This window comes from Columba livia, chromosome 14 (assembly GCF_036013475.1).
Source record: "Columba livia isolate bColLiv1 breed racing homer chromosome 14, bColLiv1.pat.W.v2, whole genome shotgun sequence".
Classification (NCBI taxonomy): Eukaryota; Metazoa; Chordata; class Aves; order Columbiformes; family Columbidae; genus Columba; species Columba livia.
The window spans coordinates 10,713,851-11,002,208 of NC_088615.1; the positions used below are offsets into that span (position 1 = coordinate 10,713,851).

At 41.2% G+C, this 288,358-nt stretch overlaps 1 protein-coding gene and 1 long non-coding RNA gene across 5 annotated transcripts; one reads left to right on the plus strand and one right to left on the minus strand.

Annotated features, from left to right (window-relative positions):
• The first annotated feature begins 19,709 nt into the window (after nt 1-19,709).
• FSTL4 (follistatin like 4) lies at nt 19,710-236,883 on the plus strand. 4 transcript variants are annotated; one of them, XM_065030001.1, is made up of 16 exons: nt 19,710-19,818; nt 24,716-24,851; nt 38,052-38,085; nt 88,270-88,518; nt 135,389-135,579; nt 139,054-139,174; nt 196,407-196,573; nt 208,216-208,336; nt 215,823-215,984; nt 216,996-217,130; nt 218,559-218,585; nt 223,310-223,428; nt 226,291-226,440; nt 226,996-227,103; nt 230,121-230,230; nt 233,361-236,883. In XM_065030001.1, exons 2-16 carry the CDS (start codon nt 24,723-24,725, stop codon nt 234,061-234,063), a joined length of 2,526 nt encoding a protein of 841 aa, XP_064886073.1. In that variant the 5' UTR covers nt 19,710-19,818; nt 24,716-24,722; the 3' UTR covers nt 234,064-236,883. The 4 variants fall into 4 exon arrangements, with proteins under 4 accessions (XP_064886073.1, XP_064886074.1, XP_021144757.2 ...); XM_021289082.2 differs by lacking the exon at nt 19,710-19,818 and adding an exon at nt 20,431-20,536; XM_065030002.1 differs by lacking the exon at nt 218,559-218,585.
• A 36,560-nt stretch (nt 236,884-273,443) lies between these two features.
• On the minus strand, nt 273,444-275,734 carry LOC135575386 (uncharacterized). Its single transcript, XR_010466008.1, has 3 exons — nt 275,569-275,734; nt 274,711-274,878; nt 273,444-273,826 (listed from the first exon to the last, which is right to left on the minus strand). It is a non-coding gene; the product is annotated as an uncharacterized LOC135575386 (long non-coding RNA).
• Nucleotides 275,735-288,358: the final 12,624 nt, after the last annotated feature.

Genomic DNA, 288,358 nt, shown 5'->3' on the forward strand with positions numbered 1-288,358 from the left:
TTTTCTCCTTCCATCCATTTTCTCCTCTTCTGCAGCCAAAATGGAGAATACTTAATTAACATTTCAAGGTAACAGGTGTGTTTACTTTATTTGCTTTGGTAAAAAAGTCATCAAATATGACAGACAATGGAAACAAGGCATGAAAGCGTTCTGCTTTCTTATTCTTAAAGGACTAAATGGAGCAAGGAGGCAATTTCAACTCTAGCCTTGTAAATACCCTTACATTTTTTCTTCCTAGGTTTAGTATTATTTTTGTATTGTGCACTGACCTCATACAAAAGATGGGGTGTGAAGCTGGTAGAGAATAAGCACCAGCAGTGAATCAATATAGGTGAACTAACTCCAGAAGTAAAAGTGCATTGGAGAGAAGCAATATTGCAATATTTTTGTAGTGTTGGTGACACCTGAGCCTTGAGTATCATTTGGAAATACAAAAATGTCCTTTTATCCACATTGTTAAACTGAAAGGATTCCCTGTCTATTTGCTCTTTGTCATCAAAAGCTGTTGCTCATGATTGCACAGTATTTTGTATTGTCTTCTGTAAAACTCTAAAATGACTGTTTAGATTGAATGCCTGAAGTGAGCACTAGGTAAGTCAAAGCACATTTTATTTCCTTTCCGGACTTGGGAGACAGATATGTCACGCAACAGCATCTTTTCTCTATATTACAATCACAAGGTGCTCTAGTGCTTTTGTTCCACAATGATGAAAATTACTCTTTATTTTTAACTGGTCTTGAAAGCCACTTGGTGGTGTGAAATGTGGTGTAGAGAAACTGTAAAGTTTAAACTTATGGTATGAGTTGGTCACCAATGTCACCTGCAGTTGACCTTCCCAACAAGCAAATAGCTCAGAAATGTTCACCGTAACTTCCACCTTCACAGACAAAACTCCCACTGCTACTGGAGTTATTAATTATTTTAATTATGGTAAAACTTGGGTAACTATAAAAAAACTGGGCTATGTTATAGCACAAACTACATAAATTCAGAATAGTTGACGCTCTATGCTCTGATGGGCTCACAGTCTAAACAGATAAGACAGTTTTTGGCTGGGGTTAGAAGTATAACCGTGTTGTTCAATAATCTCACATCAGCCTATGGATTTCTTTTAGGAATGATGGAACACAGTCTTCAAATGTTATGATTCCCTGTATAACTTAGTATCTTCTTAGTCTTCAAAACTCTATTTTCTTGACAAAAATAAATCAGCGACACAACGAGCACTACAAACATAGCGTAGCCAGCAAAAAACATCTCAACTTCTCCTCTAAGCTTCCAAGGCTGAACATCACAGCTGTTGGTCCTCAAATAGCTGCTGCTTCTACGGCGAGAAACTACAGCTTTGTAGCACAGGTGTAAACCACAACACAAAGTACTATCAGAACTGACTGGCCCTTTCATAAAATGCTCCCAATATTTACAGTTGCAGAACGTGGATGCTTTTATTACAATATTTGTTAGGTGTTGGCTTGACCAAGATTTCAGCAGGAACTTAGCTTGGGACTGGCCATGGAGGGATCTCAGACAAATTTATACCCAACTTTGAGGCTAGTACAGTCCTCTTGACAAGTTGAGTAATTTCTAAGTGTTTCTCCCCTTAATAGTTGAAGACCAACTATCATTCTGTAAATCGTGTTTGTGATAAGCAACAAAAATGTGATCAGCAAAACCAAGCACCTGCCAAAATAGTTTGCTTAGGTAACAAATTTGAATATCTGAAATACATGTTACCTAAAGTTAGAACACTTTTTATCTTTAGGGGGCGGGAAGATTCAAAATTAATCATCATGTAGGGTAGGCCAAATGAGCTCATATTTTGCATTATTTATTACAAAGATCAGCTATCATTCTTTCCAGTGTCACAGTTCTAGACATTCATTTGTTTTGACACATCCTCAATGGAATGGCTTTCCTGTAGTGACAAACTGGGAACCAGTAGAGCGTCTCACCAGCAAAGGTTGTTCATTTTCATGTAACATTGTGTTGATAATCTGGAAGCTTTGTAGTAAACTAGTATAAATCCAATAGGAACCACAAGAAGGGGAATTGGAGATCTAATAATTCTGTTTATGTAGAGTTGGTAACCAAGAAGATTATGAGAATTAGTAGATTTTAACAAGATGTTTGTGGTTTTATCCACTGCACAAGACATGGATGACTAAGAGCATTGTATGTACCATTCTTGGAGATGCTGAGCAGCTGTCTGTATTTGGTTCCATGTTTCAGTTGTACTTCGAAAACTTTTCTCTGCAGTTAATGGTTTTGTCGCAAAGTATACATTCCCTGAACTTTGCAAACCTAACAACTTATTTCTGAATAAGAGTCTATTATGGTAACTAAGAGTTGCTGGTAGGCATGGAAATAATCACTTTTCTTGACCTAACAAAGGTGGTGTTCTGCTCTCCTGCACGAATTGCACACCTCAGCTTTTTGGATAATTTACATGTTTCTGATTTAAATGATGCAAGGCTGTTATTGCACTTTTGAAAATATAGGGCATAAATCAGTGAGAGTGGTTGCTCGGTACACCCGAAGAGTAGTCCTTGGATGTACACATATGTCACCTGCTGACTGAAATCAATGCTCTTTTGATCACCTAAGGACAGAATTTATCCCATGAACCAAGCGGAAAAACTGAGCTGATAAAGAAACGATGGGACTTGCACAGAGAGAAAAAGGTTGATATCCTGTGCCATAAAAATCAAATGTGAAAAAGTTCATAATTTAAATCTGCTCCAGGTCATAATAAATAATTCAGTCCTCAATTATATGCAGTTTCTCCTTAACATAGAACTACATCCCCAGTATTTTGTAGAAAATGGTCCACAGACCCTTATAATCTGTGCACGTACATATACATAAATCGACAGATAAATATATGCATATAAAATCTCATGTCATGGCAATAATTTACTTCAATTTATCAAGATTTGCTTTTTCTCCATGAATGGTTACCTTGTTGCTTTCTTTGTACTATATGACCTACAATAACCCAACCAGTAAAATAAGGGTTTTCAAGTGTGACTTCATTGGATTTGCTCCCAAATTCTGTATATATAGTACAGATGCATGAAGCATTGCCAGCATAAGATTTAACTAAAACAGTAAAGCTGAATGCGTGCTTTGCCAATAGCCTTAATTCACCCTCACTTTCTCCTCCTAGGATTGTCACTAATAGGCAATGACTACATCTTAATTATTATTTAAGTTTAATAGTTGATTATTATTGCTTAACGATATGAATACTTTTAGCTGTGGTTGATGAGAGAAATCACTTTGCATTTCAGGTTCCTGAACGGATATGTTTGCAAACATTTTGCCTAGCACGTTTATTTAGGAAGAGTTGAAATCCACATTTCATGAACATGCTTTAAATTCCTTTACCGCAAACACATCAATTACTCTGGGAAAGGCAGTGAACTTTTCTCAGATATGACCAAAAATAATTTAAAATTTGGATGAATATAGGCTTATTTCTTTGCTTCATTGCTTCTTCACTTTTATTTGAAATAGAAAAATGTATATTGAATTAGGTAATAGGAGCTGTATTGGAAAGTCTTTGTCATGCAGTAGACGCAGAAGAGCAACCTGAGTCAATGTGGCTTGGCTCATCCCACCTAATTTGGGGATTTAACTGAGACACGCAACTGAATCTCGTTGTTGGCATTTGCCAGAACTGCCCTATGGTGTGTGCGTCCCTCCTGGGACAGAAAGGGGCTGAATAAATTTGTCTCCTTCCCAATTGCTCATGACCTAGAATGCACACTTGCCTTTCCCACTAACCAGAAAACTCAGCTCTATGGAACAAAAATCACACATTAGCCAGCCAGCAGCCATGTGCGAGGAAGTAGGTAAATTTTGCTCCGACAGAGAGGCCCAAGCAATTAAATTTGTGAGCTCTTCCACAGAAGAGTTATAATGCTCACAGATTTGTTTCTGGTTTCTTTTTTTCCCCTCCCCACCTTGGTTTCTCTGGAGCCCAGACAGACAGGATTGACTTCACCAGTCTGTGGTGCCTCTGGGACTGCCAATGGACCTGTTAAATTGTGATAATAATTTTTAGGCTGTTGGCCATGCATTTGTTACGAAATGAAGTAACTCTCTTCACATGAGCTGTCAGACAGAACTTACTTTTAGTCACAATCAATCTAAATTTCAACTGGAGACTTCAAGGTGAAGTCTGTGAACTTTGTTACCTATTAAAGGCTCGTGAAGCTACTCAAGCTTTTTCATTTTTAGCTAGAACAGTATTTCTGTACTTATGTACTCAAAAAGTATTGTTTATATGCAAAAATTCCATAACATCTAATGCAATAAATCCTGTATTTAGGAAACTGCTTCCATCGAAGTTGAGATTTAATTTCTTCGGGCCAAATGCTGCTTTCCCCTTCTTCTCCTGTTCAAAGAAATAAATTCCTTAAATAAACTCAGAGGGCAGTTTCTGGCCCCATGTCAGTAAAACCCAAAAGAGTGATTAAAAAGTTGTGTGTTTATAACACTTCATTGCGCCTAAAATTGTCTCTCTTCTTCTCAAGTGAACATTTAGGATTTATCAGGTAAATGGTAGTCTCATTATGCTCATTTTAACATATTCACCCTTGAACCATTGGAGTACAGAGCCCATGAACTGAGGCTTTGTGAACTTTAAAGACTTCTTGTTGAAAGAGTTTGAATAAGAGACAGTGACTGTCCATAAGTGCTATATAGTTATTTACAAGAGAATATACATTGTACTTTGCATTTTTGTGTTTCTCTTGAATGCCTTTTGCTTACACTTCATTTTTAATCAAGCGAGCTGAATGCAACCCAAAACAAGACCTTTACCTAATGCTGTATTTAATGACCCTTTTAATACCAATAGAGTTGGCTGTCTTCTCTCTTTCTGCTCTTCCCTCGTAGCTTTGGAGCGTTAAATGTGTTATAAAAATGACTTTTTGGTACGGTCCACAAATTAACTGAAGGGTGCAGAGAAGCAGTATACTCATCCAGCATGAAATCAAAATCAAATCAATGCAGATTATGTTATATTAGTTAGGCAAGTAAACAATTAAGCATCTTAATGGTACCTGCCCTGTCCTTCAGCACCGAGCAGTTAAGGAATTTGTTTTCCTAGACAGGTTTAGTTCTAGCTCATGTTGGTGACGTTGCCATTTTTTGGATTAATTTTTCAACCTAGCACATCCTATCAGCCTGTTGTTTTAAATCTGTTGGAAGTCTTGAACAAAAATGAAGGAAATGTTGTCATCTGCTTGGGAATGAATTGTGGATTTTTACGTCAACCCACGATGCAGACTAAGGAATTATCCTCAGGCTGGCGTTGTCACACACAGCAGCCTCTTGCCAGGCTGGATTATGTGGGATTACACAGGATTAAGATGCTCCTGGCAGGGCCAAGAATCTGAGTCCCCATCCACCAGCATCCCACCAGCATCCACGAGCATCCTACCATCTCAGATGCTCTGTCAGACTCAGGAAGGTAAAACTGCTCCACGTTTTTTTGGTAAATATGAAAACTAAATAAGTAATTGGTTTTGATTTAAATTGTTGGGTTTTTTTCTAGTTATTTCCTCCTTCTGAATTCCCCACACGGTTCAGATCGACGTTTTGCTCATTAAGGTCACTGCGAAATGAAATCAGCAGCTGGAATTCTGGGACAGAAAAACCTGCTCCATTGCTCTGCCCTTTTCTTCAGATCTCATGAAAGTCACTGCTCAATTTGTATGGCCTGATGGTCTTTGAAACATATGTTGTATATGCCCAGGTCTTCCTACAGTGTTGTATTTCACTTTTGATTTACTGTGCCTTCCTTTCAGTTCTCTTTCGATTAAGAGAAGCACACCAGCAAAAATAATTAGTTTAGCAATATTAAACCAGTTCCAGAGCATCTCTTTGCTAATATCACTGTCACCAAGCTCCAGAAAAGCCAAGTCTGACTTTAAAGTTCTCACAGCAATGTAGGAATTAAATAGAGTTTATTTGCACAGTTAATTCCCTAAAACATAATCTGGTTTTAGCTGCTGTTTTTACAGAATTCTTGATGAAATGGAATTCATCCAGTGGTCATATCTAAAATATTAAATATACCTCCTATCATGAACACAGGCTGTTTCAACATTTTTCACTCTAAGTAACTCTTGCCTGATATACCCAACTGTATTTCAGTTGTCTCCATTACTTGCAAAATTTCAGATCACCTCAATTTTTTTTCATGTTATTATGTGCTTTGTAAAGGATTATATCCCATGTTAAACAGTATTATAGCCACTAAAAATTTTAATTGACATAACATATTAGTATTTAACTCCAATCAGTGACTCCCATACCAAGGTAGCTTATCTCACTTTTTCAGTGGGGTGGAAGAGAAACCACAGAACCTTTAAGATGTCTGCCGTAGCAGCTGGAGTTGTAGTTTGATTAAATGAGCCATCGCTGCTTTTTGTGATCACGTAAGCTGCTGAAAATGTGGGATTTTTTTCCCGTTAAGTTAAACTTAATTAAGATGCGACTGCTTAGGACCAGCCACCATCAGCCATTTCTTTGGTTTGGCGTTGGGGGCAGATGACAGGTATCTTTGCACTGTGGACAGGCAGTATCTTCGCTCTCCCAACATTCCCATCCCTGAGCAGCCTTGTGTGCCTGGCACATCGAGAAGACGGTCCTGTTCCTTGTGTATTTATGGTGGTCGTTAGCACATTTACTGTTAAATGAGATTTGGTGAGTAAGTGGCAGGGGCAAGTGCAGGCATAAGTGTATTATTTTATATAGTGCCATAAAACACAGCCTCATAAACTCCAGGTTGTGGGGTTTTTGCTTCTCTCAGTGGGGAGGATCCTGCTGGCGTGAAGTAAAAAGTTTGTCTTCTCAGCAGAAAAATGCAAAAGGTCAAATAAAATTTTGTTAACAGGTATTTGGGGTATTTTTCCATTTTAACAAATTAATTATATTTCTTTTAGACCTTCAAAAGCTTTTTTTATTATTATTGTTTTACTCTGGACAAGGAATCCAGATTATGAGATCAGTTCAAACTTTACAAACATTGAAGCCATAAAGGTGTAACTTGAAGCATGCAAATGAAGAGAATGGTTACTAGGCTCAAGGGAAGTGGGATTTGGGTGACTTGCATGCTATTTTGGCAAGGATTTACCATTCTTTAGACTTTGACATGTCCAATGAAATTCTATTTATTCGTAATTTTTTTTCAAGTTTCTGCACTTCTACAGCCTGATCTTGGTCTTACTGCCTCCTTCACTCTCATTTATTTTGATGGAGTCCATTTTTGATTGATGGAGTTATTGAGGTGGGTGGAATGCTAAATTATTCCAGATTAGCTGGTTTTGTGTATAACATTCTTATGATATCTGCTGACAAATATTATGGAACAAAAAGGACCGGGTAAGCTTCTGATCTAGAAAAGATGCTTTTCGCATCATGAAAGTCAGAGAACTTCTGCCAGCTGGTTGCCATGACCCATCCAAACTCTGGTAAGTAATTGTGAAAGTTTGTGCACCCTGATTCACTTCAAACAATGTGTTGCGCAATGTCAGTAAAGAACAAAAGCCTATCAATAATCAAGGGGTGGCAGTTAAAAAAAATTAATGTCTCTTGGTATAAAATTGGATCTCCAGGTCTTCACTCATCCACTTCAGAACTAGTTCAAAGCTATCCAAGGTAATAAAAGACCTTGCTAAAACAAAAGACCTATCCAAGCTAATAAAAAACTTGACAGAGTTACTGTGTGTCATTTTCCAGGGAGCTGTAATACTGTGTTATAGCCAGTTCATTGAGAACTAAGTACAGAGCCCAAACACTGATGAAGCTTTGGAAGAAAAATGAATCACGGCTGGATCAGATACAGGCACAAAAGTGCTGTGATAGAGGTTAAAACCATTCCAGGAGCTGAATGCCTTTGCTGCATAGAAAAAGATGTGACAATGAATTTCATTTAAAGACTGAATTCATTTGCCACAGGAACAATGAGGTTTTGCTTTTTTAATCAAAATGCAGACAAGTAATTTCTTAGGCAAGCAAAGTTCTGAATTATGCTAGGGAAGATACAACGTGAGCAAACAGTCTTTTCTGTAATACAGCTATAAAATATTATAATATACATATACATGAAATAAAGAAGTGATTGAACTTGTCATTTAATTGTATTATCAGATTTGTAGCCTGTGAAAATGTCAGGGAAAATAACACAGTATGCGTGATGGGTCAATTTATTAATTGTGGATAATTTTTGAGCCAACTCCAGTCAGTGTTATGGTATTTCTTATTTATAAGTATTCACCAACTGCTTGGATAAATAATTTTCAGCCAGCAGGTTATTTTTTTTAGTCAGGATCCAATGACTGGTCTCTGAGGTCATGCAGCATCATTTTCACCAGGATGCCTGTGATGTTTTGCCAGTGTGAGCTTTTTGATGATCTAATCTTTGTGACACTCCAAATGTTTGTAACCTTCCAAATAACAGAAGAAAAGTGTTAATTTATTAATTCATATATTTGCAATCTTGCCCACTTTCCCTTTCTCCAAACCAGTTCTATTACAGCTTGTTTCACTCACTTCTTAAAATTGAATGACCTAAAATCTCCCGGTAGACCAGTCCAGCTGGGGGCCAAATCTTGGTCTAGGTATTAATTTTCAGTCCAACAAAATCTGGGTAGTTTATCTGAACAAGAACTTAGGACTCAAATCTTTTCTCTAACAAAGCAGAAACACCAGTTAGAGACTGAAACAATCTGTCAATATGTGCTTCAAGTGTATGTCATTGTTAGTGTTTTCACCAGTAAAGGCATGAAGACTTGAAGGTTTCCTCTTACTTGAGGAGCAGCGTTCATGTGGAACTGCCCCCATAGCAGCACCAGTAAAACCACCTGCCCCAAATAAAACCTCGTCCATGCAAGCTGTCCTGGTCAGGCTGTTTCTTTTCTTTCTTGATGATACAAATTTCTAGAGAGAATTTGGTCACCAGAGATGCAGAGATCAAATGATGCTGGCGCAGGGACTGCACATACTCTCCAGCGGGATTTTAAAACTAGATTTCAGGTAGGCTTTAGAGCACAGAAGTCGCCAGGTTTTCAAAATATTTCAAGACCAGCTGTACTTTTGGTGATCTTGTCACTTCTTTAACTGAATGACATCAAAATGGGGGAGCTAACCTAAAGCTCTTCCTCCCTTCCCAGGACAGCAGCTCTCCACATGGAGCTAACACAGCTCCCCATATAGCTCACATATATCCAGTATGGAGAAAATAATCTCTAATGGGAGTGGAAAAGAAATTTGGGGACACAGGGAGTGGAGCAGGAGGAAAATGGGATGTTTCATCCACTTCCCATGAGAATGCTGCTGTAAAAATAGGTTTTGTCCTGGTTGTATATAAGTCTCTTATTTCATCGGATTCATGCCTTGACTGCAGCATCCCTAGAAGGGCAAAGACCTCTAAGCCTGGCTATATTTCCTCTTCATGCTGTGGGTCTTTTCAGGTTTAAAGCTTTACTTATTTGCAGATACTTATTTGTACGTTCCTCAGGAAGCCTGGAACAAACTATTCCTGGTTTTGAGATTTAAGTGTGGATTTTCAGGCAGGGAGAGAATATTTAAATGCAGAAATTATTAGATGCTACTCATGTGCACAAGGGAGACAGGATCGCAAAGTCTTCATTAAGGCCACATGAGAGGCAAAAAAAAAAAAAAGAAAAAAGGATTCAGCTCTTCATATTATTCATAGATAGGAATATATTGTTTTGAATATTAGCTCTGGGTCTTGTCCCTTGAGATCTGAACATGCTGACAATGAGGAGTTTCAAACAGGTTCCCAGACATTAGGGAATTACACAATGCATGAAGAAGGTGAGATGAGAACAGGGACTAGAGATGTCCCCATCCTCTTGTGTTGTTGTTTTTTTTTTTTTTCTGTCTAAGATACATCAATATTAAAAAAGAAAAAAAAAGGCAAAAAACTAGAATAGCAGCAGATTTTGTAATCCTGTCAATGAAAAGAGAGAAACAAGATATGTACAGCCTGCAGTTGACACTAACTTATTTCTTTCTTTTCCACCTGAATCTGAGATAATAGGAATAATAACTGTTCCACATGCCCACTGACCCAAAAGATGTCTATTATTGCGCTAATCCACTTCTACCACTATTGACTGCTGGTCTCTATGGGTTTGCCTTGCAGAGAAATAAATTACCCATCAGAATCAGGGAAACTCATGGTTGTGGTTTACACTCTGTCACCCACATTTGCAAGTGAGAAGTGCTGGCAGAGTACTTCCATACTTCAATTTTGAGTGTGTAAGGGTGTGCAAGCCACCTTTGGGAGAAACTCCTCAGCATATGGTCACTGTTGGATCACTGCTATTGTTTCACAGTGCTGTTGGGTGAGAAAAACTTAAGTATCTTCAAAATCAGCATTGTTCTGCTCCTTGATATGGAAATAACATAATAAGTTGAGGGTCATGATGCTGATTCCTCAGTGACACTGAGATTATTGCATGCCCCCAAAGCTCAAATTAAACTGAATGCAACTACTTTACAGCCTGTCTTGTGCCACCTTGAATTTTAGATTATACGATTAGTTATAAGCTGCCAGAGGTAGCTAGTTCACTGACGGCAGGATGGGTGTTGTGAGTGAAAGAACAAAGTTACAACTGCCCTCCTGACTCTGAGTGATCCTCTGGTATCTTTAAAATCCATGGAAGAGGGAGTATGTGCCATTAAGTTGTGCAAGTGATTCAAGAATTCAACAGCAGCACTAGTAAAATGTGAAGCCAAGCCGAGCAGCCTCAGGCTGAAGGGAGCTGCACGTTCAAGAGAGAAAACTCTTGAAGATGCTGGGTTGGTACTTTGGAAATCTTTCCTGGAGCTGCAGCATCTCCATGGAGCAGCATCACCCAAAACACGCATGACTGCAACAGAGCAGACATCAGTGTAAGTGAAAGATCCTAGTTCAGACCTCATCAGGAGTTTTCATAAAGGTGAAAATGAAATAATAATTTTTTTACATGTGCTAATCTTATTTAATATCACAGCAGCAACTGTTCATTATAATACTGCATATGTAATTTTCAGAACTTCTTGCTTCTAGAGAGCAAATAAAGAAGTTTTCACTATTGGTTTGGAGTCTGAGCCTCTGTCTTGCTCTTTTAGTTAGAAGTCAGCTGGATACTGGTTACTTTCCACAGCGTTAGAATATATATATCCTAGCCTGGTTGCCTGAAACTTATAATGGCAATAGCTGTTTATATTCACAAAGTGATGCTCCTTTTTTCTAGAGGGTGATGTCAAAAGCTATTTATAAAGTCACAGAACTGTAGACTAACTTAGATGGATGGGACTGGAGGTCACTGAGCCCAACCTCCCGCTTGAGGCAGGGTCTGCTAGAGCAGGTTGCTCAGAGCCTTGTCCAGTCAAATTTTAAATATTTCAAAGAAAAGATCCCACAACCTCTCTGAGTTCCTGTTTCAGTCTTTAACTGCCCTCGAGGTGATTTTTCCCCCCCTTCTATCTAACCAGAACATCCCTGTTGTACCCTTGGCTGTGCACGTTCACTTTATGCCTGTGAGGAGCATCTGGGTCTGTTTTGCTGCCCTCCCTCTCTGCAGTGCAATGAGATCCCCTCCTGAGCCTTCACCTCTTAAGGCTGAACAAACTTATTTAGATAAGCCTTTATTCTTTAGTTTATGGAGTTACAGTGTAGCAAGTGTCATTAGCACAGAATAGCTGTAGAGAAATTTGGGGTTTTTTCATTCATTGTAATATTTTCTCCATCTGTGTTTGTAAATAGCTATGATAGGAAGCCATAATTGTGCTGTTTCCTTTCACACAAAACTTCTGTTAGCTTCTGTGCAAGCTGTACACTTACAATTAAGGTGGCCCATCATGTTTTGGCTTTGTCTGTGACTTGTTTTGATTCCTTCTAACCCAAAGCAGCCCCCAGCAGCCCCCGTTGTAAAGGCAGAAAAAGATGTAACCAAAGTTTATCCTGAGGACCTGACTAAGAGAGAGGCAAAAGCTGCTTTCAATTGAAAGGATGCTGAAGCAAGAGGTCTTTATCTCAGTATTTCACCATGAGCTGTGAAGCTCCCACTGCTTTGGTGATGCACACAGGAGGTACCTGGGACTCTGCAGCATCCTCAGCTGAGCGCACACAGGTGTGCCCACACCCCTCCAAGGTGACACCGAGGCCATGACGGCACACAGCTACATGGCAGTTCATGGTACAAAGGATTACTTGCGGCAGGGGTGGGTTTTTCAGCCTTCCGTTCCCTTCTACAGAGCTGCAGCTGTCAGTGCTGCCTTTAAACCAGCATAAGTGCCTCCCCGTGAAATGTAGTGGGATATTTGCATTGCGGCACAGATGTAACCAGTGTAACACCACATATAACTCTACAAAGCCAACATCTGGTCCCATTAAACAAGATAGAAATATTGTTATTGGTTCCAGTGGGCCTGGTAACTCATTTATTCACTTTGCATTTTTTTTTTCTACAGAAAATAAAAGTCACTCCTGTGATTGAGTAACCTGTCTGAAGTAGTCAAAGCTCTGACCCAGAGGTTTGGTGGTATGAGCAATTACATGGTTGCTCGTGTGACTTTCACAGATTTTATGCTTTCTTCCAGGTCACTATCTATTATTTTCAGAACGGAAAATTCAGAGATCTGAAAGCACCTAATAGGTTGAGAGAGACAATGCCTTATAAAAATGTTATTGCTATTGACTTGGTGGAAGATTTGATTACAATGAATTGGCAGGGAAATGATTTAATACTAAACATTGATGGCTGTAATATCCAAGAGTAATTCCACACAATAAGAGACGAGAAAAAAATGCATTTCCTTTTACTGCGGGAGAAACTGTTGCTAAAGGGATAACAGAGGCTCAGTATAGTAACTCCTAAGAGTGATATGCTTCTAATAGCAACACAACAGCCACCAAAACAGTTTGTGTTGGAAGAGTTACAGTAGAAATTTGGCCAAAGGAAAAAAAATATAAGGAAAAATACCATAGGCAGCTGAAACAAATGCAAAATTAAATTTTTACTCCTTTAAACATTTTGTCAAATCCTGTTACAAGTGAATGGCCATAAATAAGGCAAAACAACCAAAAATCAATGTCTACACAAGGTCCCAAGACAGATTTGTTGAAGCCATTCAACACCTTGCTTTCTCATTGGTGTATGTTTGAGCCTTAAGCATGAGAAATTTTGACTGCTGGCTCAAACTATGATCCCAAAAATTCTCTGTCAAGCTTGATTATTTCCCCACTTTCTCCATTTTTCCACTTACATCTACCTGCGTATCATCCCAGCAAGGGTTTTATAACTCCTTGTGTCGGTTCAGCTAGAGATCGTGTTACAGTGCAGCCAAATCGCTGTCCACAAGAAAGCAAAACTCCTTAGTATGATTCCAACCAGACACTCTTTATCTTAAAATAGAGCGCTACGAAGCCTGATGTCCTCTGCTTTTATTAGCAATTCTTGAGGGGTGCTTAGCTGGCAAGAGCAGCATCTGCCACCGGCTCATTGCAGCTTTAACAGCCTGAGCGCAAACCTCCCAGGCTGTGCACAAATAACATTTTACGGGGCCCGATGGCTGGTGCTGGTGGTGGGTTTTGTTGTTCCCAGGCTGATGGTTCCTCGGGAACCTGGGCAGAGCAAAGGGGAAGGTGGGACCTCGGTCCTGCAGAGAGCAGCAGTCTCAGCCCCTCAATGGTAAATCTTTTTTGAGGTAAACCATCCTTTTTACCCTGTTCTAGCTCACTGTGGTCAAGGGAAAAGGAGGGGCTGCTGTTGTGGTTCAGAGATAATTCTTCAGCAGGTATAAACCCCACATTTGAGCCTGCTCGTGCAGAGGGGACTGCTCATAGCCAGTAGCATTAATTTACCATGGAGGGAAAATTCCAGCGTAAGTGGTCTCTACTGTGTATAAAACACTCAGTACCAGTGACATTTGCCTTTTCTCTTGGTGATAAAATATATTTATTTGTGAAGTAGATCTTAATTTATCTCGGAAAAGTGTTTTTAGTTTTTCACAGTCGCATTTATAATGATTGAAAGCATAGGCTGGAGAGGACATCTTTCTGTAGCAATGAACAAAAATAAGAATAACTTTTCAGCATTACCGTATATCAATAGCCAATTATTTTTGTATGGATGGGTTATGGCTGGCTGCTAACGGACTGACAATGAGATAAGTCTTCCAGGAGAGAAACCATCATTTCAAAGACGGAGTGGCTAGCCTTTTAATTTTAAGGTATTACCAAAATCACACCTTTCACCTTTAAAAATTGTAAATGATCACAGTCTTGTTCTAAATCATTTAATTGCTGTTTGAACTGAGCCTGGCTCATGCTTTGCAGGGGTTTGTCTTTCTTAGCACTGATGGTACCATTTACATTTCTTAATCCTTCTAGAAGAACGACATCCTCCTTGCCTGTACGCTCCCTCCCAGCCCGCTCGCTGCCCATCTGTCTGCAGAGGCAATTTAAGGAATCTGAAGCCAATGCACGCTTGCTCATATGTATTTCTTGAACTTGATACACAGCGTAGATGTGCACAGGCATAAAGTAAAACCTCTTAAGAAATGAGATAAAATGCAAAAATGCTTTAGAAAACTTTTCCAAATGTTTCAATGAGGCAGGCTTGCTTTTCTTGATAGCTTTTCTTCTGCTTTGGTGCTTATTCTTTCATCTTCACCTGTTTCATTCATCAGCCTCCTTCTCTGACATGGGGAGTTTCGATGACCTGGATTAGGAGTCTCATATTCTGATTGACTGCCCACTCATGTGTTGTAACAGCTCCGCTAAAGCTCCTCACTTTAAACGTCCTCTTGAAAACAAGCTTGAAAGAAATATCACCATATGGTCCAGAATATGCACTAAGACTTCCCTATGACTCAACTGTACATACAAACAATCAAGGAAAAAAATCTAAACCCCTTATTATTCACCATGCCCATGAATAGTGGTGCTTTCTTGTCTTTAGCTAAACCCTGCCCACTGTCTTTGATGATGTCTCCTGGGCATCTGGAAGAAGAGGCAAAAAAAGTGTTCAGAGATGGATAAATTGAGGTGCCACTTGCAAAGCCACAAGGTTGGTCAATGGCAGAAGGACCTGCTCATGCTGGTCTCACCGTTAGCCTTGTAGTTACCCTTGGCTGGCAACGGAGATGGAGGGAGCCGCTGAAAGTTGCCACATGAATTTTAATTCACGTATCTGGGACTATTTATTTGAAGCCTTTGCATGTCCCCTACACAGCAACAAGCCAGCAGCTCTGACAACTCCTAAGAAATAAGAAATGTGCCTTGAGTTCCTCTGGCATTTTATATTCCAAACTTTGTCCAGCGGCTGATGGTTCCTTCCTCAAAGTGACATATTGATTGTGGGTACACGTAGGGCGAGTATGATTGTGTTCTGTGTTTTGAGCTCATCATCTGTTATCCCATTCTCATTGTCATCTGAGGCCCAGACAGTACCAAATTGGAAGCAGTAGTGTAGAAAATTACGAACAAATCAAAAAAGACTACAGCTGTGAAATGAATCAAACCACTGTTTCTACGTTTAGTATTTCCTTTGGTATAAAACATCTTTTACAATTTATTTTTGTATTATTTTGGGCTTACAGCTATGAAGGCAGGGATGAAGCACTGCAATCCAGCATCCACTGTTTGCCAGCACTTACCAAACAGAGCTATCGTTGACTAAACATAATGAAGGAGGAGAAGGATGGGTCACTAAGAGCAGCATCTACCTAGATCTGGGCCTCGACCCATTTTGACCACCCAAGGGACATACCACTGCTGCGCAGGCTGATCCACAGACATCCTGGCTGGTAAAACAATGGGAGAAAGGTGCCCATGAAGAACTCCTGCATGTTTGCAGCTCTTGACCTTGGTCCTCTCCATTTGCTGCATCTTCAATGGAGTGAGGCTGTGAGGAAAGTTCAAGGCTGAGTTCCATGTCAGCTTTTCAGAGCAGCCCCTCAGTGCATGTTCCCTGAGAGCCAGCTTTAAATATGTGCGTGTTTGTATGACAATGACCACATTAAATTTAAGCAGAAAAAAATGGTAATTTAACTGGCACAGATACACAAGGCTGACATAATTCCTAAAGGTTTGAGGCTGCTATTAGATTTGTTCCTCCTTATTAATTTGTGACCAAGAGGATAATGAAAAACTGGCAAATCTAAAATTGACATAAAAGGTAAGAGATATACAGTTGGCATGGATAATTTTATGCACTGTCATAGTGAAAAGGCTTTGCTAAATGCATGTAGGCAAAGATACATGCTGTCATCTTAATGAGCAATTAAAAGACAGACTCATAATAATCAAATCACAACTCTTGTCACATTTTTATTTGTTTAATATCTCTAGTTTTGGTTGAATATGGTTTTGAGTTCTTATTTTAATCAGGTCTGATTTAGGCTCTTGGTTCAAATAACTAAAAGTGATGAGCGTGAATCTTCTTGTTCTATTACATCCTCAGCTTCTTGTTTCTAATGAATACAATGTTCTCTTAAAAACTCATGTTTAATTACTGCATTTAGCTCACAGGTCTCGACGAGGGGGGTTTGTGGCTGATTCTCTGTCATTCAAAGTTTGAATTTTTAAAGAGGAAACCGTATCTTCCTCTTCTGAAGGTCACCTAGTAGATTTTGGAAGGGCTTCGGGTGGCTAAGATGGTTACCAGTTAATTTCTTTGCTGGTAGAAATCTGGGACTCTTGGCTATGTCTGTGGTTCTTTTTGTCTGTTTGTTTTTGTTTTGTTTTGTTTGTTTTATAATTTTTTTATTTAAAAAGTCCAATAAGAGAATACCGTCTGTTCTTCAAAACTCTTTCTCTTAAACTAACTGCCGTGGTCACCTTCGAGTGCTATCGTATCTTCAGGGACATGAGCTCTGCCTTGCCAATCTGTTGTTTAATATTTCTCACCAAATTCCTCAAGTCTCATCAGTCAAAGCTGACAACAGTTTGCACATTTCCAGCTCCTCTCACTGAAGTAGATGAGACCAAGACTGGCCCAGGTATCTCCTTCTTCACAGTCCTCAAATGTGCCCACATTATATTAAACATATTGTCACTATCAGCTTCAACTCCTCTGAACTTCTAGAGTGTTTTTACTTGCTGTCTTGTTTCCTGTGTGTATTTTTTTTTTTAACTGAGTGAAGAGGAGGATGCTTAATTTTCATTTAGTGAACAAGTTATCCTGTATTTCAAAAAAAAAAAAAAAAAAGCAAACTTGTTTTCCCCCTTTCTCTGCACAGAAATAGAATATTTCCTTCCTCAAATCTGTCCTTAAATCTGTCCATTTTTCTTTTCCTTCTAACTCAAATCACTGGTTTTTGGGCCTCTCCAATTCCCAGTTCAAAGGAAAGCAACAGTTATTTTGCTTCAAACTCATCCAGCCCTGAAGATGAGGAATTTATCAGTTTTCCATTGCCAGCCTGCTCTGGAGCAAGCAGCAGTGTATTCCTCCAGTTTGGTAACAGAGCCGTTTGCTTTGTCCAGCCTTTGCGGGCAGGTGAACCAGCGCAGGGGCACAGAAGCCCCCTCTGCAAAGCTCCCACAGCTCCTGTTCCAAAATGCCCCTTGGGATGCAGCCAGGCTCCCACGGGGCTTTTAGAAGGTCTCAAGAGATTGAAAGGGTTTGAGAAGGAGGAGGATGGAGCTGGCCGGAGGATGAGGGTGCGAGGCGGGGGTGCCTGGTGGTCCCTTTTTATAAACAGTGTTTTCAAATGCTTGGAAAACATCAAAATATTTTGAAGCAAAATATCAGGACCCAAGTGTGGAAGAGAAGACAGTAAACACAACTATTGGTACCGAACTGTGCCAGCGGTGGGGAAGGGAAATCTGAGCATCCCAGCATCCCTGGATTAGGAGCACAGTTGCCTCCCTCCGCTGTATCCTCCAGCATGTGTGGATATAAATAAATAGAGGATGTGCGGATGCTGCACATGTCTACTAATGCATCTGGTGTTTATGTCTGTCTTTAAGAGATCCAGAGAAATTGCTAAATACTTCAAATTGACAGAACAAACATCCTTTCATAGAATAAATGATGTCGGTGAGTGGCAAGATGTTTCTTCCTTCACTTCAGGAAATGGGGAAGAGTTGTCTCTACAGATATTATTTCCAATTTTTTCCCTCAGGAAAGAGAAAAAGATCTCACTGAAGAGAATGTATTTGTCTCTGATTGGATTTCAGCTTTATTTTTTAAAACCACAGACCTCTAAAACCTATAGGCCAGCTGTGAAATATGCAGTCATTTCTTCTTTTAGGACACTCTACAAAGACATCCTTTATATTGCCCATACACTATTCACAGTGGATACTCCCCATTTTATAACGTTTGTGATTTCTTTTTTAATCCAAACCTTAAATCAGCACTTGTAGATAGTTTCCTTCCTGAAAAAGGAAACCAGAACAAACAAACAAACAAACAAAAAAACACAAAAACGCCGCAAACTAACAAAACAATGAGGATCCTTTCAAGCCTTTATGCATGGTTTGAGTAGAATAAGCTCAATTTTTTCTGTAAACACCCAAAATATTTTGGAGGAGTTGCATTTAAGACGCCAGAACTAAGGATGTGAAAAATCCCAGAAAACCAACCTGTCTGATCACTTGGTATTTCCTGCAAAGAAAATAAAAATTAAAACCCCCCTTACTCTCAGGAAAGAGCCTCTTCTCCAACCTCTTGCCTAATTTTGTGGAATGATTTTTTGATAAGCAAATTTTCTTCTGGACTAGACCCAGTTTCTGATAGTAGCCTGTGTCTTTTTAAACATCTCAACTAGTGGGTCCTGTTCTTTTCACACCAAAGCCAATGACAAATCCAATGTAACTCAGCAGGATCCAGCAGTTCGAGTATTTATAGGAAGAAATGCACAAATTGGTGTGTTTAATCAGGTCTTTAAGACAGATCATCTCCTTCTCTTATTAATTGTGGATGTTACATTGCCTTTGTGATGTGTCTAGTTTGCGCCTAATTCTCTTAAGCAACCTTTGAAACCAAACACCCTAAAGCCCCTTTGCTTCTGCAGTTCTTGCTCTCCCGTAAACATCCAACCTTTCTAAAAAATAAATGAGAAATGATTATATTGATTTTTTTTTTTTTTTTTTTTTTGAAACCAGATGCGATGAAGAGGAGAACGAAGGAATTTCAATGTTTCAGTGTTTGCCTTTCTGTATAACCACTGATGTGGAAATACAAGGAGCACTTCTCGGAACAGCGTGCTCCTTTTGTGCAGTGCAAGTTCATGGTGGGTTACGGGGAAAATCGGTGTCCCACAAGAGCAGTCCCGTTTTAGGGACACACAGCGGAAGGTCAGTGGTCTCCTCCCGCCCAACCCCGGGGCAGCCTGCGGTCCGTACCGCCTCGAGCGGCTCTCCCGGCCCCGGGGGCTGGCTGCCTTTGGGGAGAGGGTTTATCAGAGCGGGGGTACCGGCAACAGCACCCCGAGGCGCTGCCCACCCCCGCGGGGAATCCCCCGCGTGTTTCTGGCACCCGCGCAGGCACGTTCCAACGAGGGGTCCCGTGCCCCGAGGGGGCGTCCCCGCCACTCCGTGCGCTGCCCCGCCCGCAGCCCCCCGACGGGCGCCCCCTCCTCTCCCCTCCCCGCCGTGTGCCCCGAGGGGGCGGTGCCGCCGTCCCGGCACAGGTGCCGGCGATTGGGTGGAATATGCAAATGCGGCGCTGACGTCAGGTGGCTCCGGCCCAGAGAGCAGAAATAGGGCCGGCCCGGCCCGCGCCGCGTACTCGGCCGCTGCCGCTCCCGTCCCGGCTCCGCCGAGCCGCCCCGCTCCCCAGGTGAGTGCCGCGGGGAGCGCTCTGCCGCGGCTGCCCGTCCCGTACCTCACGGTTCCGCTGAGCGCTGCCCCGCGTCTCTGCGCGCCCTGCGGAGCGCTGCTCTCCGCGCCCGGGCGGAGCAGAGAACGCCCGTGGGTGCTGCGCCGCTTTTCTCCGCTGTCCGCTCCGCGCGGGGTGCGCTCGGGTCTGGGTAGCCTTCGGATGCTGCTACCGCCGCCCCCCGCAGACCCGCCGTCCGCCCGCTCCGCGTCCCCAAGCTGGGCGCGGTAACAGGTGGGCGTCCGCAGCGGGACTGCGGGCTAGCGGGACGGGCTTGGAGGGTGTCGCCCCTTCCCCACCCCGCGCCCCACAGCGTGGGGAGCGAGAGGTGGCAATGCCGCCTGTGGAGTGGACGCGGCTCCTTCCCCTCGGACGCGAATGGCGGTGCGGCGGTTCCTCCGTGCTGAATCTGCGAGGCTGCCGCCGTCCGTAGAGCGCGGAGCCGCGTGGCGCGTCCAGCCGCGGTCGCGAGTGGGGCCAGCGCTTCCCCCCGCGGCCCCCGGGTGGCGCCGTGGCGCCGGCGGCCGGTCCCGCGGAGCGCCCCGTCGGGGCCCGCTGCCCCCCGCTGCCAGCGGGGGCGAGGGTAGCGCGGCGGGACGGGAGCCCCCCTGCCCCGGGCGACCTTCAGCCTCCAGTGCCTCCGTCCGCAGCCAGCGGGTTGAGTTTGCAGCCGGCAATAGTGAGTGATGTTGTTTTTTTTATTGGTTTTTATTTAATGAGAGGTTCTGGGCTCTCTTCCCAACTTGTATTAAATGCTCTTGCGTGGTGGAAATAAATGTTTTTCCGGTGGTGGTGGCGCTGGGTGCCTAGCCGGAGGGTGACAGCAGGGATGGTACGTGACGATTATGAGCATAACCTCAGAACAAACCCGTGACTGAGAGGTAGCAAAGTGTCACGGAGGCAGCTTTGCCTTGAAAACAAAGGTTAAATACCTGTGAGATTTGGGAGCTTCTTGGCAGTTCTTTATCCCTGCTGGACTGATGTCCCCTGCGTTTCTTCTGGGAAATACTGAAGTGTCTTGGAGGATTTAAAGCTCAAAGGAATCATTCTTATGTATGCTTTCGCTCAAATGAAGTGTCTGGTTTGTAGTTAAACATCACAGCTGATTCCAGTGAGTTCTTAATGTAAACTTTATGTATTTACTTAAGATACTGCAGATAGCTGACTGGAATTATTTGGCTTCACTGTGTCTCACTGAAAGGTTATCTTAGAACTGCTTTTCTCCTTAATTTTGTAGCACTTGTAGCACTCAACAAGAAATTATGCACATCAAAATTATTTTACAGGTTATAGAATTGCTGTATAGATAAGGCTGAAGCAATTGGAGCAGTTGATGGCAGAGGAACTGAGGACCAGATTCTTATCTGGTGTTAATAGAGCCAATTTATATAGGTGTAATGGTTTAGTCCAAATTCTTTCCTTTTGCTATAGCAACAGTCATAAGTTCACGTAATTTAGTTCTAATGTGAAGCTTGGTGGAAATTATTAAAAGCTATTGTGAAATATTAATTTCTCAATACTAAAGAAATAAGCTGCAATTTAAGTAGCCCTGAAAACAAAACAAATGACTGCTTTTGGCAAATTCTTTAATCTTGTTACAGTCACACAAATTGAATTCTTAAAGCTTCTGTGTCGTGGAGGAAAAAGTTATGGCTTTGCAGCAGTAATCTAGCTGTTTGACTGCTCGCACTGCATGTCGCAGAAGTGCTTTAAACAATTTATTTTGTTCTCCACTCAAATGGCCAATGTGATTAGTCCCCTTCCTTTTTCAAAGGTGACCTTTGCTTGAGCAGCTCTAAAACCTGCGCCTGTGTCTTTGGCTTGGGTCTGCTTGCCGTTGTTCCTCTTCATTCAAAGGCGTTGCACCAATTTTCTTGTGAGGTGAGACTCTCCCTGTGGTGTTGGTGTCTGCGCAAACCTATCCAAGCTTGGTGTGGATGTTCTGCAATTGCTGGTGCTACAACAGCACCTGTGAGGCTTGGCTGTGCTGCAGGGTCCTGCCAAGCTGAGCACTGCATGTGCAAGCGAGAGGTTGTTTGAGCTTCTTCAGGTAACTGCGTGTGGCATGGGACTGTTGTGCTTGTGGTAGCATTTCTTGGTAAAGCAATGCCAGCTGCAAGGAAGTCTGTAGTTAATACTGTTCTAGTTCAGAGAAATGAACCACAACCTTTAGGTAAGCTTCTAGGCTTTGGCTTTTACACCGAAGAAGATACTGTGCAAAATTGCTTTAGAAGTAATTCCCCCGAAGCCAAAGAAAATGCTGCAAATGGATATGGGGCTTGACTTTGTTTACTTTAAAGTAGTTTAGTTTAGTTCTAGTATCTGCATTACAGTTACTAATTTCTGCATTGCGTAGTAGATTAAAATCTATTTGTTCATACAGATTGCTAAGAGCGGGTATGTGATAAACACCCATCTTCTCCTCTAGCCCTTGAGAGACTTCTAGTGTTTAGCCACAAATGTTGTTCATTTAGTTTTTCTTGTGAATACAGCTGCTTGTTTTATGTAGACATTTCCATATGGAAGCGCTGTGTCCGGGCAGTGATGTCCACACAGGGTCACATCCAGCAAGTCTATGCCTCGTTCAAGTGAAGAAAGGGAACTGGTGGTAGAACTTGTCTGAGTTTACAGTGGTGGTCAGGATCTATTCAATCAATTTGAATTTTTCTGTCAATTTCAGGAAACTTTAGACTGCAATCCAGTTCATGTAATCTGCCTGCTGCAACTGCAGACCAGATTCTGCTCGGGGAGGGTGATGCCGAGGTGTGGTTTAGGATGCCAAGTGACATGGAAATGCTGTATGATTTCAGAGTTAACCGTGACTTGATATTTATGGTGCACATTTGTTCCTTGGTTTAGGCTATTCAGATATATAACATATGTTAGTGTGTCCTCCTCCTATTATTACAGCAATTAGTGTACTGTCAGTTGGCATGCAATAAAAATAAGTAATTTCTAAACTGACTAGAAAAACATGTTCTACAAATTCAATTTATAAAACAAGTAGAGTTTCTAGCAGGTGGAGGGTGCCCTTTCAGTTTCATCAGTGTTACAAACCTCTTAATCCAAATACTATAATGTTTTCTAGCAGTTAATTATTTACTAAATATACATGAAACTAGCTAGTCCCCTGTTTTGTTCTACGATTGTAATTTCAAGCAGTGTATGAGTCAGAGGTCTTTAGAACTGCAAAGTGAAATAGTTGTATTTGCTGTGGTGATATCACCCAAGCATACAAAATACTTCTGTAAAAAACGTGAGACATAGTATTGCTGTGCAAGAACAATTCATAATGTAACAATGTACTTGTCGCTTATTGATATAGTGACTTTGGTTTATTAAACATTTATTTGTAGCCCCAGTAACATTACATCTGAGGCTTCTAATTGGAATTTAGAAAGCCTAATAAATTTTGATTTCATCCTGAGTGCTCTCAATTCAGGGTGTTTACATTAATGCTGAGAGGCAAAGCGTGAGCTCCATGGGTGTGTGATGTGCAGTGGCTGTGGGCTGTGCTCATTCCAGTGATGATGTGTCTTTCGGCAGATTAAATAGTTGAGCCCAAGTCAGCACTAGTGTAACTGGTCACGGCTCCAAAATTAATAGTGATGTGCCAAGGCTTGGATACACCCTGCAGCAAGCACATGTAAAGCGCTGTAAAATGGGCCCTGTCAAGATGAGGTATGTCATGGTGATTTAATTCAGCTGGGCTTAATTTTGCTGTTAGCAGGTAACTTGCCTTGTTAATATATATTGCTCAAACCAAGCAGCAGCCTGTCACTCACATGCTATAGAAATGCCATCACCTGCTTCATTAAGTGGTCATTAGGCTTCATTGTGGGTCTGTGGTGGCATCCTCTGTGGCTTCTATGAAAGATCAAAATTGCCCTCAGCTACCACAGAAATGGTATCAGGCCTGAAGACTCCTTTGGTGTTTTTGTTGTGCAAAGTAATGACACAGTCTGGTGTCCTGTTCCCAAAAAAGTTCAGATGAAGTACAGAGCTCTCCTGGCTAAGCTTCCAGGGCACCAGTGCAGCACTGTGCATGCTGTCTGATGGAACTAACATGTGTTTCGTGCACTTTGAGTGACTGTGTTGGTTTTGCTTCCAAACTCTTCAGCACAGAATTTGCTGTAGTGGGTTTGGTGACCATCTGGGCAGGTGCTCTCATCTGCTGGACAAATGACTGTTCTGTGTGTTTGGTATCAACTGTCAGAGCCTGACTTGCTGTCTGGCCCTGCAAGCCAGATCTCAGCCTAAGGTGGTGGTAAGGGCTGTATCTGCTTCAGGCAGCATCATCCTCTCAGTCTGAGGGGAATAATGATATTTTCTGTCATGTTGCTGGAAGTGTCCAGTGTTGAAAAGTGAATGTGGGGTATCTGGGGCTTTCCTGAAGATCTGCTGAGGGTACAAGTGTGAGTTACTGAGTATGAGTGACCCTGTGTTGCTGGGGGTTCTGGAAATGGGATAAAGTCGCCCTTTGGCTTCTGCTGTACCATAATACCATGTCTTGATGTGAATAGCTTCTGGCTGCAGTAGTTAGTTTTAGAAATCCCAGGGCTCTGGTTCTGCAGGTGCTGTGTGGGAACAGGCTGGGAACAGCAGGTCCTGTGGGCGATTACTTTGGGGTAAATGTTTCACAAAACTGCTGTGATGTGGAAATTCATTACCAATACACTGGGTGCAAAACAGGAGAATCGGTGTTTTGTTACATGTGCTGTGGGAACCTGCAGAGCTACATCTGCACTGACCGAGTGTGGACATAAACTGTCGGCTGAATCTTCAGCTGTGCTGTTGAATCTGACCTGGGTTTTGTTGTGAGAGGATTGTTTTATGGCTGTTCTCTTGTTTTCAACAGGTGTGAAATGATGAAATCAAAAAGCTTTTGGTTATCTCTCATATTGCTTGGGGTTTTCCCATCGGTCACGAGGGGATGGATGGACACGGACAGGAGCAGACGGCTGTATCCGGATGCGGGGAGGTTGCATCAAGAGGTACTGTACCCCAGCTGTTGCTGCACCTACAACTCTTGTTTCTATTTTTATGCTGTGCTCAGATGCTCCATACTGTGAAAACAGAAAACAAGTGAGGGCTTATCCATGTATATTTGTGTTAAACACCTGCTGAGGAGGTCAGTGAAGAAACAGTGAAGCAGAAGCTCTTACACTTTTTTGAGTATCCTGACATGGTTCTGGGAGTGAAACTGTGCGGCTGGCCATTGTGGAGACACTCTTTGCCCCAAGGACTTTACAGTATGCTCTGTGTTGGGGCTGCTGGGACCAATTAAACTCAGTTTTAATAAGCAGACTTTGTCCTGGCTCTTCACGTGGGTGACTGGACCTTCAGATGAGAAACCTGAAACAAGTTAGGTTGCTGCTTAAAACAAGGAAAACTGAGCCATGGGTGGTTCTGAGAGAGCCACTGAAGTAACTGCCCACAGCATTTTCTCCCTGATTTTCTGATGTCAAACCCCTGCAAAACACAGAACAACTGGAAAGGGACTGAGGGAGCATGGTGGCCACAGCAAGGGATGGTGGCTTGATGGGAGGTGGGACTCCTCATGTGTTAATGTGGGGTAGTAACATGCTTCTGCATTCAAGCCCTGGGCTTGTGGGACTGGAGAAGCAATTAAAACAGTTTCCAGTGCTGAAGGAGACAGTTATGGCTTTCATTGCGATGATGTGGATGAAGCGGGTCCCTGTTCTGGTCTGTGTCCGGTGAAGGCTGTCCCAGCAGGGATGGTGGCTTTCAGGACCAGTATCTGCAGCCTGGGTATGCTGTATTGGTGTGGGTAGGCTCAGATTTTCACATGTCTGAGTCTGAGGTGTGTGAATAGGCCGTAAAAATCCAGAAATGTGACTTTTAATGGAAAGAAAATAATGAATACTGAAACAATTTTTAGTTATTTAATTAGTTCCTGATTATCACAGGTTTGCTAAATGATTGCTCACATGCCTGGAAGTGGGATGTGGTGGGGGAGGCAAGGAAAGGAGACATTTGTATTTTTTTTAGCTGCCATTGCTTAGAACACTTACTGGCAGGTATGCTAATTGCTGCCAGGCTGATGATGAACCCTTGATGGATTTGTTCTGCAATTGGATCTATTTAAGCCTCAGGATTTTGTTCTACTTGGAGAATCACATTTGTCCCAGTCACATCCCATCTACAAGTACCCACAGTTGTGTGCGTTGTTTCAATAAAGCAGTTTAAGCCAATTAAAAAGATGCTTTTCTCTGCTCAGTGCGACTTGAAAATCATTTCAGTGGAGTTGGGGATTCTGCAGTTCTGAGTTTGTCTCAGGTGTGCTTTTTCCTTGAGGTCTCTATCATCTGTTCTGTAAAAGTGAAGAAAAACAGTTCCCCTCCATGCTTCCACTGATAATTTATTGCTGTGTAGACTTGTAGTTCACTGGCACTCAAACACGTTCTTGTACTGTCTCTGTTTTTTTTCCTTCTTTTGTTAAAAATATTTTGCAGGCTTTCACATTTTAAAAAAAATCTCCTTCACTAGTGCGTATTTTGATATTTTTGAAAAAGTTACTCTGAGGAATTAAAGTATTTACTCAAATGATTTACTTTAACATTAATTTTAGGACTATTATACTACTTGAAAGACATTAGTTCATTTGATCTTCCTCTATAAACCGTAAAGTCATTTAACCAATTATTTGATCTTGCTGGAGGTGAAAGGATCTATGCTAGGAATGTATTTGTTCAGGTTTGCACAGAATTTAACAGATGCAAATATTACAGTTTTAAATGTACAAAGTATGCAGTTGAAATAGCTTCAAGGGGTGTAAGTTATAATGCAGATTTAAAAAAAAAAAATGGTACAGAAAGCTTGTTCCACAAGAAAAGTGTTTATCCAGTGTGGCATCAAACACAAGATGAATCTGGTACCCCTGAACATAGGTTTCAGGTGGGTCAGTGAAATGGAGATAACTGCTGTTCTCTCTCAAAAGGTGTTTATTTTATCTGTATGAAAATAGTTTAGCCATAATACCTTTTGAATAATAGAAACCACCTGAAATCCCTTTCTAGTGATATTGAGCTTGCTTTGGTTTGGAGCTCCTTGTTCACAAGAAGTGTTTATAAGTTATGAAATTTGTGGTTTGGTTAATATGTAATTCCATTAACATGTGTTTAAAACATTGAATTGCAAATAGAAAACCTTTTAGCAATTCACTAAAATCACTTTAAAAATATGTAAAGGGTTAATTTACAGGTCAAATAATTTGAAGTGTGCTCTGATCTAAAATTCCTATGAATTTGATCAAAGGAAGTACTTGGGTGTTGGTCACTGACCTTCACTAATACTTGTTCTGATCTACATAGGAACAAGTTTACTGAATCAAAAACATTGCTTAATTTATGTTCAGATTGCTAAATCAATTTCTTCATGGTCCATGGTAGAATCATTGCAGCTGTGCTTTGCATTTGTAAAGGAAAAATAAGTCTTGAGGCCATAGATTGCAATATACAGCACTTCTGCTTGAGAAATTAACTCTTAGCAGTGCTGTACAGCAGTGCTGTATGTTTTCCTGATGTTCAGCTTTCTACCTCTCCAATTTATGCAGTGTTCCTGAGAAGAGGTTTGTTTTCAGAAATAATCTTAGTCCTGATTAGAATAGTTAACACACATATGCATGCAGTCTGAAATTTCTTGGGTGTAGAGGAATAGAAAACCTAATTAAAAGGAGGACAATATTAGTATTTAACTGAAAAGCTGCAGCTTTCCTGGTCCATGTTAATTTTGGGGAATATTGCTGTCATTTTTATATTGGAGAACTTCTCACAGGCTGGTTCCAGAGGGTGCTGGAAAGCTCTGGAAGCTTCTGGGTGCTGCACATGGACCCTCATGGAGTGATTAATAAGTGGCACAACTTCCCAAGGCTGAATCATCATGGGACTAAATCCTACTAGCATGGAATATGTGCCAAAATAGCTCAATATGAAGAGCTCAGCACTCTGGGGTGATATTTTTGGGCAGGTTTTGCCTGTGCCTTCAGCAAGGCTGATTCCATGCTGAAGGTGGGCATTTTAGAGGTGACCACGTTTCATGGACAGCTCTGTGCTGGTTTAGAAGGGCTCTGAGTTGCCCATGAAGGACTAGGTGCTGTAATCTGGGGTTACCTCTCCTTGCCTTGAAAGGAATTCCCAAAAATGTAGCAGCCAATGGTGGCTGAAGGCAGTTTCCAGCATGAGAAGAGCAGGAGAGAGGCACAACCTGGATCTGAAATAACCCTGGTGTCCAAATTTAATGGAGAACTTGGGCAGGAGGTTCTGATGGAAAGCCGTTGGTACTACTCCACTGAGTCTCTACAAGATAATCCACACTAGTAGCTCAGACCAAATTTTTTTAATCTACTGGAGTATTTTACAAAAGGATATTATTAAATAGTGAAATTTGACAGGTAGCTTTCCTTCTGTTCCTTGCTTTCCATGTGAGAGGCTGCAGTTCTGCACATGCCGAAGCCAAACTGCTTTTTTGGACAGTTCTTGGGGTACGCTTCTCATCTCCTCAGCCCGTGGTGCAGCAAAGCAGTGCTGCTGGTCTCCACTGGCTCTTCCAGGAGCGGGTCTCCCATCTGCTGCAGGGACCTTCTCAAACACAGGTTGGCACAGTGCTGCATCTCAGAAATTAAACTCTGTATTTTGTTTTCTGAGGTGCTGCTGGCAGGTAGCCTGAATAATATTGTCCTAGCTGGGTATTGTGAAAATGGAGAATAATTCTGTGTTGGTACATGTATAGCTGGTTTTTGCTGAGTTGTTAAAGGAAATATTTGGATGTCATGGAGAATTCCTGAACAGTGCTGTGCAGCCTGGCAGGCATCCTGCTGTCTGTTCTGGGCTACACAACTAAAACTGCTCTGTGCTTTTGTAGAAATACTTAATTGCTTTCATGCCATGCTCTCTTTTTGCCACCTGCTCGATTTCAGAAGGCTCAGGAGATACCAGAAATGTGCTCAGCACCCCATGCTCCTCTGGGGAGAGGAGCTGCATCCCAGGGATGCTCCAAGTGCTCACACAAGCTCTGGTGGCTCTTGCAGGTCCCAGTGCTGGCACATTTGCTTTTCCCCTCTTATGCTGCAAGATGTTCGTACCTCCCTGATGGCACCATAACTGTTCCCTGGATGGAGCAAGGCATTGGTGTGCAGTGGCACGTCTAATTTGGACTGTGATAGCATAGTTCAAGGGTAAACTAGACCAGCTGTACCAATATTGTTTCAGTTCCTTGATTATTTGTACCCGTTATGTTTGTTACCTTATCTGGCTTGTACCTTAAATTATATTGCCAACCTCAAAGTATCATGTGGAGTTATACCAACACTTACATTTATGCTAATGAACGTAGCAACCACACTCATTTCTGTAAGCTACCATAACTTACTGGTGTTTGCAAAGTATTGGCTGTGTTGTTATTATTAGTCATTACCTGAACTGCTTAAAGTCTCCAAGCCATAAATGTCACCTTAACCTTCTGTGTGACTGCGAGCACTGGGTCACACAGCCCTTCAGTGCCGTCCTGCACAGAATGGAGCATCCTCTGGAGTCCCCTCACAGCATCAATTGCGCTTGTTCGAGAGTATCAATTATTGGTGAAATTCCTAATTATCTTCAGATTCTTAAATGTTGTTTCACTTACTGCTGCCACAAAAGACCACTGTTGGTTATTCCAAGCAGTACGGGAGTTGTGCGGATGATTTTGTGCTCCTTCCCCCGGCAAAGTCGTACTTCCTAATCTGACAGGAGTGCTTTGGGAAGTAAGGTACAAAACTGCAACGGCTTTTGATAAAAGCTTTTGCTTATGATTCAGACAGAGGCATAATTTCAGAGTAGGAGCTTGGAATAAGACAGGCAAGGTGTATCAATTTTATATGCAGTCAAAGATCTAATATCCTGGTGTTTATTTTAAGAATTATTATTAGTAATTGCTGCTGTGTGTGTGCTCTTCCTGCTTGTAAGGCAGTTTGGAGAAAAGGAGAGAATCCGATTTAAATTAAAATCTATACTGGGCTACAGCCTGCTCCTGTTTAAAACGTTAATGAAGGTAAAGAGAGACAAGACATAAATTTATTTTTGTGTCACTTTGGCATGTATTGAGCCTTTCCTCCTGGTTACCTACATTTGTGGTATCTCTAACAAGCTGTAATTGCTATTTGTAGACCTTTCTAAATCTTAGCTAGTATATTATCCCTGTGGAGATGAGAAGCTTTTCCCTTGAGTGTTGGTTGACAGAGTATCTGCAGTTCACGGTGCTGTGGCATGTTTTCATAGTATTTGGATAAACATGTTGGGGTCCTTCCTCTGCATCCCTGAACTCACCTGCCCCCTCCTGTGCACCCAGAGGGTTTAATAAATGATATTTTATGGGATGATGTTATGTTTAAAGTGCTGGCAAATTTGTATGTTGGCTTACTTGGAACAAGGCAGGTACCATATACTTGAAGAGCAGAATAAAATTTGAAGAATTTTAGTTTTCGTAGATGGTTATGGTTCAATATCAAGAGTGTCAGGGATTGTCAGGATGCATCTAAAGCACTTGAAAATGAAAACTCTTGTCCTTTACAGAACCAAAATCCTGCTTCTGTTTAAGATGTGATGTGTGATACCTCTTGGTGGTCCTGCATTGCCTGGTGTGGTGGGGACTGTCACCTTCCAGCTAACCAGGACCACCAGTTTGAGTGGTGCCTTGGATGTTAGTGACCTTGAATTCTGGTGCTGTAGCTGGAGGCAGCAAATGCTTGGATGCTGTTCCCCCAGGGAATGGAGGGAGCATGGGCTGGGGGTGCCCTGCTCAGTGCTGAGCTGTGGCACAAACTGATCCCAGGAATCAAATTCCAGTGAGTTTTTTTTCTCATGTCACAGTTGAGCATCAGTGAAAAACTACACCTAGGTGGGGAGATGCTGGTGTATTCCTGAAGCAGGGAATAAGACCAGAGTAATAAGACCAAAGTCTGAGGCAATTTTTCCTTGGCTATGATGTGGCAGAGGGTTACACTTTCTGATATCCTGTTCAGAAGGAGCTTAACCTTAAAAGACTAAATATTGACAATTATTTCCAAATGTAGTGTAGTTTCCCTTAAAAAAAAAAAGGCTGTAGCAGTGGTTTTTAAAGGAAGACAGCTCTACTTGAAGTACTTTCTACCATCATGCAGGGGAATTTTCATTTTTGTAGAATAGGAAGGGCACATCTGCAAATTTGGGGTTTCTAAAACAGGTATCCCATGAGCTTCCATATGACAATGTGGAAATCCATGGAGCTATACCTGGGTTTTTCACCTGAAGTCTAGAAGTAGTAATGAGTAAAATCAGAGATGTAGCAATTATCTCAATTAGCTGTTGTATGGGTGAGCAGATGATACTGTGTGATGTGAGACCTTAGAGCTGCTCTCCATGTTTATACCACACAGGACAAATCTAAATTGCCGGTGTCTGTACTGAAAACAAGCTTTCTGTAAACAGTAGTGTGTGATTTATTGTTTTTTTTCCTGTGTGCCTTGCTCAAAACAACCCAATGAAGTGGCTGTTCTCTTCTTCAGTAGCATTGTTTTTGAAAATACACTTTGTGATTGTAAACAAAATCCTGGTTGTCAAACTAAGTTGTGTATTAGTCAGAACCACTGCAAATGCTACAGTCTGTATGTGGGGTGCCTCACCTGTACTGGGTATCAGTGTAATTTTCTTGATGCCTCACTTGAGATACGGAAGAGCATGATCTGAAGGGGGAAAAAAATCTGAGACAACAGTCTGTAATAGGAACAGCCACTTCTTTATTAATTTGCTAAATGAGTCAGGGCTGTATATTTAGAAACTGTACAGCAGTTAGGCTGATCCTGAGAGTGGGTTCCTGGAGACTTGGTGTGTGCAGAGGTAACATCTAGTGTAGTGATAGACCCAGTGTGAGCCCAGGCGCCTGTGCTGAATTTGATTTATCCCCTTGCACAAGCACTGCAGCCTTTTCCACAAAGGAGCTGGTAAGAGGGTTGCTACAGTACAGTGATACAGGCAATTTGTGAGTCTGAAATGTGTTACCTGTTCTTCTGCATCTCTTCCATCTGCTATGTGAATTGGTTTTGGCAGAGTCCCCTATGCTGACCTTTACTTCTGGTCATAAAAGGTCTCCTTTTGACTAAATCTACATCAGTATTAAAGGGCGGGAGACTGAAAACGCTGCAAGGTCAATTGCTGGACTTGCAGGCAGTTGGTGCCTATTTGGTACCAACTTGGTGGTATGTGTTAAGCATTGTGTGTGGGATCAGAGGCTGCTAAACAAAAAAAACCCAAACAAAAAAAACCCCAAACAACAACAATAACAAATGCACAGCCTTATACAAAACTTTAAATACTGCTCTGGAAATGGAGGAAGTTGGGGAAGAAAGAAAATTACAGCAAGACAATGTACTGTGAATGTTTGCATCTTAAAATACATCGAGCTATTGCTCAGTGCTTCCTGCTTGTGATGTGCCCGTGTGCATGTCTGGATTATAAGCACTCATCCTCTGACTTCAGTCAAAGGAAAACTCAGAAATATAAGACAGGAACCTGTCTTTCCTGATTTCAAGCTTAATTGTGGCTGTTTCAATTCCTAACCTTGCAAAGTGTTCTTGCCTTTTCTCTTCAAATCAGAATGCCGGAAATTGTGCATGGCTGCATGTGGACGTGCGTGGACAAAAGGGAGAACAACTGTTGCAGAAAAGAATCCGAAAATGGTCCTTTTCCCCTCCCTGTTGGTAGATTCAGTGCGCATTGCACATTGCTTACAAACTAAGTATAAAGTACTACATAGCTGCTGTAATTTATAACAGTGCTAGTCCCTGCATGCATTTTGGGGCAGTATTTTAGGGCAGGGAGCCTTGTCCCATGCTTCATCTCTCATTGTTTCTGGTCAGCGTTGGGGATGTCTGAGCGCCTTGCGGGCAAATACATCAAACCAAGGGTACGATGAAGCCTGTGTGACTGTGATTTTTGGACAAACCACAGGCAATTTTAGTAGTGGGTTGGCATATTAATTTGGTGGGCTGCTAAGCATGTGTATTATACTCTACACCTTAATGTCTGGTCCAAAGTTGTAGGATCCAAGTTAACATATTGCTTTTAATCATGCACAGCAGTGACTACTGAGGTGATTTTATACAGGCACCAAGCAGTTAAATTCTGCCTGCCTAATGGTTGCTTTTAACTGGCTTTTAACTTTCTTAAAGACTGGACTGTCATTATTTGGGAGTCATTGAGAGCTTCAAGAACAGCTTGTTTGTGTGTCTGCATCTTGTCCCCAGTCCCATGGGTGTTTTAAAGCTTTGGAGGAGATGTGCTTTGTCCTGTGCTTCCTGCAGGCAGTCCTGCATTAGCTTTGTTTCTGAATGACCTGCCCTTACTCATGCTGCAATAATAATTTTGTGTAGTTAGAGCATCCACAACTCTTTTGCTCAGCCTGTTTGTTCCTTGGCTGGAGAGAAAATGTGGGTGTTAGTAACAGGGATTGCCCTTGAGGTGTGGGAATTAGACATAATACGTGGCAAAAAAAGTTGCCAGTCTTGGACAGCGGTTTCTTGGGATTCATAGATCATTATTTTCCAGATTGGAAATGAGCCTTCTAATGCATTGGTCTTGCTTGTAGTTGCAGGTCTAAGAGGAACATGCACATGGTCCTTTCTTGCACACTCCCTGTTAACTTGAGCACAGCTCTAACAAGTTAAAATTATCAACTGCTGAGTAATGTTGCTGTAGTAAGGCTAATCTGGAGTGATCTTAACAGAAATTTGTATTCTTAGTGTAGTGTTTGGTCTCCTATGTTTTCTGGGCTTCACTTCCTAGAGACATTCCTGAGCAGCACCCTGAGGCACGTTGACCAGAACACTGACTGGGGCTCTGGCAAACTTGAGTTTGCTCAAGCAGAAGAGCTGAAGCCAGGTCTTCTGTTATCCTAGAGTGCAAAGAAAACCCCATTAATTCAATGGAAACTGAAGTAAAATACAGTAGTTGAGAAAGCAAGCCCTTGACTGTCAAGTGTTTTGATGTAAGTGGGAGCCTGAGCCAGACAGTGTTGGGTGCTCCCTGCAAACAGGGTGATGTCTCCCCCTTCTCCAGTGGGTCCAGGAGATGAGGGGTCTCCAGCTTCAGCTGCTGAAGAGCAGAAGCTCATGTCACTGCTCTCCCTGCAGCAGGGATTTACAGGTCAGAGAACATTGCTGTCTTGTGTAACGCACAATATGTTCTTTGTGGGTATATAGGACAAATGCAGATATATTGTTATACAGGAGTGTTTAAAGGTTTTATTTACACTGATAGCAAACAACTTGAAAGTGGTTTTGCTGCTTGGATCCTTCACTAACGACTCTCAGTAAATCAGTTTGTAGCACATTGGCTACAGAGCAATGTATGATATTGTGTATTCCCTCTGTGTAGTTGTATTTTAATGCTGCACAATGAACTTCCCCTGCTGCCCTGTGTTCGTTCTGAATGAAATCTGTTTTTTCATTCCAGAAGTGCTCTGCTCATCTGTGGGCCCATGATTCAGCATTAATCAGTAGCCTATGACACAGACTGGCTATTATGTCTTGGCAGGACATCTAGATGCTGTCTTCTGAAATACTGGTGCTCTCTTTTTGTAAGAGCAGAAAAGGGCTTTGTGCAAAAGAGTTGTTGAATTGTATAAGGTTCATGGAGGTGTTTGATGGGCAACACACAGCAGCTACAGGGAGTGAAGCTGTGTGACAGTGGCTAGGGAACTGTTTCTGATTTTTATTTTTATTATTGTCCCTCCTCATCCATTCAGGATTAGTAATTGTACTTGATGACAGTATATCCACTCTCATGCATCGTCACCGAGTTGGTTGGTCATTGGGAGACGCAGTAGATACGGGTCTGGTGAAAAGCAATACTGGAGCAAACACGCTGCATTGATTTCCACATAACTATGATTAGACACTTCAGATAGAGAACAGAAGGACCTTTTATTCTGTGTTCAATTAACTAACATTAACAAGGAGGAAAATAGGTGCTAAAAGCAAACCTTGACAAATAAAACTATTGTATTGCATTAATGAAATGCTATTTAAAATGGTATTAATGAAGAAGCTTTATATGAGAAAGGAATGGGAAATCAGAAACAAATTTTTCTCTTCAAAGCATATGACTTATCCTCTGGTAAAATTAGATTTTTAGTTAAAGGAATTTGCAGTCATTAAGTGCTGCCCATGAAATATGGCCCATTTATAACCATCTGCTTTATGGCTTCTGCAGAAAAGTATTCTTCCTCAGGCAATGCGTCTGAGGACTTTAGTGTCATTTTTATCAAAATAGTTTGGTTCTCTACTAGTAACATTATTAAAACCTCCATGTGTTTTTTGTTACATGAGAACAGTATCTTACCCTTCAAAGAAAGAGTGACTACTCCTTTTTGTAAGGAGATTGACCAAGATTGTGGCCAGACTTGCTGGTGATGTCTCTTGCTGGTGTATTATTAATAGATCACTAATGGAATCATATGTTCAACATATACCCTCACAGAGAGAAAATTAGCATTGCTTATTCTTTTATGTGCTACAGAAGGGAGAAATAATTTGGCTGAGGCAAACTAAAAAACATGACGGTCTGTGCCATGGTTTCATTTTCCTGGAGGGATAGAAACCCCAGTTGTCTCCATCTGGAGCTGATGCTTTTGTGGCTGTTCTTTAAGTCATAGCATGGTTGCCAGGTATTTTCCTATTTCCCATTTTTGTGAAATGTTGAGCATTCTCAATGTCACCAGTCTTTTCTCCATGGAAGGGGATGCTTTGGGGGACACACCAAATGCTGATACTCTGAGGTAATGAGAAGTGATGACTTACAGCTTTATCTCACCGTGTCTTCCCTGGCATTTCTAACAAGCTTTTTCCTCTGAATCCTGCATCTGTTTTTTTGGGGTAGTTTATATTCATTAGAGTTTACAAGGGGAACAGAAGAAAAGAAGGGAAACTTTGAAGACCATCCTTTGTTTTTCACGATGTCTACACAGTTCTTTTCATGGAGCTACCAAAAGGATATTTAATACAAGGAAGCTGACACTTGAATATTTTGTAGAGTGTGATTGTCTTTTTTTCTTTTGATCAGTGTAATAGTTGTAATTAGTTTTAGTGTTTCTAAGCTTTTGAAGTGCAGAGAATTCAAACAGCTTGTTAAAGTGAGGGACTCCAGGGGAACTTTAAAAGTACTCTTCCCTTTTGCATATATTGCATGTACATGGGCTTGATGATAGCAGGCTGTATCAGAATTTTGTCATCCTGTGCCCCACCTCTCAAACTAATATTCTGAAAAGCTCTGAGAGGTCCCTGGAGTGTAACTGTCTATGCAGCTCAGAGCTTTGCTGCCTAAAGAGGATAAGTGCTTTGAAGTCTGTACTAATCCTGAATGCCATTTTACAGATTTCTCAAAAGCACTGAGGTAGCATCTTACAGGGAATAATAACTTAATATTTTTTTAAGCAAATACTGATTTATTTTTTATTTCTCTCGGTTGATTTGGAGGGTTGCGAGGAGGAGACTATTTCTGCTGTTCTGATCCTTGTTGGCTTTGGTGAAAGCTTTGTTTTTGAGAAAAACAGCTTGCTGGTTGCTTGTAGGAGAGAGAAGCAACATTTGTTGCCTACACAACTGGTGCCAATGGGACAAAGTATAAATTGTCACCATGTTTGAGCAGCCAGGAAATGTGTGGTGTGCTGTGGTCCCTGGGATGGGGGATGTCTTGGTGGGATGGGCCATGGCTGGAGCTGGGTCCTGGGAGAGGGACAGGAGGCAGAAAGGAGCATTTCTGTAGGCAGTAAATGAGTAACTACAACATTGTAGTGTGAGATGTGTGTAATATTATTATATCCTTGAATAAAACATCTCACTCTGAATTACTGGATGCTGTCTGTACTCAGGTGAGGGAGATAATGCCTCCAGGAGTTAGCTGAGCAAGTACTGTTGTTACTTCCATAAGCTGATTTTTTTTTTCTTTTGTTTATTTCTATCTTCTTTTACTTTGTAAAGCTCAGTATTTTTTATCATGTGCTCTGGTGGCAGCTTTCTGTATTTTCAATTACCCTGTGACAGGGTGCCGGGCAGTGCAGGAGGGGACTGTGGATACATTCCATTAGATGTGTAGCACTATACTTTATATCCCTTCGTCTAAATGTGGTCTGCAGGGAGTGACTTTATTTTTTTTTTTAGAAAAGTGAAGATACAAATAAAATACAAATAAAATTCTAATAAGAATCAGGCGGGCCAGAAAGCTCTGATGTCTGAACAGGCCATGTGTTTCTTTCCTGTCAAAAGGAGGAAAGAAACAAACATTTTTGTTATTTCATTCTCTGATAAACAAACATCGGAGAACAGTGAGCACTAAGGGGATGACATGAGGTTAGACAAGGCATGTCCACAGGAATAAAAAACAGTTTTATGAGCTTTTGTCAGGGGTTTGGTGAGCTTGCTCCTCTTGCCTCTGTGGGGCTGTACCATGGTGGAGATGGTGCTGGGACCAGGTGGCACTGGTTGCAAGAACTAACTCAAATGATGGAAATAAGTATTTGTAATTAACCCATAAATAATGTTACTTCTTGGAATTAAATATTCATTCATCTGAAATGCACTATTAGTACAAGTAGGTGGTGTTGTCTTGGAATGCAACAGCCTCAACACTTTATGCAACGTTGTCTTTAAAAGAAGTTTCTTTAGAGACGGCAGTGATGCTTTGCAAGAAATAGGGCAAATGATGTAAGTGTGCAAAGATTGAAATGAGCCCTCAGCTCTAAGTGTGAGTAGTCAGGTTGCTTTGAAATTCTTCAGGTATTTGAACAACTCTCTGCTAAAAATATCTGTAATGGCTCCTCCCTACTCAACTTTAAATCTGTGGTACAGTAATAATAACCCTCTAGCTGCTCCCTTTTAACATCAATAGAGGAAAAAAAATCCATTTTAAAGAAAAGTTTTTGTGCTGTGCCATGTAACTTATCACAGAATGATGAATCATTTTAGGCGATATATTGATCCATTAAATATTTGTGGACAAACTGAAATGTATGCTTGTATTTACTCCTTGTTCTGTAGACCTTCATAGATGCTTCCCTGGGACAATGACTAATGTGTTTTAGGGGTTTCTGTTCATGCTGCCTTTGAACAATTCTTGTATTAAAGAAAAAAACAAAAACACAAAAAATTCTCTTTTTCCTTGTAGGACTCCAGAAGGTTTGAAGTTACAAGAAGAAAAGGTAGGAAAAAAATACAGTTTTCTCTCAATGTGTGTGTTGGTGTGGAGTGTTCTTGCAGTAACTTTTTAAACAAACATGAGTTGACACACTTGGAAGAGTGTACTGCTGTGGGATTTCAAAGAGAATGATCCAACACTTGCCTGGCAGTTTTTAGTGTTGCAAATCTTTTTTTTCCAATGGAAAGTTCCTCTTACAGCACAGAACTGCATGGTGGTATTGGGATACACATCAAGGTTTGTTGGGTGCTGGCAGAGGATCTGAACTCTGACCCTGGAGCATTTTGAGGAGAAAAAGCTCCAGACGAGGCTTTTCGTGCATTGGCACACTGCAAATCCACCCCAGGGTGCAGCAGTGTTAAATGCGAGTTGTGCTTGTGTCCTGAGCTCAGATCCTGCTCTGGAAACTCTTGTGCATTAGTAACTAATTAGCTGCTCTGTGATGGATCCCAGCAGCTGGGTGAGAATTGGCCATCAAAGAGCTCTTTCTGGTTATCATTAATTTTGATTTTGTTTAGCAGATGTTTTCTGGATCAGGCAGTTAGTTGCTTCATCCGTCTGGGTACGATGGGAAGCGGGTGGCACTCTCCTGTGCAACAGATTAATGTATTCCCTGTTCCGTTCCAGCATCTTCTTTAATTGCTTCAGACATTCTGTATATTGGGAAGACGTTGTAACTACCACTGTTCTACTGCATAAATGGAAAAGGTCAGGTCCAAGGGTAACTTTTCATCTAGGCACATAATCTCCTTTTTATTTTGTTGTTGTTATATGTGTTTATGGTGTGTGTGTTTTTTGTTTTTTTTTTTTTTTATTTTCCTGTGAGATTGGGGCAGCAAAGAGTCTTGAATAAATAAAATATATGGCTGTTGCTAAAGATGAATTCTATTTAGCTCATGTTTCCAGCGTGTGTGTGTGTTTGGTCAAACTTCTGCTACTCTTCATGGAGAAATCCAGTTACTGGACTGTCATTGGTCTTAGACTAAGGAGGGCTCTTGGATGGTTCAGGGTTGCTTTGAGATGCAGAAGAGCATCTTGGGATCCTGGATGTGGAGATGTTTGTGATTTGGGTCTCCAAATTTTTTTTTCCCAGTGGAATTACCAACACCTACAGAAACCTAAAGCAATTTTTGAAAACAGGACTGAGTTTATAGATCATGTGGGTGCTTGGAAAATGTTATTTCAGAACAAAAATTGGATTTTGAGGTCAGCACCTCTAGACACCAAATTTCCAGGCTCAGGTCGATTTCTCCTTGCCTTCACACGATGGGTAAGACTTGGCTTCTGCTTAGAGGGATGAAACTCTACCTTTTTTTTTTTTTTCAGAAATGACTTGGATATAACCAACTCCTCTGTCAGAAAGCTTCTTAGATCCATGGATAGAGTGGAGAGAAAGGGATGGTAGTTGGGGAGTTAAGGTTTACAGATAAATTTGGCTTATGCCCAGCAACACGATCTGTGAATAATCAAGTATGTCTGAAGAACTGCAAACTCCTCAGAAGTCAAGAAGAAAATGCTAACAAACATGATAAATACATCTTGGTCACAAAAGCCTGTGGATTTGTGGAACTACCTGGGGATTTTCATCAACAATTAAGTATCTTCCTCTCTGGAGTTAGTCCTCAATAATGCCTATAAAATAATTCAACAAAAGCCTCCTTCAGAAACCTGTTCAGTACTAAAATGTGTGCAGAGCAGATACCACTCAGTGCTGGAAAAAAAATAACGGGAGGTCTTAAATGTTTGTTATATGCATGAAAGGATTTATTAGAAATTTTATGATATGGTATGATTTGATTTTTAAGGTTCAGGCCTTTTTTCCCTGAAATGGTAGTTTTTGTGGATAATGGTTTTTTACCTGAGGAAACTAGATGATTGGAAAGTCTTTGAGGGTGGGAGTTTATGCTTGTTGCCTTCCCTTAGTGGAAGATATGGCTTTCTGTTGAAAAGCTAAAAAGAACTTTGAAAGTTAAAAATATCAGATAGAACCCGTGACACAGGGAGAGCTGCAGTGAACTTGCTCTGTGCCTTTTATTATCCCATGCTCACAGATGAACCAGGATAATTAGAAAAGAGCTTTTGGTGAAAGGAGAGGCAGTCCTGGATCACACTTTCCAGAATATTTTTTTGACAAAAGGTTTGAGTCCTTTAGTTTGAAAGCTTTTTTTTCCAAAGGAAACAAAGTCTTGATTGTTGAGAAATGGTCTGTGGATAAATACTAACTTGCCATCCTTATTTCCTTCAACAAATAGTCTATTTAATAGATGGTTGATGGTTAGTTGTGCTGGATTGTTTGTATTAGATGAAAGAAAGAGATGTGAAAACACTTTCTTCCTTTTTCAGCTGTGGATGAGCGTAGTTAATCTGGGAGCCTTTTTGGTTTCCAAGGTGTCAGGACTACATGTGCTGGAGAAATTTTGAAGCTGCTCCAAAGCCCATTACAGCCGATGAATGGCTTTCCTTTGACTTCCATGGGTGATAGATCAGCTATAATTATGTGATCTTTTAATTGCTGTGGTATGAAGGGCAGATGCTTCCCTGACTGCAGCTGGCAGCCGTCTTCCACCATAATGTATGAAGACTGATTTCTTTCTGAATTTCAGTGGAAATGGCTGCAGATCTCTTTTGTTTCTGGGATGCTTAGGATGCTTAACTGGTGTTTGAATATTATCCTTTTTGACAAAAAATGATCTTTTAACCCAAAAAACCTCATTCTGGTAGTTGATTAGAAGCTGCAAGTATATTTTCCTACATTCAGTTTAAGCTCATTAAGTTGAAATTTTGCTCTCAGTGGGTAATGCATACGACCCACTGCAGTTTCCATCTGCGTTATGCTCATGTAATGAAAAACATAATATGGTGTGAGATTGTGTTGCTAGCTTTAAAAAAAAAAACTAACAACAAACTTGAGAAAACCCAGCATTTGGTAAACAAGCACAGGATTTGAATACCATCTCATCGTATTGCTCTTTTAAACTAAATTTGAGGGGCAAGTTAGAGCAGGCAGACCCTTTTTCAGTTATCCAGTCTTCTGTCCCCATTTCTAAAGACCTGTGCATTTTTTACTCTGTATATTTACATATGGCTTCAGGTGTTAGCATTGTTGCTGGTTCCTATGAACTACCTGCCCTTAGTGTGCAGGAAAGGGAAACTGAGCAAAAATGTTAATAACCTGCACACTTTCATCAGCTGCCCTGTACGGTGAAACGATGCAGGAGAGCAGAACAGAGGCAGGGAGCTGGGAACAGCAGCAGTTTGTGAAGATCAGGTGGAGACAACAGGTATTAAGTGGAAAAAATGAAGGATAACGTGCAGCAGAAAGTTGGGAGTCTAAAGGGTTTCTGTTAGGTCAGAGCGCGACTGGGCCGTGCTCTGAAGGGAACACCTGGGAGCATTTGGCTTGACAGTGCCAGGTCTTAATACCAAAGACTGGTGAGTTTTCACTGTGTAATGAGTGCGGATGAATGACCGCACAATTTATGTATGTAAAAGCCATATACGTTCATCAAATTCCACCTCTAGCAGAACGGGACCTCCGGGATTTCCCCAGCTATTTTGTTGCAAGAACATGGGGACTAATTCTGTAACTTCTGGAGCTGACAAATGCTCCTACTCCTGTTGGCAATGTGGGGCTAAAGGATGCTCAGTACTAGAATAAATTGTCTGCTGAGGATAACTGTATACCCAAGTGCATGTGTAGTCACATCAAGCATAAAGAGCCACATCTTCAGTAGATACAAGTGAGCAAAGTCATGCTGAATTTAATGGATCACCTTTGCTTTTTACTAGTTGAGAGTCTAGCCCAAACATGTAAAACTTTTAATTTGTTTTTATGTTGCTCACAGCTATCCATTCAACAAATGAGTGTCAAAAGATGCTTTTTAAACCATTCAGGCAGGAAATGTTCAAGCAGATTGCTTCCACTCTGTTTGTCCATACAATCTTATTAAATGAGATGCAGCTCCAGATTTATTCAGTCAGATGCCATCATGCTATCATAAAGATATGAACTGTATCTGTTTTGAGTTAAAAGGCTGAAACCTTTCTGAAGTATTTGTAAGCTCTGTATTGTGGATGCCCTGTTTGTTTTTATATGTATTTATTAGGGATGCACAATCCTCACGTTAGTGTGTTTCCTAACCACAATGAGGAGCAGTAGAATAGAGCACACCCTGAGCTTTGACAAGTTGCCATAGTTTTATTGAAAATCTCTGGGGCTGCATCAATTAGCGGTGGTGGAGGATCCAGCCAACAGCTTAAGAAATATTTCATTACTTGCCACTTGACATAAATTCTTATGTTTTAGATGAAAAACTGACTCATGGTTATAAAACGGTAATGCCCTTTAGAAATTCTATTCACTTCATCCCTTCTTACGCATTTCAAATTTCCACCTATCCGTGGAAGATGAAAGGCTCTTGAAACTTGGCAGGAATGGCCAGTTTCACTCTTCAGACCTTTCATTAACATGATGAAGTGATCAGCTGTAATTACTTTGTGTTAAATCACCTATTAATTTCCCATCCTGTTGTTCTCTTCCTGTTGCTCAGTCCAAGAAATGTTTTGTTCCTTATGACCAGGTCAAAACTCAGCAAAATCAGTAGCTGTGGCTGATTTTGCTCTTTGGAAGCAGCTCTGCTCCCGGGGTCTCAGCTGTCTGCCTGTCCCAATGACATCCAGGTTATATACTATACCAGCTATATGTATCTGTATGTATATGCTGTGTACCTGGAGTTGTCGTGTTCAGAAGTACCAGCTCTATCTTCAGGATGGGCCTTATGTTCAGTGGATGGGCTATACATTAAAAGTATCTGTTTTGTAGGATCACAAGTAGGAATATTTTCTGTGCTTATTATACTGATTTTAACAATAACTCACTCTTTACTGAAACCAAAGGTTCATGTCTCTGTCCATCTCAGCTGCTCTGTTTTCATAGAAAACTTTACCTCTTTTTTCAGGGCATGTTATTTGTAAATGGCAATCTGTTACCTGGGGAAGGATACATGACTGGGTCAGAATATTAATCTGATGTTTAGCTCATTTTTTTAAGTTTGGGAAACTGCAGTCCCTCAGTGTTTTTTGTACCTCATCCCACTTGAACATTATTCCTCAAGTACATGATGCAGTGGGGATGCCTAGTTTGTGCAGTGCTCGCAGGGGATTAGATAGAAATAATGAAGGTAAAAATATTTTCAAGGAGCTGCCCCAGGCATTTTTTTTAATTTGGATTTTATTTTAGAGTCAGGCTAACCCAAACCGGGGAGGGGGGGAAAGGAGCAAAATTGTTCGTTCCCACATATCTATTGGCAATGGTGTTTAATTATAACTTGGCATATTTTGTGGTTCCAAGTGACAAGAGCTAACAGAGGGAGTAAAACCATGTGGAGGGGGAAGAGCCCCAAATAATCAACTCATTATGCAGAGCAGTAAATTAAACTAATATGGATACTCCCAGAGGGTCTTAGTATAGTTGTTAGAATTGCGTGTGTGACTCTGAGCAAGGATGAGTAGCTGCAAACACCAAGCAGTAAATTGCAGCTCAGCCATGAAGTTTGAGTGGTTTTCTAAACTAAACAGCGCTGGTCCTCATGGTCATGTTTGGCTTCCAAATGGCTGTTTATTCATTCAAATGGATTACATTTGAAAATGTGAATGTGGCTGTGGTTGAGCCCAGCTTTGCCAGCAGATGTAGGAAACCTATTGCATGCACACCTCTTGCACTGCTGGAAGCAGAAAGGTTTTGCACAATAAACTGCTTGTAAATGGAGATACCGGTTCCTGTAGTGAAGTATTAATACTTTGGGGCAGGAGGAGGAATGAATTCTGTTCATGGTGGAAGGGGCATGAATGTTTAGTAAGTAAATACAATAGTATGTGGTTTTGCTGGAGCAGCAGATTGAAGGACCTGGAGGAATTGAAAACTTCTTGAGAAGTGCAAAACCAGGCAGCTGGTACCAGTGGCAAGTTGGAGGAAAGAGCTAATAGGCAAGCTTAGGAGGTGCTCAGACTTCAGTTCCCTGGGTGGGGAGAGGGAAAAGATGGAGATGAGCCAGAAACTGAGACTTTGTGAGGTTCTGTAGGGAGATGCAAAATAATACCTATATGTATTCCATACTACCATATTTTATAAATAGGTATCCCCAGTGCAGAGTGCTGAGTCTGGATGTGCTTCAAGGCATCTTTTTCCACCTGAAAGCAAGATAAACTATGCTGTTTTGGCAGCTGAATAAGCTGCTGGTGCTGCTGGGGCTGGCTGCCACCCTATGCTGCCCACCTTTAGACAATCCCAGTTCCTGATCTGAACATGTGTGGAACAGCTGGAGATCAGTCACCTTGTCTTGGCACACAAGGGAAGTTACTAAAAAAAGACAAAAAAAAAAAAAAGCCAGGATACTGCAATTGCCTGCCTTGTATTTAGTATCCATTGTGGGTAGATATTGCGCAGCAGTATCAGGTCCTAAAAGCAGACATGTAGAAATCTCAAACTACAGTATCTCCACTGTAGGAGAGTGGAAGATGCTGGATGTTCATTTACAGCTGATAACTTGTGGCTTGAAACCATGTACTGACCAGCAGCAAAACAATGGCCTTATTTGCTCATGTGGCTCCTTCAACTGCTTTGTCTCTAGGGAACCAGAATTGCTTGATGTTTAGGGGTTTTTACAACCAATTATATTGCACATGACTTGCCAACTTAAAGCTTGTGACCAAAGTACACACCACAAAGCCAACTTCATCAACTCAGCTTCTCAGAACAGTTAACAGCAAGGCAATGCTTACTGAACAGGCTGTTGGCTTCAGGCTATGCAAGAATTTTAAGTCAAAAGCACACAAAAAATAAGATACAGCCGTGTTGAAGGGAGGCATCAGGAAGCATGAAGTATCCAACCTGGAAGGTGGATCTCTTCTGCTCTCAGCTCATGTTATTTGGAAACTTCAGAAGATAGAGATGTTTTCTGGACTTAAAGGAAAGTGTGGTGTGGTGGTTGTTGTTGTGGTTTTTGTTCTGTTTTGTTTTTTGGTACATGCTAAATGCTGTGACTCTTAGGGCACCTCTGGCAGTGTCTGCCCTGTGCCTGTGTCCCTCAGCCTGGCAAGTCAAGAGTATCCTCTGTGCTTTCAAGGGGAGATCAGTCCCAGCAGGTCATGGTGCTGCCAGCTCCTGCCTGAGATGAATAACCTCCTTGCCAGCTTGAATGCCAAATTTTGATGAAGGCTTAATAGAGAGATTAGTTTTATTCCACAGGGCAGTCTCTCCCTCTCTTTTTCACTACTCCCTTTAATCTGTGTTCCACAGCCTGTAAATTGCCTGTCCTTCCTGACAGATAAGCACATTTTTCCCTACCCTGACATCCCTTGATTCTACAAGCTTCTCTACTTTTTCCAGCTAAACTGGGTGGTCTTTTGGAAGATGCTACTTTGTTCCACAAACCTCATCTTGGCTTCATCTTCCCACTCCCCCACAAGCACTTATGTCCAATAGACCCAGATCAGTAAAGAGGACTGGTTTGTACTGGTCTTTTAAGACAACCTATCCTTAGGAATAAGAGATTTTCAGACAAATGGACTGTTTTTGTTGACTTAGGCCTCCTTAGCAGCAGCCAGGTTGAAATTCAAAGTGAGATTTGAAGGCATGGTAGTAATTTTGTTGAGCAGTGTATTGCTGCTTGTATGAAATACTACTTTCCTTTCCAGCCACAATTCTGCAGAAGCACTGTTATGCAGAGCATGCCATGATTTGGAAATCTCATGTGGAGAGGTCACATGCTGCTTGCAAATAATACTGAAAGGTGCAAATGCTTTGGAAACCCTGAGTTTTCAGACCAGATGTAAAAAAAGCCTTCTTTGTAAGGGTTGAATAAAGAGCTGGCAGCAGATGTTTCTGATAATGGCAGTATAATGTAATATGCAAATATTCTCCAACAAGTCACTTTATCCAGCCTGTCTCAGAAATCAGCAAAATAAGTAACTCAGACTTCGAACTAGAAAAGCCAAAGTCCGAGATGGATTATGGGCTCAGTCAGGTTTTTGAGTCACGAATTTTGAATGTGCTGCTAGTCTACTTAGTGTGTAAGAGCATCGTATATTTTCAATTACAGACTTATTAGGTTTCAATGTGCCATTTCTTCATAAACTGAGCTTTAACCATATGGCAATTAGGTTAATATTTCAGAGCTTCAACTCACTGCCCAAATACAAGCTAAAATAAGACAGAAATTGTCTTTGTGCTGAGTTCAGGCACCTATTATATAACCAGGTAGCCATGGCCTCTACCTGTGGCAGATGCAGTGTGTGGAGCTGCAGCCTGGAGGGTTGTGGTTTACAGGAGCGAAGGCTCCAATGCTGCCCTGGTGTCTTCTTCTGGAGGTGCTGAACTTTCCCAGGGTGGTGGTGAAGAGGAGAGCATCAGCAGTCCTTGCAGCACTTACCTGTGAGTCTGTCTTCTTCCACTGCATCCATTTCTCACCAAATCCCACCGGCTGTGGAGAATGAACAGTTTGGGTGCTGTGGCCATGGCCCTGGCTGCTGCCACAGCAAATATGCTGCTTAAATCAGTGGTTTTCCAGCTGGGCTCTGCCTTGTTTGTAAATGTGTCCTTTGGACTTTACATTTCCAAGCGAGATTTCAGCTCAGTAATTAGTGTGTCGTCATATTTTTTTAATAAGACCTTATGAGCCTGTGAAATGGTCCAGTTGTTCATGGTGTTTGGGAAAGAAAAATCTACTGTGTGTAAGGTAATGTAATTACTTTTCTAAAGGAGTCTTTATTATGCATCTAACTGCACATTTACTGTACTTGATAGACCAAAATAAAACCAGAACAGAATGAATAAGCCATTTTGGTCCATTGGGTAAATAAAACAGCTAAAGCGTTTATAAATATGTATTTAGTCAGTGGAGCTGATTGGTGACTCTGCAACTGCTCCAGAGTCTAAGTAATCCAAGTTAAATAGCCTTCCATAAATATTTCCTTGTTTGTCAAAAGGCAGTAGTTATTTATCCATGTCGTGCTGCTTGTTTGTGTTTGATGAGATCTTTTGAAGAATACTGGCAAAGTTTGTTTTGCATATAACAGAAGATGGGTGCTATGTGTGTTTCATGAAGTAGCATCAGAGTGGTACTTGGATCTTGTCCCCTTCTCCTTTCCATCCTTGCCTCTCCCTTGCAGGTGGTATGTCTCTTTGTCACTCTTTTTACTCTTTCAGTTTTGGTGAGGTTAAAATGTGCCTTCTTTCTGCTCAACTTCTAAATTCCATCTGTTAAAGTGACCCCAAAGATGTGAGAGTCATTAGGGCAGAATCTCAGCCCTGCTGCTTTTTCTAATTAAGGGTAAAACTATTTGACACCATTATGAAACTCATCTAGTAACATGTTTTACCAGAATGAAATTAGTTTGTGTGAATAGTGATTCTAGACATATAGGGCCTATAGACTTCAAAGCCTGTTGCTTCCAAAGGCATAAGTTGGATTCTGGCTTTTAAATTTGTTCAGTGCGTTGGTCCAGCTCTGAGGTTATCTGTAAGTTTTTGTTCCTGTGGTTTGTTGTGTGCACTAGTTGGTGGAAAGACCACAGCTGAAATGCACCTTGTGCAGCCAGCAGATAATAGCATAAAGTTATGTTCTTGCTTAGAAAATAAAAAGTACAAGAAAAAATTGCTGTTTAAATCTGGCAGAACTGGAAGACTTTAAAAATGTCACTTATGAGATTTCAATTTAGCTTCTTTGCAACTGCAAAGTAGGTAACAGTGACATGCAGTGCCCCTTCTGTTTGTTTTGCTTCTCCATTGAAAAATCTGTGATATGTATGAATTATTCTTCTCATATTTGAATGTTTTAAAGAATAACTTTTCTCTCAGTTACTTAAGTAATATCTTTTATTATCCCTTTTAAATTTCATGCTTTCCATAGTAGTATTTCTTGTTTGCCCATGTGTTTTTCCAAAATTATTAGTTTTCCTTAAACTACATAGTAGTTGTGTTTAGATTTTAACTCTTATTGCCCCATTAAATACAGAAGTTCATCAGCTGCTTTTAGCAGAATCAGTATTGTGGCAAACCTGATTCCCTGGGAATAGAGTCAGTGAAGCCAGAAATTGGAAGCGGCCCAACGCAGCTTCTCGGCTGTTATCAACATGTCCAACTCTGTTGGCACCTGTGTCAATGAGGGATGATCCATTGCCAGAGACACTTGTATGGAAAAACAACAGTTTGGTAAAACAGAGGGTGGTTATGATTGGAGCAGATGTGTGGCAGAGCGTGTGAGGTGACCGGTCCAGCACCTCGGGATGCTGCTGGGACTTGCACAGTGTGCAGGAGTCACGATCCAGGCTGTCTCAACACTGTTCAACAATGATCCATAGAAAACCCTAATAAAAGATCTATATTCTCCTAACTTTATAGTAATGCTTTAAACAGTGCACCTCTGCAGCAGCCAAAAGCTGAGCTAAATTAATGGATGAACTCACAGCCTCTGCTCTGCTACATGATGCTCAGCATGGCTGGACATGTGTGGGGTTCCCAGTGCTGGGAGCTCGAGTGATGCATGGCAGCCAGTCACAGAAAAGCTGAAGAGAATGCTGTGAGGCCATTCCTTTAAAAACAAGGTTGTTTCTGCCATTATGAGAGAGTCTATTCTGGGCTGCAAGATGTGCACTGAGTATAGGGCTGTCACAGCTTACAGTGGTCTGTTGGTGTCAAAACCAGTAAGGAGCGACTCCTCCCTGTAAGGCACAGCATGGGGAATAAGTCAAAGCCCTCACAAGTACATTAAATTATCCTGGAAGCTCTGACAGCTCTTCAGTACTACAAGGTGTCTTAATTAGAGGGAAGTCGAGGTAGCAGTAAAGGAGCAGAGGCAGCGGAAAGCCCTCTCTGTATTTTCCTTTTGGAAATATAAGTATGCTTCCCACATTTGGAGTTTCACATTTGGATGACATCCCTGAATATATTCAAAACAGGTCAGCTGGATTATAGGCACTGCTAAGTGAGCATTTGTGATAGGTCAGAGAGTTTTGCAGTTGCCACTGGAATGTCCTAATGTGTCTCTGGGAAGTGTGGAGATGCTGGTGAAGTAATCAGGCTTTGAGTGAACTTCAAAAAGATTTCTTTTTGAATGTCAGACAATGCTGAAAATGACTCTTTACCACCTTTCAGTATTCACCCAATACAAATAACATCACCAGAACAAATCCTTGCAGATCTGTGTATCAGGCACTGCAGTTCTCCCTTTGAAGGAAGGATGTTCATCAGAGCTTGTTTGTTATAGCTGAACTGTATTCTGTCTGATTAGAGGACCCCATAATATTGCAGTTGTCTTTAACTAAGCACTCTAGTATTTTTAAACAGAAATCATTATTATAGCCCTTTGTCTTTTCACCCCTTTGCCCTTCTGGCAGACAGAAGCTCTGATGTGATTATTTATCACTATGTTTGTTCACTGGAGGGTGAGACTGGTCTTGTCATGAGAACAGTGCTACTGGCCTTGCTGACTGCCTGTGCAAAACATGGGCTTTTGCCATGGTTTTTCTCTGTTTGAGAAACATGAAGGATTATTTTCAGTATCAGATATCACAGCAATTAATAGTGGGGTTGACATAAAAAAACCTGTTTTATTGTATCCACTTAACAATAGGAACATGATGAAAATCATTAAAAACATCCAACTTATTTTCCCTTGCACAGAGAAACTAATATTGATTCAGTACTCTCACAGTGGAGTTTCCATTTTACTTTCGTGGGTTTTGTAGCAATAATTTTCAGATCTGCCTTAAACCGGACCTGTTGTTCATTCTTTCAGTGTATTCCCATGGGACAACAAGGTTTCTGTCAGAACGGCAGTGGAGTTTTTCTCAAGGCTAACTGGAAGCAGGGAAGAGGGAGCTGAGGGGGGAGCGTGGTTTGGGGTGTGCGTGTCCCCCTTGCTGATGTGCTGATCAGCAGAGCAGCTGATGTTAATGGTGCTCCCTGGAGAGCGGCAGCTCTGCCGGCAGAGCCATTAATTTCCAGCCACTCTGTCAGTGGGAGCTGAGCATAGTGCACTTATTTAATTTAGATATTAAATCTTTTTCTTAGCACAAACAAACACTCCTTTGCTAGCTTAGAATTCTGATAGGAATTAATTCTGATAGAAGAAGTTAAAAAGTAATAATCACTTCTTCAGTCATGCTCTCGGGTATTTTTTCTCCTGAGATTTTCTTCTTCGGCATTCTCATAGGAAAAAAGACATGAAAACATGACTCACTGGAGTGCAAATATCACCAAATCTTGTGCCATTTCTGAGATAAAATCAACTTAAAACTAATTATCATAACATTAAACTTCATAGTACTATCACAAATGTCAGTCTTATGTAATCCAATAGTCATGATGTGCCTTTTTCCTTATGGAGCGACAACAAATACTTTAGGTCTTGATTAGAGTTTAACTTGTTGCTGTTTGATAGTAGCTGTCTGTCATTGCTGATCCAACCCTATTGATTCTGAGTTTCAAATAATTAAAATTTTGTGCCTATGTTAAGGAAAAAAGCAATAAATTTAAGTAGCAGAATATCCTCAAACTGGAGTATAGCTGTAGTGTTTTCCCCTGTAATTGAGGTCACTTAGTTTGCAAGAAAGATATGACCTCAGAGGGAGACAGCTGGTGTTAGTGAGAGCTGTAGTCATACTATTTGTATAATTGTGTAATTACTTGTCTAAAATATAGTCTTTTTTTTACATGGTGTGAAGAAAGCTCTTCTCTCCAGCTGGGACTAATCTGTAGCACGTTTTCAGTGCGTCCCCTGAAGAAGGAAAATGCACAGGAAGGAGCTTCTGCTGCTTGCTGGTGTTTGTATGTATGTTGGAGTTTTTTGGCTTTTTTTTCCTTTTTTTTTTTTTTTTTTTTTTGTTTAAGATTAGGAGCACAGCGAAGTGGCTGATACATTGAAGGCTGTGAGCCATGGTCGTGTCCTGGACATGCTGTGTCTTTCTAAAGCTTTTGCAGAAGCAAGCCAAAATACCATGAATTAGACTCTGTTGGTGCCCAAGAGGCTCCATCTATTCTGGTACTTCCAGTGGCAGAGGCAAAGAAGAAATTTATGAGAGTGGTTAAAAATACTCCTATTGATTCCTGGGGCTGTGTCAGTCTGAGTGATTTGGTACGCTTTACTTTCTCTGTGCAGACCTCATTCAGTCGCTATTTTGTGCCTTTGTCATGATTTCGGTGAGGCAAGTTTAAAAGGAAAGTGATATCAATTGATCTGATACAAGTTGTAAGTGGAAAAACAGGCACTGCTTTGGAAACAGCAGTGCAGAGATGCTGGCCCCTCTGGGATGCTGGTGCTCCCATGCTTTGTCCTGTATCGGCACTACTTGGCCTGAATGTATGGATTTACTGGATTTGTTAGTTATTTCATTGATAAATTGCTTTGCTTTGGCAAGTCAGGCTGTAATCAATAAATAAACCCTATTATTTGGTCTTAATGGGTTTGGGGGACCTAAGATGTATCTTGATGATTATGAGCCTAATACCTATAGCTAAGCATCCTAAATTCAGAAATATTTTAGCTTCTTTTCACACAATTTTGAAAATAATAGGAACTTCTTGACTACTGAGTTTTTATCCTGAAAGTCATTGTATTGTCTTACTCACAGCAAGTAACCTTTCTTATTCTTATGTGTGAAATGCGGATAACACTAAGTAAATTTAAAAACATTGCGTGGGGTGGTTAAGTATTTTGGTATCTTTAAAATAAAGCTGTGAAAGAAACTGTGTGTGTGCCAGTGATATATCTTGCTCTGGCAGGAACAGCTTTCTGCCCAGGTGACACTGTGGGTCAGTGACAGGTGGGGCAGCAACAGCAAACTCCTAAAATTATCGATGTGTTGGGGACCATAGTCAGGCCAGAATTTGCCCGACATCAATGTCACAGAATCCCAGAATGTCAGGGATTGGAAGGGACCTCGAAAGATCATCCAGTGCAATCCCCCTGCCGGAGCAGGAACACCCAGATGAGGTTACACAGGAAGGTGTCCAGGTGGGTTGGAATGTCTCCAGAGAAGGAGACTCCACAACCCCCCTGGGCAGCCTGGGCCAGGCTCTGCCACCCTCACTGAGAAGAAGTTTCTTCTCAAATTTCAGTGGAGCCTTTTGTGTTCCAGTTTGTACCCATTACCCCTTATCCTATCATTGGTTGGTACCGAGAAGAGCCTGGCTCCATTCTCCTGACACTTACCCTTTACATATTTATAAACATTAATGAGGTCAAGAAGTGTCTGCTAATGGGTCTTCCTTCAGTTGCGCTTCATAGAATTGTAGAATAGTGGGTTGGAAGGGACCACCGGGATCATCTGGTCCAGCCTTTCTTGGCAAAAGCCCAGTCTGGACAAGCTGGCCCAGCACCCTGTCCAGCTGCATCTTAGAAGTGTCCAGTGTTAGGGAATCTACCATTTCCCTGGGGAGATTATTCCAATGGCTGATTGTTATCAGGAGAAATTTCCTTCTTGTGTCTGATCAGAATCTCCCCAGGAGTAACTTGTACCCATTGCCCCTCAGCTTTTCCATGAATTCCTTGTAAAAAGGGGGTCTCCATCTTCTTTGTAGCCACCTTTTCAATACTCCTCATCTTCTGCAGAGCCTGGTTCATGCTGTGCTTGCACTGCAATATTGCATCCCATGTGGATGTGGAGAGAAAGTGATTCTTCAAGTCTCCTAGGAATGAACTTTAAGGCTCTTTTCTCTGGAACTAGATTTATTGGCTAGAGGGAAATTGAATGGGATCACTTGAGAAAGAGGAGCAGTGGCAGAATGGAAAGGCTGCCAGGAACCTTCCCTGCTGCTGGTCAGGAAAACTGTGCGGGAGGCTTAGGGAGACACAATTTCTGTCCTGTAGCAATTAGAAAGGGGAGAGGGGGGACTGAGGGGAACAAAAGAAAACCACATGCTTTGAAAGAAAACAGCCCCTTGTTTAGTCTGGTTTGCTGTTCTAAGTCTTGATTGAATTAGTTGTTCATGGAGGTGAGGCAGTGACTGCAGGAGGCCAGGTGATGGATTTGCTCTCTGCAGAAGTATTTACTGGGCAGCTGCTGGTGTTTATTGGTGTTTTCCACATTTTTTCCTATATGCATATTCGAAGCAGGTGGTTTTCCTGTTGAAGAACTTTGACGATTGCAAAAGAAAAAGCTTGACATCTTAGCTGTGCTCATTAGAGCAAATCTAAAGGGAAGCCCAGGACATTGTAGCATCAGTGTGTCTTGGCAGATGGTGTCCATTCGATGCTGAAAGGCTGCAGTGTGCTCTGGTGTGCAGGGTATTGCCAGCCTCACTTCTGCATGGGAAACCTTTCCTTCTGCCCCCAAGTCCCCTGGAAGATGTGGCTTTTTTGCCATCACACTGCAGCATTGCTCTGGGCTGGACGTGCTGACGGAGCTGCCGTTGCTCCCCAGCCCGCGCTGCCGTGTCTCACCCCCCGGCAGCAGCCCTGGGAGTTGTGTGCCTGGCCATGTTTGCAAATTTGGCCTTTAGCTGCTTGGTCTCCTGCTTTGTTGACGGCTGGAGAGATCATGCAGAACATACAGAAGGATGCAGCTGTGTGCCGTGAATAATTATTAAGTGCCTGGTTTGTGTTATTCCTTGAGCCAGGTTTGAGAGACAACCTTTGTGGTGATGATTTTGCAGAGCCTCTGTTGGAGCAAGGGCAAGCTTAAAGGAGAAGTGACAAAATTCAGCATCTCAGCCTGAAGTACTGACATCCCCCTGTCTATTAAAAATTGTTGTGTGCCCTTCCAGCAACCCTCCCTGTATGTAATGAATAGCACCCAGTGTGCTGGAGGTGGAGTATCTTTAGAGGAGAGCTCCACTTTAAAAGTCAGGATGATTTTTCTGTTTAGCTGTGCTGAATTATTTTTGATAGATGTTTCTGTGGTACAGACCAGCCTCAAATGACTTTCCTCTGTACCTCATCGTGATACACAGCTCTGAAATAGCTTCTTCCAGCTCTCTCTGGGGAAGGCAGTGCTTTACACCAAGTGAGAGATAAGATTGCAAAGTCTGCGCTTATCTTCCTTAAGAGTAAATAAAAAGCATTTCAACAGCCTGAGGTAAATAAGTGTTACCCTGGTATTTTGTAGTAACTTTTTCAAGTGGAGGCTTTAATACTGTAGTACTGGGGCAATTCTCTACAGCTGACATCTGCAAAATCTCTTCAGTTGTGTATTTCGTTATTTCAACAGATCTTACTCATCCCTAAAGGTTTTGGTTTAGTCTGGAGGAAAAGCAGATGTATGTACATGTGATCCAGAGTAATGAAAGAAGAATATGGGTATGCATGCTGGATTTTTTTTTTTTCTCATGAATAGAAGATCCAGACAGAAAAAAGCTATCACAACCATCTGTGTTCTTCCATTCAGTTAAACCAAGGGACCCCAAATCCTGGGGGTGCATGAGCCAGTGCTGGGGTTTGGGAACTTGCACGTGTGTCTGTATCCAGTGTAAATGCAGAATTGCTTGAGCCAGGAAAACACAGCAGAAACCCACCTGCTCATGAGATTTGCAGGACTGACTGGACACGATTTTGCCCCTGTTTGCTTACCTGTGGGAGAACCTGAAGCCTTCACAGGATTGTCCCAGGCTGTGGGGAACATGAGAAAGGGCACATGGTGGCATGGGCATGGACAGATCATGAGCCTGGCTCCTTATCTAGAGCTTGTGAAGATTTTACCTCAAATGACTCATCCTGCTCTGTCCTTCCTATCTCTCCTGCAGCTTTGCAAAATGTATTTCACGTACACGGTGTCTCCCTGCTTGAGCCAGTTATCTGGCTCTCAACAGCTACTTATTCTTTCAAAGTACTCTATTACTGCAAGGATTTGATTTTTATATATATACACTCATTTTGCTATTGTGCTGGTTGTGTGTGGCTGTGGATGCAAAAGCACCTTAGCTCCGTGATTTCCCATACACTCCATCTCTCACTGCAGTATTGATATTTCTACATGTGGTAAAATTAATTAAATTATGTTCTCTATTTATGAGCTAGTTTATTGCTTTAATTATTTATTGCTACTGCAGCTAATTTGATTTAGGCAATATTTAGTTCTGTTTCAGTAACTTTTAATTTTAAAAACAAACTGCTGGTTTGAATTCATTGGCATTAACAACCTGTTATTGATTAGTTTGGCCTCACACTGTGTGATGAGGAAAGAGTGGCTTCATGCCATGCTAAGCCTTCAGACCAGAGCATTAACAGCAAGTTTAAATATGTTTTTCTGGGAATAGTTCTTTAGGAAGTGTATGAAGGCTTGCGGGTGGTCTAAGGAAGGTTAAAGCCCATCAGCAATTTCTGTGGCTTGAGCTTATCTTTATAGGAAGGAATAAAGGATGCACAACTAAAAACTGCAATACCTCCTTCCACTTTTATACCTCAATCACAACACTTAGGCATGCTCTTTACTACAGAGTTTTTTGCCGTGAATTGATAATAACATCTGTAGTGGTGAAATTTGGTCTTCTAGACTGTGTATCTCTTAAGGTTTGCTTTCCAATTTGAAGAACTTAATTCAAAGCCTACTAAAATCAATTGGAAGGTTTCCTCTTTCACTTGTACTTTATTTCATAATGTATCTCCAATAATGACTTGCTAGCTTTTCTCTGTGTCATTACCTTCTGCTGACGGTTCATGATTAAAAAGACCAAGAGGTTAACTAGCTTCTCTTCCACCATCTCCAGTTACCTGTGACAAAAGCTCAAGGGCTACACATGCAGAAACCAAAGGTCTTATTTGTAAATTATAGCTCAAGGTCAGTCCAAAGGGTGTTTATTGAGGATTCAGGGCTGATCCTTCTGTTCCATAGCTCGTTTCGTGTGTCTTATGCTGGCATGGCTCTGGATTTGCTGAGCTGTGCCAGGCTGTGCACAAAAGGTGAGGAAATGAGCCCATATTCAGATGACTGCATAGGCTGTTGAGGACATAGGGACTTGCCATGGTGCACATCTGACCTGAACAGTGGCAGGGCTGAGGGCATTGGTACTAAGAGGGTTTTAGGTGGATATATGGAGTTTGTAGCACATGGGCAGCATGTGGTCTGCACTGTCCTGCCATAGAGCACGTAACTGGGTGGTCTTTTGACCTTTCAAGTTGCTATGGGATAACACACACATTTCACTTAGGAAATGCTATGGATAGGGTCCTTTGATCTTTTCCCTGGTCATTCCATGTTGATCAAATATTCATATAACTATCCTGAAGACTTTTAATGCCAGTTCATTTGGTCTACACTAAGTTCTCTAATCTCAGTCCTCTTTGCAAGTGAAGAAGGCCAAGATGGTTATAAGATGGGGGCTCTTGTCAGGTGGTTGTCATGGCTATAGCACTGGGTTTGTGTTCAGCCAATTTGAACATGTGCCAGGTCCAAACCTCTCCTGAGGCTGAGCTGTTATGGTCAGGGTGCAGCTGGGACTTCTGCTTGGTCCTTGTGGTGGGTCTGACAAATATTCTTTATTCCGTCCTGCAGTGTGGTGTTTACAGCATATGCAGTGATATGAAACAGCTGCCACATCTCAAGCCAGAGGTAGCTGCAGCAGTCCTGGAGTGCCTATGTGAGCTCACATCGAATCCCCAGGGACAAAGGGCTCTGTTAAAAATGTAAAATCATTAATGCTAATCTTGAAAGTGGACTGATGCATTTAACATACATAATTATAAACTTTCAAACAAGATGATTTCATCTGGTGGAGCATCTGGGAATTGTTTTTTCATTATCACATTTTGAAGAGTGAAAAATCTTCCTATTCTCTCAGAGGATTTTGTGGGATTAGTTGCTGCTGCGTATTCCTGCAAATGTTTGTGTAGTTACACACATTTCTAATTCATTCTGCATCCTTTTGAGCGGTTTTGCGTTGCCTTCCCCAGTGATGTGCTGGGATGGTCCCCTTTAGATTGCAAGGAAAATAGTCAAGCTTTTCCCATAGTTACTCAATTTGAAAAATGGTTTGACAATGTGTACAGGAGTTTACTGATGCAGCAAAGTAGTTGCTTGTGTAATCAATTTGGGAATAACCATACTGACTCAGAAAACCACCCGATAAAACGATTTGCATGAATGATATTTTCAGCGTGAAATGTGATAGGAAACATATGCTGATACTTTTATTGCTATATTGTCTAAATTCCCTTCTGAGACTCTGATAGCAGGTCATGCTGTCCAGGCAGTAGTTCTGACCACTTGTTTGCGGGGTAAGATATAAAAAGAGGGCTCTGATCCTGGTGATTGAAAATTTTGTTTCCTGAAGGAAGTGCTTCGTCAGTAGGATTTTAAGATAAATGTTACAGACAGTGAAAAGTCACTGAGAGTGTGTTTTTACCTGATAAGAGCAGCTCATCCCAATTTGGGTTTTCAAAATATAGGGCTATTTGCTGTTGTGACAACTGATCTTAAACTTTTCTGGTAGAATAAAATCTAGTAAAGGCAAAACGAAAGCATCTTAATTTTAAATTAGTAAAGACTGAATTTCATCAGTAACCTTAATTGCCTCTCCTGCCAATACTGAGATTTTTTTTAGGCAAAGTTCCTGGTTTTGACAATGCTGGGGAAAAAGTTGATTGCAATGGCCTGGGGATATTGTCACAGCTATTTGAAACCTAGTTCTTGGAGAAGCAGCCAGGCAAAGATACATAAACAAGAAAGGCACAAAAATGGGGGAAAGGTGTAGTTTGTGGTGGTTAATCTAAGTATGTTGTGTAGGAAACATGATTGTATCTGCTGTGCACAACCTGACTGACTTGTGCTAGTGCTGGATTTTTGAGGCAAGCTTTTTGCTCTCTGTTTAAGGACTTTTGGCACTGTTGCAACAGGACTTGATGAGTGAAGCCAGGCTCTTAGCAGAAGACAGAGTGGCAGAGAAAGGGCAAGAAAGGCTTGGGAAGGAAAATGGTGTGGAAGAGAATTGTTTGCCTTGCAGGTGGGATGTAGCCCTGCAGCTGAAGGTGGTGGTGCCCTTCTGATAAGGTGCTCGTGTGGCTCTTGGTGAGGAGCTCTAATGGAGGAGATAGGAGAATGATGAAAATTTATTGCTTCGAGCTCTGTTCTCCCAGCATTTTGATCTTTACAAAACTCAAAGGACATTAAGGGTCCAGAATGAATTCATCATTTTCATGTCTAAATTCTTCTTAATGCAGTTCTTGCATGGTATCAATAGATACTGTCAGACCAAAGGATTTGCCTCTTGTTTAACTCTTTCTGAGTGAAGTGGACAGTTGGACCATCTTTGGTACCATAGCACTTGTGGGATTTGCCCCACTCTGTGTTTGTGATGGATAATTCCATTGTAGGGCACCTTTTTCTTGTGAATAACATGACTTATTCTTAAAGGTGATCTTGATCTTTGTTAGGTTTTAGAGTTGGTAAAGTTATAAAGGTGCTGTTGGATTTCCCATTTGAGTGATAGTTCTTGCAAGAGTTTCTGGCTTGCTTCTCTTATTGCTCTGTAAATTTGCCGTATATCCAAGAACTATAGAACTGGCAGCAACTTCAGATGTCTTATTCTCTATTGAGCTGCCTGGTTGTCACTCCTTACTTTCAGGAACTTGAGTAGAAAGGAGAAGCAGGGCAGGAGACGAAGAGGTAAATAGTGTGAGAATGGGAAGGGAAGGAGGAGACTGGTGCAAATCCTGTGCTTGGCTGGGTGTTGAGCTGATGTTTTGACCAGGTAGCAGCTTTCTGGGAGTGAGACCAGGCAAGTGTGATAGCAGTATAAATATTTTGCAATGAAAAATGCTCAAGTTCCTCTTGAGGAAGATTCATAGTAGGTTTACCATTGTTTTGCCGTAAGTGATCCACTTCTGGCCAGCCAGGAGTGTTTAAATTAGATCAGTGCATAAGGCTCTTAAATCACATTCTTTTGTAGGATGTTTTAAGGGTATTACAAGTTTTTCTTGTGCTGTTGCTTTCCTGTATCCAGAGGGTAAGGCAGGAGATAGTGATGGAGGATCAGGCAGATGAGGCTTGTTTGGGAATAAAGATACTCCAGAGAGCCTTAAAAAATACAAGTTAAATGGGAAATTTCTCCTTGGTCTTACTAAGGAGGGAAGATGCATTGCAGCTGCCTGCCAGAGGCAGAAATGGAGTTTGTCTGGCAGTCAGAGCTCAAGGTTTATTACAGTTGGTTGATGGAAATCTGTGTCCCCCTCTGTCCCGTGTTGGAAGCCAAAGGACTTTGTAAGAAGATGGAAGAACATTTAATTTTCGTTAGGATTTATTGTCCTTTTTTGATGGAAATGGTACATCACCATAAGCAAAAATAGTGACAGAGAAACTTGCACTCAATTTGAGCAATGTGAGCATGTGACACCTCATTTTTTTGCCTGCATTGGAAAGCTACCGTAAAGTTTGCTGCCTTTACACCATGGTCACAACCAAGCTGTGATCTTTGTGCCTTAAGCCTTAGTGATCTTTTGAGAAAGAAGACATGAGCGAAATAGAATATTTTTGTAGCCTTGTCAAACTTAATTATTTTACAAGGGTAAACTTAATTAATAGAATTCATTGACACCTGCAGTTGAACTGGCTAACACATTCTCTTTCATCAAATGTTTAACCACTGTTAATTAATACAATTTTACAGTCTGCTAAAGCATCCCTAGCTTTGTTGAGCCTTGGCAAAGGCAGCGGTTTCTTGTGTAAGAACTGTAACACTGATTCCAAATGCCAAATCTCCCTTTTACTTGGAGATGCTCATGTTCTGGAGAAAGAAGTGTTTGAGATGCATTTTTATTTTTTAACGGGCTAGCACGGTTGTTCAGCCTGGTTGCACAGAGCCTGTCTATGCAGCTTGACATGGAGCCCATTTGCTGCTCTAGAAACCTTTGCAAATCATTTTGAAGTCAGAAATTTGCGCATACAATATGTGAAATGATTCAATGATTTAACACTATTTAAAACAGAGAAGTTCCTGTTATTCCTCTCTCTTCCCTTTTGAGCATTTCCATCAAGAGTGTTTGAAATCAATAGCGTAAACTCCTCTGTGCATCTGAATGTCTCATGGAAGGAGTGAAGATTTTGCTGAAAATTTAAATAGTGATTTTGGAAACCAATAGCGACATGAAATCAGTACACCTGGCAGTCACTGTGGTCCTCGTGTGTGGCAGTAAAGGGAAAGTAGCTTTAAAGTGCACTGGGCAAGACAGTGCCCTTAATGACTTTGCACTCCGAGTTATGCTTCTCTTGATAGAGGAGTGTGGGTTTGTTTTGTTTGGTTGTTTTTTTATAAGCACAAAACAGGTGATTAAAATCAACTTAAGTTTTGCATTTGTACAGTGGCTTCATTAAAACTTTAAAACATAATGGCTAGTAAAAAGGATCAGAAGTAAAAGGGGATATTAATTTTACTTGGTCTGTAATGTTGCAGCAGTTATGTTCAATCATTTGTGCGACAGAAGGCTGTAAAATATACCCCGTGTTGAGGTTATAGTAAATCTAAACATAGTTATAAATAACAAAATTCAAATATTTATTCACTGATCTCTAAATAAGGTGTGATGGAAGTTAATATGATGGGAGACATTTAATTAAGCTGAATGAAGAAGTGTGGTAAAAATCACAACATTGCCAGTGAAAATAGAAAAGTAATGTGTTGGCAGACAAAATAGTTAAGGCTCTCAAATGCATCCATAACTATGTCCTTTTGATAAATGTTTTGTACCTCTGTGAATGCTTTCAAATTTATTCAAGGACATCCAAACACTGTAATATCTTGCCCAGCCTCTCAGTCAGGGTTGTTTTGTGTCCTATTTTCAGTGAAAACATTACAAGTACAGAATGTATTCCATAAGGAGAAAACTGGCTAATACCACAACTCTATAAAATGAAAACACAGTTTGCATTTAAAGGATTGATGAGTGTACTGTCACAGATGTCAAATTGGTCTTGGTAGCACTAAATCTTGTTCTGTGGAGTGCTCGATTACTCTTTTTGATATTTTCAGTAAAAACATCAAAATATATTTTAATTGATCCCATGTTTGCTGATATACTTCTCCTCCATTTTCTTGTTTCGAAATTACTGGATTCAGAAAAGGAGGAGGAGGATTCAGAATACTGGATTCAGAAAAGGAGGAGACCTTGTCTAGGATGTGCTAGAGACAGTATTGTGAAGAGCTGATAAAATTAAGCCCAAAGTCTTCTGCTTTGCTGCAGTTTATTTCTTGTGCCCACTATGCAAAACTGCTCTGTTCCCATTTAGATCCTCTCTCCCTTTTTGTATCCTTTTTTAATTTTTGAGTGTTCTAGTCAGTCCTGCTCAGATTCCAGTTTCCCATCAGACAAGCTGTTGTTCTGTTGCTTGCAGTATTAATAATATCAACCCGGGGTGCTGCTCAGGGTGCACTAATGAGTCCGACTCTCCAATGCATCCGCCTTTCACAATGTGAACAAAAGCAGCATCTTTAAGTTTCTTTTCAAACCAGACCAGTGCCTAATTTCTGGGAAGCCCATGTTCAGCCTATAGAGCCGGGTTCACTCCATCAGAAAATCAAAATTTCTTGTTGCATACCAAGTAGATAGTAGGAGTTAGTGTTCGTACGAGTTAGTCTTCATAGGAGGGGTGTCAGAACCATGAACTTACCAAGTTGGTAAGTACTGACTTTGTGCTTTTGGAGGACTTTATCCATAAAATGAGGTGGAGAGGAGTCGAGGTTAGAACACCAAGTACAATGCACAGACAGATGAAACCAGAGGCCATTAAGAGCCCTGTCTCTTGAAGTGTGCTTTGTGAAAGTAGTACATGAAAATCCCTCACTGCAGGTCCCCATCTGTAACGGTGTTAATGGAGCTTTGAATAACCCAGTGCAGTATTGCTGCAGTCTCTCTTTTGTCCTACTTTTCCCATTATTACTGGTTCTTCTATGTGAACCAGGCTTGTCCTTTCTATTCTATTTTTTTTATATGAAATATACAGGATGCTGCCAGGTGGGCATCCCTGCCAGGAGTATGGCAGCGCTGCACTGTCCCTGTGCAGGCACACTGTCCCACGTGGCTTTGCACACTCCAGAGCACAGATCTTCTGCACAGCAATTCTTATTTCTACTCTCCCTTCTTGCTGTTCCCCCAGACCTGGGCTGAAGGGGATGCGCAGAACACACGCCTGGGGAAGCTAGGAAGCGTAACTACTTATTTCTCCCTCCGTGCGTATTTAAATAAGTTGGGAGCAGAGCCCCTGCACGTGACATTTTATCAATACTGCCTTCATTAGAAGTTCACTTCTGTTCATTAAAGTTCCCTTTTTAAATGTAATTTGTCATTTCCATTCAAGTGAGAAAAGGGTATTTGAAGGAATGGGGTGGTTGCGTTAATTTTTTGATATTGTAGATTCACAAAGAAAATGGATGTTATCAGCACATTGTCTGATACTCCCCTCCCATGGTGGGAGTTGATTCAGGTCAAGATTAAAAGGTTAAGACCCATCAACAGTTCTGGCTGGTACCAGCCCAGCTGAGCTTGAAATGGAGGGTTTCAGGGAGCCAAAACATCCTTGTCTTTTATTTGACTTGCTAGAGGACAGATATTGATGTCACCTCCCTAAGGGCAGATTTAAAATTCAGTACATATCTGTAGTGGTTTGTTTAGAGTCTCCTTTTTTTGCTTAAATCCAGTCCCTAAAACTTCACCCAATGATTTCTGTAGTGTCTTTCTACTGTGGACATCAATGTGATGACCCATAGACTACTCTTTGGAAGACATTCAGGCTTCATTAAAGGCTTCATAGATGCTCAAAATATGCTGGATTATTTTAGCTGTAAGACGTTGTTGCTTTTCCCTAAAACCTACAACAGTCAAGCTAAATGTGGAAAACTGGATGAAAGTCTCTTACCGATAAAAAAACCCCTCATATTTGCCGTGTTCTGAGACTTCCCACGCTGTGCAAAAATGAGCAGTTAGAGGTCAGTGGTTGATCATCACAACATGCAAAACTGAAATACCACGTCCAAAGTACTGGTGTGGTGTGTGTACGTGCTTGAAGGAAAGACCCAGTGTAGCTTATCCTGCTCTCTGAAGTGACTGTGCCTTGATTCATAATTAAGTTATGATGGAAAGGCTTGGTGGCTTCTTGAGAAACAAATGGAACATCAATGTTGGCAATTAACCCAGTTGTTCTACCATGCAAAAAGGTGCAATTTTCCTCTTCATGAAAAATTAAGATCTGTTTTGATCATTTGGAAAGCATAAAGTAAACTACATAAGCAACTTCACTACATGAATTCCAACATTTGTGGTAGGTAAATATACAGCATTGCTCCTCGTAGGCCCAGAGGAACTAACATACAATCTTGAAATAGAAAACCACAGAAGAAATTGCAATTAAATTTGCAATGCATTTGAAGATCTGAAAGGGAATGGTGTCATACTTGAAAACGTACGCATTACCAAAGAGAATAAATGATACTTTTTTTTTTTTCCCCCTCTCCATCAGAGACAGCACCAGCTCTCCAAATAAGTAGAGTGGGTGGCACACAGTTAGTTTCTAGCTCATTAATAAAGAGTTTCATATACAGTTTCAAGATAATGACAGAGCAAACAGTGATTTCTGCAGGAAGATGACTGGATGTGTGTTGTAGGAAATACAGTGGTGTGATGTTCTGCTGAAGATGTGCCCACAATGTGAAGTCATCTGGTGGGAAGAAAACCTTGCTGGCCTTGTGCCCATGCGGGATGTCCTAGCGGTATCTGAGATAGGCAATGAGCTTGAGCTAAACCTATATTTTAGTTTACTGTGAAAAGTAATGCCCTTGAAAGGGAAAGGTGGATTTTTGGTGCAAGCAGAAGTCTGGCAGAGCTGTTGTTCACAGTGCTGGCATGGAGCATGGTGAGGGATTGCAGTTTGCCAAAATGCCTGAAGGCAAAACCCATCTCTGCCTCCTGTGGCTTAAATGACTCCTGGAATATATCTGTTTCATCTGTTCAGGGAAAAAAAAAAAGGTGCCAATTGATTGCTATGGATGAAGTTTATACCATTTTCATTCTGTAAGCTAATGGGTCAACAAAGAAGGAATGAAGGTCTGCCAAAAATGAGGAATGTTCATACCCATCAGCATTTGAGGATGATGTTTATTTAAAAATTGTTCAGAAGATAGAAAAGCTATTGCTATCCAGCTGTGCTGGCAGTTGGACCTGAGGCTCAGTGTGACCAGGAATCCGTCTGGGATGGTAAAGGTGCCTGTGCTGAAATAAATACTTCTCTTGGTGAAGTTAAAGAGAAAACTCCTCCTGATAGAAATGCGAACTTAATGTGACAAGACAGGACAGAGTAACAGAGCAAGGATAGTACAGTTTTGAAAAGGACAACTCATCCAAGGATTTTTTATTTTTATGTGCTTAAATGTATGTGTCAATGTGTCTAATTGAAGGAGGAAAGTATTAATTGCATTCAGAGAAAAGTGCCAAGATGTATTTTGAAAAGCATTTAAATGTTTTGATAAGTTCTGGAGCACTTCACGGGGTGGTCTGGGTTTTTTTCCTAGCTTGATGTGAAAGGTATCTCTGCAATGTGAAAGAAAATTGTATCTTGAAAAGGCATCTAAGCTTACATTGACTTGACTGTCATTTTCATGCTAATAGGTTATTAGAAGCTGAGTTGAATGGAAGACAGGAAACCTTCAGGGTCTGTTTAAGGCGTCATAAATATGACTACTGCTGCCTCTTGTCTTTATGCAACTCTTTTTTTATTAAGAAAAAAAAGTAGAACCATCTTTTTTTTTTTTTTTCTTTTCCTAAAGACCTTACTAAAAAGAGTTATGAGTGTGTTAATTTTTGAACATTTTTTCCATTCAGAAAGTTTCCCCACTCAGTGATGTGCTCTTACCCTCTGTGGGCAGGGTGTGGATTTCGCACTGAGGCTGCTGATGGGAATCTGCTGGCACTGGTGCCAGGGGAGGTCTGGCTGCGTATGGAGCTCTGGTCATCAGGGACTGCTCTGCCTCGGCCATCCCCACCGGAAAACCCAGCAGGGAAGCTGTGCGTAACCTTTGGCAAAAGGTTTAATTTGACCACCTTGCTTTGCAGTGTCAGGACCCAGCAATGTCAGTTATATGACATCTACTGTCCGCTGTCACCGGGTAGAGAGGAATTGGAAAGTGGGGAAAATATGTCTCTGGGGACAGCCGAGTCTTACAGAATTAATAGAAAATGAGGTATGGTGATCCTTTCAACTGGCAAGCACAGTGTTTCAGTTTACTTATTAATGCTTTTCTCTTGCTTCAACATGGAAAAAGCATATGAAGTCAGTGTGTTAGAGTAGTTTGGCATGGGGAGAAGCAATCCATGTGTAATGCTTCGGATTGCGATTTCTAACTTGCAACAAAGCACGGCATTTTAATAAGGTTTTTGTGCACAAGGCTGGGAGATAAGACTGTTGGCATTCCTTGCCATTGTCTGCGTCTTCCTCCTCCACCTTTTTATGGCACAGTCCCATACAACAGTTTTGGTGATGTGACAGGAACATATGAAGGGTTTGGAAGGGTTTGTTCACTTTGGCTGCTTTTGGAACTTCTCTGTAGCACGGATAACATTCGTAACACCTACCGCACAGTGCTGGAGCCAAGGAAGGGTCATTAATATTTACATGACATTTTGTAGGAGTATAGTGATAAATTTCCAGAGATAAGCCTAACACAAAACCCAATAATAAACAAGAAACAAGCCACAAACAAGGCAAAGTGAATGGTTATTAGCATTGTGCATCCCTGGCCCTTCTGTTGTCTGTCCTTCATACTTCTGCCATATTGTGAAGGCAGTGGAAGTTGGGATTCTCCATAAAAAAATATTTTCTTATTCTTTATTCTGATTTCTTTGCTCCATTCTGACTGCTCTGTCTTCTAGACTTTAGATCTGTATTAATGGATATTCGTTCATTCTTCAGTAAATAGATCAGATAGATAACAAGTATTTATTTCACAGTGCAAGCCTATGCACTCAGGAAAGCTACAAGCAAGCGAGATTTGCCAGAAGCAAAATCAGTTGGTTTGACTGTGAATATTTCGAAGTTGGGTGCTGCATGTGAACAAAGATTAAAAATGCTTTAATGTACTTGAACCATTTTTCTCAGCTACAAAACCATATCTGATGGAAAAACAGCATTGCTCAAGTTTGCAGAAGTGTAAACAATGCCACCCAAAAATAAATTACTAAAATGGCTGGTGTCAGTCCTGTAATAATACACCTCAGATGCAGAGCATTGATAGTCTGTACACTGATTGTAATGTGACTGGGCTGCAAAGCTTCGGAGAAGGAACTGATTTAAGCTTAACCTGTCTGAAACACATTCCCAGTTGTCTGAATTAGTTGGGCATTGGCAGGGTACAGCTGGGGTTGATGCCCGCTGGGATCTGTAGCCTGGCACTATGTTTCCAGGCTAATGTTGATTTGTTTTTTGTTTTTTGTTTTTGTTTTTTTTTTTCCATCTTTCTTTTAAAGGAATTTTCCATTCTTTGTTGGCCATTAAGGCTTATTAACTATCAGCATCTTTATGGTCCCTAATGTGAAGGCAAGAGGTGTGAGCTCTCCTGTCCTTGAGCAATTGTATTTCTGTTGTATTTGAAGCTATGGCCCTTTCTCTCTCCAAAATCTACTGTGGGTTTATGTGTTAATTTAAGTATGACAGATGGCCTTGGTCTGCAAATCTCCACTGTCTTTTTATTATGTAATGTTAAGTGCTCTTTGTGAACAGTCTTTTGTATGTTTGCCAGAAGTTTTTAGCTGTACAAACTTCTAGTAGAGAAATATATTTAAATTACCTCTTGGAAAAAGGGATTGATTTTATTCCTTGAATTCTACCATAGTCCTTCTAGATTTTTGTGAGAGAAGACAAAATAATTTTGCAGACTTCTCTCAATTTTAGTGGGATGATGTTTGCTAACTGAAAGCACTGGTTTTGAAGCCTTTCCATACTCAGCTCTCTTTGCATACAGCTGTATACATTCTCTCCTTTTCTATATCCATTTGATATTCAGTAGCAATGAATTAAATCTTCCCACTCACCTGGCTTCTGTGGTTACTGCTTCTGACTGTGACACTTTGCTGTATTGCCTTGGCTTGCAGGATGGGGAGCCCCGCAGTGACCAGCGCACATAACTCTATAGCATATGGAATTAAAAACAGCTTAAAATGCAACTAAATATGTAAGGAAAAGATGTGCATTAAAACTGCATGTTTTTACTGTGTGTTATTGGAGTTTGCTTGTTAGTGCAGTTGTATTCTTCTGAAATGGGTTAACTTGAGCATGAAAATATTGCAAACAATTATCTGATTAAAGAGGGGCAAACAGATACCACAGGCTATCAGTTTTTTGAAGACGGTGAGGAGGTGGCTGCTACACTTATGAGTATTTTTATCTGACAGCACAATGTTGAGTTCTGGCTCGATATTATTGCTTAGAAATGTCCCAGTCTGCTGCACAAAGCAGTCTCCCAGCTGGGCCTTCAGGATCATCTTAAACTGATGAGGAAACCAATACTCCAACCACCAGTTGTTCTGTAAAGAAATCTATATTCTCAATGTGGAAAAATCTCACAGTTCTTGTTTCCAGGGGCCGGAGCCCTGCCCAAATCACAGGGGAGTTTCAGTGCAAAAAATGTGCTGGGCAATTAATAATTTTTCTCATCCCTCTTTTCATTTTTCCTTCAGAAAATGCTGCAGTTCTGGCAAAGTCCATTGCCTCTTTTGACGTGATGGTGTCTGACACAGCATTAATGTGTAGTCAGACATGAAAAACAATGCAAGTAGCATTGATTTGTTGTTTTCCAGGTTGATTAAGTTTCTTCCTATTGAGGAAAGCGATTTAAATATAGCTCGATAGGCTGAGGGAATAAATACAACCAGGAGTTCTCATTGCCAGCCGTATAATAGTGGAGCTCACTCTGCTTTCAGGTGATTCTGGATGGGACCCTGATGATGCTTCCAGGAAAAAGGGATTTTTAGTTTATCCTTCATTGTGGTAGGTGTTAAATGAAGCATCTGCCATCCACAAACCACACCAAATCCACTTCCATTAAGTTCAGCAATACTTTACGTGGGGCAAAATTCAGCTAAAGATAACCAGGGGTATTAAATGCAGTCCTGTACAAGTAATCAGAATTATAGTTATTGGGTGTAAAATTTCTTCTGGATGAAACTGGACAATTCTCCTGCACTTCTTGTCACACTGTGAAATTTTTCCTACGTGAGCTTTGCTCCTGTGACGTCCCCAAGCCGAAATGTGTCAGTGGAGCTGGAGGGCCAAGGTGACACCCTTCACTGAAGCGTCAGTGGGAACTCTGTGGTTTAATGCTGACCCAATTTCCTTTATTTTGCTATTTCACATATGCGAACTGGTTTTGAAAGCCCCATGTTTATCCAAGATGTGGAGGTGCTTGGCCAAGGATGTGGCTGGTGGCACTGTGGGATGTGGCAGCAGCTGCTCCTTGCTGATCTGCATGAACCCTCTTCATATCAAGGCTAGTTCTGATGTTATAGGGAGGTGAAGGGTGTTTTCTTTGGGTGGAAATCTGGAATTTAGCCATCGAAATAGCACCAAGCAGACAGAAACATTGTTTACTCCAACCACAATGAGAACACTATGCTAATGGCTGAAGTTAGATTCCATCCACCTCCCCCAGCCCATAATGTTATGTTCTCGCAAGGTGAGTTGTAAACAGGGATAGAATTTTACCCAGGATCAAATTCGCAAATGGTCAATGGATTTTTGCTAATTGGTGTTTACAAAGCAAAAGCCATTGGGAGCTGCTGGCTCCAACTAGTCGCATTGCATTTGGAAGTTCGTCTGGCACTGCTTTTAATTAAACCTAGGAGTTGTTTGTTCATGATGCCTTAGGAATGGGAAGCCACTTCACTTCTTGAATTTTGTAAGGTTTTTTATTAAGTCTTCCCATGTTATGCTTCTGTCTGGGAAGTTTCCAGGCCTCTGTATCCCATAGGGATGTGTACTTCAGGGAATTGCTGATCTGTATGTTTTCTCACCTGATCAGAAGATGTATTTGAGTCTTATGTGCAGTACCAGAAAATCACAGCAGAATCTAAACTATGTGTTTGCAATGCTTTGTATAATCCAAAGCATATTTCTAAAGTATACTTGCAATGGGCTTTTTAGTTACCTCCAGAATGGGTGCTAGGTGAGACATTGCATCACGCACACCAATGAAAGGGGTGCTGGGTTTGCTGGTTTGGGATTGAAACCACCTTTAAATTAGTAGGAGGGAGAAGAATCAACAGGGGTGGGTGTGGGTAGGAGCAGGGTTGGGTCTTGTTGATGCATCACATGTAGTGGTGCTGATTGGGGAAGGGGTGGGGGGCACCTGCAGTCTCTCTGATAAATCCAGGCCCCCTGCAGGTGCTTCTTGGTGTTCCTCTGTGTAGTCATCTACAGTCGGTATGGAAGAAGCTTAGGAAGAACAAGCAGGAGGCAAAATAGCAGGCAGAGGTGGGTGTCCTGGGTGAGCAAGCTCTGGAATATTGCAGCAGAGATGGCCAGACAGTTCATATGCTCTGATGTGTGGCATGACACAGTGGCCAGAGTGTGTCTGAAGAACCTTGTTGGTTGTGGGGGCCCCAGTTCCCTCTGAGGGCTGGTTCTCCCCCAGAACGTGTGGCAGCGGAGGGGTGAGTGTGCACTGAGGGGGGGTCTTATCAACATTTATAAATATCTCTGGGGGGGGCATCAAGAGGATGGACCAGACTCTTTTCAGTGGTGCCCAATGACAAGATGAGGGGCAATGGGTGCAGACTGAAGCACAGGAGGTTCTGTCTAAACATGAGGAGAAACTTTCCTCTGAGGGTGCCAGAGCCCTGGAACAGGCTGCCCAGAGAGTTTGTGAAGTCTCTGGAGACATTCAAACCCACCTGGATGTGATCCTGTGTGATCTGCTCTGGTGAACCTGCTGCTGCAGGAGGGATATTTTGTTCTCTTCTGAACGTGATTTTGGATAACTTTTTACCATCAATAGCCCTCTAAGGGCTTAAGGGGTTGTTGCAGCAGTGTCAGCCCTGTGCTGGACATGCCCTCTACCCCTACAAACACCAACCCTGGTATAAAACTTCCCTAACGATTAGTTTTGCTTGGGTTTATTGTTGGTAGTGAGGCATCCATCACTCTGCTCGGCCATGCGGCTCTGAGAGGAGTTGGGAAAGACTTCAGCAAAGATCAGGTTAAGGAATATTTTAAAGCCTCTATGCAGAGAAGCCCTGTGGTGCAGACAGGAGGCTGCAGAAGTCCTGCATTAGGTTGTTCAGGTTGGAGTATGGGATTTTGGTGTAGTTTTTTTCCCCGTGTTTTCATTACTCAGCTGGAGGCTATCTAGCTCAGAGAGAGATCTTTCATTGAGTTGCTCATTGTATTAATTTGCTTGGAATGTTCACTGGTTCCAGATGTGCCACTAATTTTAACACTATGTCAGTATAAGGTGACAGCAGGGATGCCATATATTGTGTTTTGTTAGTCAGGAGATAATGTAGTCCAGATCTTTCACTGAACTTCATGGGTGTGTGGAGGTTCAGGTGTTCAGAGAAGCCCTGGAAATACCTGATTTAAATTCTTCTCCAGCTGCTGGAAGAAAGAAGATAAATCATAAATAAACTTAAATTATGTTCTGCTGCCTTTGCAGATTTCTCTCCCCACCTCATGTAGTAGAAGAATGTGTGTTGTAAATCCCATGTGAGGTGCTTTATGCTGGCAGTTCATGTGACTGCATTAAAAGGGATGCTCACTGACATATTTCAAACTTGCACCTTTTATTTTCCACATGCAAGTGGGTGCAGCTGGGGGAGGGAGAGCAAGCGGTTTGTCTAGACTATGTGGTCTGTGAGCTCACATAAGAATATTGGATCATGACCTAGAGAAGGAAAAAGAGGAAAAGGAGAAAAAGAAAAATAAAGGAAGAACCCTCCCCATAACTTAGAGGCGCTTGTTCTTTCAGATAATGTGGTATACTCACTGCTCAGCACATCTGGGGATGGACATCCATCTCCCTGGAAGCAGTGAAATTAAAAAGCGCTGGTGCTACTGGGGGAAAAAAAAAAGGGGAGAAATTCAGGTATGCTGGGGTGGTTTTAGGTGACTGGTTTCTGATGCTTCAGTTCTCTGTTTAACTTCCATATTCTGGTTTGAGAGAGAGAAGGAAGCAGCTGGGTCAGTGTTACCACTTCCCATTGTACCCGCTCGACTTTCCTGCTGACACTTGTTAGCTGAATCAGAGAGGGAAAGAATATCCCTTTCTTGTTGCTGTGCGTGCACCAAGTTTTGTGCTTCAAGAATAAATCAGGACGTGTCTCATCTTTGTAATGTGGAGGTGCTGAATCTGCACATGGGCTGTGAAAAGAGACTTTTTGACCAAAGATTCAGACTTTGTGCTGATTTTTTTTTTAACTCATCTTAGCTGTACTTGCTGAGCACAACATGAAGGAAGCAAAAACCCCTGCAAATTGGATATTACAGCTTTAGCTGCAGAAAGGTGGTATTTAGACTGATAATGGTGTGATAGTGTCCTGATATGTGCAGGGTGCTGTGAAACCAAGAGGATGAAGGTGATTTTCATTGACTCCCTCACTTTAGGGATCTCTTCAAGATCTCATGTGGTGTCTGCAAAATTCCTCCATTGAAAAGAGTTTGGCTCAAGAGCAGGAGCTTTGGATGGGCTGTCGGCTTGACTTGGGCTTTCTAGGTTAGGCGTTCACTACGTTTACAACTGGATTTGTGGACTGTGTCAGTTACATTCTGCCTCTTTAGAATAATTTTATGACTACTGGCAGAGGGGGTGATGAGGCAGAGAATGAATCAGCTAATTTACAGGTGGGACTTCTGGCAGCCCCATTCCCAGCACCTGACCCTGCCGTGGGGTTCATTTGATCCTTCATTTCTGGGGAGTTTAGGTTTTTCCATGAATATATGTAGATGAATCTGGAGATGGTCGGAAGAAGCAGTCACTGTTCCAGCTTTCTCTTGTTTCAGTAAGAAATATTGACTGAAAGCTGGTTTAGATTGAACAATCAATTAATACCCCTCAGCGTGCACACACACTGAATTAATTTGATAATCCCTTGTGTAAAGTCATTGGAAAGAAGAATACTTTTTGTTAGTTTACAACAAGAAGAAAGTGTATCTTCCAAAGACAAATGTCGCCGTATTGATCAAAATTCAGAAGAGTGTGTCCAAAACTTTGCACCATTGCTGGAAGATTGGCGATATTTTGAGTAGAGATGCTGATACCTTTTTCCTTTCTTTCCTCCTTTTATTTTAATGGTAGCACCTTTTACAATCAATTGCATCACAAAACTTTTCAAGTTGTGTTTTGTTGTTGGTTCTTTTTGCTTTTTCTGTTATTTGTTTGTTTGTTTGTTTTTTCATGGTGGTAGTACCAAGTAGTTTGTGCTCGACTGATCATTCCTGATGAAATCCTGCATTAAGCTGGCTGCTGGTGGGGCAAGGGCGGGGGTACCCAGCTAAGGAAGGGTTTGCTCTGCGCTGTAATGGAGCTAATGGCATTATGCTCAGGATAGCTGCAGGTACATCTGGTGTTAAACTACCGTTATTTCAACTTCACTATGCGAGAGACTGCCAGCTCTCCCACTTGCAGCATATAAATTATGTGAATTGCTCATGCACTTTTTTTAACCCTGATTTCTTTTGAATTATGGATGATAGACAGGCCTAGAATTTGCTTTTAGTGTTCCCTTGTGACCGTGTGTGTGCTGAGTGCACTGAGCAGTCATAATCTCAGTGTGTGCAGTCAGGGGATGCATAATATCATTTGGGCTGTGACCATACATACAGCTTGTATCCTAGCCATTAAGGGAGTTATAACATCTGAAACTCAGAGCTATTCTGGGGCAGGGTGGGTGCTTTGATGCCAGGTTTGTGCAAAAAAAAACCCAACAACATAACCCTCCGAGGCTGGAAGGATTCATAACCATGAACTCTGAGTCTCAGCTGGGTTTTTGAAAGCTGGCGTGATGTCTAATTTCCAGTGAGCCCTCCGTTGTAGAGATTAGATACGGTCTTTCAGGCTTCATTGTTGGGAGGAATAATAACTCCTGTTTTTAATGAAAATATTATGATTATCTTCCTTTGAAGTTTTCAAGCCCGTGTGTGTGGTAGCCATACACTTAGTTGACTGAATACTCTCGTGTGGGCAGGGAACAGGTCTGAAAGAAGATTGTGGTGACGTGAGCATTGTTCTCTTCTCCCAAATAACAAGTGACAGGATGAGAGAAAATGGCCTTGAGTTGTACCAGAGGAGGTTTAGATTGGATATTTGGAAATGTTTCCTCCTGGAAAGGGTTGTCAGGCATTGGATCAGGCTGCCCGGGGCAGTAGTGGAGTCACCATCCCTGGAGGGGTTTAACAGATGTGGAGATGAGGTTCTTAGGTACATGGTTTAGAGGTGAAATTGGCAGTGTTGAGTTAGTGGTTGGACCTGATGATCTTGAAAGTCTTTTCCAAGCTAAACAATTCTATGATTCTAATTAAAGTAGAATGCTCCAGAGCCGATGGGGACCCTGCCAAAGCTGCTGGTGTTGCTGTGATTTCAACTTCTCATACTGCTCCTCAGAAAGGGAAACCTTTTGAAAGACATTAATGCAATGTGTGGATATCATAGCCCTTCTGCAGAAGCAAGTCAAGACATTGCCACTTTGAAGATAATTTCCACAGCATTTATTGAATAATGTGTGTTTTTAAGGTGCGCTAACAGCAGGTGTTTGTAAATTGTATACAGCTGCTACAGATGCTGACAAACAGTGTCTGCACTCCTGTTGTTGCATTCAAACACTGCATAAAATTTAAGACTTTTTTTTTAATGCTTAAATATGAAGAAAGCTTCACTCTGTAGCATATTGATTTCACAAGCATTAGGTCTTTAATCAAACAGCCCTGAAGTTTTGCACTTCATTAACTGATCTTTAGGAGTAAAGTGCAAACTATTTGCAGAGAGCTGCCTGGGTGAAGTCTGTGGTTGCTGATAGCAATTGAAATGCCCAGTGCTGGAAGATTTTAGACAAGTTGTGCTTGGAGTGTAGACAGCAGAAGTTAGAGCTATGGAAATTGCTGGGTGGAAGAAATGAGGATGGTCAGGTGTCATGACAAGTATTGCTAAGGGAAAAAAACACAGCAGTTAGTAGAAAAAGTCTTTCAGGGCTGTGAAGTTGTATGGAAGTGAACCTTGGTTTGTCTCAGAGGAGAATGGGGTGAAAAATGCTTCAGTGTGGCCAAATAAGTCCTCCTGCAGGTCCCGTTACAGGTGTAGGTGCTGCTGTAAGTGGTTTGTGCATTGGGGCTGGTCCTGCAGGAACCTGGGCTGGGTGCTGCTGCCTGCCCTGCCCACCCATTGCTGCACACCTGGCTGTCAGCTGCACTTCAGCTGCTTGGGCTTGTGATACCAAGGATACATTGTTTGCATGCATCATTATCAAGACTTATTAATACTAAGCATTGTATAACAAACACATTTGCAAATAATGGCTTCATAATGTCACCTTAATCATTGCTTTAAAAATGGCTAGAGCATTATCGTATTAATGTCTTTTTAAAAGTATGCCATCAAAGTTCGTTTTCTTTTATATTTTCCTTATTTTTATGTTTTCTTGTTTTTCTTTCTACATTGGTATTTTGGACATTTAGGCATATCCAGACTGTCACCAGGAAGATACATTAGCTAAAAATTCTCTGGAAGCACTCCCAAAGTATTGAGCTGTGTTTCTTCACAGCCTGCAGTCTGTCATTTGCATGCATGCATGTAAAATACTGTGTAATGAAATGCATTTAATAGGTGCAGTTCATTAAAGACATGCAGAGCGGTGCCTGCCCTTTGCTGCAAAGGACCACTCGGTCCTCAAGACTCTTTGCAAGCACAGACCTCTCCAAAAGAAACCACTTAATCCTTGGGTGAGCAAATATGATGGTAATGTTCTGTGCTTTGTTGTGTGCTATGATCTAATTGAGATTTAATGCATTCAGCCTTGTCCCTGCCGTGGACTCCCTTTGGACCATGCAGTACAAAGCTTGGTGCTAGCAGCTTTCTTTGCTGTATCACAACTTATATTTTCAAATACATTCAGGCACTTGTTACTTAGTTGAGAGTGTTCAAAATAGTTGTGCTGGTAGGATGCACAAGAAGGGAAGAAATGAGATCCTTGCTTTTTCTTTCAAAATGCAATATTTGCTTTAAGTAAGAGTATTGAATCATGAGTCTTTCATTCTCTCACTCTCATGTTTAGTAACCATATATTTACTACTAATTGTGTTAAATATATCTGCAACTCACATGATGGTATCTAATTCCACAACAATATTTCAGTATAAAGCCAATTAAAATTGCTAGTACAGATATGCATATCAAATCCAGGTAGAGACAGTCTCAGACAGCTTTTGCAGCTGGGATGACGAGCCCCTGACGGGTGGTCGCCAGCACTGACAGCAGCTTGCTTTTTTTTCTCATTTTCTTTTTTTTTCTTCCTCTCTCTGTTCCTTACTGACCGGTCATTGACTCAACTGAATGGTCAGACCTAAGGGATTTCTTGTCGTTGACAGTTTCAGGCCTTTCTCCCCCCCCCCCCCCCCCCCCCCCCGAAATGGGCACTGTGTGTGTTCTTCCACCTGGGTAACCTGGAGGCAGCCATTTAGTGCCTGCAAGTCGTGTTGGAGTCAGTAAATCACCCTCCGGGATCACCACGGAGACCTGCTCTGCAAATGCAACTCCCATTGGCGTCGGTGAGGATTATCAACGGGAACAGCTGGCAACTCTGGTTTGTACTTTAGCTAGAGACAAATATTTCCATTGAGATGTACAGGCTTTTGAGTCAAAGCTGCGCTATGTTATTTTGTGCAGAAAATTTTCAAATGAAACTTTTATTTCTTTGTCCCCAAGTATTTGCTCTATCTGTTGGACAATCGCAGCTTGTAGCAGCTATGAAGTTGTCTGGATCTCTCCATGCTGGGTGTTAATGGGAGTTGGAGCAGTTGAGCACATGTGCATCAGTAGGAGACTTGTAAGCATAAAAATGGAATTTTCTCCCTGCTTTTTTCTCTCCTATAGAGAAAATAGGCCCCATTAGTACAGAAAGCTTTGGCAATATGGTATTCGCAGTCCGAGGCTGGAAAGCAGCTGCCATCCCCAGTGTGTTGTTCGGCAGAGAACTTCACTTTTCACTGCTGCCAGTAATCCTATTTACCGCAAGCACAAAATACCAGCTGGATTTTGGCTGCTGGATGTGTTCTCCTGTTACGAATGGGCTGAAGTCATTTTGTGCTGCAGTTGATCCGACAGAGCGATGCACGGGGAAGACAGGGATGCAGGAAGGGTGGCATCATCTGGGGGCTCTCAGCACAGCCGGCCCTTTCCCAGCCACAGTGCAATGTGATGAGCTGCGTTGAAGGTGAATAGACAACAGTTTTTGCCTCTTAAGCAAATGTTTTTGCAAGTGAACTTTTCCCCAGGCCATTCCAGTCATCTTTGTCTTGTCCCCATGTTTCCTTTGCATGCGCTCAGCTCCTGGGTTGAAATGCTGAGCTGCAAAACACTCAGCAAAGGTATTATAGGTGCACAGCAGGCTCACGGGGAGATGGTGGTGGGTCCTGTGTGGACCCTGCAGCATGGGAGAACCTGGGTACCTTGTCACAGGGCAGCACCAGCTTCTTCTCTGCTTATGAATTAATTCATCACTTGAGGTCTATAAGCATAGGGAAAAGAGCTGTGTCCTCAGCATGGGATGTTCAGTATTTGCTTAGCTCTGCTCCTCTTTCAATTAAGCCTTTTTGAAAATCTTACTTTTTAAGTTTGTGGGGTTTTTTTTTGTGTTTTTTTTTTTTTTTGTAGGGTTGGTTTGTTTGTTTGTTTTTTTAAGCTTCTGGGACACTTTCATGGATAAACTAAGAAGACTGCTCTTCTACTGGCATAACTAAAGGTAGTACTAGAGAAGTTTGTAATGTCACAAAAATTGGTAGAAGTTGTTTCTGTGGTCTTGCCATGGAGTCCAATACAGTGCACACTGTGTACTCCTGTTGGTACAGTCGTACCGTATCCGCATGGTTCCACTCAATACGTGAAATGTGCCCTGCCCCAAAATATGTTTTATTCCATTCCTTTTCTTAAAAGAATAAAAAACCCCATAATGCTGTTTTTGACCGATATACTCTGATGTTGATGACTGATGATTGCGGCTTATTCCTGCTTTTTATCCAAAGATTTTCCTTTTCTGCTATTAAATGTGACCCTCCTGTTTTTCATTTGGTGCCTTTGTATTCAAAGGCAAACAATGTTTTGTTGATTTTTGTCAGTTGTTGCTTGTTTTTATTCATTGTAGAGAGCACTTTGAAAGGGAAAGCAGTGAATACATGTACTCTTATATCTGCCATTTCAGATTCAGCTCTCCACGTGCTTTTCCTGGCGTGAATGAATGAGGAATGCTCCTGCATCCTAGATGTGGGCTGCTGTCTTTATTTAGCAGCAAAATAAGTTTAGGATGGACTCTCAGTGCACCAGCACTGATGCCATATGAGGGGATAAAGCTCATTTTTGGTGGTGCAGGGCTCTGCCCTGATGGGCAGTTTCCTAAACCAGATGCAAATTAAGAAAATTCAGATTAAGTTAAAAATGTTTGAAACAAAAATACACCACTGCAGAAACCCTTAATTTCTTACTGATTTTTATCTATTTTCACCTCTTCTGGATTTTTCTTTTGAAAGTCTCAACCTGAGAAACTAGTGTTATTTCTTCTCCTCAGAATAAAAAAAAAACAACAACAAACACAACAAAATAGCTAATTTTAGTGTTTCAGTGCTAATGTTCCATTTCTGTACTGGTACCCTCTGAGCCAGTTTTAACAGTATGTGAAGTTTAAAGGCTTTTCACTTTCAAGATGGCTTTTTAGTCGGTTTTTCGTTTTACCGTGTTATCCTTTCAATAGCCTATAACTCTTCCATCAAGGAAATGCATGTTAAAATGCCTCCTTCAGCACAGAGGAAATACAGAGTAAAAGGCTTGTAATGCAGTAGAAATGGCTTTAATTTTTCCATCCTCCTTTGTATAAGAAGCATGGGGAGAAGTAACTGCTGGAGGGTAAGCGGGGATAAAAAAGATGTGTTTTGTTGAATTTAGGAGCTTAAGATGTTGATGCATATACTTGCAACTGCTTGGTGCAGGTAGGGGTGATGGCAGGACTGGCAAATGACAGTAGATGTCTCCTGGGGGTATTGACCTCAGGAGTAGGTCTTGAAATCTGATATTCAGGAGCAGGATTGTTAGTCAAACTGCCTTAAGAAAGAGATAAATCTCCAATTGCGGTTGAGGTAATTTCTTTTACTGTTATGAAAGTAAAATCCTCAAAAAGGGGGGAGAAATAGATGTGCCCTGTGGACAGAACCTTGAAAGGCTTGGTGTTAACTACAGGCTCTTGGGTCTGGTGTGCATTTGCTGACAGTGACCAAAATGTCAGGGTGTTGTCCTATACGAGATGAAGGTTTCGGTGTGATAATGCTAGCCCCAGATGGAGCAAGCAGTGAAACAAACTTGTGTGTCCACAAAATACGGGAGTGCTAGAGTGTAACGGTGTCCTGGAATTAGACAACAAATAGAAAATTAAACCAGTGGAGAATTGCAGAATTAACATAAGGCACAAAAGAACTGGATGCGATATCTTAGAAAATAGTGTTTATCCATATTTCTTAGTCTTGGAGAAGAACTTCATTAAAGATAACATATGAGAGAGAGGTGTGCAATTTGCATGCTGCGGTTTTCTCCTAGACACAAATGAAATGGTTCATTAAGGATGAAAATAGGGGATGCACACAGACAAGCAAATAACTTACATGGAGTCAGTAAGAAGATCCCTCCACCAGTTACTTTCCCTTTCTGAGGAATGGCTCAAAACTGATTTATAAAAATGTCCTTTCTTCTGTGTCCCAACACGGATGTAATACATCCTCGTTCAGTAGTTGCATGATTGTAATTCTCCCCATAATGGACCTGTTTGGCTCCCGCCTCACACTTCTGTTGTGTGATAACATTCCTACGCTTGTAATCTATGAGGCTCTAAGGCGACTACTTTGGAAAACATAAATGAAATGTCTTAAGGAAAAAAAAAATGTGAAAAGACTCTGTGCAACCTCAACAGTTTCCAGCAGGAAGTTTGTGCTGATTTAGATGTGCTGCCGGAATGGCACTAATTCCGCTGCTGGGGCTGCCTCTTCCATCAAGTAAAGTAGCCGTGAGTCAAGCATGCATCACACTTCACCCAGGAGTAAAAGCCGCCCACATACAAAATACCTGCACTAACACAAACCCCATTATGACTAAATAGCTTTAATATTTCCCCCCCCTTTCTCTCAATTTATTTCCAACAAATGGCAGCTTTTATAGGAAAACATCAGGGCTCAGAAATAAACTCACAAAATGAATCCTGTCTTATTCTCACACAGCTGTCTGTCTTCATTTCTGCATAGTACTAAATGACAGAAGTGTCACAAGTTGTCGATACATGCAACTATTGATAAACTCCCTCTGGAAGCTTCTGTCCCTGATAATTAATCCAGATTGGGAGAGGAGAGGCGGGAGAAGTGACAGTAGAAGACTCCATGGATTTGTTGTCTTAACATACCATACTGAGTTCTCCCTGGAGGTGGATTTGCAGGCTCATTCTTGCTTCCTTTAGAGGGTAAGGGCTTTCTTTGTTACAGAAAGGGGCTGGTTTGAAAATTTTATCTCTGACTGCTAGAGGAGGGGTGATGGGTGTAGGGGCTCATGGAGGCAGCTCCATTTGAGTATTTGTCCCTTACTGTTTGCACAGTCGAGTGCTTCCGATGGTGGAGCAGAATGAAGCCCATTTCTCCAAGTCACAAAGTGTTTCCAGGTAATGCTGAAAACCAGGTGGAATATGGAAGTTACTAGAAGAGCGGGTATTACACTGTTGTGTTTTTAGGTTGTACCCAGCACCAGCCTAGCAGTGAGAGAGATGGGTGAAATGGGAAGATGGTGTTTCTACCTCTTTTATGTTTTCAGGGTATGCTTTAACATAGTTTGAAAAATGTTTTTCAGGAATGCAACTTCATTTTTAAGGTTCAAATGTGTGAATGCACCACTTAAAGAACAGGAAACACTAATGGAAGTTCTGACACAGGCATCACTATGATGATGCAAACTGAGGTCTCTAAAATCAATCGTGTTGAAACCTTCTGCAGTGGTGTTCATACAATTTGGTGCAAGTCAGATTTTTTTTTTAAACTAAAAGCAGCATTCAAGAATAATGTAATAAGGAAGCTGAATGGATATTAATTATAAAAGCTCATTATCTATTCCTCTTCCAACCAAAAATAAAAGATCAGAATAATGTGTTTTTTTGAGAGAAACATGATGATGAGCTGGCTTTCTGTTTCTGTTCTTTTTTCTCAATGAGCCTTATAAACCAGTGCACTGAATGAGAAAATAAATAGGAAACTGAAAGCATCTTTCTGTCCAATCTGAAATAACATTTGGTTTGTGCATATGTAAGGAGAAAATAGGCATACAGAAACAAATGCAATTGTTTTCTGATGAATGGTCTTATTGCAAAGTAATGAGTCAAAAAAAATGGAAAAAGGAGAGATTTCTGAGAGACTATAGAATACCCCTTTGATGGAAACTTGGCATCTTTTGTTCTTGAACCGTTGCTAATATTGCAAGATGTCCCCAGTTTTTATACAGGCAGGATAAGCGATGGCCATGCGCTTCCCCAGCTACTGCAGCAGGGCCCAGGACAATTGGTTTATAGATTTCTCCTCCAGGAAGAAATGCTCAAAGCAGTGGTAAAGTTCTGAAAGTTTTTGGAATCAAATGTTGAAAAATATGTGGAAGTGAGAAATTACTGCCTTATGCCAAGGAGGTTTGGGGTAGCAGAAGGCTCTGGGTTCAGGGCGAATTGTGGAGGAACCAGGAGAGGGGAGATGGTGTGTCCAGGGTGAAAAGGAGAGTGAGGAAAGGTGACATGGATGGACACAATTAAAGGTCAATAATGCAGACAGCTGGGAAGGTCTAGACAGTTCAGCTTGTGTCCAGCAACTCCACCGGTAATGTAATTGGAGAAATCGCCAGGAAAAGAGGCACGTCATCTATAGTTATTTCATTGTAGGAATCGAACCTCCTCGTAGTCTCTGTCACAAAAACGTCATTGAAGCAACAGCAGAAAGATGCGTGACGCTGAGTTATTGATTTCTCATGTCTTTTATAGTAGCCCAGAGTGTGCTAGGGCTTGCTGTGCTGGTCAAAGGATAAAAGACCACTGAAAACAAGGAGAGGAGCAAGGCTGGTCCTGAGAGTATGAGTGAAGGAATGGGGCAGGCAGAAGATTGATGAGCAAGATTAAAGGCAAGGAGACTGGTTTTGAGCCTTGACCTATGGGGATTTCACTACCTTCCTTCAGAAGAGTGTATTACACAGAATCACAGAATCGACTGGGTTGGAAAAGACCTCAGAGATCATCGAGTCCAACCCTTGGTCCAACTCTAGTCCGTTTACTAGATTCTTCTGATATGGAGTTTTGCCAAAGAAACCAAAGTATTAATGAGATCTGTTCCCTCCAGATCTGATACTGGAAAGTTTCTGCATTCTTCAGGCTGTGCAATACTGAGATAATTAAATAAATGATCAAGTACTGTGTACATTACATGTGTGTGCACACATGCGTGTAAATGTACACACGCTACCTGTTTTCACTGGGTTGCTCACAACGCTGTAAATACAGGTGCCTAAGGAAACACTAAATTAAATCTTCCTGATCAATGCAGGCAACATATTGGTCATATACAAATGTAGTGCTGTTTTTTGCACGTCAGTCCAGCAGATTTCAGTCTATGTCTATACTTGCTGCACAGTGGTAAGATAATAAAATTGCCCTCAATACGCAATACCTATCATAGATAACTTTATCTAAACATGTAATAAAGAGCAGTTTTATGAATTGCCTCTCTAGTAGCTCTTCCAAGAAGAGAATAATCAAGCAAATTGTGCATGGTAGAGTTTCATGGCAAGGATCTAAATATATATGGTCTCATATATTGGCTGCTATTTCTTTCTCAGTAATCTCTGTATAAAGTTTATGTAGTTTGGATCTTTCGATTTGTACATGCCTGTTGCCTCTTGTTTTCATGTTAGTACTCTCACAAACTGTGATACCATCCAAAAATAATATTTAATGAAGCCTTTGATCTCATAATGGTTAAATGGATTTGAAATGAGGCAGAAATTAGGTTATTTACACTAGAAATAATGTAGTTATTTGAAATTTTCAAATGCCTTTTCATGATATCACCTCTAATGGGTTACATAGTCCTGAGAGCTATAGAAATAATAGTAATCTCTATTTTCAGATTTAAAATTGATACCGAAAACTTGCCTGTGATTTTGAGTGCTTCCTTGGTGTTATCTGCAGCATAACTGCACACTGTTGCTGGATTTTGATTGAGCAATTTCATTGTGTTTGTATTTCATGTTAAACTGGGGATACAGATTAAGCAGTTCCCTTGGAATTGGTGTCATTAGTATAATTCTTTGTTGCAATACTCTTTTCCAGAGAAGATTTTCCTTTCCTTTTGCTGGTTGGTGGTTTGGTTTTGTTTTTTAGTTGTGGGGTTTTTTTTTGTTGTTTTTTTTTTTTTTTTGGTCTTTTTGCCCTTCCCTTCTGAGGCTTATGTGTCCTTCTCCGTCTCGCTCAAAGATGCGCACACACATACACAGTTAGCTCCTGGACATTGAAATGAAATAGTTTGCATCCATAGCAAAACATGTGCTTGAAGCACATCTCATTTTCTGTATTTTTCTCCAGGATAAGTCACTAGTTTTGCTTTATAAAAATGAAGAAATCATAGCACTAAAGGCTAGTAATGGAGATAATGAATGTACTGTTGCCATGCCCCTATTCCAGGTGATTTATTGTGGTTTTTCTGCCTCTCCACATTCATACCAGGCATGCAATGAACCAAGAAACTCCTAGAGCAGATTTTTGTAAAATTCCTGCTTTACATGTCTTTTCTTATTTTATGGCAGGAGTGATAACCTACATAGCACATGTGCTTTCTAACTGAACAGAAGCCAGGTTCAATAGTCAAGCATCTGAACTTTGATTACTTATAAGCACAAGTATTAAAGGTGTTTATTAAAGGTGTGCTGGGGAACGAATGTTTAAGGCACTGTGCTGCAGCATCTGGCTTCATATCATCAGCAAAAGTGAAGTTCTAGCAAGTCAAGTGTATGAGAAGTGTCTGGTCATGTGTAAATGTGCATAATCTGAGTATGTGACTAGGTGTGTGAAAAAACACACTTGAACGCATCCAGCTGTGTGTATATGTCTGCATGGACTAGCAATGTATATTTTTCAGCAGTAAACAGTGCTGATGGGTGTGGCGTTTTGGACTGTAGAAGATCAATGTGAGAAAAGAAAAATGTTGGAAAACTGGTGTGAAGATGCTGGATGAATAGCTTGTGAGCTGTTACCTTGCTGGTTTACCTAATGGAAGTAACAAGCTAAGTTTAGAGATGGAATGTTTTTATCATGTTACAGATGGTTTGATTTTATTTTTGTTATATTTGCAAGGTGCAGCATTATCTTTGAAGGACTTGGCGTAGAAGCTTCCAATTTCAGCTCGATCAGTCTCCAGTGCCCCATAATTAAAGTTCTCAGTTCTGGCTCCAGTCCTAATGTAACATCTAAACTTTTTCCTTTAGCAATAAAACTGGATGTCCAGCTGCCTGCAGGAGCTCACTGTTGCTTGAAGGCAAACTGGCCTTCTACATGTAAATGTAGTAATTTACATTTCCGCAGCATATAAGAAAGTTTTTATGTGTAGCAATATGATAAAGCTGTGTGGTTTTTGGTTTTGCTTTACGTGTGATGGGTTTGCCTGGTTGGTCTCAACTGAACTCTTTGGGAGTTTTGCTGAAGCAAGGAATAGTGTTGTGTTTGGGAATCAAAAAAAAAATTCTCTGAGCCGTAGTCTGTAACATATTTAATGGCATGTAAAAGGTAAATGAGGTTTCTGTCTTTATGAATTAATGAGCAGCTGGAGGATGCATATTCTCCATTGTGGCAATAACATCTTCATTTTCTCATTCAAGTCTTGCTTTGGGATGAAGGCAGCCTGCTAAGCAGCCTTAAGAAGTTCCTCAAACTGGTTATTTTACTGCCTGCACCAGGCTTTTCTTGGTTACCCATTGAAATTCCAAATTTCTCAGGGACAGCCAGATAATAATTGAAGTGAAGTGTTGTTATGGGTGTATGTGAGTGGGCTTCCTCTTTCTATCCAGTTGGCTTTAATACAATACAACAACCCAGACTCTTGCCATGCTGAGTAAACTTAGTGTTGAAAAGTGGTTTGTTTTGCAAGATGATACATTTTTTAACGGAAGTAAATTAGTTTCTTTGCAACTAATAAATTAAATAAATTATGCCTTCTTCCATGCAGTACAGTGGGGCCTGCGAATGCTGTGAGCAGTTAGTTGGTCGTTTCACTCGATTACCTTTCCCATTTCTGTTTTTAATAATCCATGTAAGAGTGGGAAATTCAGTCACTTTTAATGATGTGACAAAAAACCCATAGTGACAGCAGGTGCGTTCTGTGTGGCTGAGCTCTGTGCCCATGTCCTTCCTGGCTCTAGCACTGCTGGTGGGATCAACAGGAGCAGGCACCTGGATGTGACCGAGAAAAGTCCCTTTCTGTGACGTGTGGTGCCACTCCGGATTAATTAATTACCTGGATAAATTCAACAATGCTTTTGCCATCAAATGCCTCCTTTCCTCTTCGTTTCCACTGGCTCTGTTCTGTTTGACATCCCATCACTGGGCAGAATATCTGTCTGTACAGCTGAGTGTGCTCTTGGGGAGCTTTTGTTCTTTGAAGGATTATGCAAATAGTAATTGAATTAAAGAGCTGCTATCAACATTATCAGATTCTGGCAAAGACATCCCATGTTGACACTCCGCTTGCAGACACAGATTGCAGAGGACTTGGACTAGTAGAAGCACATCAGGATTCTGGAATATGTGAATATTGCCTTTTTTAGGGGGGGAGGTGGGCATCCTGTCTGCCCCTTTACCTGACTTATGTGTGTTTAAATAGGAGTTCCTCTGGGAACACAGAATAAACCAAACTGTGAACAAAACAAATGAGGCATTAATGCAGCCAGGCTTTCTGTGGTTTCTCTGTAGTAACCAGGTGGATGTAGAAAAACCAAGGTATCTTGTTCTTTTTCTTTGTGTTTTTTTTTTTTTTTCTTAATTAAGGTAGTGTTTAACTGAATCTTTGATATGTCATTAAAAAACTGAAAATTTCCATTTCAGTAGGAATAGTCTGTGTCTTCAGTAATGCTAAGTCTATATTAAAAACTCTAAATACCAAAAATATTTGAGGGTTTTGGCAGCTGGTGGGGCAGGGTGCTGCTGTGGCCTGCCCAGATGTGACCTGATGCATTAAATCAGAGCATCCCACCATGAGTGAGGAGTCAGAAATAACCTTCAGTGAGATGCATGGTGCAGTCCTCAGCTGCTGCTGGCTCTCAGGGATCAATTTTTAGTGATCGAGACAGCACAAGAAGGGCTTTGCTGTAATTATGTCTGAATTACATTTATATAGATGGTAATAGCTCCTGAATCTTCGTTTTTAAATATCTTTAGCATTGGCAGCAGTCTCTAAAGCATTGTCTTTGTGGCACATTGTGATGGATAAGCCAAGTGCTTACAGAGATGCAGGTTCTGCCACCGAGAGGAGGAGGAAGAGGAAGATGATGCTTGGCCAGGGGTTCCTCAAGCCCTGATCCTTTGTGCTGCTCTGATCTCCAGCAGACACTGTAAATGCAGATGGCCTTGGCAGTGAGGTCTCCCAGCAGTCACAAAATTTGCATTCTTGAGGACATTTTGCAGAAACTCTGGAACAATTAGTAAAGCAAATAAAGAATATTCAGATACACCTTCCAGGGACTGTGCTTTTTGCACTGCTCAGAGATGCTTTGACCTTCTAGTTTATTATAAGTCAGGAAAAGTCAATATTTCTTAGCTTGCCAAGTTGGAGGAATTTTAATGAGTTATTGAGTCAAATAGTTAATCCTCTGATAACAGATTTTTTTTTTCCCTTTCAGATTTACAGTGATAAAAAACAAAGGCTTAACAGGACGAAGCAAAATGGGGTTTTGTAGAAACTTTTGCTTCTCTTTGTGTACATGCTTTAGCTTCTCGATCAGTAGCAGATGAAACATAGCTTTAACAGTGGGGCATTTCATATTGCCATAAAATGCTGCGCAAGCAGGGCTGTGTTGTTGTTAGCAAGGAATTTAGCATGATGAAAAGGAACTGATAGATTGAAGTAGCTCATGCTGATGCTCCTCACATCCCCCTTGTATGCGATGGGAGGATCTTTGGGTGAGATCTGACCTGCTCTCCTGGGCTGAACTTTTCTGCTGCTTGAAAAACCTTGGAAGATAAGAGCCCTGGGTGTATTTTGGAGGACACTGTGGTGCTACAGTTGCTGCAGGATTTGTCCCACTGGATGCCGGAGCACATCTGAAGCACTGCTTCCACTTGAGCTTCCTCTGAAATCTCTAGTGCACACCAAAACCTCAGTGAGAGCCAAACCTGCTTCTGGCAAATGGAGGCAACAGGGATTTGCTACAAAACGGTCTTGTTGGTCCAGACTGAGTCACTGGTCTGGGTGCAGTGGCTGCTGGAAAGCTTTGCAAGGCTGGCAGCGGGCTGTGCATGACAAAATGTTTATTCCTGCCTTAATTATGCCTTTTGCAGCATCCCTTTGTAATTCTCAACTTTGTGTACTCCAATTAGCACAGAATAATCTAATTTCCTGGAACTCTCTTCATTGGGTACAAGGCTAATTATTGGTCTGAGTAGTGGCTTGTTTGGAAGTACCCTGTCCTGTATGAGTTATAATGATGTTCTTTTGTAAGCCTTTAAGCGAGGAAACTTCAGAAGCAGGAAATGTTATAGCACAAGGGCAACTTCCTTAGCCTTTTAATAGTATCAAATAGCAGATAGTAGTGTTCAGAACATTATAATCCAATGAATTCTTAAAAGAAGAAAAGCTATTTTTCATTATATGTCATTCTTCAGAGTGCAGAGGTAGATACTGGTTGTCCCTTTTACAGCGAGAAGCGTCTTCTCACAATATTCCCTTGACTTCAGTGATAGTCTTTCTTGGTGCTTGTTTGTTTTGTTTTCTTTTCCAAAAGCTCTCAGCAATTGTCTGTCTGGGCTTTCATTGAAACCTGTCTGAATTTTAGCCCTGGGGGATGTTCTGCTTCTGGCTCATGGGTGGAAATTGGACTCTGAATGTGGACATTGGTAAAATGAAGCTCCTTGTGAGGGAGTGTAGCTTTTCAGAATTGCTTTCTGATTGTAACTCATGGCCAGAGTTTGGGAACTGGAGTACTCTCACTGGATTTTATTTTAGGGTCTCGTTTCACAAAGGGCTAAAAGAACAAACAGCTACATGTCCATCACTTTTCAGTAAAGCATTTTCAGCAGGTGCTTAATGTTGTGAGGAGTGAGAGCTGGAGGTTTGGGAGCACAGATGTGAAAATGACCCCTCACTATGAGGAAGACCTTGAGGTGCTGGAGCGAGTTGAGAGAAGGGAATGGAGCTGGTGAAGGGTCTGGAGCACAAGTGTGATGGGAGCGGCTGAGTGACCTGGGGGGTTCAGCTGGAGAACAGGAGCTGAGGGGAGACCTCCTGATCTCTGAACTGCCTGAACGGAGCTTGGAGCCAGGGAGGTCGGGCTCTGCTCCCAAGCAGCAGGTGACAGCATGAGAGGAAACAGCCTCAAGTTGCACCAGGGGAGGTTTAGGTTGGATCTTGGGAACAGTTTCCTCCCAGGAAGGGTTGTTGGGCATTGGAACAGGCTGCCCAGGGGAGTGGTGGAGTCACCACCCCTGGAGCGGTTTAGAAGACATGTAGATGTGGTTCTTAGGGACATGGTTTAGAGGTGGATTTTGCGCTGCTGGGCTAATGGTTGGACTTAGTGATCTTAAATGTCTTTTCCAACCAAAATGATTCTGTAATTCCAAGACACTCTTGCAACTGCTGCTGTTTCAAGGGCTGCGCTTTTCTCCTTGGAAACCCTTGTAGCTCCTGTAATGATTGTGCTGCTGCAGCAGATGGGTCTTGGTCTCTTAGGGAAATGTTGCTCACACTGATGTTTTTCTGCTCTTCCCAGTGCTCTATGGGCAGGATGGCCTCCATGCATCGTGTGAGAAGAAGTACTGCGGCCGGGGGAGCAAATGTGTCGTGAACAAGGAGACCGATCAGCCCGAGTGCAGATGCATAGAAGATTGCAAGTCCAGCTACATGCCCGTCTGTGGATCTGATGGCAAATTTTATGAAAATCATTGTCAACTGCATCGAGCCTCCTGTCTGCAGAGGAAGAAAATCTACATTATCCACAGCAAGGACTGTTTCTTCAAAGGTAGGACATCATTAAAAATAAATACTTCTGCAGGACTTTCATCCCTCATCTTACTGTAATCCTGATAAATGACTGAATGGTATGTTTTATCTCTAAGAGAGAAATTCTTCAAGAATGATTTATTCTAGGACACTGTGGAACATAACACAATGTTTTATGCAACTATTAAGCCTCTGAGTGTCATCACCACCCAAAATGTAATCAAACTGGGAATGGATAAATAATTAACATCACTGTGTGCATTGTGTGTACTGTAGTTGTGCTGCTCAGTACTTTCAGCTGCTGGTGTAATAACTTTTTGCAATCCAATTCATTTGGTAAGGCTTTGAACCAGAGAAAGACCAAGAAAAAATATACAGTGTTACAAAAAGTTTGTTGTGAAAATGAGAAACAAGAACCTGCTTAGGCAAATGTCGAGGGCAAAGGAAAGGAGCTGTTTAGATGAAAAAAGAGGAGTGGGAAATGTATGGCCAGAACAGAGTTTTAAATAATTTTAAATACAGTTCTGGTTACCAGTAGGATGCATACATACATCTTTAGTTTTTTTACTGGTTCAGTAGCAAATTTCATTATCGTCATTACATCAAATCACCAAAGGGATGGAGTCCTGTGTCTTTTCCATTAATATTGTGTACACCATGTACCATCCTGTCACAAATCAAGTGATTCTGCAGTAGCAGGAGCGTGTGATAAAATGCCAGGGAGTGGAAGAAGGTATAAATTATTTTACTTCTAATGAGAGGTCTTATAAAGGCCTCACTAGAGTATATCTTGAAAACTTATTGTCAAATATGACTCCATGTACCAACCAAAAGATTTGAGTGAGTTGTTGCAAATATATCCAGTGACATTTACATGATCAAATATGAAAATAATTCCCCTTATCTTCAGCTCACTGGGCACTTGAACCCCTGAGGAGCTTGGCTGTATACAGAGCTATCCATCCCAGGTTCTTGTTTACTAACATGATGCCAGAAGAGCCTGTATAAGAAACAGGAGCCCATCCGAAGAGTTTTAAAAATAATATTTGTAATAAGATAATTAATATCGTTGTGATGCCTTTCGGAGGTACAAAAGCATTACTGTTCTTGTGCCTTGGAGGAGGCGTGGAGACTGAGACCAGACCAAAATTTCCAGATCTATCTAGGCACTGCATGGCATTGTGAAGTCTCATTTATTTTGTAGGTGGGGCTGTGGATGGGGCAGAGGATTGACTTTGTGAATACCAGCTGAACTGGGTTAGTTGGCCACAGACACGCTCTAAATTCGTCAAAGCAGGTGATTAGTGTGGGATCGATAGACCTTGTATGAAGTTAATGTTGGAAAGGGGTCACCTGAAGATATGTTTTGAGGGACAGCAATGAGCAGGTCAAGGTGAAGAGGGATTTCTTTGCTTGTCACTTCAAAAAATGAGCATGTGAAAAGGACACTTGTGCCTTGCTCCTAGAGCTGGTGTTTCTGCCTCTCAGTATTGAGTTGGGTCAGGTCACATATCTGGCTGGAAACTGCCTCCATCCCTGAATAACTTGCAGATGGGACTACAGCATGAGAAACCTCCCAAAGAAAGGGGAAATCTTAATTTCAGAGGTGCTCAGCAGCTCCCTGATCCCACTTGATGCCAGGGGTTTTCTTCCCCTGACTCCCCAAAAAGCGTCTTCAGTTTTTTCATTTTTGTACGTAGCCCACCTTTTTACAACGGTGCTTCTGGCCTGGGGTTTTATACATTCCTTATCACATACAGTGTTAAAGAAAATGAGTTCTCATTGCAGTAATCAGTGCCTCTGCAATGGCTATATTATACCTAATGATACAATGTCACGCTTGAATACTTTTCCTGAACACACCATGAAATTATGTCAGAAAGTAGTTTTGTGTCACAGTTTAAAGTAACCCTTAAACTCTGGCCATGGAGCACTGCTTAACTCTGCTTTTCAGCAGAACAACACCTTTATGGGAGAGAAGAAAGAAACAAACTCACTTCTTTTCACTCATTAATAAATAAAAAAGTAGTTCACACCGCTGTCTGCAGAGATCTAATGGAGGAAAAAAGTTTACCTAAAGGGGGGGATGATGCCACAGAGTGTGACTCTGTAGGAATATTTGGCTTCAGCCCTTGTTTCTGCCATGCGGTTCCTCAGTAACCTTCTGTGTATCTTTCCATTGTTTTGTACTTTAGTCTCCTGTTTCCAAATCAAGAATTATAGTGTTTTCTTTTAAATAGAAATTAGTGGTAAGCAATTAAGCTACAGGTTTGTAAGCAATATTATGAGTGTAACATAAAGTGTAAGACTTTATGACTGGATAAAAATCTCAAAGGTGCAAAATATATGGTTCCAACTGGATATTAGATGTACATCTGTCAGTGGGCATGATATTTCTATTTGTTTTCTATCAAGTAGGTAGTTTAATTGTTTGAGTACAATTAGGCTGCTGAGTGGGCTGCTTTGTGTGTTTTTTTTGTCCCAGTTGACTTGTTCAATTAAGACTTAAGTCTCTGCCTGGAGCTGAGGGACACTGCAAATTGCATCTGTGTCCTCTGCCAGGTTACCCAGTTATCATTGACAAACTAGATGGCCTTAACGTATGATGGAGATCAAACAATCCAACTCCACTTTGAGGTAGGTCTGTGTACAGTAGGCTGATAACAAAGCAGATGGCAATGATCTTGTTTTCTTTTGTTTAATTTGGGGAAAGGTTTTTTTTTTGGTGTTTTGACATATTCATCACTTGTGAAGTACCTTGTAAATACTGGTGTATAGCAAATACTTGTACGTGACTGGGAGCATTGCTTGATTTGTGCTACCTCATGAGCATTTCATTCATATTAGCAGTAGCATTGGGAAGAGCAGGAGAGAATTTGGCTCTGGGCAAATTCCCGATTTCTCCTTTGCACAGCCTCGAATTAAATGTCTCCTTGAAACCCAGAGAGCTCAAGAAGTTTAAAAAAAACTTGTGTGCCTTCAGACATCCAGATTCTGCCACAGTATTGTTTGAGTTAGTACATGTCTCTTTAAAGCTACCTGGAAAATCACACAGACCTGCTGGGTGGAATTGGGCCATGAGGAAACATCGGCTCTCTGGTGTTGGTAAACATGGGTAAATTATATCAGTGTTGTTTGTGGAAGACCTCACGGAAGGTGGCAGTCCTTGGTGTGCAGACTTTGGGCTGAGCTGGCTGCCGTGCCCAAGGCTTGGGCTGGCAAATGGACACAACATCCCAGGTGGGAGCACATTGAAATGTGGGCGAAGCAGTGAGAGGTCCCAGCAGGAGGTTGCTCCCCAGGCTTCATCTTCATCCTGCACCCTCTGGTGCAGCACAGCTCCCCAGTGCTGCCATGCACAAAAATACAAATGCCATCTGCTTTTCTCAGTTGACAAAGCAAATGTGAAACAGGTGGAAAACTTCACTTAGGAGTTTGGAGCTCAAAGGGAAATACCATAAAGCAGAAGTCCTACATCCAGAGGTCTCAGGAGAAACGTCACTCCTACTCGTAGCTGTTGAAATTCTCCTCGACCCAGTTGTCTTCACTTGTGTGAAACATAGTTTAGTTTTCCCATAGGAAAACATTCTATTTAAGACTTTTCTTCTATGTGGCAGGGTTTTTTTGTATATTTTCACTTTTTTTTTGTGAGATCCTTTCGTCATTTGATTCGAGTGTTGGTGATTTTGAGTGGGTAACAAAATACAGGAGGAGAAAATGCTTTTGCTCTTTGCCGAGGAGGAGAAGAAAGAAGTTTGTCTTCCCCAAAAGCACTCCCAATACCCATGAAAACTGGAAAGGTACCTGCACTCGTATTGGCATTTGTCCCACAGATGTCCAAAAAGAGCAGTTGGCCTGGAAATGTTCCTATTTAATAAATGCCTTGGATAATGCAGCTATATCATTTTAACACAGTGATTTGGACTATGCTTTGCTTTCCCATAGCGGTAGTCTCCTCTTTTCCACTTCTATTCATTTTTCTCTCCTTTTGACTTTTTAAACCCATTGTCTCTTCACTCATTTCATTATTTTTGGCCAGCAAAAGCTGCGGGTACACCACTCAGTACAGTTTTTCTTCCCTTACCTCTTTCTTTTCTCCAGAAACATCAGAGCATTGCACTTCTCTAGCAGTGTACATACATTAGAGAAATTCTTTCTGATTAGAAGTACGCTTTTCCATTTTCAGGGTTTAGGAGCAATTTTTTCTTTTCTTTCTTTCCTTCCCTCCCTGCTCTTTCCTGCGAGATCAGCAATCCTAAAGCTCCCCTGCATCAGCCAAGCCCCTGCTAGAGCAAGGCAGTTGTGTTTCTTGCCCAAGCTCATTCCTTATTTTCTCTGGTTCTGACATCCTCCCTTTATCCAGGTGCATTTTTTTTTTTTGTAAAAAGCTCAGCTTTTCTTGCCAGGCTGTACAGTGGCTTTGTACTGCAGCTGGTCAGATTTAGTGTGTGCTCTGGCATGAATTCAATCCAACTTAGTTGACCAAATTCTTGAACTTTCCATTATGTGAATGCACTGCACCTGTACTGATTACTTTATTCATTTTTTTTTATTCAGTCCAACTTCTGCTAAATGTCTAATTTTATGGATCTGACAGAATTTTATGTGGAGTGATGGGGCACTATAAAGACGCATTCGTGTCTGGTATTCCAGTCCTGTTCTCTTTCTTCCTCCAGTCTCTCCTGAAATGTCAGTAGTAATTTTTCCAATAATTTATTCTCATTGCTTAAAATATATATATTTTCTTTTAAGTAAATACATGACAGTAGTCTTGCCCCTCACACAAGGTCAATTTTTGCTCCACAATAAATCAGATTTTTTGTAGAGGTTTTGTACAGAATTTCGAAAGAAATCCTTGTGGAGAACCACCCACCTTTCTCCTTTCTGCTGCATACATGAGCACAATGCTGGGCTTGAGCCTTTCATTGTTGCTCTGAACAACATTTCATACCACAAACCTATATATAACCTTCCAAAATGTACATGCCCATGTATTGGGGTGTGCAGGTGCGTATGCACATTGAAAGAATGAAAATAACATGTTCTCTCATGACATTTATGCACGTATAGCATAGAGGATGGAGCCTGTCTCTGCATGGGAGGAGAATGAGAAACAAGAGGAAAAGCTGAAACGGGAGGTTCAGCCTGGATGGATGGAGCTGGTTTCCCAGTGAGGATGACCAAGTGGTGGGACAGGCTGCCAGGTGCCTCCTCCATCTCTGGGGACTTTCCAGACCTGGCTGGGAACAGCCCTGAGAAACCTTGTCTGACTCTGCTCTAAATTTTTAAATGCTGAGGCCTCTTTAACTCCTATGATTCCATAATCTTAATTATTTTATGGCCTTAAGTGACATTTTTCCTTTTCAACTTCTTTTCTTTCTTTCCTCCAGTTCTCAGAAAGTTTCCTTCTAATTATGGAAAATTATAATCTTCTGCATATCAACAGAAAACCTTCTCTGCTTGAATGTAAATAAATTACAAACTTGGAGAAAAACCAAGCAGGGTAATAACTTGTGTGATGTATCTCGGCTGTAATCTGGAGCAGATATGAATTCAGCCTCAGGTGCTGGTGGGTTATTTCCTCCGCGTTTTATTTGTTGTCCATGTGTTAGTTTGGCGTTTTGTTACTTTCAGAGTAATTTGCCCTAGTGAACAGCATTTCAAAACATCTCTGAGAAGGTTCTGGTTGTTTTGCTCATTTAGTTGTTGCAAAACAGACAAACCCACTCTGTCGGCTGGTTTGCAGGCTGCAAAGAAACCTGCTCCATTAAACACTCACTATCTTTCCAGCTGGAAAAAAAAAATTCTGAGTGTGAACTAATGGCAGATTTCCCAGCTGGCAATTAATATTTGCTGATTTAACTTTGCAGCACTGCTGACAGGCTGCTCGGCAGCGGCGAGATGGATTTGGAGCCGTTGGGAGGCATCAATTAATCCCTCTCGGGAGGAGTCAGGGGTCTTGGACGTGTAGGTCTGGCCTATAATGATCTTTTCAGTGTCCAATGTAAATATATTAGGACTTTCAAATGTTATAAAGAGAGATAAGTGCTGCATATAATGGAGGAGTGTGTTTGCTCTCAGTGGAGCTGATCCAGTTCTTGCTATACTTGAATACTCCAGGACTATGGATACCAAAGGGATTTCTTACTATTCCCAGGCTGCTTTTTCAGCTCCTTCCACTGACTCTCTTGGGGAGGGATCAATTTTATGCGGCTTTTCAGGCTGAATCCTCTTAAATGTGATTGGCAGCTTAATTCCTTATAAACAGACTGGATCCATCTTTAGGGTAAATTATGGAAGCTCCATTGACTTATGCGAGGAGGCGAACATGAGGCAGTCTGCTCATAGCTTCACTAATAGGAAGTTTGTAAGAGTATATTTAAGAGCTTTAGGAGTATTTTCCATCTGTTTTCCTTTTAGAAGACCTTTGCTCACATTATTGAAATTCACAGAAGGGAAATCTTGGCCCTCTAAGAGTCAGTAGTGAAACTGTCCCTGATATAGTTGGGCTTTCACTGGAAATAAACACTGATAACAAGACAGCACAAGAAAAAGAATCAAAATTAGCAAAGGTCCCAAAACAAGTCCCAGAAGAAGTTCCCAAAGAAGAAATATATGCAAGATTTATTTATTTAATAAAAAAAAAAAGTCTTTGCGACCTAATACATATTAATAATAGGAAGCCTTTTCTGAAGACCTGATGTCTGTAGTGGTAACCCTACAAGTTCAGAGGAAAGTGAGACTGGAGGACTGCGTTGGACACTACATTTGAAATGGTCAATCAAAAGGTGAATTATGTCAGCTGTAACTCCTCGCTGCAGTGCCATTACTGCATCTGCTTCGCCAAAACCCGATCTCTGTTTCCTTGATGCTGGGACTGCACGGGCTGGTGAGGCATTTCAGATGCAGTAGGTAAAGCTGAAATGGCAGAAAACGTACCATGGATGGAGCTAGTGGACAAAGTGGTATCATCTAAAGCAATCCCTGTCAGCATTGCATGCGTTTTTGTAGCCCCAGTTTGAGGCAATGGTCATTTGGGGAGTGCAGGAGTAATGTGACATTTTGTTTTTAATATGAAATTCTGTAAAGTTTGTTTTTTTACAGCAGTCATGACTGAGGCCCCTGTGAACAGTTTTATTCGGTGACTGTTATCTGTTTCATCTTATTTAAGGACCAGTCTATTAATCTCCAGTCACCAGTCTTGATATGTATGGCCATTATATCTTCCATAAAACCAAACAGCTTCATATTGTTGTAGTAGCGTTGGTGCCACCATGATGGTCTAAGAATGAAAATGTGGAGAACTTTTTTTTTTTTTTTTTACTCCCTTATGTCTTATTTCTTGTTTCAGTTCTGTAGCATCTGCAGTAATTTGGAGGATTCCTCATGTGTCAAATGTTTATGAAAATAGAATTGTGTCAAGCTATACCTTTCAGAATGCCGTTTCCTGGAGGATGCTCATGGGCAGGACAGACCCTCAGCTGGGTGACACTGGGGGCACACATGGACAGGGCTTGCACAGCAAAAAGCTCAGCTGGCCAAGCTGCTGGCAAAGCACTTGCTGCTGCTGTGATTTCCCACTGATTCTCAGTGGAGCTAATGGTAAAATTGGTGATCTGAGCATACCTATATATTGGGAAGGATAGAACCTGATTCTGGATGCTTGGTGGCTGCAGTCAGCTTTGCATATGTACTCAGCCGCCTAATGAAGCGATAATTACAGTTTAATTCAGTTGGGTCTCAAAACCAACAAAAACCAAACGAACACAAAAAACCCTCAACGAACTCTGAGACCCTGAGAGAGGACGAGAGATTGCTGATTGCTTTAGAAAGAAAACGGAAAAGGTTAAAAGGTAGAGATGAGCATTGACGGATTAAGACAATTAGATCGTGGTAAAGGATGCTGGAAACCGAATGGAGGAAAACAAATGTATAGAATACATTTTAGGGCTGGAGAGACTCAGGCAAGGAGATTTAGAAGTGCTTTAAAGATAAAAGGGACTGACACTTGAGAATAGTTGATTAAAAGCTATTCAGCACAAATGCTAATTTTTTTCTGGGTGCTCAGTGTAAAAAATCTGTGGAGCCAATAGAAATTCTGAGCGCTGGGGAATACCAACAGGCTGGATGCTGTGGATTCAATTAAGGGGCTGCGAAGAGAAAAGCTCATGCAGCTTTCACCAGCCTTTGCTGCTCCTGCCTCTCCGCTCGAGGATTTAACAGGCACTTTTTGCTAATATGCTCAAGAGGGCTGAATCCTACCGGAGGTGTCGTGAAGCCAGAGGAATACCATTGAAAATAAGCATTCTGCCAGAGCTCTGCAGCACGAGGTGCTGATAAAGCCCTTTGTAATTCCTCAGTTGCTTTTTTCGCATATTGCATTGAAGCCGTGTTCTTGCTGGATGTGCACAAAGTGCCAGCGGTGAGGGTATCTGCCTTCCCTCGCCTGCGTGAGATGAAACTGTTCCCACAAACATTAAAACTTGGTGTAGCGATCTAATGAAAGATCTGGTCTGTCTGCTCGTGACTTGAAGGCTCTTCGAGTAAAACTTCTCCTTTTTTGGTAAAAAGCTGAGTCACGGAGAGGAATTTAAGTTGTAAAGTGCTTAGTTAATTAGAAGTACAACAGTTTGTGTTGTGATGGGTGCCACGGTGGTGGGGGGATTAACGCCCCATCCCCGTGCCCAGCGCTGATTTGGTTGGTCCCTGTGCGGTTGCAGGGATTCAGCATCCAGCCATGGAATCATAGAATCATTTTGGTTGGAAAAGACCTTTAAGGACTGGCTCATTGAGCTGCAGGTACCGATTGCTTGTGAATTAGCCCTGACACTGGCACCTACTGTGGGGTGTGCTCTGCTGCTGGAGTGTACATGTAAATCCCATTACCTCTCATTGAGGATCTATCACAAATTAAGGAGTAGGAGGAAGGTTTCCAGGTGATATTTAAATGGGATGTTCTTACTGATAATATTTTGCGTTTTCCATCAAACTATCCAGAATGCTTTAAAAATTAATGAATTAGACCTTGCAGCACTCCTGTATGCCAGGAAAATAGCGATCCACCTATTATAGAGGAGGAATTGAAGTCTAGAAGAGAGCTGGTGACTTTCTCAAGGTTATAGAAATGACTATCAGAGCTTTTGTTAAATCATCCCAATTCTAGACTTCCTGTCCCTGTAAAATCCCCTGCTGTGTGCTGTTTTTCCTGTAGGTTTTGCAGGCGTGAAGGAGGATCATGACCTGGCTGGTTCTGCTGAATGCAGAATCCCTTTGCCCAATCAGGGATACAACAGGTTGTGGTCAGTAGGGATGTGATTGTGGTGCATTATGTCTGTGATGGTGGAGTTGAGCTGTCCTTGGCATGTGGGAGAGCAGGTTTTGAAACCCATCCAGCTGCTCTACTCGCATAAAGGATTGCCTCATGTTCAGGTTTGGGGCTCTGGAAGGGAAAGGAAATTTTGCAGTTTTGCAAATGCAATTGCAGCCTCTTCATCTCGTAATGATCTTGCTGAATAAAAAATATCCCCATGGTAATAAACATGTGTGATGGAGAAAATCACAGCTCATTCCTCTTCTGCTCTTTCAGTTAAAAATTCAGAGGAGAAAATAACTGCACAGTTCAGAGTGAGAAACTTGCTCACTTACAATTATATTTAAATGTAACCTTCACAGTAAAAAGCCTATTGGCATGACAAGTCCAGAGAAAGACATTTGTTTTCCTTTTGAGTGAGGGCTGTTTTCACTGAAACAGCCTGATGGGCTAAACAAAGGTTCACCTGTAGCAGGTTCAACATGTAAAATGCTTGGGATTTGTCTCTTCCCACAATCACTGCAATCTCCTGTCAGGGACTGTCAGAGTTTTCCTCTTCCCTGCTTAACTTGCTTTTTATCTGCCACACTGACAATTTACTTGAGAGTTTAGTGAATGCAGCTGTTTCTCAGGAATAACGCGAGGAATTTCAGTTTGAAAATTATTTCTGAGTAATATATGAAATTTTAGTGGTGTTTTATTTATTTATCCTACTCAGAGGGTTGTGATCAAGATGTAGAAAAGCCTGAGAGAAAGAATATGAGTGCACCCAAAATATACATGGGGCTTTTGCTTTGCCCTTAGAGCTCAGGCGAGGCTTTGCCGTCACAGCATCGTCAGCTCTCTGCTGTTGTGGCACAGTAGCTCCCTGGGGAGGGTTTGTGCTGGGATTTGGGAGGTGTTGGTTCCTCTTGGTGCGTTTTGGGCATGTGCAAGGACATTGTGAGCACCCATCAGTTCTGGGGACCCTTCTCCAACACCAGTCAAGATCCTCACCAGAGTTTTTCCAGTGGAATCCATAATGCGGAATGCCAGGTGTTATTATAATTTTTTTTTTTTTTTTCCATTAAATTGAGAGCAAGCCAAATATTGTGAAAACATTTGTGGTGAATATTTAGTTGCATTTTTGTATATAAGCACTTTGGCTGTATCCATGGCCCTTTAGTTTGCTATTCATGAATATTTTAGCAAATTGATTTGCTAACAAGAATGTTGCCAGGAAGCAAGTGTTCCTGAATATTTGTAGAAAAACGGATTTAACTTTGTATTTGTAGTTGCTTGCCATGGAAGCCTCATCTCAGCGCTCCTCTGGGAGGACCTAAGTAGCCAATTAAAACAAATCTTGTTTGGAAATGTTGGTTCTCAGAACCTGCCCAGAAATAAACTCAATCAAGGACTGATTGACCAGCTGTGGTAAGTTACCTTTCACCATAGCATCTGGGTGCCTTGCAGGTGAACTAGCAGCAGTACTTGCAGGAACTGCTGATATTTGGCCTTTTTTTTTTGGATCAGAGCTGTGCTCAGGCTCTTCTGAGGGAAATATTTATAAATAAATATTTTAGTTCGGGGTTTCCCATGTAACATGAAGGTTTTGGAAGGGGAAGTGGGCTCTGGATTCTGCTGCGTTCCTCTGGTTTGAGTTGTAAAACAGTCTAAAATAAAATTGCCACAGTGCTATTCTCATATGACCAGTGTTTGAGTATTTATATTTGAATTTTAGAATAATGTGGGGAAAAAATAAAAAATAAAGGGCGGTGAATACTCACTGAGCTCAAGGACTCCAAGTGCTGTGCCGAAGGCCATGGAGTGTGGGACCGTGGGTGAGCATTTCTGGGGTCACTCTGAGCAGGGGTTTTGGGGTGCTCCTGCATGAGTATAGAGAGTTCTGTTCACCCAATGTGCAGGAACATCTCCGTCCCAAAGACTCTGCAGCTCAAGGCATCATGGCAGTGCGTGGTGAGGGAGCTGCTCTTTCCCATGGGCTTGATGGTGAGTTGGCACTTGGGATACCTGCTTGGGGGAAAAGAGGTTGGAGTAAGGAATATTTACTATTTAGAGCATAAAATCCGTGCTCTAAACTAGAGCCAAGTGGTTTTGTTTGGTCCATGCACTCTGACAAACGCAGCCCTTGTTTGGGCGGCAGCTTTGCCCTCCTGCATTTGTCTTTTCTGTCCTGAGAACAGAGCGATCTGTGTTAACAAAATGTTGGGCTGCTGAAGCCCCGGTCACGTGTGGCTTCTGATGCTGGATGGTTTTTGTGCAGTTTGCTCAGCTGGCTGGAACCTGGCACATGGATGTGCAGTAGAGGAGTCACGCTCAGTGCTGGACCTCTCCATACATGGCTTCCTGTTACCTTCCCATTCGTTCCCTATGATGGTTATCGTCAGACTTTAGTCGTCACCCTGCTGTAGGCATTTGTGATATTTGGCCATTTTCTAGAGAAAATTATTCCCAGAAGCAGGGGTCAACCCATCTAAATGCAGCAGGTGCAACTCAGATGGCGTTTGGGAAGAAGTCTGCATCCAACATGTACATGAGATGCTCGTCACATCTGGAAAACATCTGTCTTGGACTCATAATTTGGCATTGTCATTCTTGGAGTCACAGCAAAACAGGGCCTTGTGGGAAATGTTTAATACTCCTGGACACGTTGTGTTTTGGTTTAATGGTAAAATAGCTTGTTAGGTCCAAACAAACTGACAGAAAATCTTGCTGAAGCTGTACAGTGCCGAGGAAGTAAAAGGCTATTAAGAGAAAAAACTCAGCCCCTCTGAACCCATGAGATTTTGGCTGCAGTTTTGCTGGAACAGAACTGAAAGATAATTGAAGGCATTTTGTGGCCCCACACTGGCTTTCAGCTGGGTTTTATTTTACATAATGAGCCAGTGAAAATCAGAGTACAGTTACTTTGGGTTCGTTATAAAGATGTGAACAGGTTGGAGTTTCGGGCTCATCAGTTGTGGCTAATTCCTTTGGCTCTTCTAAAACTGAAAAGCTTAATTTTCCTTTGCAAGAGGTGGTGTGGGCACGAGCGGCACAGAGGGCTGCAGCGAGCACGGAGAAGCTGTTGGTGCTTTGCTCCTCCTGAGCAGCCGCTTCCCAAACGCATTCCTCTTCCTGCCCTAATGGGATTTCTGCATATTTTGTACAGTCAGATTTCATTTTTGGAGGCTTCAAAAAGATCAGGAATTGGAGAAAGGGTTTAAGAAATGCTTAGTTTTCCTGTTTGGTATTGTTATGACCATGAGAGTGGATCTGGTGTGTAATGGCATCTGATCTGTTTCATCCATGCAACTATAAGTCTTTGGTAACCTGAGATCTGGGAATGTAGTAATAGAACTTATTTTTCTTCAACCTAAGACAGATAAAATATCTCAAAAGACCACATGCCAATAGAAACCAAACTTAAGAAAGGAGCTGCCTTGAATCCCCAAATCTGGTCTCCTTGCTCCTCAGAAAGACTGCAGAAAAATCTGTCATCCCCAAGGAGGAGCCTGAGAACTCTGACATTTTGCAGTAATCAGGTAGAATTACAGCATCTCTAGACATATCTTTAACCTATTTACTCGAATTTCATTCACATAATCTCATAACATCCGTTGGATCAGAAAACAGCCCAGAGCCACATCTGCAAAATATTTCATGAAGTGTTTTGATCTGGGAACGCAAAATCATGGTATAGGTTTCCTATAGAATATTTTATATCTGGTTTTTGGGGGGAATTTTTTATTTATTGTTTTCCCCGCTTATTTAAGCTTTCCATTATCTTCTCCTTTCCGTCCCCCATCAAACATTTACACACTCTTGCTGCCATGCTCTTTTAGAAGATTTTCTAAACCAGGCACAAACTGGAGTCAGCCCATAAGAACTGCAGAGATCCTGTTTGGGTAGGTTTTTTTAAGCCGTATTTCAAATATGTGGCTGTGTAGGAGGGTCCTGTGGCCAGGACACGCAGAGCTCAGAATTGTTGCTGGAGCCATCGCTGCCAGGCAGGCATGAAACACTGCAAATGTAAGTTGGGCTGTATCCCACAGTATTAAAAAAACAAAGCAAACCACAGTGTCTTTACCCAAGTTCAGAAGTGTACCCGATGGCAAAATATATCTGCAATCAATAAGTTAAAAGGCAATGTGAGTAGGATTGTGTTTTTGTTTTTTTTTAAAGAACATCCGTATTTAGTTGAAATGCAGGAAGAGCATTTTTTAGGGGCCTTGAAAATTATATTAGAACTCTGTAGATGGCTGTAATTGTTGTGTCTTTTGGCAGTATAAGGGGTAATCTTTGTAGACTGCTATGACTAGAACTATGGAGTTGGCAAACCACCTAAAAACTCCTGTTCTAAGGAAGGTTAAAAAAAAATAAAATCTAGCTCAGTGTATTGAAGAAAATACTTGAAACTTGTAGAAATAGTCTTCCAAGTCCTGGATTGAATAAGCATTTGAGTAGGTGTTGTATAAAGCTGATCCAATTGAGGTTTATCCCTGCTGAGACATTTCAAATGCTGTGTAAACAGATTTCTGTACAAATTAGCTTGTATGATAACTCCTGCCTTTACATACTGCATGAGGTTTTTTGTGTTTTTAAGGTACATGGTAGCCCCTGAATCAGTCTATTTCTGAGGGTTTAAAATAAACCCCAAACACTTAGCATTGTCATGAGTCTTCTACTCTGAGATCAATAGGAAATAACATAGAGTGAGGAAACTCCTGAGCACTTTGGAAGGTGTTGGTCTTAATTTTTCTTTCATTATTGTGTTTGGCTTGGTACTTGTTACAGCAAGAAAAGAAAAAAAAACAAACACCCCCTGAATGTTACATATAAAAAAAAACCACAGAGTAAGTAAAATATTAGCTATTGGTTTATTGCCATTTTATTTTTGGTGGCAGTTTACAGTTATCTTTGAGGAAAGCAGGCACTCAATGATGAAAATCACTTATTACCAGTAAAGGCTACTTGTAGGAATTTAGCACCTGTAACAGGTAGAAACTGGAAGTTTGTGGGTTTTTTGTTAATTTTTCATAGAATGGCTAGGGTTGGAAGGGACTCTGGAGATCATCTAGTCCAGTTTGTTTGGTTTTGCTTGTTTGTTTGGGGTTTTTTAGTTTATTTGTTTCTCCTCTGTGTCTTAGTACCATGAATTGTTCCGAAATAAGAGCAATGAGGAACCATAAGGATGATGGATGACCCAAGCAGGTTTTGTCAAGTCAGTGACACTCCTATGCAGCTCCCTGCTTACACTGACTCTGTAACAGTCACTTTGCCACAGTGTTTGCTCTGTGCTGCTGGTCAATACAGCAAAAGGTGCAGAGAAGTGGAAAACCAGATTTTGTTAGCATAAAACAAAGAGGAGAATTGACGTGCCATTTTTTTTAAGACTGATTTATGCTTTTCTCTATGTTGTTCATGCAATAAGGGATCTTCTCAGTGGTTTTGGTCCAAGGGGTCCTGGGTTTCAATCCAAGGGATCTGGGCCAGGGATCTGTTTTGGGTCCAATGGTGAGACAGGCAGGTGACATCGGGCATGCAGTGGAAAGCAAAAATATAAAACCAAAATAGGCTGTTAATTTTCTGCATGGGTGTTATTGGCCCATTTTTAGCAGACTATTTTGAAGAAATTATTAATTAGGTATTTTAATTAGCTGCTAAATAGTTCCCTATTTGATTATTCTAATTACTTGTTCTTTATTTATTCTTTCTTCGTCCAAGGGAGAGCCTCTGTCAGTGCTGATTGCAGCCTCCCAGATCTGCCTGTACCGCTGGAGAAAATCTATGAGAATGGGCTCTCATTTATTTTTATTTTCAACTTTTCTGTGGGTTTATGCACTATAGCTGGTTTCTTTGTAAATCTCTTCACCTCTACTTGTTAATATTACCATGCAGGCCAGGAAAAACGTCTGCGGAGAGCTCTCAAATAGTACTTAACCCAGGGAATGATCCCCCTTGCTGGAACCCTCTGCTGGCTCCTCTCATCCTCCTGTTTTGCAGACTCTTGCACAGTTGTGTGACAAAATTCACTCTGAAAAGGTCATATTTTCTATGTTAATGTATCAAAGAGCTTCATATCTCTCTGCTGCATATCCTGGGGCAATCGAGAAGATGCTCCCTGTCCACCTTTCTAGCTCCTCAGTCACCTCCATACATCTCGTCTGTTTCCGTGTGTTGCTGGGTGTTCCATTTCCTTTTTTTCCTGGAGCTGATCAGTCCATCTTCCCAGATGGTCTTCTGCGATTTCAATATTTTTTTTTTGTAATGAAAATGCCAAACTCCGTCGATTCTGTGGATTAGCATAGAAATGATCGATAATAACTGATATGAGTTGGTCACAGGCATGCTGTAGTTAGCTATTGCTGTTAGACAAGGGTTTTAATCCTTAACTAAACAGGGAGCGTTTAGGAGAATTTACTGCTGGGAGATTGTGTTCAGGTGAGGTACTGACGTTCAGAATTTCAATAAAGTATTAAATCCCTTTTAAGCCATAAAAAATTAAAAAGTTTATGAAGGAGAGTAGCTCATACCTTTTAATTTTAGTTCTGTGAAGTAATTTCCCCTCAAAACACTACTGTAAATTAATACCTCAGTAATAAAATATGTTTTTTTAAAATAAAAATAAAATTAAAATACTTAAAATAATGTAAAATAACTTTGAAAATTTGTGGAAAAATTCAATTTATGAAAAAAATCTCAGCTCAGGGGATATGAGTCAATGCAAGAAGGGATTCTCTGCATGAATAAACTGTAATAATTTTTAAATAATCACTGTTAACACTTCTGGTGACAACCTAAGTACATGATGGCATATGGTATGTCGGCTTGAAGCGCTGATTTAGAGTTTGATATTATATACCAGTTTTCAAGCTGTTAGATATAAACTAGAAGCAGCTTTATATAAGCAGACAGGTGGCAAGGATTCAGCAGCTTGGTGGGCAGGTGGGATGCTGCGCGTCCTGCTCGCGATGCAAAACCTGTGCTTTTCCTGCTGCCTCGTCGCCCTCTGTTCCCCGTCTCTGCATTTTTTCCTCTCTTTCGTTGCTGTTTTCTTCCCGACATATTGTGCTTTGGTGGAGGAGCTCTCATGTCCCCTGCCCAGTCCGGCTCCAAGGCACCCTTGGCATTATTGCACTTCATGGGCCAGAAATTGAAATTTCCTTGTTTTTTTGGACGAGGGAGGAGGAGAGGAAGGAGGCAGGGTTTCCTTTTATGCCAGTGAAAAAACTTCTAAAAGCTGCAGGTGAGCATTGCAAACCAACCCCATAAATTTTGCTGCTCAAAATGTGTCCTACTTATTGTTGTAAAAAGCAAATGTGCTTTTCCTCCGTGAGTTAGAAAGCTTGCAGGCCTTTGATTAACCACCTTTATGTACCTTTTGCATAATTTCTTTACGCAGGAGCTGTAAATGAAGATGCTATCTTCTGGAGCTTTAGTAGCCAGCTTTTGGAAGGAAAATACTGGCAGTTTTCCCAAATTTCTGCCATCTCTTGGGGACAGCCTTAAAAAGTACAAACTTGCATTTGCTTTGTACAAAATTTGCAGGTAGGAAGTCATGGTAATATAGAGAATGTATGCAAAGTAGTGCCATGTAGTAAAATATGCTTTATGCAGCTGCTTTACTAAGGGGGAGAACTTGCAGTTGGTCCAAACCCACGTGTGGTTTGTGCAAAGCTCCCAGGGATCATGCCCTGAAATGTGTACGTCCTGATGATTTTCAGAAACAATTTGTAGAAATTGCATCAGCTACCAGAAGCATAATCCAAGGTGCTCGGAGAAGAGAGAGAAGCAGCTGAGGTAGAGCATTGTTCCCACTGTATCCCAGGGTTTTGTTGGTGCAGTTGTCATCCAGAAAGAAAGACCCACCCTGGTGTAATTAATGTGGCCTTGAGTTCTTTCTCATTAGTGCAAGAAGGAACTGATTTTTCTTGTAGTCAGGGCACAGGGAGATGAAGAGGGGCATCGTGAGTACGTTGCTCTATTTGCATACACAGCTCCAGGAACAGGAATGTGCTTGTGAAGTCGCAGTGAATTCAGGTGAGTTTGTATCACAAAGCTGTGAGAAACTACTTGGAGGATGAAGTGGAGAAGCTGAGGCTATCTGACCTAACCTCTGGTCAGAGAGGACATGTGCAGCCAGCAGGATGCTTTGCGGAAATTTAAGAAGTTGTTTTCCCTCTTCTTTTTCTTTTTTTTTTTTTTTTTTTTTTTAAAAAAAAAAAAAAACAAACCCTCAAGATGCTGCATTTCTTTTCTGGGAAGGCTTAAGAACAGAGCTGTGCTGAGTCTTGAGCAACAGGAAATCCAGTCTGTGATATAAGGAAGATTTGAAGACTTCTCAGCTGGAAGCAAAGCTCCTTGCCAGGCTCACCACAGCAAAATTTGTCAGTGCTCAGCAAGCAACAGAAGATGTTGAACCGCTCCTGAAGGCAGGGAAGGAGCGCAGACTGCTGCTGCATCGCTTCGCACCACGTCTGTCTTTTTAATCTCAGTGTTATGGGGGATCCTGTCTGCTCCAGGGAAGCGTCCTGGCTGGATGGGCCTGGAGGTATTTGCCAGATGCGAACGCCGGGAGCAGAAGGTGAGACTTTTTCTCCACCCGGTTGTTGTTAGGTGAGGAGACGCACAGGGCAAGAGTAAGGTGTTAGAGAAGGTGATGCTTTAAGTCTTCCTTGGGAGTACTTTTTTTCTTACACCCGTTGTCTATTGCAGTCACAAACTGATCACACCCAAAATTTTATAGTATGACCCTTGTAGGAATATTTATGAACATGTGTTTTAAAGACCCCATAGAGTGAAAGGGGAGTGAGGCAATATGAATAACTATGTTCTTATGTACTCTAATGATGTAGATATTTCATTGGGCTTGGGCTTTTGGGGCCTCATACAGATTTTGAAGTCAGGATTTAATTTTTTGCTTTTGTATTTTATTATGGCTGGATTAAGCCTTAATTGTCAAGGCTTTCAGCAATTGCACAGCAATAAATACATGAAAAGGTGAATGTAAATATAACTTAGAGAATGAAATGCAAATATGTGTATTTGTGTAAAACGTGTGCTTGTGCCTTGTAGTCAAATTTACATTTTTAAGTAGCTGCTTTTAAAACACTGTCTGCTGAAGTCCCTTAATATTAAATAGATAAATCTTTCTCTTCAGACTGGATTCACGTGTAGAAATACCTAAATATATTCTTAATAGAAAGTAAATTTACAGGGTTGTGCACTCTATCTAATGCATTGTCATTTTAATGGATTCTGGTTTAATTGCTCACATCCCACAGCTGAAAGCAGGTTTTCCTCATTCTCCTGAGGACTTGTTGCTTCCTTAAAGTATTGGCCGGTGGCCATAGCCTAAGCTGAAACAATTTACCGAGCATTTTCCCTGTGTTTGGAGCAGAACCACAGCTGCTGATGTTTGCAGGGAAGCTCTAGCAGAACGAGCTGCCTGTGGGGGCTGGTGTTGAGGCCACACGTGGGGCAGGTCGGGGGCTCATGGAGGAGTCCGTCCTTCCTTGTTTTACACCCCGAGTCACTTATGACCTGAAAAAAAAATCAGCTGATTAAACATTTTTTGCTCCAGAAGTCAATACCGTGTACACAGTGAGCTCGGAGAGAGTGGTAATAATTCCTAATATCTCTGTAAGTCTCAATATAAAAATGAGGCTTTGCCAATTGATTATGTGGGCTTATCCCGGATCAGCCCCTGATAAATGGAATAATCTGGCAGGAGGGAGTCCTCTCGAAGGGAGCTTAGTGGAAGGAGATGGGCAGTCTAGGGAGCTGGTGGCTTTCGTATACACTGATGGATCTTTTGTAGTTATTCCCAAATTCTTGTGTTCACTTTGATACTTCCTCAGTTTGAGCTGGTGTATCTGTTATTCTTCCAACGGCCAAGAGGCAGGTTGGATGTGGAGGAAGCACAGGGTTTTAGGTCTGAGTGGCCCCTATGCTCTTCCATGGAATAGCAGCAGATGCTCCATTCTGGGTTTACCTGTTGAACATGCGGAGTCAAATGTTTCTCCTGATGAGTTTGGGGTTCTCTCTGTAGAGTCACAGAATCATAGAATGGTTTTGGTTGGAAAGAGACCTTTAAGGCATCAAGTCCGACTGTTAACCCAGCAGTGCCAAGTCCACCTCTAACCCATGTCCCTATGAACCTCATCTACACATCTTTTAAACCCCTCCAGGCATGGCGACTCCACCACTGCCCTGGGTAGTCTGTTCCAACACCCGACAACCCTTTATGGGGACGAATTTTTCCTGATAATCCCATCTAAACCTCCCCTGGTGCAACTTGAGGCCATTTTCTCTTGTCAGGGGTGTCTCGAAGCCGTGGCTGTGCTCACCGTTGGCACAGGGAGTGTGAGTCGGTGGGTGTGAGGATGAACGTGAATAGTTATAGATGGTGTCTGCTTAAGAGTTTGATAGCTTGTAGTAAAGTCTTACCAGCAACTCAGTTCACACCATGTCTTAAACTGCTTGTGAAATAAATACAACCGTCAGATCTCTAAGTAGCAATGCACTGTTTGTGCACAGAATATTTTTCATTCAAACCAACCCAGAGGTAAAAATTGATGAAACGCTCCAAACAACAGATGGCATATCCACGGTGTCAGTGCGCACGGGGGATGAGTGATACGTGGCCTAACACGTTCTGCATGGCAGTTGCTCAGGCACTTCTCTGTGCTGATAATGAAAACAAAGTGACCAAATTTGATTTGAGATCTGAAAATGAGGATAGCGATACAGCAGCTGAAGTGTGTCATTTATCTTAAGTCTCTTTGTTTGGATTTCCCAGGGAAAGTTTGCAACAGAAGACACCCTCCTTAAGCCTTCAGCTTAACCCTCTCGTATGGGAGATCTGGGTGCTTCAGCAGGGCTGAGGAGTCGAGCGCATGGACAAGAGCTTGCAGGGCAGTTGGCCTTTAACTTGTGCCAGTCTGACACACCTTCTTCTCAAAGAACTCCCCCAGTAAAACACACAGCTCCGTGCACCAGGCTTGTTTTCCATCATTTTTTTTGACCTGACTCTTTCATGTTTTCTGTAAAAAGAGGGAGGACAGTCCCAGCCATCCTTCTGCTTTGCTGGGTTGCAGTGTCATGTTATTTCCATGGATGGGGATTTGAGCTGAAAACCAGCCATGTTTTCTGCTGTAGAACTGTTTATCTTCTTGGAGGCTGGGGTGAAGTACAGCATCTTTTAATGAGACCTTGTCATTAGCACTGATATTATTAGACTGCCTTCCTATTTCAATAGGTGTTGTTTTAAATATGTAATATGAAAAGGAATGCTATTGCAGCTAAAAATACTCCAGAATGGTGTATTTGTGGCTCTTGTTACACTTTGACGGTTGTGGGTTGTTTTGTTTTTTTTTTCTTTTCTGGGAAAAATGTTCTGTCTGTTGTATTTTATGAAGAATTGGTGACATCTGGTGATCACTTATAATGAGCCTTCTTAAGGCTGCTGACAAAAAAAAAAAAACAACTTTTAGTAATGAAGATTTGTCTTGTAGCGTTTCGAGGAGAGAGACTGCAATTAGCACGTAATCCCTACCCACCACTTGGCTTGGGGAAACACTCAGAGTTGGTGTCAGAGCAAATATTCTGTTTTCAGCATATTACAGAATTAAAAAGGTTCCTTGGCTCTCAAGTCTGATTGAATAAAGGTTTATCCAGGTGAAAAGGGCAGCGGTGATGCTCTGCTCCCCACGAGATGGGCACACAGAGCTCCCGGTAATGTCAGAGGAGGAGTCGTTTGCAGGATTAATACTGGCTACATCGTTAAGTTAGTTGCATTTATATTTGTGGGCAGGCTGGTTTACTTCAGAGTTTTCTCATTTGTCTTCAAGATATAATAACCCAAAAATGAAAGAATTGGAAAGCTGGCTTGGTATCAGTTCTGCATTGATCAGGTCGGTGGGTGTTCTACGTGCTCCCTCTGTGCACATAGTGCCCGTCTTCCCTGCTGGCATCAAAGCACCTATAGCATATATGAGCATGCTGGCAACAGGCATATGGATTTTTATCAACTGGATGATCTGCATCGTTTGTCTTTTATGTTTGTGTGGTCTTTTTTAACAACTCCCAGCTGTTAAAACCTTTTTTGATTTTTTTTTAACATGGGGAAGGTTGGATTGCTGTAGATTGCGTTTGTTACGTGAATCTGAACAGTAAGGTGACACAGGGGTGTTTTTTGGTACCTTTTAAGAGGAAAAATGAATGTTGTCTTGATCATAGAACTTTTGTTCATAGTGTGAATCTAAATGGTTATAGTGTTTTGCTTTTGTTTGTAAAACGAAGTTTCAAAAGGAGTTCTAAGGCCTTGAAGTAGCCTTGACTTTGTAAAATATTTTGCGATACCTTGAGAATTTTACTATGATTTTTTTGTGACTTTTTTTAATCAGTGAAATTCATACAAGTGTCAGGAGTCCAATAATATTTTTATTTTAAAAATAGTAACCTTGTTCATAAGAAGTTCTTAAAAACTTTGAACAGAATTAACATCAGTAGTAATTAAAATACTTAATTGAAAATCCTCAGTGACTTCTTGTCTCTAGCTGTGCTCTGCCTTAGAGCTGTCTTATATTTTTAAACAAACAAAAATTTGCATTCAGAAAAAGGGAAACTACCCCTCAGTTAAATACCACCCATTTTGTGCAAAACTAGTTCTATTGAAGGTATCTGGGTGCTTCAATTCATTGAATGCAAGCACTAAAACTGAGTAAAAATAGAGGCATACGACACATAGAATTACAGAAACACAGTTTGAACTCAGCTTTGCCCGCAGCGTGATCCTGGTGCGGAGGTGACAGCAGATTTTCGGGTGCTTCGTATCGTGCCGACCTGCAGCTGCTTTCGGTGAATGCGAAGCTCTGGAAAAGCTTCGGCTGGATTCATTTTTTAAGAAAGATCTCTCCTGGTTATCTGAATTGTGCAAGCCTAAAGCTTGCCTATGTAATCCCTGGAGAAACCATGGGTTCTTGTGAATAAAATGGGATTTGAAATACAGAACTAGTGGCCATAGTAGCATTTATTTTATTTCTTTGATCGAGTAAGGTCTACTCTTGCTACCTGGTTTTGTAGTCAGTTTTGAAAATAGCATATTTCTGACGCAAACCAGAAATGTGCTTTTTTTTTCCTCAATCCATGTGACTTTCTCTTTCCAATCCTTTGAATATACACTCAAAGGAAGAAGGCTCGGTGTTAGCCCTGGCCAACCCTCCGTTGTTTTCTGGTGCCACAAATAGATTAAGCTATTAATATCTCTGGATTAAGTGAAAAACAAAGCAACAGCTGGGTCCTCGCAGACCTGGGGTAACGCACACACTGATATGGAAACTAGTAAGTGTATCCTTGTGGGCTTCTCATTTCACTAGTATGCCAGAGAAGATACCAGTGCAAGGTACAGCTTGGAAGTGATAGTCTCTTCCTAACTCTTGGTCTGCTCCATGCACTTAGGTGAGACTTAGTGGTGTGACCTTGGAGTGGAGCTTCTCAGTGTAGGGTAGACCTCAATGTCATCCTAATGTTGTGGGCCATTTAAAGCTGGTTTGCAAAAAATGGATACAGATGTAGAGTGGTCTCTGCTAGTTACCTGTTCTCTCTAGTGTGTTTTGAACTTTCTGACTGGTTTATACCAAATTAAACAGCAGAGGCACAGAAACACAGACAACAGGTTTCTTGAAGTTTGAGAACTATGATTGTTGAGAACTGTGGTTGTCCAATGGGAAGCCAAGGCTGAAGCTGAACTTGCTGAGAGACAGCGGAGAATTTACACAAGAGGGAGCCATTATGTGTGAAAATATTTGGAAATTGGCTCAGCAAGTCCCAGTGCTCTGGGAACAACTTCTTGTCTGTGCAATTGCACAGGAGCAGCCACCCCACTTCTGTGCCAGAGGAGGGACAAAGGGCCTCAGCTCTCCTGGAAGGTCCCCAGGGAAGGACAGCATTTGGGGTGTGCTGTCTCCAGATCCGTTTTCTGCTGTAGCTGCTGCTGAACAGCTGCTTGGTTGTGTTAGGTTTGGTTTCCAGCCCTGCAAACAGCCAGGAGTGATGGATGTTGGCGCAGGAAGAGTTTGGAGGATGGATGGAGGCCAAGTCCAGACCCTCTTGCTACTGACCTAGGGACGGTTTGCTACTAATTCCTTCTCAGCTCTGTATAATTTTAGTCTGGATCTGATGGTCACACCTTGTAGAGGACAATTAGTACATCAACAGCAATAGCTGAGGAAATATGCATGTTTTCTTCTCCTTTATTATTTTTTTTAAGACATAGAAGGACTGGGTCCTCTTTTATTATTTTATCTCTTTTCCGCAAGAGATCAGTGCCCAAACCAGGTGCATCCATCTCATGCAGCACCCCCAGCATGGGTCCCCACCTCCCATTTCATCATTAAATTCAATTATTTTGTTTTATCTTTGAAAGCAAAACCGTGTTATCTTCTGAGTGTATTTGCAGACTATAACCATTTCCATGCTTCTGCAGGATACGATGTGGCAAACTTTAATCAGAGATCTCTACTGCTTGGATTTATGGTGTCTCTTCGCTCCATCCTTAAGCTTTTCCTATTAATTAAGATTGTAGAGAATGTCTTTCAGCTTTGCCTTCAGCATTTCATTGCTCGTTTTAGCATGTTTTTGTGTTCAGCTGCCTTGTCATTTTTTTGCACATCTCTGAGCTCTGCGAAGGTGAATCTCTTGGCCCGGGTGGGACCTTGCGGCAATGTTGGACATTCAGGGGAGGCTGTGGAAGTCCTTTGCCTTTCTTGCAGTCTAAAGTCAAATGGAAAGCCATGTTTGAGCTCACTTTATACATGTCTCTTTTCCCTCACTGTGTTATCTGACTATACATTGAATATGCTTCCACATTTGTACATATAAAACTTCCTGTAGGTAGCTACCTGGCCACGTAACGCTGACTCGATGCCACCTTCAGCTCCCACCACCCCAGGAATACGTTTTGTGATGCTTGAGCCAAGGCATCATTTTCAAATGAGAAGGTAGACTCACGGTTTTACTATTTGATAGTATTATTCATTCTCTAATAAATTATATTGCCAAAAGAAGAGTTTGTGACTGTTTCTGAAGCATGGAAAACTAAGTTTCACAGTTAAAATGCCCGGGGCAAGATTGTCAGTAGTTATTAATGTGGGTAATTGCATATAGTCTCTCTTCTAGCTGTGCAATTTCCCTTGTCATTTAGTTGTTTTCCTGTTTTTTAGTGGATCATATTTATCAGCGTTTATTACCTATCACAGCAAGCACTGACAGGCAAAGACCTGCTCTGAGTCCCAGCGCCATAGATGCCCCGGCTATTTCTGCAGGGCCAGAGAACTCAGGCACATTTCTGCAATGCTCCCCAGCAGCCAGGCTGGATTTGAAAACATTACCTTTGTGGTATTTCTGATGCTACCAACGCCCTCTAGGTCATGGGAAAACAGAAGAAGAGCAAGAACCAGGAGTCTGCTCCCAAAATGTGGAGGGGGAGAGAGGTGTAAGCATATATTTTTTTTAAGTTATTCTGTGGAATGGATATGAATTAGAAATAGCATGTATTTCCTTCCCTTCTCCCCAGTTTTAATTCCTGCTTCTTTTTGACATTGAGGGTGTTGCTCTGTTTCCTCTGAAGATGAAGATAAGATCTTTGGATTTTTTGATGAGGAGATCGCTGCCCATAAGGGAGATACCTGCTGCTTGATTTGTGTTTGAAAAGTGTGAGCCTTGCAGAAACATTGCTTTCATCACATTTTAGTTATTTATTTAGAAAATAGAAATAGGAAAAAAAAAAATTGTATTTTTAGATTGCATGTTTCTGACACTTTTTCTGGCCAGGAAGGAAAGAGATGCCAGGTCCTCCGAGAACTGCACAGAGTGTGTTTCTCCGGTGCTGCCATGGGGCTATGGAGAAGACATGTGCAGGACGTTATCTGCCCTGGTTCCTCCTCATCCGCCTCCTGCTGCTGTGTTTGCTGCCCACACTGGCAGTGAGACAGGGTCATTTCAAAGCTTCGAGGTTCTGGGTCCTTTGCACTTACCCTCTAACAGGCTCTTGCTTTCTCTTCTCCATCTGCCAGTGGGTGCCCTGGAAAACATCATCTGATTTCCTCTAATGGCTGATTTGTTTGAGAGGTTGGAAAGAGCAGCTGTAAATTACTATATAGCTCCTTATTTGTTGTCCAGATCAAAAGAATGATCTTGATTTTGAAGTGATGGTGGAAGAACAGCAGAATTTCCTGAAGATTTTTTTTTTTCCTATGTGGACTAGATCCTCCCAGTCTTGCTTTGTTTCTGCCATTTCTGGCATCTGTAAAACCGTCTGCTCCTGGTGGGAATGTGCCACCAGCAGAGGTGGGCAGATGCTGGGCCAGATCAGAGGATGCTCTAGCTTTTGGTTGTAGCTGGTGGCACTAGGAAAAGCCTAATGCCTCTGGGCATAATTGGGAGGAAAAGGGTGTTATAGGAGGATTGCTGGAACCTTTTTACCAAGAAACACGGGAGCATTTTCGTTATAAATTTTATTCCATCTGCTGTGCTGGGAAATGCCTGTCTGGGTTCACACAGATCATCTGAATCCGTATAAGTCATAACTACCTGGATTTATGTGAACAGGTATTTAATTGAATTGTTTCTTTTTCTTCTTTTCAATTTAATTTTTTAACATGAATGTTTAACATTATGGGGAAAAAGCGCCAAGTGATGTGTCCAGCCAACCCAGAGTGCCACTGACAATATTAGCAACTTTGCCACATTTCTGCCTGTAGTCTCAGCCCAAAACAAAATACTCTGAGGGAGAACAGGGCTGTAGCCAGGGATATTCGCATCGTGAAACCAGATGTTTTGTCAAGTGACGTACCTAAGCTGTGTTTGGGCTTCCCCCATGGGTACCAGGAGCCCTCAGTGCTATATTATTAGAAGTACAGTGTCGTATAGCAGTCGTTACAAACTTGCAACAATTTTTACCATCTTTTCTAAAACCTTGTTATCCTAGCTGCAGTTTTACCCTTCTTAAGGTTATTATTGGTTTACCTATACTGTTTTCTGCACACCTAATCATGAGTTTGAACCTTCTCAGTTTGCCTCTCAGTCAGCAGCCCAGTGTGGTCGGGGGACTGGGAGAGGAGAGGATTTGACTCTAAGGTGGCTGGTACCCATGTTGGTCCTGAAGCTCATCAGGAACCATCACCACAGAGAGTGCTTTTTTCCTGGACGCTGCTTTGACCTGTTTTATACCTACCACATCTCCAGCACCTTCAAAAGGGCGTCTGACAGCATCACACCTTTCTCCTGAGCCACTGGGATTGCCTTAACTGATGAGTGGTGGGTTTTGGCTCCCCAAAAAATCATGTCTAGATCCCCTTAACTCGAAGGCAGCTCTCTGAGAAAATGTTGGTAGTTCAGAGGTACCCAAGGCTGAAGCTGGCGGAAGCAGTGGCTGTGTTCACAGGCATGAACGGAGTGCTGGGTCCCAGTACCTTGTCACGGCACCAATCGCATCCTCCTCCTCAGCACGAGTTGTGTTGTCAGTTCCTGCTTGTTTTTGCATCAGAGACTGGAATGGTGGTGGTGTCTGGCATTGCTTGCTGAGCCATTGCCTTTGTGCTGCCCTTGGTATCAAATAAATGACTGTTTTATGTGTGAAGCTTGAGGACTGCAAATAGAGCACAGCTTGCCATAGCAAACACATCTCTATAAACTGCATGTGCTGGTAAGATTTTTACAGGCTAAGGTGTTTGCTATGTCTGAATAATCACACTAAAGAGGAGTCGATAACCTATAGATTTTACAGAATACAGTATGTTTCCTGTCTGGTCCAAATAGCCACGATGTGTGTGGTCATTCCAGTATTGTAGCACTCATGGGCATTGCTGTCTGGCAGGCTGGGTAGCTTGGCACTGAAGTACTTACTTAGTTTTAATTCAGGTCTGATTTTGTGATCTGTTAGCTCCATCAAGTTATTTAGGAGTTATGAATTTGTTAATGTATAGACATTAAGCATGGTATGAATAAGGCTGTTTCTTATTATTTCTATCCAATTTAATGTGCTTGTATTATCATTTCAGGATACTGATTTGAATTCAATACTGTTTAGAAAACAAATACATGTCCAAATTGGCTACAGATGTGATTAATTTAATTTTGTGCCTTTCAAGATGTTTTAAACATCTGATGTATGAGTGTGGTGGGAGGTTGCCAAGAGGGACACGTTTTTATTCAAGTCAAAGAAGCAAAAACTCTCCATCTAAAACAAGGTAGGATTATTTTTTTTTCAATGTTTAAAAAGAATGCCTAATCAAATATTTTAATGAAAGGACATTTCTTTCAGCTCTGCATTAATATAATGAGTGTCCAACATTAACGGTTCTTCTGCCAAGGCACATCCATTGCCAGGTATTTCAGGTGCTCAGGTTGTGGTGGCCTTTAAGGCTGGAAAGGTGATGATGTGACCAGTGTGAATACAGCCACACACTTGGATGAGCTGAAGAGAGATGGATCCCTGCTGAAGAACACCATATAGAGATGGCAAAGGAAGAGGAAATAATTAAGCAAGTTCAGAACAGGTGCAGGGGATATTTTGAAAGCTGTTGGTTTTCACTCCTTAGGTGCCTTTTTTTTCTGTAGAAAATATTATTTTTTCCTTCAGTATTAAGGGAGGAGAAAATAATAAACTTAAAATACATTTCCATTCTAGGATTTTTATTTTTTAAATTTGGAGTATGTTTTTCTCAGAGCTTAAACTTTCATATGCAGGGGATGTTTGCTGGAAAAGCCGGTGAATGTCTGAAGCCTCACACCTGTTAGGGGTGCAGCAGCTAGCTAATACAATTTAGAGCACAATTTATGGTGATAAGGATGCCAGGACTGAATTATGCAGCAGGCAGCTGCCCTGTGTCCTCCTATCTCTGGCCCATACTATTGCTGCACCATATCTTCGTGTGTGCAATCATGTGTGTAAATGTATATAAAAGTATTAATATGATATGCATGCCCTGCTGAGCTGGCTGAATTTTGGGCAGTACACTGCCACCAAGTTCAGGAGAGTTTAGATTAAGGAATTTCTGAGTTTGTAGGTTTTGATGCTTCCCAAACCCATATTTGGCCTTAATGGACTGGAGGAATTATGCCATTTAATGTCTTCATAGCCTGAATCACAATGTGTGTTTGAGTGCCTTTTAACTGAGCTCTGTATTTAAACCTGTGAGCAGTAAAAATAATCCTACCTATACAGATCAGTGTAATTTTCAGGTTCATGACAGATGCAGCTGGTAATTTCATTTTCCTAATTTTAGTAGTCGTCAAAACCTTCAGCTACAGTCTCATAAAGGCACTTCTTGCAGGGTTTTTCCAATCCCCGTGATTTGCGGCGAGTGGGGAGGATTTTGCATGCTGATGGTGTGTGCTCCCCTCCCCACAGACGCAGGCAGCGGGGCTTGCTGAGCAGCGATATTCATGGCTGGGGCTGGGAAATGGGGAAGCGTTTTTAGCAGCAGCTTGTGAAAAGTGCTATTAAAAGGTGGCCTGAACTCCTCCCCTCCTTCGCTCCCAAGAGCCCTTGATATGAGTTTGGGCTATTTTCAAGCTCCTAGATAGTGTATTAGAAAAGCAGAGGTACAGATAAGCAATAGCTGTTGACTTTGAAGCTGAGAGATTAATAACAGCTCCTGATATTGTTAGCAAAAGACATGAAAAGGACAGTAGTGTGAGGAAGCGTGCCTTGATGTTGTGGACTGCTCCCATTTTTTATTGGCTACTGCAATCTCTACAAGGTTTGACACAGTCTTAGAGCAGTGCCATCATGGTGGAACGATGGTGGACCTTGCTGATGGCATCCTTCCTTGGAAATGGTCATAATCTTTTAATCTTCACATCTCCGAGGCTTCCGCAATTGTAGTTTTTCAGCATTTCACTCCTCAAAGGAAATACCATAGCTGCAGTCTGTCCTTTTATGACTTAGAGAAGTCCCATCTGCACATACTTCTGCCAGGTGTTGGTTTAAATGTGCTGTTGTCACCCTCTTGAACTGCACTGTTCGTGTTTTATCTCGGGTTCTTCTCTGGTCTCGTTGCACCCCAGCTACAGGTAACAGCTAAGTGAGCACGTGGAAACGGAGGTACGAGGCGATATGGCATTAGCCAAATGCATATTAACATTTTTCTGTTTTCACCTGCCTCACTTCACAAATACGTACCCATGGAAAAAGCAAGCTCTTGGAGCATACCCCTTTCTCAGGTAAGGCTTTTCTAAATGTCCTTTGTGGAGTTAATAAATTAAAACTGGAAAAATAAATTGGTTTCAGGATCTCTCTGGCTTCTAATATTCTTTTATATATATATTTTTATATATATATATATATATTTTTTTTTTTTTTTTTTTTTTTTTTTCTTTTTTAAAGTTCAGGCTTAGATTTTTAAAACAACCTGAAAGACTGTGGAAATCTTCTACCTGACATGAAAATTTGACTTAATGAATAGAAGCAAAGGAACTATTTTGACATTTGCATGTCTCTAAGAAAGCAGTTCTGCTATAGTACACCACAAAGACAAAAGATCCTGGTAAAGTGTTGGGGCGAAAGGCTGTCCATTAGCAGGATGAGACTGCCTGTGGCTTTCCTGGGGAGTGTGTGGTTTGTAACCCTTTGGGCTTGGCTTCCCAGGGAATTTCAAATGCTGGAGGTTTCCTGTAATGGCTTCCTCCAGCCTGAACGTACACAGGGAACAGTGAAGGGGTCTGGTAGAGGGAAATTAATCAACTGGAAGCCAAAAGCACTAAATAACACATTTTTAAAAATATGGAAAAAAGGTGACCTAGGGAGGGGCACAGCCAGAGAGTGGTCTTGGTTTTTTATGTGTTGTAGGAAAGGATGATCAAAATTTAATGAGCATCATAAAAACAAAATGTTGCTCCACTGTCATTTGCTGGGTTGCTCAGGGCTTTGGCATATGTTGTGTTTTCCATGCAGATACAGGAGGTAAGAAGTGGTGGGCACAGTGATTTGTAAAGAAACAACTGTGTGGAAATGCATTTCTGTAGTTTCTCTATATGTCTGTGCAATAGAGACATCTCAGCCTGCGCAGACTGAGTCGCTATTGACCTTCTGCGCCCCTAACAGAGATCCAGATATGCAATCTTTCTAGATTTCTGTTTTTTAAAAGTGTGACAGGGTTACATTGTTGTAACAACTCTACGCATGAATACCACTGTCACATTTTGTATGTGGGTCACTTGCAATATCTCTGAAATATGAATTAGGCCAACGGGCTGTTGGCTGGTATCTTTGGGATGGCAGGCAGGATGCTACCTTACATTAGATAGCAATATAATTTTTTCACAGCTCAAAATAAATTTATCTGACAGCCATAGATATGTTTTTTGCTTGGTTGACTGCAACTGAAAACATTTTGTGTTATTACAAATCCTAGCATGTGAGGCATAGAATTTCAGACTATTAGTTTTAAAAGTTTTCAGATGTTTGTCTGCTGTTATATTAAAAAAAAGAGCAAAACTCGAGGTTACTTCACCTCTTTACCAGGGAAAAGGTATTGAAATAAATAAGCACAGATCTTCATGTGAGTCATCTTTTCTGTGCTGCAAATGAGGGCTGAATCCTGCAAACTCACTGATACTCCACCATCCTAAAAGTGGGGTGAGCAGAGTAGGAGCGATCCTCTGCAAAAATGGTAGTCCATGGAGAAAAATGCAATTACCCTGTTACTGCAGCATTAATATAAGTTACTTTTAATTTGCTTTAGAAGCAAAGTGGTGAAGACACAGCACACTACAAATTTTGGTACTACTGTTATTTGCCTGGCTGTGGTTTGAGATGTTTGGAAGGTAGGTGAGGGGAGGATGATGGGTGGCTGTGGTGTGCAAGTCATCGTCATTGCCTGCCACATGGTTTGGCTAAATTTTGATTTAAAGCTTGAACACTGAAGCCCCTTTTAACTTTTTGTCACAGTTCATGTGGTTTAACAGAAACTTGTAGTGATGTATCATAGTTTGTGTGTCACAAAACCACACAGCGTATGAGAAGGACCTGACATGGCTGAGGGCCTGACCCTGTTTCTAATAAATGGCATTAAATTCTTTGGTTTACCTTCCCAAGCAGCTTTCACTTGTTTTCTATAGCTCTTGTGTTTTATGTAGTGCTAAAGACAAGAAGAAAATCTCTAGCGCCAGACCATGTATAAACTGATTTGACTTTTTCATTAATGTGAAGTCTTTGTATACTTGCAAGGGGCTTTAGCAAGATACCCAGGTGATGAGAAAAGGTTTTCACTGGAGAAACAGGCACATTACCAGCAAGTTTTACTGTCTTATAGAACCTGCCATGTCAGAAGGAGTTCCTCACATAAAACAGAATTACATGACTCCTTCAGAGCACTCAGCATCCAGACTTTTGCTCTTAACTATAATGCCAGCACAACGGCTCTGCGATGCCCAGCGTGTGCCTTGTGCTGCAGGTTAAGCTGCATGCGTTTTCTGGCAAAGAAAGAAAATCACTTTGGGTGATTTTCCCAGTGACTGGGAGTATAAAGCGTGAGCATCACTTCTTCTGCAGAGCCCTCAACAAATAAAATTTATGTCAATAAAACTATGTTAAACCAGACTTACCATTATCAAACCGCCTCTCTGAGTGAAGAGGAGCTAAATCTGTGCAGCATTTTAACATCCTTCTCTGCTGCAATATTGAATTTTAATCTCTCAGCTGTAATAAACCTCAGAATTTTATCCTCTTCAGTGGTTTGAGTTTCATTTGTGTCCTGTGCTGTTTGGAGGCAGGTGGGATTTCGATGTTCTCAGTGGGAATGAAGGCTGACTGTAAATTGTGAATAAACCCCAGCTCTTGTGACACTTTAAGGTTACTGTGAGCATAAGGGCATGTAGTTGTGCCAGTTCATTGCTTGGCAGAGCCCTGGGAACCAAGTGATACATCACTTGTATCTGTCACTTGTATTGTACTTAATGCACTTGAAATAAATATTGTGTGTTATGAATAATGGAGCAGAGAATGAAATGAAAAGATTTCCTGGTATATGAAACAAATTCACCACTGTAGTTGAGGGTCTCCATAGTGCCATTTGGGCAGCAATGTATTAAGATGGTAACTGTGTTTGGAAGGCTATCCTGTAAATGGCTTAAACGCTTTCTTTGGGAAGAGTCTAGTCATGTGCATTCCTTTCTTCCCTCTTTCCCTTCTAAACCTAAAACACCTTCTGATGCTGGGGGGTCTGTCAGGAAGCAGCAGGCACCCAGGGCAATGCCTGGTGCTGCCTCCATCCTCTTGAGCATGGCCATAATTTGGGGGTTTTGGCTGTGGCCAAGGCAGAACCAGGCAGAACCAGGTTTTCCATGGGAGAGGCAATCCTCCTCCAAATGGGAGATGGAAGTTTGCAGAGCACCTTTCTTTATGGGGGATGTCTATGGGGAGCACAAGCAGACACTTTGCAGGGTGGGTACAGAAGTGCTGGTGCCATCTGTGCTGTGCCTGGGCGAGCAGGTCCCTTGAGGCCATCGCTTGCTGCGTCCCCGCCTTTAAATTGGGCTAATTCCCTCTCGACAGAGGCTCAGTGTAGGGCTCTTGCGGATCAAAACATAGTGATTTGTCATTTGTGCTTTACCCTGGAATATGTGTCACACTCAGTGCTGAAAATCTTCAGGAAGAACATGTTTTCATCCCTCTATTTCTGCAGTAAGAAGCTTCCCTCCCTACTTTGGTGACATATATAATGAAAAATCCCACTGCTGACGGTTCAGAGTGGGGATATTGTTATCTTGACAGGCCTCCAGCAGATCTACTCCAGAATTGGTACCTTGAACCGCAGAAAGGTTATTTGCGTTGTCAGCAGCAAAGCACTTCCAGTGCTTAGATGACTGTCTCATTCATCATCTATCATTATAGTGCTTAAGAGAACAGAAAAAAAAAATCCCATGAAGAAACAGGAGAGGAATTCATCCCCCAAATTCAGCCTGTTGCATTGGTGAGCTTTTATTTATTCTGTTTCTTGATCGGCTGCATATGCTTCTCATATGTGGGTTTAAAGTAGAAATATAAGTATGATTGTTTCTGGTGTCTGGGATCCAATGGGAGAGGACAGGAGGAACTATATGAATTTGTGTTATAAATGAGCAGATAGGATAGATTTATTTGTATTTTCTCCATGTGTTGCGCCCTGAGAGCTGTAACGTTGTGGGTGCCTGCACACAGGCAGGTGAAGGTCTACTTGGAGGTGTAGCTGGGTTGAATTTTGTGGTTAATTGGCCGAGTTGGTGTGATGGGAGAGTCCTTGTTCTCACCATTTGTCGTGCAGAAAGGATGTAGTTTAACACTTTTTGGAGTTGGGGCATTCTATCATTAAGTGTCAGGTTTTGGTTGTCTGTCATGGGAGGTTCTCTCGATTTCTGGGGTGGCATATATTGTGCAGGATGATTATAATAACAAAAATCCAACTGAAGCGTTGGTGTTAAAACTACTTCAAGTGGATTAGTTTTGACCTCATCAAATTTTGGAGAAGTGGACTCTCGCACATACATATGCATATTGTAAATGCTTCCCTTTAAGTCTGTTGTTGTTGGACCAATTTAAGAGTTCTGTGTGAAACTCTTACTCCGTTTTAATTATTTATTTTTACATTAGAAGTGCTTTCTCCCTCATTGTGCATGTTTTCCTCTTTAGAAGTTAACATTTTATAATTACAGTAATGCCCTTTAGGGTGTACATTACAATTGACTAATGAGATGCCTGAGAGGTTTCCTAACGACATCTGAACAACAGTCACAGCACATTGTTATTAGACTATTACACCCATACTTAACAATACTAAATACTCTAGCTTACTGTAATCATATTGTCCTTTAGTGCTTAGCAAGAAGATGTTGGAGACTTCCCAGTTCAAAGTGCAAGGTGGGGAAGTGCCTAAAATCAGCTGTTGTTTTGTGGTGGGTTTCTCTGAGGATGTGGAAGGACACATAGTCTGGGGAGAATTGCGGTGTGTTTTCTTATTGCAGTTGAGTTGAGAATGTCATGAGAACTAGTTGCCAGCGCATGTGCGTACCCTCTGCACTCCCTGTGTGCAGAGGCAGCCGTAAACATCATCCACCTTCTGAGTGGGGATATTACTGAGAGAAACAGGGTAACCGTAGGCAATGCTGGCTCAGAAATGCTTAAGAATTACCGTGATAGAGGGCGAAGCCATCCAAGGACAGATCCTGCGGTGTGGCTGTATAGAAGCAAGAGTATTTCCAGGAAGACAGCAGGGAAAACCTGTTTATACAAACACCCAATAAAAAAATTTAATGTTCTTGGCTTCATCCATCACCAAGGATGGCATGCAGTAGCCTTTATCACTCACATTGCTGTCTGCTTTTCCCTTGTGTACCTCAAGGTATGGATAAGAAACCAGACAGTAAGAAGCAAAGTACATTTATTAATGCAAGAGAGTTGGATTCATGGGATCCCTCGCAGAGTGGTGTTGAAGTGCTCCTTCTGACAGTAGAAGCCAGTGAATTGTTTGGAAAGGTAAATGTTTCAGAGCACAACAGGATCAGTAAAATTTACATTAGTGCCAGAGGGCTTTAACGTTTATTAAAGCTTCCAAATAATACATTTACTATCTAGAAGTATTTGATAGATGTGCCAGTCAGCCATAAAAAAGTGAACATTGGTTACTTCCCAGAGGAATCCAGACAATTTTGCTTTCTCTAATAGGAAAAAGGTGGAGGATTGTAAAATGTCAAACAACAGATTGCATAGCATCATCAACTGAAGTAGGCATAAGGAGCAAACATACCATTTATCTTAAAAAAAGCCCATTTGATTTGGTTAATTTAAATTACAGGATGTCTTGGTTAAAGTCATGATGAAATTTTCCATATAGAAATGGGGACTGTGAGTTTGCTACAGGTTGCCAAGGCTTTCTGGTCACTCAGACCGAAGGACCAAGACTCTCCCTCAATATGAGTCTTGAAGTGAGCTGAGCTGATCATCAATGTATGAAAATCAACTCTTCCATTTCATGATGGCAAGTGGATGTGTTGTAGATGTTTTCAGGTGCTTCAAATGGCCAGAAAGATGATGACAATAATGATTATTATTATTCTTTTGTCCTGCAGATTGCTCATGAAGTTTGGCTTCAACATTAATAAAGCAGCACTCCCTAACGGTCTGCCAGATCTATTATCTTCATTTAAAACCGGCAATCTCAGGTGCAAAAAATAAAACTAAAGGGCAGCATCACATGTAAACTGATGTTTACAGCAGATGCATTGCAAAAGAGATTTGCTTTAAAACAAGTCTTCCTCTTGTTTACCTGTTGATGTGTTTGTTTTGTTTTGTTTTCTTGTTTCTGACCTCCAAACCATCAAACCAAGGATGATAGATCTTCTTGTCCATCTCCGGCTTTTGCTGCTTCTGTACTTGAAGCTGTAATCCTTTGCTGACAGCCACACCTGCTGCTATTGTGTTTGTAGGTAGAAGGGTCCCAGCAGATCTGTTGAGCCATATTTTTGCTTGTTGTTTGTGTTTTGACAGCATTCGGAGGCTCTCACCCTGTGCCAGGAGCTCTCTGAATGCATGGCAGGAGCCTCATCTCAGAGCCTCTGAGTGGACTGGACAGACGCGGGACAGGGAGGAGTCCAGATTAGTGCAGACTGAACCCCAACCCCACTGGAATCCTCCCTCCCAGTCCTGCAGCTCCCCCCCGCAATACTCCTTTTGGTCCATCACAGCAAAACCACGTTGATCAGAGCCTTCCTGCCATTGCTAGTGCTCCGAAGGGATCACTCTGTGCAGACAGACCGCTCTCACTCAGCCATCCTTACAGCAAAAACATGAGGAAATGTGTAGAGTACATGTGATCTAGTTAATTCTTTCTGAAAGCAGGGGTTTGGGTTGTACAACTTTTGTTGTAGAATTGCCTTTAATTACCTTTGATTTGTTGAAGTAATGAAACAGAAATCAAAGTCTGGATTTATGCGGGACACCCCTGTTTTCAGGAGCTCTGCTCAAACTCTTCTATCCAGGAGCATGGCTTTTCATAGATAGTATTTTTACTTTTTGTTGTTGTTGTTTCTTTGTTTTTCATGTTGAAAAGTATAGAAATATGAAATATCCCTTATATCACTACAGACAGAGCACAACAAAGCCAGGCTCCCGTGGGAGGAAAAGCAGTGCTGTCTTTCCTGAGGACACAGTCTAGGTGACAATGCCTCTCTTAGCAATAACTTGCATTCAGAAGCAAACAGCTACCTCAATATCTCACGACAAGCTGATAGTATGAGAGCAAATGTCCTCCAGTTGCACCAGGGAAGGTTCAGATTGGATATTAGGAAAAATTTTTCCATGGAAAGGGTTGTGAAGCATTGGAACAGGCTGCCCAGGGAAGTGGTGGAGTCACCATCCGTGGAGGGGTTTAAAAGATGCATAGATGAGGTTCTTAGGGACATGGGTTAGTGTCAGAGTTAGGTTGTGGTTGGACTCAATGATCTTAGGCATCTCTTCCAACCAAAATATTTCTGATTCCATTATTCTAAGTTTGCTAAGCTGCTTTTTTTTTGCATTGCTTGGCTATTTTCTGGCTCTCCAGCCTGTTGGTGGGGACCAAGCCAGGGGAAGGGCAGGAAAAGGAGCATTTCGGGACTCCAGGTGTGTCTGGACCTGCGTGAACTGAGCACAGCACCTTGCTGGGCTCCCTCCAAAGTGCCACTGATGGATCTGCCCTCAACATCTTGGGGAATTTGCTATTTGAGTCCTGCTGTCACCTCTCTGTGTTTCCCATTCCCCAAGACAGCTGACTGGATCCCCCCAAGTGCTGACTGGTTTGCTCCCCATCTATGCCAGCCCTCACCTTCCCCACTCCAAATCCAATCCCCTGCCAAATCCATCCCCTTGGCCCTGGCGTGAGAATCCCTGTCCCTGTTGGGGGGTCCCTTCTGGGGGTGGCATCCCCAGCACCTGCTTGGCATCTGCCCAGACCCCTTTCTCGATTTTTCTTCTTCTTTTTCTTAACCTTTGCAGAAACCTTTGCTGTCTTCCGGGGCTGTTTCAATACAGTGGTTTTCAATAATTGAATCAATTCATTACACTGTGAATTTGTTTTGAGTTGGGATCTTAAGTAATTGGACATTCTTTAACCTCATTTTGTTGTCACTGTTAAAAACAGCTGTGTATGGCACATTTTCCTCTCCTGCTGCCCACCTCCCCATCTGCAACTTAGGATGTAGCATCACTATTTTAGCTTAGTAGTTTTTACAAAGAAAAACAATGCAATCTGAAGTCAAAATGCAATTTGGAGGGAGTACACAGCAGGCGCGTGAGTTGGGTGTGTGTGCCTATGTAAGATCATGTCTCTGTGCAGAGTCATGGATTTATAGCAGAGCGGGTGTGTTGTGAATAAATTAATCATTAGACATAGCCAGTTTTCTGTTTATGAATCATGCATAATTCACTTATGATTTCTATTACTGTGTTTGTGCTCACCAAATAGTTGGGATAAGTGGTGCAGGGATGAGTTGTTTGCTTTGACTGTGTGTGTTCCTTCTTCATCTGCTGTGTTGTTCATGCATTGTTTCTTCTCTCTGGTTTGACAAACATTTTTAGTTTCTTAACATGAAAATAACAACTAATAGCAGCAGGCAGTGAATAATAAAAACAGCAGTAGGAATAGCCTTGTTTGCTTATGGTATCTCAAAGAAAACTTTCCCAGCCCCAGGCATTGCTGTCAGTTACATCTTCTTTATGCCCAGTAGTGATTGGAATGCTGAGTGCATCTTTGGGAGAGATGTCCCGGTGGGATGAGAGCAATTGTCTACCATAATCTTCTAGAAATCCCTGGCCTGGGAACAGGCTCATGCTCTCTGTGGGTTATGGAGCATCAACATGTGGTACCACAAATGGTCTGAGCCAGCTCAGGTGATGGACACTGAGTTGTGGTGGAGCTGCCTGCTGCTGACTAGAAGCCGAAGGTTCTTGCAGACGTGACCGTGGTCATGTTGCCCACCAAGGGATGATAAAATTCCCAGAAAAGAGAAAAAAGCAGTTGTTTATAACATGAGCTGCCTTAGTGAGAGCCGCTGTCATCAGAAAGGACAGGTAAGATGTGAGCTGAGTCCAGCATCGGTGCAAAGCTGGGAAGATGACGTATGGGATGTATGACTTACAGTTTGATGTACCAGATAAATGTGTAACAAAATTCAGTATATGGAAATTGAAGCTAAACAAATTAAAAATAAAATGTGTTTGCCCATTGAGACTAAGTAATCATTTGAAAAATTACTCCTATGAGTTTAAATCAGGGCTGGAAGCCTTCCTGGGAGGTGTGCTGTAGAGCAAACAAATCATGGAGCTGCTGCAGGGGAAGTCTTGTTAGATTTGGTACTTGCGTAATGGAAGAGGTGAGAGTGTGTGCATGATCCTTTCTGGCTTTAAAAAAAAATCCATAAATGTGTGGCACACAGCATAGGCAGAGATAGGCACTTGATAAATTGCATTTATCGTGTGCTATCCCACCTGCAGACTTCGTCCTGCCTCCCTGTCCTGGGGATGCTTGTCGTGTCTCCTGCCCGTACTGCTGCCTGCGCCCTCCCAGGAAGGAGGCAGATCTAGAACTTGCTTTTGGAGTTGGTAAACCAAGCTGTGATTCTTGGGTTACCCAAGAAAGGCTGCAGATCCATCTGTCTCTTTTCCTGTGCATTTAGAGCTAAGGCGTGTCAGTCATTTAGGTTGATGCAGTTCAGAAGGTAATTGTGAGAGGAAGGAAGAGTTTTTGTTTCTAGAATGGGGAACTTACATTCTGATGCTGTAAGTTTTTAATATATTTTAAAAGCTCACAGAGTAATAGATGGGTGCTTTTTCTTGTAATAAAATGAAATAGTGAAATAGATAAATGCTGGGGCAAGTTTTAACTCTTCCAGGTTATAGATATCTAGTGCTTAATAGTATCTGCTTCTCATGGTGTATGTTCCATTCCATTTCTGTGATATATTTGGTGAGCTCCCAGTTGCTGCTAAATTATATATGGATATCTGATAAATGTACATCTTATTAACTGAAACATATCCCTAAGATAAGCAAGCTAGTTTGGGCTTTTATTTTTAATTGAATTTTTTCAGCAGTAGCAGCTGAAGGATTGCTAATGTTCATGAATTTGCATGATGTTAAACATCTGCTCCTCTTAGCGGGAACTTTACCAGAGTTTCACTTAACTTTTAAATGCAAATCAGGAATAAAGCAGGTCCTCAGCCTTCGAGGGGTTTAGCTGTGTGTAAAGTCGGCAGGCAGGTAGCACTGCGATGGGAGCACGGTGCAATTAGCCAGCTTTGCCTGAATGTCACATCGACAGCCCATGGCTCCCTCTGTGCACAGCAATGGTGGAGATCTTGGTCTTTGGTGGTTTTTGGAGGCAGCAGGATACTCTTTGCGTTATTATCAGGCATTACAGAAACATTGCGGTGTGGTTACCTGCCGTGTAATTGCTGCAAAGCACTGCCTGGTATTTTATGGGAAGCTTTCTCTGAGCAATCAAGAGTCAAATGGTTGATATCATGACTTGTTGTAGATTAAGATTTGGTTTAAACTCGCAGATGTCTCTCAATTGCAAGAAATCTCTGAATTTCACACAGTTTTCTCAATATTCTTCTCTTACTGCAGCGAGCTGCTACACCTGCTCAGAGGAGTATGTTCATGCAACTTGTTGTGAAAAGCAGGTTTTTTCCCTTTTTTCCGACCACACAGGAAGAGTAGGAGGAAAGTCCAACCAACCTCTCCATGCATGTGCAGAAAAGAGCAATTAAAGGAAGACAGGCAGAAAGAGAAAGATAGAAAATGTGCATGGAGGAATGGGGATTTGTAATGAGACCTCTGAAGAACTGAAGTCATCTTTAATTTTTCTGTCCCTATGTAAAACTACTCTGTCAAGTCAAACAGGCCACAAGGCCACAGGTTATTGGTGTAAAGAGTTCACATAATCATCTCACTCCGATTCAGCAGTCTGTTGTTTTGGGACCACATTTTTGCAGTTTAGGCGTGTCAATGCTTTCATTTTGTATGCATGAAAATGGGCTGATGCTGATAGGCAATTTAGCTGTAAATGGCAAAAGAATTAAGGAGCCACGGTCGTAAATGAATCTGTATCCTGTAACAGTCAAGTCCTTTTCTGATGCTTCTAACAATACCAGGTAAAGCCTGAGTAAAGCATATGTTGGGCTGGTCTGTTTGGAAACAAAACTTTTCTCAAATCCCTTTAATTTTGTCTAGAAATGTAATTTTCAGTAACTACATCTCTTTTGCCCCATGGATATGAGTGAGAAAACAAAGCTTAGTGCTCCCATCTCCTGCACTGAATTTCTTCCTGGAGCTAGAAAACTGCTCTAAGAACAGCCAGAAATAACCAGCACGGTCTAAGAGGAACTGTGAAATAAAATAAATCTCCATATATACCTTTTTGTGCAGATAATCACATACTTTTGTACTTAGCCTGGATGCTAATGACCGCACAGCTTTTGTCACGGATTTTATGAAGAGCTGCAGGTGCCATCTGCCATTCGTGCAGCCTCTGTAGTTGTGCTGCAAAATAGCTCAGTCACCAGTGGGGCTCAGATCCTCTAAAGACATCTGTACGTGTTTAGGTTCACACCTACTGTCAGGATAGCTGAACGCCAAGGACTTTGAGATTGGTGCTCTATAGGTGTTATCAGATCATTTTTGATATTAGAAGAAGTACTGACATTTCTAGTAATCATTGCATTGCAAGACACCTTGGACAACAGTCTTTTACAAGGAGATTAGTTTACCCATCAAAGCAAGCTCTGCACTTCCTCAGTTCATTTTTTATTTTATGTTAACTGCATTCCTTTGAAGGACACTTAATCCCCAGACTTGCTGTTTCTTGATTATCTACTTTGACTCAGAAGTGGGCTGAAGATTGCTCAGGGATCCCACGGTAAAAACCTGCTGCAATTCACAGAAACCAGAAGCAAAGTCCTTAAAGAGGGTAATTATTGAGGGAACTGGATTAATGATCTGTCATCACAATTTAGCCACATTCACCACTGACCTTTCACAGAAAGGATGCTCTTGATAAATGTAGTTCATTACTGAGTTTTGACATGAAAACAGAATGGCACTCTGTGTTTCTTGGCAGGCTGATCAATATTTTATCTGCCAAAGCATGCATATGTGCTAAACAGGATGAATTACATAGCTGCTGCAAAACAGAGCAAGAAACCGCATTGCTTGGAGTGAGCAGAGCATGTAAATGTGACAGTTACTGGCCAGACTTTAGCAATCAGACCTGAATACGCTGAATTTTTCTTTTACTTTTATTCTATCGTATTGTTTTTCTTTGCCTTTTTTTTTTTTTTTTTTTTTTTTTTTTTAATTCAAACAGTGCCAGGTTTCACTGGTTTTGAAAGTGCTGTAAATGAATAAAAAGGGCTTGTTTCTCGCTTTCGGCTCCATCCTACATCACACGACCACGGCTGCTGCAGGAGGAGGGTTTGGGGCTGGAGACCACTGCAGGCTGCTGCTGGAGGAGGGCTTTAATGGTCTGTTTCTACAAAAAAGAAAGTGCCAGAAATCCCTGAATTTTGTGCAAGTGTACTGAAGTTTTATCCAAAGAGCACAGGAGGGAGCTGCACCTTGTGTGAGGTTGGTTTGAAAGCCACTGGTGTTTTCTTCTTTGGGCTACAAAGTGAGATGTTGAGCTCGCAAGAGGGATACAGGCTGACTTGGGAAGGGGAACAAAGGCATCTCTGCCCAGAGCGTCCTACTGTGGGCCAAAAACCATGCAGCTTTTCCTGGAAAGGCTGGTGTTTGTTGTGCAAAGCATTGCTATCGAATTACATTTGTGTTCAAAAAGTAGGGTGGCCATCAGTGGCAGTGATAGGGAGTCTCTTGGAATGGTGGAGGTAGCCTTTTAATTTATTTTAATTCTGAAGCTGGAATCCAAAGATTATGGTCTTACGTGTTGTTATTGAAGTTAGTGCAAAAAATACCCCACCCTGTGTTAGATGATCAGCATTTTAATTTTGATGTCAGATGTCTATGGGATGCCCTTAACAGTGACGGTCACATTGCGGTGTGTGGGCTGGGAGACCCACCTCCCAACAAGCCGCCTCTGGAAGTGCAAAACTTGTCTGAGCTGGTGGCAATTGCCAACAGAATCCATGTCCCTGGGAAGCCCTAACAAGGAAACCAAGCTGAGAGACATCCATTAGCGAGACCTACCGATGAGAGAAACTGCGAACGATGAGCTCATGGTGCAAAGGAAACCGCTGTGGGCACTTAGCAAAGCAGGGACAAGAATACGGATAAGTGAGAGGGCATACAGGTGGCTTTTCAGTGATTCTTTCTGTTTAACAGCTAGGGGTATAATAACTGGAAGAACAGAAAACATGCAAGGGGCAGCAGTGCTGTCAGAAACATAAAGAGACAGTATTTAGTAGATAAAGCTGGTGGATCCCAGGCACAAGGTAAGAAGATTACAAGGTGTCATCAACAGCAGGAGATGGGTGGGTGGGAAGGAGAGAAAATACAGAGTTGTCCTTTGCAGGACCTGTACAACAGCTCTGAAAAATGAAGGTTAGCAGCCCCTGGAGGGAAGATAGGTTAAAAGACAAAAGAATAATGCTTAGTAAAGGAAGGGAAGGATCTTTACTACAGGAGGGCCTAGCTGTCCTTGGCTTGGGCTGGCCAAATGATTCAAGTTGCTGAAATGTCTCCTCCCTTCCGCGGGAGGGGAGCAGGCAGTGTCTTTCGCAGGGTTCCTGCAGCATCCATATCTGGTCACTGCAGTGCTTTGAAACTGTATTTGGAATAGCATTAGGTCCAGGTTACGCAGCAAAACACCAGCTCAAACAAGCCCAGGCATTGATAATTTTGGAACTAACACTTTGGTCCAGATTAATATAAAGTCATAGTTTCAGGTCCAACGGAGTATCTCCTTTGACCTGGAGTGGTTTTTCCCCTGTTTTTCCACTACAGTGATATATAAATTATATAGATATTCATATGCACATATGCATATACATATTACAGTTTTAGTGCATTTTCCTATCTTTTAGTTAAAAAACCCCACAAATTATTAATCTCGCAACCCCGGGATGTTATTGCTTTCACTTATTGTTTGACACATCAAGCACTGCTGAGCTGTGCCATGCTCTAAGTGACTGCTCCTGCGTCACCGCAGCCCTCAGATATCAGGAGAAGATGTTCAAAGGTGCAAGACCCGTGGAGTCTTGTCACAGTCGCACTGTGGAGAGATGCTGAGGGATCCACTTCCAGCAGAGCTAAGAGTGTAGTTTTCTCCTGAGATAAGTGAAGGTAATGAGGTATTGGAGCAGTTTTAAGAGAGGCTGAGTGCACCTCCTGACCTTCCAACTGTGGCACGTGTTAACAGCATGTGAAACTGAACTTATTTTTTAAATAGGAGACATAATTGCCTTATTGCTGGTTTTCTTTGCTGTGTGTGCAGTGGAATGGTGTTATCCTGCCGTGCAGGATGGGGCTCTGTTGGTAGATGGTCCCTGACCGTGGACACAGCAGTAGTGTGGTGGGGGAAAAAGTATTGCGAGAGTTTATAACAGGATTTGGGAATTCCTCCTAGAGACTGTCACCAGCTCCATCCTTCCATGGTTTCCTTTATTTCACTCTTTGTGCCCATCACATTTACCTGGAGGCTGCAGCATGGTGGTGACCCTCTGAAAGTCCCCAAATGAGCATACCCACCTTGGGCTGTCTTGCAGCCCAGAGCAGTGTGTACTTTTTTACAAAGAGCAGTTGTCTGGTGCCTTTGTTTCCAGAGCATGGAGAAATCAAGGAGGGTTATAATGCAGGGAAAGGAGATTGCCATCTCCCTGCTCACACCATGCAACTCATTTGAGAGCCTAGCTGTGTCACCACTGGGTGACCTGGTCAGGTCGCACGCGCACAGGAATTGAGATCCAACGTTTGTGCTCCTTGCACATACTGTGTATATTTTGCCATTGCATTAACATGATACACACTGGAAATTCTGTTTAAACATGCAGTTGTGCTCGGTTTTGTCTGAGGCTCCAGTGTCCAAGGAACTGTCACACCAGTTAATCCTCCAGGCAGGTGCATGGGATCAGACTGGTGCCAGGGACAGCTGTTAGCCAGAAAAGTTGTCAATATAAGCTTAATAAAGTGAGAAGGCTTGTTAGAAGAGATGAAGAGTATTCAGAAGCACTTGGGTCCTTTTCCAATTCTGCCTTTTGTAGTCAGAAAGAGGGTGGAGGTGAATCAGAAAGGCAGCAAGGGAGTAGGGCTGGGAAAGCACTGCCCCGGGCACCAGTTAGGGAGTCTCTGGGAAAAAAAACCCAGCTGCAGAAAATAAAAGGTCTGGGAGGTGTAAAGGAAGAGCTGCTTTGATATATGCCACTGGTGAAAGTCAATAGGAGGATGAAGTGAGAAATAAAAAGGGCTGAAGGCAGGTGTCAGGGTGAGCAGATCTGGGGGCTGCGGGGTAGTCCCCACTGTGGAGAGGACTGTGTCGGCGGGTCAGCCCACCTGGGGGTCACCGTGTGGCTTGTCTGTAGCCGTGATTGTGCTCCTGAATGGAAACCACAAAGCAAAAGCAAATCAGTGAGATTTCCCTGTTTTCATTAGTCTTAGATGCATCTCAGGGATTTAAAGTTGACTGAAGATAAAGGAAAATTCCAGCTCACAAAAAAACTATCATTGTAGTAACTACAGTGGTATTTACAACAAGATTGCAAAATTACGTGATTACACTGCATGCAACAATCAATTTTAAATAAGCATGTTATTGGAAGAAAGATACCTCTTCACTCTGACTTCACAATAGGCATCATAGGACATGTTTCCAGAGGGGCATGGGAGGTGTGGATGGGAAACACAAAACCCCACAAAAACCAATAAAAACCCAACACAAATAATAAACAAGACTAATAGTAGCTGACTAGCCTCATTTATTATTTTTTTTTTCCATAGAGTTAGTGGAACCAAGAGATCTTTGGAGACTGTTTAGAGAGAAGGAATAATTTTATAGCTCCTTAGTATCCCTGAGCAGTGAGAAACTCTCAAACCTAGAAGAGTTCAGGGTGGAAAACAAACCTTGTCTTGCAGTTATTGCTTGTGCAGCAGGAGGGCACTGACCTGACGGGTGAATACATGTCCAGCCTTCGTGTCCTCTTGCACCTTCTCAAGTTGTGGTGCTTCTGAAGCTGCGAGCCCAAAATACAAAGGGTAAAAAAGAAATCTTGGCAGTCGATGGGTTTGCTATCAGAGAGATGCCTCCCAACAGGAATTGTAATTGGGTTTCAGCTGGAATGGGACCAGAGGACCAAAAATGGTGCAGCTCACCAAGAAAAGGACAGGAACACTTAGCTGTCAGTATGCCAGTCTTCTGTTATTTTTCAGAGGAATAATGTTTGTAGTCCTTTGGGAGTTGATCTACAAGGGTCCCTTAAACTGAAGCAAGACCAGGTTCCCTCAGATTTAATCCAACAGGGTCAATGGTTTTAAAGCACCATTACAGAGAGTAAGGGCAACTACATTATAGAGAAAATACATTCTAGAGAAAAGAGCATCTAACGGGAACCACTGACTGTGTTGGTACTGTTGGTGGGTGATGGTTGGTGCCCACGCAGTGTGGGAGAGCTGAAACGCGAGGGTGCTCCAGAGTCCACTCGAAGGCAGAGTCAGCCAGGTTCCTGCAAGACACCAGCCACTGCGGTCTACACAAAAGCAAACAGATTTACACAAAAAAGACAGTTGCCGTTCTTTATTCTACCAAGCTCTGCCAGACATCAGTTGAGCAGAAAAGGGCCATACCATCTTACATTACTTTAGTATGTGGATGAGTTTCTTCTCTAAGAAGATGCCCTGAAATCAGAGCAGGATGTTCCCCAGAGAACAAATGTGGAAGAGCTGGCTGCTGCCACTGTAGCAGGAGCTTTCAGGATCAGGAAGGTTCTGTTTGATTCCTCTGGCCAATCGGGTGTCACTTCAGAGCAAGTGGCTTGAGGGCTTTTCCCTTATACTAACCTTTTTCCCTGGTCAGGGGCTGAGGAAAGCATTTGTGTCATCTGCATGGGTTGATGTGCACGCACCAGTGGCATCCCAGGTGTAGGGCCTCCTCGCTGTCCTCCCTCTGACTGGCCGACCACCTTGGCCACATTTAAGCCCCATGTTTGACACAAGGTGACACTCAGGGGGTGCCATTTATTTATGTTTGGGGCACTTTCTAAACATCGGCTTCCCCAGGATTAGTTTTTTTCACTTTGTAATCACAGAGTAGATGAATTTATTTTATCTTTACAAAATGTAGAGCCCATGTAATATGGATGGGGATTAGAAAGCTGAGTGTGGAAGTCTGCAACTGAAGCTCTATAGTCTGGAAGGTGACATGCTGAAGAGCATCCTTGACAGCAGGATTTAGAAAAGCTGCCAGCTATTACAGAAGGTAACATCTGCAGGAGCTCCTCAAGCACAGAGCTGAGTGGCACTGTACACTCAGACAGCCTGGATTCTGCTGTGCCTTATTTTTCCTTTTAGCAGCTCCATCCTTTAAAAAGATTAAGGTGAATGCATGTGGTCTGGTAATGTGGTCTTGTCTTTTAGGTGACACCTGTACCATGGCAGACTACAGCCGGCTCAAAAGCATCCTCCTGGACCTGCAGGCTCGTCGGCAGAGCCCTCCGAGCAGCCTGGCTGAGGACGGAGTCTCCCAGAAGCGCTTCTTAGTTGAAAATATGTTTAAACACTTGGATACAAACAGCGATGGGCATCTCAGCAGCTTGGAACTGGCTCAGGTGAGTTTATTGTGCAATGAAAATGGAATTATGAAGTGGATTGCATTTTTCCTTCAGAGAGTGAATGAAATGTAACGCAGCAGCGCTCTTGTGAGAAGAGTCGTTTGTAACTGTCCGGCTGGCAGCAGGTAAAGGAGGAAAATCTACTTCAGTGTATGAGTCTGTCTCTGTGTCTCTGGGGTAACGGTGTTGTCACAAACATTTGAAGCTACTCTACAAACAAAAAACATGGCAGTTTTCCAGCCCCATCCATGCTCCTGAAAATAGATACTAATCCTTGCTTATAACCGTCATCTTCTGAAGTGTTTCCAGCTAGCCAGCTTGGGGAGAATTAATTTGGATTTTTTTAGGTGCATGTAAGTTAGGCAGAAATCTCTTAATTCTTCCTCCCTGCCTTCTGGACCATGCATTAACATGCAGTAACGTGACAGCAAAGCTGGAATCTTTTTTAACAGGCTTATTTTCCCCAAATCCCTAGGAAGATGCTGAAATGTTGATTAGCAGAACTTAATAATGAAAGAAAAGGTGAGAGCTTGAAAAAAAATCTGTTATTTCTAATTATGGGCATGCTGTGTTAGAATTCATCTAATTGGTAAAGTGAACCAAACAGGCAGCCAACGCACTCAACCTGGTTACTCCGTGTCCTGAACTTGCTCTTTGCACATGCAGACCTTGAGGAAACAGTCTCATAAGTATAAGAAGATGCTTTATGCCAGATGTGGGAAGATCTTGTCTTTTCCATTTAATCGTGTCATCCATGAGGAGAATTAGAAACAAATGCCTTTTAAAAGGCTTTTGGAAGCCAGTACCTGCCTGGGAGCTGTTCCAGTTTCCAGAGCTGGCACTTCACCCTGTGTTCTGCAGGAGCATCTCATCTGCCCTCGCTTCCAAGTGAACATGAAGTGAGCTGCAGCTCCAGCGTGTAAATGTGAGCTGTGAGCACGCGGGAGGGCAGACGCAAGCTTGCTCCTCCCTCAGCTCGCTCCTGTGTAGGAGAGTTTGCACTGAATTTTAATCCTCAGGCTGTTGACACGATGCACAATCCTTTCTGCACAATGCAAAGTGTCAGAGTAAATTCCCTTAGATCTCAGAGCTATGAATTTATACAATGCTTCATCTAAGTGCAATGATTCTTTTATAAAGACATAGTAGGTATAAGAAAACACTTTTATCTGAATTCAAAGCCAGCTTTTGCATAGTGACATCTAAGTGTCTGCTCTACTCTCCATTTTTTCCCCCTTTTTACATGAAACTTATTCTTTTAGGATGTTAAAACTCAGCTCGTGTGGAAATAAAGGTTTGGCAGCCTGCAAGCCATTACCATTAGGAAGAAACAATGACCTGCATTTTAAAGGAGCAGGAGTCAGTGCTTTAAGGTTGGCCACAAAGTTACTATGGGTTTTATTTGCAGATGTGTTTGAAGCCCAGGTCTCTCTCACAAGAGCAAACATAGACATTGGCTACTATTATTTTAATTATTCTCACTCTTATCAAAATTGACAAACCTGCTTTGCATATCTGGAGTCCACTTCAATTTGATGGACCAGAATAAGTTGAGCCCTCTCACCCCAACATCCTCCACCAAGTCTTGCCACCAGCATTGCTGAGTTGGCAGTGTGATCACCTCTCAAAAGACAAAATAATGTGAGCTAATGCAGAATAGAGATAAACCATGAATACTTATAATCCTGAGTGGAGTGGTGCTGGTCTTGGGCCCTTGGTTGGGACCGTGGCTGGATTCCCAACCAGAGGATGTGTCTGCAGGGCAGCTCTGGGGCTCTCATACCAACAGGATTCACGGTTTACATGTAGCATGTCAATTCTTTATTTTTCTCGTCAGCTCTAACAAGATGATGATTTTCATGTGCTCTTACATGATCGGTTGATTCACCCAGTTTTCAAGTGATTTATTTTTAGGTAACGAGCAATTTTTAATCTTCTCTCTTATAGTCTCAACAGAACTTTCCTTGCCTTGTTAGGTAAATTTGTGATTGATTTGCATGGGATCTTTAATTTGAAACTCTCTGCAACTTTCAAATTTCCCCAAAGATGGGAATTTCATTGCCTGTGGGTGAAAACATATGTGGTGCAGCTGAAATGAATGTGGTGCAGAGGGATCTCCTTCTCTCGCTGCTGAATGAGCTGCTGCTGTGCATTTTCTTTCTTTTATTTAAAAGAAAAAATAGTCTCTCGAGCACTATAACCTTGTCTGCAAGGAAAAACTCGAGGCAGGTAATGTGCACTGCTGCAGAAAAAAGTAATTTTTAAGACCTGAAGGGCAATCTTTAGGATGCTCATTGCAGACGGATTCACCCTAAAGCAAAGAATGGCAGCAGGGTCCCTCTGGAGGGGACAGTCCTGCTTTGGGGCAGTACCTGGGGATGGTGAGGATCTTCACTCACTTGTTTGTCCTCCATGACAGAATTCCTTTGAGCAAAAAAGCGGCAGCAGATGGTCTGTCCCCCTCTCTTTAGAGAGCATAGTAATTGGAATGTTATTTCCATTTAAAACTTTAATGCATTTTAAAGTCAGATTCATAAATCTACTGGATTTCTTGCAGCTGAAGTGTTTCATGTTGTGTGTTGTGGTTTTTTGTTTTTTTTTTTTTTTTTTTTTTCTGACATTAAATCAAAAGGACTAGTAAAAACTTGTCAGTCTTATGAAAAGTTAATCAATTTTCAATACAAAGGTAGACAAAGGGAAATTTCCATCCTTAAAAGATTGATCTTGTAAGTTGTGGTTGATCTCACTTTTATTGAACATTTTTACTTGCTAGGTGAAGGGTCATTTTTTTAGCATTATTACTTTACATTGCTTCAATATAATGGGCCAAGACTAGAATAGTAAATAAAAGAGACCCTGGGCTACAGCAAAAAGCCTTCCTGCCCAGAAGATGCAACATTTCAGCAGTTTTCTTCACGTTTTACAATAAATTCAGAGAACCCAACATTTTCATTATCCTTAGGTCTGATTTTGGCTGTTTGCTAACTTGGATGTATGACTTCTAAAGCTGTCTTCATTTTTAACATGGAATGTGTGAAATGTTTACAATACACGAGAAACAAATTGTCAGAGGCTGGAAAAACGTTAGTGTTGAACACACCATCCACTCTTGCCCATTCTAGTGTTAAAAGCAGGGAATACAATTTTTGTCCTTACCTACACAGGAGAGAGAGAAAAACAGACTTTCCTTTTTCCCTGTTTTGTATTTATTTTTCAATACATTTGTGAAGTGAAAATGTGTTTCTGTGCTGCTGCTGAAGGAAGAGGCTCCTCACCCTCACCAGTACATGGCCCACGAAGCGCTACAGGAATGCGAATATCCATTGTATCTTCATAAAAAGCAAATACGTGATGGATACAATATATCTATATCTCCCCAAAGAGCATTTAGTGGAAAATCTGCTGGGTGAGCTGGGACTGCAATCTGTTGCTTTACATTATATGTAAGATTACCTGTTCTCTTTGCTACAGCTAATGAAGAAGGAGGACCTGGAAGATGATTTATTGGATTGTACACTAGAAGACCTTCTCCGGTTTGATGATTACAACAATGACGGTCGCTTAACCCTGCAGGAGCTCTATACAGCATTCCGTGAGTCCTGAGGCCTTTGTCTGTCCCGGGTGTTGAATGCATGTGAATATCTGCAGTGACAATGTTGTATTCCCAGACATGGTCGGCAAAAAGAATCCCTTTTTGTATTGCTGTGAAAATACTATGGAAGACTAAAGGTTTCTAAAGATTACTGTTCTCCAAAGAATAAGCGTGAGCTAGGAAGTTGGTAAAATTGTGTGGGGCTTATTGTTTTCTTGTGTATTTTGTTGTGCTGCTTGTTGTTGACAGTGGAGAGATGTTGAACTGGCCATGTCTGTAGACCTGAATATGTGGTTTCTGAGGAAACAGGGTTGGAAGCTGTTTAAATGTGGCAACATGGGTTAGCTTGCTATGGGGAAGGTGTTTAACTGAGTATTCTGCCTGGCAATGATATTTTCTGCATTTAGTTTCCATCTAAGTAAATAGATTACAGTGTGCAATCTCAATCCATATCTCAGCAACATTTGCAAGGATCCCTAGATCACTGAGCTTCTTAAACAGTGTGAAAAAATAAGTACATGTGTTGTCCCATTTGTCTTCATAACTTTGTGTTCATACTTTAAGTTACACATTCATTGAAGTCCTTCCCTGGAACAGGCCCACATTGTCTCCTTCACCTGAATGACAGAAAGTTTTATGGATGCCTATCCCTTTAGGATACTAAAAGAGAGAATATGTGGGGGTTTATTCAACAATAAGGATAGTGAGCTACAGAAAACTTGTATGTGATGAATGCGCTTTTAAACAAAAGCAAAAGTCAACCATTGAACTGCTGAGTGCAGGCAAAAGGCCGATAGCAAGCTGGTTACCTCTGAAGCTGGAATATCTAATCTTTGCATATGGCCTTTTATAGACAAAGTAATTTCAGTAGCTCTTAATTTCCTTTTCTAAACCAGTGCACCTGGCTCCAGTGCCTGCTCAGTGGGAAATGCTGGTTGGGTGTAAGAGTCACCATGTGCCCACACCAGCACTTGCCTTGTTGATGCTCTTTGGCAAGCAATGATGCTAATGCAGATCTTCTACTTTTGCCAAAGATCCTCTTTTCTAAAGAGAGTGGTTTCTGTTTTCTTAACTTCAGCTTCTTGGTTAAAAATAAATAAATAAATAAAAATCTTAGGATAATAATGTTTAAAGTGCTTTTAAATTGCCCCCAGTTGTCACTTTGGACCTGTTTGAACCACATATGCATTTAATTCAACACTACACACTCAAACCAGTAGATATACAATAAAACATAAAAACGCATGCATTAAGAAGGCCATAAAGTGAATTAACCCAGCTATAAAGACTTGACACGTAGTTATTTGGGAGCATATTTGGATCAATGGGTTCTCAAAGTCACAGCAACTCGAAGCTAAATTCCAAGAGTCATTTGTGTGAGTTTTCAGTTCAGTGAATTTTAAGTAGACAATGAAAATAAGACAGGTACAAAATATTAGCCAATGAATAGAGATAGTGATCGATAAACTGCAAAAATTTAGTAACAAAACCCAAGGCGTAACAATGAGTGTCTATCAAAAGGATTTTTTATATGGAGAGAATTGTCCCCCATCTGAAGCTGAAAATCAGCCTGACTTCTCCATTTGCAATTTTCCCAGAATGTCTGCTTTTTATCAAGTTCGGTTAATGGCTCATCAGCTTTTAATTTAAAAACAAAGTTCATTGCTTGCAACTTTTGAAATTTTGGGGACTGTGTAAGCAAACTTTAGTGCTTGGTGAAAGTTACACAGTGTAGGAAAAATGCTCAAAAATACTTCAAACACTTAAGTGCACACTTTGGTTTGCAGTCCTTAAGTGTTTATGAATTTTTGCCTTGTTATGAGCCAGAATTTGGCTTGGAGTAGTAGTTTAAAGGTGCAACATCCTGCACGTTTTTCATATTTTTGGCCTGTTAGGATGGTCTTTTCGTTGCTTGAAATTCACCCAAGTCACTCATTTCTACATGCTGGCAGCAGGCTGTGGGGATGGCTGCTCAGCAAACCGAGGAACATAATTACCAGAATTCAGTGACATCAGAAAGTCTTAATCTAATTTATCCTCTCAAAAACTGCGTTACATCTGTTGCAGCGCGCCGTGTCCTGGTGTTGTGTTGCAGTGTTGGAAAGGTTTGAAGATGACCTTGATAATGTGAAGAGCTTTCCAATTTGTCATTCCCGTGCTGCTTTAGAAGTTGCATTTTATTTTAAATAGTCTCATGGCTTTTTTGTAACTTACAGAGCCACAAAATAGTCTCTTCCTCTCCCTCCTTGTGTGTCTCTGTTTTCTCCAAGATCCACAAAGATTCAAATGGCATTTCTGATTCCCATCCATGCTGATCAGCCACAAATGAATGAAAAGTGCATGGGTGAGAAAAATCCAAGTATGGTTTTGCCCTTACAAGCACTACATCTAATATTATTTTTAATAATAATTTCTAATCATGCTAATAATTTCCATACACATCTTAGCGCACGGTTTTGGATTACGGACAGAAATGATGGCCTACCCCATCATGTTTCTTCTGGTTTTCTGAAAGTTCTTTTGTTCCTGAATCCCAAGAATATGCCTTTTAGGAGTTTACTTGCATGTATGAGGAGGACTAGAAATATCTATTAACACAGGGTTTAAGTATCACTTTTCAAATCACCTTAATCATATGTAAGTAATGTATGAGACCAATGAAATGCTCTCCTGGCAGGTCTGGCAAGCACAACTTGTAGGTGTCTTCTAATTTCTCATTAATAAATTATATTAAGTAAGCAGGCTCAGGACCATAATTAAAAAAGTAATTTTTAATATGATCTCAAGATTTTTCACATTCCAAAAATATAGAGTGTACTAGCAAGTGTATTTGTCTGTTGTCTGTATATTGTCACAAAGATTCGATAAATTACTAAGAAATGAAAGGCTTAGTTGTCATAAGAGCTAACGCAGAGCATGTGTCTGATTAATCAACATGGAGATGGTCAGGTGAGTTGGCAAGCACATCACCCAGCTGAGTCATACTTTAAATATGCTCAGATGAGTGATTTTTGGATATAACTTCTGGAACCGTATCTGACTGGAGGTCATTAGAATTAGGAATGTCACTTTTGGCAATCCTCTTGTTTTCCCTAATGGGAAAGTAGCAGTCTGGCAAATGTGAAAGCCTACCAGAAGAAAGAAAAAAAATCACTATAATCTTGTAGATCTATATTATCATCAATGCGGACAGGTCAATTTGCAATACAAATATGTCAAAGAGAGGGAAAACATGCATTGCATCAAAATGACTTTATCCTGTCAACATTGTTTAGCTAATAAGAAGTTGTTAACCCTACAACAAAATCCACTTAAATTCTAGCTCACTGGCAATCGGAGTGCTCTCCTAACCAACATCCCCTTCTCACCACTGGCTTTTGCATTTTGTTACTTTTCTGAAAGCACAGAAAAGGCCTCTTGCAAGCATCTTTGGTGCCCCACTGTACCTCTTCCCAGTAGGTCACACTGGGTTTAGAAAGTTTTTTGACTGAGATTGCATAAAAGACCAGGAGTATTTCATTAGGTCAGGTTAGAAATTATGCCCCAAGATAACTTCCCCACCTCAGTGCTATCATGACCAACTGAGGGTGCCTTGCACTTCCCAGCGGGGCTCTTAAAGGCCCATGTGTCACACGGTTTCTAGGGGCTCTGCAGCAACGTTTTAAGATCCTTAATGTCATATCTGGCTGGGAAAAAAAAAAAAAAAAAAGACAAAGGGAGTTTGAAGGAAAAATACCGAATTGTTGTTTTTCAGTCCAGTCATTATTGCCCAGTCATTTATGCATATATGTTACATGTAGACAGAAAATTGCTGTTTCTCCGAGATGAGCAATATGTTATCGTCTATGGATATCTTATTATCTAAAGAACACAAATATTGTTTAGAAGGATCGTATTTCATGCGGGAATGGATGCAGAAGAGGCTGAAGGATCAATGTGTTCTTCTCTTAAACCTCCTCTTATGATGCTGTTATACTCCTTAAAAGACGTTTGCATTCTTCCCTGATTCAGTTTTAGTTCAGATTTTCCTTTTTTACCTGTCTTTAAGATTGATCAAAGAAGTGGGAGAGGAAAGAAGTTGTTGATTGAGGAAGGAAGCTTTGAGAAGTCTATGTATTCTGGATAGACTTCTAATCTTAAGGAAGGTGATAAATAAATGCTGTGTAAGGAAAATGAGCACCCATATTTAGAAAAATGCATCCATAATAATAATATGTACTCGACGTACACATAGCAAGCCAGCTATTCCAACAGAAATTGCATCTGTAAATTCTGTGTTCAGGTGAAGTGTTTACTCACATCTTTATGAAGCTGGCACGTAGGGTTGGGTGTTTGTCACTACTACTTTCCAGCTAGATTGGTCAAGCCTGGTTAATTATATTGGACAACTATATTGTGAGATAAAATGTTTTGCTTGAGGTGTTCTCTTAAGCAGTGCTGTAGCAACTGTTATCTACAGGATCAAATCACAGGCCTAAAATATTGACAGTTTGTGGACCATGCTCTGCCTCTTCAGCTGCAATCTCCTCGGTATGTGATTTTTCTTTCATGTTGCTGCAGGTATTGGTACAAACTTGAAAATAATTCATTAGCTTACCAACATTGATTTGCTTCTTCTGTGAGCTATGGGATATCTAAACTTCAAACACACCGTAGCAGGCTGGGGAGGGCTGGCCTCTCCTTTCGGTTTGAGGCAGTGTTAGAGGTGATGTGAAAGAAATGAAGTTTCCTTCAGCGGCCCAAAGCAACCCGTTCCTGTTTGCCTCGAGGAACGGTGTGCAGCCGTGTTACTGAGGATAAAGGCAACTAAAGGGGCATCTTCTAGAATGATGAATTTAATAGTGCAGTCTTATAGCAAGAACAAAACTAAAAGTTTAAAAAGAAAATGAAACAAAAGGCAGAAATTTAAAGCATTTAGCTTATTTCTATAGTAGGTGCAGACTGGCTGAGATGACGGGAAAAAGACAAGTCACAAGTCACTGACACAGCATTTAGTAACCAGTGTTTGCACAACCAAGCTGTGATCCTTTGCTGGATATTTAGGCTTTAATAGGTATTTAGGCTTTGTTAGGACTGATCTGGCAGTGTTGAGCTGCAGGTGGATGCAGCAGCTTAGTAAAGCGGAGATACAAACCCGTGCTCAGGGGCTCCCTGCGCGTGGGCTGATGCTCCAAACGCACAATTGATCTGTAGCAAGAAAGACAAATTTATTCTAAGCAAAAAATGTTGCAAATGCTAAAATATGGTTCCAGAGAAAAAAATAAGAATGCTCAGATCAGTAAAAAATACATTGCATGTGGATGCGTCTTTAAGGGTGGAAAGGGGGACATGGCTTTGCCTTAGACCAAAAAGTGAATGTTGCTGCGTTAAGATCAGATATTCATTCATCTAACCAGGTTGGCTGTTGAGTTGTGTACTCTGCTTAGTTTATAGGTTTTGGCATTATGATTTGAATTAACAGAGTCTCCTGAAATAAAATTTGGGAAAAATTAATAGCAACTGTAGACATGGTTAAAATTATTGTGATTTCATGCTTTTTGGTCAAGAATTGCCATCCAGATATTTTCAGGAAAAGGCAGGAAGAGTATCTGACACTGTTCTGCTGTTTCTTTTTGTGCAGTCGTATCAGTTGCATGCCGGAATCGGTGCATTCAAGTGTGAATTGCCAAACTCTAGTTTTTCAAATATATCTGATTTCAAAAGATACCATCTGCAAAATGTCAGTGGTCTTAATATGTAACGATTGGATAAGAGAAAATGAGCTAATTACAAGTTGTTATTGGAAATCTATTGTCTACAAATTGCAAAGAAAACTCACAAGGATACAATGTACTGGTGATTTTAAAATGCTCTTCAGGGCGCATTGATTTGTTAGTCTTGGTTTTAAATGCAAGAATTTGCAGTGTGGAGTAGTGTTTGAGAGGTGATGTAATACAAGGCATATCAAATGTCTACACACACTTGCAGGGGTAGTATATTCAAATATTTAGAAGTACTTATGAGTGGCTCACTAGCACATAAAACCAGGCAAATACTACTTCTCAAAAAATTATTTGATCCATTCCAGCAATGTTCACTGAAGCAATTTCTCAGACAGAAATAATAGCGTTTTCGTTTGCTTGCAGATAAAAATTATGTCAGTGAACAGCAAATACAAATATTGGTGAGATCATGAAATGGCTGACAGTTCTAGACATATGTGTGCCCCTTCAGATCACATCGGTAGAGCTCTAAAAGGTGTAATTTGATTTCTCAGTGAGCTGGGAGTGTGGAATTGCAGGCTTTCCTAGGGCTTCCTTCTGGCCTTGCAAAAGCAGTTGCTATTTCTGAAAGCTAGATCCAAACTTTTCTGCGTTGCATTTACTTTTATTTTTTTTTTTAAGTCTGTCTTTCTTAGCTAAAATGCGTAGGATTTTATGTGAAGTCAAAAGGCATGATATGGTAGCATCCTGGCCAGGTTTTTACTAGGTCTTATTTTATTACGTACAAACCAGAATATCTTAGCTGCTGCTTTTCTCTTGTTTTTCTCTACCTGTTTTTCCTAGTGGGTAATTGTTAGATTTTTTCCTTTTGAAATCTGCTTTCATCTAAGGAAAGCTGCTGTGGATGCTCTCTTTCTTTGCCTTTTCAGGCATCTCACAGATTATTTGAATTGCTTCTCCACCTATGTGCTCTTCCTCTTCTCTTGGACCAGTTCAGCAGATTCATAGCTTTTAAAGCCAAAAATGTTCCTTAATGTATCAGAAATGTCTCTCTAGCATTTGTCTCAGATGTATCTACTGCAACTACCACTCCTGATTCATGTTGTATTTGTCTTGGGTAGCTCATGGTGCCTTTTAGGTTCCGCACCACCAGGATCAGTGTGGAAGGTGGAATCTCCCATGTGCTGTTATTGCCCCTCCCCACCATCGAGGCAGGGTTCACACTGGTCTTTGGTCACTGTTGTATATTTTGTCACTTACTGACCCTTTTCCCTGCTAAAAGTGGGGGCTGGACTAGTTACTTCATCTGGTTTTCATTGTATGGTTCTGTCCTTCATTCCTCATTCCTGGACATGTGGTAAATGTGTTATTTGTAAATGTGTATGTGATTATATTAAAATGCTTGATTGTCCATGGGCACAGGTTCCTGACCAAGCCAAAAAGCTCAGTGCCTCGGTCCTGCCTTCCACTCCATCACTCTCTGGTGTCTGTAATATCAGCTGGGATTTGCGTTCATTCCAGATCTCAGTGGCAATGACAAACAGATTTGGGCTTTGGACAACTCTTCACGTGGCACCACTAGAAACAGCCCCATTTGAGTGGTCCCCTTTGAGAAATGTTTTTTCAGATCTGTCCGTCAGCCAGTTCTTAGTTCATTTAGCACGTACTTTATTGATACTGGATAGCACTACAGAGCTGCAGTGCTAATTTTTTAATCAAAATGCTGGAGCAGCCATCAGAAAATTACCAAGTACAGTACATATTCTCAGAGCAATGATACGATTTATGTAGAGCCACAGCTGAGATGTTTTTATTTTATGTTCTTCACAGGAGAAAATCTCCTTGACAAATCCAGGATGTCCAGATAGATGCTGAAAAAAATAGCTGTAGGAAATTGAATAAGCTGAACCCAAAGGTTCGTTCAGCTTTAATACTTCCAAAAATAATAAAAAACAGTGCTAGCCTATAGAGAAAAGTAAAAAGAGATGCTTCAGTGGCATCAGGATTTGAGGTGAAACGTGGCTGTTGCCAAAGTCTGTCTTTAGCACCGTCATAAAAAGCTCATTCTCAAGTTTCTTGATGATCAGAACTTCAGAAAGAACATCAAGAGCCGTCAATAGAAATAAATAACTCAGAGCTCAGGCCTGCCCTGCCTCCAAAGCACCTCTTCTGCCGTCAGATTTTCCCTCTGCAGTATGTGAAATACATGTGCAGAATTTTTGTTTCTCTTTCTGCAAACCAGCAAGTACAGGCCCCACTGAACTCCTGCTTTAAGCTACATTTAAATCCTATAATTTTCACCACAGTCCGGGCACTGACATCCCACCAGTATTATTATAATAGAAACTTGCTGCTTGGATAAGTAATTGGTGACCATCATTTGCCCCCCCAAAAAGTATGCTAAATATATGCAGCTTTTTTCTTTCTATTTGTCATCGTGTTCATCATGCGAATCTGATTAATGTGGTAGAAAAGGTCACAGGCACCCTCCTGGGCACAGAACCACTCAGAGCAGTGTCCTGCTCTGGGGACGGCTGGAACCTGCCATCGGTTTGCAGCACCGTGCGTTGGTCCCCAAAACTGCTGGAGTGGCGATGGAGTGCAGAGAGGGACAGAACAGGCAGTGGGAATGACAGGAGTGTCCAAGCAAAGCACCAAAAAAGAAGCAGAGTGAAAAAGAGAGAATAAAAATATCCTCACCCTGTGATTCCATGAGGTATACGCACCTTTTAAATTTGAAATTAAATGGGAGAATTGAGAGCTTGAAAGAGCAGGCTAACATTTAAAATACGCTTTCAGGCTGTATTTTGACATGAACTGTGTTTTCAGGGTTTTCCCACAGCCTGATTTCACGTAGTTGCAGTGCAGGACTCTGGTCTGATGGAGCTGCCTCTAAGTTGCTTTCTGCTAGAGATTGGTTTTGAAGCTTTTTCCTGAAAGTCACTGCCCAGACTGACTTTTCCTGTGCTTTTGTTCTCCTGTTTGGCTCTGTGACCCAATCCTCCATGTGATTCGTGCTTCATTTTAATCATAGAGAAAATTCGGCTTTCCCCAGTCTCTGGTACTACTGTGAAGTGGGGTTGTCCATCACAGCCCCTTTGCTGGAACTGTTCTGCAGCCTGGATCCCTGTCCTGCTGTGCATACATGGAAGCAAAAAAAAAGCCAGATTATTTTGACCCTGAATTGTGAAAACCCAGGATCCATTTCCAGTCATGACACCATGTTGGCCAACTTCAAGCAGTGCCACTGGACGGTTTGTTTTTACAGCGAAGTTGCTATATATATGTATTTTTGATATACCGCCTCACAGCTATTACTTGATAGATCTTGGACTCATAAAATTTTTGCTGCACAAATGTCTTCCTTTTATATTCTGCTCACCTCTGAAAGGCTACTGATCTAAGGAACCCATTGCTGGTGGGGGGAAAAAAGATATAATTTCTGCCATGGAAATCCAGGCACTTTGTACAAAGCCCTTAGCAATCTGATGAGAGGAACTGCAGCGCTACTGCTGCTGGTCCAGGCTTAATATTGTTCTGGGTATCTCACCTGTCTCTGTTAGCACAGCCCTCTTGAATGCCCTTAATGAAATTGGGAGCTGAAGGAAAAGCATTTGCTAATGCTTCTATGGTGAAACTGGAGGATGACATGCTGTGTCACCTGCTCCTCAGCATCTTCCCCAAAACCTGGTGGTTTACATGCCCCACAGAGGGTTTCCCTAGAGGATGACTGCTCATTTGTGGGTCCAAGTCCACATGTAAAGTTACAGTTTCCTGCAGTTTACAGCAATGAAGTTGAAAATGAACCATCTGGCAGGGCCTGATTGGCAGGATGGGAATCTCATTTTTTTGTTACGATGGTTGCCAGTTGAGGACACGTTGGCTGGGGTGGGAGGCATGGACCTTCCCGTCCTGCACGCCTTCCTGCAGCAGGGCAACCCAGGTTCGTGCACAGACCAAAACATGTGGAACTAAAGCTCCTTTTTTTTCCCTAAAAACCCAAACAAGAACATGGCAGTCCTGGCATCTGTAGCCGATATGCAGGCATGACTAGACAGGGTTTATATTTCTGCAGGACCTGGAGGCAAAGTTGTTCCAGAAGTAGTGATAACATCTGGTTGCGTTTGGTCATTGCTGATATCAGAGGCTGTTGCCTTCAATCGTTTCTCTTCAGGGGACTGCAGTTTATTGTAGCAACAAAGAGAGCTCTGTGCCAGGTTCTCCTGCAGTAAACAGCGTAAAAATCTGCCCTGTCTGTCTTAATTCATGTGACACCGTGGTAGCCACCAAAATCGTCTCCAGCCCCTGAGAAAGCCCATATGGTAATTTATGGGTTTAAGAAGGTATTAAATGGATATGTATTCTGAATGTTTTAGAGAACACATTTCACTTATTGTGACACTAACTATTATTGTTGTTTTTCACCAACAGTATATATTCAGTGCAGTAGAAACCACAAAAAATACCCGTGTGTCTCCTAGGTAGGCTACTTTGGAATCTGCTGTGAGGTGCAATACATCTTCGTCAGGACTAATAGAGTTGTTTTTCTTCTAATGCACTTTGCTAACCAATTGTCTACTAAAATATGAGATGTATATGAGTCTAAATATGCTATTATCCTACTTATTTTTTTTAATATATATTTATATGAGCTCATTCACTCCAAGTCAGGCAAGAAACACTCATGGAAAGACTCCAATGTGTTAGTTGGTATTTATTGAATACTTCAGTGTAATGTGATGAACAGGCACCGTGGATTGTAATTAATACATTGACATCCAACAGCTATAGCTGAATGGAAGATGAAAGCAATTTCTAATGGACATAGCATGCATTAATCTCACAGTGCTACGTGGCCACCCACCAAGTCAAGTAGCTTTTAAAGATGATGGAAGTGTATTTTCTGTGCCACACAGGAGTTTCATGGCAACAGCAAAACATTGATGTGGCAGAAATATAAACCTGTGGGTGCTGAAGGGGCTGCTCACGGGCCGACCGCTCCAGAGAGCAGCACAACCCTCCAGCGTCATCGTCTCCTGTGAAGGAGAGGGATACTGAGGGCACAAAAGAACAAACTCGGCTGCTGCCATCCAGGTGAACACTGCTGGTGTCTTCACCTGCTCTCCCTATCCACATTTGCCTTACCCTGCACTCTCGCCACCTTGGGTTTGGTGAAAGCCGGTGCGTTGGTGGGAGGAATTTGGCTGAGAAAATAGTTTTCTCCTTTCTTAAATAGAGAGTAACCCACTTACTCTTTTGATGCATTGGCACAGGTGGCCTCTTGAATGTAATGCATTAAATAAATTATATGAACTGCAAATAATATGGTTTGTGTTCTGGGGCATAAACAGGGCTTCAGCAAATAAATAAACTGATGGCAAAAAAGCTGCTTTTCCGATTTCACTTTTCAAGCCCTGCAATGAGGCACTAATACCGTTATGTCAAATGTGTGTTCAGCAGATAGAAGTAATGAACTGTTGGATTCCTTTTCTGTAAGATCTCTTTAACAGACAATGTTGGGGAATAAAGGATTTTTCCCGCAATAGGTATCATGTGTCCAAGAGCTTTAAAAATAAAAAGAGTGGTAGGTTAGCTTCATTCTTCTGGCTCCTGGGAGAAGACCAGCAGCTCCAAGCAATCATTGATCGTCTTTCCTTTTGTTAAACATTAGGCAAGAGATGACTTGGCAGGTGTAATTTCCTTTAAGGAGAAAGCAAGAGGGAAGGGAAATCTGGGGGACGTGGTACCTCATTGTAGCGAGCCATCGCCTCTAGTGCTGTAGCTCTTTAACGTACAGATCTTCCATCAGGCTTTGCAAGCGTTTTTCTGCCCATGGAACAAAAAGTGCTTCAATTAAGAGTTAATTGATCCACTGAATTCCTATAATAAAAGAAACTTTGAAGAAACCAACAGGGCCAGTGGCAAAGCAATTTCATTACATGTCTCTTGTCAGTGCAATGGTAATTTACTCTGAGGATTAGATACAAGTTGCTCATAGAAGAGGTTGAAATATCCGATGAAGCAGTTATACTACTTGTGGGAATGTTTGGTTTCCTATGGTTATTACTGCTGTTGTTGTTGTTATTAGTTTTTGTGGACGATGCCCCACAGGAGCTGGATTGAGAGACCCAGCTAATTTCAAATTCCAACTGCAAAAGTTTTCACTTGAAAACCACTTTAAGTCACTTGAAATAACAGATTTGTTTCAGTGCAGTGGAGATGGCCGGTCCTGGGCTCTGCAAACAGCCAAATAAATGTATTACAGGTATTGCTAGAGCTGATTCAAGATAGTAGAAGTGGTATCTGAGCTTTACTGTTTCTCTTGCAACTATCTTGTAGACTAAGCAAGATGATTTTGCTGTGCTGACATGTGATTTAATTAGTTGTCTGGGCTGTTTTGCTGCACTGTTGCACCCAGCTGACATGTCCAGGGCTCAGTCTCCAGCAAACCCATCTTTGAAATATGATATTTCTGGTAAATCTCTTATCCTTGTATCAGGTTTGTATATGAAATGTGAATTCTACATACTCTGATGGTCTTTGCCTATTCCAGGTTTAAGCTGGTATGACCTTTGGCAGTATAATTCTCCTCACATACGCCTGTAACTTTAATAAGTTTTAAAGCTCATTTAATTTAAGAGGAAATGTTCATGTGTCACAACACACCTATTTATAAATATTTATGGTCTCAAGTGCAAAGAAACATCCTTTCAAGCCATTTATTCTGCCCACTCCATAAAATGGCCATGACATCTCTCATCTTATAAATAAACCAGTGAGAGCCCTGGAAGGAAAACAGCACGAGGAGTAGCAGAAAGAGCTAATATTGTTTGGGGTTTTTTTTAATCCCTCACTGCCTTCCTTGGGCTAATAAAGTCTGATAGTCGTTTCTAAGCCTTCTCTTTGCATAACTTTTGGAAAAAAAAATTGGTTATCAGTGTCTAAGAGATGTTTTTAAGACTTTTTTTAATGCTTAGGAATTATTCTGTGTCTATAGCATATGGGTCTCAGTTGTCAGGGGCTATAGCATCTCTCTTCAATTCATAGACACTGAAAATCTGGAAAATATGGGGGTAATTTACGTCTCTTCTCTCACAGATCTGTTTCTAACTGGAGTAAGAAAGAAGCAATTTCTTTAGCATTTCTTCACCATTTAAACCCTTCTTAGCCATATCTGTTGCAGGACTTGCCATGTCTTCCTCCTCCTCTGGTCTTGGGCAGTCTTCAATGTCCCTGTCCTCTCCAGAGCAGAAAGAAATGCATTTGTACCGTACATCGAAAGGGTTGCAGCTTTACTCATTACTGTACTATAGACTTCTTAGACATGTCCATGTCAGCATTAGTTCCTTACGTTATAGCGGGTGGAGATGTGGAAATAATGGTGTGACACTGTCAGAGAGAATTTAAGGGTTGCAAGCTCTGCTGGTTTCAAAAAGAGGGATGCAGATGGGAGGTGTCCATGCTCCAGTGGCTGGACATCATCTCCCTGCCTTGATAACACTTCAGGAGTTTCTTTTATCTTAATTTGGTTGGCAGTAAATCAAGAACTACACCCAGATTTCACGTGATGTAATTTTATTGTAACTGCTCATCACACTGATTGTGTGTCCAGTGCTGGCTGGTGGAAATGCCCCTGCCAAGTAGCAGGGTATCTTTTATCAGACAATGAATTTACATGATCTGTGGCTGTGGGACTGCTGTTTCCTGGCAGAGTATGTGTCCTCTACAAGGAGGAGAGAATCATCCATATATTAAAAAAGGTATTCATAATTTTGTATGTTTGAACAATGTTACAGTGTCAACATCATAATCTCATCAGATCACAGGGTTTTCGTTAAATCAGAATGACAGGAAATTTCCTTGGGTTGTACCTGTCATCTGAAGAAACTGGTTAGAGTCTGAGTTTGTAGAGCAAACACATCAAAATGAGTTTGGAGAACTGCTGGAAATAGCAAGACCTATGTGGGTAACTTTCTTGCAATTTCTCTTATTATTAAGATTTAACTTCTGAAATTGACTGCAAATTTTTACTAGGAATCTTTCATTATACTACCCAATGAATTTGTTGCTCTTCATCCTTTTGTGAACATTTTTCTTTTTCTTTTTCTTTTTCTTTTTCTTTTTCTTTTTCTTTTTCTTTTTCTTTTTCTTTTTCTTTTTCTTTTTCTTTTTCTTTTTCTTTTTCTTTTTCTTTTTCTTTTTCTTTTTCTTTTTCTTTTTCTTTTTCTTTTTCTTTTTCTTTTTCTTTTTTTTTCTTTCTTTTTCTTTTTCTTTTTCTTTTTCTTTTTCTTTTTCTTTTTCTTTTTCTTTTTCTTTTTCTTTTTCTTTTTCTTTTTCTTTTTCTTTTTCTTTTTCTTTTTCTTTTTCTTTTTCTTTTTTTAGTGCATGCAGCAATGGGACTGGTGACCTCTGTCATAGCCGCTTACACAGGGTTTGCGTTTCAAGTAATCAAAGTCTCTGTTAAGTGGGATTCCAGCTCCTTTCCCCCCTGCTTCTCTTCATGTCACAGAACACAGAGCAGGTGAAGGGTTTGGGTTTCTTGTTGGTCTTACTGAAGCTGTCAGTTTTTAGAAAAGTGTTTGTTGTGTGGCTTTTTTTTAATAATAGTCTTCGCCTTTTTGCTTTTTCCACCCTCTAGAGGTGCACTTTTTTATATACTTCATGTCTTTTAAGAGCCTTTTTCTGCAGGCAGCCCCAAATGGGTGGCCGTTAGGGTCTCTTATTAGGGTCTCTGACTAGAGTCTTTCATTGGGGTCTCTCATTAGTGTTGCAGCAGGGCCGGTGCCTGAAGATCCTGATAACTTCATGCAGAGCGCAGCAGCTCCTTTTGCAATGGGGGATGCTCGGTGCTGGCCGTGGCCCTTGCAAACACAGATCCCGTCACAATGACATTGTCACTCGCTTTCATGCTGAACATCTCTTTTTTTTTCTTCTCTTCGAAAAAGCCCAACTTGCCTTCTGGTTCAAATATAAACTTTTGAAGAATACTTTACCTTTTTTTCATTTTAAACGTACCTCAGAGTGACTTTTCCCCGGAATATGACCTTGCCGTCACCGCTCGCTCGTCACCACCCGATGAGCTTGTTGTGTGAGCGGGGGGTCCAGGGGAATCGCTGCCACCAGCCACTATTTATCTTTCTCTGAAGTGTTCAGAAGCACAGTCTGAGACGGCCACCCTTGTGTATCACACACAAGGACTGGAGTAACTTTAAAGCTGAGGTGCCCGTAATGTTGAGGAGTGATTTACAAAGCAGGTAAGGGATCATGCTCTGGATTTTTAAAAGTGATGTGTTTGCTGTAGGTGGTTTCCCTCAAAGCCATTCTTTTGCCAGAAAGAGAAAGGAACCATAGGACAGAGGTGCAAGGTTTTAATATTATTTAAATGCCATTATTCCATTGCATTATATAAACATAACCTAATTGTGGTCATAAAAGTTAGAGGACCATGAACCATGGGTTTTTTTCCAAGAGAGGATATTGCTTAATTTGTATAGAAAAGAAAAAAAACATTCACCATGTATTGGGTACGCAGCAGCTCTGATGGTTTTGGGAACAGGTGAAGTTTATTACCATCTTCCTGAGCATGCAGGAAGACAAGAGAATATTTGGTCTTGGTGGACACCAAGAGTTAGGGCACATCTTCTGTTCAGGAAAATTGAGGGGGATATGGGGACTGCTACTCCAGCCATCCCCCTGCAGGAGTGGGAGTGATGAGGATGGCCGGGTGGAGGAAGGCAAAGAGGCAGGTCCTGGTTTCCAGAGCTGAGCAGGACTGTGTTGGACCAGAGCTGTAACACACTGGTGAGACCTGGGTGTGAGACCTGCTCTGGGCACTGCTGGCAGCAGCCACCCAAGAGGTAAGTGGTTCCCCAGCCCTGGCTGTTTCATGGTGATATTTGTGGTTATCTGGGAACAGCTGTATTCACCTCTTCTGCAGCTAAATCTACTCTAACAGTGGCAGAAAAAGGTGAAGAAAGGATCCTTGAAAAAAACCTCTGAGGCTGAATTGAGTAACTCTGCCCTGAAGAATATGGGACTGTCCAGCCTGACTGTTTGCCAGAAAAATAACATCTCTTGTTAAAAACAGTAAGGAAGTGAATGCAGTGCCATCTGTGCTCCAAGGCTATGTCCTTAAATCGGTGAACCTGAATTTATAGAAGTGAACCACCTGTCAGCTCCCTTCTAGCGGATTTTTTAAAAAGCAGCAATGTTCCTTTACATCACTAGCCTTGTCAGGGCAGTGCAAACAATGGGTCTTTTCTCATCATATTACCTGCCTAGAAACAGCAAATAAGAACATACAAAAATAGTTTTTTCAGAGCAAGCTCCCCTCCAGGAGGGCATGGTAGATATTGTCCATATCTTGGACTTGCTGGGCTGTCCAGAAGGGTTCGGTCTGGGATCTGATGGCAATATTTCAATATTGATCATTTTCTTGCATTTGGCAGGCATCTGTTTGCTTCATCTCCCCTTCCCACCTCCCACAAAATTGTTCGATCTGTCTGCTTGTTTCAGTCACATTTGGTGAGAAGCAAAAGTTTTAAATATGCCAAATCGTATTATAAACAAACAAACAAAACCACCACAAACAAAACATCACAGGAAAGGAAACAGAATTTATCTTTTGGTCCCAGCTGAGGGGAAAAGCTGGAGAATGAGTTCACTGCCTAGAGACACATTGGGGTAGCACTGAGAAGGTCCTGCTAAACCCCCAGGAGGCAGAGCACCTTTCGGAGCTCCTGTCACCTTAGGTACCGTAGTCAGCCCACCGTGGGCTGGTGCTGGGTAGGGCAGAGCTGCTTCAGTGCCAGTGCTGTTGGAGACGCTCCTTTATAAGCCTAAGCAGGTAGCCAGGTGTTTGTTGTTGAGTGAGTTACATTCTTGTTGTGTGAATTTGTAACAGCAGTAACTGCAGAGTGACTTAGCTGTGAATCATAGTTTTCCTGGTAGGACATGCCACTTAATCATGAGATATCTGCTGCTTATCTGTTCTTATTTCATGACAGATTTTTCAAAAATAATGGTTCAAGAAATTCCATTTCATTCTTTTGCTCTCCTTACTTCCTGACATTGTAATATAAAATAATTAATCCTGATGCAGCTCACACAGCAGTTTGCAACTCTTGTTGGTGATGCTCTGGTGCTCCAAGCAGAAGTAACTTGCATGGTTGCTTAACAAATTGACTGCCTAGAATTGCTTAGAGTACTCATTTTTGTTTTAGATTATTCTTGTCTTGGAGGGATGAAAAGCTTTCAGTAGGCTGCTTTTTGGGCAAGCAGAAATATGTTAGGAGAGGATATAGCAGCTTTCCCATCTAGGTTTTGTGGCTCTTACTTATTACATAAGGTATATATTTTACCAAAAAATTTTGAAAAATATACTTATTGGTTGTGCTTGGGCATCTGAGCTAAGGGGATGGTGAAAACCTGTGCTGTGTGTTGCAGACATGATGTGTCCTGAGGTGGGATTTCTTTTGCTGGATCCCCCATCACACGTCCTAGATGAACCGTTCTGCTCTGATGGCAGATAACAAGTGGCCCATGATCCTATGGAGCTTTGTGGATTTTTAATAAATTTTTGCCCTTGCTTTAGTCAGAGGGCTGTATCACTTGGGGATTCCTTGTGTCTGCCTAGAAACCAGACAGAATAAATAGACAACTGTTTTGAAGAGGCATGCAGTGAAAATATAATTAGGCAATCATGCCATTGTTACCATTTTGTATTTACTTAATTAGGGTGTATCATCTCTTTTGAAAGCCTCAGTTCTTCACTGGTTCATTAAAGACTGCCGTCTCCTCCCAGCTCCCTCCCATCGCTGTTTAGATAGATTGGACAGATCTTGTTAGCTTTCTTCTGGTAATGACGGGGACCAAAAAGTCATTTAAACATATTTGGCAGGCCATACATCTTAATGCTATCCAGGAATAATTCAACAGAAAAAGAAGTCTTGTGACTACAGGCTAAATTAAATGAAATTAGGGCGCTCTGCTCCCCATGGACCCTAATCCCTTTGTCTCACTTGATGTAAATGAGATGGGAATGTGAGCTGCGTAATCAAGCTGGAGAAGTGATTCTCAGGGATTTTCAGTGGGGAGTCGTGGTCCAAATGCCCTTTGTTGGGCACAGGCTGCTCGGTGCAAAAATGCAAAAGCTTTTGCAGCGGTATCTCAGTGACCCGAAGTGCTGGTAACTGATGTGCAAACCCTCTGGAAGATGCCAGCCACACCAGGAAAACTTTGAATCTCCTTTTACAGCAATTAACAGGAGGAGAGAAACCGAGAGCAAACAGGGATGACAGGCCAAGGGTGTTTCCATACGAGGAGAAATGAAACATGTTGTTCATCATGGCTGTTGCAGGAGAAGCAACTGAGTATAAACAGCACACAGACATTTTTATCACTGTGCTATCAAACCCATCCCAGGCAGATTTAAGGCATTATTGCTGGAGGTAGCAGTCAGTGCAGCCAAGGAGGCATCTAACCTCAGTGAAGAAATTATCTAAGCTTCCTTCTACAATAAAATTTATTTTCTCAGCATTAAAAAAAAGGGGCAGATGTGTGTCTGGGGTGGGAGATGTGTCCCTCCAAACACGCTCCGTGCTGCTCCCGCAAAGCTTTCCTTTCAGCTGTAAACTTTGCATAGCAATTACTTTCTGGGGTAGCAACAACTTCTGGATTCCATTTGTTTACATGAGCCACACAAATCCTGAGGTTTCATGACCCAGCTTGTGGCTTGCGCGTAATTCAGGCTGGATGCCTTGTGCAGTGCCAAGCACGGCAGGGAACCAAACTGCCCAAGAGTGCTGGGTGCCTCTTAACCAGGTATATTAAATTATAGTAACCTCAGAATTGTATCTTGGAGCCCCAGTTTTGTGTGTCAAATGTGATGTGAGGGGCTCAGATGCTCCGAGTGGTGATGCTGTTTTAAAGTGTTTAAATTCCAAAGGACATGTAGCATCAGTATGGCCAGGGTACGTCTAAAGTGAAACTCGGGGCTGCTGTGCTCACCCACAGGCACTGAGCAGCTGTCATGGGCAGGGATGCCAGGCAGCCTCTTCCATGGTTGTTTTTGCTGCTGTAAAGTAATTTCCAATATTGTGTTGTCAATATTTGTTCTCCTCCTTCCCTTTAACTCCTTCTCCATCACCCTGTGCTCTCAGGTTAGGTGGCTCCAGCACTGATTTGGTTGCAGTTTAAGGATTTAATCCACTTGTAAAAAGCTCCATGACAAAAAAAAATCCCAACTTGTTCCAGGCATTAGATCTGATGTCAGATTCTGCAAGTTCTTTTACAAGTGTTTGCATGGTTGAAAGGAAAAGAAAAAAAACCACCAAAACACACACACATCAAAAAACCCACACAAGTAGAGCTGTGTAATTAAAATGACAGCATAATAGAATAAAGGTGTAAGAGAAGGGATTTCAGCTCTGTTGTCATTTTAGAAACTTCATTATCCAGTTATGGGCTTTGATATTGCTATTGATTTCACATAGAAGATACTCGGATACTACAGTGACGCGAATCATATAAAACCCTGAGAGAGATCACAGCAAAGATATAGTAAGGTGGTGGTTACAGCTTATATTTTTAGTGAAAACTTCCACTAATACATATAAATCTGTAATGAAATTGCTCCTTAAATGAATTATTATTCAAGAATTTTATTATCAATATAAATCCTCTATCATGTCATACTCCAATTAAATTAGGATATTATTTTATGTGAGATGGTAATTAACTAAGCTGGAATTTGGCCAAGTAGCCTTAATTTATACCTGGACTCTGAAGAGATATATGAGAATTTTAATATTTACGGTTGAGAACTACTTGAGTTCTCCATTCATCCGGAAGACAATATTTTGCCATTCATTCACTGTTAATATGGTAGAGCAGACCTAGGACTTCTTTAGGTTTACGTTCTTTAAATATGTTTGTCTGCAAAATGTCACTTACATATTTGTTTAAGGGGTGAAATTTCAGCCAGGTTAGGTTTTTTGGGTGGCAAGAATAAAAAGGTGATGGCAACGTTTTGCACATGTGAGATCATGCTGTGTATGTGTGTGTACGTGGGAGCTGTGCAGGGAACCAGCCCAGCTGAGAGGGCTTGAAGTCAGAAAGATAAAAAGATATCTGGAATCAATATTTTTTGAATTAGGTTTCTATTTTATAGGATTAGAAATGTTTCATGAGTGACCTGGAAGAAAAATGTAGACTGGAGGCAAAGTAGAAATTATTACTGTACCTAATAACTTCCAGATGTCCAGCAATATTTTGAGTAAAAGGGTGAAGTGCCAGTTTTTAGGCATTACATGTTATGAGTTTCAAAGTGGTGTTTTGTTTTTGTTGGTTAGTTGGTTTATTGTATTTTGTTTTGTTTTTTTAATTAGTGCAAAAGCAACCTTTGCTGGAGAACTGTTGAAATAACTGCTTCTTTCTTAGATATTAATATCTTTATAAACATGATCTTTAGTAGTTATGAAATGGGAATAACATAGTGTGTTTTCTAATGGAGTTTTAAATCATTCCGTTGCAAGCTTAACACTTACACAAACCAAATCTGTTCTATAGTAGTATAGATTAGTACACAAGTTGTACCGTGGTCAGCTCTTTCTTACAACATATCAAACCATTCATGGAATTTTACATGACTTAATAGATTTGTCACAGACTTAACATTAATAACAGTGTAATATAGTTTGAAGTTGCCCATCATCATGGTATTTTATTTCTTTGCTGTGGGTTGGCAGCATCAGAGCTGGCAGGTCCCTGGCTCTGGGGGTTGCAAAGAAGGAGAAGGAGGATTGTCCATTGTGGTGATGGCAAGAGGAAAACTCCTGAAAACCCTAATGTTTGCACATGTTCCTGACTGTATAAAAATAGTCCTTTGTGTAGACCTGAAATGGGATTACCTATGTGGAAATGGCTGTAGTTTCATTCTAAGGCAATATTAAGTATGATGGGTACAAGTCATATATTTGTAGTCAAAGCCATGAGATCTGTTGGGCACAGAAACTCATTGCTGTCAACAGCAGAGTCATTTGATAACCTCACAGAAAAAAAAAATAACCCAGATAATACTCAAAGATTAACACAAAAAACCCCACAGAATGTTAAACTTGTCAGTATATGTTTGCTTAGATCCCACTGAATGAAAACCTATTGGTTCTTTCTGTGTCTTTAATAAAAACAAATCCCCTTTCTCACCTGGAAGCTGTCAGCAACAGGGAACTTTGCCCTTCAGATTATCGTTTATTGAATCTTCAAGAAATTGAATTGTTCATTATAGGTGTCAGCTGCAGTTTATCAGGACACTTCTGTCCCTCCAGGAAAGAACTGATTGCTGTAAGCATATAACTGATTTAGTCTAAAATTTTAGAAATCCAGATGCAGTTCTAGTGCATGTATATTCCTCCTTTCCTTTTAACATTATCATAGGAAATTTATTTATGAGTGTATGGCATTGACTGCCCATCACTCATAAAACACATTGAATTTAAAAGATAAAAATATATTTTAATTAAAATAACCCTTTCTTTTTATTAATATGGCTTGTGTTAACATTTACCTTTTCCTCTCCTGATATCCATATCTCATTTCTGTGTGGATCCTAGAGAACCAAACCTCTTCTCAATCTAAAAGGCCAGTGATCTTTTCAGAAGAGAGGGATTCAAGTAAAGACTTGTCCAGAGCTGGGGGTTCCTTCAGCCCCAATTCTGGGTGCTGTTATGCAGCACTGTGGGGTTGGTCTGAATGTGCAGCATAATTCACGTTTACTTGGCATCACTGGATCTGACTTATCCTTTCACGCACATTTTGGTGACTGTCCCTTCATCTTGTAAGCTGCCATGTGTAGGCATGTACTCATGGACAGATCAAGTGACAGTGTAAGTGATTTATTCTCAGCACCCGTTAGATGATGCCAGTGTTCCCAGTAAGAACAAGGATACACTCTTCCCAGATAGTTTGGCCTCCAGACCATCGAAGAAAACACCACAGCACTTAACTGCAAATATTTTAGAATGAATTGTTAGTTCTTTCTGTCAATGGAAGCTATTTCTGAGTTGGGTGATCACAAACCACGTACAACACACATCACTAGGCTTATTGTAATGCCTTGATTCAGTGGAAGATAATATTTAATAAGCAGCGTGTGGTGTTCTTTTCTGAATATTTTACATAAAAGAATGTGACTGTGAACCTACAGGAAAGGAAACTTAGAAGGATTCATGTATCAGACCTGAAAACCAGATAAAGATTCAAATCCCAGCTCGTCGAACATGACACAATCCTTTTTTACTCTTTAATGATTGTGGAAGATAAATGCTGTGGCAGTAGCTTGCGTGGCATGAGAAATGTTGTAAGAATAAGGAAAGGTGGTTAGTGGAAGTCCCAGCAGGAACATATTCTTCACAAATTGCGAAGGAATTTATGAGGATGTGGGGAGGGAGTGAAGCTGGATGCTCTGTGCATCACTTAAAGGACTCAGCAGTACATCTGCGTGTGTTGCGGGCACCTGTGAAGGGAGCTGGGTGGTGCTTCACAGGACATTTGCAGAAGAATTCTTCGGAGGAAAGTGAGGATATTTACACAGTGCTTTTGGGGAACTTCAGCCTGTGGATTCCTGTAGGAGGCTGAGCATGGGACTGACGTTTTAGGAAAAATGTTTTCTGATATTTTATAATAGTTGGTGTGCAGACATCCTCTATTTTGGAGAGAAGCATCATGAGGTTTCGTACATGGTGCTGTAAGCAGCCTATAGCTGGTGATCATGCCAAAATGGAGTCAGCGTTTATTACATACCTTTGCATAAATGCCATTGTTGGGGTTTTGTGTGTGTTGTGCTGCAATACCTAATACAATGCTGAGCAGGTGATAAAGAAAATATAATCTTAAAGAGAGCAGGTTAAATAAGTGGCAGCTGTTGGACCCAATATTTTGAGACTAACACTCCCCTTGCTTTTTTTCAGGTAGTGTTGTTTGGTTTATTGGTGTGTGCTGTATCACAGTGCACTGTATTGCACAGTGGAACAGGGCAGCAGCTGAAAGGAAATCCTGATGCCAAGCACTGCCAGATCCCGTGTCCCACAGCGAGGGTTCACATGGAAAGCTGGTCCTTGCCCAGGGGTGGATAATGCAGAGTGCAGGTTTTCTTGCTGCTTATAAACCTCTGACTCAGTGACATTTCAGCATCTTTGCATTGCATAGGAGCTCTCCTGGGATAAACAGGGACCAAGGGAGAAGGGACCTTGGCTGTCAGCAGGTATGAAACACCTGGCTGCAGTGGTCTCAGTCTCATCAGGTCTGTTTATGAATGTAAAGTCTCTGTGACCACGGAGATGTAATCGATTGAGGACTACAGAATGAGCTTATGTATTGGCAAGACTGACTCGGTAGTGAAGTTTAAAATCCTTTTATGCAGTTTGACCTTTTTGCCTGTGTGAAGCAGTAGGGACGTGCTTCAGCAGAGAGGGTGGATGTACGTGCGACAGCCAGGGCCAGCCCTCCTGACCCATCAGCTGTACAGAATCCCATAGCACCTGAGATATGAAAATACCCAAACCTGCCAGGGCTGGAGATCAAAGATTCCCACTCTGAGAGGACTAATAAGGTCTCAGCTCTTCTGAGATTTCTTTTTCCATCTCCCAGCCTTGTTTGTCCTCCTGCTTCCCTTTGGACATCAAAAATAGTTCCTCTGATGGAAAAAAAATCAGTTTAAGCCTCTTCTTTGTTGAATCGTCAAACTGATTGCATTGTGTTGAGTGTTTATCAGTAGAAGAGGTAAGTGCTGGGTTTCTTGATGCCTGAATTAACACCTAGGACACTATATAACCAGCTGCAGCAAAATAATTATCTAAACCTCATATATAAGTGTGTATACATATATATATATATTTTTTTGAGGGGTTTAAAAATTCAGAATCTTAATATGGCAATTTTCCATGTATTCCAAGATTCTGTTTAAACCTTCAACACAAATGTGGGTATGTTTATTTTGCAAGCGTCTGTATAACATGCTCCATTAAAAACATGTGGTGATGTAGAAGCAAGAGCTGTGCACATAAGACAACTGCCCCAAAACACTGTCTGGATGTCCGGTGGCATTGTCATTTCATCAATTAAGTGCCTTAAAACTTGTAGGAAAAATTGTTGGTTTGTTTGCTAAAAACTCTTTCCAGGTATGGATTGCAAGCTGGTTTTTCCTTTTTATCCAAGCTCTGATGGTGGGAGCCTGCAATGTAACCCACAGCTACTTTCCCGCATTCATTCTAGGACAGTTCAGTTGCGGTAGCACCCTGTGTATTTTTCTCAGCTCATAAGAAACATTGCTATTTGGGGTAAATACTCTGCTGTTGCTAATGGGCTTAAAATTCATTTCAAGTTTTCCAATTACATATTTCATTTGTTTCATGAATGTGAAATGACACTGCAGACAGCAAAGCTGTTAGCTGGCATGGGCTGAGTTAGGAGAGGTTTCACTTCTGCATTTTGCATTTAAATACTCAGAATTAATTAGTGACATGAAAGTTGTTCTCATTTACTGTGATCTGCCTTGCATTTATCTGGCTGAGATCCTGATGTGTACCCACCTCTTCTGTTTTATGTAGCAGGAAAAGAAAGGATGGCCCTAAAATAGTTTACAGGGAGGCTTTTCTTTCTGGCTTCAGCAGTAGCTCTGCATGTCAATGAAGTGCTAAAACACATCCCAGCCGTTGTCCCTCTCTGCCATTAAATATTAAGCACCTGTCTGAAGCCTCTCCAGGAATCAAGAATGGAGTATTCACTCCCTGTATCCTATTTGGTGGTTGTAGGCTTGAGGCAGGGTGGCATAAAGGAGAAAAAAGTGCATTTCTAGTTCTTGAGCACTTTGTGTTCTTCCACAGTGCAACCTACCATATGGGCTTATATAAGTCAGGTGAAAAAAAAAAAGTCTGGTATGTCATGACCTTCCTTGTCATGACTTATCTCGCCTCCCCTCTCGCTCCTGCACCAGCTTTGGTGAAGCGTCCACCATCACGAATAACACCGTGCAAAGTGAAGGAAGAAGCTGGCTTGTGCCAACTCATGCTTTCTGTTCAACCAGTCTAAGTTTGGCACAAGAAGTGTTTTAGGACTGAAATAATTACTGATGGAGCATATGGAGCTGAACAAAGCCTGAGGCAGTTTATAAACTCCTACTGTTTACACTGTAATATGTATGTTAAACCTGTGACATTAAAAACAAGCTTTTCACCAATTAGCTTATATTGTTGCTTTTCTACTTAGATTAGACACGGCACTGCTGCCCACGCAATGCAATTCAGTTGAAGAAAAAAAGAATTACAGAAGGTTAGTGAAAGTTATTGCATCCTGGGTGGCTTTGTGCTCCGTATAAAAATACCGTTGTGTTGTTCTAATCTTTGTCCTCTACCTTTATTTGCCAGGATATCTGGATTTAGGGTGGGGTTCTCTTTATTCTGTGTGTCCTCAAGATCATGGCTTTATGTCCATTGTTTTGGGATTTTATTTTTCTTTTTTATAACATGCCTGGCTCTACCTGGCAAGTTGTTCCTTACTGTTGTGTAATTATTAAATTAATTGCATATATAGTTTTGAAAAACAAAATGTCTTGCCGGTCTTCCCTCTTTTCTCCAGGGAGTGTTGGAGGAGAATACCACATTATGCAGGCAACACTGTCAAGTGCATTTAAACATCCACAAAGGACATAAATTCATGATGGGAGTTCAGAAGCATGAGAGCACATTTTCAGTGGCTTCTTAGTGGGAACTGGGGATCCACTTGGGTGATCTTGTGTTCAGAGAAGGTGTTCAAATCTTAAAAAGTCTAGACCATGTTAAAAAAATGAAGAATAAATTATAATAAATAACAAAATGAGAATAAATAACCAAAACTAGAACAAGAGAAAGATAAGACCATCCTGATTTACAATTCTGCATTTACTGAAGCTACAAAATCCTGCCTGTTTTTTTAGCTGTTGATGGATTGTGGCAAGCTCATAAAATCCCTTTTAGGGCCCTAGTATACAGATCTGCTGTTGTGTTACTCTTGGAGACAGACCTGAAGGTGTTGGTGTGTGGATGCCATTCACTGATTAAATTTGCAAATCAAGTATAGGTCCTGAGAGTACAAACTCAGGGACTGGCAGGGGTAACACAGTTGGTCCCAGCCCACGATAAAGAGTTGTGCTGTCTTTGAACATGAAATTCTAGTGTTCAGGAGGGTTATTTTGTGGACTGTAAAGAGGAATTAGCATTCTTTGTTCAGTGATCAGAACAAAAAAATTGCATGTCAGAACAATGCGTTCCCCTCTTTATCTCCTTTGTTTATGCATGAAAAGGATCAGTGAGAACAAATGCTTGGTGTAAACATTACAGATGATCAATTATTTCAGGTATTTTTTTCACAAAGCGTAGGAAGCAGTCAGGTAAGACCCAGCAGGTAACTATCCCAGTGTTTCAGGCACTAATAAAATCTTAACACAATTCTTAAACTCATGGTTCTTCCCCAGTCTAAGATACATAGAAAGATGGATTATTTCAGTTATTTCATTTCAAGCTTAGAGTTTTACCTTTTAAAAAACAGCAAACTGATTTACAAGGTTTCTTCTGTAAGTTCCTTAAAGTAAATTACCTGTCACAAGGGTCGTGGATCCCTGTCTTTATGTTTGAATAAAATGTGTAACAGATTTATAGCATTAATAATGGGGCTGTCTGGGAAAGCTCTCAGTTTGCAACAGTGGGAGTGAAAAGATGGCAGTTTGGTTATTTAGCACCCTGCCTTTCTTCTGAAGTTCTGAGAAGAACTTGGCTGCTGATTATTTAAGTTGTGCGCAAGAGCATTGACCTTTACTGGAAAGCCTAAAAATCCTGTTACCTGAATGGAGAGTCAGCACTGGCAAAAGCTTCGGATGGAAGAGGAGAGAGCTTGGAGGAGCTGTGTGGTCCCATAAAGCAGTGCTTCAGCATTGAATTTTACTATCTTTTCCCTGTGACCAGAGAAAATGTGTCATGAAATCTCCACTTTTTAGTGCCACTCATTCCTATTTTGCTGAACTGTATAATTTTATCAGAAAAGGCTGGGAGAAAAAATATTTTGAGATCCCCAACTTTCCCCATCCGAGGAAGAAGAATCCATCTACCAGTGGTTGCTTGTGTGGCAATAACAGAGGAAATTCAGTATGTAACAAAATAAATGAAATATTGTGGGAATGTAGGAGCCATCTTGTCCTCATACCTGATGGATTTGATGTGAATTCAGAGCATCCTCTTTAGCCCAACAAGGAACTACCCTCTGGCCATCCTGGCGTCTCCTCCCCTTTAGACACCCTCCAGCATCCTGCTTTCTGATGGGAACCTCCCTGGCCTTGGCTGTCCTCCTGTAGCATTTTCCAGTGCTACCTCCTCAAAACCAGGAGTGTCCATAGCTGCCCACGTCCCAGTCTATAGGGCTGATGGTAGATGTCGAGAGTTCGAGATACAAGGCCCAGCAGATGAGGCGAGGATGCACATTTTAATTTTCTTCCCCAATTCTTCAGCAGGCAAAAAGCTCCAGATCAACTGATTCAAGCCACGTGGATTAAATTTGTTACCATTCCTGCAGAAATTGAAATAATGAAATTGCTATTTTAGAGCCTCTCTTTAATAAAATACACCATCATCAGACTAACATTGTATCTCTGCAGAAATTCATATACTCATGTGTACATCTCTGAAATTAGGCTGGAGCACTTGAAATAAAATCCTGCACTTTATGAACAATTCCAGCTGGGGCCTGCTGTAATGATACTTCTATATCAGACAGGGTTGAGTGTCACCACAAAATAGATGTAGCTGTTCTTCCATGCATACTTAGACTATTGTTTTAAATAAATGCATGTTGCAGAGCCCCAGTGACACAGCCTGTATATCTTACTCATCCGAGAGGAGTTTACATTTTATTCTTGTTTATCTGTAAACAAGCCACGCAGCTCCATGGCAAGTGAGAGATGGATGGAGTCACTAATGTGAAATTTAAAGCATATCTGAAACGCATGCAGAGACATTCAGATATACATCCTCTTTCTCTCCTTTTAACCAGATGAGCTTGCTAGAAGCTTGGACAAAAGCATCGTTCTCTTTTGATGAAGTGAAGGGTCATACGTGGGCAGAGCTGCCTGTGGGAGCAGGAACATGAGGTCTCACAGCTGATCAGCAGCTGCTGCGAGTCTGTCCCTGAGCCGTGTCTTCTCGAAGCCATCAAAAGAGAGCGCGGTCTGTGGCTTGAGGAACTCAGACTTTCCATCCTGCAGGAACAAACATCTTTTTGCCCATTTTTGGCATTTCTCTTTGCTCTGCTTCCTTAGATTCCTGATTCTCCAGCCTGTTGAGGTCCCTCTGCAAAGTTCATAAAAGGGTTTGTGCCTTATTCTCCTGACCACAAAGAAAGTAAAGAATATGGCTCTGAATTTTGCCTACAGACAGAACTGGAATAATTTGCACCTCATTTGCTTTGCTAGAAGGTTGTTTTGTTGGTTTATGTATATGAAGTAAAGGATGAAGGTACACTTGATTTAGAAGAATCATATTGATGGGAGTTAGCAAAATTTGAGAAAAAGTAAGTTGGAACACTATCAGTCATCTTAGTACCAGTGTAGATGGTACAAAATTGAGACAGCTTTTGCCAGTAGAGGTGATGGGATAAAAGATTATACTCTGAACTGATATAGTCAGACCCATCTGAGAATGGTCCTGTGTCATCCTGCTTCTTTTGTCCCAAAGTAGTATTTCTGTGTTGTGTTATTTAATGAAATAACAGTGCTGGGTATTTTGGCTCATTTGCAAACCTCCTGCTACCTGGATCTGAATAAAAAAAAAGCAAAACAAAACCACACACACACACTTAAAACCCACTTCTAGTGGAACAAGAAATAAGGCATGCATAGAATATTAAATCTTCACAACAATTTATCTTGCATTATTTTTAATTACATTAGCTTTCCTGCCACATAATTAGTCTGCAAATGTGTTCCTGAGTAAAAGATGTGTAGATTTGTTTGTACTGCTATCTTCCATTCCAAAAGTGTAACGGTACTTTTTTATATGTTTTATATGTGCATAACTTAACTGGGAAATTCGTTAGATCTTTAAATGCAAACTGTAATTCTCATAATTGTGTGTGTTCTTTGGTGAGTGAGGTTGCTTTCACTGTTGCTAACTGCATTGCTCAGTTCACGCTGTGCTGCACGGTTCACATGGAGTGCTGTAGTGGCCAGGAAACTTTTATTTTCCTAAGAAAATAAGCAAAAGGGACTATAAAATGAATGCATTGGGAAGGTCACCTCCACTGCTGTTGTAAAAGAGGATGTTCAGTGAATGGGGATGATGATATACCACAATTAAAAATACAAAACCACAGAGAACAATAGACCCAGTCTTGAGATAGCCCAGTGCAGAATCAATCTGTCCATTTGATTTCTCAGTTGCACCAACTTCTACAATAGATCTTTATCCAAATGTTATGTTACGTGTAGGGTTTAGGTAACATCTATGCATGTAACCTTGAAGTAATTTAGGATGAAGTGATACCTATAAAAGGTGAAGTTTACTTGCTTAGTTGACATCTAGATTAAATTATCATAATTTAAAATTAGGCTATTCTAATGTATTAGAGCCACATGCAGAGCTGTTAGTTTAATTTCATTACCTTATTACTTGTCTATTCAAGTAGCATGTATGGTACTTTCCAAGGAGTGTGACACTAATAATGTAACTACAGTGAAAAAGGAAATTAGCATTAACATTTAATGGTGTTTTTCTATTGATTCTTCATTAGACATTTTCAGAGGTCTGCTGCTAAGCCAGTTGGAAGTCCTGGACAGAGGAAATGAGCTGCCCAGGGTCTGGGAAATGAAAATTCCATTTAGCACATGCAAAGTCTAAGGAGATTCTGAGCAAACTTTCTGTTCCCAGTGGTCTAATACATGGTGATGTATTGTAGAAAAAGAGCTAAACTGGTCCCTTAATCAGCAATCAGGTATTATTCAATGATTTTGCTAGAAAAGTGGATATTTAGGACTGTTAAGTCTGAGTGTCTGCCCTGGGAGCATCAAGCAGTGAGAGGCATTGTTTGCCAAAGTGAGAGGCAAACCTTCACTTTAATAACTGTAGAGCTCTAATGCTATGTAGTTAACCAAGTATTACTGACCCTGCCATGTAAGTCTGGGTCTCAATATACTGCTGTAAAAGTAACGTTGTGATTTCTCTTGTTTCCTATATGCTGGAGAGGATTTGGAGATGTTTTCCTTACTTGACCATTGTCTGCACTGCACCTGGGTGGGATTTTCCTGGTGTTAATATGGAGGTTTGCTCTATTTTGCCCTGGTATGCACTTTTCCCCGTCTTCTTTGGGCTATGCAAACCTGTGTCTGGACTTTTTGTGTTCTAGGAGCTGGAGAGGTTTTTCTTTCTCTGATGTGGGTTGAGTCTGTCTATAGGAAACATCTGCATCCTTCCCTTGGGATGTGAAACACCAGTGCAGTGTACCACCAGAATCAGTATTACTCTCAAATACTGTGGGATCTTAGATCCCTTTTTGATATAAACCCATTTTATTCAAGGCTGTGCAATTAGGAAAATCTGTAATTTACCTACCAGGTAACATGCAATATTCGTTACTGGATTTGGGGTTTCTCTGTACTCACGCAAACTAAATGAAAATTAAGCTGTAATATCCAGCAGGGTGTTAATGCCGAATTGCTGCTTTACATATATTGCTGGAATTTAAACACTATGTAAGAACCATAAACACAAAGTTAAAGTCATGCTCTGCTTAAGCAGCAGTCTACTAATTAGATCTTGAAGTAACCTTGTCTGGGTTTTGTGTAGGTTTTTACAAGGAAAATCTTTAAAACCTTCCCTCATCATCTGAGAGTTGAATTTGCTTCACAGGGCTCTGACACAGCAGTAAAAACCACACTGTAATATTTATAATATTAAATTTATTGTGTGCAATAACGTTTATCACTGTCATAGTGATTATATGCCTCTAATTAGGAAAGAGCAGAGAAATCTATCAGCCCTCAGCAGTGGCAGGGGGAGAGTGCTGGTTAACCTTGCATCTAAACCCAACCAGGTGAAATAACACTTTTCTGCTCAACCGGGGTGGCTCGCTCCTGCCACCTGCAAGACGCCAGCTAACAGAAACTCATTAAAACACGTTTTATGATTTTCCAAGGCAAATTACCATGAAGTGTGCTGCATCAGTTAAAAACAATTAAGTGTGTGTATCTTGTTGCTCAAGGTGTGCAAACATCCCCACCCTGCAAAGCCAAGGTGGGATGTTGTCCCTGTATGGGCTCTTGCTCGTCCCTGAAGGGTTTGGTGCTGGGGAGTTGCACAAGACGGTCCTGAGGATGAGGAGGCAGCATGTGTTGCTGGTGCATAAATGGAAATTTTGTGTGATTGCAACCTGGCATTCTCAAAACCCTCCTGGAACAACAGACATTGCTCTCACTCACCCTCTGCCCGACCTCTGCACATCTGTGGAGGTCCAGCCAGCATCAAGTGACACTGTATAACACCACAGTCTTCCTAAGTAGAATGAGAAACAGCCCTTTGCTTCGTTCTACCTGCAATTTATGTACAGTTATTTAGGCAGAGGAACTACTTCTGATTATTTTTTGTTGCGGTGAGTGAGAATACTAATAAGGGCACGGGCATTGCTGTGAACGTCGCCTGTGGCTTAATGCAGCATCTCATGGTCTCCATGCCCTCTGCTTCCATGGCTTCACGCGTGCAGAGAGGGGCTTGCTTTGGTGTTTTTTTGGGTTGACCACCAGATCTTTTCATTTTGTTGGACAAAGCTGTGGCAGCAGTGATGTCCCTGTGTAGAGGGAAGCATTTTTTCTCTTTAGAAAAAGGCAGCAATGCTGGTTAAGAGTCTTGCATAAGCTCAAAGCAGGAATTTCAACAGCTGTTTAAAATAGATGTTATTCCGGAGACCACAGAGGGAAAAAGCTTTTGGCTTTGATTCAAAAAGACATTAAAATGCAGGCCTTAAATCCTCCTGTATTCAGCAGCAAGTTGAGCATTTACCTGGAATCAAAACCCAAGCTCCTGAAATGGCATTTCTGTCTCCATCTGGATCTGAAGGGGAGAGTGCAGGAGTGGGAGGGAGCAGAGCAGGCTTGAGTGATGCTCAGATGGGAAGGAGGCACAGGAGCCAGTACAGTTTTAAATATTTCCAGAGATTTATGGAACAGGATTTGATTTGTTTTTTGATATATTTCAGTCTGCATAACTACAAGCAAAAAAATACCCAAGACTGTACTTTAAAAAATTGAACCTCAGCTGCAGTGAAGTGATCAGTGGGATGGGAAGGGGGCCAGGCTTGTACTTTGTGTTGATACCACTTGCTGTTTTAGGAGAGCTTTAGAGAGTGTTGGTTGACAGTGGCTGAACATGAGCCATTGTGTGCCCAGGTGGCCAAAAAGGCCAAGACCCCCCTGTATTTGGTGCTGGTGAGGCTGCACCTCGAATCCTGGGGTCAGTTTTGGGCCCCTCACAACATGAAAGACCTTGAGGTGCTGGAGCGAGTTGAGAGAAGGACAAAGAAGCTGGTGAAGGGCCTGGAGCACAAGTGTAATGGAGTGGCTGAGGGACCCGGGGGTTCAGCTGGAGAACAGGAGCTGAGGGGAGACCTTCTGATCTCTGAACTGCCTGAAAGGAGCTTGGAGTGTGGAGGGTGTTGATCTCTTCTCCCGAGTAACAAGTGACAGGATAAGGGGAAATTACCTAAAGCTGTGCCAGGGGAGGTTTAGATTGGATATTAGGAAAAATTTCTTCCTGAAAAGGGTTGTCAGGCATTGGAACAGACTGCCCAGTGAAGTGGAGGAGTCACCATCCCTGGAGGGCTTTAAAAGATGTGGAGATGAGGTTTTTATGGACATGGTTTAGTGGTGGACTTGGCAGTGTTGGGTTAAGGGTTGGACTTAGTGACCTTAGGTGTTGTTTCCAACCAAAATGATTTTAATACTCTATATAAGCATGGCTAGCCCCACCAAATTGCAGTGGGGAGGAGAAGGGAGCAAAGTCTGGGAAGCACAGGCCATCACCTGCCTGCTGCTTTGCTCTGCTTCATCTTCAAAAAACACTCTGGAGCTACATCTCCTGCGCTGGGACGGGCAGTGGAACAGCCACCGCCTGCGGATCCGCCACTGCAAAGTGGAGTGAAAAAGGAGAAGGTTGTTAGTGGGATAATGCTGGCCAGGGTGCAAGGTTTTCTGTCGTATTTTTATATCTGAATTAACCTCAGCACCGACGCGTTCGACTCAGCACATTAATGTTTTGCCGGGATAGGTATTTTGTTGAGGGTTGGTATAAGCCATAGCAGCAAAGCTGATTTTATGCAACTATAAATGGCATGTGGACAAGGCAGATTTGCTGGTGCAGCTTATCGTTGCTGGACCAGGATCAGCAGACTTTTCCTAGCAGGCACCTGCCTTCAATGTGGACTTTGTCTCACTGTATACCCGGAAGACTTTTGAAAAACTTGTTGAAGACCTTTTATCCAGCACTGCTTTAAAGCATTTAATATTTAAATACTTTTTAATCATCCTAATATTCTTATTATTGCCTACACATGCTGCTGTTTCCTGGGGTCTTTATGGATGAAAGATGACTGATACATCAAACCACTCGCTGGTGCTGGTCCCAGGTGCATCACCTAACGCAGTGATGCCGGTGGGTGATCGGGGTTTCACGGTAACAGGCAAAACCCTTTTTAAAGGAGGAGTGGAGAAAATGCAAAGCAAGATATACCCAGCTCTTCCAATGGCTGTTAAGGGATGAAATATAAATTACAGTTTTCTGGAGCAGTACAGTGAGTTACATTGCTATATGAAAATGGGAACAAGGCTGGAGTATCCAATTAATGTGAGCATGCCATGAATTATCTGTAGATGACATTTTTTAATTGAATTGCAATGTAATATCCCAGTAATGTATTACAATAATAAGAATATTAGGATGATTAAAATATATTTAAAACCTGAGCCAACTGAAATGCTAAGATCCGGTGCTGCGTAGCACGCACGTGATGTATATAAGTCTCATCAGTTCTCAAAAATGGATGGTGATTTGGTGGTGTGTGGCTCTGCCGTGTCATAAAGTTCCTCTCTGATGTGTGCTTGAAGTCTGCTTGTCAGTTTTAAACGTTTCTTCCCAACAATAGCAGTACTGGGGGCTGCCTGAAGTGCAAGCATAAGATATAATATACTTTTCATATGTCTAGCAGAATATGTAGGTAATGATTGCATGGAAAAAATGTAGTTCCTTCCCTGTTTACTCCAGGAGAGGACTGCATACTCAGCATCAGAGCCAAAATCACCTGGAGCGAATGCAAGGGTTTCTGTTGGTGTTGGTGACTTATTTAAACTTGTTTATATGCGTTTAGGATTGGTGACTTGACTAAATACCACGAAGACAGCATGGAATGCATAGATAGGGAGCAGGCTGATTCCAGAAAGATGTAAATGTCTCGTTTGCCCTGGAGGCTTGATGCATTGCTTAAACAGACCCATCCTACACTTCTGTATAGCTCATACAGTTCCCTCTCCCATCACATTAATTACTGGCAGGTAAAGCATTTGCTGTGAAAGCTGCAGGTGGGAAAAATATTGAATTGGCCCATAGAACCTGCTTTGTGTTAGTTACCTTCTCAGCTTGCTTCTCCTTAGCAGAAATGCAACAGCCCACAAAGTGAAATCCATACAAAATACATAATTTTACATATAAAATATATAATATTTTATATTTTTATAAGTTCTGAAATTGAGAACTTTCTGCTTGGCTTCAGTAGGAACAAAGGACACAACTTTGTCAACTGCATCCCTTAGGAAACTCGAGAATAATACACAGTGTCCTGCTGATAGCACAGCATGGAGAATCCCAGCCTCTTCCCAGCCTGTACCTCCCTTCTTTCCTTTTTCCCTCCATTTTATATCCAAACAGACCATCCGCTACTGAGTAATCCAGGAAAACTGTGAAAAATGTCCATCATTCAGCTTTTCCAGTGCAACAAGGTTCAGTCCTCAGTCTGAGAAGCACAACAACCTTCTGTTGCCACAATCTATCATAAAATGTATTATGCCTTAATTGATCTTTAATTGTCCCAGCTTGGTTAGCACTTATTTATTACTGAGTAACACGTACTTCAGAAACCATTGAAATAAAACCTATTCCAGGAACAAAATGCTGACTGAAGACTCCCGCTACCAGGCACAGGGGAAAACAGCGCAGACAGGATCCTGTTAGATGAATGCCTGTGAAGAAAAAGCCAGCCTTCTGTGAACAGAAAGATAAAATGCAGTCATAATTTAAACTGTTTGATACAGTAAACACTTAGATTATGTTTTGCAAATTCCTTACCATAGGGGTGAATCACTCTCAGTTCACCTACTGCACAAAGATTGCGTTTGTCAAGGAAAAAGTGTTTCTGTGCATTTCCATTTTGGGATGAAATGGGTTTGAGGGAGAGCGCATATGCTGAAGCATGCTTAAGGGATGTATGGCTGTGTGTGCATCTATATATACAGGCACTCATGCATTCGTATACTGTGGACATCTGAAAGGCTGCCAATTCCAGAACTAGAAAATCATCATATGCCAGGTTTACAGTTAGGTCCTTGGCAATGGGATTGGTGGGACAGGGAGAGAGTCGGTCCTGGAGAAGGCAAGGAATGAGGGGCTGGAGAGGACTTCAGAGGAGATGGGTTATAGGGCTGAGACTTTGAAATATTAATGTAGTTTCAGAAGTAGCCAAGAAAGGGCAAATGAGGCAAGAAAAAAAAGATTTTAGGAAAAAGAGAGGTTTCCACTCCTGCCCACCCTGTGCAGGTGCCAACAAGCCCTGCGGTGCTTCCACTCCCCATTTCCCACAGCGAGGTTTTATTTCCAGTTCTTTCGCCTTTGCCAAAGCAAATCTGCTTGAGCTGAAATGCTCCATGCCAGGAACCCGCTGAAAATGAATTTGTCTTTTTTATTTGCTTTCTGGAAGCGGCAGTGAGAATTGCTCAGCAGCTTTCAGTAACAAGATTAGAGAAATGTCCAGTACTTAGCCCATGCTACAGAGTAAAAATCTTATTGTTACCACTATAGTGTGAAGTTCTCATATTGGATGTTTTGCAGTATTGGATTGAAACCATGCGGTTGGGCTGCATTTGGAGTCAGGATTTTTTTTGTCTGAATACGTATAAAAAACGAACCAAAATTTGAGAAAATTATGAGTTTTGATAATGTCGCTTTGTGTGTGCAGAGCAAGGTGGTCAGTAGAGAGAACCTGGTGGGGATGACCAATGACCAACCATTGTCCCATAATTCCTATAATCATACAGACTTCTGGGAAGCTTCGCACCACTGAATTTTATGAAACAGTCACTAAACAGTCTTTCCCTCCCAAGATTTTTTGGGTTTTTTTGGTGTGGTTTTGTTTGTTTGTTTTGTGCCAGGTTTTTTTTTGTTTGGGTTGGGGGTTTTGTTTTGGTTTATTTTTAATTTTTATTTTTTCCCACCCAGAAATGCATTGATAATAAATTCCCACCTGTCAGAGCAGCAGACGTCAAGTATAACCATTTATGACTCATTAGCGTGGTGCAACTTCCATGAACACAGAAGATAATAATCTCTATTTGGAGAAGCACAATGCTTACAACCTTTGGTTGTGCAGACATGCTGGGGTTTAAAAAAGATGATTGATCCATGTTTTCAGGAGAAAAAATCTTTGGAATGAAAAAGATTATTTCTACACCACCTGCACGAAGTTCAAAAGATTTAGTTTTTGTTTTCTCTGGGAGTTGAGAATCAAAATCTATTAGAGATCTTTGAAAATGTTTGGGTCACACCCCTTGTTAAGATGAAGTTGATGGAGTTGAATCATGCTTTGGGGTGTGGTGTGGGGATTTCTGTGCCTCTGCAAACCCAAGCAGGTCAGGCTTGATGCTAAAATCTCCATTCCCCTTCTTCCCAGGGTGCAATAAATAGGTGCTACGGTTTTTGAGGTGCTCCTGTATTACTGTACAAGGAATTTTCTAGGTACCCTCCTCGCTGGGAAATCATTATGAATAATTATACTTTTTAATTATAGCTCCACTCAGAGCCTTACATATGCCCTTAAAGAGTGTTGAGAATCCTTGACAGTCCTGCACAGGATGTTTCTCTGCCTGCTGGTGATTTCAGGAGATTTAACTCAGTTTGTAATCTCACTTCAGCTTAAAGCTGGAGAGTTAGAAATAAGCTGAAAGGAACCACTTTTGTGCTGTTTTCCATAACAAAATGTCCTGAGTCTGCCAGCTAGAGAGCCTGACCTTTTAGGGTTCCCATTAACTTCCTTGCCACCCTGCCTTTTATTTTGGCTTTTCTGGTGGGCAAATTGTTTCAACGCTTTAATTTGTGAAAAGCCTGGGAGCGAAGGAACACAACAGGGAAGGAAAGAAGCAATCATGGCTTTGTCATCTGAGGGGGAGGCTGACCCTTGTGTCCTATCAAATTTAGTCCTAAATATATTTTACCTTTATTGTAAAATGCCCTTCAGCTGGCACAAGAGCTCCTCGCACCCTGAGCTAATGCATTCAACAGCACAGACTCTTTAAGGGGAGAAATGAATCTTGTTGCCCCTTGACAGAGATGGAATAATAGCATAATGCAACAGAACATTTTTGAAATGCTAATACTTGCCACCTGCAACTTAATTTTATTTTTTTCCTTACTGCCTTTTTTATGACATTTCACAGTCCCATGGTCTCAATAGATGGATCTGCATCGTAAAAATGACACATTGATGATTTAAGAAGGATAGTCAGTCTGAGTGAAACGGATGGAGTGCTTTAAGAGTGTCAGTTTAGCACCTATTACATGGGGTCAATGTTCATTTTCAATACATCATTAAAGCATCCTGCTAAATCACTCAGAAAATGTTCATGTTCGCCTTTTTGAGCCACCATGTTAGATTACAGGGATAATGAAGTGGAACTGCACATAAATGGCAGTATTACACAAGCATATTTTATTGTTTTCAGGGCCACTGTTTTAGTTATTCTGAATAAGAAACATTAAAAAATCCACAATGAAATACTGAGTACCTCCTTAGGTGACAGTTCCCATACTTAGGTTTGCAGTCAGCTACCAGCTCCATCAAATTTGATATCTAGTGCAGTCATTTTCCCACTCTATCAGTTTTACAATATACAGTGTTCACTAAACTAATATCAATAAAATCAAAACTGCCCTCAGCCTGGTAGATAGTTCTTAAATTACATTACAGAAGATGTATTTCTATTATTTTGAGATGAACCTGGGAAGCTCAGTTATTTCAATAGAAGTCACTTTGCCAAGGTCATTTCAAGTGCAAGGAGATTTTTGCTAACTCCAGATGCTATCAGCAGTGCAGGGTCCCTGTGACACCTGTCACGATTAAAGTTTTGATTATTAAGGTAAGGTTAAAAATCAGACTTTGGAAGACAAGAATCAGGATTTGTGAACATAAGGTGTTAAATATTTAAATAAATCATTGTAGTCTATCCCTGACACTGACCCTGCCCATAGAACCTGCTGGTAACCGCTTGGTATGAACCTGGCTCTATGGATTGTGTATACTAATACTGAAAATATTAACTCCTGTTGTACTGAAACAGGGAGCACAGTACTGGCTAAAGCTACCTTCATTTGAGTAGGAAGAGAAAAAAAGTCAGGCTCCCGCAGGCTGATAAAATATTTATTTTCTTTTATTGCATTTTGTAATGGAAAACATGACTTTTATTTACAGAAAGGTGATGCAAGTATGTCCCAAGGTACCTGTTCATCCTGCCTAATCCAGGACATCTAACCGAGGGCCTTAAATTAATACCTCAGTTACTTTGGGCTTTCACTGCCTTCACTAGTCAGAGACAGGTACCTTAGACTTTCTCTTTGTTAATTACGGAGAGGATCTCCAGTTTTGCTGTCCTAACTTGTAGACTATGAGTCAGCTACTTTGTTTGTTTGGGTCGTGTCATTGTGATATGTAATAAATAATAACATATGAAGGCAGAATGAGCTGTGCTGTGGGAATAGAGAGTTTTGAGGGTATCGTTGTAGGCAGGATGGGGAACGGCTGGAGCAGGGCTGGAGAAGAGGAGGGAACCAAGAAGCATGGTGCTGGGGAAGAGCCAAAGGGACAGCTGTCTCTGGACAAGATCTGGCAGATGATTGGTCCATGTTTTCAGGAGAAAAAATTGTTGGTTTGCCCAGTTTTTTCCTGTTGTCTTTCCCTTACATAGAGCGGAAGTTGCTGGGGTCATATCATTTTCATCCTGTACATCAAGCAGCTAAGCGTGCCACACGTCATGATGTGGTGGCCTTTCTTTCTTCTTGTCTTCTCCTCCTCTCCAAGTTAGTGCAGATGTCCTCTTTGTCCGCGTTGCAGACAGGAAGGATCAGCACAAGGCAGAGCCACGAGGGGCTTTGCAGAAAAACCAGCATGGGAAAGGCTCCGGGGTGCAGTGGCGCAGATGCATGGAGCAGAAGGTGGCGCTGGCTGTTGTTACACGGAGCTGGGTAGAGCAGAGGAGCTTTCTGAGGCAGGTAATGATGCAGGCACTGCAGATTTTTTAATGCTTCAGTTGGGAAATTCCTACCATTAACAAGACATTTGTCTTAATGACAGGCTTATTTTAGAAAACGTTCAAAGCTAATAACTATACCCAATGATGATAGTGAACATTATTGAGTTTTCCCCATTCACCTGTAAAGGATTGTAAAAGACTTCTACCCTAGTGCCAATAAAGTCTTCTGCAGGCTATATACTCTGCTGCACATCTCCTCTACCCATCTTCTTACCAGGACTTGCAGGGAAATGTTACTTGAGAAGGTGCTGTTTCACCAAACAAGAGTTCTGGGAAGAAAAGATACTGAAATAAAGGTTTTTCCATTACAAATAGAACAGTTGTGATCCACAACTGGAAACTGTTACGTGAAGAGCAGAGGGTCATGTTCCTTATTCCTGTTTGCAGTGGCAGGGGTTGTTTAAGCACATGGTATTCTTTCTCCACAGTTTTTCGTAGGTTTCAGCATCCTTTCAGGAAAGGGACCATGGCTCTGCTGTTCCTTGTCTAGGATCAGCTCCCAGCTGTGGTTCAAGGTTGGCACAAGTCTCCTGCCCCTTTTTTCCCCCACAACCCTGAGCTGTGTGGAATAAACCCTTCAGCGTCAACTGGGGGTGGGGAGTACCCTGCTCTCCAGGTAGGGGGAACCTTCCTTGGGTTCAGGGAAGGACATTCACATTTGTATTCTTAGAGCAAAATGACTTTCTACAAAGGCAGTAGAAGTGGTCCCATGAGTTGCGGAATTTGGTCCCGATTCAGAGACAATTTTCTTGTCCTTTCAATTTATTTTCTAGCCTTCCCTTTGGAAACAAGCCAGCGCTCCCTCCATGTTCTTCACTTCACTTAATTGCCTGAAAAAAAATATTTTTGAAGATCTGTTAGTTTTATTTTATGAAGCTGCTCTGAGTTCTCCAGTTTGCCCATATTTCCTTATTATAGCACCCTCTTACTCTTTGCAAGTGTGGCAATAAATCAGTATTATCAGGTCTCTAGTCCTTTAGCATTTGGAAAGCTTCAGTGGGTAATCCCAATATTTTCCTCTTAAATTAGTGAAGACTTTATTTATGCCCTACCCTCAGCCTTTCTGATCTTGGGCCGGTTTGGGGGCTGCACTATTGGTTTCATGGGGCAGGGACACTTTGGTCCTTGCCACGGCCACCTAGAGACAGTAAGCAACAAGAGAAGTCACAATGTTTTGTTTAATTTCTCATGCCCTAATAGCTTTGCTTTGATTTTCTTACTGAGCACTACATGATGGTCTCAAAGGTTTCTGTTCAAAATAAATAAATGAATAAATTAATGCTCAAGTCCTGTTGAGTGTTGCACATGACTGAAGCAATTAGCAGCTGCTCCCCCAGTAAGTTCTCTGCTCATGGGCTCATTATTTCACATTTGTCTGCACTGATCAGCAGCTGATTTCTGCAGCTGCAGTTCTTTGTGTAGTGCTAAATTTCTGGAAGACAGCTCTAGCCTTTGGTTTACTCTGTTTCTTGACTTAGGGAAGCCCCTTGACCTTTGTGGTTTTCTGTTGCATGGAGAAGGGACCGTGCTTGCCCCACCTCCAGCATGGAGTATGTAGCCCCAGATTTTCCAAGGAGTTTGCCCTAAGCTGGCAAATGCTTTCCCTCCTCCCTCCCTTCTCCCCCTGAGGAGGACTGTCCCCATGCTGGTGCTGGCCATGGCTCATTTTGTGGTTCGTGAAGCTGAAGACCCTGAGGGAGCTGCAGCATCTCTGTGGGATCCAGGAAGGTGTACACGGCGTCTGCTGTGTCCTGCAAAACCAGTCATTAAAGCATCTGGAGCACAGGAGCTCCTGTGATAAATACAGCCCGAGAATTTAACTATTACCTTGAGGATTACTGTACCGTCTGATTTAATTCTTCTGGCATTTTACTGTCAGGTCAAAGACAGAAGTGATTCTGTTAAGAATTGCACAGGAATGCTGCAGCTGAAGCTTTTTAAAGGGTCATTATTCGCCCTGCTGTATGCAACACTGTGCAGAGATCATATCCTCTAGCAGCTGGCCCTCAAACATCGCCTCTAAACCTTTGAACCAGTGATTTGTATGATATGTCTTGTCATTTCTATGGCAAATCTTGCTCTACAAATGATCTTAGCATGAGTTAGTCAGAAGAAAACTTTTCATCTCATTTAGTATAAACACAAGATCCAGAGCACTGGCATAATTTGGTTATAGAGGTTCACACATGGTCTGATGGCTTGGAAAAAGGTGGCACTTATATCTGTGGGTCAGCATAGCTCTTCCTCTAGTGAAACCCAACTGAACTGAACCATTTTGGCCTGATTCATATACATCCCTGCATCTGAATGTTATGCCACTGTAAAACAAGATACTAGGGGATAAAAATTTAAAGGTTGGTAGTAAAAAGGTAATAAATGGGGATATACAATAGGCTGATGGGAACCTTCATTTATTTCCCAGAGTTACAGATGACCTCATAACTCATGAGTGGTGGAGCGAGGCGGAGTTATGAAAGTCATGAGAGGTTATCAATAAGAATTGGAAATAAATGAGTTAGTCTATTATATTTTCTGTTTGTGTGAATCACCTGATGATAAATGTGACAGTAATGTCAGGGTGATGAGGCTGGGAGGGAGCCCAGGAGGAGTGGCGTGACCCTCAGCAGCACTACCGAGACCCCAGCCTAGAACACAGGCCATCTGCTCAGTCAGAAATGAGGCACAAAGAAAAGCTTCTACCTTAAGTAGAGAAAAGACAAGAAAGGTGGCAGCACAGCCAAGGATGTGACTTGTTGTCCTGGTCCCATAGGCACCGTTGCTATGGGCTGGCAGACCTTGGTTTGTTTTTTGGAGAGGTTGCTGGTGCAGGTCTCAGGCAAAGACCGAGCAGGGATCAAAAGGCTCCAACAATGCTGACTCAGATGACTTACAGTGCAATGTAACAGCAGAAGGTGTAGAACGTCTTCTGATGACGTTTCTTTTGGTGTTAGGCTGTTAGCTGAGTGGTTTTGTATTTTAATCCAGCCTCCAGTATCCTCTCAGAGTGTTTTTTCAGATTTGATGGTAACTGTCCCCACTCTGCCCTTCTGCAAACCCTTGCAGAAGCCAAGGTCAAAACAGGGCATGACGACCACTGAAAACTCAAACCCTGCTCACTTTTTAAGATGAGCAGCTGCCTGTACATAGCTATTCCACCCATAATGGGATTACAGAGTAATCTTGGAGAGGCTGGAAGAGTAACCTTGGGAAATAAGGCACGTGTCTGGTTCTGGTTCAGATACGCTGTGTAACTGCAGCTAAATAATGTCTGTCTCTGCTTCAGCTCACCATCTGTAAAGGAAGGATTTTTACATTCTTTCCATAAAGGAATATTGCTGGAGAGAGGAGAAAACCCAACTATGAATTGTGCAGATATTCTTGTACTGGAGAACCAGCAACAGAGCAGTACCCAATGGAAAATCACTAGAGGAAAGTAAAAGAACAGTATTTTGATGAGTCAGTTAAAGAGCCAACACTCTTCCTGCTGACAGAGTATTGAACTTCAAAATTTGGTTAGAAGGCACTGTTTTGCTGACAGTACTGTCTTTCAGAGGACATGCAAAATCAACACCTGACCATCTGTAGTCATTTAAGATTCACTCATAACATTTTTTGTAATATAGCAGTTGTTGTTAACCTTGACATCCTGGACAAATGCCAGTGTCTCCCAGTCTGTATTAGTCATCCAGCATAAAATCCTCACATCCTCTTCTGTCATGTAATACCCTTTTGAGCTCTTGCACATGTGCTGCATTTCAGTCCTCAAGTGAGTGCAGGTTTGCATCTCCCATTACCATTACAGCAAACTGTAAACTGCAGTGATATGGTCCACATAGTCCTGGGGTTAGGCCACCTCAGACCTAAAGTCTTCCCAAGACTGTGTTCACAAGAGACCATCCCATGCAGGTTTTTTCCTTGAGTGCTCGGGCAGGCATGACAGCCAGGCTGCTCCTCGGGAAGGTCTTCAAGGATGTACGTGACTGGTGTGCAGACCCCTTCTCCCAATATATTCATGGAAGACTAGGAAGGAAGGATCTCCTGGCTTTTGACTTCCAAACTCTGTAACTCTACAGGAGATAAGTGTGCTTTTTCCTTAAGCATGTAGCATAAATTTCAATGAGCAGTTAACGCTCTCAGGTATTGCGAAGTGAAGAAGTTGGGAGAAAATACCTTAAGCAAGTTACCACAGTGCAGTAGATAGTATTACAGAAATATTTCTATGCCTGTGTTGCTTGAAAATACTGGGGAGCACTGAATTTGCCTCGTTTAGTGTCTTTGGCTTTTCTCCTTCCTTCAATTACTATTATCTGTAACTTGGGAATAAAGGCTCCATTCAGTCTGAAAGGAGCGGTCCTGCGGTGGTTTATGAATGCTTTGTATGCTCAAACATCTGAAATATATTACTCTGAATCATTAAGAGCCTTTTTTCACAATATGCCCTTGACTTCAGTACTTCATCCTTAATGTACATCCTAGGTAAGCATTGCTCTTGATTTATACTGAGAGTTAATGATTTACAGTGCATGAAGTAAAATGGGATAGCCATGGCTTCAGAAGGGGGGATTTGAAATTACAGGCATAGCTTTAACTTAAGGCAAACAACAGAGGTGCCTGTGCAAGCCAGTCCTTGGAGCACACCTTGAGATACCAGTTATGTTCTTCATTTTCAGGTGCAGTCAGTGGCTTGCTGCAGGGGAACAGTCAAAAAAGCCCAGATGAGCAGGCTCATCATTTCAGACAGTGCTTGGATAGTTACAGGACCCAATCCTGTACTGCTCCAACCTATTAATATTTGGTGAGGTTTATCAATGAGCCAAATCACCACTGCTTTGCAGAGGGTCTGAAGGAATCTTCTTGGAAAGTTCCTTGGAAATGTTGGAGGTGAGGTTTGCCTTGCTTGTGGCACAGCTGTCCTCTGCTCTTAATGAAAAGGGGGTGGAAAAACACAGTCCTCAACCTGACCTGGGCTGAAAGAGAAGTGTCTCTCAGCTTTTGGCACTAGTTGTGGCATTTTCATTTGCAGGATGCCCTTTTTATAGGATCAGAGGCAATCTTCTCAGTTCTACACTTTGGCATTTTGCTCTCTTGCTCAATGTAGCCCTAGTGCAGAGGAGGCAAACAAACGTAGAAAAGATAGAGAAACTAGAGATCATGCACTTTTCTGCCACCATTGCATATTTCTATTGCAGCTCTCTAGGGCATGAACCATTTTTTTAGTATGTGTTTGGACAAAGCTTTGCTCTGTGAATCCCTGATTGTGGTTGGGCCCTTTTAGTGTACTGTGTCTTACTAGCCATACATAAAATCCAAACCAAACCTTGTCAGGCATCATGTCTGGCACTGTGACAGTGTTTGGGATAACTAAATAATAGCTCCATGAATTGCCATTTGTTTACCCAAATTAATAATAATACAGATGAGTCAATTAAAAATGTAGGATTTGAGATTGCTTTGGATGGATATAAGCCACAAAGGACTATACATCAATTAAAGTACTGCAGAAGGCTTTTCACTGAATGCCCTGCAGGTATATGTTATATCTTAGTGAATAAATGTCATGTTACATTTGTGAAAATCATTTCATTATCAAAGCCATGATTTACACAATGGATAATACATACTGGCATGTACAAGCCAACCACTGATCTTATTTATACTTGTATTGGCTGTAGGTTTTACACTGGAAATATTTAGCTTTGACATTACCATTGTGAGCAGTAGCTACACTTTAATACTGTTTTCTGTGGTTTTCCTATCACAGAGATATTATTTAGGTAAGATATTAGCAAAAGCAATTGAGCCATCAGTGCTGATGTTCTGCGCAAAACAGTGGCTTTTTATATGTAGTAATTAGTATCTGACCTTTGCCGAATGGATGAATGCATTTTGAACTTTGTTCTGTGTCTCTGCGTAGCTGTGGAAAATCAAGGGGGAGGAAGGTCCGGCTGGAGCAGGCGAGGAAGGTTCTTGTTCAGGGAGGAACCGGCTGTGAGGGAGGACATTGATTTAGCCGTTCCTGTGATCCGGCTGTTGTGATGTGCACGTGGATGTGCAATCAGAGAGGATTTCTGTTTTTTTCTTCCTATTGAGAGTGAATTGTTTCTTGGAAAAGTGGAGCATCTGTTTGGTAATATTTGTGATGAGTGTGGTGCTAAAAATCTGAAAAAGAAACTATCCCCAGACTCTTGATGTGATGAATATTGTTATTTGTGGCACTTGGCATATGGTAGCTATGCTGGCAAATAATTTAGCATTAAACAAGCTTTTATTTGGCCCACTCGATTTCTGGGCTGTTGGTGTTTGTGTTTAAGTTACAGATTTAACCAGCAATAATTCATTATGTATAGTGTAATGTGCATTCCTCAAGTGTTCAGTTTATTGAGCTGATTTTAATTTGTGATCTTTAAACGTAAACAAGGCATGTACTTACTGCAATCAGCCTAAAATGTCAATATTTAATAGCCATTACCAAAATGGTGATATCTAAGATTGTATTCTCTTAGCACAAGAGAAATGTTTGTGTTGTGGTCTATAATCACCTGTATAGGGAGGAGGTGGTGGGTACCACAAAGCCATTTAATGTCCCATACCAAGAGATAACGAGATGTAGATGATGGAAAATGGGAAAAATTAAGAAATTGAGGGCTAGAGGGAAGACTATTTTCATAGGAAGAAGGGATGGAAATGTGCTAGTTATTTTAAATACTGTCGGTTGGAATGGATGATAAAGAACATGTGTTAGGAGAGCAGAGGTGGGTAAGGGCTGTAGGGGATGTGAAATCTGGAGATGATGGGAAGAACCTATGACAACGGGGACGGGAGACTGGGACCAGCCCGTCATGGGGTGACTGGACTGGGCAGGGACAGGGGTCTGGGCCAGATTGGAGCTGGGAGCAGGCTGGAGCTGAGCATAAAATGGGGGCAAGTAATCCCCCTTTGAGGCCACACAACTCACTTAAACACGTCAAAGGTCCTTGCGAGTGTTTCTCAAGCTGGTTTCATGGTGAAGGGTGTTACAGAAAAATCCAGGGAAAAATTAATCATTTCTTCTTTCAGAGCTACATTTGAATAGTTGAAAATATGGTTGAGGATAGTAGATAAGAAAAAGTATTGAAAAGCTGCTCTCTAAATGTGCTCTGTCTGTTTCTGCAAAAATAGTGCACAGTGATGGAATTCGGAAGGGTGTGTGTGTGACCCGAGGGATGTCTCCGTTCTCCTTTCCTTGCTTCCCTTTGCAACCTGAATGTTCTTCTAATGCCAAGGGGTTTTATGTGACATAAGACTTACGAGCCTGAATGATAAAGAACAGCTTCTATAAATCATCTTGCTCTGCAGATATCAAAGTTGCAAGAAGCTAACATCAGTTGGTACGCAAAGTATGACTGGCCACATTTGATTTTGCCAGCATATCTTGCTTTTCAATATGCCTTTTAATATGATAGTCTGAATGATTTGTTTTTCCTGTTACTTTCAAGGATGCAGCATTTATCATTCTTGTATTACTGGAATTTAAGTTTCTCACAGCAGTAGCTGCAAATCTCTGCTTCAAAGTATTTTTTGTGTAATTAAATTTCAGTTTTATATGTAGATTTTATCTGTGAACCTCTAAGGGTTTCTTAATGAGAAATCCACAGACACGACATGCTCGTGGGTATTCGTACAGCGCCTATTACCGTGATTGCTTAGAAATCTTTACAAATGTGTTGTTCCTAGAATGGCCTGAATGGCTTTCCTGTGGGGGAAACTGAGGCAGAGCAGGAGTCAATGTCTTTCTGGGCAAGGACTTAGATTTCCTTCTCCTGCCATCACCATCACTCATCTCCATCTCTGGAGCTCTCTACAGAGGTTTCACTCCACTAGAGAATCCACCTCGGCAGCCACATGAACCCTGCGCTTGGTCCTTCCCAAACCTTTTGTTGCCTATCCTGCAATTTCCCCTGGAGGCCAAACCCACAGAAACACGGACCTAACGCCAGCTTTGAAACTCTGGTTCACAATTTTGTTCAACAGCCCCAGCTGCCTGCCAGGCATCGCACAGGAGCACGCATGAATTGCCCGGCCTTTCTGTGCAGTTCTTAAAGGGCTCTTAACTGCAGGGAATTCACCTTGAAAAGGTTTAATGGGGAAAAGCCTGCCCACAACAATAGATGAGTTGATAGCATGAACCAGGGGATTTTCTTTAGGTGCTGTTCTTTACTCTCTGGTTTCCCTTCACCCTCCTCTCCAGAAGGAAATGTTATTAAATTACCAGCTGCTGTTCATCTGCATGTTCCTGACTTTCTACTAAACTTTAGTTAAACAGTTTTGAATATGGGAAGGACATGGACGAGAGTGCTGATATAGAAGTTTTTATCAACTAATGTATTTTTAAAATACGGGATGTTATCTGGATGAAGCTTGCTGTAACCTTGCAAGGTCCCCTCAGCCGAATTTGCGCCATTCATGCCAGTTCGATCTATATGTCACTGCGGCACGTGTTAAATTGGTCTGAAGCCCCATTCTCCATGACAGCAGTGTCAGGACGAGGAGAAATACATCCTCAAGATGCACATTTAGCTGAGCCCCGACGTAGCTGGAGTCTTTATGTCCATAATCTTGCTTTGCAGCCCAGGAGATGGCATTTCTGACTCATATTATGCAAGTCCTATGTCAGCCAGAGGTGCATGGCAAGAATATATGGGTATGCCCTATAGCCAGTTGCTTTTTATTGCGTTGTTTTTCCCCTGCTCATGTAACTATAATTTACAAATGAAATGTGCTCTGGTTTTATACTGCTGGCCTGGGACCCGGGAAGCTGTTTGTAAGGAAAAATCACCAAAAACCTGGGAGAGAGACTGGACTCTCACTTTAATGAGGCAAAACCCAAATGGTCAATGGCTGGAGTGGAAGGCAAAGGAGGGGGGTGAAATAGCTCATGACGGCATGGGCACAGGAGACCAGAGTCTTTGCATTTATTAAGTATCCTGAGCGTAGCTACAGTGAGAAAAGATGCAAAATCCATATAATCACCATGGCTGAATTTGCAGTCGTCCCTAGAAAGCGCAGTGAAAGCTCCATGAAAAACATTACCCACGCTTATTTATAACTTGAAAGGTGTGCTATCACTGATTCGGTGGTTTATGAACACAGCAAATGTGGGAATATGAGAGAAATAAATACACCCGATTTTAAATGCTTGGGATTTTTTTAGAAACCCTTCATGTGGGTTTTAGAAGCAGTGTGGGACTTTTTTTCCGGGTTCCTTGTTTCCTGGTTCATTCATTTTTCAATATATCACGTTCATTGCATAATGCTGGTGGAGAACTCGGAGTAAAATGAACAGAGATTGGAGCGATTCGGTGCAGCCATTTTTGATGTCTCAGTGGTTTTAAACTATATGTGAATGCTTCTTGAACCCCAAATACCCTGTGGCCTGACTTGTCTCTATTTTCGAAGTAATTTACGTACACATTACAGCAGTTCCCACAAGTCATGCTGGACTTAATGGTCTGACAGTATTTCTGTGATAAACCCTGGGGGTTTATAGAGCAGCCATAAAAATTCACTCCAGGGAGAAACTTGGCAAGCCACATCCTCTACCAGAAGCTATCTTTTCTGCCTTTAATCAGGTATAAATCAGTTCAGCTGCTGTAACTTTCAGAAGTTACCAAAAAAAAAAAAGTTTAGTCGTTTCATATGTTTTTTGGTCCTGTGAAGCTCTGAAATACCGTAGTTTAAATATAGATGGTGGCTGTTCTTAAAAGTTTCATTGCTTTGAAAGAACCTGCCTGTGCTAAAGAGCTCTCCATTTCAAAGCTAAGGTGTTTCTGAAGGACTGGGAAAAACTTTTAAACTCCTAGAAATCCTGAAATAAACCTTTTACTAGAGACAGCTGTTGCTTTTGTGGTAAAGAAACAACTGATGCTAATTATTTCCATCAATTCCAATAGGTTAGAAAGTGCAAAACACAGAGAGCAGCTCTGAAACCTCTCTTCTATCCCAAAAATCCATAATGGTCTTTTTTCTGTGGGCTCAGTGAGAGATTTTAATATTGCTCTTCCATAATTATTTGGAGAGTATGTATACGATAGTATATAGTGTGTGTGTATATATGTAGCGTACTGTAGTGTGTTTTTTACTCTTCTTAAGAAAAAGAGACAGATCTTCTGAGTTAAGTGTTTAACCGTTGTGACTACCAGAAGTAATTAGGAGAGCCTGTTAGACCATTAGCAATTTCACTTTTCAGATTAATAAATTGACTGGGGAAATGCATGGCTGTTACAATCCAGGCAGGACACTGTTGACACAACATGGGAATATTTTATCAAAAATTAATCATATCAACATTGCTCTCAGTCTGTGGAAAATAGGAATTTAAAATAAAAACAAATGTATTTATGTAAACTGTTCTCTAAAATAGACTACTTACACCTATTTACATAATGAATCCATCACTTATCACCCTCAGGAGATTAGATAATTAAGCACTGAACAACTTACATTTATTCATGTGCTTTCAAGAATGAAGGAATTATCCCTTTTTGCACAAACTAAATGTTCTCCCTCTGATTAGTAACAGGAGGGCAGTGATGGGATTTTATGATGGGAAGTGTTTTGCTTGTTTTCTTTAAAAAAACCCCACAACTTGATCTTTGGAATATGGTACATAAAGAAGCTGTGTTTGGTTTGAAGTCAGTATAAGTGATTTTTAGCAAATTTATTAGCTATGTGAATGTTCTTGCTGTAGATTCATATGGGAAGGCTGGGCTTCTTTTCTTGAACGTGTATGTTTTTTTGAAGTAATTTGCGTATAATTTAAATAAACATCTAAAACAGCAGTTTGAACAGTTGGCCTCTCCAGATGTAGACGTTTCCAGTGCAGGTGGCTCTATTGGAGTTCCTCACCTGAAGTTCCTCTAGAGTCAGCGTGAAAAATGAACCTTCCATAGGAGGAAATCACCCCACCTGCAATGTGTCCAAGCCAAGTTAAGCTTAGTTTTATTGTGTGTATTCTCGTTATCTAAATAACCAGCTACTCTGAGCAATCTCGTCTAGAGGTAGGGGTTTGGACTCGATCTTCGAAGGTCCATTCCAACCCAAAATGTTGTACTATATGTCAGTGACAGTGTATTATGGACACACAAAATGTCTTAGTTGCTGAAGAACAGTAAAAGGCATTGTAATTTTTAATTGTTTTAGTAGGTGCTTTTCTCTTACATTTAATCTAAAAGTCATGATCACAGAGACTATAAGGTTGTTCAGCTTGACAGGGATGAGAGACAGGGTCTTGTCCTTTAACGCCATGCCAGAGCTGAATGTCGCTGTGATTTGCACACATTTATTCTGAATTCCATGACAAGACAGGTTTTAGCTTTCAGTGCAAGATCAGGACCTACCTCAGGGAGTCATAGCCTGTGGCCTTCAAGAGTAATGACAGAAGAGGGCTTGAGGTACTGAGTTCTTTCATACTGCTAGAAACATGATTGTGCCTTTTAATGACTTGGAAAACAGCATTACTAATTTAGTAGAGAATTTACAATAAAATACTTCCTGAAGTAGCATACCCAAGGTCCTGAGGATTTATAAATTACGTTAAAAACTTGAATTATTGCAGTTACAAAATAAAGCTGAGATATGAACATTTCTACTTAGCTTTATAAATCATTTTCTAATTCACATTAATTAGGCTTATAAGCATTAAAGGAATGATGCATTGTGGTACCTCTTTTTTGAGGGAAAACAAACTCCTCAGATGTCCCAGGGAGGCCAAGTGGGGCATGGTGGGTCTCCCTAAGGTGGCCAGAAGCAGAGCCAGCTCTTGATGGATGTTTTTCATAGGGTATAAAGCCAGAAGCTTCATCCCAGTCACCTGCTCTGAACTGATGTGGGAGCTGTAGGAATTCTCTGGGTTAATTAGTTGTGAACAACTTGAATCATGTTCATTAACAGCTCTAATGTTGTTAATTAATAACATAAACGTTTTTAGCAGCATGACTGGCTCTCCTGTAATTCTAAGCTGGTGTTCAGAAAATAGAGTTTTCTTTTGGGGCTGGGTGATGGATCGTCCTTTCACCTGACTCTGGACAGGTGAGAAGACAGCAGATAGGTCTAGGTAAGCCTGGCTTGCTGAACCGCAATAACCAGAAAAATGTGGTAGCATGGCAACGTTTCTTCTGCAGATAGTCCTAAAACCAGCTGGTGGGACAGGTTTGCAAAGGCAGGCAAACCCAGGGTGATTTGTGTCTTAATGTTTTTATTAATTCGTTTATTTGGTTTATAGAGTAGGGTAGAAACTAAATCATATGCTAATATGCATAATATATAAGCATATTATACAGTGCTTTCCAGATTCAGACCCACTGTGAACTGCCCTTCATTTCTTTTAATCTCTCTCTGCAGTGACTAATTAGATTACCACATCTCATCCCAGGGTCTCCTGAACTGTGTCACCAGAGTCACTCTTTGGCTGGCCAACTCTCGTGTTCAATTGTGTGTTTATAAATACATCTCATTTATATATCATGGTCACTTAAAATCCATTAACTGCAGTTGACTCAGATTTAAGAAGGTCTAAACTGTTCTCCCCTTCCTATGCAAAGCAAAATCTCATCAAAATTATTGGGGAAAAATAATTATGAAATGTATATATTGGGTTTTTTTCCTCTTATCCATTAATTGTTTTTATTTTCTTGACTTGGTTCCTCACTTGAGAATGTGTTTATAGAGAGGAGACTTTTATCTACTGAAACAAACACTAGGATCAGCATTGACCTTCATGCTGCAATATTGGGCCACAAGGCAATAAACAGATTTTACCAATGCAATGAAGTGTATAAACACAGCTGGGGATTGAGGGAAGGCGGAAGTTTGCATCCCATTAAATCAATCCTGACTTGAACCCTTGCCGGAGAAACACAATGTCTTTAGGGCTGCCTTACTCATGCCTCAGTTCACAAACAAAACGTCTCTTTGCTCAGGAGCATTAATTTGGGGACATGAATCTGTGCTTGAGACCTTCTTTGAAAGTCATCCTCCCATTGCTTCAAACAAGGCTGCATTTTGGTTCATTTTCTCCCCACTGAGCAAGTTAAGGGATTAGAAAGTCTTGCTTTGTCCCCCACATAGAATCTCAGCAATAAAGTCAGTTGTTCCATATTGTGTTTTAGAAAGGCAAGATATCAGTGAACAAATTAATGAACAGCAATTAACGGTGGCAACAATGTATTAAAAAGTATATTTTCTTTAGATTTAGGGGAAAAGATCTAATTAATGATATTAAGCACTTTTTAAAGTGTGGTATCTGTTTCTGAATGTAGTGTAGCATGAGCAAAGGCGAGCAACCGACATTTACTATGTAAATTATCTCCATGCAGTGCTAAATCAATGAGTTTTTCTCCATAGATGCTCATTCCAGGTTGCTCCCTGTAATGACCTCAATTATACATGTCTTCATTGTGAAATTATGATTGCCTTTGGCGGGCTGCAAATGACAGCGGGGAAAAAGGTTTCCATGATAAAACCGCACAACAAAGTAGTACCTGCTCGCATTAGTATTCACAGCTTGCAAAAGTGCGGTGCAGCTCCAGCTTAGCACCTTAAGCAGTGAAATTGGAGCAGAGGGAGGACCAAGGAAAATGTTCGGTAATATCTTGACATTTCTAACAAGAAAAGGAATTAGTAAGACTTCACGTTCTCACATGTAGCCGTGAGACCTGGTATTACAAGGAATTTAACATCAGAACATGAGAACCTCAGACTGGCTACAGCTGGGTCATCAAAGGACCACAGTGCTTTGCAGCCTCTCTCGGACTGAAGATGATATCATATATAATGTCATACAATATAACATAATGTAACATAATATAACATATAATACAACAAACATAACATAATGAAGGTGTGAGAGGCAAGGCAGAGCCATCCTTCCCCTCCTGGCACGCACGGTGGGATCCTGTGCCCTCCTAGTTGGGGGGACAGGTCAAAAGGTGGCACTGCCCGAATCCCTGGAGCTGCACAAGTTTCAGGAGCTGAGCTGCTGCCATCACCAAAGAGTTTGCAGTGTCCCTGCTGCCTTTTACTGACCATGATTTTGGCTCAACACCTGATGAAAGATTATTGCAGGACCTCGGATACACATGGTTATACCCATTCCTTCTTAAAAGGTGATTATTACCAAGGCTTTATCGCTGTCTTGAGCTATTAAAAGTTGAGTCAAAAATCATAGCGTCCCATTCTCTGACAATGGCATCTCTCTCTGATACCAGAGTAGTTGGCAGGAATCTCTTTTTGTTTCCAACTGACGTGGGCTGAGGACTTGCTTCAACTGAAGTCCCAGAGTAGAGTACCAGGTTTGTTATGACTTGATAAATATGGTCAGCTAGGACTAATACTAGGTGAATCTGTTGAATGTAGAAAACTGTTTTGTATGCATCATCCTACAGAATTTTCAAATGAAGATAAAATTGCCTGATTTTAGGACCAAATTCCATTCCAGCCTGTGTTCTGCAAGTCAGCGCACTTTGAATATTACCCATTTCTTCTGTTCGGTTTTATAAGCGTGGTAAAAATCCTTTTATCTCCTAAAGGTTTCTAAGAATAAAAAGGACGGTGTTCAATATTTAACCTAGAGGCAGTACACAAAATCGTTATGGTGTCTTGAATAATTTGTATGCATAATCCAACTAGCATCAGTGTGTCTAAGCTTTACAATTTAAGTCCAAGATTCTGAGTTTTTTAAAAGATTTTTAAGAAGCCCAGCCCTCACATCCTCTTTAGAGAATCTCTGTTTCTTCCCCAGTACACCTGGTTGTGTAAGGAAATCTTTTCTGTTGATAACAATAAAGTAATGACTAACACCACGAAAAATAGTCTTGTATTAGTAGAAAAGCTATTAGATGTTAATAGGATGCCCTCAAATGTATGGGTAATAACGTGCCCTCAAACATATTCCATATAAATATTCGAAAAGGAGTGTGTTTGTATTGTTAAAGTGGTCTGTACTAATTGCATGCTTTAATATAAAAAGTCACCTCTTGGCCTGATATGGTTCATGCAAGAACGGCAGCTATGCAAGGTGTCTTTTTAATTAAAAGTTAATGTATTTTTCATTACTGTGCTTCAAAAATGTAAAACCAAAGCCTCTTTAGCTGTCATTTGGAAGATGGGCTGGGAACCTTAAATAAAAGGTTGGACCAGGTGATCCTTGAGGTGCCTTCCAGCCTGATATTCTATGATTGATTGATTCTAATGTGAGAAAACACTCAAAAACCATTGCTGAAGAGGAAGCTGATGGGAGCCCAGCATGAGCCAGGGAACTCAAGACAGTGAGAAACAGCAGAGGGAATTAAGGAAAACAGCAGTAAGAGGAAAAACCAATTCACTCATAAATGAATGACCCTCTATTTTATTTCTACTCAAGAAAAGATGTCCTTATTAGCCCTACTCCATGCTACAAATTACTGTAATTATCAGTTCTTTATCCTGTCAAGTGCACTCCAAATATTTTATTCATAAAAAGAGCTTTATTTTATGCAGAAAATAACTCCATCATTAGCCCCTGTGGGCTGTTTACATGTTTCAGGCTGCTGGATGAGGGTGGTGGGGTGGGACATCCCCACTTCTGTGGCTGCAGGTCATGGTCCTGCATGTCCGCGTCTCTGGCCTCCTCCAGTCGGTATGGAGGGCAATGTGATTTAATGATGTATTTCTGGCGTTGCTGCTAACCTGCTTGTTGACCTTGCAGGGGTGATATTCTCCTTCCATTCTCCTCCGTTTCTCCATTTGGACTTGAAGGTTTCAGGTGTAGAAACTGGTGGTCCGACTGTGTCAGACACTGTACTCATTTCATGCCTAAGCACTAAATAATAGCAGTAAGTTGGCCACACCTTCCAATTTTTGATCTCCCATATATCAAAACTGCAGTTACCATTTGTTTAAAACAGCTGTACTCTTTCTAAAAGAGCTGTAGGAATGTTAAGTGGAGAACAGCTAACTGCTGGCAGACACAACATGCAGCGCTGTATTGATCTTTGCAGCCCTAAGTCAGCCCCAGATCTCCAGCGGTGAACGCAATTTGTGGCACATGGAATTAACTTCTCGCTTAGTTGGAAGAAGCAGGAAGAGAAAGGATGCAGAGACGTTTGGGTGCTGCTGCAAAAGCAGGTTTTGCACGATTTGCAATCAGTTGCTGAAACAAATCCTTCCAGGCTTCCCAAGGCTACTGAAATGGGCTGAATATTTTAGTGAACAGATTTAACAGATTTACTACTCCAGAGATGTTAAAGCAATTTTTCCATTAGAGGGTGTGAAGAGGTGGAAAATGGTGCTTGCAAAGCACATACTGTGGGGTTTTTTTTATTTTTATTCCATGTATTTCCATAGTGCAAGCCCCATAAATGAGTGCAAGATTTTCCCACCAAAGCTGTTAACTTTTAAGGCAAAATCACATCTTAAGCTGTGAATTGACACGATAAAAATGAGTGTTTGGATTCACTGAAAGTCAGCACTTCTTCAGAGGGCTGGAAGAAAGTACACATAGCATTTGGCTCTTACCAGTGTCGATACTCTAAGTGATACACAGATCTCATGCAGGTTGTAACAGCAGAGGTGAGAAGCAAACAATCAGGATGAAGAGTATTTTTGCCAGCTGATGAGAGGGAGCAGCGTGACCCCAAATGTCACTTTATAGTGTCAGCACTGCTTGAAGTGGGTTTTCCCAAAGCACATGGCCTTGGGTGAGGCAGCATCGCTCTCTTTGATCCCTGTTTTACTGCAGTTGATGCCAGTGCGAGATGAGAAAGGAGGCACCTTATGGCCAGGAGAGGCTGGTCCATTCCCCAGTCCAAGTTCCTGAGCTGGCTGAAGCATTGGCTTTGGCATTACACCAAAGTGCTGTGAACATTCCCTCTTCGTCTCAAGGGGCTGTTACCTTGAAAAAACAGTTTTCAGCATTTGTATGCAATATAGTTTCAAGGCTTTCTTATTGCAGAGCTTGTGAATGAGAGCGAGGAAAAAAAAAATCATGTAAATTATGAGAATGCAACAGCTTTGAGGACGTGGCCTGAGTGCCCTGTTGCTGGTTCACTGCTGCGGAAATGCTTAATAATGACAAATCTGCACCTGCAGTAATTCTGATATCAAATGTCTTACCTGTCTGTATGGCCACACATGGCAAAATATGCAGACATATCTGGCAAGCCAGAGGAGATGATGTGACATGGTGTGGTTTCAGAGAGATGTTGGTGTGGTTTTCAGTAACGCCTGCTCCCTTGGGTGTTTCTTTTGTGTGGTACATATAAATCAAAATAACTGGGTTTTTTTTAATTTAAATAAAATATGAGAGGGCTTCTCACTCCTGGATTAGTAGAATATCTGTATCTCAGATGGCATATATGTCTGCATTTGGCAAAGGAGTTTTTGTGCTTGCTGACTTCCAGTATTTGGGAAATTCAAAACTAGGTTTGTTTATATTGCGGTGACATCAGTCGTATCTTAATTCTGCTTATGCAAGGATAGAACCTGACTCATTCTTGTGCCTTTTTGAAGGACCTTGGCAGGAATCCTCTAGAGAAACAAACCCAGACAGTCTCAAGCAGGAGAACCTTTGCTTGTCCTGTTGTAGACGCAACTATTGCAGCCGGACTTGCCAGAGGACCCATCTTAGTGTCCTCATGCCACAACTACCACTGGATACCTCGGGAAAATTATGCAGAGATTTTGATTGGGGCAGATTCAGTTTCTCTGTTTCTTACTTGGCTTTATTGTTTAAGGGTTTTTTATAGCATAGATAATCCACCTTCTTGCCAACCTCCTTCAAAGGTCGTCCTGGAATTAGGAAGAAGGAAGGCAGAGGGTAGAGAAGGGGAACAGCTTCCTTTTGTAGGATTTGGTATTATTCCTGGCTTGTTGTTGCCTTTTGCAGAGGTGGTTCGGCTGAGCCTGCCAGAGGACCAGAAGATCAGCATTACCACCATCACCGTTGGCCTGAGCACCGTCCTGACGTGCAGCATCCGCGGGGCCCTGCGGCCCCCCATCATCTGGAAGCGCAACGGCATCATCCTCAACTTCCTCGACTTGGAGGATATCAATGTAAGTCCTGAATTACTCATCATTTTCTTTTTAGGACATTGAATGTGACTTCATTTAACAGATTATATTTTTAAGAGAACAAGTTTTATCTGATTATGGAAAACTGGAAGCTGGTGTGATATTTTGTTTTTGCGTGAATATGTCTCAGGAATAAATGTGGAACAACATATATGCAGCTGAGAACAGGGGTACTTGGGATATATTATTATGAAATTAAAACTCAGTAGTGTAATAACCCAGCACTTAATTAGCACTGGTACTTCATCCCTTGTTTCTCATTCACCTTGGGGCAACTTGTGTCCATGGATCACAGCCCTGGAAACACAGAGGAAAACAGCTCTGCAGACCATGAACAACTCAGGGGTTTCTTTCCTGGTACAGAGAAACAGGTTCATTGAGAGCATAAAGGAATGCATTTAGAGTTGGCAGTGAAATCTCTCCTCTTGCTAAATCAAATAATACATTTTTATCTTTGTTCCTCCTGTGTCACTTGTCTTCAGACAATTCTCATCTCATTCCTTGGCTACTGTTTCAGATAAGCAGTTTAAAATATGGGATTATTCAGCAGGGTGTGGCAATAACCTCGAAGGAAGATGAATCTCTTTTAATTTGCAGTGCTGGTCTGATGTCTGAGTCATAGTTTGTAGTAAAGACAATACCTGAATGATGGTATAAACTTACTAATTTATTTAATAACATTTAATTACAGAGAGAGTGGAAAGTAGTGTACAAAAATATGGTCTGTATTTCATTTCTGTTTGCATTACAGTACACAGTAAATCAGGTTTTATTTTAATTACACTACAGCAAGAGTTGATGTATGTTTTTGTTCAGCTCTTGTTAATTTGGTAACCACTCAGTTCAGGGTTGTTACAGTCAATACTGTAGCTCCCTAAGTTGTTATTTGTCCAGGGTTATTGAAATGTGAAAAATCTTTGGTTTACTCTTCTGCATTAATACATGAAAATTACAGCACATAGGACAGAAATACACGCTGCAACTTGTTACATTATTTGTTGACTCTACCTTAGCAGGAAATCCATGTGCACTACATATAGGTGATTACTGTGTGCACAAACTCAGTAATTATAACTGAGCTGGTAAATCCAAATAGATTTCTTATAGACATCCAAAAATAATGAAAATTCCAGGCATTTATCTTACCTTTATGAAATTCTAGTTATGATCACATTGATGTTAAAAGATTAGAAGTTCATGCATGAGCTGGGCACGAAGTGATAGTCCAGGAATTGGAGTACAAAGACGTCCTTGAAGGACAGATAACACATGGCTCTGTGATTTCACTTGCAGCTCATACTATTTTAAATAGAATTTTGTAGAGTAAATTTTCAGGCTGAAATGCCAGTTCTTCTCCAATTTAGCACTAGACCCAGTGTGGTTTATTTATAAGTGATTTTCTTTCTCCTTGATTATTAAACATTAAGAGAAAGAAACATTAAGCAAGAGAAACATAAACTGATTCCTGAATGATTCAACATCCCCTAAGACAGTCCCATACAATACAGCAGAAAAAAAACCCACTTTTTGATCTGTTTGAACTAGTATATCACTGATAAACCATGTCAAAGGAGCACTCTGAAATTCTTACAAGGAGGAAAAAGAGGATTTATGCCTCAATTTTAATGCTTCACATGTCAGTTTACAACCTCTCTCACCCTGTCATATAACACCTGCTACTAGCGTACATCAACTTCTTTTTATCCAATAAACACCTCCATACCTTTTTCATCTTTAATTAAACTGTAAAGTTTTTGATGCTCTGTGTATATCATTGCCATCTGTATTCTGGTCTGGTTATTGAGGTGACACAAGTTGGGAATCACCATCTTTTATTTTCCCTCTCCTGCTTTGGACAATTTGTAGGACTCTTGAGCGCAGGTGTGTCCCCTCTCTGGCTATCGAGGACGGACACCTCCGTGTCTGAAGCACTTGTTCTTAGCAGGGATGAAGAGATGGTCCTTCAGCTGGTAAATCCAGTCTTTTTATTTAGATTAATTGCAAGTTTTAAAAGACCTATACTTGTGGAACATGAGCCACATTCATCTGCATCGTGAACATGCTTGTGTTTGGGGTCGATACTTGTGTGTAGGATGGAAGTAGCACCAACAAGCCCTTTGAGGGTTGCAATGTGCAGATGTGTGGAGCCACACACGCTCAGTGGTGCCACAGATGGTTCAAAGCTTCAGCCTCTCGTAGGTATCAAAACTCACATTAAACAATAATCTATGTAAAGGCTTTGACAGCAGGAAAGTAAAGGCAGTGTGCTTCTTAGTATACTTGAAGTCGGTTAATTAAATTACTTCAGTTTTCTTTTAGTACGCCTCGAGCAGAAACTCAATTGCATTTCTGCTTTTCACAATAAGGTTAGCAATTTGGCTAATTGGAAGTGCAACAGGAGATTAATTGTACCTTTTTAACTTCAAGAAAACCCTCCCTGCTCCTGCCGCAGTGATAATCACATACAAACCTACAGGATATTCGTGTTCTTGGAAAAATCCTTGTACTATATTTCAATTAAACTCTTTCTCTTCCACATGCTAATTCAGGAAATCAGATGAAAACAGAAGCCAAATTCTGGAAAAAACAGAATCCTTACAAGTAGGTGTGAGAGCAGCACAGGAGAGGCACTGCTGAAAAGTCCTTTGTGGCTTTATTCTCTCCAAATTTCGTGACAAATGTGACATGAGAATGTTGACTATGTTCCAGATTAATACTAGAAGTGACAAAGATGGTTAACAAGAACCTAGGTAATCCTAAATTTATGCAGAACTGAAAGGTTGAAGATTACTATAAAGCCTGGTTGTTTAAGTGCATTACTTAAATAATTTTGATGTGATAGTTTGATTGGCAACTAAATATCAATAACTTTTCATTGCTCTTTTAATCAAAAGCTTTCATAAGCAACGTAGTAATAATTTTTTTGTCCTGTCTGTGAAGAACTTTGTTAATGAGTTGTCACATAGCAATTGCAAAAGAGCCATCTTAATGGTACATGTAATTAAACCATCTTTCTTGCAAACAGTTAAGATTGCTTTTAGCATAAAAAAATATTATCCATAGATCATCCATATTATCTATCAGAAGTCCCTTTGCAGCTTTGCTTTAAGAAAGACACATCAGCTTTTCTCATGCAGAAAATAACTATAGTGTAGCTGAAACTAATAAGACTGTGATAGCTATAACTTGATTTCTGACTGCAAATAGTGAAGTGGTCAAAATCTGTCATCTTTCAAAATAATATACAGTAGTCCCCTAGACAAGCAGTATGTCTTCCCAAACATGTGATTATAAAAGCATTCCACAGTTTGAAAATATAATAAACTCCTCATGGAGTCAAATGTATTTATTCAGTATTTATAGGATATTTTTTCACATGGTTTGACATTATCTCCAGAGAAACATAGATACATTTATAAACAAAATTTATAAACAAAGTTTTATGCTCCATAAGGATGGTGAAAGCATACACAAACAACAGAGAAGATAATATTACCATAGGCAAACAAATGTTACAGAATACAGGTAGATAAGAATTTGGTGAATTACCAAGTGTAATGCAGGTAGCTGTAACATAAATTTATTAGTATCTTTCATTTTTAATTTCATATTAATCCATACACTTTAACTTGAATCTGCATTAGATCATTAGTTCAAAAATAAGCTTTCCATTACAGATCATTGATATACAGGTTTCTTAATTTCTGCTGATGCAGAAGGGGAGTGAGAGTGCTTTGCAGCTACTTGATCGCTTGTCTTTTTCCTTGTTTGATGAAAAATCAATAACTGCCCTTAACAAGCATGCTCCCGTGAGTTAAGAAAATGAAGCATATCAGTTGTTTACTACTGTCACTTGTGTGTATCAGTCACCTCGCCTTGCACAAAGTACATGGAGAAGTGTACAGTACCAAATACACATGCCGCACTCTCAAGTCTTGAATGTTCTGTACAAAAAAGCCCCGCACCAGTTTCATGCACGTTCAGTTCTTTGTTCCAGTGTTGGGATGTCACACAGCTGAAGGGCAGATGGTTTGAAGCTGTGATGAGACAAGTCCAGGTTCGGGGGAGAAGCTGTTCATCACGAGGACCAAGTCCCCAGTTTGGGAAGCAGCTGAACAGCTGCTGATGGGAGCGCAGCAGCATGTTCTGCAAGGGCTCACACGTTTCCTGTGCGTCTCCTCTGCCAATGCCTCCTGTCAGAGGAAGGAAGTTCTTTTGGAGAGAAGTCTGCTCTCACCTGCATCCATTCTTGCCTTTGTTGAGGCCATGGGAAGAAAGTCTGGGGTTTGCTGCTGGGGTTCCTGTCATCACCCAGCACCCCAGAGGCACCATGGGCTGAGCTCGAAGGTGCAAGTCCCTGCCTGGGGGAAAAGGAGGGATTCTCTTCTCCAAAAAGGTTTTCCCCCTCTCCATACAAATCTCTTTGCCTTACCCGAGCAGAATCCAAGCCTGGCTCCATCTCTGCTCACCAAACCTCTGCCAGGTCCACGGTGCAAAGAGTGCGGGGAAGTGGCAGAAGCGACTCTGGGGGGCACAGACCACTTTCTGAATCGTTGGTTGGGCACATTCCACATCTGTCTGTGCACCTGGGAAGATTCACCTTCATGTATATCTCATGGCTCTTACAAGTCCTGTGTCTGCTTGCCTTGATACACGTTTCATGTATATTCATGTAAATGTCAATTTTCCATGTATAATATTAGAAACCCGAAGCAAATGGCCAGCCTTTCAAGTGCAAGTAGTTTGGGTTAGATTTCTCATTAAAACAGGCAATACATTCCTGTTGATGTTTTTAGCATAGTTCCACTGTTAAATAATAAAAAGATCATGTGTGACTAACCCCACTTAATACCTTGCTAATAGAAATTGGGCCATTAAAATTATCAAACCCTGTGTCATCCCACATGCTGCAGTAATACAGCGATGGGAGGAAATGACAGGAAGTTGCATGTTTAAAGCCAAGTTTTTTCTCTTTCAAATCAAAGTTTAAGAAATTGCACAGTGCTTCTAGTATCTTAGGTCTTTGCAGGCTCTAAAATAGAGGATAAGTGGAAAATTAATATTTACAGTATTTTCAGAATACATATGGAATCTCTCACTTTGCTATGATGAAGATCATAGAACTTGTATTCACTTGTGCCTTTCAGCGGAATCGCTTGGATTTGGGTCACAGGCCAAAGTTCGTAGGTGATTATTGCAAATGCAGAAATACCTTCATGGAGACCGCATGAAGTTTAACAAGGGCAAGTGCTGGATTTTGCACCTGGGACACAGCAAATTTTGAGAAGCTTGAGATGTTAGATGCAACTCTCCTATGGACAAATTGCATGCTTTTGGCTTGGGTGTCATAACAGAAAGCAGATCTATGAATACAGCATGAATCTTCTAAAAATGAGTAGGAAGAAAGGAGTGAGTCAGTCTCCTGTGTGGTATTAAGGTTAGTTAGTCAAGCATGCTCAAAAACAGGTGTTAGAAAAACATTGAGAAAGAGATTAGAACTCTCTGGAATCAGTTGCACTCTCCCATACCTGCTCTGACTGTTGGAATTGATAATGGAATTACAGACTGAAATCCATGAATCCCAGTTATGTACCTCTGTACTGTAGGGAGAAAGTTGTAGTTTATGAATATAATTTCCTCCCAAGATTGGTACTTACCTATTCAGTCATGGTCATTGCATTTTTCTGAAATATCTACTGGATCCAGTTAATAGAAACATTTCACTAGGTCTCTGGTATGCTGATTCCTCACTTTCAACAGCTCCAGCAGGATGGCTACCATTGATTTTCCTTGTGGTATTGTGTCTGTGAGGTTTTCGGGATATAGAAGTCATCCATTTTTATCTATGTTATAGTTGCACAACTATCTGAAAGGTTCATTTCCATATGTTCAAGTAAAAAACTCTTTTAGCTCATCAGCGAAGTCTTATGTTGTGCTAAATTCTTTGAGCAGAAAAGCAAGAAAAGATAAATTAATACCCCATCAGGCTGTGTTTGCCGTAGTTTTCTGGCATTTGCTTAAGGCTGAATTTTTCTCCATGTAAATTACTAAAGTGATAGCATGTGTAAAACCAAGAACAAATAATATTAATGAAGCATAGGTTCTCAGCTTGTCTCTGGAAATGAATTATTAAAAGCACCAAAGAAAGTGATTTAAGAGCCCATGACTAATTTAGTTTTTATTATTTTTATATGAATCACTCATGAATCTATTGTAAAAAAGGTCAGAGACATTTGATTAGTGAGAAGAAATAATTTTCAAAGTGATAGCCATTGTTGTAGATTTTGCATAATAATAATCTCATTAAACTCTTGGGTACATTTTGTTTTAAAATCCGGTAAACATTATCAGAGATTTCTAGGACTCTCAGGATCAGGCAAGTTTTTTAACATAAGCTAGTTGATATATTTTCACTGCTGTGCTGGTTACTATGGAGTTGTGGTGGCTTTTCTCTTTGTCTAGTGGAAAACCAGTGACACCAGTTAGCCCCAGGTTTTGTTGGTAGGGACTGAAGACACATGGGGGAGATTCCCAGCCTCCTTGGGCTTGGCGGAAAGGGCCGAAAGGGAAGAGTTTAAAAGTGAAGCACATTATTGTTGTTTTTATTATTATTATTATTATTATTTAGCAAGAAATCCCAGCAACTGGTGGGATTCTCCCAAGAGAAGAAACCATTTGGAGAACAATAATCACCTACAAACATTTCTGGACACGCTTAAGTCAGTGTGGTGAGAGGGTATCAACTGTCTTTGGGACTCATTCCCAAAGTGTATTAGGAGCATTCAGTACTAATTGGGGTGATCTAAAATCACTGCATAGGTTTAAAATCGCGTGGGCCAGGCAGTGACTGCCTGCTGGGGAGCATGTGCCCCATTGGCACCTGTGCCAGCCTTTGCCAATAGCTGCAGAGATGGGAGGATTTTCTAGTTTTGTGCCACGTGGACTTGTTTTTCTCTTCCTTCTTCCTATTTATAGCTATAAGGCAAGTTTGTTTGTTTGTTTGTTTGTTTGTTTCTCAAATAGCTGAAAGTTACCCTAAAAAATAATAAGCCTGAATCTAATTCCTCTTCAAACTTCCTGGAAAAAGAAGAAACCTTGCCAGAATTTTAGGTGCTTTAAATATGTTTCTATTCTGTGTCAGAACAACCCTAGGACGTGTTAGAAAGCTTCATGGAGCACAAGTGTGATGGGAGCGGCTGAGGGACCTGGGGGTTCAGCTGGAGAACAGGAGCTGAGGGGAGACCTTCTGATCTGTGAACTGCCTGAAAGGAGCTTGGAGTGTGGAGGGGGTTGGTCTCTTCTCCCAAGAAACAAGTGACAGGACGAGAGGAAATGGCCTCAAGGGAAGATTTAGATTGGATATTAGGAAATATTTCTTCCTGGGAAGAGTTGTGAAGCATTGGAACAGGCTGCCCAGGGCAGTGGTGGAGTTGCCTTCCCTGGAGGGGTTTAGAAGACATGTAGATGAGGTCTCTTTAGGACATGGTTTAGTGGTGGACTTGACAGTGTTGGGTTAATGGTTAGATTTAGTGATCTTAAATGTTTTTTCCAGCCAAAATGATTCTATGATTCTATGAAAAAGCGTCTGAAATGGGCAAAAATGGTGGGCGGGTGGTGTCCCCGCATCCTCTAGCACTGGCCCCAGCCGTGGCTCGGCACCCCCAGGTTAATGTGGGCTCCATCTCCACCGCCTGGTCCTGGGTGTCAGAGCAGGAGATTTGTGGAATTACAATCACATATTGGATTTCACTTGAGACAGAATGTGAATGAGATTTATAAGCAATATGCAATGTTTTACACATTTCTAAGCACGTTGTCTCTGAGCCGTGGCAGATTGCATGACCAGGGAATGCATTAGAAGGGAGGAATGGGATAAATAAATATGAAAAATCATCTGTTTGGAGAGACCAATGCCTTGGGTAATCAGTAGTGATGGAAAGGAAATACAATACAAAAAAAAGTACATACCCATTTTCTAGGATTTGCTTTGTTATTTTTTCAAATTGACTGTGTTCAGTAGCAAGTTTTTTTTTTTAATTTATTTTTAGGTTACTGAGCTGTTATCAATTTAAAATGCAAGGTTGTGCCTTTTTATAATCTTGGAAAGTTAAAACATATTCTGAGGTCACTTAATCAGTCCTTTATTTGAAGGGTAACTGGAAGACATAAAAGAAGCTCATGAAGGGCAGAGAACTTTTTATTCCAGAAAGAGAGAGAAAACATGAGACAAACTGCAAGAGAATTCAATTTATCATCTGCCGGTAGTCGACCTTATCAATTATAAGCACACCTTGCTGATTTTTTTATTTTTTTTTTTTACCAGAACATGTAACGTTATTTTATAATGAAATTCATAAAATAGAGGTGATGAACACCTTATCCTTATCTGGCAAGGTGCAAGGCTCATCAGTTTGTGGGGGTTAAAATAGCTTCTGCCTCTTGTTCATATATTTTCATCACTCCTGTTTCTTCCTCTTCACAAGAAAATTCCTCAATGGTAAAGGAAGAAAGCCATGTCCCACAAGTTCTTTTTTTTTGCCTTTCTCCTGGTTTCCTGCCCTTTTTTCATGGGTTGATAACTAAAAATGCTATTTCAGTTCACTCTTGGGCATTGCTGGGGGAAAGAGCAGGCCAGTCCTGGGGTGGGGGTGCAGCACTTGCTGTGACTCCTGGACAGCCCTGGGGTTCTCTGCTCTAAGGGTTGGGTGGTTTTCAGGACAGAAGAATTACGTTAAATAATTTTTATAGATGTTTATGGCTCCCTCTAACTGCTTTCAGGTTTGTGGTCACATGGAAACCTGGCTTTGCAAGCAAAAGCCATCAGAGAAAAGTCAAAGCACACAAAAAATGTTTCCTCTGCCTTTTTCCAGCGTGAATTCTGCCTGTTCCCTCTGCCCGCCCCATCCTCTCCCCTGCCAGTTCTCCCAGCAAGCTCATATGTGCATATTTGGATCATAGAATCATAGATTGGTTTGGGTTGGAAGAGACATTAGAGATCATCTAGTTCCAACCCCCCTGCCATGGGCAGAGACACCTTCCACTAGACCAGAGATGGAGGGATGGAGCTCAGAACCTGAGTCCCTAAAAATGTTTTGTGCTAAACAGTTTCTGAGAACTTTTGTTGAAAGAGCTCCTACTTGCCTAATACATGGTTTTGAAAGACAAGAAGTCCTTATTGACTTGCACTCCCTTCTCAGCTTGATAAAACTGCATGTGGCACTGTGGGGTTACACCCTGTGAAGATGCTTCCCAGCAAGCCAAGAGAGCAACTGAGCACAGGGTCAGTGTTGTTAGAACTTACACCCATTCACAGACTGGCAAGGGATGCCCTGGAGCAGCTCCTAAGAGCTACCCAAGGCAGGGTGGTGGGGAGGGCTGTGGTAAATAGCCAAATATTATACCAGAGCTGCCCCCACGGCCTGGGACAGCATCCCATGGGGATGAGGGTAAGATGTAGAGTTAGAGGGTATTAAGGAATCAAAGACTCATCATTTCCTAATGCTCCAGGGCTCGAGTTTTTACAGCGCTTCCAAATATACCTTTATAAAATATATGCAGAAAGTGCTTGTGCATAAGAATGCATGCATATATAAAAATGTAACAGTGAAATCCTAATGTACTAATTATATCCACAGGGAAACATGAGGAGAAACTGTGAGCTGCAATAAATAAGCACAGAGAAAGAGTCATTAATTTGTTAGAAAATTCAGTATTCTTTTTGTAGCAGCAAATGTTCAGTTCTGAACCTAAATTTCATAAACACTTCTTCCTTCCCACATCTAATACTGGTCATTCTTAATAACGTTGTATTCTTATGTGAATTTATTGCGTGTGTGCAAGTTCTAGTGCAGGGCAGATAATTTTGTTCTGTGCCTGATGTAAATGATATAGTGTTAACCTAAGTCATCTTTGATAACCTTTAAATGCTAGAAGTCAGAAAATAGTTTTTAAAAGTTATAAACCATGCTTTTACAAATATAAACTTCTACTCTACAAGAAAAATGCATTTGGAGAGGAAGAGGATAATGATATAATCTTGCATCAGTTTGTTTTTGCAAGGGTCTTTACTTATATTAATACATTTGTATGCATTGGAAAAAAACAGATCGTCCATAAAAAGACAATTACAAAGCACAAACCAAGCATTCATAATATTTTTCTGAGATATCTTAAAGGAAGCAACGTACTTAAAACAGTGAAGATTTTATTGTCCTGTTTTTCCACAACTCCTTATAAATCATTCCATAAAAGTAGCCACCCTGCTTTTATTGATCTAAATTCAATTTGAGTTGCTTTGGGATTAACTTTAGAAACTGTTATTGAGTCCTCTCCACTGCAAGCATTTTCTCTATTTCATGCAGATATCATTTGAACAGGGTTGATATCTTTTCTATTTGCACTTACTCATGTCTCTGTGTTTTCTGTCAGGAAAGATCTAGCTGACCAAAAAACAGGCAAATGCTTGAAATGGGAATTTTTTAGTAGATATTTGTAATAACGTATTGGGTAGGTTTACCAGTGTATCCCATAGTGTGAATGCTAAATCTGCCTGACACCCCACGTGGCAGGAATATCTGAGATGGTTTTGACGCCAAAGCAAGGAGAAGTAGTGCCAGATCGGCCCCATTCTGCGAGAGATGGGATACTTTGTATTGTACTTTTCTTTAAGGGTGCCAACTGGCATTGGAGGTCTGCATCAGGAGATTCTAACTTGAATTTTACCATATTTTTGCCATGAAATTCTTCAAAGAGTTTAGTTTAGCCTGTTTTCGCTCATGGAGCTAATTAAAGAAAAATTGTTCAAGCTCATGAACTGTTTTTTAAATGTATCCTTCTGGGTTTGCATAGAACTACAAACATTCTGGAGCTGCAGAAGTCTGAACGTTAATGGAGTAACAAGAGAAGCTCCTTCATATACCCATCATTACTGTGGTTCTCTTAACTACAATTTGAAATAATATTCCTAAGCAGGGCACTTGTACAACATATTCAAGTGCCAAAACCTCTCTACTGACTCATATTCTCCCCATCTATAATCAGAAAATGAAGTAATGCAAGAGCAGATCTGGGAAGATGAAGGGGATAAAGAAAGATGCTTCTCTAGCAGTTACAAATCAAAAGTTTCTTTGAGAGAATGCTTTTTGTCTTTTTCCTTGTCTCCTGCCTAGGATATTGTCTGAGATAAGCGACAAACAGTTTCCATTCTTTCTCATCAAGTCTCAAGGTTACAGTGCATTTTCTAAGAACCAGCAGAGATAAAGGAAACCTTAACCCACCCAAAAGTTAGCATTTTATGCATCTGAAGTTAACAGGTTGATATTAAATTCCCCCATAAATTAAACAGCTGGAAATTGCCATATTTTCATGTACAAAGAGCACCTTGTTAGCAACCAGCACAAAAGTTCATGTTCTCAGATGAGTTAGTTTGCTTTACTCTTAAATTGCCGCTCATTTTCTCCCTACACGTTGATTTATGAACTTTAAAACTTACTGTTCAAAATTCAAGCTGTGTTTCCAAGCTGTGATGCTATCAAAACTGCTGAAGAGGTAGTCTCGCTTTGTGTGGTGTTTAAAATATTATTACTAAATAATAAGGCATTTTTCCTGTCTTTTGTTACATACAGGATTTTGGAGAAGATGATTCCCTCTACATCACCAAGGTAACAACTATTCACATGGGCAATTACACCTGTCATGCCTACGGCTATGAAGAGCTGTATCAGACCCACATCCTTCAGGTGAATGGTTAGTAAATGGCATATATGACAATCCGTGAAAACGTTTCTGTAAGCAAAGTTGCATGTTAATCTCATTTGCGCAAAGATGTGAAAGGCCATGCACCAAATTGTCTTTGTACAAGAGTAAACGCAGCATGGAGTTTGCTCGCTCTTGCTATCACACAGGCAATCAAAAAGAAAGGTACCAAGGGGGGGACATGTATAATTACCTGGGCTTCAGCAGGTATCCTGACTGTCAAACAAGCTGTCAGTAATGTTTCCATAGAGTTAAGAGCAGTGTTTCACAGCATCTCTTGGACAAATGACTACTTTTGTCAACAGCAGTGTCACTTCAATAATTTCTTCTTCCAGAAGGTAATTTCTGTTGCGTGAAATAGCTCAGGACAGTTAAATAAATACAGTGCAGTGTTTCCAAAACTAGCTATCTAACACACAGCTATAGATCAGATTATAACTTGGTTGTAGTCAGCTTGGTTCACTGAGAGCTATTTACTTTGGGTAAAGATAATGGGCCACTGGTTTGCAAAATGAGGGCAAACCATTTTACAGGTGAGAGAATCACACAGGTCACGCTCCAGCATCCTCATTCCCTTCTGTCCCCTGGACCACACTTGTGCCTGGTGGAACTTATATTCAGGCATTTGCTGTCTTTCTTCTGACCTCAAACTCAGCCATATGGATTTTGTTTAAAATTACATTACCTTAAATCAGCATTTCACTGAGGGACCAGCCTGTGGAGTATCCAGCAGCAAAATCCTTATCCAACTTTAAACCCATATTTACATGTGCTAATATGACTAGCAGTATCCCCAGAATAGGAGACAGGGTAACCTATTGCTCACTGTGGGTAGATTTTGACATACTCTGGTATGAAAACATTTCGTTTTACAGGATAATTCAGTAACTTTATTACAGTAGATATATTATAAGGAAAATTAATATTTAGTTCTTTCTTCAGACATGTGCAGACCTCTACAAAGGAGAGAGTAAGAGCAGATAGCTACACACAGGTTAACAGAGAGAGGCTGACATGAAGAGAAACAGTAAAAAAGAATATTTATGCACTTTAAGAAGCACTGAGTTGGACGTGGGGTTTAGGTTTGACTGCAGCTCAGGTCTTCTGGATGTGTGTAACTGCTCCCCACCCACAGCGAGTAACTAGAGGGGAGCATGAAACACCCAGTTGATTTGAATGAAAACTGGCTTAATATTTCTACATAATAATTTGTCATCTTTTGAGACAGTAAACTGTAAAGTCTCAGCAATGTGGATAACTAGATTGTGCATGCTGCAGCAGGGAAAATAGGTTTCCTTCCTCAAAGTGCTATTTGTTTGATGAATGGCAGTTGAAAGAAAAGCGAGCTAACAACTTAATCCCGTGTATATTATGTGATATATTATGAGGCCTGAATGGAGTTTAGTTGGCAGACAACAATGTAGACTTTATCATCACTGAGAATATAAGGCCCAAAGGCTTTGAAACTGAAACCAGAATGAGGGGAAAGCTAGATGGAGTGTGGGGAGAGGTTGATTTGTTTTGTGCTCATGCCTGCCACTTAGATTTAACTTATTGTTGAAAGATCCCATTTTCTTTTTGAATGGAAGTTTCAGACCACAGCTGCATGCGGTTTTTCTTATTAATACAAGAACACTGTTATACAAAAAATCCCAGTCCGTGTTGAGTTTTTAATGTTGCTATATAGTGACTAAACACTGAAAAAGATGCCATGCATTCTGTTATTAACGCAGACTTGCTAGAAAACACTGCAGGGTCTAGGAATCTTTGTCTTACAGCATCTGATATTCCCATGTGAGCCATTAGGCTTTGTAAATCCAGGTTTTGCAGTTCTTGATGTGGCTGACTGGCTGCCCACATCACTAAATTCTCTCCTTTTCTGCCTGTGTGGTGGCTTCCTCCAGCAAAGGATGTTGGGGTAACAGCCCCCATGACAGGACAACGTTCTTCCCTTCAGATGCCTGGTGGGGTTCCCCAGGCAGAGCCCTGCTCAGGAAATCCTTCATGGTTTTTACTAACTTAAACGACAAATTGAGGAATTTCTCTTGACGGGAGTAGAGAGAAGAAGCTGAGCCAAGCTGAACTGAGTGAAGATGCCGGGATTCTAAGTGTAGTTGACGGGCTCTGTTCAGCGCGGGGGATTGTCTCTGTCTGTCAGTATCAAACTAAAAACTCCATCTTCAACATGGGAGGGGTTTTGTTGCTTTTCTCTGTTGGACTAAAACAGTAAATGTGACAGAACCAAGTCAGCCCAGAACTAACGTGTATCTGCTCGCCTGTCTCCTCCAGGGAGGGACTGATACACTTCGAACATCAAAAACACAGGGGTTTTTATTCTATGAAAACAATCAGGATTTTTTTTTTTTTTTCTTTTTAATAGAGAAAACTCCAAGTTGGGAAAGAGTAGAGAAGAAAGAACCAACTGGAAGTAAAAAGGTTTATCCCAACCCTTCCCAAGGTCACTGTGTCCGTACAGACAGGTCCCAGCTTTAAGACTGCAACTCAGTTAATTCAGTGTTTTCAAAGCTCCAGTGTCCTTTGATCCTTTATGTACCACCTGGACCCTGGCTTATTGTTCCACTGAGGCCCATCAGATCAGCTTACAAAATATTTTCCTTTTGTTGCCTTTCTCTCCTTAAAAGAACCTGATCCTGGTTATATGCATACTCTTCATATGCTTTTATCCAACATATTATATTATCTTTATCTTGCTTTCTCGTTTGTCTCTTCAGAACATAAAACTGGCTTGTAACAGCTCCTTGATTAGGTGATATAGAAAATTAGGAAATAAAAGCTTAAATAAAAAGATTTGAGACTGATTTTGACAAAAGTTTCTGGGATTTGGAGTTTGGCTTGGATCTATTCCAGACTAATCAAATTTATCAAAAGTTTCTCTCCATAGAAAGCCTTGCTTTTATTCCAGTATATTGTCATGGTTGTTCCTTTTCTTGCCCATGGAAAGTAAATTGACTTCAGTGCAGTCAAATCCTGCTGGAATATGGGCACATACTTGTATCAGCTGGGTCAGGATATCACAAATAATACGGGCAGATCCAGATGCTCCTTTGGACAAGCAGAAATCGTGAAGACCACCAGATGGATGCTGCAAACCGCTGCCTCACATCTTCAGTGTATTTACATGCCTGGCCCTTAAAGTCTTTGGAAGAAAAGGATGTGCTGAAAGACAGCACAAAGTTTAAGAATGAAAAATTCATCTTTTGTGCTGGTATCTTTGATCAGGAGAAGCCAAGAACATTAGGAAAGTTATATTCTCTCCTATGTATGGATATTGCTTGGGAAATGTGTACAGCATAGTCCAACTGTATGAAGGAAAAGCCATTTATCACTTTCTAGAGGAAAAATAGTTGCTGAGGATAAAAAATATAATAAAATTGCAATCAACTATGAAAATTGATAGTTTGCAAATCAAGAGACTGCTGAGTGTAGGGTAGCATTTTTCTTGGTCCTTGCGCTCTGGAAAACATCAACATAAATCAGAATGTTGTCTTCCTTGAAAACAGCTTTTAAAAGCTGTTTGATCCTGGGCCCAGTTATAAGGCTCCAATAGGACAAATTTTCCAGTAACAGAGAGATGTTTTAAACACAGATGTTTTGTTAATATGGCTTTTCAAGAGAAAACATATAAGACTGAAAATTCTTTCAAATCATAAATGGAAAGAATAAAACATCTCAAGTAAATGATTAATCTGTTAATTATTACTAAGCCCTGGAGTAGATATGTCCTGTAGTAACGATGTATGTCTCTGATGTTTGATACTGCTATCTGTGCTCATAGTGTACTTTATCACCTGAGTTGTTTTATTGTAATGAATTGGTCTGTTCACAAGTAAGGTGTATTAATACTACTCGTTATGCAGTAGTAGGCAATCTACCCAATCTCTTACTTGTTTGAATGCCTCTTTTTTCCACTTTGCTTAAGATAATAGCATTTTTATATTGCCTTTGGCTGCAGACACAGTAATGGTTAGCAACGATATATACACCAAGGGAGATAGCAAAGGATAATCCATATATTCCGAAGTCTGGCACCGAAATCTTTGCAAGTTTAAAGCGAAAAGTGCTTACTTGGAATGTACTAATTTGTAGCAGGGGCAATAAAAATGAATTCTGCAGTTTGCTGTTATCACAAGGCAGTTGTCTGCAATAATTCACCTGTGCAATGAATTATGTAAGACAAGGGAGAAGAAATGAAGAGTTTAAAAATCAAAGGAGCAGGAAAATTATAAGAGAGCAGGAATGGAGGTGCAACACATATTTCTGTAGGTGAACGAAAGCAGTTTCCTTGTTAATCACTCTGGAAGATACCTTACTATAATTCCAAGTTAAGCTAATTTTCATGCTGAGCATGGACTCAGTGTCTAGGACCCCTGAGCTACCTTTTGCAATATAAATCTGTTATGTTTTCACCTCTTTGAGTAATATATGTGGGTTTCTCACATGCAGACTAATGTGGTATGAGACAAAAAGCTGAGCGATGCAAGTAAACTGTTTTGTGAAGGAGTGCCCTGCGTCCGGGGAGCGTGATCATTGTGGCAGGCATTGGGAGGGCTGATGTGAGCACCCAAGCACAGAGGAAAGCCTAAAGCAAACTATTGACAGAAAATATCAGCCCACACTGGTTTTGAAAGCATTAAATAGGTGGTGTCTCAGATGGGCTCTATCTCCATTAAGAGCTGGTGAGTGAGGAAAAAAACACTAGGCTCAGAGTAAAATTGCTCTGGTATCTCTGGCCATTTGAGATGTGTTAGAGAAGGGCTTGAGCCCATGTTGGGGCATCTCTACCTCTCCAGGAGGTAACCTGTCAGGAGCAGAGCTCTGCACAGGGCACAGGACCTCACTGACCTTGCTCCAGACCTGGTTTTCATGCAGCCAGGTGCAAACACAGGCACACAGGTCATAGAATCATAGAATCATTTTGGTTGGAAGAGACCCTTAAGATCATCTAGTCCAATCATAACCTAGCTCTGACACTAAACCATGTCCCTAAGACCCTCATGTAGATGTCTTCTAAACCTCTCCAGGGATGGTCGCTCCACCACTTCCCTGGGCAGCCCGTTCCAGTGTTTAACAACCCTTTCCATGAAGAAATGTTTCCTAAGTCTTTCTGCAAGAGGCTGGGGCAGGCAAACCCCCAGGCAGGAAGGGGTCAGCATCAGGGGACTGGAAGAGGCAGGTTCTGCCATCTGTACAATTAGGAAAGTACCTGGGGACGTTAACTACTAAATGTCAGTCAAGTTCACCAGGATTTGGGCATCTGTCCTGCTTGGGTATTGCAGGTTTTTTCTTATGCATTTGTTGGAGACAAACCACCTCTCCTCTAGGAGTCTGAATAAATCACATACGCTTTCAACGGAGCTCAGTTCCTAAATCGTTCTGTTCTAAAAATGTTACTAGTAGCAGGAAAATCATAGAGACAAGCATTGAGTGCGGGACCTTCATAAAATTCTGTCAAAGTGGACAAAAATTACTATCTTTATCCCATCATGCCTGAAGCCATTGACTTGGAGAAATTTAAATTAATTTTCCGGGATACAAACGGAATCATGAGCTTTCGACTCTCAGTCTTATTCCCCTGAATTGCTTGGGCACTGTCCCTTAAATAAAGGCAGGGATGACTGTGACAGCTGCCATCTGTTTCCAGCAGCAGATCTTCCTTTGCTCTCCTTCTGCTTGATCTGCCACCTCCTGAAGTCGAGCTGAACCCTGACAGTGGTGGGGGGAAGAAAAGATAAGAAGTTAGGAAATGCTTTCATTTAGAATTTGCAAACTCAATATAATAAAACAAACCTTGTCTTTGTTTGGTAACCTCCTGATTAAAAAGCTCTTACATGGTTTTATACTCACTACCCTGTGTCTCGCAACACATTTTCTTCTCAGGTAAAGAGAATATAAGACAAAGAAGTAAGCCCACGTGTCCAGGGCAGAGGTGAAGTTTAAAGCCGTTTGGTTCCTAGAAGTTCCCATTTTTTGGCTCCAGTTACCCCTAGGCATTTCCTCTCAGATTACACTTGAACAATCTTCTGCTTTTAAAGCTGTAAAAACCAAGTAGACTTGAGGGCTTTCTGTCGTGGCAGATTTCCTTCCAAGCTGATGACTCAGCTCTGGTTAATACCTGACAGCTGGTAGGTAAGACAGAAGTAAAATACACCTCTCTCTGCTAAGGCCAATAAAAAATAAAAATAGAAAGATGGAAAGTGTATGCTAGTGAATATGATTATTTAAACTATCCCCATATGGATATATAGACACGTAGCAAGCTACAGATTTCATTTTATTCTAAAGCAACTGTTAAGTCCATTTAATTTTGCCAGTCCTGGAGCCTGGTGATGAACTGTATAAAAACACAGCAGTGGGTTATGTACCTTAAGCCAGTGATTTCCAATGGAAGTTTTTTATTGACTTATTCAGGCTTTCTAAAAAACCCGCAAATTTTCCTCAGTCCTTCACTAGTTCTAGCAGAGGTTACTCATTTTCCTTGAGGAAGAAGTTGGGTCTCCACATATCACATCCACATTTGACTCTGACCGCAGCTTTCCAAAACTGTACCCCATTCATCATTTACATTGTGAGTCCCAAAATTTCCTAATCTGGTAGAAAATTTTACCACTTGATTATGAAACATAGCAGTCCATGACCACCCTCCAAATGCCATCAGCCACAATACGGCACATCCTCGCGTTTGCTTTTGTTAGGTGAAAGGAAGGAGAGTCCTGTTGATTGTTTTTCACTGACACTACAATATTGCAAATTCTCTTTAAACTATGTGAGAAAATTGTTAAGAAATAGTTAATGGGTGATATTAAGCCTTGTTGATTTGAGCAATGAAGGCAACATGATTGAAAATCAATGAACTTGTCTGAAATTGTAATATAATTAGTAGTTCTGCCAATTGAGTGTGTTGAATAGTACAGAGGGGCCTTCCTGAAGCAAGCTAAGTCACATTTTGAAAGCCTCTCTGAAGAGAAGTAATATATAGACATTTTATTTGTTCAGAATAACAGGTAGTGAATGTACAGGCAATTTCCTGATGTATTTTTAATTAAAATGTTAAATAATGTGCTACTTCTAATAGGCAAAAACTCCCAATTCCTTCCTTACTAGATTTAGTGAAGGTCTGGAGTTTATACTTTAATTTTTAAATGTGTGAGTACCCGCCTTAGATTTTAATCCAACTTTACTGAAGTTCAGTCAGTAACAATGAAAGAAAGCAAGGACAGTCTAAATACAACATCACATATTGGGATTGCTCCCTGGCATCCATTTATTACTTTACTCTTTTCTATTATTATTTTCTATTTTCTGCCCCCAAAGTTGAGCTGTAGAAAAACCATTACTGTAGCTTGCGCTGGAAGCTGGCGCGTTGCTCATCTCCCCACTCCAGACCCTCCTCTCGAGCCACCGACAAGGACAGAACCCAATGGGGACTTTAAAGTCACCAATTCCTTGTTTCCCGCAGTGCCACCAGTGATTCGCGTCTACCCTGAAACACAAGCGCAGGAGCCCGGCGTGTCAGCGAGCCTCAAATGTCACGCCGAAGGCATCCCTAATCCCCGAATTACCTGGCTGAAGAACGGCATTGATATCATGCCAAAACTATCCAAACAACTAACGCTCCTAGGTAAGAACAGAATTTTGATTAATTAAACTATTGTAGACAGGGATTAAGGAGGATTACTTTTCACTTTAAACCAGAAGTTCTTGTACTTTTGCTAAGCCCCAGTTGTTGGAAATCGTGTTACAAAACCCCTGTTCTTTCTTTTTATCTTTTTCTCCTGTGAATTTCTGGGGAAATACAGTATTGATTGATATAAGTGGTAACGGCATTCTGTTAAAAGAACATGTGCCTGGTTCTCCACTGCCTCATCTTTTGTGTACAGCTGTGTAATTTAGAAGAGAAATGCATTAAATTATTTGTTGAGGTATAAGCACTACATTGGATGCAAGTCAGCTGAGAACCAGGCTGCAATTCACCCACCTCTGCAGAGGGATTCAGGCTCTTGCTCCTGTTGGTCCTTGTTCAAATGAGGGTACCACAGACACAATGAAAGGCAAAATTATTTATTTTCAGTTTTCTGTGTAAAAATATTTAAAACCTCCCCATGCCCCCTCGGGTCTGGCTGTGGCGTATTGCAGCCTTCAAACAGTGTTGGCAACACAGAATTCTCAGCGTGGTTGCGTGCTATATCTCAAAATCTCCTGAGGGTTTTAGGCAACAGTCCCCCTCCAGAACCCCAAATGATAGGAAGAACTGCAGAGAGACGCCCTCCCAAACCCAAGTGTTTGGCAATCTTATGAAAAACCATTTGCAAAATTGAAGTTGTTTTTCTCTGCTAAAGTCAAAGCATATTTTTTTTAAACCAGAAGAAACAAATTAAGTGTAATTTATTGTTTGCACTTGGGATCGTTCTTTGTTCGTTTCTGGCGCAGAGTGTGCATGTGCTAATGGAAAGAAGCAAAAAATCAGCTCTCACGAGAATCTCCGAAATTCCTCTAGTTATGTATGGGGAAATATTGTGCAGTGAAGCCACCCTGTTGAGCCATTGCCAGGCAGCTGCAGCAATGTAAGGCAATTAAGGGCAGTAAAAGCAATTAGCAGCAGTGAGGAACACTGTGCATGTCTTTCTTACAGCAAATGGAAGTGAACTTCATATCAGTAGCGTTCGGTATGAAGACACCGGTGCCTATACCTGCATTGCTAAAAATGAGGTGGGAGTGGATGAGGACATATCTTCGCTTTTCATAGAAGATTCGGCAAGAAAGACCCGTAAGTTTAATCTTTCATGTATTTACTTATTTAAAGTGTATTTAGATGTAACAATATACATGCAATTTGATAGTTCAGTCCATTGCATGCTGTGTGTTGGACTCATAAGATAATGACAATTTTGTCTGTGCTTTGATCAGAGGGTTGGATACTGTTCTGGGAAGGAATCAGGTGGGGAAGGTAAAAATCTCGTCATCCAGGACGATGGTGCCTTTCACATGCCAGAAGTGTACCGGGTGTGGGGCAGTTAACATCTTTACTACACTAACAAATTGGCGATAGTTTTAGATATAGAAGAATCCAAACCCTAATATTTTGTTGAATTATATGCAGTTTCAGAAGATAAATTTCACCAATTTCTGTACAAGACTTCTTTTAAAGTTTCTAGGCTACATTCTCAAATATTTAGGTGCTTGAAAAATGTTTTGATTGAATTATGTATTTTACCAGTATTTACATCACCACCTAGCAAAATAGGTTTCCCTGGGTGTGAAATTATCTTCATTTCAAAGACAAATGTTTTCCTAGCCATTCTTAGCTGCATGTCTCCCGTAGCAGTGCAGCAGTGTTATCTTGACCACAGTGCTCCCGAAACAAAATTAATGAAGGTGATTAGTTGCCCCAGTGGATAAGCTCCCACATGCCTGATCCTTCCTAATTCCACTGTCTTAACCACTTGGGAGATCACCCGGGTTCACGGTGATACTAAAAGGCTAGGTGCAAATGGGATTTTTGCTACTTTTTCTGCCTGTTAATGTAGAGCAAGAATTGAAAATGAAATTAGCCATAAATATGCACTCTTGTGGCAATTCTTTGGAAAATATATTCTATTCCACATTAGATTTATGTGCTCTTGTTAATATCAGTTGTTTCCCTTGAATATTGAGCAAGGGAAATTACAGTATGTTGGGAAATAATAGGATGTACCTTAAAGAGAAATTCAAATGTGGATGTGCTTTTAGAGAGTATTTGAATCCTAAAATAAAATGTAGTTGCATGAAATTCCAAGAAGAAATGCAGCAAAGTGTGTAGCTGCTGTAACTGCCAGTCTCAGGCTTCTGAAAGATGTCAAGTTTGCTTATTGTACAGAAAATCACAGCCTGTACCATACGTCCAGTTACATTCAAAGGTAACATCATCTCTTTAGTAAGACTTTGATCTTTGCACAGGCTAAAGTTGACTTCATTTCAGTGAGGATTTTTCCCATGTCAGAATTGTCTCTAAAAGGAGCAAATGTATTTAGAACTATCTGTCTTTCCTGATATTTTATTTGAATGAATGTTGCAGAGTTTTCACAAATTAAACAGTTCATGTAAACATGAGTATTAATTCAGTTACTTGCTGCAATGAAAATTTTGACATTGTTTTATTGTTTTTTTTTTCTTTTCTTGATTATTTTCTGGCTTTCCCAATTTTCTGATGCTGCAGTTGCAAACATACTGTGGCGAGAGGAAGGTACTGCAGTAAAGTTCTTTTGTCGTAGTGATAATGTGCTTGTCTGCTTTAATAATTCCATGATGGGCCATTCTGCACTGACTTGCCACTAACTCTATCAACTTTCACAGTTACCAGATTAAGTACAGACTATACATTTAAAGCTAAATTATTCAAATAAGAGATGTCATGCTCATAATATAAATTGTACCTATAACTTCTTACATTTTCCTACTATGAAATACTAGGTGACTGTAAAATATATAAAAATGTGAATTTTATATAAACTGCCACCAGTGCAAGTAGCCAGAGATTATCAAGCTGCATTAACAATTGCACAAGTGTCAGAAGTCCTCCAAAATTACCATAATTGAACAAGTAAGGCATAAATTCAATACACTGCATTTTTAAACAAGTAATTCAGGCTCTTCCTCCTCAGTAGCACATATTGATGTTTACTAGGTGAGCAACAGAAATTGTGTTCTTGACTGTATAGAAAAAAAAAAAAAAAAAAACAAGACAAACCCACAACAGGTTTTGCTTCCCTCTGTCATTTAAATCGATGCAGGGTAAAGGTTGTCCTATTTCTCCTTGTTTTAATTGGCAGTTAAGATCTCTAGTTTGATCAAATTGATAGTGTGCCCTGCACAAGGTCAACTTCTGTGTATCTTGGAAGGCAAATTAGAAAAAAAAAATCCTAAACAGCTAATTAACTCAAAAAATATTATGGAGGCACTTGAAATGAAAAGATATTTGATTCTGTGCATGCTCATGCTGTCATAATTTCCCAAACACCCAGTAAGATGCATCAAGCAGAGGCCCAAGGAGCTCTGGAGCAGCTCACCCATCTGCCTCTGTAGATCTGGTACGCAGGGCACAGCCGGGGACCTCCTGGCACTAGGGGCTGCAAGCAGGGTCTCCGCTCACTGGAGGGAGATTCTTGGGTTGAAAACCAGGCATAAGCCAGTTCCTTTATCTGTCAGTTACATAAGAGGAAGCTGGGACCTCATTATCCTTCTAGCCTTGTGGGGAAGGTCTCTTGTGCTTCATGCCCTTTGTTTGGAGCTTTCTGCTTCGCTGTGGCTTGGCCCAAAGGATTTGAGGAGCACAAGGAAAGTGCCAGCCCTTAGTGACCGGTGCTACCTCGGCCTGATGCGTACCTCTTGTCCCACTCTTGTAGATTTGTGCACACAGCAAATGCAGCCACTTGGAGGTCACGAGGCGTGGGGCAGCCACTTAAGACAGTTCTCCAGCACTTATTCCGAAATGTGCCACCTGCAAGTGCCTGCTGCACTCTTAACTGCTAATGTTCCTCTAAATGGCGTTATGGGCACTAAGAATTGCTATTTCCCATCTGCTTCAAAGTGAAAACTGTATTGCATCTAATCAGTCCAGCATCTTCTGCATGGTGCTACATGGCTCTTCATATACTGCATCCCCTATGCTCCTTTTTAAAGAACTTTTTAAAGTACTTGGATAACTCTACCAGATGTAGAAGTACAGTAATATTTAAAGAACAGCTAAGAAGTTGGTTGCAGAAAAGTCTTATTATAATTCTGCTGGACTTTATGGACTTGCTGCTTGTCAACCTTGCACATTTGAAATAAAAGTATGAGCAATGTACAGGGAAAACATGGGCAGTAAATGCAGATGTACCTATTGATGTTCCTAAACAATGCTGTCTTTAGAGCAGGTTTATTCCCCTGTCTGTGTTGTTCTATAGTATTTGATCAGCACATTTTTTTTAGACAAAGAATCTATTGAACATACTTGACACAGAGAAAGCTCAAAGAGAGGAACAATATTTTTTTTACATTTTAACATATTATTTCAGTTCTGTTAAAATGAAAACTTATGTGTAAGTAGCAATATTATCAAGTGGATTGGTAGACTAGAGCTCTTTTAAAATGATCACATCCTCATGCCCACAAGGTCTGTAGTAACTAAAGCTATCGGGACCATGCCTACACAGAATATTGCATAGAACAAGCTTTTTTCTGCAAGTCCAAGTTTTAACACAAGTAATTGGTCATTTTTAAAAGGCTATCAGTCTGTTCTCAAAACCTTTCACAAATCATTCACAAGTAAAACCTCAAGAAATGAGTGCACATAACATGGCCAGCCATTAAACATGGACCTGGAAGCACATGCAGTATTTACTCAATGTACAAACTACTTTTTAATTGTGTACAAAAAATACTATGAGTAGCCCAAATGTGAGGTAGAGTTTTTTTCATGCCAATGTTCATTTTTGCGGTGAATGTTGTTTTTTATCATGCCAGTGGGCAATCATCAGTTATATGAATGCATGCATTTAAAAAGCTGAAAGCCTTTTTGTTACCAAATTAAAGTTCTAAAATGCTTCCAAGCATTTAAATTAAATTGAGGAAAATTATTGGAGTATCAGAAGAGAATATTCCATGGTGACACATTTTCCCTTTTATCTCAAAGGAGGGAAATACAAATGCACACTCAGATGGAGGTTGTATTCCTCAGAGAAAGAAAACTCGTCTTGTCATTAGCTGGCCTCCTGAAGTGTTTAAAAAATTAACATTTTAGAGTCAACTTCATCTGCAATGGTTCAAATTAGAACAGTGCAGTTTAGGAGACCCTCCCCATTCTTATTGGCATTTTGGGGTTTGGTTTGTTTTGGGTTTTTTTTTGTTATACAGATTAAATATGTTGCATTTTATAAAACCTTCAGCTTTTTAACTAGTTGCGTCATCCAACCTGAAATATCTTCAAATAAAGGGGGGAAAAAGTAAAACTGCTCCTCTTTAATCCTCTAGTTCCCAATGTAGTACCTGCCTTATTAGTATAAATAACACAACTGAGCAAAGTTCTCCATTGCCCACCTCTGTACTGAAATAATTCCCTAGACTGAGGAGTTGTGGCAGTATAATCACAAGTGGAGTCTGTTTTACCGATGTCGATGAGATTGTTAGAGATGTACCCCAATCAAGACTTGTCCAATACTTTATAAGTCACAATAAAACATCTCCTTTGTCTATTAAAATCCTGCTTTATATAAACATTGGTGTGAAGTTTACGCTCTGAAAAAAAGTATTTTTAATTTAAATTGGTAAACTTCAAAAAGAGAGTACCTGAGTGCTATTAGCAATTTTTAGCCAGTCAGCAGGAAAACTTGCACTTATTTTACTGTAAAATAAATGATGGGACTTGCCAAGTCACTATATCTGCTGCATAAATTTATTATCAAAACTTAGTTTTGAAATACACTGTCATTGTAATAGGATCATCAGACAAAATCACACTGCTGTCCTGCATGAAAATAATAATAAGCATCTTCACAATGGTCATAATTTGTTGCCTGCCTGTTTCCACTTTGTAGGATAAAAACTTTTACTTATGAAAATATGCGCACTCATTCCAGCCAGGGTTAAATTTGCCCTCTGATGTATTCACTCAAATCCTATCAAAGCAGATGGGGGTTGTGTGTGTGCTGTGAGCGTGGATTTTGGTCCAAAGTGCCCGAATGAAATGTTTTAACAATATACTTATGAAGAGTTAGCTCTTAGTCCATAAAGGTAACTCAGTTCTCAATGGAAGTTCAGTATGTTTTTTTTCTACACGCATGATCCCACACAAATGTATTTATCCAAATTATACATGTCTTTACTGTGAAGTTTTCCTGTGATGATTTAGACCTCAATCCTGCAAACACTTAAGAGATGTGAGAAGCTCTGCAGATGTGAGCTGGCACAAACCGATCAAGGGAATCATAACACTGAACCTTGTTCAGATCTGTAGAACTAGGACCTTATTTCACCATGGGTAAAATGTAATTAATTACAAATTATCACATCACCATATCGTTGGCAGATAAGTGCACTATCAGCATCACAGGGGGTGACAGTGGTCATTGCAAATACATACTGGTGGCAATGTGAAAAAGATGAAATGGTGCTTGGATCTTTCTAACTAGAATGTTTGAAAAGATCCTGAACATTTCTTACAGATGCTCATTACTGCAATTGCATGTAGCTGAAGAACAGCTAAATAATCTGTGTTTTAAGGCATTTCTGCATGACAGAAATGAGAAAATGTGATCTCCTAACAGCAAAGCAATGACAGATAGTTTTCCAAATCTCCTGGAATGCCCCAGTTGGATAAATGAGTGCTATTGCAATGCTGAACTACTCTACATTTGTGAATTACAGTTTGCAAGATTTCAAAAATGTATTTGTTTTGGTGGCTATGTTTAGCTGAAGAAAACAGAGACTGTATTTTCATTCATGAAACAGATGTTAAACACATTGATTTTTGCATTGCGGTTGCAAGAAATCAAGTAAACTGTTACAAACCAACTTTTAGCTTAATTTTAACTACAGCTTCTCAGTTCTCAAATTATTAGCAAGCTATTTTTAAGTAAAACATTAAAAAACCTAAGTTATAATCTGAGGGAGCTACAGTGTAATACGGGGGCTTCTTTTGACCAAAGCCTGCTTTGGTACAAATGCACACGACCCAAACATAGTTATTTGCATGCAACCGCCACCAAGGCAATGCATTTTTGAATGTGTCTGTACCTCTTCACTCCTTGAAGCCCTCATTGTGACATGAAATTTGATTTTGTGAATGTACCAACTATATCCAAATGGCCAACTTCTGTCTAAGGCAGATTTTGTTTGTTGGGGGAGGAGGGAGGGGTTTTTAAAAAAGTTCTAACAGCTATAGAAGCATAAAAAAGAATTCCTGCTCCTTTTGCTTTATCCCCCTTCAAGGCCTGAGTGTTGGGAATATGTTCTATGTCTTTTCCGATGATGGAATCACAGTCCTTCAGCCAAATGAATGTGAAATCCAGAGACACATCAGGCCCGAAGAGAGGATTTTCACAAGTTATGTAAGTCCTAAACCCGACAGCTGGGAAACTTTCTCTTAATCTCTTCAAAGGTTGTTATTGCTAAAGGACACAGGGATTTTGGAGCTTGATGAGCTTTGTGTGGCATCCCTGAGGTTTATCATCTTCTCTTCTTGAAAATTAAGGGAACCACATATGTTAAAAGACAGGCATGGGGGATTACTGGCATGCTACAGAGACTTTGATGACAGTTATCATATCAAAATGTAGGCAAATATTTTCACTTGCCCTCTTTGACCTATTTATATATCCATGCCCAAAAGTTGTAACTGGGCTGTACAGAAAGTGTGAAACTCAATAGCAAGGAGATGCAGACATCACTCCGTGGTGCTCACTGGCCCCTTTTACTGACGGCTCCATAGGCAAAGGAATGGGCTATTTTCTTCTCCTTAGAAATAGTTTCCCAGGTTAAACCGTGAGTAAGAGTGCACAGAGAATGGTTATGCCATGCTGCTCCCCTGCCTCTTCTGCTCCTGAACCAGAGACCTGCACTGTCCTCATGTGCATTTTCTGCCAGTACTGAGTTTACCTAACCCTTGCTTTAGGAAATTGCGAGGAAAATTTGTTCAGGTGGCAGCGAACGTCGAGCACTGGCTCGCACACAGCGAAGCTCAATGTGGCACGTGGGTAGCACATGCTGGTAGGCCCTGGGAGGCCAGTGTTTTCAGTGACCTGTGCCGTGTACTCACACGTGGTAACACACAGCATGTATATACTCATGAAACTATCAAATCTCATAAAATACAGGTGCTGAAATATATCTAGAAATGCTTTGTTAGTCACTCCGTTATTCAGGTTTTTTTAAAAGGCTTAATTTGCAGGGGAAGCTGAGAATGCGGCTCCCTTCTGGAGAAAAGGGCTCAGCCTTGCTTTCAATTTTGGGAGCAATAAAAGGGCAGAACCACTATCGTGAGCCCTGCGGGCTGGGTCAGGCTCTGCTACCATGGGCTAAGATCTTCCTGTGAGTCTGTATTCAGTATTTTTTAAAATCTCAATAAATTTGTGGTTGATACCGTTGGGTTTTTTTCCACTGGAATATTGTAATATACTTCACTTCAAATCCAGAGTGATGCTCAGCCCAAGGCTGGTCCTTAGCATGAACTTATTATTAAGCTACACTTGAGCTGTAGCTACTCAAAGACAGGTATCTTGTGTTTCTTTTCCGAAGAGCTGTAAATATTGAAGAGGTGGTTCTGGAGAAACAGCTTGAAAAGAACAGAGGAGAGAGGGCACTTAAGGAAATAATGTCAGCACAGCGGTGGGCATAAAAAGGGATTTTTGACGTCATTACTTGGCTGCCTTTCAGAGAGATCTCTAAGGGTTTCCTACAGATATCATAGGGCATTTTCCCTTGGTATACGGAGGATTGACTTATTTTTACTCCCTTTTCTCTTTTAGTATCTTGAGTGTTTGCCATGTAGACAGTGACACCAGCCTGCAACTTTAGGAGGGTTTCTCTACAACAGAGGTTTCTTTATTTGCTGTTAGAAGGCACAAAATCAGACAGAGCAGCTGCAGCTGAGCTCTGTAGCAGAAAGTCCAGTGACCTTTCCCTGCTTATGTTGGCTTTGGTGGATGTTGTGTTGTGAGAGCCCAAGACCCAGGGCACAGGCGAGGATGAGGAGGGCACTTCGGAGGCTGTTGGGTGCTTGGCCATTGTAACACGGCTGCTGCAAGCCCAAGGCTGGCTTTGGTAGCATAGTTTAGCTTGCAGTAGTGATGATCCCCAGCCTGGCTGGAGGGCAGAAAGGAACACATGGCCCAGCTGTTGAGTCTTGTATCTTCAACCCTTACACATGGTCTCCACCAAGGTACTGAACCAATGGACCTGGGCTGCTTTGAGGTGAAATCTTTTTATCTGGAATCATTACTCTGATACAGACCTGGTGTTGGCATTGCTTTTGCTGGTACCTTCTCTTTCCCTAAAAGAGCTCTGCTGCTCTAATCATTGTCCTCACAAGGATGTTGTGCCATCATTTAAAGTGACCCAACTCTTGTATCAATAAGATTTAAGACCAGCAGTTGTGCTCACTAAAATATATATGTGTTCATTTGGCTTTACCCTTGTTTCCACACTGCAGCCTGGTCCCACACAAATGTTCTTTCCCATAAAACAACTCAACAGAAGGAAAAGTGATGAAGAGTAGCCAGCATGCAGGGGCTTGTTGGTGAGACCATGTGTGAGTCTTCAAACTGAGGGTACTGGTGAGCTCCCACTAAACCTAATACCAGTTTTGCACAGAACTCAGTGAGTGAAGGATCAGAGACAAAATAAGGCATCAGGCAGTTGTGAACAGGATTTGGTCCAAAGCAACAGCATTTGGTTCCTTTTGAACAGGGGAAGTGTCTACATTGGAGCAATAGGCTGTAGGATCCTACTTGTTTTGCTACCATTTCCCTGAGCACAAGCATCTTAAAGCATGCTCTCCTGAACTGAAAATGAAAGCTTTATGAAAAATATAAACCTGTGATTCAATTAATATAAATCTCTGGTTTTTTCAAAGCACGGAGTGATATTTCTATTGCTAATAAATGCTGACAGCACTGCAAGTGTCAATGAACTACAGTGTACTTCAAAAGACAGATCCATAGACTATGTGGTTATTTAAATTCAGCGTGAGTTTGCAGAAGGTCCAGCTGTTTAATGTCATGAGGTAAAGCCAAGCTGCGGTGTGCTACCTGATAAAATAATTATTTTATGTTTTGCAGGAGAGAAAGGGGAAGAAATCATCTTAATGGAATCCCCATGGAGTTTTTTTCTATGATTTTCAAGGCTAAGCTTCTTTCTGCTGCAGGCCCTCAACTTGTAGAAATTAAACCTTTTCTCCTCTTTCTTTTTTTCAGGAAGAGATCTGTCCTAGGGGGGAAGGTGAAGGCACTCAGTCCTGCCTCTGGGCTTCAGCAGTCAATGTCAGAGACAAGTACATTTATGTGACACAGCCTAAGCAGAATAGAGTAATGATAATTGATATCCAGACTCAGAAAGCCATGCAGGTACTTACAAGGGGAATGCTTTATTCAGTGATGGCAAAATACTTTGATATGGGACAAAAAAGAGTAGAGCTTTGCTCAGTGGATCTGCAGACATCACCCATGCTTTCACCCATGAGTTTACACTTTTTGTAAACTCACTGGCAGGAAAAAGCCCTTTACAGACTGTCATCATCTTGGGGCTGCATCTGCAGCCAGGCTTGCAGCTAGCATGATAAAATAATGCTAGAATGAATTTCTGACTTACAGAGCCGCTGCCTGACCTCGGTTATAAGCAGGTTGGGAAGAATGAACTGGTGGGGGTATAATTCAAGCAAAAATTGTCCCCTGATCTACTGGCTATAAGTAACAACAGAAGATGGAGTGATGTCTAGTTGGAAAACAGCACTGAGCAGCCAGATTTTTCTACTGCTGGTGCTGCTGCTGATCCCCCAGTTGATTTGGAGGTACTTGTGTGCAAAGCTGGGTGTAACAGTGAGGGTGTCTGTAGTAAACTAATTCAGTGTTCATCATGTGCATTTGGGTCACTATGTAAATACCTCTCTTTTTTTTTTTAAGTCCTTGGATGTTGACCCGTTACCAACCAAATTACATTATGACAAGTCCCATGACCAAGTCTGGGTGCTGAGCTGGGGTGACATGCAGAAATCCTCCCCAACACTGCAGGTAAGTCCTAGTGCACCCGAGCCTTTACCCTTACTTGGCTTGGCATCGTTGGTAGTAAGCTGATGGCTGGTTGGTTGCAGGTAATTAACAGCATTTAATGGTCTCTATTTAAAGCTGCTCTTTCATTTGTATATCTAGTGTGTTTTACTTATCCCTCCTCCGTCCATCCTCACATATTTTTCCTGCTGTTTAATTTGGTTTTGAGCAATGGCTGTGCCATAGGCTGGCAGCAGGACTGCTTTGTTGCCAGGGTCTGTTTTGTTTAAGGCTGATGACAGAGCCAAGTGCTATAACACCGTACAGCAGGGGCTGGCAGCTGACTGCGAACACTACGGACCTACGATGCTCCAGGTCATTTGTGCAGCCTGTGCGAGCGCAGCTTCTTTCTCACTTGATTGAGGTCTAAAAGCAGCAGGTACCAAGAAGCCACAAAGAACACACTTTCTGCAGAAAAATCTGTTATTCTTTCGGCTATTGGTAGTGTTTTCATTGGAGGTGCAGGTCAGGCTGAGCAACACATTCAAGGTGGAGCCTAAGGCAGGGACTGTGTGTTCAGTGCAGAGCTGCAGCACACCCTTCTCATACATTATGATGACCTGCGAAATTTTCTCTCTGCAGAGTTTGGGAGCATTGCATGAAAAAAGAAACATTAGAAGGTGAATGAATTGTACTGTACCTCAATATTCATACCTCTTTCAGGATTACTAGCCTATCACCATTATGCATTGATCAAAACCATCCTGTTCTTCAGTTTGGTAAAGGCATTTACCTCTTCTTGTCTTATAAATAGGAGAAGTCCAGATTTTCTGCCAGTGCGCTGAATTGCTGCTTATTTTCTTTAAACTCGTTTTGTCACTTGTGTCTCACAAGCCTTCATCCTCCTTTTGGATGATAGTGAAGCTTAATGTGGTAGAATTGTTCCTCACAGTAAAATGCAAAAAGGCACTCCCTAGGGCATGAAAAGAAGCCCATAAACAGCAAACGTAAAACCTTGGGGACAAGCTCTGTTATTGGGTGTTGGTGTTTCCACTGGAGGGGTGCCAGGGACCTCCCTGGAGCTGCTCCATGCTCAGCACCATCAGTCCCACTGTTGATGCTGGGCTCTCTGGGGCACAGTAATGCACGTAGATTTGGGCAACTAAAGTAGCTTCCATTTCTGGATTGCCCTGGGGATTCACTCTTCAGCTGATGGTACAGAAACATTAAGTGCAAGCATCTGATGCGGCCTTTTGTTGCTGCTGTATGTCATATGACAGAGCTGACACGAGAGCTGATGTGATCCATCCGGACATACCCTTCCCTATTTACTGGCACTTACTGCCCAGCCTTTCTAGAAACAAAGGTGTCATGTGAATACTCCTTCTACCAGAAATGTTTGTGTCTAAGTCTGCATTAAAGCATTCCCCAACAGGCAGAGAAGAAGGGTGACTGTGCTTTCTGACCTAAAAACCTACAAATCTGGAGTCTATGTTGGAGTCTTTGCTGGAGATGCTGCCCCATGAAGGTGGGATGAGCCGTCCCCACCAGCCACGTGCTCCATCTGAGATACTGGCTGCAGCCTGCCGGTTTTAAATAGTAAGGAATGGACCAGCAACTCAACGTGGGCATTTTCAGGAAAATATGCCAGAAACAGAATAGAGGCAAATAAATGAAGGTTTCTGAGGCAATGCCACCAGCTTGTCTCACCTGGGGACAAGTTTCCCGTACAGGGTCTAAGGAGACAAAATGGGCTCTCTTTACCCTCCTGGACTTAATTTCTTCCATCCAGCTGTGAGAGGTTTCTGTAATTAAAGGAGAGATGGTACAAGCATGTGATTATTAAGAAGAACACACCATCTGCACAGTTGGAAACTTGTTATAAGATTCCAGCTCTCAGATAGTCCTTTCTGTTACCTTTATGAAGTGCAGTTACACATGTAGAGAATGAGATTAGCGTCAGCATCAGCAGATCTTTTCTTTTTACTGTCCGTCTTTCCCAAGAGGTGGGCGACAACTAGTTTGGAAAAATCCATTCTTAAAACCTGCAGTTGTTAGTTGCAGACACGTAATAAAATATCTTTTTTTTAACAAAGATGCTACTGCATAGGTTGATCTCAATTTCCACTCATTCCTTGGCAGTCAGGGATTTATCAAACAACCCATGCAGCCAACTCACAGGATGCTGTTGTTTAGCCATTACTGGCTTATGGGAAGCCAGTCTGGCTTTTTGAAAGCACTGTGCAAGAGTGGGCATCTTTCTTGAGAAATCTAATTGGAAGAAATCTAAATGGCATGACCAGAACATCTGTCTGAACTAAACCTTGTAGGGTTTTAGCATTTCCTTAATGAATTATGTAGCTGTAAATTCAAAGCAACTACTGTTGCACATTAGAGCAGAAGTTCCTAATGAATGGGCTAAAGTCATCTTGAACCGAGCAAGCAATTTGAATATTTAACATTTTAATTATTGAAAAATTCCACGTCTCCTTTTCTGGAGCGATGGAGGAGCTGAGTGTCCGTGACCTGGGGACAGCACGGGGAGGGGCGCACAGCCCAGGGGCCTGAATTGTATGTGGTGCAGTCCATGGATGAACAGTTCTTCAACATGATAATTAACTGCTGTGAGTTAGTGTTTGATCCTTCAATCTGATAAATAATCACTGTGCATTTATGTGAGATTAATAAACATAACCATGAAATAAATGTTTATTTTAGACAGCGGGGAATAAATTGTTGTGGTCGTAGTGTTGTTGTACTATTTCAGCTCCTGCATGATGGCTCTTTCTCAAGATATAAACATGGTATGAAAGTAGAATTGTGTACTTACCTTACAAATGTCAAGCCTCAGATACTATTTATTAGCACACCTTTTTTCCAGAGAGCCACATCAAACAATATTTTGAAGCTATCAGTCAGTTTTAGTCTTCTACATCCCCGGGAAAAGCCACTCCGTACCGTGCATGACTATGTAATTTGTATGTACATTTTGCCTTACTTGCTGCTTTTCTTGTACCCAACCTGGTGTGTATTTATTGTAGGTAATACCAGAAGCAAGTGCAGGGGAGGATCAGCGTGTTATCCGTACACCGTTTGAAGGAGTGGATGATTTTTTTATACCACCTACAAATCTTATTATTAACCATGTTAGGTAAGAAATTATCTTAATGAATAGCAACAGTGACCATGCTGCTTTCTTCTAGTGGGCATCCTTCTAATAATCTTACAGCACTTGACAGCTGTTAATGAGTGAATTTGTGATCAAACTAACCACTCTTATTCCCATTTTCACGTATGAAATGGAGAAACGGTTGAGCAAATTACCTGTAGTTATTCAGTGAATCAATGGAAACACAAGAAACAAACCTGGACTTCCCTTGGACCGTCCGCAGGTGTCCAAACCTCAGGCTGGTCAGTGATGGCTCCTTGCAGCAAAGCGAGACACGCTGCCCAGGCTTGCTTGTGCCAGGAATTCGATGGCTGGAAAGCTGCCTTCCCTCCTCAAAACCGCTTTATGAATTTGGGCGAAACCCGTGTCAAAGATTTATGGCCTGAAGTGGTAAAAGTTTACTCTACCTGAAGCATGAAGCATGGTCCTGCCACGTGTTTTCAACTATTTACTTGTTCAAATATTGGATCTCTTTGTGAGGTGTATGGTTTGAGCAGAAAAATGGTATGCAGTGCATATTAAAAAAGACACCTCTATGAACCATCAGTTTTGAATGTTAATGTGATGTAGTAGTTAATGAGATCGTATAACTAACATACTAATTACTTGGAATAGTACTGGCTGCTTCCCAAGCAGGCACTGGAAGCCTCCCGTTAACATTATAAAAATTGATGATAACGGCACAGCAATTTACTCTATTCTTACCATCTTATAACAACTGTTTAACCATCTTCTGTCTCCAGTATAGTTTAACTAAGTTCAACACTCAAAAAATCATGGTGTAACTCCTTACATTAATCTTAGGTTCCCTGCAGTGAACACTGAAGACAGGGAGGTCACACTTAAATGATTATGTGTTGAATCTGATCCAAAATAAATAACTTTGTTTCCTGAAACACAAAATAATGAGACATACTTCATGGTTGTCATTCTTAATTTTTCCCTACCTCATTTTTCCGGTTCACTTTCAAAATATCATTCTGATTAATAGTAGTGTCATGAGGTAGGTGCCTCTGCTGAATGCTAAAGCTGATGAGAAGGTATGGTCTGGGTTCAAAGACAGAATGGTGGAACAATTCCGTTTCTTTTTTGTTTGTTTTGTTGTCTTTTTGCTTCAGTGTGATTAATCGACTGTATAGAGATGTTCTTCCTTAAGATATATTAAATGTAGATAATTGTCCATAGCTTTCAATGCGCAAAGCAGAGAATGCTGTGCCTAATTTCCTATTTCATTTGTTTCAGGGCCAGGTCTTTGTCCATTCTCTCTCACCCTCAGCACAGAAAAATAATTGCTCACAGTCTAATGAGGCTTACTGAGATCACGTTCTAAATTCTCCACTAAGAAACAATAAATGGCAATACCAGCATTTCCCAGGAAGGTGTATATTTAAGCAGTCTCTTCCACCAGCCAAAAAATATTTGTATGCAAATGTTCCTGCATATGTATTTCAGCTGCCTGTTATTTCAGATGGATATCTAGGAATGTATCCATTTTTATTAGTTCCCAGGGTAGATTGTTGTCTATTAAAAACTCTCTAAGTGCAAAGTTTTCTTTGAGATTTCAGATCACAGATTTCATGCAGGCGCTGCACCTCTTCTGCAGCCGTGTGCACATAAAACACGTTCTGACCCACTTTTTTAAATTAGAGTTTATGATAAGAACCATTTTTTAACTTCTTCAGGCATTTGGCCAAGCATTAAGGAAGTCTTGGGAAAAAATACTGTAAGGGAAAGCATTTTTTAAAGTGTACTTAAAATGCATTCATCCAGGAGAAATACAAGTGTCATATCCAATTTCTGCACACACAGTGCACTATGAATCTCCACTGCAGATATTTTCTGAAGTTTCTAATGGATGTGAGTATAATGAGAAAATGAAAGGCTTGGCCCAGTGATTTTCATGGGATCATACACTACATTGACTTGTTCTTTAGAAGTGAAATCATTGCTGAGTGTCTCATTGACAAACGGATTAAGAATAAAGAAATAAACCCAGTGTTTTAAGCAAAATATATGTTATCTGTGCACAAGCACGTTATCCTCCATATTTCACAAAGCAATTTTACATCTTTCAGAGAAGAGATACAAAACTAAGTGTTCACTTAATTTCCTTCTGTCTGCATTGAATAGATGAAAAGATACTCAATGTAGAATTAGTTTTTGTCAGTCAGTATCAGTGACCTGCGAACCCAGGGGAACACAAACAGGCTGTTTCTATAGGCTCCCTCTCAAATTAAGCAGAAACCTTTCTTGGCTATTCTTGACCTTTTCTTGTCTTCAGCAAAAGGTCAGATGTGCTGCAGCATATATCTTTTACAGAACATTTCTTCTCTGCTCATTGTTGTCTGCCCTCTCTTGAGGCAGAAAGTAAAGACGCATTTTCTTCAGCTCACCCAGGCTGGTTTTGTTCCTCAATAAATGTTTTACACCTTCCCTGGGCTGTGGGACAGTGCTTAACACAAGTCTGTTCTACACCTCAGCTTTACCAGCTCCTGCAATGGTCCCCAGGTCCCAGGGGTAGCAAATGTGCATCACAGCTGCCATCTGATGCTGTAATTTAAGAGATGAGGTTGTACATGGTCTTCACTCAATGGTTATACATGCAGCTCAAAATAATTTTCTGGCTCCAGCCTGGCTGGGATGTGCTTTATTTTGAACAGTTATCTATTTTGAGATTGAAGAAGTCTTGAGTACTTCACAGTATGTTTGGGATTGGATTACTTATTGAATTACATCTCTTTAACCCTGAAACAGATTAAATACAAAACTGGTCAACACTAACCTACAAAACACCTGAGCCTTAATATAATTCCTATTGTCTTGTCTGTTGGTCTAGCCAAGAAAAGGCTTCAGCTCTGAAGATGTTATTTAAATACTCAAGCACATATTCAAGCTTCCAGGATCAGGCTGCTAGTTTTAACTGATACATATACTTCCTTTTAGCACTTTTTAGAAGCACTGAGAGAGATTTCTTACAGAAAAGAGACAGCAGTATTGCACACACTTACGAAACCAACAGGGTAGAGTTTCCTGGTTGTGCTGACTTTCATCTTTTCTCAAGCATATCACTGTGTCTCCAGAGATGACTTCAGTGTCATGTTTTCTATTTCAGGTTTGGCTTCATCTTTAACAAATCAAAATCTGCAGTTCACAAAATTGACCTGGAAACTGTGACCCACATCAAGACTATCAACTTCAAAAACCATAACTGCGTACCACAGACCATGGCTTATACCCACCTGGGTGGTTACTTCTTTGTCCAGTGCAGGAGAAATAGGTCAGTGGCTGCATCACCACAGCTTATTATTGACAGTGTGACCGATGCCGTCATTGGCCCCAACAGCGACGTGTCGGGCACACCATACATCTCACCAGACGGACGGTATTTGGTCAGCGCGGATGAAGACAGTGGCAGGATCAAAGTCCAGGCGCTAACTGTCCAAGGGGAAATCAAGTTGATTTATGACTTACAAACAAACATACATGTATCTGATCTGACATTTCAACCCTCTTTCACTGAAGGTAATCAGTACTATATATATGCTACTTCACATTTGCAAACAGATGTGCTTTTTGTAGAGCTGTCAACGGGGAAAATGAATGTACTGAAGAATTTAAAAGACCCCATCACATCCAAAGACTGGCCTTGGAGCAACTACAACAGAATTGTGAAAGACAGTGGATTATTTGGACAGTATCTCATTACACCAGCTAAAGATTCCTTGTTTGTTATAAATGGGAGGCAAAATACTTTACGCTGTGAGGTTTCAGGTATAAGGAGGGGTAACACAGTGGTCTGGGTTGGAGAGGTATGAAAGGGCAATAGCAGTAGAGCCTTCGTCAGGCAAGTACCAGTTGAACCTTTACACTGCAACAAATGAGCAGTAGCATTGTATATTTTTACACTGGGGAAAAAAAAAAAAAGAAAAAAATAAAGAAAAAACCCCCTGTATAGGCTTCATGGTACAACACTGGTCTACTTGCAAGTTTTATAATATAAGGTATGCTCTGCTAATATGAAGTGGTTTTGAAGGAATATTTTTTATTTGTGAGTATGATTTGTGGTTATGAGAAAAATGCTGGGAAGCGAATAATATCTCCACTGAGAGATCGTATAAGCCACGAAACCTAGTGATTCCGTAGAACAAAACAGATTTTGACTTTCCATACTGAGGAGCTTTTATGTTATGTTCAAGCCATCCTTTTTCTTTCCTGTATCCCTTGCCCGTTAGCTGTGCTGAATATCCCACCCCGACACAGAAGCAGTGACTGCAGCTAAAATTCACCTTTGGATGATGAGGGAAAATAAGCATCAGAGGGCAGTTTTCAAGCCACAGAAACCTAGGAGAGCGATTTAATGAAAACTGATCCGTTTTCTCTGCAGGATGGCTTTGGGAGGATTCACGGATGTGATTTCAGAAGGCGGCTTAACAGAAATAGTAACTGTCAGCTCGCTTGCTTCTGCGCTTAATTTTGCTCTTGGTACTACTGAAGGCAATGTTAATGAGTCCCCCCTCTTCTAATGCGTATTTGAGTGATCATATTTGTGAAATTTGGCATGAAATATCTAGGCCATTAGAGTGGGTAAAAAAAAAAAACACTGAGCAGGGGTCAGAGTTCGTAACAAATTTTATTGAGAGGGGGGCATTAGCCTTTCAGCAGCTTGTGACCGCGGTCAGCTTGGGCACAATATGCAAAATCTGCTCTTCAGGGCCAGAGAATTAGTTACGGTTATTCCCATAGGAGGCAGCAACACTTCTAGAAATTGTTGGTTTCTCTCATTAAATATTAACTAGCACTGAATTCACTTGGTTCTTCATAAAATAATAGCTACAATGACAAAGAGTATTTTTAATAGAAAACTCACTCATTTTCTGGTCATAGCCTTAATTTGACTGTTTCTTTTCAGACATCCTGAGAAACAATTTTTCTTTGTGATTTTTTTTTTTTCCCATTTAGAGTACACTTGTTTATAGCCAATTATCTTTTAGTCACGAGCAAAGAGATTGATGTAAAACCAGCTGGGTTACCCCAGAATGCAACAGCTGGCATTGAGAAATTTCAGTTGATTTCCTATAAAAAATACAGATCCATTTGCACATTTGGAAGATATAAAAACTTTTATTGTTGCCTTTTTGTAACTTTCTATGTCCATCACCATGAAGTAATCTGGGCAAGAGCAGCTTTGGCTCATGCAAACCAGGCGAGCTCCACTGCCACCGTCAGTGGGCGCATCCGAGCTGTTGTGTCCCACATAATACTTTGAAAATGTGGTCTTGATGTTGGTGAGAACTCTCAAGATAAACATCTGTCATATTGGAGGCACCCATTGGCCTTCTGAAAGATTCAGCTCGTTTTGCAAATGACCTTGTTGCCCAGAGTTTGTATGGCAGCAGCTACTGAACGCACCCAGTGAGATGCAGTGGCGCGGTAATTATTTTTCTCTGCAGATGCTTAAAGTCACCCATTTCACAATGCTCACAGAGCGGGTTTAAATGAGAAGGATGCAGACTGACACTGGTAATCTTTGCTTTAAATGTTAAACTTTTACCAAAAGAGTAGCATTTTAGCATTGCTGTAGACCTGAAGTAATTTAAACGATTTTGGTTCTATAGAGAACATATAAAAATCTGTTCAGACAAATGAAGAAGAGGAGCTGAATCCTATGAATTCATTAAATGTGGAGTCCTTGAAATTGCCCTTCAACACCCATAGGCTGGAACCTACATCTCTTTTCACTTATGAGCCATAGCGGTTGGAAGATACTATCCCATCAAGGCAATGCAGATGTACAGAACAGATTGATGTAGCTTTCCTTTAGCAATGCATGGTGTCCATGATTTTCTACTCATTCGATTAGGAAACATACCCATGTCAAGGAAAGGAGAAGACCAGCTTTGTAAGTACCTTTATATATGCACAACTCCTTTCTTGAACAAAGCTGTATCCATACATTGCAGTCATCCTAAATGTGTTTTACCAAGGCCAAACACGGCTGTCGTGTTATCTTTTATGACTTCTTGAATATTTTATTATGCCTATGTTAAGTTTCCCTGTAGAGACGCTCATTGTGTCATAGATCAAGCAAATATTACTTTTTTAAGAATATTTTAAAAACCCTGTATATATCTGTTCAGGTAAATATTCTTGAGGCTGGTTTATATATAGACTGTGAAAGATGTGTAACAGACCTCACTTCTTCCTGTTTGTTGCAAAATATTGGAATAGCGTTCACTTGAAAAATCCCACTTGGACCTTCCAAAGATGTTCCATTTCTTCCCTCTTCAGCCCAAGTTCTGGTGATGTGTTTTCCAAATTATCCTAATGGTTATATATATATATATCATACTTAGAAAATGAAGTACAACTTAGATTGTACACACTACTTGTGAACAGTTCCAGTGACAGTCAAATCTGACATTAAAGTGCTGCACATTTGTTACTCTGATTTTATTTTTTTTATGACACAGAAATTTTATATATACTCAGAAAGTGTTTCAACTTATTTTTGCCTTTCAGCTCTGTCAAAAAGAGACTATGTTTCCTGCTTTGTAGATTCTTTCCCACTCCCCTTGTGTTCTCCACCAATTCACAAGTAATTCCTAGCTAATAAATTAACTAGTCACAGTAATTAATTGAATTTAAATTGAATTAATGACCACTTGGTTATCCTGTAACACTCATAAATCAGTTGGGTGTTCTGACACTAGAATAATGGAAGAAGTAGTCCCTAGTTGACATAAGGCTCTAGTCCCAAGATCAGATGCATTTTACATTCGTTGTTGAGGTTAAACAGCAGTATAATGGAAATACTGTTTTGTCTTTGTATTTCTCTTAGTATTTTCACTTTCTGAATGAGTGTGAGTTTTTACGTAACATCTTTAAGTATGCAGTTGAATGACTTTTTACAAACTGTCCACTTTTAAATTGGAGGGAAAACTAGCGAGTGCCTTAATTTGAGATCTGTGGCAATAATCAGTATATTTATTTAAGACTTTGATTTTTTTTTATTAACCACTACTGAGAAAAAAAAATCAACAAAAGTCCCAAAATAATTCAGTGGGCAGAGGTGGGCATGTCCACGGGATGGGTGGGAGATGGGAAACTGCTCGATAACCCCTGCAAAAGGGGCGGGGGGGGGTGGGGGCGGGTGCTCTTACAAACCACACACCTTGAAGAAGTTGGGCCGTGTGGTTGTGTTGACCTTCCACAAACACGGCTTTGCCCAAGAGACACACGAGTCCTGATGACCTATTGACAAGTACCTATTTACTTGATTTGTACCACGATTAGGCCTTAATTGCTAGAGTGCCCGGTAGAGTGCTCGGTACTGCGTAAAACAGATAAAAAGGCCAAGATCTCAATCCTGTAAGGAGGTAACGGCTAATTCCACGTACGACCCTGCAGCAGGTCAACAAAATGAACAGGAAAGCAGGCACTGAGGCTGGGGGAGATGTAGGAGTTGATGTGAGTGCAATAACCTGGTTATTCATCAAAGACACAGGCATGCCACGATGCCTGTATGCTTTATTTTCCCTAATAGCCCCTATATCCCTTCCTATTCAAGGCTTTATTTTAAGTGAACATCCCGGTGGTTACATCCATAGCTGTTGCTTCTCTTCATCAAACTCTTGGGAGTCTCGACCCTAAGGGTTTCCTGTCCTGTGTCTCAACACCTTATGCCCAGATAATTTCTTCCCTAGAACACTTGGAGGCAAATCTTTATTCTAATGAAGAGCATCCCATAAGGCAAGCAGCCAGAGCCCGCTTTCCAAACTGGATCGCAACTCCCTCTCTACCTCCCATCTGAAACCTGCATTTGTCATTTGCCTCACCACTTTGCACATTTTCTCTTGGGATAGCAAAAACAAACAAACAAACAAACAAACAGAAAAAAACAAATACACACACACAATAAAAAAAATAAAATTAAAAAAAAAAAAAAACCTACAATACAGTTAGGTCATGGCAAACAAAACAGAGATCAATGTTATATTTGCCTCTTCTAGTGCTGCTACTTGCCCCTAATAGATCATCCACCCCCAGCCTGTGTGTGTTTCTTTTATATAAGAGATGGTGCAATGATATTTGGTGTTGAGGACGGGAGAAATTCCCAGCCAAGCACAGGGAGCCTGGGAAGAGAGCACTGGTATCTCCTAGAGGAATGTCCTGAAATGTCACCTTTCTTTCTAACCTGTCTCCACAAGAGGGTTAGTTCTTTTTTAATGATGATCTCTAAAAATAAAGAATGAAATTGCGAAGTTATGAGGATTTTTTAAATTATCCTGAAAAACAGGGAAAGGAGGCCAGCAGGCAGGAATCTCACATTTGGTAAAAATCAGTATGCCTCCAAAATGCAAAGGTCCCCAAATACTCAAGGCTTGTGTCTGAGCGCTGGGACTGAGCTGCAGCCCGGGTTGCCGCTGTGTTTCCAGTGATGCTCAGGTGACTTACAGTCCTCCAAGAATCAGTGGCTGGGAAGAAGCTCTGCTTTCCTTTGGGGGTTTTTTTCTTTCTACTGTTCTGATTTCTCTCTCATTGTAAGCAAAAAAAAATGCCTGAAAAAGGGATGAAATCTCATACTAGTGGCACAGAACTCAGTGGTCAACAAGGCTCTTCCATGTCTTGTCTGAAATTTGGGAAACATGGGGGATTGTGGATCATATTTTCCAAATACTTGTAGTTGTTAGACAAAAGGCAAGACTAAAAAAAGAAAAGATCCCTGCTGTGGTGCTTCTACCATACAAACCACTGCTGCCTAGAGGCTTTTGTAATTAAACACTTCAGCATCCAACCCTTGGCAGTCCATGGTGTCTGTGGTACTTGACCAAAGCCATCAGCTAAAGGCAGTAGGCGCAGCAGGGAGCAGAAAGCCAGCTGCAGCCGGTAGACAAGAACCCATCCCAGTTAACGATGTCAGAGCGTTGGTGTTTGCAGAAGTCAAAATCAAGTTCCCAGATCTCCTTTCAGCTGCAGGTGTGTGATGGCTGCATCTGCACCATCAGATTCCCAACCCAAAAGCTGTCTGCTTTCCAGTTGCTCTTGAACTTGCAGCAAGAGGGTGCAGTGTTGGCTGGCATGTTGCCTGTAATCACAGCAGAGCGGAGAGTGAAGCATTAGCTGAAGAGGAGGGCGTTTGGTTGGCTTTTTTTTGTTTGATGTTTTTTGGGGTGGGTTGTTTTTGTTTGGTTTTTTTTAACTACAAGAGGTATTGTAGAGCGAGAGGTTTTAATGTTTTATTTAAGGCCACAGTAAGCTTGCTGTTAATTGACTTCCAGAAGGTGGAGGGAAGATTCCGCACAGGAAAGTGCAGAAGAGGATTTGCTTCGATCTAAGTGGGGTTAGACAGGGAGACGAGCACGTCTAGTCCCAGTGCAGATCAAGTTCCCTGCTGTACGAGCACAGCTGAACTCCTGCAGGAAGACACCACATGTTGGCACAGGCAGCAAGCGCCAGCAAACCCTCCTCCCTCGGCACTTTTCCAGTTCCGGAGCTTGCTCAGCACAGCGTCAGCTCTGTATTAAACACAACCTCAGCTTTGAAGCTGGCTGACTGGCATCCAACTGCTGGCATGCGGGATGCCATCTTTATCCCATAGCCAAAATTACTTGCTATTTTCTCTCTGTAAAATTATTTCAGTCCGGTAGCTCCATCAGTTTCTTTATGATTTCTTAAACAGATTTTATTCTATCAAGACAATGCATTTTCTCAAGCCTCAAAACTATTTACGTGATTCTTCTTTTTTTCTTTATTATTTTTCATATTTTCAATAGTCTTTATTTTTCAATGGGGAAGGAGATGCGACCACATTTGTAGACAACATCCTGGTGTGGCATTGCCCTTTCTCCCTCACACATGGACCATGTTGGCAAAAAAATCACAGTGAGAACTGACGATTTCTAAAAGCAATAGAGCAGGAAAAATGCTGAAGCAGGAAGCACAGTACTGCCCTGGACTGCAACTGTAATACCACCAAAGAAATACAGAACTGTGGCCAGCAAGACTGGAAAAGTGTGCCAGAGCCCCCTGCCAAGTTAGCTAAAGTGTCTTGGATTAAGCTAAAAACCCTCGCCATCAGACACTTAGCAGAATATTGAATGGAGGAGGCAGAGGGAGGAAAAATTGGGGAGGAGGTGATGAGGCCATTGAAATAGGCACTTGATGGAGTTGCTTTGCTGGATTCTTTGTGTTTGCATAGTTCAAAACAGACTAACTACTGGTATAATTGCTCTGACTGTGTGTAGGAAAATTGATAGCATCCCTGAAGAGTACTTACTACACTAGGTTCTCACTTCTGGAGGCACAAAGCTTTCCCAGGAAAAGATATCCCAAACATCCTTCCTCTTCTTCATGGGTAAATATTTGGGCAAACGTATGGCCAAAAATAATAACCTAACAAATTATTATTCTCTCCAAATAAAAGGTGAGGGAACTGCAGGCTAAAAGCTCTTTTATTTATTTCACCAAACTTCATTGAGGACACTGAAAACTAATGAAAATTTGTGATTAAATTTGAAAGCTATGGCTGAAGAAAACAATTTAAACACTTTTGTCAATACCTAAATCATTAAGAGCAGAGATCAACATTTTAGCACTTATTTGGATTTTAATAGACAAATATCTGCCTCTTTTGCTGCACTTTGTATTTTAGACACACAAGCCTATGATTTGCCTGTGTGGATTTTTTATTCATCCTGGACTTCAATATGTCTTTTAAGTCCACCATGAAGCACAACTCTAGAAACAGCACCAGGAATCTCAAGGGAAATTGGATCATGCCAGGGGAGCTCAGTCTGAAGAGCAGATACAGCACAGCTCAAGCAAAATACAGGTAAAGCTTCAAGATAAATGTATGAAGTGGCCTGCTGCTAACTGATATGGGGCTGTTTTTTAAACTGAGGAGTTTTTCACCTTTTTTCTTTCTCCGCTTGCCTCTGAACAGCATTTTCAGCTGCTTATTCCCCCTGCCCCAACTTCATCTGTCTGTGAAATCTGTGTGTGCTCCCAGCTCTTGCCAAAACAGAGATCCTGCTTTCACCCTGCAGACAAAAGCTTATTCAGAAGGTGAATCAAGACAACCCCACAAGACCTGCTGAAAAAGCTTTGGGAACCTTAGTAGGTGGGTTTGGGTGTGTTATTTTTGTTTCTTTTGCCCTTGATGAAAGAGCCTCTGCATCACTGGTCCAATGCAGACCCTGCTGTCAGTTGTGCACTGTCCCATATGTACACAGCTACAACATGTCAACAGCACATCCGTACCCTTTAAGTCTTGCTACAAGTCAGGTTCATTTGTCTTAAGACAGACTAATAATGATTTTCAACACTGAACACATACACTGGATAATGTGCAGTGGAAAAAAAAAAATCAACTTTGCCTGAAAAAGCCTCCTCTTTAATGCTTGTACATGTGAATTCCCCCCCCCTTATTTATAAAATATATGAAAGTATTTTTAATACATCAACTTTAGTAGAGATTTGTACTTACACAGTATTAGTGTGCAACATTTGAAATACATTTGTATTTACTTTGATGTGTTATATAGCACCACTCAGTGTATTTGCAGTAACACCTGGTATAGAAGAGGAGAGGCAAAAAAAAGAATCACATTAAGTGCTCTCTATAGGTACTGTAAATTCTCTTTTTCTTCAAATTTTACAATAAAACTTGTCAAAAGCTCATGCTGACAATGTCTGTTTTATCCTTCGGGTGTTAGGACTGTTGGTGACAGAATGGTGTCTCCCTTTTGTGCTGGGTGTAAGTCTGCAATCAATAGCTTTTAAAATGTCAGCATGCAAATCCAGCCGAAATACAGGTGAAATGATGAGCAAGGCTCCTCTCCACCCTAAAAAAAACAGATGAATGTGTTGCTGCCCATGTATGCACAAGTTTGTAACTGTATTTGCAGCTGGGAACTTGTGGATCTGGTGGAATAGGTAAGCTCCTCATTTTCTCGTGCACTGCGTACTATGGCTCTGTGGTTTTACATTTAAGCTTAGCCTGCCACATATATGTATTTGATTTACAATTAGAATTCTGGGCTGGGAAAGAAATTAATCTGTCTTCACATGGAGCTGTTGTGACACTGACTCACAGATGGCTGATTATCGAAATGTCTAATAGCATCTTTGTAATAGTCCTAAGGCAAAACAAACAAACAGACAAACAAAAACAATGAAAAAACCCCAAACAACAAACACACACACACGAAAATCCACCAAACACAAACAGCACCACTTTTGAAAAGCATTATTTGCTGAAACAAATTTCATTTAATTAAGACATGAAGTCTGCACTGAAAGGCATCCTAGCTTGTCAACAATATTAACCGCAGCATACAGTGCTAGAGGTTACGCTTTGCATTAGGACTGCATGGTAAAAGACAGGAGCTTGTTGAAGAATTTCTTAAGTTTTCCTGTGTAGAAAGGCCAAGCTGGTCGTTTTTCTTGAACACTATTTTACTTTAGATATTCAAATCAGTGCTGATGAAAACATCCCACTTGACAGCGTCAGAGGCTAAAATCCTATCTGTACCCTAAAAAAAACCCCTCATTTTACCAGCATGGGTTGCTCTGCATGCACTGCCCTGAGGTCTGCAAAGTCCTGATATCCCAGAGGGGCAGGGGCTGTGTCAGCGGGGCCATCAGCACTTCTCATAGCTGGATGGGTGTTAGCAAACCCCCCCGCATCATGCAAGCACCTCAGCTGGACAACATCGCACCAGACACTCAGCAGAAACGGTGGGCTCATGCACAGAGGGGTTGTACGGAGAGCCAGCAGCTCAAGGTCCACAGTATCCCATATGGCAGTAAAATTATTCAAGGAGAAATTATGCAGATAGTCAACATGTTCAAGCTGAAATGAATTATGCTGAAGACATCAGCACAAGTAGCAGTTAATTTGTTTTACAGTCAACAAAGGCAGCTTCCTTTGTTTTCTCCTGTTAGAGGCCCTGGGGGCTCAGGGGCTGGGGATACTTGGCGATGCTCTGATAAACTCCCTAAAGCTCCTGCTCATGCATTGCTATGTGACAACACTTCGAAGTTAGCAGGGGAAAAAAAAGTTCACTAGTAATAACCATTGTGCATGTAGCACTACGCTTTATCCACTAACAGTCCATCTGCTGGTTTTCCGGACGTGCTAGAGGGCATTTAATTGAGGCAGACTGGTTTTGGCAAGTGTGGGAGGAATAAGGGCAGCGGAGAAGGTGCTATTTTTAATTACTGCAGTTTCGATGCCAGGCTGACTCCCCGCTCCTGCTGCTCCCTGGCAGTTTCCCTGGATGCGGTGGGAGCTGCCCAAGTCTGGCCGCTTTGCAGGACTTGCCTCTCCCGGGCAAGACATGGAAAATTCTCTGATCCATGTCATCATTACAGTAAAAAGGAGTAAAAAGCACAATTAGCAGATGCGCTTACCCGGTATTATATTAAAAGTAAGAGGACAGCAGTCTTCAAAGCAAAATCGACCACTGTCCGTCCAATAAGAGTCTGCTGATCGCTGCAAGCCAGAGTTTTATAACCAGCTTTACATTGATTAGCACCTTGTACTGACACCTTAATGAGTAAGAACATCAGCAGCAGGTCTGCAGACTCCAATGGTCACAGTATCAAACAAAACAGATCAAGCATGTGTTTGGGCAGCTATAATCAGGTTTGTGTCAAACATCCCTTCAAAATGTCATCAAAGCAGAATGGAGGCTGAGGCTGTCTTCACAAAACACTGAGTCATGATACAGAATATGTTAAATTTGTGCTTATTTAAATCCTTCCAGCAATAAAAATCAAACCCACTGGTAGTCATTTCAAAGTGTTTCCTTAAGGCAGCCAAACAAACCCCTGAATTACCATCTGCAGCAACAAAATGCAGACACGCTATTAAGCTGGGCTGTAAATATTACTGAAAAGTACACGCTGATCAATAAATTAGGGTCTGTGGTGGGAACAGTGTTAACACAAGCCTGGAAGGAGATGCTCACCTATTTATTTGCAGTGTTGCAAATAACCTATTTATATGCAGTGTTGCAGGAGAGACAAGAGAGGCAGCTGATGGATGCCAGGTGTGTAGCACATGCTGTTCACTAAACCGTTGAGATCGCTGCCAAGCACCTTGCGATCAATGGGCAAGTGACAGCCGGGAAGATTTACACTGACTGTCACACCTCCACGGGAAGGCTGGGGTGGTCCAGAGCCTGCTGTGAGGCTGCTGAAAAGTCAGGGCCAAAAAAAGTCCGAGGTCAGCCAGCCCTGGGTACATTTCAGGGTTTCCATTCCATCACTAAAGTGAATGCAGCATCTTCAAGGTTTGCATAAAAAAATAACTGGAAGGAGCAATAGTCTTCTGAATATGGAGCAACCAATAGGAATACTGGATTTGCCAATATTTCAGGTATTGGTGAAGGTGAAGCCATTTTTAAAATTTAAAAATTAAAAAAAAAAAAAAAATCTACCTGCAACACTGGTTGCTAGCAGTATAAATAATATGATCAGTAATGGCTTCAATCCAGCATGTAGCTATTGATGCCCTTAGTTCCCTCTGAAGACAAGGCGCTGCATGGTAAGTAAATCCCTGCGGGATGTGAAGCAACTGTCCTGCTCTGGGATAGTGTCAGTGTGTCCTGTGTCTCATGGGCTGTGCTGCTGAGCACATCAGCTGCGGCACCGAGCTGTAATTAACTGCAGAAAAATCCCACAAGTTTAAATCAGCATGCTTTTTTTTAGAAAAAAATATGCTTGATGTTCACTACATGGGACATGCAATTCTGTCTTCTTACAGGAACAGATGATACTTTAGTTTAGCAGCATCAGTTCAGTGAAGGTGATGTTGAAATCTTCATTAAACTCATCATTCCCGTAATAAATAGACACAAAAAATTAATATTTGTAATGCCTTAGTGGGTGAATTTTAAGTTAATACTTTGTCCCATTTTATTTACTCTATTTTTGGTTGTACCATCACATAGTTTAATTATTTAATGACAGGGCAAGGCAGCAGCCTCTACCGTATCTTAATAGGCCATAGAAGCCATGTATGTCATGTGCATTAATTGTTCCTATTAGGACAGTGCAAAGAAGTGTCCTGTGATAACAAAAACATCAAGCAATGGCTCTTGTACCTTTACTCCAGATGCAAAGAATGGATTGTGCTTATAAGGTGTAGCTTGGGCTTGCATGTACTCATAACCTTTGAAGAGCAGTCTAGGATCATTTCAATTAACAATAACTGTATAAAAATAAATCCAGCAATTAGTACGGCAGCTGGAGGTGTTGCATATACAGGTTACACAGAGATGTAATAATTGCATTTCCCACACTCCTATGCCCTGGTAGGTTTGGTTTGCTCAATCCCAGTATGGACCAGTCAGGTGTTACTCAAAGGTGGCCCCATGGGTACCCCAGGACTGGAAACCTTGACTGGTTCCACTTTAGTAGAGCAAGTCTCACTGCATTGACTTGATGTATGACTGCAGGAATAAGGAGTGGGGAAAAACAAATAAATTTTAGTAGAGATAAATAGAATTTACAAAGCTGTCATCTCTAGCAACTTTGGCTTTTCAATTCATTAAAATTCCAGACAAATTAGATGTTTGTATTCATTTAAAATAATTTCTCTTCCTTGACCTAGCTTAATTTATCATTTTATGTCTTTCTGCAGTGCTTAGGTGACCTGCTGTATAAATGAACCTAAAGGAATATTCGAGTAAAATACCACGCAGTTATAATTAACAACATGGTACATTAAAACCCAGCACCATAGCTTCCCTATGGCTATTTTTGCCAAGACAAACACAGAGTATTCTCCTACAGATGTAGGATTTGTATTTCTTGTAGTATTGAAGTCCAGACATCTTGTGACAGCAGTTTCACAACTAACACCTGTATCTCAGGAGTTCAACTGCAGTCACTGCAGCGAAAAAGAAACAACAAAGATTAAATTCTGCAACTCAACAAAAACTAATCCTTATTCAAATAATATCCTTCTTCTAATAAAAATCTCCCATCATTAATTTCTTCAATTTTGTATACATTTTGGAATTTTGTGTGCTTGTATGAGTAGTTACATTTTGGTGACGCAAAGTGCTATTTATAATTTGTACATTCAAATAGTTTCAGAAAGGAGAGGCTGGATAATCAACAAACATCTACCCAAACATTCATATCTTCAATTTCAGAAGTAAATTTTTGTTTACACTCTGAGAGGTCTAACACAGAGCAACATTTATGCACTCAGAGTTAGAGGTAACCCAAGAGTAAGCCTCTCTCATAAATGCATTATTCATTTCCCCATCATCAGAAACAGATAGTGTCAATGAGGAGTACATAAATTTTATTTATCCAGCAGGCTTAAACAAAGACATAACGAATCCTGCTGAGGATTTGGTATCTTCTTTTTAAATGACTTGTATTAATGTGGTTGTCAGGTGGAGAGAAGGATAAGCAAAAGATACAGGACTTCCCCAACATCTTGAGGAAATCAGGGACAGAATGGAATAAACCAGTACAGAAAATATGAATATTAACTACCTGAAGGTGATACTTCCTGCATAACACAAAAACATTATAAACTCTAAACTGCAACAAAACCTAACATTCTCACCAAGCAGTTTACTTACATAAATAGCTAATCTGGGTGCACTAACATGGTCACAAAACATCCTTTCCAGGATGGGTCTCTATTAGATGCCAGCAAAAGCCATCACTGTGGTTTGACAAGAATGAAGTACACATATATGTGTACCCTGCATTGGAGAACAATAGCCACACAGCACCAACAATAAATGCAAAGAAGCAAAATGTGTACATATATTTATCTATACAGATATATAAAATCAAGTGTCTCTCTGAAGATAATGTGGATTTTCATTATGTTTAGCAGCAAAGGGTGTTCTTTCCTGTATTTCTCCCACAGTACCAAAGTCTGTAATGTGGCATTGCTGCTGTTTCAGCCCTTCCTTATTGAAAGCTTTTTATAGAAAACTTAATTTAAATGTACACTTTGCTGCTCGTTGCCATGAGTTTCCCAGGTGAGAAAGTTAACTCCTAATGCCACAACTACCATCTGTTGACTGTCTGAGATGTTCAGAGGGATCTTGCCATGTGATCTGATTTGATTTCTGCCTGAAATCCACGCTCCGTTCTTTGGATGACATCCAGAAAACACCTGTGATTTTTCATTTTGAAATACCATTTGCAGCCTACTACATGCTGACTTGGGTGTTAAGAGAACTCTGGGGAACTGAGTGACATCAGCGTGAGCAATTTGTCATAATGACTGAGAAAATTACGGGCTAAAATGTACATATCAACATTACAGTAAAAGGAGGGATCACTTGTTCTCCCTTTCAAATACGTGAGACTTTCTGCTCCAGCCCAAGACCCTCTCTCACCCCATGCTGAATATGAAGCAGAAGGCAATGGGCCATGGCACAGTTTGCAGAGCATTCCCAGGTGATGGACACAACCTCTTCCATCCCAAAGCCTGCAAAACCAAGGTCAAAGATGTAAGCAAAAAAGTGCTCAGAGAGGAGGAAGTAGGTGGCATTTGGGGCTGGACTAGATGACCTTTGAAAGTCCTTTCCAACCCAAACTATTTTATGATTCAATGATTTTATCAGATTTGACAGCAGAATGGTCAGTTAGGCATGGAGAGGAGAATTAACTAAGGATTAGTAAATAAGCATTGTTTTGGCCATCAGCTAAGCCTACGAACCTCCGCGGTCTGCTTGGATCATTCCTGTTTGCACCGCGACGTCTCCACAGGCACCTGGCAGGAGATGGACCTTGTGAGAAGGGACATGTCAAGGATCTGGCAGCAGCGCTGGGCTCTCGACCACAGAGCAAGCTGCCAAGAGCAGCAGGACGCTGTTAGGTGACAGGTGAACAGGCAGACGGACAGGTATCCACTGAAAAATATCTATAAATAAAAGTCATGGTCCAGTGAGTTCTCCCTGGTAAGGCTATTGCAGTCGACCTCTAGACGTGTCTGGGTGTGAGCAGAGGTCTCATTTTCATGTTCAGTAGCTGTTCAGAGCTCAGAAAGGGACCTCTGTCACTCTGGCTTGTAATATAATAATATGTGTGTAATATCTGAAGATCTCTATTAAATTAGATAACAAATAATTAGATAATTTTAATTTACTTTATGAATCTTCCAGAGAGTAAACTGCTTACAGGCAGCTAATGCAATAAACTTACTTTGTAAGCGGAGACCAGCATCTGTTACAATGAAGAGTCTGCAGCACGCATCAGGATTCTGCGCACACTCAGCTGTAGTTAGAGTAAATGTATCATTAAGTTGGTATCCTTTCCCATTCAAAGCACACTTTTCAAGATTTATGTACTGCAGACAATAAGATAGCAGGAGAATCAACTCACACTTGATTCTTTTTTGCATTCAGCCCCCGTCCCATGGCAAGATAATGTTAATAAAAAGGGTAAGACAGAGCATGGAAGTTGGGTCACTTCTATACATGGCAAAGAAATAGCTTCAGCCCCACATACATCCGATGGCATGATAAAGGCAGAAGCTAAAAGTGCATTGTTAAGGTCACAATATCAAACCCTCAAAAATCAAGAAACTTCATCATAAACCTTTCCTTGCATACAGATTGCTGTCAGAGATGCAATTGCAAGGAGCAGCCCGGGCCACAGCCTGCCCAGAGTAGGCAAAAACCTGGATTAATATGCCTTCTAAAAAATCTTAAATATCTCAGCTATGTGCAAACTGCATTTTTTCCAGAGTCTTGTAAAATCAACAAATTAGGCAAATGGAACTGACAGAAAGGAGTATTCTGAATACGAAACCCGCTCTTATCATGGATGTGACATCCAGAGCCGAAGAGTACTATAAAAGATCAACAAAAACATTTATTTTTGCTTGGGCAAAACAATGTCATTAAGGGACCGTGTACACTCACACACCTACCTTTTTCAAAGTTACGATGATATCCTATTTTCAGAAGTGACCACTAATTTCTAGGTACCCTTGCTGTTTGAATGGTAGAGGAGCCTGCTTTTCGGAGGATGAATGTTTTATTGCCATTGATGCAGCCTGTCTATATTTGTAACTGAACTGGCAGTACAATATAAAAATAAAACCAAATCAGCCGAGCAATGCTATTGTGCATCTTAGCAGTAACAGAAAACCACATTGTCCCTTCAGGCAGATGAGCATAGCACTAAAGATATCTCCAGATGTCATTTATGTGCAAGATCCATTTTTATTGTAATTTAATCTACCGTGTCAGTCACACATACAAACTCTGTCAATGGTCATCACACACTACAAGAAAATGAGCCTTTCTTGCTGTTGGATTTTGCAGTTGCTGACTTCCTCTGTTTAAAGAGAAGTTAACAAGGTAGTATTAGTGGGCAGGAGTTGGTTAATAAGCAGTTTATTTCTCTTGGCAGGAAAGAGAACTAGCCCCAGCACAAGCACAGAGCTGCATCATCCATGCGCTTGCTGTAGGTGAAACTGTTGGCAGATCCACAGCAGGTTGGCTGGGAAGAAAGAGCATTGTATCTCCACTTTCATTAGCAATTATGGGCTCTTATAATCCTGCTTTTCTTCTTTTTAGATTCTGGGGCAAGTCCCAGTGAGGGTCACTAAGAATATGGATGGTTTGTGTCAATGCTTTCGACTTTGTCTTGATGTCTTTCCTTCAAGAAGATTAAAGTCTTTGGGAAGAACTAGCTTGAATAGCATGAAATAAAGCAAAATAAATCAACATGGGAGCCACACCATGGTTACCTACACAACAAGATATCATCTGTGGTGGGAAAATCCAGCAAAGATAGCTGATTGACCCTTCCAGACAGAGCTACTGGAGAGCCACCCTCCATGCTGAGCCCTAGATAAGGTCCAACCCAAGTTTTTTGGCTGCTGAAAGGTGTCACTTGCTCCACATAAGGACACAGAGATACTGGCATGATGGATAGCCAAGAAATCCTGAAGATTACTCCATCCTAGACTAGAATTTATTAAAAATTCTTGGATCTTTCAACCCCAAGGAGACAATCCCTGTATATTCCCTACCCTTTGCCTGGTGAATGGGAAAACCCTGCGTGTCCTGTGTCCTTGTCTGGGCAGTTACCCACAGAAGCAGATGGATGAAAAGTGCAAAATTCACTTTGTGAGTTTTCAAAGTAAAGTTCAGCGCACTTCTTAACATGGACCTTGAGGTCAGCATTTGTCATCATGCTTTATAGAGAAAACAGGCTATTTTTTAACCTCCTGGTCTTGGAATTGTGTCTCTTCTCCCCCCCAAAAAACCTAAGAAAACAAAATTTACAGAAAAGTCTACAACTGCCCATACTCAGAGGATGGCAGATGTTACTGTGTCCTGAGGCTTACATCTTACTAGAAGAGTGTTTAGAGAAGATCTGTGTCCACAACCTAAAGCACAGGCACATCTGTCTTGACACTGGACCTAGAACTTATCCACATATTAACTTATGGAATCAGTGATCACAGTGCTCTTACTATGAAAATTGGGTTGAATATGGGGCTTCAAGCTCCAGATTTGGACCCGTTAGTTCTGGTTGGGTCAACTGGCATAGAAACATATGTAAAAGAACTCCTCAAAATAACTTCCAGCCTCATGGGCAATTCAGAAAAGCTGCATATGATTCCCTTATGTGACACCCTGTATAAGCTGTGACATGCGGTGCTGTGTGGGGGGAAGGAGTTATGAGCTTAAGATGCACTGAAAATTTGATAACTGGATTAGGCACAAGAAAGAATTTCCTAAGGGGGGAAAAATTCACATCTTCTCTCCTGAGAATGATTTCTAGACCAATCTAATTTATTATGCATTCATTTGTTAAGTAAATATTCATGATATATAAGTGCTAGTGTCACTTTAATATTCTGATTAGCATGGTACATCTTCTCCTCTGTCTAGATAATGGCAAAAGTCATACTAATTGAAGTAATGTTGTGTGTCAAATGATATAGAGCTGATTTACTTAAGACTTGAATGTCTGCTCCAATTAACTTCCAAAGTAAATTGCACTGAAGTTCCTTTTTCTTTTATGAAACAGAACACATAAAAAGTAGGAGCTGCAAAGCAAATGTGCCAAATTTCTCTTATATTACCTCTCCACGTATTCACTGACCTTCTGCCAGTCATTTCCAAAGCAGAGAGAAGCCTGCAAAATTTGAAACAGTTATCTCCTGCTCCTGCAATAAATTCGTATCTATTTGCAAACACAAGATCAGTGTGTTGTCTATTTCAGATTTCAGGCTTCTCTGTACACTGTACAGCTGTTACAGCAAACAGCCATTCACAACAGGAAAGAAACTACGCAGAATAAAGAATGCAAGAGATATAAAGTCCAGATGGTTGAGTGAAATAAGATCATTGTGTCTTAACTGCTTTCTTGACTGTTCCTGGATGCGTTTACAGTCCACCTTTACAAGTCACATAGAAAAGCATCACTCGGGTGGGTTACCACTGAAGGCCTGACCTTGTTAACATCCACTGTATCTTCTCATTTGGACTAACATTACTGGACTGCTCCTGTGTTTTTTGCAGTTCAGAAGTGCATTTGGAAAGTAGTTTACATGACAATCCAGCATCAATTTCAGGACAAGTGAATGGAATGAATCATGAAACAAAAGGAAATATTAACTGGGCACCAACAGTAAAAAGAGAATTATTTTGGCCACATCAGTTTGTAATGAAATGAAATAGAACAAAATATTCAATGGTTGCACAGATATTACTTAAGAATAAGAGGGCAAACACATGAGAGACCAGAATCCTAGTTCATTTTATTTTTAGATAGCAAAATTACTAGTTCAGTTGCCAGCACACAGTTTGTATCTCAAGCCTATAAAAATTCATTGTAGTAGACCTTATTCAAGCCCTGACTTTAAAGCACTTCAGCCCAAGCTGTAACTCCATGCTCAAACCTAAACTCACCCATACTCACACCTACATAATCTCTGAAACGCCAAGCACTTCTTCATGTCACAGTGATTTGACGGGGAATTTAGATATTGGTTTCACCACTTTGCTGAATCAGCTCTTAGGAGATCATCTGGACTTCCACAGTCTGTAGTGTCAAATCCCAGGAAAGGATTTATACAATCTCTGCAATTTCAAAATGCAAGGAGTCCAGGAGGGGATGGGTGTGGGTGCCAGGATCCTGCGGGCTCAGCTGAGGACCAGCACCCCTCAGCCCCGGCTGCATCCCAGCCCCTCCTCAGCAATTAGCACCTCTTTAAATTCTCCTGGCAACCCAGAGGTACCAGAGAAGAAACAAGTAAATATTTAATCTACTGTCTGAGTTTTAACTGGTAGTTCTGGGAAGAGCTATTGAATTTCTATCTGGAAAGATTATTTGTGTGCTAAGAATATCAGAATCTGATGCTCACACAGGGATGTTCAGAACAACGAAATCTCCTCAGAAATACTTGAATTACTAGCATTTCAGCCTAACTCTAAAGGACTCTTGGCTGAGCCAAGGGTATTTATCAGTATTCATGCAATGGACCAGTCGGGGGAGCTGCAAACATACCACTGATTTTCAAAGCCGGGAATGAAGTTGATTGGCACCAATCAGCCACCGATAGCAATAGCAAATACAGTTTAATCAATAGCAGCTGACAACACTGGGATAGCTTTGGAGACGCAGATGTGCACCCAACCACACGCTCTGTCAGACTGGAGGATATCGGCTCGGGCGCAAAGGGGACTACACTCCAGCTCAGCTCCAGCCGCATAACCTTCGAAAGGACAGAAACGCAGAGACTTAAACCTGAACTTCCTTATTTTTAATTCAGTTAATTCCTCAGGTTACTTTAATTTAGTAATTTGTATTTAATTTCCTGTTCAAGGGGGGAAGAGGATGAGGAGAAGCAGATGTTGCCCCCTGTGGTCTGTAGAACAAAAAGAGCCATGAGAACTCCTCCGTCCGTCTAATTGCTTTTTTATTAAGTAACACAGCTGCCAGGAAGATGGTGAGAACGGAGGTATGTCAAAACATTAACTTCTGCTGTGTTTTGGCTTTGTTTTGTGTTGTTTTTTTGATTGTTTTCGTTTAGATTTGAATTACCAGTAGAAAATAAGATTGAAAATAAGGTAGCAAACCTGCTTTCTCTTCCATCCATTGAATATGCAGTAAACATCTGTTTTTTATCTTTTTTCTAATATGTGAGAGTGGAATGTAACTAGGGAATTTTTGCAATAAAGCACTGATTTTTCTAAAGGATGTTTAAGCAGGGTTTTATTTATGTGCTTCGTCTGTAAAGGATTGGTGTTTCTATTTTATGTAGAAGTTCAAAGTCATAACTGCTAAAAAAGGTGCAGGACTGATTTAATACAGGCTGACATAAATGCAAGTTTTGGCCACGCTATTTGAAGACTTGTCAAATAGTGCAGCATTTTGAGATATCCTGTATGCAGCTTGCTATGGGTTGAAAATGCAAAAATTGCCTTAAGTTGCAAAGCATTCGGAAGCAGGCGTGCGTCTTCACCTGAGGGGGCGGGTAGGTAGGAAAAAGAAAACACATTTTTTAGGTCTGTTTGGTTTTAGCCATTTTGCCAGATCTGTCAAACACATTAATAGAGCCAAAAAATGTGAAATTCTGTAGCAACAAATATATAAATTAAATGGGTAATGGCCTCTTCTGAGCATGAAAATCTATTAATCCATTTCTAGAGCTCTTTGGCTATAGCAAAACAAGTTTAAGATGAGACAAATGAGATTGCTCTAACTGTCCTTTAATTGTCATTGTGAAATGACGAAAGCTGAGAGACTGAAGGAAATACAGAGGGCTAACCCAGAAGAAAATTTGGTAGAGATCCTCAAGATCTCCTGGCTAGACACCTATACTGAGAAACAGTTTGACTGTTCCTGCTGCATTTTTGCAGCTGGAGCACATGCCGATCCTACATCTTGTCTATGTAAAGATCTTTTTACCTACTTGGATTTAACAAGTTCAAGAGCAGTGTGAGCTGTACTTTCCCCCCAGCTCCAGGGGATCAGGGATGCTCAGACCTCAAGGTTTGCAGGAGATTTTTTGCTGGTAGAGAGGAGAGTCTATGTGGAGGAGGCAGTTGGCAGGCATTAACTGGAAGGAGAAGAATCGTAACTGTGCCCTGGGAAAGTGTGCAAGCATCATATTTTTAGGGAAGCGATCATTCTGCTGGAAGAAAATTACACTGCTTTCTTCAATTAAAAAAAAAGTATTTCAAATCACTAAAATCCATTCAAATCACTAAAAACCATTCTCTTCTATTCCACTAGCTCCAAACCATAAAAATTTACAGCTGAAGCCAACTCCATGGCAAGTTGATGCTGGTAAAGGAAACTAGACCATGACTTGTTATGTAAATAAGATCATAAAAGTCTTGAGATTTTACATGAAAATCAGATCTGCAACAACCATTCTGCCTTAGCTTTGTGGATTGTTTAATTTGTACATACAAGATTATGTGTTATTATACAGAGAAGGCATTTTATAAACCTTTAAATGATCAATCAGTTAAATAAATAAAGCATCTCTGGCCAACCTTTTAGGAAGCGTCTCATCCTTCTGTCATTAACATAATCAGCTTGAATAATGTTTTCACGGCAATTGCCACCAGTGGGTCAATGTCTGCTATTAGCAACCTTTCCTCCATGGATCACGAACACCATAAAGCACGAGACAGCCCCCGAAGACAACGCGTGTCAGGAAACTTTCCCCAGCATCGGTGCCAGGCTGCTTTAATGCGGCACGTATTGTGACAGTAGATTGTCAAGGATCATTCAATGCAACAACAATTTACTGTCTCAGTGGGAGTTTTCTCATTTTGAGAAGTTCAGCAAGTGTTATAAATCTGTAAATTATATCAGGCATAAGAGGAAAGTACATATATACCAAAGCGTTTTGTAACAAATAAAAGTTGTACCTGCTGAAAAACTGCTTTTTCAACTCATATTTCCTTTTCTTTCATTGTTACCTTTTGGCATTGGTTCACATGGGGTCAAGCTGGCACAACATTCAGGCTTTAAAGCAGTTTGCTGCGGAAGAAATGCCAGTAAAATGTTTTAGAACAAGCAGTACTTGGCCACTAAACTTAATTAGAAGCAATGTGATTTAAACCAAACATCCAGGGGTTACCTGGGGGCGTGAAGGTTAATTGCAATTGTTACTGTATTACTTTCCAAACTCGAATTTTCATTCCTTGTATGCAATAAATCCTGCTAAGTCAGGATACAAAAAAAAAATAATAATTAAAAAAAAAAATCTACATACAAGACGTGCACCTTCTCTAATTCAAATATAGGAACGTGTTCTGCAGAAAGCACCTTTGCACAGCTGGAAAATAACCCACTTCATAGGTTGGTGGAACTGATATTGCAGAGTTCAAGCTTCAGGGCAAGCAAGGGGGCAGAACCCACATCTCACTCCCAAGAAGGAACCCAGAGATGCCACCAGTGCAGCAAAGAGGTTTCAAAGCCATACGGTCCCTAGGAAATGTAACACTGCAAAATCTTCCATTGTGATTAAAACAGACATTTTTCTCATAAATACATTTATGGGGTTTGTATTTTCTTATGCAAAATACATGCACAGACAGATTTGTCACAGAGTAAAAGAAAATTCTTCCTTATTTTAACAGCAATAAGTGGTACTTACCTCCGGCTTAGAGATTTGCACCCTCTGTTGGGTGGCTTTGGAATAATTTGGTCACTTCTTTTTACCACCAGGCCTTGCACAGTGAAACCATCAGCTTCTCCAGAATGGGAAAATGAGCTGGGGCTTCCTACAGGCTAAGGGGCAGCAAGAGGGCTGCTCAGCCTTCATGAAAGGCGCCAGTCCCTTGGTAAGCAATAATATCAGATTTCCTGAAAAATAGTTTTATTGAATAAGCAAACAAGGAAAAAAAAACGCTCCTGTAAGTGTGTGGATAATATCTGACATATTGATTTGAAAATAAATTCTGCCCTATTTTTAAAATTATTTTCTCCTGCTATTTGAGGTAGCAACCATGAAAGTCTCGTATTTGGTACCCTAACATACAGTAAATTACTGTATTTAGTCTGCAGAATTTAACCTGATTTATGCAATCAGGAGTTTGAAAAACAAACCCCACCTCTGTTTTCTCTTCTTGGAAGCATTTCAGTTATTCCCAGTTTCAGTTATTTTCAATTCTACCAGTGTGATCAGCATATTTAAAATTCAATCAGCCTTCTCGTTTAAAACATTTCATGTGTGTGTCACACTAACAATCAACAAGAGTCCTGAATTTAACATCTGTTCCTACTAGTAAATGGTTTTAATTTGAGAACTGAAAAAAAATATATAAAGTAATTACTAGGCACTCAATCACAATGAATAATGTGTTTGCTACCAGCAGTTCTGTCCTGTCAGCAAAAACTCTGAAGAGGCAGAGTGGCAGAAAAGTGAAATTGCTAGAAACTAGAAAAAAAATCAAAATACGGAAACCAGGAGCAGGATGCTGCTGTGCCCCTCACCAGGGCAGACACAGGGGTCATTGCTGGGGGATGCGCACCAGCCGGCCGGTGGGTACCAATGATGTTGTGTTGGCTTTTGCATCTCATCATGCCATTCCTCTGCCCACATTCATGCTTGCCTTCTGAAAACAGGTTTGGTTTTATTGCTGCAGAAGGCAGCGAGGGTACAATAGCCAAAGCTGTGGCCAGGTCTCCTGCATGCAGCCACCACTCCTCTTGTTTTGTCCAACGCAGCCCCCTCCCATCATTTCCTCAGCAAATATTATCCATTTGCTAGATGCCGACATCTATTCAGTTGAACCAGCATTTTTTCTGCAAGCAGTAAAATTGGTTCACTCAAGAATAAAAGGAAAACCTGAAATAAAATAGCAGCAAGCAGGTCTGTGCTCTACAGAGCAAGTCCTGCCCAGCGCTTTGCATACAACCAGATCTGACGCCCTGCAGCAAAGATGTGCCTCTGCCATGTGGCGGGGAAAGCAGAAATAAACAGCTTAGATATTGCAAAGCAAAGTCCCGCAGAGGCTCCTGGCGTGGGAGCTCTGGGGCGGCTCAGCTCAGACCCAGCCCTTGACCCTGGAGAGCACTCGGCTGCTGCTCCAGAGTCACTCTGCAGCTTCCCAAGGGAGACGCTGCCCTCCCGCCAGCCCCACAAACAAATTAAAAATCACCTTGTTTTAAAAACCATGCATAGATAGACATTATACAAACTTTAAAAAAAAAAAAGAGAGAATTGTTTTATCTAAGCATGTTGCGCCACTTGGATTTTTTCTTAATCAAAATTCAATAATTCAAAGAATTACTTCTGTCCTTCTGAGTATTAAAACATTTCACGTTGAAGACTTCACTGGGCTGGAGACATTTTCACCCCAGGTGTTTCTGGAGAATACAGGACTAGATGCCAACAGTCCTTAAAGAAATTACCAAGTTCTGTGCAAAATTACCAGTTTTTTTAAATGACCACATCCCTCTCAACATTTCTTTTATTCCAGAAGTAATATTGCAAATTCTTCCATTGTATTTATTTTAACCATGGTTGACCAGCAATTAAGTAATAAAATATCCTGAGCCCCACACGTTCTCTCTGATGTGAAGATTAGTGATACCAATTCCACTGAAGGCAACGCTGAAAAAAATCACTGCTTCCAGCTCATTGGACTTAACCCAAAAAAAAATACATATTTTATGGAAACATCTTCTGATGATTCACTGTGTATTGAGGAGGAAGGGGAAAATACAGAAGAAAACATAGGACAGATTCCAACTAATTGCCATTACACTGATGGCAAATTAAAGCAGTGTGCCAAAAGACTGGTTTGAAGTGTCTAGAAATAACTTTTTATTGCCCAAATGTTGTTTTGTTGAGTTCAACACAGGCATCTTTTGCTAAGTGCTTGGTAATACAGAATAAGATCACATAGCGCTTTACTCCTAAGAATTAGTGCTCGTGAAGGTGACACAAGAGTGACTGGATGCTCTCTGGTACAACGTGATACCTGTGTGAGACTGAACACATTCTGTAGCTCTCACTCAAGAGGTATCCAGCCCTGCTTTGATGGTAATATCAAATCATATATATTGATATTAATAAACTAAACCTCACGCAATGCTGCAGTCAGTCAAGGTTGTATCTGGCACAGTTATATCCTCTGGGTGTACCTAAGGGTGTAGACGGCCAAGATGCCAATATTGTTTGGACGTACATTTTAGCTTTTTAAAAAAATATATTTTTAGCACATCTTCAAGCACCAGAAAACAAATGGAAACAAACTGGTAATTATTTTGAAATACGGTGATGTAGAAAATACATATGCACTCCTTTTGGCCTCACAAGTGAGAAAAATATTTCATTTCTCACATTTGCTAGCAATGCTCCATTCGGTTCATAATATAGATGTATGATTTTGTACTTTGGATCTGCTCAGTCAGATGCACAACACAATTCTTAATTATTTCAAAATTATTTAAATGAAATAATAAATTTAGTATTTGATGTAACGCGGCTGCCTGACCCAAAGAAATATGTGGTTAATTATCATGCTTCCTAAGTGGATTTTTTTTTCCCGACATCAGGCACTAATTAATGGCTACAATTGCAATGATCACTTGGAGTAATTGTGATGTTTTACCATGTTGTTTTGGACAAGAACAATATAATCTTCTTAATGAAAATAAATGCATAGATATTACTCCTAGGCCAAAATGCAAATGTAGTTGGTCTGATGGTTATGAACATAATAACCGAAAGTGACCTAAAAAATACAAACCAAGCAACAAACAGCAAAAAAACCCACCAAAGGTTAGAAACTTGCAATACTAATTTTCTGAACAAGAAAACCCGGTATCAACTGCACCACACTACAGAGACCCTATATAGCAGGACCCTTAACAAGGTCACAACAAATGGAGGTAAATGGACATCAGTCTAGTAATGAAAAGGTCTAGCCATGCATATCGATTTTTGGTTAGAAGAAGAAAAATCAGTGTACCTTAAGTATGTTTTTAAAGCTTTTCTGTATAATAACTCACATGTGATAAAACAGCATTCAAAATCACGCATTCTCAGTCTAGCACAACCTCCTAACTTCCAGTTTTAGGTAGTGAAGTCCTCTTTAAAGGCCAACCACCTAAATTGCAAATAGCCAGCAATAATAATATTGATTTAGCATCTCTAGAGGTACATTTTTTCACAGGTGTCTGGTTAAACTTCAAGTCCTAACGGACATTTTTAGTCTCTGCAGTTAGCCAAGTTCAGGTTTCAGCTGCATTTAAAGCTGCTCTCAGGGCTCTAATCCATGTTCTGTCTTTGATCGCTCTTGGAAAACTAAATAAAAAATAGGTTGCTGAAACATGAACAAGAATGAAGAGAGCCAAGAAGATGACATGAAACAAAAGCTCTGCCCCTCAATCCTGCTCCATTTCATAAATCCTTGATTAAATGTGGAGAGGGTGACATAACATCAAAAAAATGGCCTCAGACTTCTATAGTATTTCACATGAAAAGGAATGTTCCTTCTCACTTCCCTTTTAGCCCAAATATAGGGGGTTTTTGTTACTGTACTTGCTTTAAAGAAAAACACAGCTTTACCTACATAGTATGGTATTTCTCATTCATTAGTTGTATTATATAAATAAGTATATACACACAAAAAGAAAGGGAAAGAGCAGCTCTGCACACAGCCCTGCCTTTTTACCCTGGGCTTCCTGCATGTTTGACTTGAAAATATTCTGATAACCTCTGTCTTTGCAAGCACAAGACCTGATTTACTAATGCATAATAGTGTGAACCAGAGTGCAGAATGAAGTAGTAATTGAGCTGCGTTGTTAAGAAGTGTGTAATAGAAAAAAGTGTGTATTATGCACTTCATTCAAAATGACTGCTATGTGTGCATGTATATATATGTGTGTGTATGCGCACATGTATGTGTATATATGACAAGTTTACTTACCTATCTATAAAGAATAGTGTATCCTAACTATGATCTCTTTAGCGGAAACCTTTCCAAAACACAATAAGCAAATCAGTTAAATAGAACTATATTTTGGGCTAACATGGAGCTGTTTGTAATGACACACGGGTGATTTCCCCTGGAGGACTGCACCACCAACACCAGCACGGAAGTTCCCAGCCAGGCACCTTAACCTATGGAAGAACTAACCGAGGGGTACCTGCAGAACATGCATTATGGCTGACTTGGTTTTGCTGGCATTTCGTCGGAAGTGCACAGCTGTCAATGTCTGCCAAGACAAATTCATCCCTAATTCTCTTAAATTTACTGTTTGCTTCCAAAAGTATAAGCATGAACTAATCACCACAGCGATTAGCAGCTCTTTTAGAGAAGGAAAGCACTTAGTGGGTGGAAATAAAAAAGGTTGGTTTGTCACTATTATCCATAAGTTGGTTTTCTGAAATTTCCATTAGCCACTCTCCCCGCCTGCTGCCAGAGGAGGCTGCGGATCCCTGCACCCCATCTCCCGGGTCACACTATAAACCAAACCCTGGCTACAGTAGGTGCAGAGAACAACAGTCACCCCAGCCCGTGGCCTTTGCTATTCTGCATCTCTTTTGAACGCATCCACGTAGAAGCGAGTCGTGTTAATCTTACTCTTATCAGCAGTTTCCAGGGCTTGGGATGGCAACTTTGAATTAGCATGAAGCGAGTAATTCTCCGAGTCCTTTGCAAGAGCTTTAAGCAATAGCTGCTGTATGAAATTATTCATTTCCCATTGCTGTCAGCAGTCCTTTTATTTACTATGATTTTTCTGTCCTTTATCCCCAGCCCTAATTTTGACCTTTAACTCATCACTTATGTTCTATGCTTTCCACAGCCATCATACATGTCTATTCCTCCGAGAGTCTGCAGTGGAAGATGCTGGATGACAGCAGATACCCCTGCTCTCACTCCTGAGCAGAGATAAAGTCTGGTTTTCCCATGTCTGCATCCATCAAAAGTGCTGATATACAGAAGCAACTGATCCTTCCTGGCAGGGCTGCAGAAAAATGCCCCCAAGATGTACAGGAGGGACTGAAAATTGTGGACATGCACAAAACTTCGCAGCTTGTCTCATAAACACGCACATCACACAGCCAAAATATGAGTCTTTATGATGGCAAACACAAGCCAGGGATCTCAGCAGCTTGGTCCAGTCCTGTGCCTCAGGGCATCTTCTCTCGGTCACTGAAAGGGGGTCCTGCACAAAGGGACACGTCAAGCAACAACGACATTTGCTGCAAACAACCCTACATCTCTGCATTGCCATTGGGATGAGGTTCTCAATCACACTCAGCTGCAGTTCACATCTCACCTGTGCTCCCTGATGGTGTCAGTACTTCATGGTTATGAGATGTCACACCACATATCTCAGCCTGGGGACCTGTTTGGCAGCCAGAAATGCCAGCGCTCACCCTTCCCGAGCACATCATGCAGTGGGAACGAAGGGCAGAGACCGCTGCAGCTTTGGCCCCTCTTTCACAATGGCATATTTCAATCAGAAAGACTGGTTCTTTAATTATTTCCTCGTTATATATGATATACCACCACTTGTGTGCGAACTGTTATAACTAATGAGATTTTGCTGTGGAAAATGTGGGAGAAAGAGCTTCGTTAATTGGCTTGCCTGCGAACAGCAATCAATGGGACTAACACACCCCGTACGACCAGGAAAATACAAATTGAATCATTCCTGCAGCTTTCATTTGTACACTTCCCATCCAGTTGCACAAATACACACTTCACATTAAATCCAAACCACATACTGGACATAAATTTATACAAAAGTATTAAACAGTTTCTATTTATAAAGTAATTCTGGGTGAGATTATAGATTCCTGGCTTGGATTGACTGCAAATTTTCCATCTTGTGACTTGATTAAAATTCATTATGAAAGAAAGATGGCAGCAAGGAAGCCTGCATTTTCAAGTCAGGAAAAAAGCGCCTGGTTTGCCCTGCTGAATGTCCTTTTGAGCAGCAGGAGCTGCTTTCGCAGACTGTCGCACCTTAGCTGCACACTCAGATAAGCCCAGCTCCAGAATGCCACATTTCCCATTCCACATTTCCATTTAAAATTCCTGTTTCATATGCTATTCTCAGACTAGCTACTTGCAATCTGGATTTTAATGCAAATATTTAAAGCTTAAGATAGAAACAGGAATAGCTAACTCGAGAAACTGATAAAGCATTAGAAAGCCTTTTATCTTTCTAAGTTACCATTTCACGTTTGATCCAGTGCAGGAAGTAATTGTGCATGGGCCCGTATGCATATTCTCATCCATGAAAATAAGGACAATGAGAACAAACAACTGAAATAAACGTCACATGAAAATGCAGTTTTTAGAGAACAAGAGTATTTCCTGTTGCTGAGCCCCGGGGGTGCTGTGGGTGGCAAGAAGGGCTGAGCTGAATGTGAGGGCTGCAGCCAACTCCCAGCTTATCCAAACCTTTGAAATATATGTATATGTGTATATATATATTTATGTATATATATATATGTTAGTGTGTGTACATATACAGATACCTTACATAGATATCTATATATACTTTTTTATATAAAGTTTATACATATGTAAAAAACTTCAGATATATTCAGATCTATATTGTAACAAATTATGAACTCATCTGTTTCGGTTTCATTCTGATTTGACAACTCTCGAATTTTTTTTCTGGCATGAAACTACCCTTGAAATAGCGAATACCATCAGCTTTTCTTCTGGAAGGGGAAGAGCCAGTTTCAAGCCCTTGCACTGCTTGATTTGAGCCAGGAGGACACTCAGACTCAGGTATTACTCTGTATTATTCCCACTTAATCTCCTGACGCTTAAATTAAAACTAAAGCACATGGCTTGAAAGCTTTCCCAAGTGTTTGTCTCCATCAGATGTAATTGTGAGCATCCCTTGTAGCCATATGAATATCTTCCTGGAATCTGCAAACCTAACATTTTGGATCTATAAGAAAATTCCAAGAGAGCATTCCTGCATTGTATTTTCAATTTCATCCTCCATTACAGAGTTAACAGCAAAACACCCCTAATGCTGCTTTTATAGGGATAATAGAAGCTATGTACCATGGCAAATATACCTCTAATAAAATGAAATGTCTGAATTGAATTAAATGAGATTCTGTTGGTATCTTTTGCTGGAAAATCAACCTGTTTCTTCTTAAATTAACCTGGCCTTCAGTCTCTTAACACCTAATTGTTACTTCCCTGGTATCCGCTAATGGGTTTGAAATCAGAGGAACGTGAATGATAATGTGAACTCTTTAAATTCCTTCTTACTGATTTGGTTTGGTAGCTTCCAGCTTCTTGAATGTGACTCTGCCAATGCAACTCTGTGTATGTGCACACGTGTCAGTACGTGTGTGCACACATGTGTGTCACTGCGTGTGTGTGTGCACACGTGTGTCTGCATGTGTGTCAGTGCATGTGTGTGTGCACACGTGTGCTTGCACCTGTACACGTGTGTGTGCTCTGCAGATATGCGCACACATGTGCATGCTGCTCGTTTGGTACTCGTGCAATACATGAAATCCACCTGTGAAATGGTAAAACCATAATAATGTATATTCAGCTAGTGCTGAATTTCAGCTTGGTGATCATGTTCTCCAGGTCTGTTAAAATGACATCTAAATATATCTTTTTGTCTTGGGATCCAATTCTTAGGAAATTAGCAGACTCTCATTTAATTTTTACTGGCCCCTATATGATTGTCAGCATGGGTGAGGTTGTACAATAGGAGACTGGGAAGCTAGATGTTTATGGTTGTTCTGAGGGTACAGTTTGGGGTCGGTAACAGCTATAACAAGTAGCTGATGCTGTACTTTATCTGCTCATATTTTAGCCCCTGGTCTTGGCAGGTAACTTGCTTCCAAGCTGTCGCTAACTCCAGCATTCAATGACATCTTTGACAGTGTCACTCCCTCTCCCCTCAGGCCTATTCAGAACTTGCTAAAGAAATCATAAAAAATGACTTTAACATTCTAGTCATACCCATCTCCTCATCTGGTTTCAGTAATGCCAGCCAGGTGGAATTTGTGCTCAGTGTAATCAATCCAGATAGTTTCCTTCCTTGATCAACTTTCTGCCTGATATTTTGATCTGGTGTTAATTTTGCTCCCTCTTTTTATCCTGCCATTCTGTCATCAGGGGGTGACCCCAGGGCCAGTGCATTGGAGCTACACATGGTGTTTCCCCACTCCTGTCCCCTGCCCACTCCTGTCAGCCCCAGCATCACCCACTGGTCAGGGCTTCCACTGGTACAACTGTAATTTCTTCTCTCTTCCCAAAATCTGAAGCATTGCATCCAAGCAGGAGCCTCTATTCTGTTCTCTCCTCTGCTTGTTGCCTGCCTGGCGTAATTTAATTCATATTTTAAAATATACACCTCTTCAGAGAAAAATATAAATTGCATATAACAAGGGAAGAGGCGACACCCAGCAACACCAGTACCTCCAAGGTCCACGCATGCCTGAGAAACAGAGGGTTTATCTCTGCACAACTGTGTACTGGAAATATTTCTCTGCTCAAAAGAAGAGATATGGCTGAAAAGCAGAAGATACAAAAAAGGTAATGCTTCTAACGCCCAGAGAGAGAAAGGCAGTGTCATTCATGCTCACAGCTATATTGAAAGGATTTGAAAAAATCCTGCGATTTGTCTCTTCTTCTGACAGAGGATGCTCGTGACCTGTTGCAGCCATGGGTAGTGTTGTGGCTGTGACTGCACAGAGCCAGACCCAGCACTGTGCTCAGAGGGCAGGTTTCCCTCTACATGGTTTTACCTTAGAAGTAAAAACACCTCCCTCCATCCCTTGCCGTAGAGCACAATCAGCCGCAAAAGCCGTACTTACTCCACATTGGGGTCCTCAATCCTGATTTCCAGAATAGCAATTAAAAAAAAAAAATAATAAGCATCCCTCTTCTTTCTGAGCATTATTATCTACATACATAAAGATATACTACAGATATTTTCAGACATGGCTCCAGCCACGTCTCCTGTATCTACTTCATGTTCAAGCAATCCCTGTTTTAAACCCCTCTTTTATAAAGACAGTTCTTACCAGTCAGGGGGTGAATATATACAGTCTGACATCTCACACTGTGTGTCACCGCAGGAAGATGTGATGGGACAAGACAGAGCTCTCCATTTGGGATTCACGCAGGGGCTGGACGGACCATCACTGCTCGGTCGTTCCTGGCAGAAGCCTTGTTACAAACCCTCCGGAGCAGTGAGGAGGGGCACAGCTCTCAAACAGGGATCTGCATGGCTCTTTAGCCACAATTTGCAGCCTATGAGCTGCAAAAATACATTTATTTTAACCTAACCCCAGTCCATGGGCTCCAGAAAATCCCCTTTTCTCAGAAAACATGTAGCAAAAAAGTGCACTCTTAAACTGGGCAAGGTGAAAAACGTTAAACTTTTTCTTTCAATGCTATCAATTATTAGGTCTTAAATTTTTCCCTGGAATGAGAATGTCTGAAGTATTGATCACACTCATCATCTGTTTTCATTGGAGAAGGTAATATAAGTATCATGCAGTAAAGCACACTTTGAAGCATAGTGTCTTGATCCCACCTGCTTTTAATTAAAAATATTGTGAACGGATATTGCATTAGTCAATTAGTCAATTAGTCTTCTGTCAAAATCTTTCTGTTAGCAAAAGGTGCAAGGCAAGTTTAAAGTAACCAAATCAGTGTCTCCATCATTGGCAGAGTTTACTGAAAACAGAAACATTTTTATGCACTGAATATTTTCTCACTCAAGGCAATTTGGGTGTTTTCTATCAGATTATCAGCAGGCGGTAATATTTTGATGCTCTAATGCTACTAAAACAGAGACATCACAAAAAGTGCACTGCACAATTTTTAGCTCAAGGAAATCTAATGCAATATGCCACTTTGAATTTTAGTTATGTGTCCTTACACCATAAAAAACAGTAGGTATTTTGACTGCACAGCATAACCAATCTTCCAGGTACAACATTTCCCAGCTGCGTGACATTTCACTATTACCTTTTTTAATACAGAGTTATAAGACAAATATCATTGGTGCAAAGAGCTTTAAAATCACACTACTTGAAAGTTTAGACTCTTGAGGAATACAGCAGTCCTTAAGGACACCAAACACCACCAGGATGAGAAGCAGCATAGACTTTCTCTGCCCTGTCAACAAATATTTTAAATCCCTGTTGAAAAAGCTCTGCAATTACATTATGAGAGAAACTATCTGAGCAAGTAAATACTCCCTGATTTCCCCTGATGCTAGGACATGCTGCGAGCAAGTTGCTGAGACATTTCAAGATCACTTTGCATTTCAGGCAGGAGCTGGTGAACAGCTCATGATGGGTAATGAGGAAAAGCCATCAGCACTTAGAGAGCCAGGGAACGCTGCAATGGGAGAAGGGAGTTTTCCTTCTGGTGTTACGGAAGATCCCTTGCAAGGAGCAGTCTGAAGGAGGTGACTTGAGACACACGTGCAGCCCAAAGCAGGACTCTTCCATAACTGACAGAGTATCTGTAGAAAATGCCAAGTATTAAAGTAACTATTACCTGGGCTCTAGAGGGGAACACACTTCATATCAGTTTGCCTGGAATGAGAAATCTCCCTTATTTCATCGCTCAATCATAGAGAACAGTCAAAGACACTCATGTGAGAAGGAGAATGGGAGAACAGCACAAACGAGGAACAGAGAAGAGAAGCACAGTATCCATGGGACAAATCCATGTCTTAGTACCAGAGAGTGTTTTCAGCTGGGTATTTTGTTACAGACCTTCCTGCCTACCCATAATGACAGAGAAAATCAATGTTAACCGGTAAATGCTGCTGACACAGTGAGATGATTACAGGAATAAATTCTGGTCCATTAAAGAACAGATGATCACCTATAACCTAATACTTACCAGTATTGTTGACCAAAAAACCTATCAGAGGCAATAAGGAATGGAGATGTATGTTTTGGCGGTTTTGTTCACTGTCCTTCCCTTCTCTGCAGCAGTGCAGCAAGACTTCTCCTTGCAAAAGACACGTTGAAGCAGCAAACATTGCCTGAAACAGCCTTTTTTTCTCAAGTGCTTTAGCTGCCCTTAATGTAAGAAAATTAAATTAAATTAACTAAAAATAAAAACAAACCACTAACACAGCAGGATGAGAGTCAGTTTTGCTTTAAAATTATTACTCAAACCTTGTGCCGAGCTTATGTAAGCAAAAAATATTTCCAGGTTTTGCACTTTTCTTCCCCTGCCCTCATTCCCTGCCATGTCTCGTGGCTCCATGCAGAGACTCCACACCCAGACACAGTCCTGCAGTGAGGTCAGGGTGAAGGTGCCAGGGCCACGGGTGCCTGGGGTGCCCAGCGTACCAGGTGCCGGCACAGACCTACCCAAGAAACACAGGAACATTCACACAAAGAAATTTCTGAAGCCAAATATACACAGCAGAAGTTTGTTTCCAAGGGTTAACTCAATTGAGGAACAGGGGTTCACCAGGAGCCCAGCATGTCCCTTCTGCACTCAAAGAAATACTTTGTAATGAAACATCCATGATAAAATCTATACAGCTTTGAGGAATGACTTAAAAATAATGCTTAAAAGCAGCACCCTTTTTGTGGATAATTTACATACCACAAGGAAGATGGGATTTGTCAAACAAACTGAGCACTTAACAGAAGCTGCTAAAAAGCTTCCAGAGGTTGCTGAGCCATTTTTAGGCTCGGGATGTCTTATGAATATTCCTCATCTGCCTGGTTTCCAACCAGCTGTACTAGCACAGCGTCCCACTAGATGCAAGTTGAATTTACATAGCCTGTTCAGATAATCAGAGTTGTGATCATTTACATGAAACAAATGAGACAAATATTTAAACAAATAAACAGTCTGTGGTTTTATGAAAACATGATGACTGCATAATTAATTCTTCCCAGGCACCATGAATTCCTGCATGGTTTGAACCAATGTTTTCAGAGTGTGACATTTTAAAAGGAGGAGAAAAGGCACTGTGTCAAGACTGAGAAAACTACCTTTAGTGATGCTGGTGCCTCTACCAGGCAACCAGCCAAGAGGACTTTCTGGACAGTTGGGAGGGCTCCTACCCCATTCCTCAGCATCGTCCCGGCAACCACAGCCCACATTGCCCCCAGGAAGAAAAGGTTTCCTACATCTTAAAGAGCTCAGATACTAAAGGTGGAAAAACACCTCAGGGATGCCCAGCACTACAGCTGGAATATCTCCTCTGTTATCTTTCATTTTCTCATCCTCCTGAAATGCTAAGATTAATGACTTTGCAAAGTCTGCCCAAGCGCTCTCCTCTGGATGTTCCACTTGAAGACTTCCTGGCTCCTCAGCCACTTCCACATGACCCATTTGCTGGGACAGTAAGCCTCATTTTGATCTGAAATTCTTCATATTAATAATGTCATATATTATATTTGACAGCTTCTACCCAATTCTCTGACTTTTATATGGCAAAAACTTCTGGCAGTGTTATTGGCTTTCCCTTTTTTATTAACTGCTCTGACTGGCAACAATATCCCCAGCAGAAACGGATGCTCCTGGGGGAATTTTTCAAAGGTTAGATCCTCTCATGCTGATGCAACATTTTTGTCATTATTTAAGAAGACAGATTAATCACTTAGGCCTATATCCTAATCACAGCAGGGAAAAAAAAAAAGTCAGATGCTTAAAAAACGTTTAAGCATTTAAAGATACTTCACAAATTTAGTCCCTGGTAATCAAGCACTGGAACAGGGAGAGCAGTGAAGGGGAAGAATGAGACAAAGGAACAGAGGTTCTTTACGAGCTCAAAGAGAATTAAGCAATATGGCATCAGGAATGGAAAACATAGCTGGTGAGATGTGGGAAACTTCAGGTTTTTTTCTTAACAAGAAGGTAAATACTAACACAAAGAGTACTGATGCTGCAAGCACAATGGAAGTGGTAAAAATGCACAGCTTCTGAGGACACTGAAGCTACAAGACAAAGTCACTCACAGGTGGATTCCACAGTTTGTGCTGCAAAATAACCCCATAATTCCTCCAAAAAACATAATGCTGTACTGCATGTTAGTTACGTAAATCATGTACTATTACTTCTTTTCCTTCATGGCATATGTAACTAAGCAACAAATCATGAATTGAAATATTAAATTTAATACATTCTGCCCTTTACATGGTGATAAGTGACACAGAGCTCTCAGCTCAGCAAGACATGGGTGCTGCTGTCCTAAAGGTAGAGAATCAGAGAAGCATATCGACTCAAAATCAAATGATGCTGCCTATTCTGGATTGGAATTTGCATAATGAGCCTTATTGCCCCAGCAAGGCTCCATTTCTTGGTTATTCCCCAAAATTAATTCAAAATGTCAAGAACGGGATGAAACTTAAACTTGTTCTTGAATTCAGAAGACAACTGATCTATGTGGCCATGGCCACCACTCCATTGCTGGTTGTAAATAATCAGAGTACCTAAAGAATTTGTAAGAATTGCTGCAGTTATTTTCAATCAAAAATGGGATGTGCTAAGACAGAGAGCTGCAAAAGCAGTGCAAAATGAGGAGCTCTCTTCAACAGTTAGAGGAGCTATTTCTCATTTAAAACAGAAATTGAAGACTTCTAGGGAAAAAATGGCAGAATAACCTTAGAGTAAGAGGTATTAAGGTACTAAAGGGAGTAACCTTTAAAGTCTGCCCACAAAATGGATCCCTGAAGTCCTGAATCATAATAGCAGAGGGGAGGAGAGAGCCTTGAAATAAATGAACATTAGTCCAGAATTCTCCCAGAGATGACAGAGAGTGCAGAAGTTTCGTGCTAAACTGTTTTATTTTGTTGATAAAACCTGAACTCCTAAGTAGCAGAGAGTGCAAGAGGAAAGAAGAGAGGAAGGATAATATGAGGGCAAATAAATCTTTTCTTTTAAATGCATTTAGTGGTGTAGTGATAGGGGTAGAGATTACATTCAGTTTAATCTGAATGGATAACGCAGTCCACGATATTATCTCTAGTTTTCTTAAAATCTTGCCTGAAGCTCGGCTTTAGCATTTCTTTCTGCAACAGTAGCTTCACTCCCCAGCCGTGCCATTTACCATAACACTCTGCTGTTCGGTTTAGACCTCTGCAAAATGGGCCTTCTGACACAGCACAGAAAAAAAATAGTGTAATTCAAGGGAGAAATTGAACTAGTGAATAAGGAGGCAGAAGTCCTGAGCTGGTTAATTTGGGGAAAATTATACAAACCTCTTGTGTAAAACACATGGGATCCACCAGTAATAAATGTAAGCTGTTGTTGTTAACCAGATAAGAAAAGGGATTGCAGGAAGACCTACCTACCTAAAATTAGCTATTTGCTTTCACCTCCTTTGTACAGTCTTCATGAAACTGGGAAACATTTCGCTATTTTGCAGTAACAGGTTGCAATCTTGTCTTTGTAATCTTGCAAATTAGCATACCTCAAGTTGCGCAGTCCAGATGGCTTACAGCTCCTGGCTGCGCCACCTTGCCATCCTGGTCAAAGCTGCACTACCTGCTCTCACAGGGTTGCAGGAGTGGGTCACCTCAATGACAATCAGGAGTTGTTTGATCTGAATTTGCTTCACGCATCTACTCCAGTGAACGCCCCGCAGCAGGATTACACTTGCTGAATCATGGGATTATAGAATGGTTTTGGTTGAAAAAGTTCAACTGCTACCTCACATTGCCAAGTGCACCACTAAACCATGTCCCTAAGCACCACGTCTACACATCTCTTAAACCCCTTCAGGGATGGTGACTCTGCCACTGTCCTGGGCAGCCTGTTCCAATTCCTGACAATCCCTTCTGGGAAGAATTTTTTCCTACTATCCCACCTAACCCTTTATTGGCATAACTTGAGGCCATTTCCTCTTGTTCTATCCTTGTTACTAGGGAGAAGAGACCAACACCCTCCATGCTCCAACTTCCTTTCAAGTAGTTGTAGAGTGAGAAGGTCTCCCCTGAATCTCTCACTTTGCTTCGTGTTCACTTCTACTAAAGTTGCTACCCAGATAGCGGACTAAGATTATGACATAATAACAGTGCCAAATACGGGATAGACAAAATAGATGAAGAAGATTAGTTCTATTTTTATGGAAAACTTCCTACTGGTGCTTAATTATCAACAATTTAGTGGCTAATCACTTGGTGGTTCCTACTTCCACTCATTTTCTTGGTGGCACAAGGGCTTGCAACAGGGGTGAGTGGCTGTACCATGTCTGCTTGCAAATAATCTGTCACTTCACAAAGGGCTATGGTGCCATTAGCTGGGTTAATTGGGTTGATAATTGTTGCCAATCCAGACATCTGTGCTCAGCTGCTGCCACTGGAGAAGAAAAAAGAACCTAAACACAAGTTCCTTGAAATGCTGCCAGTGAGAAACTTGCCCTCAGATGGCTTTTGCATCCCATGAAGTCACAGAGAGAAAGAGGGTGCACAGGGGAGAACCCTCTTGGCTAGCGAGGTTTTCCTAGTTTCAGACATTATTTCTAGAAACACAATTTCCAGAATACAAACCCCTGATTTACGAGAATAGATGTGGGAAAATTCATAGGTAAATAAGATTAGAAATGCAAATGGGATTTGCAAAGGGAAAATATCAAGGGAATTCTTTCAGCTAGCAAAACATGTGTTTTCAAGTAATCTTCAATACTGGAGATGTCTCAATTCCTCTATAGTACCTTTCTCAGAAAAGGTACTGGGAGGAATAAGTTACTGTTTTCTGATTCACAGATCAAGAATTGTTGTCTGCCTTTTTCCAGCTGAGGTGGGCATAGGACAAGGAAGCTTTAATTACTATGGGTAACAGTAGAGTAAATGGAGATTTAACTTTGTGAATGTATTGAATTAGACAGAATTTTGTGAAAACTCACAACTAAAGAGATTTTTATGAACAAAATTGAGAGGTACTGGCTTTTTTTTTTTTCCTTCTAGCTAACATTTAATGTAGAACTGCTCTCTGTGATTGACATTACATTTTAGACGAGAGTTTTGTTTTGGTTTTTTATCTGCTCTAGAGAATGACACTAAGTTATTTAATGGGATTAGTGATTTCAGTAATGTGAGTAGGTTGGTTGTCGTGATTAGCAGAAGCCAAAGCAAAGTAGCATTTGCAACTGCAGAGAATTGAGACGATGTGGATGGCCATGGCAGCTTATTAAATGTATAATGAGCTCAGGCAACTTATAAAAGGAATCAAAATTCTGTAACACAAAGAAGCAAAGTTCCTGAGTACCAGCATATTCCTGCAAGACTCTGAGGTGACAGGAGATTATTACAAAGTATTTAGTGAACAGACATCTAATTGAACACATGAGTACTGGAAAAAGGATTTAGGACAGCGTGTTTTTCTGAGCATAATTTTAAAGTTTGGCTTAAGCAAGTCAATAACTATTTGCACTGCAATGCTGCTGAGGGGAGCATCAGCCTCTCTTCTTTCATCACAGACCATTTTTCCCTGGCACTAAAGTATGACTCTTTGAATCTGTACATTGTTTCTGATTATGTTTTTTGGCTTTCTGTCATCTGCTATACTTGAATTCCCCTGGCATTGTAATATTCCCACTTTAATCAGACCCTGCTTTGATTTCAGACTCTACCCTCCTGACTTTGCCTTGCAGACCTTTCTCTCTGCAGCTGCTGTTTCTCAGAGAGATCTCCACACGCCTGCCCCCAGCCTTCCCCTTTCATTTGATGTGGTTGCTACCAGTCTGCAATGTAAAATAACAATATTTTCAGCAATTCCTAAACTGTTATTTTCTACGAAACACATAGAGCTTACCTGCATCATCTTCCAAAAAACGTACCACTTCCAGTGAAGTTAGACTGTGTTTGTATGGCATTTACGTGGTATTTCCCCAAAGAGGTATGAATTTTGATCTCCAAAAAGTGCATTTCCAGCATGATGTTTAAATACAGGATCTGTAAATCACATTGGACAATGTAAGAAATTGGAAACAGCTGTAGGTGAGGGAGAGCACTGCCAAGAGCAGCTTTATCAAGGTTACCAATTTGGGGGTTTTTCTTGCAGTCAGGCAAGAGACTCCTGATTTCCATCAGGTCACTGACACCCCCTCAACTTCTCGAACCCAACAGTTCTCCTATTATCAAGTCCAGCACAGAAATATCCCTGCTGCTCTCAGATTGTGCTTTACAACTACAAAGCGTGCACTCCTCCTGCCTCCCAAACTCCTCATGGCTGTTTAGGAACATGGGGTGAGACTTAGGAACATGGGGTGAGTAACCTTTGGGTTATGCCATCCTCTGTGTAGGTGAAGAAGCAAAAGACATTGTAAATGATGGTGCAAACTAAGGGTTGCAAGAGCTCTACTCCTTTCCTAGCAGTTAACTCACACAACATCACCCCAAGGAACTTAGATCTCATTTGCAAATTCTGTCATTGTGCTGAAAGTTGTCTCCCAGAGAGGGGCTGGAGGACACAAAATTAGCATAATGTACCACCAAAGGTGTTGGAGCAAGACTTACAGCACATGAGCCAACAGACAAGAACGTTAAGCATATAACTTACACTGAATTTTAGTGAAATTTGGGAATCTGACTCCTTTCCCATCCTCTACAAATCCCATCCCTAATGAAATTTAGGTGCTGGAATTGATGAGGGTCTGCAAGCAAAAGGAAAATATTAATTTAGCTCAGACTCCATAGTATTGTGCTTAGTAGGCAATTCTCTGATTTGGGGAAATGTGTGCTACCTCAGAAGGGATTTAACCATTTTTCTCCAATAGCAAGGAAAAAAGTTTTTTCATGTTCTTTTGTGAAGAAATATATACAAGCTAGGCAAGAGGAAGGTCTCGGTTCATGTAAAATGTAGGAAGATATAATGGAAGTTTCACAATACCCTTTCAAAGTACCCTAATACACATTGGGCAGACAATTTCAGCTGCTGAATTCATTCAACATTTCCCTAGTTTCTGTTCAAAACTTGTGAAATATGGTAGGTTTATGATTAGAGCATTGCCATTTATAGATTTTACTTCAGTCATTCATTTAGCAAAAAAACCCCTTGTCCAGCCAAAGAGAATAATTTAATTTCTGTCTAGTTGGGGAATATCTAACAGTGCTATTTGGCCCCAGCCGAAACTCAGGGCAGAGCAAGCCACCCCATCTTTTATTTTCATCTTAGTCCTCCCAACACAGAAAGTTAAGCAAATTATTTAAAAATAACCAACATAAAGAGCTCATCCAGTGGCAGCTGGTGGAAGAAAATTTCCTGCTTGCACAGAAGATTTTATTGCAGAAGGGAAGTGGCAAAAGAGACATTTACTATTCAATTACAGATCTGCTTCCATGCCAAAGGTGCTGCAAAATGCAATCTTGGATTTCCATGTAAAAAGGGAGACTGAGTGCTTTGGGGTGTTGCAAATATAACATGGGGTTGAATTCAAGCCAGATCAGATCTCACTGCAATGAAATAGCACAGATTTTATCATAAAATACACACCACACCATCTCCTCGGATTAACAAATGATTTGATAGAAATCTTACGCATGCTGTTTTGTAACAATGATGAACTTTCATTATCTTGCTCTAAATACCCAGGTCAGCACACAAGAGCATCCAAGGTAACATGAGGCAGACAGCTTGCAGCTCCTGAGGGTTTGCACACATTAGTTGAATGCATACATGATTTTAAAAGAAACCCTTAGGGTTAAGCTGAAAAGCAAAAAAAAAAAAAAAGGGTTAATAATAATTTTGGGCTCCTTCTCGTAGCAAACTCTACTCAGAGGAAAAAAAAGTGTAGTAAAAACGTAGCGAATTAACTGCAAAGGGCAGATTTTGACCTGATAAAATTGGCGTGGCTATTTAGGGAGCAAGATTTCATTAGAGTTGCTATAGCAATCGGAACATTTTGACAAAACCTAATGAAGGATTATGACAGAAATAGAGAAGGTTCTAAGCTGTCAAAAGCTATAGGAACAGAAGCTTCACAGGTTTCTGAGCAAAATCCCTCGGGAAGTACACTGATCTCCCTGGAAGATATCACACTCATTTCAGACATTTCTCCAGGGTATTCACTGAGCAATGATTGTGATAGAAAACTGAGTGCCCTCTCTACTGCAAAGAGTTATTCGCAAATTTTCCCCTCTGAGAGGCTCACTTTATTATTAAGTGCTTTAGAATAAAAATACTTGGCACTTGCATGGCACCTCTCATCACAGAGTGGTGCAGAAGTTACTCCTGATGCTGTATATTAACCTCCTCTAAGTGGTATTAGATAGTCCTGTGGCTGAATAACCGAAGCCCAAGCCATTAAAGGATTTTATTCCAGCCTTTCCAAGGATGTGTGTGATGGAGAGGCTCCCAGATGCCCAAATAAACCCGATGGCACACGAGCGGGGGTACCTGCAGAGCTTGCACCATGTGAGGTACCCCATGGTGGGCACGTGCTGCAAAATGTCTTCTGGGTCTGGCTGAGCTCTTGCGGTGCTGCAGGGCTTCTCCAAGGTGTCAAATCAAAGCTCCTGTCTGCAGGGGATGTTCTTAACTTAAACCCTGCATGGGGCCAAAAGCGTTACTCAGGAGCAGCATAACTATATATATATATATATATTCTGTTATATAAAGCCCAGCAAAACGTCTCCCACCAGGAGAGAGGGTTTACCCACAGATCTAAGACTGAGGAAAAAATTAACTCATGGACAGCACGCACACTTAAAACAATTCCCCATCAAGCTGGCATGCACAAAGCTGGTCCAGCCTGCAGCTGCTCGTCCGTCACCAGAGCAAGGAGGAAGGAGGCTCCTGCCTCACCTTCAGCTCTTGGCCCTTCCAAGTTGCTGTTGGTTTTGCTCTGCTCTTGAGGTCAGGGCTCCTGATTTCAAAACCTAGAGCCATCTGTAGATGAACAGCACTGGTTTCAGGTGCAGGGTTTTTAGGCTGTTGGATGTGCTGAGGTGCAGCCCTCAAGTTCGGCATGTGGGAAGTATTCCATCACTGGGCAGAGCTTCAACACGGGATGGAGCTTGAAATGACAGACATTCACCTGCGGCAGGGGCTGAAACACATTTTTCTTTCCTAGAGACTTCCGGATTGTGTCTTTACAACACAAAAATCTAAACCAACAATAAAACTTGTCCTTCACATAGTTTGACTAATGTTAATGGAGTCAAAAGGAAGATAATTTGATACTGGGCTCTTGGAAGCCTCCAACTCCAGAACATCCCCCAGGAGCCTCCTACAACTGATGAAAGGTTTTATAAATAAAGATTCAAATTAAAAAGTAGATTTCTTTTCAATTTTGTGAGAATTGGACAGCCCAGTCCTGGGCAGCTGGCACTGGGGTTCCATGTGGGGGCAGCTGAGACAGAGCATTGAGATGGAAACCATTAAGAGCTTCTCTCTGCTATAAGAAATTGCAGATAGAACATGTTTTCCAAACATTTCTGTTAACATCTGTATGAATGAATTTTCTGTTTGTTCAGATGTATCAGTCAGCTGTTGGTGAGTGTTTGAAACATGCCTAAGCACCAAAAAATGTATTTTGACATTAACTTTGGTTTTGGCAGAAAAAACACAAAACATTTAACACATTGGAGGCCTTGACATGTCAAGTCAGTATGCTAACTGTGCTGTGGTAGCTTTAGATCACTTCTGAAAAATTACCTTCAGCCTGCACTTGTCAGACAGACACAACGAACAGAGGAGTTGCTCACCAGTGTCAGTGCAGAGGGCACACAGAGCCCAGCACACCATTTACTGATCACTGTATTAAACCTGTAGGTGATGTCCCAGTTTAACTCAGGGCCATTAGCCTGCTAGGTACTATGTCTTTAACTATATTCAAGAAATAAAGATCTCGTTACATGCTTTGGAATATGTCTGACGTTGAAGTCATAGCTTACATTTACCCTGCCCTAAATAGTTCAGAGCTAGACAACAAAATGAAATTCTAATTTTTAAATGAAGGAGATTTGTCTCTGTTCATAACCCCATTACACTCATTTCCTATGAACCTTGTGATCCTACCTGGCATTTGCATCCAAGTGCGGATGGAAACACATCTGGAATTAACACCTGGCATCAGGTGAAAACCTCCTGAGCTGCCCCACCACCACATATCCAGCCCATGCCGCATGTTCCACATTGCTGGTGGAGAAAAGGCAAGTGGGGTCCACTGGCTGTGTGCCAGCCCAACCTGTGAGGCTGTGGGAAGGATGGGGAGTGAGACGACAGAGGTTTCATTTTTGTGGTTTTCGGATTAGGTCCATCAACAGCACAGCTGGGAAAATCAGAAAAACACCAAAACACGCCAGTAATCTATCAGAAAAGCTAGCATCTAGAGCAGCCACTATCACGCATTTCAGAGCAAGATATAAAAAGTTAAATACAAGATATTCTTCTCCCCTACAAAATTCTCCTCTGATCTCCAGCAACTGGCTCCTGGTTCAGTAGCACTTCCCAGGGCTCCTGCTGTGCATCCCAGCCCCAACACAGCCCGTCCCCCATGGTGACCCTGGGGCATCACTGCATCCCTCAGGCATGCATTGCCACTTGCCCCAGACCCAGGCAAATGCTGGTTTAAGTTCAGAAGCACAGGTTTTTAATCTTCCTTCAGGAAGTTTTTGTTACTGTTAACTCTAATAACACTGGTTATTCCTCTTTGTCACATCAGATGGTTAATCTCTCTATCAGGTTCGAGTCCTCAGTCTAACTGCTACATCCTGGCGTTCCTACTTAGCATTTAGACTAAGGACTCAGTGCTGTTAGGGGGATTAGACATTTTATATTGCCATGTTCCATATTTTGATATATTCGAGGTCAGAAAATTATTTCCACTGCGCACTTTTGGATTGTTGCCTTTCAGTTTCAGTGAAAGTTACTTAGGACTTGCATGAAGAGATCAGGAAAATGGCATTTCTCAGCCAATGTGAGCATATAATGTGCTCTTGAGCAGAAAAGGGAGAAGAAAACACATGCTTTCCAATTTGCATTATTCATTCAGCTTTAACTATCACTCTTGATAGCCTGTGTGAACACATGTAGGTGTGGGAGGGAGCTCCTGCTGCCTATTTATCTAATTGTCTTACAGTTGGTCCAGGTTCACCAGTGAATGCCACTTTGGAAGTGACCGTTTGGAATTAATGAGTTTCACATCAAATCTCCCTTCTTCAAAAGGAAGGTGATAAACTTTAAAGAGGCCCATAATCTAATCATTTCTACAGAAAGAGACTTAATACATGCAAGGGCATGAGCAAGCCCTAAAGAAGAAAATGTGAAATTATAGTGGTGTGTATGTGAAGGGGTTTTATGCTGATGATCCGCAATATTTTGTACAGAGACATTACAGTTTGGTTATCAATTACAATGTCCTTCTGGCAGGATTTTTTTTTCTGAATGAAAATTCTTGCACAATTATTACCAAGAAAAGAGAACGGAAACTCTTTGGTTGGATGGGCTACAGTCCTGCATTATAACCTGTTTCACTTTTCACATCTTACATTATTTTATTTTGGGTAAAAAGTCTTTTCAGTACATTTGCAAACAGAGTCTAATATCCAACACAGTGTTATCCTGATAGCAAAAACACATTTCTCTGATAGCGTGAGGGAATTTGGAGAAACACTGTTTCATACCAAATGTCACTACTGCCACTCCTCACGTGACTGAAATAGTGGAAAGAAAAACACAATGATGTTTGCAGGTTAGTCTCACACCTTAATATCTCTGCTTTCTCGTAAGGCCATTGATACAACCAAATATATAAGCAAATTGAAGGGGAAGGCGATTAAGGCAGGTGGTCGATCAGGCCAGCATTAGCCCCATAACCCAATCTTTTCAGCCAGCCTCCAGACTCAATGAACAGCCAGTGTGAATCATCCACTTCAAGAGTCTCTGCCTCCACTGACTACAGAGTCAGGCAGACAAAACCAAACTCACTAGGCTAAGCTTAGCCCCTCTGAATACTCAGCAAAGGGAGTGGCTCAGAAAATGTGAGGAAACGGTGATAATAACACAAAAAGAAACAGGAAGCCTTGATTCACTTAAAATAATAGTCACAGCATTTCCCAAACACTTTTTTTCCTCCCCACAGTCACTTCTCTCTGCTATTAGTGCTCTCTCCTACGCTTTCCATGTGTTTAGGGTCACCACGGAGTAACTGGCTACAATATGTTTGGCACAGTCTGGAGTAGCTGGGGGCCACACCATTAGACTGTCATTTTCTTAGAACTTCAAAACAGCCAAAAAATCAGAACAAGTAGCATTTGGGGAAGTTTTCAACATATGGCTACATGAGCAAATTTTAAACATATGGGCTATCAAATGCATTCAAGATGTGTTAAAGCCCATTCAGTGATCCCCAGTCAGTTATCACATAAGATTTCATAAAACGGAGGAGGTAGGTGCCCTTTTCATTCTCACGACTAGTCCAGGGGCACTTCATCTGCAGGAGAAAGATTAGAATTCACCTCATTCAAAGAGTATTCATGAATTAATTGTCTGGGAATTTGAACAGTAAGCAACTCACCTTTGGGATTTCTCATCTTTGTTTCTGGTACTAAATAATATCCATTTGGTACTAAAGAAAAAAAAGAATTATCAAAATATGTATTTAATTTAACTTCATAAGAGACATACAAGATAGCTGGTTCATCCATCCTCTCTTAAAAATGAAAGCAATTATAGTTATTTTTGATTATATTATCCTGCTGGGAGGCAGAAATAAACCTGAATGTGGAAACTTCTTAAATCACAACTTGCAATTTACTAAAACAAAACAAAACAAAACCAGAAAGGAATGGCATATCTTCTCATTTTATAGCAACATCCAATGTAAAAACGACAACAACAGCAATTCTTAACTATGAATAAGTAACCAATGATAGTAGATATTTTGTAATACAAAAATATTGTTATATAAAGCTGTAACATTTTTTCCTCTGAGAACTAAAGTACTTCCTAGTGTGTTAAGTATTACAGTGAATCATGGAAATTATTTGTTTGAAGGATGAAACTAATGGGTGGCTTGTAAGAGCACAACCCTACCTCTTTCCTATAGCACAAGCCCAAATAAAGATGTCCATCTTAACTTATGCAGCACATACTCACCAAGACAGCTGCAAGCAGTCAGGCTGGCAATGTGGATATTAATGTCATTCATAGATTATCAATAACTAAGAAAAGTTGCTTAGCCTTAGCATTTCAGTGATCAGCTTCAAGAGAGATTTTTTTCCATCTACTTTCACTCCATTCCTCTGTCTGGTTTTGCTTTTGTCCAAGGACTTGCCATTGGCGTCTGGTAGCAGGTGAACGCATCCTCTGCTGCAATCAATAGTATCCTTGCCCTTCAGCTCAGCTTCAAGTGCTCTCTATGATGGCTTCAAAAATGTCAGCTATGGCGTTTATGTCAGCACTAGTAAATCAAGGAAGAGAAAAAAAAAATCCTGAATTTCTCCGGAAGCGCAGCTGAGATTCACCACTGGAAACCTGATTCTTTCCCAGTAAAGACTCACAAGCCAATTCACAAATCTGTCTATGGGGAGTACGCCTTTCATGTGGGTGTTCTGGATAAAACTGTTCCCCTTCTAAAAATAATAATAGCAAAAATACTACAGGGGGATTAGTGGCAATGACAAGGCCTTAAAAGGAAACACCACCATACTGGAAGAAGCCTAGTTCTCCAGGGGTTGCAATCCCTTTGCAAATATCTCCCTTTGCAGCCATCTCCTGTACACCTGCACCAGCTCCAGGAATTGAAGAATCTTTCAGCAGTGTGCAACGCCTGCCAGGTTCTCTTCCCTGGAGAGAACAGCTGGGACTCGATATACTTCGGTGAGCATTTCCTTTACAAGGTTCATTAACACTTACAGAGAGCGTGTAAAAGTTTGGGTTTCACCTCTGACAACCTGTTCACGGGCATTGCTGGTCCCCACTGGGCTGGTGGCACGATGCTGAGTCTGGCCAAAGGCTCCGCAGCGCTCCCAGGACATGTGTGGGTTTTTGAACAGCTCTTGTCAAGGACTAACAAAATTCAGGGATTGTATTAAGAGGAAGAGTAGAAGCGGAAGGTCATCAGAACGGTAAGAGATAAACATTAAGCAATGTTTGAAATAAATAAGGAGTGAGAAACCACAAGAAGCAGCAGCACTTTTAAACAAATTGCCATGGTAGAAGTAATTTGTTGGGAGAAAGGGCATGAGGAAGTGTTGGTCAGAGCTTTGGAGATGTTCCCTTTGACAGTGACATTATTCAGCCCATTCCTGAGGTCCATAACCTTTGAATTATCCTTGATTTTAAGCCATCTCCCGGGAACTGCAGTGGCTGAGCATCCCTGCTCGATCCCCGCTGGCCGCCCCAGCAGCATCCCCACGGGGCAGCCATGGTCCAGCTAAGAGGTCTGGCTCTGTTCTATCAACAGGAGCATGTCTGCTCGCCCAGCCCTGCTCTCATGCTTGGAGGGACTGCTGACTAATTTCCACATCCAGCGTGCTACACTTGCAAAAAGAAAAGGGACCTGTTCTCTACCTTGCCCTTTCTTTATTCAATGAAATGCACTGAGCTCACAGATTGAAATCTGAGCCCTAGCTGAATTTAAACTTGTTATTTTGGTCTGCTTACTTAGTCTGTCATTTTCTTATCCATTTACCATCTTTTTTTCCTACCCAGCCGTGTGTGTGAGAGGGAGGTTTGGCTGAAGGTCATTTACACATGAGCTGTTGAGCCCCACAGTGTGTCCCCTGCCAGCAGCTTTCAGGAGACTCTGCAATGTCCCCATCACAGCGCTGTGTATAACCAGGCACTGGGGGGACTTCCTCCTCCAGCCCAGGCAATCACTGGCTTATATCCATGTGCAACAGGAAGATTAATATATAGAAGAGACATTTTTAAGAGTAAAATAAGAAATATCACAGTGTTACAGTTCTTTCCCAGCAAAACTCTCCTCTGATGAAGGCTGATGAAGCAAAGCGTAGAATGCAACCCTTAGCAGAGGAGACTCTTTAAAAAGTCAGATTTAATTGAAACCCTTGGAAGCACTTCATTTTTGAGAAGTGGGCCACATTTTCCTAAGACTGAAAACAAGAGCTATGTAGTGGAAGCATTATATCTAACACTGAAAAGAAGGACTGTAATTGACAGTAAGTCAAGGAGCCCTTGAATTCCTTGGGAAAGCCAAACCAGAAGGATGGTTTCCTCTGAGAGCATCTCCTCCAGACCACCTGATTGATCTGATACTTGTGATTTAAACGTTTACAGTTTCTGGATGTTACTGTGACTCACGCCAAGTGACTCATACACCACATGGTTCACACACCAATGTAAAATACTCAGTTGGACCGAGGCAAACACAATGCTTGGGGCAGGAAAGCCACAGAAATGCTTAAGGAATAAGAAAGACCAACCCCGCCTCAGGGATTCCATATCACAAAGTAATTGTTGGCCAAACTAAAGGTGGGATATTTTTGGTTAAACACTTTGAGAAAGTTGTTTCTTCTGCAGGCAGCAGTCATGAGGGAACGCTGTGGCTTGCACAGCATTTGCTCCACACCATCCCAGGTGCAATGAAAATTGGGTTTTCATATCAGCTTCATCACTTCTTAGATTCATGATTCCACCTTAGTGATGTGGAAAACCAAGAGTGGCTGGTCACAAGCTTCCCCAGCCACTCCCGATGCATTTGCTTGTCTGTGCTGGAGAACAGCAACAAGAGTATAAGGTTATACTGTTTGGGAATGGCACAGCCAAATTTCACCCAGTGCACACTGTCCACACTTCCTGTTCCTCTGTTCGCGCCTATATTTGCAGCAATGTATCCCTCATCGCCCCATTGCTACCATTCTTTGGACTCCCAGCACCCTGAGGCAACGACTTTTCAATGGGGTGACTAAGATAGGGCCAAACTTGGCTGTTCCCCAGCCTTTACCATAATACAGAGGAGCTGAATAAAAATCAACAGCCTTCAGAGAAATACCATTGCTCACATATACCCCAGTGACTTGCACCTCGGCATTCTAGCAGTCAAAAAAGAAACACAAACAAAAAGCTTTATGTCAGGACAAACCATGTTCCATAAACACATATGAGGATGACAAATTTATGCACTTTAAAAAAAAAAAAAAGAAAAACCTGCTCGGCTCAACAGGGCTGTTCAGCATAACAAAGCTGCCCGAGGGCTGTGTATTGCTCTTATTGGCATTTTTTGTGGTCTAGATGTGTGCACAGCAGTAGGGTTTCCCAACTCGCCACTCAGTTTCTGCTTTACCCTGCAAGATCTCCCTGCCAGGTTGTTCTGAACAAATGCAGTGAGTGAATGGTGGGGCAGGAGCTCTGCACACCCCGACGGGCAGCGGGATGGGATCGAGACGTGGGACTCAGCACCCTAGCAGGCTCTGCAGCGCTTATTCCAGGCAATTTGCAGCACTTGTCCTTCTGTAACACAGACTTCATTTCTACTACCTTCATCTTATTACCTAGAAGGTTATGTTTTAGAGGAAAGATAATTATTTGATTGTCAGCTGCTGTTTCATTTCTGTATTCCATTCCAGCAAGATTTTTCTTGTAACAATGTCTTTGCTAATGGACAGTCCTCTGTGCTGCCCATTTACAACACCTTTCCTATTAAACCTGCTAGACAAGGTCTGACACAACACAACAAACATTACTGAATTAAACCTTAGCTGTAAAGTAAGCAAGCCTTATTATACCCAATTTTACAGTTGGGTAAACTTACATATTGGAGACATTTAAATGGCTTTCCACAGCTTTACAGAATGAGTCAGTGAAGGCACGGAGCCTAGAAAAGTTCAGCTCTCAGTCACTTGCTCCAGGCTCCTCTTCGAAAAAGCAAATTTATTAAGCATATGGTTAATATTAAGCTTATGAGAAAGGGGGCATTAAGTCATTACAAAGCTCCCTTCCTTCAACATGCCAAAAACCTGCTGCCAGCCAGCAACGACAGGATATTAATGGTACCTTCCACCACTTCCATGGTCAGAAGGCAGCTGTGATTTATCATTTTGCAATGAAACGATGTGACATTCATGGCTTCTGACACAGAAACAGAGGAAAGCATGCTGGGTCAGGGGACTTTTGGAGCCTATTTGACCCCAAAACTTAAAGGAAAACTACAATAAAGCAAACAAAGTGATAAAAAGTGATACTGCTCTCAGAAGCAGGACAGTGTGTTTTGCAAAATCCAGATGTCCCTTATAGGGATGTCAGCCATCCCAGGATTAGCTTTCCATTAAAAAGCATTAGTCTCCAAAGATTGGGCAACTATCCTGGTGTAGGTACCAATGAAGTCAACTGCTGGGAGGTGACAGTCGTGTCTGTGGTGGCCTTGAACATGCCACCAGCCAGGGGGCTGCCAGGAACCAGCTCAGCAGGTGGAACCAAGCCTCAGCCCCCAGCACTGACTTACTTTTTCATACTCCCCCTGCTGCAAGTTCATTAAAATCCCAACTTTTTCTTTAGCATCCTTTCTGAATGCTTGGCTGTCTGTAAATAGATGCATTTTCTCTTCTGAGTGCTCAGTTCATCCTCTCAGTTTCATTCCACAGTGCTGCCGTCTTGCTTTTTTCACATCACAGGTCACAGGAGTTGCAATTACGTTATGAACATTGGATCGTTGTTACTGGCAGAATGAATCAGAAGGAGCTGGTGGTGAAAAGAAGAGTGTTTTATTCATTAATAACCAAGGCAAATTATAACTCCAGAGAAAATTGCACTAAATGCAAGTGCTGCAGTGGAGGAATGGGGTGTAATGTGTGATTTTCAGGGTTTGGGGGGCAGAGCCTATAGGCTGGTTAGAAAATCGGCTAAGGAAAATAGTTTGCAGTGGGAAAATTTGAACTGAAACTATTCCAAACCCCAGAAACTGAGTCACTGGTGTATTTGGAAACTCCTCTAGATGGTAAATTGCTCTTTAGCTTAACTTGGACTTTTCCATCAGACAATATGCGTGGAGCTGTGCTTGCACATCTTATTTTAGCAATAATTATTAACTTGAGAAATTGGGAAAACAAGAACTAATTAAACACTAAGAGAAGGGATGCTACTGTACAATTGGCCAGACTAGAAAGGAGCTGGGACTGGGTAAAAAATTCATCCTTCAAGACGTCCCTGCTACACCAGACCCCAAACCCAATCTCGTGCTTGTAAAGGACTCGAAAAGAGGTCATGGCCCAGGAGCAGCGTTCCTTTCCCCCGGCTCTGCCTCACTTTTGCTGTCCTAATTGAGTTTTTGTGCTGAAAATACATTTCTTCCGGAGGAACAAGAAAAGGGCAGGACAAATCCTGGCTGCTTTCCAGAGAGCTCTGGTTGTTTCAACATCATCCTGAGATTTAGACCCTAAAATGAACTATAAATGGATCAATTTTGCACTGCTTAATGGAGGCTTATACAAGGCAGAGTGGGGATTCCAGGTCTTCTGCCAGCTGGGACAAAAGCCCTAGAGGTACCATGCATTTCATAACTTGGGAAAAACTCATTTGGGATCCCTTATCAGTAAATTCCAGGTGCCCATGAACCAGATTGTCCTCACACTGATATGAGCCCAAAAACACATTCACTAACCCATGTGGAGGGAGGGAGGGAGGAGGGGAGAAACAAGGAGAAATCAAGCTGCAGTGAGAACTTTGGGGGTCTGCTGAGAGGAGCTGTGGTGAACCCAACTTTGTTTTTCACCACATCCAATGTACATGGGCAAAGGATGCTTATCCCAACACCAGCTGGGACTTGGAGTTCTCCCTTCTCTTTCCATGACACTTGCTGAGCTGGGTTTAACTAACAACCCCAGAATTTTGTCACTCAACTGGGGCCATTTGAGGTGGCTGAGGACACTGGCAATATATTTTGTCTGGAACTTTTGTCTGAATCGCTCAGCACTCGCCATTCCCACAAACTTGTGCCAGATCTGTGAAACCAGCACTTCAAAAATAGTCATGCATAAGCTATTCAGCCAAGGACAGATGCCCATCATGTGGGAATGGCTCCTTTTCTCCCTGTTTCAGCAGCCTCTGAGGAAGGACAAGCACCAACCTGCTCTTTGCTCACCAAAAACCCAGGGAAAACTCTCCATGCTCAGTCCAGATGACATTGCACCCCACGTAGGAGTTGTGACATTAAAATTTTCTCAGTGCATATTACAGAGAGACAAAGGATTGAGCTGTATTTCAGCACGTGAACTTTACAACCAGAAAAATCAAGCACGTGTCAGTGCCGCTGCAATTTCATCCGCTCTCTGGTCTCCACAGCATATGGTCTGATGGTGCTATTCCATTTGCTTTCCCTGGGAGAGCAGTTTGAAACGGAGAGAAATAGCATGGTACATTTGAGTTTATGAGGTATTAAAAGGGCTACAGTGAATAGTAGCCAAGGCACTGAAGTGAATTATTTATAGTGCAATTGCACTTTCTCCTAAACTACCCTTCAGACGGGTCAGGACTCGGACATTCACATTAAGGTCTTGTTAAAGAAGCCAAGGTTCTATCCAACAATGCAGATACTGTGGTTTTACATGAAACTGCATTCTAGTAAAATTCCTTCAAAGTAGCACTCTGAGAATGACTTTACTTATTTCTCAGGTTATGAACAGACACAGATTTTACATAAACCTCCCATTTTTTTCCCTCTTTTTTTTTTTTTTTTTTTTTTTTTTGGTAGGATCTCCTACTGTACCATGCTCTCTATATTTTGAAAATGTTAGGACAAAAGCAGACTCCCTTTCTTTCCCCACCAATACTGAATATAAGAGTTACCCAAGGGATGTCTTTGAGCTCAGGTGCCAGCTAGCTCCACGAAAATCTAATTTGCACAGAAAAATGGCACCAGTTCTGCATTGCAGAGAGCTGCAGTGATTTGCTGCAACACTTTTATGCTGTTGCAATGTGGACCTTGTGGTCTGCAGGAAAAAGTATTTGCTTTCCCAGGCTGGCAATGAAGTTTTTCAGCTAGAGAACATCTCCCCTAAGTGATGCAGAACCCAGACACTGCTCAGCACCCTGCAAAGCCCTCCTTTTTTGCAGATAGAGTTTCCTTTAGCTAGAGTGAAAGGAAAAACAAAACCTGTCAGCCTAGGAAGTTAATCAAGACTCTGTATGACAAAAGTACTACAGAAAAGGGATAAGAACAAACCCTTAAGCTTAGTCAGGTAACAATTGTCCAGGAAACACTAATATTAAAGACTTACTCCTTAACCCGCATTTTCTATCCAGTCACAGCTGGTAACAGCTTGTCTTGCAGCCCTGGAGACAGGAGTTTCAGATTCTTTGGGGCACAGTTTCATAGCTAGAAAAGACTAGATTTCATGGCTGAATTTTGGAGCAGGGCTTGAAATCACCGCTACCCTCCCAGGCATCCTGCACAAACCCTGCCCCAGCTGATTGATGCTCAGCTCAAAGGATGCGAGCAGGATATTGACCACCCGGGAAAGATGGTACCCGCTGGTCCTGGCGATGAGCAGCCGCTGTGCTGCGTGGTCCTGCTCTGCATTGGCCATCAGCAAGCAGACCAGAAATACCGTTTCAGCAGCAAACTAATGGGTACGTATTTTTATGAGACTTGATAGCACTTTAATTGATTTTATTGCAATTTATGGCATTTGCATAATGATGTGAGTCAATACAAAGATAGTGAAGCAGGTTATAAAAAGCATTTCAGAGTCTCATTCTCAGGGAGCTGAGTTCAATCTCAGTATTTTAACATTTCAAGTTTCCTTATTTTTTGTAACACAGTAGTTTTGCATAACTTTTTGAAGCAAGTAGCAGCATTCTGACAACATGCTGACTATCACTAGCATCTGACAGTGCTAACTAGGAAACATCTGATATCATCAACTGATGGGATTAAGTCTTTAACTACAGGATTTTAAAATGAATAAATAAAATTCACATTGTTAAATCCTCCTGTCGAGAACTTCTCAATCAAACCAACAATCTTACTTGGCTAATTGACAGTCACCAAAGAGGTGTCACTGGTTCATGCCAACTCATTGCATTGCCCCTTTTTTCCTTGCTTCCCAGCTTTAGGCAGTGGTGGCGGCTGCAGTGCCACTCTCCTGCTCCAGCCATCTTGCCATCCAAAGCACAAGACACAAAGATGATCAATGGGGCAGCATTATGACTTCAATGCAACTGAAGACCGTCTTGTTACCTGTGAGCAATTCTGTAAATTAAACTGTATGGAAGATCTTCTATG

Coding starts and splice junctions, on each gene's coding strand:
- FSTL4 (XM_065030001.1), top strand. CDS start 24,723: ATGATGAAATCAAAAAGCTTTTGGTTATCTCTCATATTGCTTGGGGTT. Junction 196,574..208,215: donor TCGACTTGGAGGATATCAAT/GTAAGTCCTGAA, acceptor TGTTACATACAG/GATTTTGGAGAAGATGATTC. Junction 226,441..226,995: donor AGACTCAGAAAGCCATGCAG/GTACTTACAAGG, acceptor TTTTTTTTTAAG/TCCTTGGATGTTGACCCGTT.